At 39.5% G+C, this 227,757-nt stretch overlaps 5 protein-coding genes across 7 annotated transcripts; 2 read left to right on the top strand and 3 right to left on the bottom strand.

Annotated features, from left to right (window-relative positions):
- The first annotated feature begins 18,818 nt into the window (after positions 1–18,818).
- obsl1a (obscurin like cytoskeletal adaptor 1a) lies at positions 18,819–55,611 on the top strand. Its single transcript, XM_084426702.1, has 24 exons — positions 18,819–19,217; positions 22,232–23,416; positions 34,293–34,562; positions 34,871–35,131; positions 35,327–35,632; positions 38,254–38,520; positions 39,127–39,402; positions 40,590–40,865; positions 41,041–41,313; positions 41,655–41,930; positions 44,668–44,943; positions 45,052–45,327; positions 45,429–45,704; positions 46,236–46,505; positions 46,631–46,897; positions 46,979–47,248; positions 48,268–48,534; positions 49,127–49,393; positions 49,575–49,687; positions 49,776–49,929; positions 53,027–53,188; positions 53,332–53,436; positions 53,857–54,123; positions 54,897–55,611. Exons 2-24 carry the CDS (start codon positions 22,315–22,317, stop codon positions 55,169–55,171), a joined length of 6,552 nt encoding a protein of 2,183 aa, XP_084282828.1. The 5' UTR covers positions 18,819–19,217; positions 22,232–22,314; the 3' UTR covers positions 55,172–55,611.
- A 1,056-nt stretch (positions 55,612–56,667) lies between these two features.
- spega (striated muscle enriched protein kinase a) lies at positions 56,668–148,523 on the bottom strand. The gene is made up of 38 exons (XM_084426701.1): positions 148,183–148,523; positions 146,865–147,356; positions 130,572–130,676; positions 129,580–129,694; positions 127,744–128,954; positions 126,623–126,769; positions 102,872–103,129; positions 101,174–101,332; positions 100,871–101,060; positions 100,560–100,789; positions 100,276–100,395; positions 100,091–100,195; positions 92,759–92,965; positions 92,428–92,551; positions 92,180–92,352; positions 80,368–80,480; positions 80,114–80,282; positions 79,915–80,020; positions 78,697–78,894; positions 78,559–78,616; positions 78,358–78,435; positions 78,077–78,249; positions 77,963–77,989; positions 77,489–77,641; positions 77,341–77,383; positions 74,771–74,839; positions 72,365–74,669; positions 72,060–72,164; positions 71,836–71,952; positions 71,559–71,726; positions 60,475–60,597; positions 60,186–60,350; positions 59,452–59,998; positions 59,103–59,342; positions 58,777–59,000; positions 58,593–58,668; positions 58,313–58,462; positions 56,668–57,055 (listed from the first exon to the last, which is right to left on the bottom strand). The coding sequence occupies exons 2-38, from the start codon at positions 147,220–147,222 to the stop codon at positions 56,794–56,796; spliced, it is 9,171 nt and encodes a 3,056-aa protein (XP_084282827.1). The 5' UTR covers positions 147,223–147,356; positions 148,183–148,523; the 3' UTR covers positions 56,668–56,793.
- Positions 148,524–152,659: 4,136 nt separating this feature from the next.
- Positions 152,660–154,859, top strand: inha (inhibin subunit alpha). Its single transcript, XM_084426703.1, has 2 exons — positions 152,660–153,040; positions 153,529–154,859. Exons 1-2 carry the CDS (start codon positions 152,731–152,733, stop codon positions 154,260–154,262), a joined length of 1,044 nt encoding a protein of 347 aa, XP_084282829.1. The 5' UTR covers positions 152,660–152,730; the 3' UTR covers positions 154,263–154,859.
- A 673-nt stretch (positions 154,860–155,532) lies between these two features.
- On the bottom strand, positions 155,533–163,334 carry LOC311301002 (gap junction gamma-1 protein-like). Its single transcript, XM_084425799.1, has 3 exons — positions 163,129–163,334; positions 159,115–160,309; positions 155,533–156,869 (listed from the first exon to the last, which is right to left on the bottom strand). The coding sequence occupies exons 2-3, from the start codon at positions 160,277–160,279 to the stop codon at positions 156,856–156,858; spliced, it is 1,179 nt and encodes a 392-aa protein (XP_084281925.1). The 5' UTR covers positions 160,280–160,309; positions 163,129–163,334; the 3' UTR covers positions 155,533–156,855.
- A 1,089-nt stretch (positions 163,335–164,423) lies between these two features.
- stk11ip (serine/threonine kinase 11 interacting protein) lies at positions 164,424–226,664 on the bottom strand. Of its 3 annotated transcripts, none has more exons than XR_014629406.1 (26): positions 226,504–226,664; positions 225,909–225,976; positions 225,200–225,402; positions 224,315–224,389; positions 224,115–224,210; positions 223,919–224,026; positions 223,767–223,838; positions 223,235–223,364; positions 222,566–222,669; positions 222,172–222,255; positions 221,826–221,867; positions 219,466–219,636; positions 219,216–219,297; positions 217,438–217,878; positions 212,316–212,518; positions 212,110–212,220; positions 198,555–198,723; positions 197,400–197,554; positions 196,990–197,305; positions 194,234–194,334; positions 193,419–193,516; positions 190,420–190,598; positions 170,354–170,455; positions 170,018–170,103; positions 165,681–165,889; positions 164,424–165,545 (listed from the first exon to the last, which is right to left on the bottom strand). XR_014629406.1 is itself a non-coding variant. In XM_084426090.1 (26 exons), the coding sequence occupies exons 2-26, from the start codon at positions 225,973–225,975 to the stop codon at positions 165,417–165,419; spliced, it is 3,516 nt and encodes a 1,171-aa protein (XP_084282216.1). In that variant the 5' UTR covers position 225,976; positions 226,504–226,664; the 3' UTR covers positions 164,424–165,416. The 3 variants fall into 3 exon arrangements, 2 of the variants coding, with proteins under 2 accessions (XP_084282216.1, XP_084282217.1); XM_084426090.1 differs by having other exon boundaries at positions 170,371–170,455; XM_084426091.1 differs by lacking the exons at positions 164,424–165,545; positions 165,681–165,889; positions 170,018–170,103; positions 170,354–170,455 and adding an exon at positions 172,088–172,680.
- Between the last annotated feature and the right edge of the window lie 1,093 nt (positions 226,665–227,757).

Here is a 227,757-nt window from a genome sequence, read left to right as displayed (position 1 = left end):
CAGTGGGTCAGCCAGGGGGTACCCCGGAGGTCTCACAGATTAAGCATGTGATTTTGGGGGGGAAAAACCCTTCATGAAGCGCAGTGGAAAGCAGTGACCTGGCGTTTCCTGATGGATTGAGGTTGTTCCTGAACTCCTGAGCTCTAAGTGTGTGCAAGTATGTGCTTAGAACTATTAATGTCGCTGTCTCCACGAAGTGCTGAAATGTCAATCACAATTGGCAGTATCATCATGCCATGGCCTATAGTCATAAAAAGAAGAGCAAATCAAACTTTATTAATGAAACAGAAGATCAGAATTAATAATTTCTTTAATTTCTTTGTATTATTTTATTTTTCATTTTGTATTAATAATAATTATAATAATTCATTACATTTATATAACACTTTTCTCTGCACTAAAAATGCTTTACATGGAAGGGGGAATCTCCTCAACCACCACCAGTGTGCAGCATCCACCTGGATGATGCGACGGCAGCCATATTGAGCCAGAACGCTCACCACACACTAGCTTATTGGTGGAGAGAAGACAGAGTGATAAAGCCAATTAGTATATTGTAGCAGGGCTTGGGGAAAAAGGAGAGCAAACACTTAAGTTGTTAAACCCGGAGGGTGCGTTTATTTCTTGTGCAATAGTGACGATTGAAGGAGTGTTGGTGCTCTTGTGCTTCTGTTGTGAGAGTGCTGGAGAAAGTGGAGTGAAGACTGCAAACTTCAGCCAGACAGCAGAGAGTTCTATGAAGGCTTCCAGGTTCCTTCTCATTAATCACTCTCTGTAAGCGAAAAGGGTAAACAGAAGGCAAACAGAAGTTAGTGAATGTCTGGGAAATCAAAACTCAACTGGTCTTTCTTCACTGGTGGGTATATGGCCCCAGTGATGAGTTGGTCGATGGCCGTCAGGTGTGTGCGTTGATTGCTGGTCAGCTGCTCTGTGTGTGTTGCCAAGGGCGACTAATGTCGGGATGAAGGGAGATAGCTGTCAGGTGTGTGTGTTGATTGCTGGTCAGCTGCTCTGTGTGTGTTGCCAAGGGCAACTGATGTCGGAACGATGGTAGTCCGCCACAATATATATATGGGGATGATTAGGAGGCTATGATGGACAGAGGTCACTGGGCAAATTTGGCCAGGATGCCGGGGTTTCACCCCTACTCGTTTCGAAAGACATTAATTTTAAGCAATTTCGTTATGCGCTTTTTTTTTATTATATATTGCTATTTAGGTTTAATTTAGGCTATATTAAATTATATATATATAATTTATCTATATTTCAGTTTAAGTTTAGTTTAAGTTTATTTCTTTCCAGTTAATAATTTTAGAGCTTTCCAGTTTACTTATTTCAGTCTATTGCAAGGCAACATTTCTAATTTCCTTTAGTTTTTTTAAACTAATATTATTAGGCCCGATTCATTTAGCCTAATTTCAGCTTTATTTCAGTTAACTTAAATGCTTTTAATAGTTTTAGTTATGAATTATTTAGGCTAATACCGGTCCAGGACACCATTAGGCCGGGAGTCACAATTAGACAGGCCACCCCATAAAAAAATAGTTTGGTTTGCTACATATTCCCGCTTTTGGGTCTTCTTTCCTGACTACAGGCCATGTCATGATGATATTGGAGGGTGACAGAATTTGCATAAAAACGGTTTAATTAAATTATATTGTATTAACCCTCATGCTGCATTAGGACGTTTTTGGTCATTTTTAGTTCAATTTCTTTGACCATTTTGGCTGTTTTATTGCAAATGGTATGTAATTTGGCAAAATTGTGACTTTTTGGATAAATTGTAAAATTTTGATCCAATGTTGCATAATATGTATAACACACACTGTGTAGATCAAATAGGAACATATAGCACCATAATGACCAAAAATGGCCCATTGAAACCCATTAAAACGTTGTTTAAAGCCGGGGCCGTCATTAATACATGAATCATGACTTATGTTGAAACATCCTTTCATTTTGAAGCAAATGCATTATATTTGCATTATATAGTGTATTCCACCAGATGACGTCACTAGATAGGTATTCCCTATGTGGGGAAATGCACATTATTTTCCTGGTTTCCACTAGGGGCACTGTGAAGTTAAACACATTTATTTATATTAGTTCAAACATTATTGGGGACGATTGAAAAGAAAAAACTTGTATGCCGAACTGATTACTGATGTTACGGAAAGCCACGAAGAGCGTTGTCATCCAGATGACGTCATCCGTCATCCGTCATCCGTTGGAAAAAGCCGAACTCAACTCGTGATCTCAATCAGGTGCGCTTGTAATTAGAGCACATAAAACGCCAAACACGGGCAGAAACAATCGTAATCGTTTCTTCTTCTTCTTTAAAGGTTAATCAACCTAATTTGAGCTTGAGCTTTTCTACAAAAGGAATGACTGTTTCAAGACTAATCTAACTGCAAACAAAGTTCATCTGTTCCAATCTATTGTGATATGAATGAAATCAACAGACTGCAAATCAAGATTGTAACAACTTTATTGAAGAGAAAGTAAAAGCCATTTTTTTAGATGATTCCTGTGTCCGTGGTTGACTAAGTCCTTTTTCAAGTTAGAGGCAAAACTGATGTGTGAAATCCAAAGAGTAACTTGACAGTTGATAACCACAGCTGACAGCCACAGCTTGTAAACACAGTTTGACGATCAGCATAACAGCAGTGGACTTCACATTTGGGGCAGTGCAGAACGGCCAAGCTCAGACGGTGCGTCATTTGAGCAAGAAGGTGAAAGACAGGAAGGGTGTTGTTGCTGTTGGAGTGTTAAGTGAATAAGTTGAAAATGGCTGAAGAAGCAGTGGGGAAACCAATTGAGCAGCTTAAAAAAGAAAGGACTGCTGCAAAAATAAGTTTCACGAGACAAGTCAACTTCCTTAGCAGAGAAGCTCACAGGCTAATGGAAGAGGAGCTCAAGGAAGAGTTCAAGAAGCTCTCACTCGTCGCACGGAGGGTTTTCGAGACGAACGATGATTACAGATCTGGACTTCTCGCTGATATGGAGGCTGATGAGAGCAAAGATGAAGATCCAGTGCAGCAGGAAACTGACATTAACCCTCTGAGGTCGAAAAACGCGCCCCCGTGTTTTGCTGGACTTTTTTTACATTGTAGCACTTTAAACTTAAATTACTCCGTCATTTATGGTCATACAGAAAAAATAAATATAAAAAAATAATCTGTGATATTTCTACTTTTGTATGTGTCCACTTACAATCAAATCAAAACATTGTGCTTTTGAAAAATAAAGAAAATAAACAGGGTTTTATGCCTCTCCGTCGCGTGAACTTTTTTTTCTTGAGCACGTCTATAAACTGAAACAAAACTCAGCGAATACTTGTCACACATTTATGAGCCATATACCTTTATAAACATTTAAGTGTGTACTTTTAAATGATCGGATTCAAACTGAAAACAAATATTTTCTGTTTAAGTAATTTGTATAAAACCAACAAGATGTCCAGCTTCTCAAACGCTTGCTCATTACAGTTAATATGTAATAGCCTATACCTACAAGGCACAACAAACCTGGTGTTCATTATATAATATATTGTTGGAAACATTTGTGTGAGTGTGTGTGTGTATTCTGTGAATTTTAAAAAGCAATTTTAACCAGAAAAATCTAAAATGTATTCCCCAAATCGTGCAGGCCTTTCTCTTGATATCAGTATGTTCACTTTTTTTATTTTTTATTTTTTTCAGGGCCCAGATGCCACTGAGTCCTGCTGACTTCAACATTCACAGTACATGTCTCTGTACATGAACATGGTAAAGTGAAAATCAAACACCTTGGAAATGAAAGGTATGTACAATGTTTTTAGGAATGGCACAAAGGTCTCTTTCTTTGGATCATTGTTATCAATAAGTGTTTTTTTGTTGTGTATCTTTGGATTATGTTGTAAATAAATCCAAACAATTTTAAAAGCCATTCTTTTTTTAATCTCGTCATTCTTTGTGCAAGGTTGGTCAGAATGATGGGCCCTGATAAGCTCCTAATAGGGCCATTAGGGCGTGTCTTTGTCTTTCTCAGGTGTGGAAAGCTTGCATATTAATGAGATGATCCGCCCCTTCGCATATTGCTTTTTCACACAAAACACGTCGTAAAAATTTTAAATCAATATATTGTCTTCTCTGAATGAGCAGTCAAGGTGATTTCCACATAGTTTTAGAGCAAATATTCTAGGCTACGTCATACAATTTTCAAAAGTCTTGTGAAGAAATAATCAGTATGGGTTTCATGACCTTATTTCAGTGAGAATTTTTTTTTGTATTTTCACAAACCACGCATAAATGTCATTATCTCAAAACTACAAACTTTTACACACATGCTGTTGATATATTATTGTAGCAGAGTTTGTGCTGAATACAGTGTAATAAGACTTTAGCCATGAAAATGTCACAAGTAACAGAAATAAGCACAAATGTCAGAGCATGTCAGAACACCTCCAGGGCCCAGAAAACAGCTCAGACCCCAGAGGGTTAAGAAGACTGCAAGTGAGTGCGATTTGAAGTTTAATGAAGTTGAAAGAATTGTTCGAAATAATCTCTGGTCAAGATATGGACTGCAAGAAGTGACTGGTGCAATATCTGCAGCGGAGAAAACCTGTGATCGAGTAGCAAGCATGGCTATTGACAGCAGTGAGTATGAAAACTATGAAGTGCAACTTGACTTTCTTGCAAAACTTGTTAAAGAGGCTCTAGGAGCTTTGTCAAGCTGGGAGAAATGGATCCCTGATGATGAAAGGAAAGTCTTGGAGGGACGTGTGAGGAGGCTAAAGGAAGACAGCAGTGACCTCGAAGCAAGGAAGGGTGAGTTTGCCAGAGCGCGGAGGGTCGCTGAAGATGCATTAGTCACAAACCCCAGTATAATAACTATGCCAAACGCAACGCCATTTATAGCTCAAGCCACACCAATTGTGAGATTCAGACCAGCAAGTTTGCCTGTGTTCGATGGAAACAAGAGAAACTTCTATCGTTGGAGGAAGGACTGGGAAAAACTTCAACAACAGGGACAACCTTCTGGATCTGTGGAAGTCAAGAAAATTCAATTATTAGACAGCATAGATGTCAGGATTGTGAAAGATCTCCGCCTGTCCTCTTACAACACTGCTGTAGATATTTTCAGAGTGCTTCAAAATCGATATGGGAACAATTATGCGATTACAATGGAAATTGTGGAGGAATTAGAGATAATTCCTGTGATGAGAGGAAACCAGCCACGCAAAGTGATTGAGCTCGTCCAAACAGTGGAAAAGGCTTTAGTGGATCTTACTGACCTTGGAGACACAGGGGTCATAAAAAACCCTCTTGTAGTTAAATCCATAGAAAGTAAACTTCCTGAGTTCATGAAAAGTGACTGGCTTGCTTTGGTGACGGCTCCTGAAAGTGAGGTTACATCAGAAAACCTCTTTGACAAGCTTCTCGAGTTCTTGAAGGAGGAAGGAATCTTTGAGAGACTTGAGCAACTAAGAGTCACAGAAAAAGTGGAAAGGCAAGAAAGAAAGCCAGAAAGAAGTCATACATTCACTAAATCAATAAAGACAGCCCCGTCTGAAAGTGTGTGCATTGTGTGTGGATCTGAGAAGCACAACGGTAAAATCTTCTTTTGCAATAAGTTCAAGGAACTGCAGTTCGCAGAAAAGAAGGTAATCCTGAGAAAACTCGGATTGTGTAGGAGGTGCTTGGGGTATCATGAAGATGACAGCAAGTGGAGAGATGTATTTCTGTGCAGGAGAAAAGAATGTAAAGGAGGTGCCTTTGCAGATCATCATTATCTTTTCTGTCCCAAAGGGGAGACCAGATCTGAACATGAAGGCAGAGTCACCACCAGAGAAGAGAAAAAGGGAAGCAGATTAACTGTGGAACAAGAAAAATTCCTCTCTGAACTTTCTCCTGAAATGATGGAAAAGTGTATGAAAGCGTTTACCAACAGAGCAATGAGGGAAAGGTCGAAAGAAGGGAAACTAGGACTGTTGGAGGAAAATGGACTTCAGGAGCTTCCAGTCATTATGATGCTCAAAGAGGTGACGACCAATACAGGACAAACAATTGGAACTCTAATTGACCTGGCATCTGATACAAATGACATAACTCAAAGCTGCCGACAGGCTCGGATTGAGTGGAGAAGAAATCAACCTGGTTGTTCATGGAGTGGGTAAGATGGCTATCCGTGGTATCTCCTCAGAATTCGAGTAAGAACATCAGCAGGAACCGAGAAATCCCACCAGCTTGTCTGTTATGGTTTAGAAGAGATTGCAAGAATGCATAAGAGTGTGAGTCCACAGCAACTGAAAAAGTTCTTTCCAGATGTAGATTTGGCAGAGCTAAGGAGGCCTGAAGAGATCAAACTTCTTCTCAGTCATCGGGAAGGAAAGCTTGCACCACAAAGAGTAAAAATTGTAGGAGATCTTGTTCTTTGGGACAGCCCACTTGGGAAAATGGTGGGTGGAGCGCACCCAGACTTGTTTGAGGAAATAAGTGTGACAGCTTATGAGTCGAAGACACACTTTGCATGGTCAATGAGAACTGCTGTGGTCAAGTATAAATAAGTTCTTCGAGAAAGTGAACCACTGTTTACCTCCAAAACCTCAAAAGAAAACAAAATGCAAAAAGCACATTTGCAAGTGGCAAAGAATTTCTTCAATGGTGGAGCTGGGATAGCATCGGAGCTGCATGTGAGCCAAAGTGTGGAGGCTGCCACTGTGGGAACTGCCAGCCGGGAGGAAAAGAGATGACTTTGGCAGAGGAGAAAGAGCTAGAGATCATAAAAATTGGCCTTACTTATGTGCAAATGGATTCTCATAGTGATCGACCAAATTGGGACGCAAGGTACCCATGGATCCAAGACCCTGTTTCTCTTCCTTACAACCGAAACGGAGTGGAATCGACATTCCTGAGAACCGAGAAGCAGCTTGGGAAGGTGCCTGAGTGGAAAAAAGTTTACACTGCACAAGTTCATGAAATGGTTAAAAGAGATGCCGCAGTAAAGCTAACAAAAGAAGTACTTGACAAGTTGACAGGTCCAGTCTGGTACGCAAGTCATCTAGTTGCACCAAACCCACATTCAGTCACCACGCCTGTGCGTCTTGTGTGGAATAGCAGCCAGAAATTCAAGGGGCTGAGTATGAACGATCTCCTGCTGAAAGGACCTGATGTGTTGAATTCTATCAGAGCCGTCCTACTCAGGTTCAGGAAGGGAGTGTTCGGAGTGTTGGGAGACATCAGAAAGATGTATAATTCGGTATGGCTGGAAGAACGAGAAATGCATCTCCACAGATTTCTTTGGCGGGATACACCTGAGGAAGAAATAGAGGAGTACGCCATAACCAGAGTTAACATTGGAGATCGCCCGGCAGGTTGTATCGCACAGCTGGCAATGAGGGAGACCGCTGGTTTAGCAGCTTTCGCTCACTTGAAAGAGGAGCGGAGAGTTCTAGAAGAAGACAGTTACGTGGATGATATCCTCACATCTCAAAATGATCGGAAGAGGCTGGTCGAGATAGTGAAGGGCATTGAGGAAATCCTGAAAGCTGGTGGATTCTCATTGAAAGAATGGGTCTGGTCTGGTCAAAGTGGGAGGTCTGGATCTGGAAAAACAAACAAAGAGTTTTCAAGCCTGATTCCTGAGAAAACTGTAGTGCTTCCTAATCAGCTGAGGGAAGGGGATGATAAAGCTCTTGGAATTGGATACCTGGCAGAGGAGGATAGGATGTATATAATGACTTCAGTCAATTTTTCCAAAAGGAAAAAGAAGGTGAGGACTGAGCAGAATCTCCTTGAAGTGGAAGTTAGGTTGAAGACACCAAATCCATTGACGAGAAGACTTCAGAATGCCAAAAGTTTTCTGTGATTGGTAGGTTTAGGGGTAGGGTTAGTGTAGGGGGATAGATTATACAGTTTGTAACATTAGAAAAACCATTACGCCTATGGAGAGTGACCGTACACCACATATCCAAGTGTGTGTGTGTGTGTGTGCATGTGTGTGTGTGTGTGTGTGTGTGTGTGTGGGTGTGTGTTTTGTGTGTGTCTGTGTGTGTGTTGTGGGTGTGTGTATGTGTGTGCATGAGTGTGTGTGTGCGTGCATGTGAGAGATAGATTGTGTGTAAGTGTGAAAGAGTGCAAGAGTGAGTTTTGTTTCTACTCCTGCCATTCCCACACGAGGTTGCAATTCTTAAATGTGATCTAACAAAGGTAAAGAGAAAATATTAACCATGCTGTTTATATTGCTTGTAATTGGGATGAAGTAAACATCTGTTGAGTATTTTAACATAACATTTTTGATTGTGTTGAATTAAAAACCCACAAATGCAGCGGGTCCATCAGACCCACGAACACTGGCTGAGTAACAAAAATATGAACACCACACAAGGGTTATAGAAGAAAACACCGGACTTCTTGTGTGCAGAGGAAGATATGAAGCCTTTGGGAAAGATAGACTCACCATTCCATTATTACCCATGGAAGCACGAGTATCATTGCTACTGGCTCATGAAGCGCATAATGCAAACCGTGAGGAGATTGCTGGGACACTTCTTAGGATGAGAAAAGTAGCGTGGGTAGTAAAAGGTCGGAGATTAGCCAAAAGAGTGGTGGAAAGTTGTGTCATCTGCAGGAAAGCAAGAGCTAAGAAGTGCAAGCAGATTATGAGTGATCTCCCATCTGAAAGGATTGGACCAGCTGCACCCTTTGAATTCGTTACAGTAGATCTATTCGGTCCCTATGAAGTGAAAGATGAAGTGAGAAAAAGGGTGCGATTGAAGGTCTGGGGGATTGTGTATTGTTGCATGGCTTCAAGGGCTGTTCACATAGATGTTGTAAGCAACCAATCCACTGAAGGTTTCTTGTTGTCTTACAAGAGGTTCACTGCTTTGAGAGGACACCCCAAAAAAGTGTGGTCAGATCTAGGCTTAAACTTTGTGGGAGCACAGTCAGCTCTGAAAGATCTTTATGAATTTTTGGAGCGAGTAGAGAAACCAGAACTTGAAGAGGAAGCCAGGAAACATGGAACCGAGTGGTCTTGGAAGTTTCATCCAGCTAACTCACCCCATAGGAATGGAGCGGCTGAGGCTGCTGTTCGTGTGGTGAAGAGAGCTCTTCTTAATCTAGGAGGTGATGGTATCTTCACTTGGGGAGAATTCCAGACTTTTCTGTATATGGCAGCAAATCTGGCAAATGAAAGGCCCATAGACACACAAACTCAAAGTCTTGAGTATTGTTTGGAGTATGTCACCCCGAACTCCCTGTTGTTGGGAAGAGCAAATCCAAAAGGAGATCCAGGTGATTTCGATTTTGCAGGATACCCATACAAGAGATTAAAGGTTATCCAAGGAGAAATTAACAAGTTCTGGGAAAAGTGGAGCCAGCTAGCAGGACCAAACCTGTTCATAAGGAGTAAGTGGCACACAAGGGAAAGGAATGTTGCTGAGGGAGACATTGTCTGGGTTGCAGACCAGAATGCTCTGAGGAGTCAATACAAGTTAGGAAGAGTCATCAAGGCGAATGCTGATCCTAAAGGTATTGTGAGAGATGTTGACGTCAGAGTTTTCTCAAGTCACCCAGTCTTTTGTTCGGGTCTTGAGAAATCAGACACGAAAAAGGTCACCAAACGTGAAAGCACTAAAATTCCATCAACTGTTATTCATAGGGATGTTCGGCGGTTAGTTGTGTTGATCCCAGTGGAAGAGCAATCCAAGAATTTGGAAAAAAGGAGTTGATTGTGACCTCTTGGATTTAAGAATCAATAATGTCAGGTGGGAGGTGTGAAGTTAAACACATTTATTTATATTAGTTCAAACATTATTGGGGATGATTGAAAAGAAAAAACTTGTATGCCGAACTGATTACTGATGTTACGGAAAGCCACGAAGAGCGTTGTCATCCAGATGACGTCATCCGTCGGAAAAAGCCGAACTCAACTCGTGATCTCTATCAGGTGCGCTTGTAATTAGAGCACATAAAATGGCAAACACGGGCAGAAACAATCGTCAGTGAGAGCGCTTGTCCTGTGGTTTTATCCAGCTTATCTCATTTTGAGGAAAAACTTTGTGACTGAAAAAGTTATGAGGTATGAGTGAAAGAGTACAACAGAAATTGGATGCGCATCAGTGATTAATCAACCCGAGACGCTGCTGGTAGGATGACTGTTTGATGCTCAATTAATTTATATTCAGATAAATGCCATCTTGTGTGTTAATGCATAGATTGTCAAGTGTCTGATTGTAATTAGGAATTGTATTATTTTTTTCTTTCTTCTTCTTCTTTAAAGGTTGTTACGATCTTTTAAAGTCTAGGAGATGTTTCGCAACACTTATTTTATTATTACTGCTGATGGCTGAATAAAGTGGAAAAAACACATGACAGACTCAACTTAAAGAGACAAACTGGATTTTATTAACACAAAGCCGCTAGATCCAGTCTCAACCTAATTTGAGCTTGAGCTTTTCTACAAAAGGAATGCCTGTTTCAAGACTAATCTAACTGCAAACAAAGTTCATCTGTTCCAATCTATTGTGATATGAATGAAATCAACAGACTGCAAATCAAGATTGTAACAACTTTATTGAAGAGAAAGTAAAAGCCATTTTTTGAGATGATTCCTGTGTCCATGGTTGACTAAGTCCTTTTTCAAGTTAGAGGCAGAACTGATGTGTGAAATCCAAAGAGTAACTTGACAGGCACTATTGACTGTGTTATGAAGCATTTTAATGGCTCAATGATCTAAAATGATGTTTCTGAGTATGTGTGGATGTCTGAGAGCAATGTGTGTCTGCGTTGACAAAAGTGTGTGTGTGTAGGGCCTAAATATAATACATGGTGTTTAGGTGAGTGACAAAAATCATTACATACATACATACATACATACATACATACATACATACACATACACATACACATACACATACACACACACATACATACATACATCTATCTCTCTATTTCTCTTATCCAGGGCCGGGTCGCGGGGGCAGCAGTTTAAGCAGGGATGCCCAGACTTCCCTCTCCCTAGACACTTCCTCTAGCTCTTCCGGGGGGACACCGAGGCGTTCCCAGGCCAGCCGGGAGACATAGTCCCTCCAGCGTGTCCTAGGTCTTCCCCGGGGTCTCCTCCCTCTCGCGCCTCACCGTACTCCAACCAAGCCTGATGTTTTGCCTCCACAACCATCCGGGCTGCAGTCTGCTTGGCCTGTCGGTACCCGTCATCTACCTCAGGAGTCCCACAAGCCAGCCAGGCCCAATAGGACTCCTTCTTCAGCTTTACGGCATCCCTTACTTCCGGTGTCCACCACCGGGTTCGGGGATTGCCGCCTCGACAGGCACCGGAGACCTTACGGCCACAGCTCCGAGTGGCCGCGTTGACAATGAAGGTGGAGAACATGGTCTACTCAGACTCAATATCTCCAGACTCCCTCGGGATCCGGTCGAAGCTCTGCCGGAGGTGGAAGTTGAAGATCTCTCTGACAGGGGATTCGGCCAAACGTTCTCAACAGACCCTCACAGTACGTTTGGGTCTGCCGAGTCTGTCCAGCTTCCTCCCCCGCCATCGGATCCAACTCACCACCAGGTGGTGATCAGTTGACAGCTCCGCCCCTCTCTTCACTCGAGTGTCCAAGACATACGGCCGGAGGTCAGATGAAACGACCACAAAGTCGATCATCGACCTCCGGCCTAGGGTGTCCTGGTGCCATGTGCACTGATGGACACCCTTATGCTTGAACATGGTGTTCGTTATGGACAAGCTGTAACAAGCACAGAAGTCCAATAACAGAACCCCACTCGGGTTCAGATCAGGGGGGCCGTTCCTACCAATCACGCCCCTCCAGGTGTCGCTGTCGCTGCCCACGTGGTCGTTGAAGTCCCCCAGTAGAACGACGGAGTCCCCAGTCGGAGCACTTTCCAGCACCCCTCCCAGAGTCCCCAAGAAGGCCGGGTACTCTACACTGCCGTTTGGCCCGTAGGCGCACATGACAGTGAGAGACCTATCCCCGACCCGAAGGCGCAGGGAAGCGACCCTCTCGTTCACCGGGGTAAACTCCAACACATGGCGGCTGAGCTGGGGGGCTATAAGCAAACCCACACCAGCCCGCCACCTCTCACCATGGGAAACTCCAGAGTAGTGAAGAGTCCATCCTCTCTCAAGGAGTGTGGTTCCAGAGCCCAAGCCGTGCGTGGAGGTGATCCTGACTATCTCTAGTCGGAATCTCTGAACCTCACGCACAATCTCAAGCTCCTTCCCCGCCAGAGAGGTGACGTTCCATGTCCCTAGAGCTAGTTTCCACTAAGCACCGGCCCGTTACGGTCCCTCCTGCAGGTGGTGGGTCCACAGGAGGGCGGCCCCACGTCGCTCCTTCGGGCTGAGCCCGGCCGGACCCCATGGGGGGAGGCCCGACCACCAGGCGCTCGCATACAAGCCCCAACCCCGGGCCTGGCTCCAGGGTGGGGCCCCGGTTGCGCCATGCCGGGCGATGTCACGGTCCTCGAATTTATTGGCATCATAAAGGGTTTTTGAACAGCTCTTAGTCTGACCCATCACCTAGGACCTGTTTGCCTTGGGTGACCCTACCAGGGGCATATAGCCCCAGACAACATAGCTCCTAGGGTCATTCGGGTACTCAAACCCCTCCACCACGGTAAGGTGGCAGTACTATAATACTCATATTATATTATATAATAATCATAATATACTGAGGGCCCTATCTTGCACCCAGCACAATTGACTTTGTACACCGACGCATGTATCATTCCTATTTTGCACCTGTGCACAGCGGACTTTTCCCTCCACAGACGCACGTCGGTTAACTAAGAAATACACTTGCGCTCGCGGGGGCGGTTCAGCGCAAAGAGGAGGCGTGTTCCGGTGCAAACGTTCCCTCATGCTATTTTGCACGTTTAGAAAACAATTCCGCCACTGACCGAAAAAAACTAGTTTAAAGTCAGTGGCGCGTTGCGCATGTTATTCATATGCTATTTTAAGGGCGCATGCTTGGCCATAATCAATGTAGCGTGTGCACAACGCGCATACACTTTGATTCTCTCATCTACACAGAAGCAGCAGTTTTCATTTTTGCAAATCATACATTATTACGATAGATAGATAGATAGATAGATAGATAGACAGTTTATTATAAAAGCATACATCTAGCTTACACATTTACCCAAATTATCATACGCCTGTTTAAGCGAAGCTAATTTGGGTGTGTTTCTCCATCCCCAATGTCACTTCTCTGTGTTTTACGGCCCTGATGAGAACGTCGGTCTCCTCGGCTGTGAACCGCTCCTGGCGTGCGTCTGGCAAATCCGCCGTTATAATAGGAATCCGCTATAGAACAAGCGTGCCTGCTCTTAAAGGGAATGTGAGATGTCGCTCTGATTGGTTTATTTCACGTTACGCCCAAACCACACCTATGAATAATGAAGCTACTTCAGACCAACCCATTTTAGATTTGCGTCGGGCGCAAGAGTCATTTATCCCGCCGGTATAATAGCAACAGCGCCCAAGACCCGCCCACAAAGTTACTTGCGTTTTGCGCTTGATACTTGCGTTTCAGATCGTTAAAATAGGGCCCTGAAGATCATTGTAGCGTATGGATAACCTCACAGTGACTTGACATTTAAAATTTCAGGAAAGCTTTTAACCCTTAAACTCATAGATGTAAATTACAGCGTAGCGCCGATGAGTCTGGACTGAATTGATCTCTTTTGACACGTTGTTACCGAGTGATGCTTAACAGAAACATCTCAAACTCAAGGAGGTGGCTTCAAAGAGATTGTTATTGATCTTCCCCCTCTCTCTGCAAGCGAGAAACCCAGGTGGCCTCTCTGAGATGCCATTACTTACACACACACACACAAACTCCTTTGTATCTAACACAGAATATAAATAATTCTGAAATGTATATCCCTGTATGCATGAATGTTTTATTCCTTTATATTGATAGTTGTGATTTCCTAGTGTGTAGTTTGTGCCTCTTAAAGTGCCTATTTTAAAGAATGTATCCCTAACAGAACGCGGTTCTGTTACCGGCCCCCTTTTAGACTGATAAGAGTTTTACGACCCCAAAAGGAATCTGCAGAGAAGCTGCGACAGCTTACTCCATTTCTTTTTGAGGATTTTATATAAACCATGTTAATCCTATTATATATCCACTTGAGGAATATATCTAAACATGTATCTCATTTTCTCATCTAATGATTTTCCTTCTGTGTGGTGTGGTCTTTGTGTTCTTGTAAACTCTTGGATTAATGTTTTAGACCTGTTTATATATTATGGTTTATACAAATTATATGTGTGTGGCATGTTTGGTCTCTATAAACTCCAATTTTCATTCCCCATTTGTTAATTCACATCACATTTTGTTAACTTCATGACACATTAGGATTATAAGCATCGTCTCGCTTACGTATGTAACCCTCGTTCCCTGAAGGGAACGGAGACGTTACGTCGGATGACGACGAATGGGGTTTCGCTTAGAAAGCCTCTCACCTTCGAGTATACAAAACGAGCCAATGGCAATGAAATGCCATGGGTCTGCAGAATTTGCATAGCGTAAGTCCACCCCACGTCGTGGGTATATAAGGAAGTACGCTGGCAACATGCAGATATGTTTCTTCGCTGAGGAGCCGAGACTGAACTCCGGCGTTCCAGCGGTACAGCAGAAGTGGCAGGGAGACGTAACTACTCAGGGAACGAGGGTTACATCCGTAACCGAGACGTTCCCTTTTGTGGTCACTCCGAGTTACACATGATACACATATGACCCCGAGGGGCTGCATATGGAGTATCACTGGGGTGTCCAGCCGCAGGTGGAATGTTTCAACCCCAGGGGTGGCAAGGTGGCTTGCCGAGGGAAAGACACATGCTCAGAGAGGCTTACAGTGGAAATACACATGTAGGGGTCGCCCAGAGGGGGAACCATGCACATGGAGGCACCTAGCCAAGTGCAAAAGCTGCCGGTGGCATAACTCTGGCGTTGACGTCGACAGTGCTGGAGGAGACTCAGGGCTATTAGGCTCACCTGAGGAAAATATCGCACGTATCCCGTCCGTGGAGAGGAATGGCGAGCAAGCGAAGACACCTGAGCAGAATCTAGTACCGGCTAGTTGAAGCGAGTACATGAGAAGAAACTGGCTCCACTCTGAGATTATAGAATCTCGCGAATGTGTTAGGTGTCACCCAGCCTGCAGCTCTACAAATGTCTGTTAGCGAGGCGCCATGCGCTAGAGTCCAAGAGGATGCCACACTCCGAGTGGAGTGGGCCGTCACACCAAGGGGGCATGGTCGACCTTGCTGCTGGTATGCCAAAGCAATGGCGTCTACTATCCAGTAAGACAACCTTTGCTTGGAGAGAGCCTTTCCCTTCAGCTTCCCACCATAACAGACAAAGAGCTGGTCTGAGGTCCTGAAACACTGCGTTCTGTCTACGTAAGCACGGAGGGCGCGTACTGGACAGAACAGTGCCAAGGCTGGGTCTGCCTCCTCCAAGGGCAGCGCTTGCAGGTTCACCACCTGGTCTCGAAAGGGTGTGGTGGGAACCTTGGGCACATATCCAGGCCGGCAGGTCCCCTACCCTCTTGATGGAGGCCAATGCAACCAGAAGCGCTGTCTTCATTGACAGGAACTTAAGCTCCACTGATTGCAGAGGCTCAAAGGGAGCACTCTGCAGGGCAGTTAAAACCACTGAGAGGTCCCAAGAGGGTACGAGAGGAGGACGAGGAGGATTCAGTCTCCTCGCTCCTCTCAGGAACCTGATGATCAGGTCGTGCTTTCCAATGGTTCTTATTGGTTTGCATACGCCAAGAGGTGTGTTCGTTTCACACTTTAAATGTTACGGATCACAAGATCCAAATGCTTAGCCTTTTTGTCCTTGTATGAGTCTCGTCTCCTTTCCGTTTTGTTTTGTGTTTTACTTTACTTTTTGTATTAGTCGTATCTCCGACTTCTTGCCTTGTTTAGTCTCGTGTTCATTCATTTCTACCTACGAGTGAAACGAACTTTAAACTAAGTTTCTAGCAGCTCTTACAAGTAGACCGTTTGAACTTCCCGCGAACTGCACGAGCTCCGGAAGAACCGCAAGAACATTTCCAGCTAAACGGACACACAGAGAACGGACACGCACACGCGCACATTTCTGTTCAGCCACAACGACCAATGCAAGTATTATTTTACCAAGATTTAAATGCTTAAGATTATCTGCCCCTGCTTAAGGTGATTCTGTTTCTTTGCTGGTTCTCCAAAGTTCATTGTCTGTTATTTGTTTGCCACGCTGTAATCTGCTCTTTCTTCCTTTATTTACTTTCATTATACTTCATATATGTATTCTTTGTTAGATGTAGTTGTACATTTATAGTTTCATTTATTAAAACCCTATTATACACTTGATTGTTTCTGTTTGCTGCTCACAGAACAAAAGCCTCTTAAATGTGTACGATCTTAGCTACAAGCTGCATATGGGGCAGTCATATGGGGCAGTCATGGCCTAGTGGTTAGGGAGTTGCACTGGTAACCCAAAGGTTGCTGGTTCGATTCCAGAGCCGGTGGGAAATGACTGAGGTGCCCTTGAGCAAGGCACCTAACCCCTAATCGCTCCCCGGGCGCCACACAAAGGCTGCCCGCTGCTCTGGGTGTGTGTATCCACGTTTGCAGTGTGTGTGTTAACTACTCACTACTCTGCTCCTAATGTGTGTGCATTAACTTGGATGGGTTAAATGCAGAGGTCAAATTCCAAGTATGGGTTACCATACTTGGCCGTCACATGTCACTTTCACTTTTTTTCACTTTCACTTTCATTTGTGATCAGACTACAAGTTAATAATTTTGTAAAATAAGAAAGTTCTTCCTCATGGCCAGAGGAATAGCCTTTCTTGAAAGTTTATAAGAAGAATCCTCCTTGAGAGTCGATAAGAAATCGCATGATTCATTTGGCGGACAAACAAATTATTCGATGTAATATTAACTTTGTAGGAATTCACAAATTTGATATATAGCCCATCTGTATATTTATAATTAGTTGTAATTCATTGTGGTTAATTATTTATATATAGAGATACAAATATATGGGCTTTGTATTCCCTTTTTGGGCGATTTAAAGTGTGTAAGTGATAACCAGTATTATTAGTTATTGATTATTAATAATTAATAATTGATCATTAATAATCAATAATTGTACATTCCCCTCATTTGAGCTGGTGTCGCTACATCATATTTTACCCTTTTTGTCTATACTCTCTCTCTCTCCCTCCCTCTGTGTGTGTGTGTGTGTGTGTGTGTGTCAGTGGTGTAGGATGTGTGTGTAGGCGTGTATGTGTGTGTGTGCATTTAGCAAGAGAAAGCGCTTCTCACTGCATTGTTTTCTTTCGGTTTGATTTGGCTGAACAATGACCCCATTTTGTTTTGAAGTTTTTGATATGTTTGATATGTTTATAGAATTTTAAAAAAATATATCTAGAGCAAATTTTGATGTGTAGGGAGACAGGCACAGGTTATAGTCACCTAGTAGAAATCAGGAAAATGTTTGCAGTACTGCAGATGTTTGCAGTATGTCAATTATATGAAAAATGGTACCAAATGGTGGAAAACAGTAAAAAGTTTTTACTAATTTACCCAAGGTAATGACAGGGTATTTGAATAGAAATTATGATTTTATGATATTATGACTGTTTCAAAATTTTGCAATGTAATAACTTTGTTGAAATAAAAACCCATGTAACTATAGGACACTGACTTTTCCTAAATGTGTCTATATTTTATTCTATCATTGTTATTTTATTAAAATTACAAGACACAAAAGAGTTTTGAGTATTTCAACCTTGAATGGCCATAACAGTCATACTGACCGTATACATGCATACGACCGTATGACTGTATGCATACAATTTTCATTGTAATTTTACAGCATGATATTTTTACTCACGAAAACAAATATTGGTTACTAAATCAGTTCGTTTTCTCACAGTTTATTATATTTTCATATTCTTTTCCCGTGACGGTCAGAATGACTGTTTTGGCCAGTTTGGGGCATATGTGTTTCATATGTGCCCATAAATGTTTTACCTATGCATTGAAATGCATATTGGCGATGTTATTGTATTCAAAATATCCAAGGATGAATACATTTGTTTTCATTTTACAAAGAAAATATTAGAAAATGTATCTCTTTCGACTTTGTATCTGTAATTACAATAGCTGTTCTGTGGTTGTCAATTAACTAATACATTTTCACATAGGCCTACATTAGAATTAAAATGTAGTGTTCTGATGTTTATTACTACCTATCCTAACATTACAGATCCATTTATTCCTAGATTTGATATAGCTTATTGAAATTATATGCAAATAATGTATGAGCGGTCAGAATGACTGCTATGGCCATTATAGTAGTTATAGAATTCCGGTAGTTCTGAAGTTCTACTTCATTCCATTAAATTATCTGACTGAAACAGATACAGTGTTTTTGTGCTATATTTCTTTAAAACAAATGTCTTTTGTTTTGATATTCTGTTATATGATCAAAATATGTTTATACTTTTTAATTAAAGCTCAAATGTGAGGTTTGTCTTTTCCATCTGCAGCTTTGCAAAATGACTTCATTGAGTGACTTTGAATTTTGTGTATGTTAATATAGATAAGGAAGGGAGTTCATCTTTTCATGTTTTCAGATTTTCAAATAGAATCAGACCCTGCCAAAAGAGCCTTAGTGGAAGAGGTCAAGTGATTTTGTAGTCTAAATTTAACCTTTGCAGCCCACTGCTCCCCTAATGATGATAGCTGTGCTATTTTTAGTATGATGTGGCAGCTGTGAAAGCATTTATTGGCTCTGAGCTGCCAATGACACAGGCTCCAGTACTGTGTGACACATACATTGTTTGGTGGTAGTGAAAAAGAGATGAGCTTAGTCATACTGAAAGGCATATATGAGAAGTACACACAGACTGATCAGGCTCAAGCAACAAACCACGCCAGAAGAAAGAATTGGAGCTCAACCTGAGTGGATTAACATCAATATTAAGAAGCTCGAAGCTCCTGTCGTGTGGAATATTTTCCATGACCTCCTGCAACTGCTAATTAAATGATTTTTTACAAAATCATATAAAAAAAGAGGTCAAAGGTAATTTCTTAGAAGAAAAGCTGACATCAGGGTCAATATCCTCTTTGTCTGAAGAAGAGATCCCGAAGATTAGTGTTTTGGCTGGTCCTAAATGCTAATTTAATACTTCTGTTGACACGTAAGTTTACATTTGATGTTTCCTTTTTTTACAATGGTGTTTGTCTTCTTTTGCAATTAAAAGCAATGTCGTAAAAATAATGACTAAGTAAATTGAATCACATTTATGTTTTAAAAATGTATGTTACTAAAATATTTTAAGTATGGGACTGTTCATTTTTATCCTACATAAAATTACTGTTAAAACAAATTAATTTGTAACCTGTATCATCCTTTTAGTAATATCCTATATGACATACAGTAGATATGTATTACATCACTAAAATAATGCCGCTAATCCCTAAACTCAACAAAAATAGAGAGAAAAAAGAACAAGACAATTGAACATCACTCATGTATCCCAGGGCTCTACGCTAAAAAAATAATATAAAATAAAACTCGGGACACAGTCAAAATATTTTGCGTCCATTTTTTATTATTAAACTTATTTTTTTATAATTAACCGTCCTTTTAAGTTCTCTTGTAATATTCATGAATCAAAGTACAACATACATGTACACAAGCAGGCACTTGGAACTGAGAATTACTACAAACTACAAAGGAATTAGAGAATGCATAAACATCCGATATAGGCTATTTGATATATGAGACATATTCAGAGAAAATTCTAATCCAATATCTTTCAGATAACCTTGACAGGCAACACTAATTGACTGGGGCCCTGACTATGAACATATGATAAACAAAAGTATGTGGTAACATTTATAATAACTTTCATTAGTCATCCTGAAGAAACGTCATATAATGCTTAGCAGATTAATAGGTCCACATTTAAATATGAATATTTATCAAACTTTCATGGTCATGATAAAAATCTGAATGTATCTTAACTAATGATTAAATATTATATGGTATTTATTCATGTTTAATTAATTAACATTATTATAAGTTAATTTTCATGTATTATACACACAAGCTACCTCACATTTTTATTTACAGCCTGTTTGCTGTAATTTACAATCTACTGTGAGTGAAGTCTTTAGTCATGTATATTAATTACATTAACATTATTTTGGCACAAGTGTGTACTATTAATCTGACAAATAAAGAGCCATATTATTTGGACATGGTTCATATTACTTGACTGGATGCTCCTGGAAAACTGACCAAGCATGACCCTATTATTATTTGCATGACCCAATTAATACTTATCTTTAAGGTGCAAAACCAGTAATCTTCTATGCTGCTTTGACTGATATGGCAGTCATTATGGATTTAGACTGACAAATCATCGTGGCCCACTACCTGAATTGGTAATGAACTGAACACAGGTTACAAGATTTCTTCTAAATTGAACTACACTTTGCTTGGCACAGGATATTATGGTGCAAGACATTAAAAAGTATGAGGTGCAGAGGAACAAACAAAAACATCTATGCATATGTAAATTGACCAACGTGAAATGTAATTTGTATGTAATATTAGATGGATTTGGATGTTTGCTAACAGCAATGGTATTTTGATGTATAGTCCCTGATATAGAAAAGTGAGGAATTCTGATGCTATGAGTGTTTGTCAAAGTAATTAATCTGAACACGCTTTGTCTTATATTGCACATGGCCAACTCTCCTGCGTCTTTTTTTGGACAGACTATATTTAAAAGCTTCCTCTTGATATACAGCACCAGCTGTCTGGTCTTAAGCACGGAATGGACACTAGGGTTATCTTGACTGCTGTAAGAGGACTTCCTTTATGCAAGGAATGTTTCACTATCCCATATAAAGTTCACAACGAACATAGTATTGTACCCTTACAAAAAAAATAAAAATAACTGCAGTATTTCAACTGCAATAGAAGTGCGTTAATTTGGACGCAATATCAGCAGTACTGAAAACTGCACTTACACTGCATATAAATAATCACCATTGCACTGCAGCACAGAAAACATACCTAAATTGTACTACAGTTATAAAGGAAAGGGTAACACTTTAGAATAACGGTCCTTCATTAATGCAGGAAGTAATGCAGTCCAAATACGTAGTGCTACATTAACACTTCAGCTACTACTATTAACTAATATAGAAACAAGGTTAACTAATCCATAAGTAATAACAAATTTAGGACTGCGGTAGTTTGGTAATCAATAATTACTGAATGAAATCAACCGCATTAAGAACTATTAGCTAACTATGACAAATCATAAATAATTGCCAGTTGATTACTGAACAACATTCTCATGTGTCTGAGATATGAATAATTGTCTTTTTTACTCTGAACATGGTCATAAAATGCATCCCTTATTACTTACTCCCTACTTAGTTACCTAGTCACTCTGCAGGAACTACTAGTGATCTGGACCATTATTTAATTTAGTGTTTTGGGGGCCTAAAAATGCACATTTTTAGAAAACTATACTGTTATCATTGCAGTGTAAGTTACAAAAACAAGAATTTGTGAAAATGGTTATGCATGTGCATGCATATTACGTGTTCAGTCTATATGTGCATCCTGTTTCTTTACAAATTGGCATCACCAGCTACTGGCCTGGCATGCATAATATAGCGTTTTTAGTAGTTTTTGTGGATCCGCATGAACATGGATCGCTTTGACAATGTTGTCGGTTGTACACAAAAAAAAAAACGCAAATGAAGACCTTTTCAGCACATCGACATTATAAAAATCAGAAAATGCCTTTAGTGTGATTTACTGAGCCACAAGTTCCCAGATTAAACTCATAACTCATGACAATGACAATAATGTTACAAATGTCAGATTGAAAAATAAATGAAGTTTTATGTAACAAAGTTCGGGAGGGGCACGTTCAGGTAATCAACCAATCAACTCAAGAGGAAGTCAGTATAAATAAAGCTTTTCCTCACCTTCTGTCTCACAAGTTTCTATCACCTCACACTCGGCTGGGTCTACCCCAGTATAGGGGGAGTACTCTGGGTTCGGGCAAAATTCCGAGCTCGGAGCCCTCCCCTGGACAGCAAGCCAAATACGCATAATACTATTAGATTTCATGTACGTGTGAACTCGTGAATGATCAGTGTTGAACTTTGTTTTGTTTTTCAGAGCTGGGTATGTGCCACAGAAATTTGTGCCATTCTTAATTCCAATACTAACACAGAATAAGTGATTACCAAGAATTAAAAGATATGGATATTTCTGGAGGTGCTCCACGTGTTCTTGGTTACCCGCGCCCAGTTCTGGTGAAACGTGGAACAGATGCTGTGCTTAAATGTCAAATTGGTGGAGAACCCCAACCAGATGTGATCTGGGAGCGGAAAAATGAGCCTATTCTTCCTGAGGGTCGTTACCGTATTACCCAAGATGGCAAGGTGTACACCCTTTACATTTCTGGGGTGACAATGGAAGATTCTGGGCAGTATATTTGCCGAGCCACAAACAATATCGGGGAAACATATGCAGCTGCTACCCTTAAAGTGGAAGAAGAGCCTCAAGAGCTCCAGCAAACACAGCCACCTCCACCACCACAACAAAATGAAGTAAAAGTGATTCCACCAGAACAAGAAATCAAAATGATGATACAACAACAGGATGGGGTGGTACAGAAAGCAGACCCATTTCAAGACCACAAGCCTCGTTTTCTTATAAAACCTCTTTCTCTAAGAGTAGACCGAGGAGAAGATGCTGCCTTCTCCTGCAAGCTGACAGGTGAGCCTTTGCCTCAGGTGGTTTGGGAGAAAGATGGTAAACAGTTGAATGAGATCTATGAGAGTGCCCACTACCATGTGGGCCAGCAAGATGGTGGCTGGTTCCAACTGAAGATTTTCAGAACAAGAGCCCCAGATGGAGGTGTCTACATGTGCAAAGCAGTCAACAAGCATGGAGAAGCGATGACTGGGGCAGTGCTCTTGGTAGAGGCCATTCCAGAACAAAGAGAGGGAAGCATGACAAATGGCTACACCAATGGTCATTACTCACCGCAGCTTTCAAGGGCCAAACACTCAAAAGAGCCTCACCTGAATGTGTCGAAAGCTAAGAAGTTCACTGTCACAGAAGGCAAACATGCCAAATTCCGTTGCTATGTCACAGGAAAGCCTAAACCAGAGATTGTATGGAAGAAAAATGGAGAGAATATTGTGCCAAGTCGAAGACATCTCATTTTTGAGGATAGAGAGGGATATTACACCCTAAAAGTACTGTACTGTAAGCAGCAGGATACGGGACTCTACATATGTGCTGCTTCAAATGCACTGGGAAACACACTGAGTGCAGTGCAACTATCAGTTAAAGGTAACTCAAATTCCAATTATGCTAATTGTTTTATTAATTGTACTTAAAACTTAAAGATGTTTTAGCTTTGTTAGTTATGACCATTTGGCATTTTTTGTGAAACAAAGAAATGTAACAAAATACGCCATAATGAAAACTTCCTGCTTAAAGGATCTTACAACTAAAAATTTTTGGTAGCTACTGTCATATCACCATTAGCTCTCATTATGAGTTAAATATGTTGCTGTAGACTCCTGACCACCAAAATTACAAAATAAAAGTCTGATAACAGGAGCAGTGGTGTAGAGAGTAAGGCATGTGGCGTTAGCTTTTGATGCAACCGACCCAGTTCGAATCGGCCCCTTTCTGACCTCATTCTTCTCCCTTTTCTTATCACATATTAGCTGTGAAACATTAACAAGTGTTTGACGGGTATTTAATAGTGAGTATAAAGTATTAAACTGGTATTTAATTGGCAAGTAATTGAAATTGAATGTGGTGTCCTTACATTGATCGGACAGGCTGGCACATCGACCGCAACGTGCTGTCACATTCTCACACCCAACTAGTCACATATTGACGCTTAGACAGGAGCCCTCGAAGCGCAGGGTACTCCATTGCTTTCAACAGTTTTGTCTTGTCAATGTTTGCCTTATGTGTCAGATCAAGATGCATAATTCTTAGCATTTGTAAAAGTAGACATGATTTTGTAAATATGTATAGGCTACTTTTATATTTTGGAGCCACTAACCCCACTCCTACCCTAAACCTACACACCTCACAAGTATTTATTGCAAAAACTGACCAAAAACAGAATAAAAGTATTGACTCATGTTGCACTCCAAGTCTCAAACCATACAATATCTTTATGTAAAGAACAGAATGGATCTTAATATTTTAATCGCTGAAATGATCCCACCGCTCCAAATGCAGGCAGTCATGTTTCATTCAAAAGATACACCCTACTCTTTAGCATGACGCAATCGGTCACGAGACACATGAGAGCAAATGCCATTTTACACATAGGTATGTATACGTAGATCCCTCATTCAACCGCTCCAGACACGTAGGCGCGCCCACCCTCTTGCAACGGTCAGCATGTTGTCACTCACAGAGGAATCAATGATGCCACATCTTTATGCAGCTTCTGGTTATGAAACTGCCAAGATTTAAATTCCATCTCAGAAATGAGATAACCTTTTACAGGTGAGAATGTGTTGGTTTGTATTTTAAATATATTAACTCAATATTACATGTTTTTACTATAGTAACTTTGTAATGTCAGCTGACACCTTGTAACAATCGGCCTAATCGGTAGCGTTACAAGAATAAAATTGGGGTCAGATTAAACTGTGAGAGGTTTTGAAAGGTTTTAAAAGATGAGATGACAACAGAAATAAAGTGAATAAATGAAGTGTATTTACAATTTCTACCAGGAACTTAAAACAACACAATACAACAAAGAAGCCTTAGGCTGTTAAAAGCATAGTCCATTGGTTCCATACCATAAAACAGTCCTTAAGAGTCCTTGCGTGCTGTAAGTCCCAATGTGTAAGTGTCCACCGGTGTATATACAATCCAACTGTAGTGATAATCCAATGAAAGTGATGTGGTTTGCTGGAATGGTAAGTCCTTAAAAGCAACTCCTTGATCCAGCTTTGGTCCTCTTGACAGAGACCCCGTTTGTTTGCCATGCTGCTTCCTTTATGCTGGCAATTTCCTGTTTCCTGTCATGTGAGCAATCAGATCCATAATCATTTAAAGACATACACACATAAAACAGATAAGAGGAATAAAATGGACTAAAATGACTAAGACAACATGTAAACCTATTAAAACTCTAATATACATAAAATCATTATAATATACAGAGTAGTTAAAACATGTGTCATGTGTGACAGTGTCACAACCTTTGTCTTGATGTATTGTGTTAGTTTTGCAAAATCATCTTCTTAAGTCTGTTTCATATATAGATATTCTTTTCATACATGCGTCTATGGTTGCAGACTGCTCAGTCAACTCACTGTTGAATGTTCATGGACAGCTCCAATATGGCGGACGGCTTACGAATAGCGGCCCATTGAAACGGCTGCTAATGAGGCATCTATGTATGTTTACAATCAAAGAGAGCCAATGCAATTTAACTATCAAAGCTGACATAACGAGTGCGTGAGCTACGGCAGATGGAGACGGTGATCGCTTTTGGGTCTTTTCTTTACACAAATCAATCACTTGGCCTCGGAACACTTGTAATGTTTGTACTTTTCGAATAACTTCTACCTGCAGTCATATCTGCCTGTTATATCCTGTGTTTTATCATATAATTCACAAATGGGTAGGGGTGGGGTTGGGTTATGTGTTCAAACGTGTCTAAATAGCATAAATAAAAAATAAAATAAATGTAAATAAAATAATGCTGGCTGATTAAATTGAGAATCACACTCCAACATGTCATAATTATGGTGGCCCAGTAGTGCACAACACAACAAAATTTAAAAAGCAAACATAAGTACACAACACAACAAAATGAATCCACAACACAACGGAAATGAGCTACAACACAACGGAAAATGTACAACACAACGGAAATAAGCCACAACACAACGGAAAATGTACAACACAACGGAAATAAGCCACAACACAACAGAAAATGTACAACACAACGAAATAAAGCCGCAACACAATGGAAATGCTCCCGACCACTAGAGGGCTCTTGGAGCGCGGTAAAGTTAGTTTTCCTTGCTATTGTTCTATAAAGTCGGCAGTCTTAATATATCAATACCATGATTAGTTTTTACAGTATGTAACCATTGTATATCGACATAAAATATACTTCAAAATCACCTACATGAATTATAGCTGCGTATTTATACTGGAGAATGCTTTGACACTCTACCACAGCGCATCCCTAAGGGAATGTCTGGCAATTCCACCAAGTGGTTAAAACGTATAATTTATTATAATATAATTTGATAAATAAAAATAAAAACCATTTGGTGAATTGCAAAATTACAGGAAGGTATTGGCACAATTTCACCTGTAATAAGTCAGTCTGGTCACTAGGAACCTACCACAAGCTTTGGGACATAAAAAAAAAAATAAACCTTTAGGTGAATTACAGTTACAGTAGGCCTAATGTTTTTATAAAAAAACAATTTCTGTACTGTGCATATAGGGAGCTATTGGCACAATTTCACCTGTTATAAGTCAGTCTGGTTAATAGGAACAACAACCTTTGAAACATGATAAAAGAAAAAAAAACATTTATTATATTACAGAAATTTCCAAAAAAAATACAATTTGTTTACTGTAATGAAGGGAGGTATTGGAAAAAAAATCAGCTGTAGTAAGTCAGTCTACTACCAATACAATCAAGCTTTGGATTTGGAACATGTCTGTTTTTGAATGTTAAAAGTAATTTTAATTAATACAAATTATACGTTTTAACAACTTGAAAGAATTGGCGGACGTTCCCGTGTCATGACCTAACGTGTGACGGGATACACGGAAGCTACAAAGGGACGCCGGCACACAACAGAGTTAGCTTCTGCGATGAAGCAAGTCGCTCCCAGGCAGGGGAAGGCGTGGTGAAGGGACGCAGTTCTTGTTCCCTTTCTCAGGGAACAAGGGTTACGTAACTCGAACTGCGTCGAATGACACTTTGGGGGAACGAGTACCCACTATGCCACAACGAGCCCTGCCTGTCCTAGTGTGAAGCTGCGCACAGGCCCACTTAGGACGAGAGCACAAGGGTGCCAGGTGTCGATGGAATGTCCAGGCTGTAAAATATAATAAAAGTATGAGGGGTGGCCCATCCTGCTGCATCGCAGACTTCCTGGATCGGGGCCCCTGAGAGGAGGGCTCTAGAGGATGCCATGCCTCTGGTTGAGTGAGCCCTCACGGCCAAAGGTGAAGGCAAGCTGCACACCTGATAGCTCATAGAGATAGCCTGAACGACCCAGTTACTGATGGTCTGTTTGGATGCAGGAAGCCCCTTCTTGGGCAAACCGAAGCACACCAGCAACTGGTCTGACTTCCGGCATGAAGAAGACCTCAGGACATAAATCTTGAGCTCTGACAGGGCAGAGTAAATTAAGTCTTTCTTCATCCGCCATCACGTGAGGTGGAGGATGAAAAACCTGCAGAACCGCAAGCCGTGCCACATTAATTGGCACTTAGGCACATTGCCTGGCCTGGGATGCAAGATAGCCTTAATGTCGCCTGGAGAAAACTCCAGGCACTCATGAGAAATAGAGAGCACCTGAAGATCTCCTACTCTCCTCAGAGAAGTAAAGGCTAATAAAAAAGCTACCCTGAGGGAAGGTTCTTGGCCTCAGCCGACTCCAGAGGTTCGAAGGGGGCTTCGACCAGCCCTTCGAGAACCACTGCCAGGTCCCATGTGGGAACTCCGGTACGAGCCGCAGGTCTCATCCTCCGAGCCCCACGGAGGAAACGTACGACCAGCTGATGTCTCCCCAGAGGCCCATCACCCAGAGGAGTGTGGAAAGCTGCAATGGCAGCCACGTACACCTTGAGTGTGGGCGGGGTAAGACGAGCCGAGAGGCGATCTTGGAGGAGCTCCAGCACTGAATCCAACCGGGAAGTTAACTGGGTCCACCTCACGCTCTCTACACCAAGTGGAAACACATTCCACTTCAGGCCGTACAATCTCCTCATGGAAGGAGCTCTGGAACTGAGTATGGTCTCAATCACTCCAGCCAACAGGCCAACCTCTAGGTACTGAGCCCCCTCAGGGGCCAGGCCCAAAGTTTCCACAGGTCTGGTCGAGGGTGAATATTGAGCCCCCGGCCTGTGGAAGCAGGTCCCTCCTCGGAGGGATCTGCCAAGGCTGGCCTGCCAGGAGTGCTATGATGAAAACCATACCCGGGCCGGCCAGTACGGCGCAACTAGAAGTAGGCTGATCCCGTCTCGACAGACCCTCTCCAGAACTCCCGGGAGCAGAGCGATCGGGGGAAAAGCGTACAGGCGTAGCCTCGGCCACGTCTGTCCCATGGCATCCAAACCAAATGGGGCTGGATGGGTGAGAGAAAACCACAGTGGACAGTGGGACATCCCTCGAGACGCAAACAAATCCACTTCCACTGGGCTGAACCTCTCACATATCGATTTCACCACCTCAGTGTGAAGTCTCCATTCCCCGGGCCTCAGCCCCTGCCTCGACAAGATGTCTGCTCACTGATTCTGGTCCCCTGGGACATGCATTGCTCTGAGAGATAACAGTTTCCCAAGGGACCATAGGAGGATCTGATGCGCCAATCTGGATAGAGGGCGCAATCTCAGAACCCCCTGATGAATCAAGTAAGAGACTATCGACACATTGTCTGTGTGGTGACCCCTGAGGTCTGGGAGGAAGCTCCTCAGAGCCCTGCCATCCATGACCGCGTCCCAGCCCGTGAGGGAGGCATCTGTCGAAGCGGCTTTCCGGCAACATGACGCTCCCAGCACGGGGCCTTGGGACAGAAACCAAACTTTCTTCCACATAGATAGGGAATGAAGGCACCTGTGCGTAACCCTGATAATGCGGAATGGGTTCCCCCTCAGGGAGAACCCCTTGGTTTCCAACCACCACTGCAGGGCTCTCATGTGCAGCAGGCCGAAAGGAATGATGTTGGACGCTGCTGCCATGAGCCCTAACACTCTCTGAAAATGTTTTACAGTGATGGCTTGGCCTAGCTTTATCCTGGTCACCGTGGCCAGGATGGACTCGATCCGTGCAGGAGACAATTGTGCCCGCATCGTGACCGAGTCCCGCACCACTCCCAGAAATGTGGTTCTCTGGGCTAGTGCCAACACGCTCTTTTTCGTGTTGAGTCTCAACCCCCGGCTCTGGATGTGGGCAAGGACGACATCTCGATGCCGAACTGCCAGCTCTTGTGACTGGGCCAAAAACAGCCAGTCACCCAGAAGCCTCAGCAGTGCTAGAGCTGCATCCATGCATTTGTTAAATGTGTGAGGGGAGAGAGCTAGGCCGAACAGATGAACCCGATATTGGTACACTTCGCCCCCGAAAGCGAACCTTAGGAACTTCCTGTGAGATGGAAGGGTGGATATGTGGAAGTATGCGTCCTTGAGATCTATCATGACAAACCAATCCTCGGATTGAATTTGATTCACGATGGTGAGCATCTTGAACCTGAGCCTCCCCAGAGACCGATTCAAGTGCCTGAGATCTAATATACTCTCGAGGCTGGCTTCGGGTATCATTCGAGATTCGTTCTCGATCCCCTGAAGCGGCTCTCCGGCAGGGTTTGGTCGAAACGATTCTCGATGTGCGGACACGAGCGCTGCCTGGCCACAAGCCTGTGGGGCAGACAGAGCAGCGTGCATTTGCTGGAAACCGATGTGTCCTGAAGCGCACTTTACGGCGGGATACAAACATCGATTTCCTGAGGGCTCCCCAGAGGGGAGGCTCTTTCGGTTTCGTTCTCGACGCCCTGAAGCGGAGGGCCGGCAGGGAATAATCGAAAACAGTTTCCGATGTGCGGACGCGAGCGCTGCCTGGCCGCAAGCCTGTGGGGCAGACAGAGCAGCGTGCATTCGCTGGAAACCGATGTGTCCCCAAGCGCATTTTACGGCGGGAACCAGACATCGATTTCCTCATGGCTCTCCAGAGGGGAGGCTCTTTCGGTTTCGTTCTCGACACCCTGAAGCGGAGGACCGGCAGTGAATAATCGAAAACAGTTTCCGATGTGCGGATGCGAACACTGCCTGGCCGCAACCCTTTTGGGCGGGCACTACAGCGTGCATTCGCTGAAAACCGATGTGTCCCGAAGCGCACTTGACGCTGGATACAACATCGATTTCCTGAGGGCTCCGCGGAGGAGCGATTCTCGCTCGTCCCTCCACGGGGGGAACAGCCATTTTCGTCTCGTTTTCGATACCCTGAAGCGGAGGACCGGCAGGGGCGATTTTCGACGTTCATCATTCCTCAGAATTAATTAATTCCTCAGAATTAAATGCAGCCAAAAACACTGGATAAGTGAAACACGGTCTGGATGGTAGGCTGAATTAAAATATCTAACTTCTTAAAGTCAGATAATATTCCATCATTTTAATTCCATAGAATGAAATGCAGCCATAATCACCAGACAATACTGTTTTAATATTTATTTATACGGTCTCATAATCTACACGCTGCCTCGGCAAACGCGAGATTCGAGTCGTTCACAATATATTTGGCTTTCATCTCTCGAGAAGAAAGTCAACGGGCACGAGGCTGCAACACCCGAAAACGCACGGCTGTGTGCGTCGAGATATTTCTCAATGAACATAGCCAGCACCCTCAGGACCTGAATGTGCATGCCTCGCACCTACATAGAATCTTTATTGCAGAGTTGCCCCGTAATCTACGCGCTGCCTCGGCAAACGCGAGATCCGAGCCACTATAGATTCTGTATTGCAATGCAGACCTATAATCTACGCGCTGCCTCAGCAACGTGAGATCCCAGTCACAGAATCTTTATTGCAGAGTAGACCCGTAATCTACGCGCTGCCTCTGCAAACGCGAGATCCGAGCCATTATAGATTCTGTATTGCAATGCAGACCTTATTTGGGACAATTCTTATGGGACAAACAACAACAAATAGGACAGACAGTTTCACACAGAGCGCTTGCTGAAGAGCAAAAAGCTAACTCTGTTGTGTGCCGGCGTCCCTTTGTAGCTTCCGTGTATGCCGTCACACGTTACGTCATGACGCAACACCAATCAACATTGGCTTAGTTTCACTCATGCTTCAGAGCCGCTACGCTAAGGGCGTTTCCCCCAAAGTGTCATTTGTCGCAGTTCGAGTTCCCTCGAAAGGGAACTAACTTTATCGCGCTCCGAGAGCCCTCTAGTGGTCGGGAGCATTTCCGTTGTGTTGCGGCTTTATTTCGCTGTGTTGTACATTTTCCGTTGTGTTGTGGCTTATTTCCTTGTGTTGTACATTTTCCGTTGTATTGTGGCTCATTTCCGTTGTGTTGTGGATTAATTTTGTTGTGTTGTGAACTTATATTTGCTTTTTAAATTTTGTTGTGTTGTTCACTGCTGGGCCACCGTACATAATGGCAAAATTATAACCCAATATATAATTTCATCATGATGATAACATTTCCATGCCCAATGCGTCTGTGTATGACGCCAAAGGTTTCTCATTGAAAGTAATGGGGCACGCTGTGCATCAAAAAGTCACGCCAAAGGGTCCTAACCAAGCGTCAATATGTGATATTTAATAATATACTATACACTAAGGTGCAAATAGCATCTGCCACTATAACATCTAACAAATGTTTACTTAGCAAATAGCATCTAACTACTTAGCAGTGTTGGATGTAATTAATTACTAAGTAATCTAATTACTGTAATTTAATTACTTTTCCCTTGAAAAAGTAAAGTAATGGATTACTCTTAATTTTTCTGTAATTTAATTACAGTTACTTCTGATGTAATTGCAATAAATACTGTCTATCCTTTTATTGTTCAACTGGTCGAGGATGATATGGGATTTAGAAAGTAATTAGTAATAAGTAATCCAATATTTTTTAGAGAGTGTAATTAGTACAGCAATCTAATTATACTGTTGAAGATGTAATTAGTAGCTAATTACTTACCTTTTTAGAGTAACTTACCCAACACTGCTACTTAGTGCAAAAATGCTGTTTAAAAAGTGTACATAGCATTCTACAGTGCAAATAGCATCTGCCATAATCTGCCTATGGCATATTATTAAGGCAGATATACCCAGTTTTGACCATTTGTGTGTGTGTGTGTGTGTGTGTGTGTGTGTGTGTGTGTGTGTGTGTGTGTGTGTGTGTGTGTGTGTGTGTGTTTATATTCTTATTACCAGGGTTGGGGAGTAACGGAATACATGTAACGGCGTTATGTAATCAGGATACAAAAATCCAGTAACTGTAATCCGTTACAGTTACGTCAAAAAATGTAGTAATCAGATTATAGTTACATTTTGAAAAAAGGGGGAATACTTTCAGGATTACAATGGTTTCATTTAAAACTAAATAAATAAGTATTTTGGCATAATAACACTATATTAAGCGCTGCTTGAGATACAGTAGTTCCTGGTTCTGTTGACAGTAATGACTCACGCGCTGGTGCATGTGCAAATAACAGCTTTCTACAATCTCCTCAGACGCAGATTGAATCACTGCTGCTAGTACAAACGATGCTTGCGGTAAAATCGCTTTTCGTTCATGGAAATTCCGCTGCTATTTTGTAGAAATTAGGAGAGTAGCTTTTTTAGTACCCAAAATGTCCTTTCTTAATCTTTTCTCGCGTGACGGGATGTTCGCTGTCTAGGTAATGTAGGGGAACTCCCACTGCCAACGCCCCAAGTTCAGTCAGGCAAATTAAGAAAGATCACGGCTTTAGTCAACATGTAGGCCTATTTTAAAATAAACTAATATGTAGTTTGTGTAAAATTTTTAAATGTTGTGTTTTTATTTTTTAGTTAAAAATTTGTTAAAAATAAAACAAAATAATCTGTAATACCATACATTAGCCACTAGATGTCTGTATAGCCCTTTACATAAATATATATTCAGGCCTGTGTGTATATTTAGCAAATATTGTACACTGGACCAAATTCTTAATAAATATTTTTTTTATATATATATTTTTTATATATATTTCTTCTTGCTTGACTCTTTATTTAGGCCTATATACGTGACCTTGAAGTAATCCAAAAGTAATCAGTTACATTACTTTCATATTATAGTACTTGGATTACGTTACTGAATACTTTTTTTATCAAGTAATTTGTAACTGTAACGGAATACATTTTTAAAGTAACCCTCCCAAGCCTGCTTATTACTTAATAAAACTTTGGTTGTAATGTGAACAAATTTCTTTTTCACTATCAGCATGATATAACAGTGTCTGTCTGACTTTTGTGGGTAACCATATTTAGTAATAAAGTCAGTAATAAAGCACTGATTAATGTATTCGATAACATTGTCCAGTAGTCAATGCGTGATGAAAGGTGAGAAAAGCCGCAGGGCTCAGTGCATTCCTGAGTGACAGCATCACTACAATATTATTAACAATGCAATGGGGCATAGTTTACATTTTGTTTGGTGCAAGTAAGCCTGCAGGATTATGTTCTTTATTTGTGAGTGCATGACCACAACTTTGTTTTAACCACTGTTCTTGGCCTGCCACATCCCAACTGAGGTATTGTGAAATTTGAAAGTGTTTATTGTGTATAGATAAGTTATGTTGTGTTAGGAACAATGTATGTTGTTTCACAGTGCAATCTGAATGTCTGCAGTGTAGGAAACTTTTTCTTCGTCAAAGCAGAGACCAGGAGACGTTGGGATCGCGTTCAAACAGAAGTTATTCTTTTATTGAGAACTCTCTGTGCGTAGCTGCAGGTCGTCCAACAGTCTAACTAAGGAACGTTGCCTTGCAATTTATATACATTTAGGGGGAGGGATTTACATTGAGGTTGAACAAAGCATGTAAATGAAGTAGCCTACATGAGTCAGCTCGTTTACAGAAATTTCCTGATCTCATCAGCATAACAGTTTCATTCACATGCATAAATGCTAATCCAATCCGCCTGACAGTATCACCCATACCTTCACATTATCATAGCTTAACTTGGGACAATGACACTGTTCAGGAGATGCATAAAGACAAAAGACAAAAGGTTCATGTCAGACACCTGGATTGCTTGACTTAATCTTCTTTGAATATCATCATCTATGCCTCAAATGCTAAATTCAGTCTACTAAACTTTCTCAGTTTATATACTATTGTAGTGGAACCTAAATTAAACATTTAATACATTTGTAATACAACAGTAGCATCTGAAGTGTGTAGTCACTGGACAAATTAAAAAAATTAAAGCCTTTTTTATGGTATATCTCTCACATTAATAGGGCCTGCAGTTCGATTTAAGCGAGCTCTGCAAGATGCAGAGGTCAAGGAGAGGGATGTTGCTGTTCTGGAATGTGAGGTTCCAGAAGAGTCCATTTCCACTGCATGGTACCTGGAGGATCAGAGGCTGCAGCCAGGAAATAAGTATAACATGGAACAGAAGGGCACGCGGAGAAGACTAACCATACAAAATGTTGGGGCAGATGATGATGGAGTTTATCTGTGTGAGATGCCTGATGGTGGAAAGACTATTGCAGAATTGGCAGTTAAAGGTACAGTACATAAAGATAAAGCCTTATTAGGGCTTTCATATTGAAAACGTTAATGCATTCAGTTAATCAAGTTTAACACCAGCAATTTTCAAAATAAACTAAAGCAACAATAAAAGCCAATAACAATATTTAGTGTTGCATGTCCAGCAGCAATTCATTTCAATTTCTTTTAAAATAAAATGAAAAATTATCATTACAAATCATTTTACGTATGTCTCATGAACATGAGAGTTTGCATTGCAGTTTGATATGCAGTACATATGAGATAGAAAGATCTGGCTAATTGCATTTACTTATTTTTCTGGTAGGTACAATTGTAAAGAAACTTCCACGGAGATTAGAAGTGATGGAAGGAGAGAATGCAGTATTCTTTGTGGAGGTGGAACAAGATGAGATGGAGATCTGCTGGTTTAAAGACGGACTGCAGTTGCGAGAAACACATCAAACCATTATCAAGTCTTTTGGCAAAACCCACATCCTGGTCTTTGTCAATACGTCATATCAAGACTCTGGCACGGTCACCTTTATGGCAGGCAGATCAACAACAAGTTCCAAACTCAGGGTCAAAAGTGAGAAAACACACACATGGCTTTGTGATGCATATGAAGTTGCACAATTCAAAAACTTTATATTATTGCATAATAAAAATGTATCTATTTCTACTAGATCTTTTTGAATATATATATATATATTTTTTTTTTTTTTTTTTTTTTTTACAGTGTGGGCTTGATATTTAGAATGTGATATCTTTTTTTTTCATTCAGCTGCTCGACATTGCCCACCCATCTGCCCTGTGAGTGTCCAAATGAACACTGACAGTTTAAATGGTGCTGTCCTTTCCTGGTCACCATCACCCAACTTGCAAAACTCCACTAAGTCAGTGTATGTGCTAGAACGACAAGAAGTAGGCTCTCAGGAATGGCAGCGATGCCTGACAACAGAGACAGGCACATCTGCTGAAGTCCTGGGTGACAGTGTGCCATGTGAGGGTGATTACCGTTTCCGTATCTCCTGTGTAAATAAATATGGCAGAAGTGGACATGTGGAGTTCCCAAAAGTAGTACATCTGGGTAAGAATGAAAATTTCACAAACTTTCTGTAATACCAATCTGTCTCAAATTATTTGCATTACAAACTACTAAGAAACCTAAAAGAATAAGGTACTTATTGTAGTAAGGTAGAATAATACTACTTACCAAAAAGACCCTTATGGAAACACAAAACTGATGCAGGAATAAAACAAGAAATGCAGGAATAAAATTTGCTGTGAAAAAGAAAATGCAGATTATTCTATTCCCCTAAAACTTGCATACATAAATAATACAGCTTATTATTTTAATTAGCAATAAAAAGTAAATTACTACTAAATAATACTGCTTTTTTTTTTATAAAAAGTAAATTACTTCTCTATTTGGCACAGAATCAAAGTATCTGCTGTTAGTAAATGGAATTAGAATTAGGAATTAGAGTTAATCAATTAATTAGAGTTGATCAAATAACACTGGAGACTTCATTTAAAACCATAAAAGTAGTGATGCTACTCCTGACACATTAACTGTCAATGATGTAATTTTAAACATACTTAATTTACATGTATTTATTTAGCAGACACTTTTATCCAAAGTGACGTGCAAGTGAGGTCATAGTTGGCAACAATTGGTCATAAGAGCCCACAATATTCATAGTACAGAATGACAAAATATAGGGATGTCCCGATCCGATCACGTGATCGGAAATCGGGCCCGATCACGTGTTTTCAGACTCGATCGGAATCGGACGTTACCTCCCGATCAGGACTCGGATATATATGTATATATATTCTCATTATTTTTTAACACATATATAGTTATGCGGTGGCACAGAGTTACGCCGGTTTCACACTGCACGCGTTAGCAGAGCATAAGCAGCGCAGGAGCAGTGCGTATGGTGAGCAGGAGCAGGACGCGCGTTTTGCTTTCACACTGGCAGCGTTTGTCACGCGCGACTGAACCGCGGGTTGTGTAGGCTACAGACAGAGTACTCTATAATGGATAAGTTGGCATTGCTTTTTTTCGTTTTCAAATACATTTAAGAGAAAAGACTTGTCAAGAAGCTTATTTTATTAATAATTTCATATAACTTTTGGTTCATCTTTGTTTTTATTGTTATGGCAACAAGTTTGTTTTTGGACATTTGTTTTCTTTTTAAATTGCTGTTGGTCATTTGATTGACTGTTTAAAACACAATAGATGTCATCAATGCACTTTTTGGATAAAACTGCGGTGTATTTCGGCCATGATCAATGTATTGTCACTTTAATTCAGCAAAAGCGGCGCAGCAAAATTAGACTCGGCGCCGAAACGATCGTGGCACTTCTCCTCTGCGCGCGGTGTGAATGCTCTAAACGCCTGGTTTAATCTGTTAACATGGGCGGCGAAAAAAATACGCACTGCACGCTCTGCTAACAGTGCAGTGTGAAACCGGCGTGATGGGCCTTTCACACAGGACGCAGTATGCGCGGCGCTTGCCGCTGTGTTCAGCGTTTCCCTTCAGATACAACGCGATTTGCGCTTAGCTATGACGTAGGCGGAGATTTAAAAACTTTTAGCGGGAGCTCTATTACGTCTGTTTTTGTTTCTTAGTTTCAGGTTTAATGTTTGAATAAATGTTTTATTCTAAAAAAAGAGCTGACTTCGTGATTCTTGTTTTAATTCAGATATAAAATTTTGCCGTTCATCCATTTTGATTTCCGTCCTTGTTTGGATCCCCCGATTCTATTGGCCGCGCTGGTAATCGTCACAGAGCGCAGCGGCAAAAGTTGAACTATTTTGAACTTTGACCGCGGCGTGCGCGTGAGCACGCCAATGATGCGCACCGCTGCGCTTGCGCTTTGGTCGACGCAGCAACAAAACGTCCTTGCGCGGTGCAAGCCATTGGGATGAATGGGTTTTATAGCACAGCGCTGCGCATACCGCGTCCTGTGTGAAAGGCCCATAAGAGTTAGGAGTGCAGTTCCTAAAAGCACATTACTGGCTTTGCAAACACTGTAGCACTTTTATTTTTTATTTGTTTACATACCTGCCGGGTATTTTAAGTTGAGGTGCTATTTGTTTATATATTAGACTTTTTTTATATTTGCTGTTGCACTAAAGTCCAAAAGTGAAGAATTTATTTATTACTTGATTGTTCAAGCTACCTCACAGAAGTGCTCTGTTTGTTAACAGAGTTGTTGAATGTTAAAATAAGGTGAATTAAATAAAAAATAAGGAACATCCTGGATCTGTTTTTTCGCTCTTCTTTATTCTTTTTTTTATGTATTAAGTATCGGATCGGGACTCGGTATCGGCAGATACTCAAAATCAAATGACTCGGACTCGGACTCGAGGGCAAAAAAACCTGATCGGGACATCCCTAACAAAATAATAATATATTTCTTTAAATAAATAGGAGTCATAATAAATCGTCTTTGCTTATGGTTTTGGAGTTGTTTAGCGCTAGCAGAAGATATGTCTTCTGCTGTTTCTTGAAAGCTGTGATGTCTCAGAAGGGCAGCAGTGTCTTAATAAAAACATAATAACATTTCAGAAATTATTATTATTATTATTAGTAGTAGTAGTAGTAGTATATTGTTTTTATGTTATAATAGATATGATAATGTGGATTAAAGTGTTAAGATAACATGAAATAACTTTTTATATTTTATTGTCTGCAGTCCCAGGTCCAAAGATCAAAACCCCCATGAAGAATGCTGTGGTGACTGAGGGGGAGGATGCTGTGTTCTCCATTGAGCTCTCTGCTAACTTGATTGGCACATGGTTCCTGAATAGCCAGCAGCTGCAGGATAGTGAACGGTTCTCCATGACTCAGTCAAAGAACCAACACATCCTACGAATCCACCATGTGCCAAATGTGTATGATGGAGCTGAAATCACCTTTATTGCAACTGGTGTACGAGATTCAGCTGCCCTACAAATTAAAGGTCAGGTCTTACATGGGGATTGTGAATTTTTTTTTTTTTTTTTTTTAGGTTTCAGCCACCATAAATTACTTAATATGAGTATTCAAATGTTAACAGACATCATACCCATCATGAAGTTCTTCCAGTTTGTTACAATTAAAGTTATAATGAAACAGAAATAGTGACAGATCTTTTCTTCATATTGTGATGTACAGTATGAAACGGTTTATCAAAAAGACTTGGTTCTGTCCAAGGAGATTGGATAGAGGCAGATGTGAATGCAAGGTTGCAGTCGATTATAATAAAGGGGCGGGAATCACAGAGACAAAATGATTGGAGAAGTCTGGCATACATCTACAGAAGGAAATCTGATATTTCACAGGAAAATCAATTTATCAAATTTAGATCAATCAGTCAATCAAGGAATCCTTCCCAATAAGAGCAATATTAATTTAGAAAAAAAACTCTAAACTCTCATTTTCATTTCAAGCCAATTTTAAGTTTGTAAATTGCTCAGATAGAGGCACTCATCTTTCTAGCCAATATACTTAATTGCATTCTTTTTAAGATTTATGACATTGACAGACTCACTTTCTCACAGAAAATACTTAATGTTGTATTTTGCAGTACCTGAGGTGAAATTCTTACCATTGTCAGAGATGGACACCAAGAAGAGCACTGAGGTGGGAAATCCCATTGTTCTGTACTGCGAGGTGTCCCACCCCACAGCCACTGTTCAATGGTTCAAAGACGGACAGGCTCTACATGTAGAGGAGGGTCTGAATATCCAATCAGATGGCAACATGAGGAGGATCGTCATTCAATCAGCAGAGTACTCTCATTCTGGAGTGTACACTTGCCAATCAAACAATGACATGCTCACATTTAATGTGAATGTTGAAGGTGAAAACATTACTATACTCAAGCACACAATATTTGGTTTCTTTTTTGACAGTGGCAGTGGTCACATTCCTGGAACAACAGTAATTTAGGACATTTGAATTGTCTGCTGGACTATTGTAACATTAAACATAACAAGAAGGAATTCACCTAGACAGCATTGTTCACACTTTATTATAATTTTTGTTGTTTATTACACATGCTATCTAAATTGTTTAGTGCTAGATTCACTGATGGAAATATGCAAATCAGACAATGGTATAAACTCTTAAAATTAGTGCTAAATGCAATCTGGGTTAGGGCACTTGATTATACTGTGCATCTAGATATATGTCTGGTTATATAGTGCTCTTCCACATAATTTGATCATCATTTGAATTATTGAATATATACACAAACATCCCTTTTAAATTTTCTGTGTGTGACTTTCTGCAAAATTAACAGCAGTTGTTACTAAAAACCCTTCCTGATTATTCATTATTCAATGTTTGTCTTTTCTCCTTCCAATATATCAATAGATCTCAATCTCAATACAATAGATCTCATGTATGACTCTCTGTGGTCATTAAAAATCCCAGGATGTCCTTCGAAAAAAAAAGGTAGGGGTTTAACCCCGGGATCCTGGCCGAATTTGCCCATTAGCCCCTGTCCTCCTGATCATCCCCATACATACTGATTTGCTTCATCACCCTGTCTCCTCTCCACCAATAAGCTGGTGTGTGGTGAGCGTTCTGGCGCAATATGGCTACCGTCGCATCATCCAGGTGGATGCTGCACATTGGTGGTGGTTGAGGAGATTCCCCCCCTTCTATGTAAAGCGCTTTGAGTATATAAGTAATGAGTAAAATAATAATAAGTAAGAGAGATCAGATGTTTAAATGTATGTGCGTGTCTTGAGTTCCCGTTTGCATGCGATTGCCTTCAGTGTGTCCATGATGTGCACAAAACATAATGGAAAGAAGTTACACACGGGCAGTCTTACACAAGGATAGTCAAAAGTGGAGCCTACGAAATAAGAAAATATGAACAAACTTGTAAACTGGGAATTTTCAGAGAGCTCTGACCACATGACCGCTGTACCACCTGACCACTGCAGATTCATTAAGTCATTGATAGTGTTGCTATAGAAACAATGTGTATTGTATTGTATTGTTAATTTAAATAATTAAAATGCTCTTTTTTTCCATCAGCCCCCCCTGTGTCATTTAAAGAAATTACGCAGGATGAGAGGCAGAAAAGCGCTATGGAACTGGACCCTGTGGTCCTGACATGTGAACTTTCCCGACCAGATGCACCTGCTTCCTGGTTTAAAGATGGAGTGGTAATTATTCAGTCAGAAAACATCACCATCCAGTCTGAAGGCACCATGGAAAGACTTATAATCCGTTCAGCAGAGCTGGTAGACGCTGGGATGTATACTTGCCAAGCAGGCGAACAATCCATGTCGTTTTCTGTCAACATTAAAGGTAAAGTTGACAGAGTGGTGCTCTTTAACTATTAGTTTTGCATTAAAATCATATTGCATTTAAGGTATGTTATTAGTATGTTAATATATCATTATCTTACAATCTAAGGTGAAGCATAGTACTCTAAATGGCAAAAAATAAACTAATCTAATGATGATGACTGACTTACATCTAGAACCTCCGGTTACAATTGTGGACCCAAAAGATGACATCCATTTGGAGCGTTATGTCTCTGAGGAGATAGTCCTGAACTGTGAGCTCTCTCGATCTAATGGAGAAGCTCACTGGTTTAAAGATGGCCTAAAACTCCAGGAATGTGAGAATATCCAAATCAGTGCTGAAGGCCCGTACAGGAGGGTAACCATTCTCTGTGCTTCCAAACGGGATTCAGGAGAGTATGTATGTGACACAGGAGGTGACTCGATTTTCTTTCAGCTCATTCTTACGGGTAAGTATCAAAACATAGGTTTCAAAAGATTTTCTTCCTCTTCTTTTTCTCTGTGTTATGCCTCATTTCTAGATTTTTTAATTAAATTATGAATTTAATTATGAATAATTATTTAACAATTATCAAGAAAGTCATAATAATGGCTGTTTATTAAATAGTAACCAATATAGTAATTAATTCCGTTATTATCCAAAACAAATATGAGTTATATTCATTTATATAGGGCTGTAATTACCTATTTCTCATTGTAGTGTAAAAAAAAAAAAAAAAAAAACTTTCAGCAGCATGTATGTATTCATGTTTTGTCACCTATTACAAACTGTTACCTTTCTTAAACCCAGAGGCTCCAGTCCGCATTGTGTCTCCTAGTGAGTCAGAGGTAGAGGTGTGTATACTGAGCTCTGAGAGGCTGGTCCTGAGCTGTGAGATATCAAATGCAAACGCAAAAGTCTGCTGGTTCTGTGATGGCATGGAGGTGGATGAGAATGACAACTTGAAACTGGAGGATGAAGGAATTTACCACAGGCTGGTAATTCCCTGTGCCACAATAGATGATTCTGCAGAATACGTGTGCGAGACTGCAGATGACTCTGTCACATTTTGGGTGAAAATAGAAGGTAATTTTGTCTCTTACCTAACTTTTGAAATTGTTCATAATATTCTATTCTAGGCTTTATGTGTATATATATATATATATATATATATATATATATATACACACAGTACTATATATAGAGGTTTGATATGAATTAAAAACAAAAAAAAACTAAAATCAGTTCTGAAAATGTCTCGGGTTACAACTGTAACCCTTGTTCCCTGAGAAAGGGAACGAGAACTGCGTCGATATGACACCGCCCCTTAGCGTAATGCGTCTGAAGTATGAATGAAACTAGTCCAATCTTATTGGTGTTGCGTAATGACGTAGAGTGTGACGGCACACCTGGAAGCTACAAAGGGACGCCGTCACACAACAGTGTTAGCTTCACAATGAAGCAAGTAGGTCCCAGGCAGGAGGAGGCGTGGCAGAGGGACGCAGTTCTCGTTCCCTTTCTCAGGGAACAAGGGTTACAGTCATAACGTGAGACGTTCCCTTTCGAGGGAACTTAAACTGAGTCGATACGACACTTTGGGGAACGAGTACCCACTATGCCAGTGTATACCAATGTGAAGCTGTCTCAGGCACAACTAGGAAAAGAGCACTCGTGCACCAGGTGTCGATGGGAGGTCCAGACTATAAAATCTTGTGAATGTATGCGGAGTGGCCCAGCCAGCCGCATCACATATCTCATGAATTGGTACCCCTGAAAGGAGGGCTCTAGAGGACGCCATGCCTCTGGTAGAGTGAGCCCTCACAGCCAAAGGTGAAGGCAAACTGCGCACCTGATAGGCCATGGAAATAGCCTGAACAATCCAGTTACTGATGGTCTGCTTGGATGCGGGAAGCCTCTTCCTGGCGACCCGAAACACACCAGCAACTGGTCCGCCTTTCTCCACTGAGAAGATCTCTTAACATATATGTCGAGTGCTCTAACAGGGCAGAGCAGATGAAGTCTACCCTCCTCCACCGTCACATGAGGTGGGGGATGAAATGCCTGTAGAACCGTCGACCTTGCCAAATTAGACGGCACCTTCGGAACGTAGCCTGGTCTAGGGTGCATGATGGCCTTAACCCTCCCAGGAGCAAACTCCAGGCACTGAGGAGATATGGATAGCGCCTGGAGATCTCCTACTCTCTTAAGTGAAGTAATGGCAAGGAGAAAGACCACCTTAAGCGACAGGTTCTTAGCCTCAGCCAACTCCAGTGGTTCGAAGGGGGCCTCAACCAACCCGTCGAGAACCACTGCCAGGTCCCATGTGGAAACTCTGGTCTGAGTTGGAACTATGAAGTAACGGCTGTAGAACGCGGACTCCCTGTCTGGTGGAGGAACATACTCTATGGCCTCCTTTGCCAGCAGTGAGTGAACTTCCTGTTATAATACTCGACCCTGCTCTGGATCCACTGCAGTCCAAACCACCCTGTTGAACTTCGGTGGGCGAACATGGAACTGCAGTCTGTACCCCTTTTCTACAGTGTGCAGGACCCATAGCAATATATTGGAGAGGCTTTGCCATGCCTTGGCAAAATTCACCCTCGGGGCTGGTGTCGAGTGTTTTGTGAGAGCTCTTGACGATACCCTGAAGCGGAGGACCGGAAGGGAATAATTGAAAACGACTCTCGTTTTGCGGACGCGTACGCTGCCTGACCACAAGCCTGTGGGGTGGACAGAGCAGCGAGCATTCGCTGGAAACTGATGTGTCCCGAAGTTCATTAAAATTCCCTTCGCACAACGCTGAGCACGTCTAATTCCTCAGAATCAGAGAGCTGCAGTACGGGATCCTCGACCCGAGCGGAAGAAGTCGTGGTGCAGGCTTCCGCACGGGGAAGGAAGGGATCCGAGCTATCAGACGAGGATCGAGAAATTGCCGAAGCAGTCATGATCACGTCTGCTAGCTCTCTCTGCGAGCCCCACGATCGGGGAGCACGAGCCTGGCCAGCTTCATCAAATATAGCCAGGCGGGAGCGCAGCACCTTGATGGGTAGTGCTTCACAGTGGCCGCAAGCAGCCTCGAGGGCTGCCCGGGCGTACTGCGCTCCCAAACAGTAAACACACATATCGTGTGTGTCCCCACCCATAATATATCGAGGGCAGGGGTGCACACACTGATGAAACTGCTTGCTTGCCATCTCTTTTCTTTTGATATATATATAGGACAAACAACAACAAACAGATGTTTCACACAACAGAGAGCGCTTGCTGAAGAGCGAAAGCTAACACTGTTGTGTGACGGTGTCCCTTTGTAGCTTCCGGGTGTGCCGTCACACTCTACGTCATCACGCAACACCAAAAGGATTGGACTAGTTTTATTCATACTTCAGACGCGTTACGCTAAGGGGCGGTTCCCCAAAGTGTCAAATCGACACAGTTCGAGTTCCCTCAAAAGGGAACACTGAAAATGAAGAAAATACAATTCAGTTACATCTACTGTAGTACTGAAATAGACAGTAAAATATATTCAGAGTGATTATTGTGTTATGATATCCAGACACATATTATTTAGTTCATTTTGGTTTTATAGCTAACCGCCTTAATAGTTCAGATTGAGAGTTTTTTTCAGTTAATTGATTTGTTATATTTTTATAATTTTGTATATATTTAAAAAATATATATATATCAGTAACATTGGTAGGATCTTTTAAACCAATTGGTCTGACACATAAAAGGACTTTGAGACTTGTATTATAAAGATATTGAAATCCCAAACAAAAATGATTGCTTTTTGTAAAGTGTTGTTGATGAGACTTTTTTTCCACAGAGCCCCCTGTTAAACTTTCTTGCTCCAAGGACACAGGCAGCATTACAGAGAGTATTGCTGGTGATCCTGTAGTCCTAGAGCTTGAGGTTTCTCATGATAATGCAAAGGTGTTCTGGATGAAAGATGGAGTAAAGGTGGAAGAGAGCAGCAACATCACAATTACTGAGAATGGCCTCATACGCAAGCTAACTATCCATTTTCCAGCTCTGAAGGATTCTGGGATATACACCTGCAATGCCATTGATGACACAATAGATTTTAAAGTCAAAATTACTGGTATGATGTTAAACCACTACCTGGTTACCTTAGTTACATGGCTTTAAAAAAAAAGAAAAGTATTACTGTTTTTTTCACTAAAAGTTTTTTAATCTTTCTATCTTCCAGAGGCACCAGTAAAAATCTTGAATAAAGATCAGATCAAGAATGAGCACAAGGTTGTGTTATATGATGACGCTGTATTGGAGTGTGAGCTGTCTGCGGCCAATGGTGTAGTCAACTGGTATAAAAATGGCAGCCCTATTGAGGAGAATGAGCGCTTCTGTTTTGAGGAGGAAGGGACATTCAGATCCCTGGTCATTCTCTGTGCAGAGTTGCAGGACTCTGGAGAATATATCCTTGATGCTAAAGATGATACAATTTCATTTCATGTCACAGTACAAGGTAAAAAGTGTCTTTCAGTTGTATTGATTTGAACCTGTGCATGAGCCCTAAAGCAGACAAAAGGTATGATGACACAGACTTTTGAACTCTCTCTCCTCCAGAGCCATTAGTGAAGATCATTGGCAATTCTGGTGATCCTGATTATCAGGAGATGGTGACAGGAGATGACCTCATCTTAGCTTGTGAAGTTTCTCGAGCCAACGCACCAGTAAAGTGGCTATTCAATGATAAACCACTGGTCCCTGATGAGCGCACAGATATTGAAAGCCACGGAACACTCCGGAAACTGACCTTAACCAACATCCTCCTTTCTGACTCTGGGAAATACATGTGTGATGCTGTTGATGACAAAATGATAACTGTTGTTAAAGTTCAAGGTACTGTATTTATTTTCCTTTTTTATACAATAATTGTGTTTAAGTACAGGGAGCTAATGACATATATTTCATCTGATTTATGAATACATTGCTTTAACGCTCATCTATTAATTTATTCAAATACATTTGTTACATACAATGATTCTTACACATTATGTGTTTTACATTAATTACATAATATTACAATTACATTAAGCATTACATGAATTTTTGGAAAATATGGTCATAAAAATATCATGTGGTCTGACTCACTAAAAGCCTAATGATATTTATGAATGAATAATGCATGATATTTATAAAAATACATTCTATCTTGAAAAGTAAATGATAAAGACCACATTAAAACAGCATTAATTGAAATTTTTTTTGAACATGGTATTGAAGTATTTCAAAACCATATAAAACCAACATGAATAAATCTAGTTTTAAACTATATTTTTCTTTATCTTGGACACTCTTTGTGTCATTGCCCCACTTACATGCAAAATGCAATAAGACCTCATGTGCCTTATGTGTTGTATTTTTCTCCAGAGCCTCCCGTTGAGTTCCTCAACAAAGAAGAGGTGAACTTGGTCACTGGTTATGAAGCAGAGGCTGTCACTCTTACTGCCATGGTTTCCAGACCTAATGCTCAAGTGCGGTGGCTTAAAGACTGGACTCCATTCAGTGGAGAACGTTTCCACATAGCCAGCCTGGGCCTGACCCGCACTTTCACCATTGACCCATTAAAGAAGCTCGACAGTGGAGAGTACACATGTGATGCAAACACGGATGAGATGCACTTCAGTCTCCTGGTCAGAGGTTGGTAGCTGCAATCATGCTTTTACTTGTGACATGAACAGATATTCAGCTTTTAAAGGAAAGTCATAGTAGCATTGCAACTCATACAATGTATAATAATAACCAGTAACCTTTATGCATTACAGATATGCGTATTAAATTTGTGAAGCCGCTGGTTGACACAGTGGCCCATAAAGATGGTATGATCACACTATGCTGTGAGATATGCAAAGCTAAAGCTGATGTCCAGTGGAAAAAGGATGGAGTGGAGATCATACCCAGCCGTCGCTTCTCTATCCGTGCCAACGAGACGGAGAGGAGTCTCACAATCCATCGTGTCACCAAAGAAGATGCCGGAGAGTATGCTTGTGAGTCCAAAGATGACTGCACCAGTGCCAGAGTAAGGGTGGAATGTAAGTGTGAAACAAGTTACTTGTTGGAAGATACTAAACAACACACTTAGTCAATAACCTCCATCTGCTTTCCCTCTGCAGTGCCTCGTGTGGTGGAATTCCTCACAGAGCTTCACAATACCACAGTCATGGAGGGTGAGGATGCTACCTTTAAGTGTGTGGTCTCCCCTGATGATGTTCAGTTGGTCTGGCTCATGGATGGACAGCTCATCAAAACCAGTGATCGCTTCCATATTGAACAAAACAGCCTCTGCCATACTCTGATTATCCGGAAGGTCCAGCTACTTGATTCATCCCGGATCACTGCAGAGGCTGAGGGTATCATTTCTAAAGCCAGTCTCAAGGTCCAGGGTATGTAAATGGTCATTATACTAAAAAAACAACAAACACATACACACACGCACACACGCACACACACACAACAGGCATTAAAATACAGAAAACAGAAAAAAAAAAAAACAGCCATTTAAAGGGCATTATTTCTAACATAAATATGTGTACTGTATTCCAAGTCTTCTAAAGCCATGTAATAGTTTCTTGATGAGCAGACTGAAGCCATGATTGAGATTTGACAGCAACAGTGGAAGGGACTTTTTCAGCAAATAGTGACATCAGTTTTGGTCTGTTCAATTGTAAGTTATAAAGTCAGAATTGCCAGATATAAACTCTATATTTCTATATATTAGTATATATCTATATATAGTATACATATACTATATATAAATCTATATTTCTCGTAATTGCAAGTTTATATCCCGCAATTCTGACTTTACAACTCACAATTGCGAGTTTATCATTGTGAGTTTTTATCTCTTAATTCTGACATTTTAACTCGCAATTGCAACTTTATATCACGCAATTCTGAGGAAAAAAGTCAGATTTGCGAGATATAAACTTTGTAAGATAAAAAAGTGCAATTATCTTTTAATTTTATTTATTCCGTGGCGGAAACAAGCTTCCATATAAATCAGCTCTTAAAATATAGTATTATTATTTAGCATTTATTTAATAGTGTCTAGGGTTCTACATTTTATCATTGATTGATGTTTTGTGAATTTGTTGTTTTATTTGATGGTTTACTGAGCGTGTACAGCATTTTGAAACAATATGCGTTGTATTTAAATGTGCTTTAAAAATAAATGTAATCTAATTGAAGATACATTCTTTTATGATAACAAAATGATAGATTTTTCATTTTTGGATGAAGTTTAATATAATTATTAGGAAATTATCAGTGTTTGTGATTATTTCTCAAGGTTGGTTGAAAGTTTCATTTCAATGGCAATTTTGTTTTTTCCACTAATATTCAGGGGGCAAAAATTGTAAATGTTTGACTTTGTAACTTAGTAACCTTTTACATTTACATGCAGAGGCACAGGTATTGTTTACAAGGAGAATGGAGGCGGTGATGGCTGAGGAGTTTGGAGAGGCTACATTAGAGACAGAAGTGAGTCTGGAGTCTGGAGAGGTGCAGTGGATGAGGCAGGGGGTGGTGATCCAGCCAGGACCCAGACATAAACTCACCCAGAATGGCTGTAAACGTATCTTGACCATCAGTAACCTCAATCTGTCTGATCGAGGGACATACCGCTGTGAGACCCTCCATGACCGTGCGCAGGTCAAGCTCAATGTGGAGCGTAAGTGGCCTTGAGCATGTCTAACTCTGAGCATGTCTCTTGATTGTTTAGAGAAATTATCAAAGCCACATGAATTACTTAAAGGGACATTTGGAGTTTTAGCTTAACTAAATTTAACTCTGCTGAAATAAGTCAAGTCAAGTCAAGCATATTTGTATAGCGCTTTTCACAATACAGATTGTATCAAAGCAGCTTCACAGTATTAAATTAAAATAATACAACAAGGTTTGTTTCTAGTGGAATATATTGATTGATAAAATCAAATTAAATATCCCCAAAATAGTATACAATCAATAGTATACAATAGTAATACTATTGTATAAGAGTATACAAAATAGTTTACAATATAGTATACAATCCAATGATAATATTGATATGATATGATATGATATGATATGATATTACTCAATATGATAATATTGAGTAAAATAATGCATGTAAAAGCTTGGCAGGCATTTCAATTTAAGCATCAGCTATAGTTCTGGTCCCTGGCCTAACAGTTCTGAACTTGTCTGTACATTATGTAAAATTTGTATTCAGTTTTTATTAGAAGCATTATTGCATTCTAAATAAGCTATGCTACTATTTAAAGCGAGGAAGATTGTCATATGCAAGGGGCTGATGGACACTGAGACATTTGAGAGAGAGACAGCGTCCTTCGAGGTGGAACTTTCTCATGCTGATGTGGAGGGTGTGTGGCAAAAAGATGGTCTGCGTGTCAAACCCAATAACAACTGGCGTGTTAGTTCCAATGGACTAGTACATGGCCTCACTCTTTCCAACCTCACATTAGAGGACACGGGTAGCATTGTCTTCTCTGCAGAAGGTCTGAGAACTACTGCCAGACTGGTAGTCAAAGGTGGGTATATAGAGGAGAAATTTATTTTATTTTTAATTAATTAATTAATTTATGCTTGGGATTCAACAAAAACTAATAGTATATATATATATATATATATATAAACATCAATATATAACTTTTTGTTTATATTTGTCACATAATTGCCAAAAATAACAAGCTTTGTGCATCAAAATCTTAGAAACACCAGTAATGATCATTAAGAAGCTGTCTGATGTCAGACTTGAGGAGGAATCTTCAGTCATTTTGGAGTGTGAGCTGTCTAGACCAAATGTGGATGTCAAATGGCAGAAGGTACTGCTAAATAAATAAATAATGCACTGTATCTTCCTAAATATGTTTTCACTTTTTCTCACTGAACTCTCTATGGATTGATTGGCAGAATGGGTTGGAGCTGAAATCCAGTAAGACTTTAAGGATTTATTCCATGGGGCGTAAGCGCTGTTTACAGATCTTGGAATCCAGCATCAGTGACTCGGGCCTTTATACTTGTGAAATAGGTGATCTCAGCACTTCCTGTAAACTTGAGGTCTATGGTAAGCCTATATATCACTTCAGTTTTCATCACATTTTCCAGCTTGTTGCTTTTTGGAAACTTTGAGAGAATGCACATTAGCAGTGAAATTGTCCTGTTGTTTTGGGAAGGATTTTAGTTGAGACTAGACATTTTTCTGGTTGCTTCAGCTTCTACTCAAAATTCAAGATGGATAATAAAGAAGAGGCTCACTACTTTTGCTAATGCTTTATTATCATGAATGGTTAGCTGGCGTTAAACTTGGCATGGAATTAAAACATATTATTACTGGTCTCTGTGAATCATTCATCCGTCTATACATTTTCTTTATAAAATATTTTTGGCCTTGTAAAAAGTCATAACTTGCTATTCCTGTGATATGGCTCCCTTGATATTTATGACTAGGCTATATACTGCAGTTAAGCCAATCGCATTCAGATCTGCTTCCATTCCATTATGCAATGCTCATTTTTCACAATCCAATCCACAACAGATGGATCAAATAGGCTGTCCTTGTTTCTTTTTTTCATGTTCAATTAGCCATTAGAAATCATAATATAATAATAACATTGGTCACAATTTCTGTATCATGCCAAATTTAATAAGATCATGTTCTATGTAAGGGCCCACAGTTGTACTAATACTGGTAACTCTTGAATATTTAAAAATCTGTTGTTCCATGGTAGAAGTATGTTTTGTGCTGGCATAAATTTTGTTGTCCTTTATCATTGCCACTTCTATGTCAGTGATTTGTGACAGTGATTTGTCAGATAATCTGTGCCTTAAAGGAACACGCCGACTTTTTGGGACTTTAGCCTATTCACCGTATCCCCCAGAGTTAGATAAGTCCATACATACGATTTTCATCTCCGTGCGTGCCGTAACTCCGTCTGATTTAGGGCTGGTCGATATATCGCATGACATTGTTATGCGCATCTCGTCAGTAAAGCCGGTTCCTTGATTAGAAGTAAATCGCCATCACCTGCTTTCAGATGGAGCGGCATTTACAACACAGAGCCGTAGTTAACTGACAAGCTGAGCCATATCGCATTAATTATCGCGGCCGTATCGCCTGTCAGGAACCGGCTTTACTGACGAGATGCACCTAACAATGTCATGCGATTTATCGCCCAGCCCTAGTCTGACGCACCCACCGCTAGCCTAGCTTAGCACAAAGACTGGATGTAAACGGCTCCAGCTAGCATACTGCCAAGAGCCCTGCGCGGGGCAAAACATCCAGCCCTAACCGAGACCTGGCCCGTGGTGTTCAAGCCCTAATCCGGCCCAAGCCCGAAATCGTCTGCAATTTTTCAGCCCAAACCTTACCCGAGACCAACATCAATATCATTTTGAGCTCTCTCTGACGCGCGTGATGCACACACATACACACTCTATGATGCACATACAAAACTCTGCTAGATGCACACACATACACACACGCTACTAGGTAAAATTTTATTATAGGCCTCAAACATAACTACCACCACCGACAATTATGCCCACAAATATTAATACAGACTGTCCATTACAGAGAAGCATAAGCATGCAGTAGAGAATATTATATAGCCAAATGTGATCCAGCAGTAAATAAAGATTGACCTTTTTTGATGTCAAGTAACTTTACTGAAGAACAACGTTTCAAAGAACTCTTCGCCAACTGGCTAACGTTAAATAATAATAAAAATATAATAAAGAAAAAAAAATCCGTTGAACTGAGTAGGCTCATTCACTGTTTATTCGCGATCGTTGTGAAGAAAAAGAATAGCATCCACTGTTGAAGGCTTCAGGCTCGGTAATCAAATCAAAACTCTTTCAAAATGCAGCTTTTCCTGAAGTATTGGGAACTTTTAGTAACTCCTTATGCTCCAACTTCTCCCTGATGCTCTGCATGGTCAACTATCACCTAATGCATTGCACGTGCGTCGCGTTACTCGCGTGATCGCATATTGCGTTGCATATTTATAATATGATCAATATAGCAATATTTCATACAGTAGCCTGCGCTCTGCATGTAGCCTATATTATGGCCACAATGAAAGGAGAAAAGCTAAATGAGCCCTAGTCCGACCAAAGACCAATCTGTAAAAAAAAAAAAATATATATATATATATATATATATATATATATATTGACCCTCCCAATAAGTGAAAAAATAACGCCAACATTTTTCTATTTACATGTTGTGATTTGTATAGTCACAGTGTGTACAAATAACATGGTCACATATTCTCAGAAGGTGAAGCACTGCTACTTGGGCGAAGTGATTTGCTCGCAGCACTTGAGAAGCCCCATGGTGAGGACAAGCAGAGTTCGTTTACTGTACGTTCACACCGCCGCCAGCGAAAGCGGCAAAATTCGCTCTTGCCGCCCTGCCAATGACGCTGGAGAAAGATTCGGGGACGCTCTGAAGCTCTGACGTAGATCGAAGTAGACCAATGTTTACAGGATTGCGTTCTCTGGAATCCTCTCAGGCGGAGGACTTAAACATTCTGATTGGTTGCCGCCGAACCGCATCATAGCTTATTACCATAAAGTTGACCTGACTTCAACTCTTCGCCACTCTCACTGTCCAAGACGCGCCGCGCCGCCCTCGCCGGAGCTCACCGCCGGCTCTCATTGAAAATGAATGACTTCCGGCCACTTTGCCCCTCTCGCCGGCGGTGGTGTGAACGCACAGTTAGAATTGGAGTAAATCACTCCGCAGAAGTAGCAGTGCTTCGTCTTCTGAGAATATAGTTCCCAGTATGTATACGGTTAGAAGATGGCTGTGTCTCATGTGACCTTGCTATTCGTACACGCTGTGACTATACAAATCATAACACGTAAATAGGAAAATGTTGCCGTTATTTTGTCACTTATTGGGAGCAGTTTGCTAGCTGGAGCCGTTTACCTCCAGTCTTTGTGTTAAGCTAGGCTAGCGGTGGGTGCGTCAGACAGAGTTATAGCACGCACGGAGATGAAAAAGGTATGGACTTGTCTAACTCTGAGGGATAAGGTGAATAAGCTAAAGTCCCAAAAAGTCGGCGTGTTCCTTTAAATATGACCACTTATATTCTTCCAAGCTTGTAATAACCTAAATATTATGAAATACACAATAATTTTCTCCACATTGTTTTCAGAACATGAATTAGAGATCATAACTGGCTTGGAGGATCTTTGGATTAAGGAGGACCAGAATGCTGTCTTTATGTGTGAGCTGTCTATGGAAGATATGCCTGGGGAATGGTACAAAAATGGCAGCAGGATACGTCCCACTACCACCATCAAGACTCGTACAGAGGGTGAGGATAAACTGAACTAATGTTGTAAATATACATAAAACTGATCCTTTATTATTTTTCTGTAGGAATTATGTACAATATCAGACTTTAAATTAAACTTGAAAAAGGAAAGAGTTATTTTTTTTCTTTTACCATTTAAATAGGCACAAAGCACTTCCTGCTTATATGCAACGTCAAGGCTGAAGATTCTGGAGAAGTCAAGTTTGTTTCCAAACAAGTGGAGTCAGTTGCTTATCTTGATGTTGAAGGTAATGTATAAAATATGTACTTTACTTGAATATAATTCTGCATTCATAGTGATTCAAAAGATTATTTGGTAAAGCTTTACAAATAAGGTTTCATGTGTTAACATTAGTTACTGGATAAGATGAACAATGAACAATACTTCTGCAGCATTTGTTAATCTTAATGTTAGTTTCTACATTTACTAATACATTTTTAAGTTGTATCTGAAAACATTCTTTAAAGCACTGTGAACTAAGATGAACAATCATTGAACAATTTTTTTTTATTAACAAACATTAACAATGTAAATGCTGTACAATTGTATTGCTCATAGTTAATGTTAACTAATGCATTAACTAATGTTAACAAATGATACCATATAGTAAAGTTTTACCAATTATCTGATCCCACCAAAAATCCTTTGTCAATATCTGTTTTCACAGAGCTTCCTGTTAGCATTGTCCGTCCCCTCAGGGATCGAACAGCACTGGAAAAGCATCGAGTCATTCTAGAATGCACTGTATCATCACCAAATTGTGACGTCACCTGGTACAAAGGGGATGAAGAGTTGGAATCCACAGAACACATGGAGATGATACAAGAAGGCTGTTACCATAAACTTGTCATCCACCAGGTGGCATTGGAGGATGAAGGAACCTACAGTATTGAGGTTGGGGAGCACACATGCACAGCCAAGCTGATGGTTGAAGGTGAGAATTGTTTGGATCGAAAATGATTTTTTTTTTAAATTATGTATCAATGATTTTAGTATGCTAAATAGATAGGACAAATTATTAAGACATTATTTAAATTCATTTGATTTGAGAAATTAAAAGAGATATGCATGGCATTAAAGGGTTAGTTCACCCAAAAATGAAAATTAGCCCATGATTTACTCACCCTCAAGCCATCCTAGGTATTTATGACATTCTTCTTTCAGACAAATACATAGTTATATATATATATATATATAAAAAATGTCCTGGCTCTTCTAAGCTTTATAATGGCAGTGAATGGCCATTTCTGTTTTGAAGTCCATCACAGAGCATCCATCCATGATTAAAGTGCTCCACAAGGCTCTGGTGGGTTAATAAAGGCCTTCTGAAGCGAAGCAATGCACTTGTGTAAGAAAAATATCCATACTTAAAACTTTATCGACTAAAATAACTAGCTTCTTTCTTACACAAACACATCGCTTCACTTCAGAAGGCCTTTATTAACCCCCAGAGCCATGTGGATTACTTTTATCATGGATGGATGCACTTTGATCGACTTCAAAACAGAAATGGCTATTCACTGCCATTATAAAGCTTGGAAGAGTCAGATCATTTTTTTATATAATTCCGATTGTATTCGTCTGAAAGAAGAATGTCATACACCTAGGATGACTTGAGGGTGAGTAAATCATGGGGTAAATTTCATTTTTGGGTGAACTATCCCTTTTAAGGTCATAGTTTAAACGTTCTGCTTTTTGATTTCATAGCCCAGTCTATCCTAGTGGTGAAGGATATAGAGGATGTGGAAGTGAGAGCTCCTGAAACAGCTTGCTTCCAGTGTGAAGTGTCCGTGACCCTCATCAAGCCTCCTATCTGGACATTAAATGGGGAGATCCTGCAGTCTGGGCCCAATATTCGAATAGAGAACCAAGGGACAGTCCACAAACTGACATTCAAAAACACCAGCTCTGACATGAGTGGGACAGTCAAGTTTACCACAGGGAAAGCCAAGACTAGTGCCAAACTGACAGTGCTTCAGTGAATTATCAAAGGTCACACACATGACAGTATAAAAGAGAGAGAAGTAGTATATATAAATGGATGTGTGATCATATCAAGCAAATTAAAGTAATGCTCTTAGATCTTTTAACCTGTTTACCTCAAAGTTAAAAAGTGAGACGGTGATATCGAAAGAGAAATAGACTAGCCACTGCACACATTTACTCCTGAAAGGGATTGATATTTGAGAGAGAAAAGTCATAATTTAAACCTGATGGTTGTCTGTATGGAGTCAGAACAGAATGTGATAGGAAGCAAGTGTGATTGTAAACTCAATGTGGACATGAAAGTATATGAAGATGCACAGGGATTAAAACCTGAGGATTTCCCCTTTATGCCATTTTGTGTAGTAGAACCACACAATAATTTAATGTAACAACTCTCTCAAAAATGCTGATAAAGAGGAGAACGTATGTAATGTCTAATATGGATGGAAAACTTTTTATAGTATTTATAATTTTTAATATTTTACAGAATAGAATGACAGAAATGACAGAAGGTTCTATTTTATAGACGCAAAAAAAGGTAATGTTTGTTTAAAATGTAACCTTTTCTGGATTTAGTTAAATGAAAACAGCACTGATATCAAAGCTTATATCATATGCAACTATACCAACGTACTAACGATGCTGCTGTAAAAGTGATATCCCATAAAAATAATAATACCCATCTGTTATGAAATGAAGATTTAATGTCTTCAATTAACCTGTTTTATTTTTAATTCTGTTGAAAGAATACTTCCATAGAAAGTGGACAAAAAATATGTAAATACTATATACTTATACCTGTTATCATAGTACCCATACTATTCTTTTTTTTTTTTTTTTCAAAAACAGCAAAAGCAAAACAGCAAAAATTCTATACTGAAATTGAATGTATCGAAATAAATGCCAAACACAGTGTGATATACAAAGTTTGAAATATAAAATCAAATGTAAACATACATCTAAGATATACACAGACATAGTGACATAATGAGCAAGAAGAACATTTTCATTCTTGGTTTTACAGTAACGGCTTTCATAAATAAACTTTGAAACATCTTGGAACACCAGAGCATAATTTATTTCTAAACTTAAAAGTATATTATGTTGCTGACACTCTATATATTTAAAACATTGACAAATCAGCATTTTACACTGCAGACAACTGCATTAAAATAATTCTCAAAAGAAAATCTCTTCTCAGTAAATGTAGAAAACAGTATTACTGTATTCTTCTTCATGGACAGCTCTTATTACTTGCTTCTGCAATTCTTAAAATGATACTCAATTCAAGGTCAAATGGATGCATCACCAATTGCAACCTACATAAATACTAAATGATAATGATATTATATATATATATAAAAAAATCATTCTGGTACAATCACTGATCCAAAGTTAATTAATCCAGTATTGCTCTTTATGTAATGTCCGTCACCTTGATACAACTGTTACTTGTCGATCAGCTATCAACCAACTTTCCTATTATCACCCTTAACATGTAGTCTGTTTTTTTTTTTTTTGTTTGTTCTTCAACTCATATTATTTGTCATTGAGAAAGCTCCTGGGTAGAATTTCCAGACATTTACCAGCGCTGAAAGACTTAATTTCCTTATACTGTTCAAAGTCCTTGTTTTTCTTCACTGATAGGTGTGCTTGGTGAGCTAGGATTGGTAGATGAGGCTGGGGATGAAGGCCCACTCTGGTAGACTCTGAGAAGGACCTCGTGTTTAGTAGCTGACTCAGCACATCTGCGCTGGTGCTCCCCCAGGAATTCTTTGAGCCGTGTGGTAGTGAAAGTCAAGGTCTGTCGACGCAGTTTCTTTAAATACGAGTCATGAAGCCATGAATGTTTGAGGCAGTCCTTAATGGTGGGTCGGCACCTGGGGAAAGAGTCCATTAAATCAGTAAAAATTATTGGGATATTTCATGGTTACCCTCATTACTCTTCATATCTATGGATATATCCAGTATAAAACAAAATTCTGTGTCTTTCACATATCTACTATATAATTGTTCAATAATAATAAAAAAGACTTCAGTATGCTGAATAAACTGTTTTCGTGAGAAAACGGCCTATAATGAACTGACAGGCTTTCCGCTAATCTTCAACATGTTTGCCATTAATAAAAACATTTTTTGGACTGGGCTATATTTGGAGTTTACAACTAAAAAGTTTTGTAACAGATGTCATGGACAATTTTGCAACCAATCCTGTCATGGATGGTTGAAGATAATGATGAAGGGAGACGGTGAGATGTAGCGGATCTAAAATGCAGCATGATATTTATTAAACAAAAATAAGTAATCCAAACAAGTGAAGGAAAGAAGAAACATTTCTGAGAGCTACGTCTTTTACCACATGGCCACTATACCACCTGACCACTGCAGATTTAAAATGTGTTCAACTTGAAGCGGCGCTGTTAAGACCGATCGGTGTATGACACCAAAATACAGTGTAAATAAACCAATGAAACCAATGAAAACCTACTTAGAAACCAGAAACTGAATTCTGAAGCTTTCGGTATCAAATGAAAGGAAACACAGTAAATAACAAATACAAACTAAAACTCCATGAAAATGAAAACGAAACTATAACAGAACGTTACAATTCTGTTTATGGAATTAGTCATTCATGTCTATGGTATACTGTACATAAACAGTGATTGAAAAAAAGGGGGATTCAATGTCATCAAGGCTATAATGTGATTGTTTTTTGAGGTACACGTGAACCAAGTTGTGCTTTCTCCAATGGTAGAGCCATGGAGATTGGTATTTCCTTAAATAACAGGGGTGTCCAATCCTGCTCCTGGAGGGCCAACGTCCTACTAAGTTTAGCACGATCCGGCCCCAACACACCTGCCTGGAAGATTCCAGTCATCCTGAAAACCTTGACTACTGGTTAAGGTGAATCTGAATAGGGCTGGAGCTAAATTCTGGAGGAAGGCAACCCTCCAAGAGCCAACTTTTCATATTATATTCAGCATTTTGGTATAAAAAACAATGGTGGGCGGTTCTTATCTTTATGTTTAATAAACACATTGCATTATCTTCGTGAAAAATTTAACCTGCAATTTACACTTTAAGGGTGGTTTTAACTTAAGTTGCAACTGGCTCCCGGCTGTGTAATTGATACTCACCATTGATAGCCATTTATTATCTTCTTTAAAAATGTGGAGGCACTTTGGGACACCTTTGGGTAGAGCTTAGATGAGTCAAACTTTGCTGCATGGATTTTGATCTCTGTCACTTTTGGGTCTTTGTCTTGGAAAGGATGTCTACCGCTGAGCCTATAGTAAACAAAGTGACTTAAAATAAACACTTATTTTTTTCTTATTTGATAAGCTGTTTATCTCAGAAATACACCATAATACAATAGTAAAGTTGGCTGATTGGTTAATTCCTTTATAGATGACTTACATAATATAGGAAAGAACTCCCAAGCTCCAAATGTCTGCTGGGGGTCCTACTAGATCTCCTTTTAGCATTTCTGGAGCTTGAAAAAGGCAGAAAACATCTCATTAATATCAATAAGACATGGATATGTATTTTAAATCCTTATGTAGAGAAACATCACATGATAATAATTGCACAATGTGCATACCCATGTACTCCAGAGTGCCAATATCTCTGCTGTATTGCTGAAGTGAGAGAGGGTTAAACCTTTGAGCACTGCCAAAATCTATGATTTTAATCACATTGAGGTTGGTGACCATGATATTGTCTGGCTTAATGTCCAGATGAAGAATCTGGCAGTTGTGGAGATATTCTAAACCCTGAAGAATCTGGACAATGAAACCCACTACATCATCTTCAGTGTAACAGAATCTGGAAGAGAAACCAAGACCCATCTGAAGACACTGAACTTCATTTTCACATCCTATTTAAAATAAAAATAAATAAAAAATTACCCGAAAGGCTCATACACACCTGTCAATGAGACTGTACAGGATCTCTTTGCCTGGGCAGTACTCTGTTATGAGTACAAGGTAGCGAGGTGTGATATAGGCTTCATGTAGGGCCATGATTCTTTCACAATGAAGGGACTTCAGAGTCTCATACTCCTTTATGACAGTTTGCTTAGTCTGATGATCATAGGGAATTATCTTGGCCATGAACATCTTCCCTGTTGCATTTTCTCTGCAATCTCTTATCACTCCAAAACGACCCCTATCAAAAATAAATGTGTTTCATGAAAGTGCTTGCAGATTTGTAAACTGTATAAATAGATGGATAATTATTTGTATAAATAAAGGGACAAGTAATTGTATTTTCTCACCTGGCTTTCTCTTCCAAAAAGCTGTACGGCTTCTGAGGAACTCCTTGCCTCAAAGTGGTCTCAGTTTTTTTGCAGGATACCACTCGTCCTGTAGGTGTCTCTGATGTGGGTGAGCTTGCTCCTTCTCCTATTGGACTGATACTGCTGACCAGAATTACATGGGGAGAGACAGGGGTGGGAGCAACTGAGCAAGTGGTTGGAACATATGTAGGGACAGGGGAAATTGATCTGCCTATTGAGGGTGGAGCTGTGCATGACCTTGGAGATACAGTCTGGGCTTGCGTAACACAGGGAATCATATTGATAGTGCTCGTTGGCTTGGGGAGAACAAGAGGAGGCATTGACGTCTTTGGGCAAGAGTGAGAAACAAGGACTTCTGAGGAAGTATTTGTAACTTCACTAGACTGTGCAATAATAGGACTAATAGACTGACTAAACACACTTGGTTGTGCTAATGTAAAAGCAGATGTTGTCACAGCAGTGGTCACAACAGGGTAAGAGGCCGAGGGGTGTGTCTTCATTTCAGCAGGCTTATGGAGTGGTGCCACTGCAAAACAGGTAGGATTGATATACACATACATTTATTTTCCTAATCCAGAAGATAAAAATGAAATGACATTAACCAGTTAATTAAAATAGTAAAATGTCTTATAATAAAAGCTTATTTTACCAACAGAACAATAATCAGTTTTAAGGCTAAGTAATTAAGTACAACTGAACTGTATGCCCAGTACCTTCAACGTTAATGCTTACTCCCTCTGATACATTGCTGTATGGACCTTGGCCAGCTTTATTTACACATGCCACACGGAATCGGATGGTAGATCCAGATGGAAGTTTAGAGCAATTGTAGAAACAATCAGTCACTCCTGTGGCTTCAGTCCACCACTTATCATATCCTACAGATAAAACGTGAAAATTTAAATCACTTTGCACACAATAAATGACAAAGATATAATAATATCCATACTATTATGAAACATAATAAATCAGTATATGCAAGATTTATTAGACATTCCCTACCATCAGATCTTCTCTCAAGTATGTATGAGCAAGGAACTTTGGTGTCTGATGGTTTCCATTGCACCAGAGCAGTGTTATTGTAGATCTGTGGAATCTCTGGGGTTCCTGGCGGTTTTGGAACACCTTAAAATGTGATATAAACAATATATGAGAAAAGAAAATAACTTGTGCAAGCATATAATGAACAAAATGTGAAAACACCTAAACATCTGTTTGGCATTAATGCTACACCTTATTCCTGACATTTTTAATTATGAAAAAATTATTTTTTGATTATTATGACTTCCGGTTTGGGAAACTTCCACTAAAAAAATGCAAAGAATAATTTCAAATTATAAGGTTGTGCTATAAATAATCCTTATCTGTCAATTTGATCGAATAATCTGTTTTCCTTTGTTTTATTTTTAGACATCAGAAGAATAATGTAACTCTTGGTATTTTAATGTGACATGATATCACAAGAATATCCGTGGCAAGAGCTCTTTTCATTCGCTGCATTGTTTTCCTCCTGATTATTATTATTTATTTTTTTTCTGTAACAATGTGAACAACATACTGCACACTTATTTAATTTACAATATATATCCCAAGAATAATTCCCTAGAATGCTGTGAATCTCTATTTTTTCTCCCCAAATCCTCACATCTCTTTCCAGGTTTGTTTTCACACGGATGCTTTAAAATGTAATTGTCTCCTCTTTTCACTTCTAATCCCTATTAACAGTGTTCACTGGAATGTTTCTAAAGCAGGTACATTCAATATTTGTGGCCTGTCAAAATGATGGAAAGCATTTTGAAATATTATCACTCATTGTTAAAGCTAATTAACTTTTTTTTACTAAGGCAACATATGTTACATAATACAGACATATTACTACAGTGATATTTAACATGTCTGGTAATAACGGTAATATTGCTGCTGAAAGAATCAAGCTTTTAGGGTTATTCATCGTCTGTTGAAGTAATTTGTTAATGCTTTTAAGTTCCCTTTCAAGGAAACTCGAGCTGCGTTGAAACGCTGCGGGAACGCCCCTGCATGAGTGCGTCATGAAGCACGTATGGAATCAGATCAATGGCGAGACGGAACGTCATAGGCGGGTGACGTCATCAACCAGGAAACGTACTTGGTTACTTACATTACCTCGGTTCCCTTAGAGATAAGGGAACGAGTACTGCGTTGCAAACACTGTGGGAAAACTCCTTTTCTCGAGAATATTGAAGCCTTCATTTTAAAACGTATTGCAGCTGCACAGCGAGAGCATCATAGCTCGTCTGAGCGAGGCTGATTGGCTGTGCTACGGCAACTGCACGAACCTATGGCGAGTTAGCAGAGGCGTGCGGTCCAATGGGAGCGCTTGGTGCCCTGTCAACCTCGAGTGCGCCAATTTGGATGCGGCTGGAGAGTATAAATTCAGAGAAAACTCGCCATAAGACAGGTTTAAATCGACTGAAGCGAAGTACCTGATATGAGCGAAATAGCACAGCAAGGCAACGCAGTACTCGTTCCCTTATCTTTAAGGGAACCGAGGTTATGCAAGAAACCAAGTACGTTCCCTTACGAGAACGTTCTCTCGTACTGTGTTGCAAACGCTGTGGGAACCCAATTTAAAACGCTGTGCTATTCGCCTGTGACTGCTCTGAGGAATCCGGGGAGCCCCGGGACTATAACAGAATAGTCTGAATATCACAGACCAGAGCGTCGGGTCTAAAATGATATGTAAAGTATATAGTGAAGCACAAGGGCCACTAAGTTATATATATAGGGCTGGGTCGACAGAGCCAGGGACCTAGAATATTATTCCCACATAGAAAATGTGAAGTCACAACAGAGTGTGTCTGAGTCATACACTGTCCATAGAGCCAGGGCCTAGATAGAGAGAACTCGTGCCTGCAGAGCAGGGACCTCCAGGTTATAAAATCTTGCAAATGTGGACGGAGCAGACCAGCCGGCCGCCGCACAAATGTCTTTGATAGGGACTCCACTGGACCATGCCCAAGAGGAAGCCATGCCTCTTGTAGAGTGAGCTCTTACACCTATGGGGCACGGGAGGCCCAGTGAGGTGTAGGCCAGAGAGATAGCATCTACTATCCATCTAGATAATGTGAGTTTCATGACTGGCAGCCCCTTGGTGTGGCCAAAGAGCTGTTCAGACTGTCTGAAAGAGGCCGAACGCTCCAAATATATTCTCAGAGCTCTGACGGGGCAGAGCATGAGAGCATCACTATCTTCTCCCGAAACTGGGAGAGCTGATAGAGAGATAACCTGGGCTCTGAACGGCGTTGAGAGCACCTTCGGTACATATCCGTGTCTTGGTTTAACCCTCTGAGGTCGGCAAACGCGCCAACGCATTTTGCTGGATTTTCTTCACATAGTAGCACAATAAACTTAAATTACTCCGTCATTTATGGTCATACAGAAAAAAAGAAATATGAAAAAAGAATCTGTGATATGTCTACTTTTGTATGTGTCCACTTACAATCAAATCAAAACATTGTGCTTTTGTAAAATAAAGAAAATAAACAGGGTGTGCTTTCTGCCTCTCCGTCTCGTGAACTTTTTTTTCTTGAGCACGTCTATAAACTGAAACAAAACTCAGCGAATACTTGTCACACATTTATGAGCCATATATCTTTATAAACATTTAAGTGTGTACTTTAAAAAAACTGAAAACAAATATTCTCTGTTTAAGTAATTTGTATAAAACCAACAAGAAACCTTGCTCATTATTTTTAATTTGACCACGCCCACGCACGCAAAAGAGATTGACATGCAAATCGTCCACGCGTCACACGAATACGCTCGTTACCTCAAAAACAAAGCACCAAACTTCAGCAGTTCTATGCTTTTCGTCGAGTTTGGAAGACACGCCGTGAGCTTACATTGGATTTACCTCAGAAGAAGAAGAACACGATTTGAAGACAAGAAAGATGTCAGGTAAGAAATTCTTAATTACATTAGTTAATGTTATTGTTGCATAAACTTCACATTGCAGTTGAACTGTTGCTAGATATATGGTGAATATTATAATATTTAGACCCGTGTTTACTGTTAAATACTGTGTTTGTGGATATCTGCTCAAACGTAGATATGTATAATATGGTAACCATAATGTTTCATATTTTGGAGCGCGCTGTGCGTTTGAATGTTTCATATTTTGGAGCGCGCTGTGTGTATGAATGTGTCATATTTGAATGTGTTTGAAAAGCAAAACGCACCAAACATTAGGCTTCATGTTTTTACTCCAATCTCATTTCATATCATCATAACGAATGGAAACATTTGAAGTAACATATGATAATCAATATTTTTCTCTAGTGTAGTTGTTACTGAAGTGTTCCTTTTGAAAGATTTATAGGCTGCTATAGGTTATTGTTATTATTATTTTATGCAGCACTGCATGTAGCCTATGCCTACAAGGCACAACAAACCTGGTGTTCATTATATATTGTTGGAAACATTTGTGTGTGTGTGTGTATTCTGTGAATTTTAAAAAGCAATTTTAACCAGAAAAATCTCAAATCTATTCCCAAAATCGTGCAGCCCTATAGTTTCTCTTGATATCAGCATGTGCACAGGTTTTTTTTTTTTTTTTTTTTTTTTACAGGGACCAGATGCCCCACTGATGTGGAAATGAAAGGTATGTACAATGTTTTTAGGAATGGCAAAAAGGTCTCTGTCTTTGGATTATTGTTTTCAGTAATGTGCTTTTTTGTCATTTGTTGTGTATCTTTGGATTATGTTGGATTATGTTATCTTTGTCTTTCTCAGGTGTGAAAAGCCATACATATTCAGGATGTGTTTACACCTACTCGCATAAAGCTTTCTTACACAAAACACGTCTTACAAATTTTAAATCAGTATATTGTCTTATCTGAATGAGTTGTCAGGATGATTTTCACATAGTTTTGGAGCAAATATTCTAGGCAGATGATACAATTTTCAAAAGTCTTGTGAAGAAATAATCAGTATGGGTTTCATGGCCTTATTTCAGTGAAATTTTTATTTTTTTGTATTTTCACAAACCACACATAAATGTCATTATCTCAAAACTACAAACTTTTACATACATGCTGCTGATATATTATTGTAGCAGAGTTTGTGCTAAATACAGTGTAATCAGACTTTAGCCATGAAAATGTCACAAGTAACAGAAATAAGCACAAATGTCAGAGCATGTCAGAACACCTCCAGGGCCCAGAAAACACCTCAGACCCCAGAGGGTTAAGGAAGACTTTGGAGTCATTAGGCCCGAACTCAAGACAGGAAGCGCTCGTGGAGAGCGCTTGTAAGTCCCCAACTCTTTTTACTGACTCCAGTGCTAACAACAGAGCAGTTTTAAGAGAGAGAGGTCTTAGATCAGCTGACTGAAGTGGCTCGAAGGGAGGTCTCTTAAGAGCTCGTAGAACCAGAGAAAGGTCCCAGGCCAGCACTGAAGGTGGCCGAGGCGGGTTGAGCCTTCTGGCTCCTTTAAGGAAGCAAACGATGAGGTCGTTTTTACCTAAAGAAGAGCCGGACACTTGCACATGAAAGGCTGCGATAGCTGCCACATACACTTTGAGCGTGGAGGGGGAGCGTCCTGCATCCAGCAGCTCTTGGAGAAAAGAGAGTACCGTTGGTACTTCGCAAATATGTGGGTCGAGGTTCCGAGCTAAACACCAGCTGGAGAACACTGACCATTTAAGGTGGTAGAGGCGCCTAGTAGACGGAGCTCTAGCCTCCATAATGGTATTCAGGACACCTTCTGGGAGGTCCTGGGGTACCCGTTGAGGGGCCATGCATGGAGGGCCCACAAGTCGGGACGGGGGTACCAGATAGTCCTGTTTGCCTGCGTGAGGAGGTCGATCCTCAGCGGAATTGGCCACGGAGCTATCGCAGACAGCTGCATCAGCTCTGGGAACCAAATCTGGGTTCGCCAGAGGGGGGCTACAAGGAGGACTGCGCAATTGGTGTTCCTGATCCGTTCGATGGCCTGGGTGGGCATCAAGACCGGAGGAAACGCATAAAGGGGGAGGCTGGGCCACACGTGGGCCAGCGCATCCCTGCTCTTTGAAAAGAAGACTGGGCAGTGACAGTTGTCTTCTGAGGCGAAGAGGTCTACTTCTGCCTTCCTGAAGACCTCCCATAACAGGAACCTCCAAGAACATTGCCCCGAGAAAGCATGTCTGCTCCTATGTTCATCGTGCCCGGCACGTGAGCTGCCCTGAGTGAGCGCAGGTTGGCTTGAGCCCATAGCAGTAGCTGTGTGGCTATGGCGAACAGGTTGCAAGACCTGAGGCCGCCCTGGCGATTTATGTAGGAGACCACTGACATGTTGTCCGTGCGGATCAAGACGTGGTGTCCCGCCAGATATGGGAGGAAGGTTTTTAGGGCTAGAAAAACCGCTCTCATCTCGAGGCAGTTGATGTGTAGGCGTTTCTCCGAGCTCGACCAGAGGCCGGAGGCAGGCCTGCCCTCGTACAGAGCTTCCCAACCGGAGTTGGAAGCGTCTGTTGAAATGACCCTCCTCTCTGAAACCAGACCCATGCTCACACCCTGCTGGTACCGGCTGGTGTTTTTCCAGGGGTCCAGGGCTTTGATACAGCGCTGGTCCACCCTGATGTTCACGAGGCCCTAGCGCCATGCATGGGCTGGTACTTGAGGTGTTAGCCACAACTGAAGAGGTCGCATACGCAGTAGGCCTAGTTGGAGTACTGATGATGCCGAAGCCATAAGGCCCAAGATCCTCTGAAACGTTTGGAGGGGTACACTGGAGCTCTCTTTGAACGACGCGGCGAGCCGCTGAATTGATAGAGCTCGGTCCGGTGTGGGGCATGCTCTCAAATGTACGGAGTCGAGAACTGTTCCCAGGAACGTGATCCGTTGGCTAGGGGACAGCATACTCTTGGCAAGGTTCACTCTGAGCCCAAGACGTTCTAGATGGTCGAGGAGCCAGTCTTTGTGAGTAAGAGACTCCGCCTCTGACTGAGTCAGTATGAGCCAGTCGTCGAGGTAGTTCAGAATGCGCATTCCCCGCTGTCTCAGGGGGAAGAGAGCCACATCCATGTTTTAGGGACCCAGCCGTCCGGCCGGCATTTTGAGGCTGTTGAAACAGTGTTTGAGTGTAGGGGTGCATACATCACAGTAGGCACACGCGCTATGTTTATTAGACTTCCAGCGTGAGCTAGGGAAAAGTTTAAGACTGTGGAAACAGTGGTTGTGTGTATGGGTGCATACATCACAGTAGGCACACGCGCTACATTTATTAAACTTCCAGCCTGAGTCAGGGGAAGATTGAAACTGTGGGAACAGTGCCTGTGTGTAGGGGTGCGCACTTTTTAGTGGGCATGTAACCTACAGAATAGAGCTCCCTTTTGTGCTCTATTTGCATCACCGTAAAAACAGCGTCTGCTTGCAGGCGTGCGTGTTATGAATAACAGGCCCATTGACTGCAACATCAACATTTCCAGCCACCTGAGAAGAGGGGACTGGGGAATGTAGCATATATTGCTGGGATTACATGGGGGGGTGGGGTCAATTTGAGCCCGACCAACCCCGTTTTCGGACGTTGCCAAAGAGAGTGAGTCACGCCGGGCCGGGCCGGCGCAAGGTCGTTCGATTCAGCGCAGCCGAGATTTTAACTCGGGTCTCCAGCGCGAGAATCTCAAATTCCACCACTGAGCCAAAAAAAGGGGTGTAAATGAGTTTGTTTCTGTAAAATGTGAGTCACGCAGGGCGGGGCCGGCTGTAGATGCAGAGGACCCCTCTGAATCCACCTCGATTCAGAGGGGTCCTACCCACAGTGGTGGGCCCTGAGCAAGCTCTGGTAATGGAACAGGAGGTAAAGGCTCTTTTGCAAAAGGAGGCTATAGAACGGGTTCCTCCTCCCAGCAGGGAGTCAGGTTATTACAGCCGGTACTTCATTGTCCCAAAGAAGGATGGGGGTTACGTCCAATTTTAGATCTGAGCCTGTTAAATCGCACAATAGGGAAGCTCAAATTCAAGATGCTCGCTCTCAAACAGATTGTGTCAAAAATCATATCCGAGGACTGGTTTGTCACAATAGACCTAAAGGACGCTTACTTCCATGTTTCCATCCTTCCACAACACAGGAAGTTCCTGAGGTTTGCTTTCGGGGGCAAAGCATACCAATATCGTGTTCTTCTTTTCGGCCTAGCTCTGTCTCCCCGCCCATTCACGAAATGCATGGATGCAGCTCTGGCTCCACTGCGACTCCAGGGCATCCACATTTTAAATGATATCGACGATTGGTTGATCCTAGCTCCATCGGAGCATCAGGTGGTTCGGCATCGAGATGTCGTTCTCACTCACTTTAAGAAATTGGGTTCGAGGCTGAATGCCAAGAAAAGTGTGCTATCTCTATTACAGAGGACCACCTTGCTGGGCATGGTTTGAGATTCGACGACGATGCAGGCACGTCTGTCTCCTGCTCATATCGCTTCGATTCTCTCAGCTTTGAAACAAGCAAAGTTAGGCCAGTCGCTCACTGTAAAGCAGTCTCAGAGATTGTTAGGTCTGATGGCGGTAACGTCCAATGTTACACCTTGCGGCCTGTTGTACATGAGACTGTTGCAGTGGTGGCTCAGGAACAAGGAATCTCCCCGAGGGGAAACCCAGTCTGCATGATCAGGGTCCTTGTCGTCACGTCACGTTAACGACGTGTAGCGACTGAGACAAATCAGACACATTTATTTACCATATGCACAAACAAATCTTTAAAAACTTTCATCCGAGAGCTGTGGTCCCAACCCCCCAGGCGGGGCAAAAGGGGCCTGGTTGCCATGGCCACGATCAGATAGGATGTTTTTATGACTCTCAGGAATGCTAACAAGTAACTAACTCTGACACAGATATCAGAACCAACTCTCCTGCATTCATTTATTGATGAACTGACTAACATGAAATGAACATGCATTCCAGAACATTTTGAGAATGATTTACTGTTGTGTGTTTTGTCTTTTAATAATTCTGTTGATACTATGATCTCTTTGATACTATGTAGTTATTACAGGACCAACTGTCAATGTAACCCCACTTATACCATGTTTGGACTCGATAAATTGGTACTTTGAAGATCGAAATGATTGTGTACATGATATGCCAATAGCTGTGCAACACATTAGTATTACTAAGAATCTTCCTTAGTAGTGTCATTAAACACCAATCCAGCATGCCAGTCCGAAAGAGCACGTAAATCCTGGTGACAGAGGAAACTCCCGCCAGAAATTCTACCCTTCTCATTGGGTAAACTAGCCTGCATAGGGCTGTCCTTTGTCAAGCTTTAAAAGTCACTGACCACAAGATCCGGCCCTTTTTAGCTCTTGTCCTCGGACCTAAACTGCAGCTTCAAGTGAATCCCATGGGGGGGCCCTTCCCCCCACTGGGCCCTGCAGGCCTCTGCAGGCCGAGTCAGCCTGCCTTCCTAAAATACAACCAAGAAGAAAACGGACAACTCTTGCCTTAAGGATGCCGTGTGTTCCAGCATGGCCTCAACAGGCCCAGGGCATGAGGCTTCGAAGCTTCCAGGACATGTGCTCACTCCAGCATCAAGGACAACTTCAGGAGTTCAGAGATGTCATTCAACACGGACGAAGTCCCTCGCAACTTTCACCATGTGCTCTTTGTGTCCTGCCGGCAGAGCGTGGAGGCCACAATCTGCACTCCAGCCATGAGAACAGTGACAATACAAGTTCATCCTATCTTCTTCATCCAACGGAGAAGAAACGATTGCAACTCGCACCATGACTTTTGACACTCAAGGACCCAGCAACGAATTCAATCTTCAACCACTTCAAGAATTGATCATGCAAGTATCTATTTTTATGAGGTGCGCTGAAAATGATAAACTTATGGTTCTTTTCATACAAAAATAGATCTTGCTCCATAGTTCTATTTCCTGTTTCCGGTTCCACATCACTCACCCCTTTACCTATGCATGTATGTATGGATGGATGAATGTATTTATGTTTGTTTAGTGTTAATTATGTTTGTGATTTAGTTAATAAAACTTGTGCACAATTATGAATTTGATTTCTGATCCTCTGTTTGCATACAAAGTCCCTTTTACGATTTTGATTTCGTTACAGTATGCTCTAATTTCTGTACATGCTAAGGAATAATTATTTTTCAGTGACGATGAAAGATACACTTTTCTTAGAATAAATGAATAATCAAAGAGTTCATTGGAACTGATTAATTGATTGTAATATTAATTAGCTTACCTAAAAGTTAATCTAATTAACTGACCCAAATATTAATAATTAATCATAATTGGTAATTATGGATTATTATTAATATTTCCCCTTTGAGTTAATGTCCTTACAGACGGATGCTTCCCTCACAGGTTGGGGTCTGTGGCAGGACCATCATCTCTCAGTGCACATAAATTGTCTAGAATTCTGTCATCGACATCCTGTCGAGGCAGGGGCCGAGGCCCGGGGAATGGAGACTCCACCCCGAGGTGGTGGAGCTCCTGCGGAAGAATTTCGGTCATGCCAAGGTAGACCTGTTTGCTTCCAGGGAGACATCACATTGTCCACTGTGGTTCTCTCCAAGCCATCCAGCCCCTCTGGGGTTGGACGCTATGGTGCAGGCATGGCCGAGGTCACGTCTGTACGCATTTCCCCCGATTGCTCTGCTCCCAGGAGTTCTGGAAAGGGTTCGCCGGGACGGGGTCAGTCTATTGTTGGTAGCCCTGTTCTGGCCGGCCTGAGTATGGTTTGCGGACCTAGTGTCTCTTCTCTACTCTCTCAGGCGAGTGGGTCGATTCTTCACCCCCGCCCAGAACTGTGGAAACATGTGGGCTTGGCCTCTGAGGGGGCCCAGCTCATGAGTTCTGGTCTCTTAACTGAGGTTGTTGAGACCATCCTCCACCCTAGACCTCCGTCCATGAGGATGTTATATGCCTTGAAGTGGAGACTTTTCACTTCTTGGTGTGGAGAACACCAGTTGGACCCGGTTAACTGCCCGGTGGGTGCAGTGCTGGCCCTTCTCCGCAGGGCTATCCCCCTCCACACTTAAGGTGTACGTGGCGGCACTAGCTGCTTACCACCCCCCTTTGAGTGGAGTTTCTCTGGGGAGACATCCACTTATAACACGTTTCCTTCGTGGCACTTTGAGACTGAGGCCAGCAGTACGCACGAGGGTGCCGACCTGGGATTTGGCCATTGTATTAGAAGGCCTCTCCCTAGCTCCGTTAGAGCCTATTGAAGAAGTTTCTGAGAAATTCATTACTCTCAATCTTTCTGCTTGCTATCTCGTCTCTCAAAAGAATTGGAGACATTCAAGCTCTCTCGGTTTCTCCCTCATGCCTGGAATTCTCGCCTGGCATGGTAAAGGCTTTTCTCCATCCTAGGCCAGGCTATGTTCCTAAGGTCCCTACTAACACTGTTAGGCCTATAGTACTGCAGGCATTTTGTCCTCCTCCTTTTCTGATGTCAGACCAAGAGAAACTAAATCTGCTCTGCCCGGTTAGGGTTTAAGATGCTTGCGTCCACAGAGCTACCCTGTGGAGGAAATCTGAACAGTGCTTTGTTTGTTTTGGGTCACCCAGGAAGGGGTGTCCTGCATCTAAGCAGAAAATGAGCAAGTGGGTGGTTGAGGCTATCTCACTTGCTTATGAGTCGGCTGGTCAGCCTTCACCTTTGGCAGTACGAGCTCACTCGACTAGGAGTATGGCTGCTTCTAAAGCTTTATTGTCAGGAGCTTCACTACATGATGTTTGTGATGCGGCAGGCTGGTCATCACCGCATACGTTCATTAGATTCTACAATCTTGACTTCAGCTCCACTCCAGGGGCGCAGGTGCTTTCGACACAGCATCTCGTTCCCTCTTCAGGGAACAAGGGTTACATACGTAACCGAGACGTTTCCCTTTAATGTTCGATGGGTGAGTAGAACAAGGTAATTTCATTGAACCCATTTTTTTTTTTTTTTTTTTTTTTTTTTTGCGTATTATTGCATTGATAGAGCAAACCTTTTACTGATTGTTTACAGTTTAACGGAAGTTACTCTCATAATTTGCGCAAAGCATCATAGGGCGTAGGAAAAAGGTGGATACTAAATAGTAAGCAATCTTCCATAGCTTACAGGCTAAGGACAGAATACAGGAACTAGTTGCAGAAGCCAGGTTATTAGTGGCTACACATTCATAGATTCCAGCATCCTTCTTAGAGGTCTTCATGATCATCAAAAGTTGCCTTCCATCTGGGCAGGCCACTAAGCTCATTCTGTCATGAATCTCCAAAGGTTTCTTATCTACGAATAGAAACGGAGAAAAGTAAAAAAAAAACTTTTTTTGAAAACTCTCTTTTTTTGGAGAACTACCTTTTTCATAATTAAAAGTAAACCAATGAATGAAAAATACCTTTCATCCATACTATTATAGGCTCAGGACTACCAGCTGGAAGACAACTAAGGGTGACTGGACTTCCTTCAAGAAGAACATGGTCCTTTAGTGTAATATGGAAAACTGGAGGAAAATCTAAAAAAAAAAAAAAATGGATGAATTATTAATTGGAATTGCTGATCAAAACTGTAGCACTTGGCATACCAGGAGCAGAAGGAATGGAATTACATGTTTTGTTTCACCTTCTTTTGGAGTTGCAGGTGTACTTGATTTAGATGGTGTCCTATCTCTCTTAATTCTGGACAAACCCCATCTGTCCCACCTAGACCTTATGTCAGTTTCAGGAGCTGTCAACAAAGAAATGCTTTTAATGCAATTTTGCAGTTAATGTCTCTTCATAATTTGCATAAATTAGTTTCCAAAGCTTAACTCATAAAGTTACACTATCTAACTAGCATACTTAGCAACAACTTACATACTTGGAATAGTGTGGGAATAGTTTTGGATAACTGAAAATTTCTTTTTGCATAAACTGAATAATACATACTCTGAAAGGACTCTACAGAAGTACTACTAGAAGTGTAGTTCAGTGTTTCTTTGGATGATGTAGTAGCAGTATGCGAGGAAAGCTGGTTCTCTGGAATGTCCACATTCTTGTGAATGAGTCCATCAGACTGAGAGCGGCGATGACATGAGAGCAAAGGTGTTATCTGTCCTTCATTTCTAGTTTCTTCTTCTCCCCCCGTCTTGTCAGGCTGACTTTGTTTTCTTAATGAAAATCCAGATACCTTTGACTCAAACTTTTTTCGCAATGCCAGAACTGGGGAATCATTTATTTTCTTGATGTATTGCTTCTCTTCTTTTAGAGTTTCTGCATCAACGTGGGGTCTAGTTTCCTTGTCCTTTCTGTCTTTTGACTTACTATGCACTCTATCAAATATTTCTGAAACATTAGATTCGAATTTATGTTGCACAGCAAGGACAGGCAATTCAGCAACTTTCTTATCTTTCACAAGATTTGCTTTGTTTGTATCTATAGTGTTATCAAACCTTCCTATCTCAACTTCTTTTTTGTCTAGGGACTTGCTACGTCCCATAGCCCAGGTAACTCGTCGTTTGTTAGTGACAGAATCTGAGGTCTCGTCTTTCCCTTTTTTATGAATGGGTTGCAATCTCCTTGCACGCATAGAGAATCTTCCAAAAAGTCCAAGCCCAGATTCTTTCTCCACCTCCCTGAGGTCTTGGACAGACTTGGATTTTTCCTGTAATCCTCTATGTCCAAGCTCCAATGGGGCTCCTACAGGGCCAGGTCGATAAACCTCTTCATTTGATCTCCGTGGAAGAACTGGTGAATTTTCTTCAGACTTTGCCCTTGTTAATCGTTTCAGGCCATGTGTCAAAGATGATTCCCTCTTCTTAAATCTTGCCTCAAAAAGTTCCTCTGAATCAATATCTTTGATATCCATTCTAAGAGTCGGCTGGTATGCAGACGAAGCAGCAGCAAAAACAACTGGATGTCCAGTGGTAGGTTGAGTATCTGGCTGTGAGATTTTCAAGATAGGGGTGGGTAGCACTGAGAGAGAGGATGCCTGTTTGCCATTTACCTGCACTTTACTTGAATAATTTGAGGATATGTCATGTGGAAGTATATCAAGACAAAATTTAGTACTTTTATTAATCTTTCCTTTCACACTGTCTTGAGAGAATGTGTGTTCTTCCATCTTCTCTAACTCCTTCTCGGTGTCATCTAATATAGATTCAGGCTGGGAGGTATTTATTATATGGACATTACCAATAGCCTCTTCTTCCTTAGATACCTGTTTATTTTCCAAGTCTGGAGTTGGTGGCTTGGAAGAAATTTCTCTTGGAAACACAGGCGTCGGACCAGCCTTGGTTTGATCTGTGATATTAGATTTGGCTTCCAGAAAAAGGGAGGGAATCTCTAGTGGGGCTCCAGATCTCCTATGTAGTGAAACTGACTCTGAGTTTCCCTCCCTTAAAGAAGACCTCTTCCTGGATACAGTTTTTGTTTCCCTAGGACTGTCAGTGGTGAATGCCTGAGAAACTCCTGAAGCACTCAACCTGGCATGTCTGAAGTTACGATCCAAAGAGGCAGTCCGCCTGTCATCATCAACACCCAGTGTCTCAAGTAGGGGGCCACGAAGACCACTCATATTCTTGTCAACAGTGCCCCATCTTAGCAACCTCTGCCTCATAAGATCAAGTTTTAGAGCATAGTCTTCCTTGCTCAGCTTGCCCGTCTTTGGACTACTGCTCCTGTGTGGAAGCTCCATGGAAACTGCCTTTTTCATGTGCTTTTGACTTTCATTTGTATTATCATTCACATTACCATCTTCAGGTGTGATCTGCAGTAGAAGTGCACTGTCAGCAGAACTCCCTCTTCGCATCAGCTCTCTTCTGGACTTGGCTGCTACCTGTTCAGCTTCTACACTGTCACCCCTTTGCAAGGATTCTTTCAAGTGTTCAGTCCTTTCTGCAATCTCCAGGTGGTCTACATTCTCCTGTCGATCAGTTGCCTGACATTCTGTGATGTCTTCGAGCCAATGACTGTTTTTTTGGTAGGTATCATTGGATCCTCTGATGACATTATCATCATCCTCATGAATCTCAGTAAGAGACATCCAGGAACCAGAGAACAACATCATTGTGTGGGGCATAGGGATGAAAGGAAGTTCATCAGTGTCCTCATCTGAGTCGGAGGACGACAATGGAGGTGGTGAGCAGTCTTTAAGGTTTCTAGGCACAGCAAGGGACACATGGCTTGAAGAGTCATCCAGCAATTCTGATATGGATCTCATCACCATTTTAGACTTGTATCTAATAAGTGAACACTAAAAAAAAAAAAAAAAAACTGAGTAAGGTAATCAACTTTTTTTTTTAAATGTTACGTTTTTTTTAATGTTTTTATTTATTTATTAATATTATTGTTTACCTGCCATTTCCGTCGGGCTAGTACTTGCTTATGTGATGTTGTGATGATGCTTTTTCCCTTTGTCAGTGACTAAGGAAAATATGACAATAAGATTAATGTGTAAACATTTCAAGCATAACGACTCTTGGAATACTTTACCATGGTAATGGATATGACAATGTTAATGTATTTGGTCTTTTCAATATAGATCTGCTACGCTGTTGCTGCAGAGCAATTACAGAGACTTGCTACTAACAGTACATGCACAGGCAAGCTGCTGTAAGCATGTGACATACTTCTGACATACAAATAGCATACATGACATTACCAATAGCAGACCTATAGAGCTGGAGCTGCTGGAGCTTGCATGCTGCAAGACTTGTTTACAGCAAAGACAGAACCAAATTATTTACAACCCCATTTCCAGAATAGTTGGGACATTTTGTAAAATGCTATAAAATCAAGAATCTGTGATTTGATCATTCTCTTGAACCTTTATTTAACTGACAAATGTACAAAGAAAATATTTCCAATGTTTTCACTGACCAACTTAATTTTATTTTGAAAATATAAACAAGTTTTGATTTTAATGGCTGCTACACACTCCAAAAAAAGATAGGACAGAGGCATTTTTACCACTGTGTCACTTGACCTACACTTGATTAGTATCCTTAATTCCCAAATGATTAAACAGTGTAATAATTACACTGTTTAATCATTTGGGAATTAAGGATACTAATTGTTGAAGTGTTGCAAGTGGAATATTTGCCCAATCTTGTCTGATATAAGACCACTGCTCAACAGTCTGTGGTCGTCACTGTCCTATTCTCCCTTTCATGATGGGTCATACATTTTCAATAAGGACAGATCTGGACTGCAGGCAGACAGTCAGGCACATCCCTTCTATGGTGCAGAGTGTCTAGAACTCAGTTTTAGCATGTGCAGAATGAGGCCTGGCATTGTCTTGCTTCCCTGGAAAGATGTCATGTTGATGGCAGTTTATGTCTCTGTATAATCCAAATATATGCCTTCATGTCAGTGGTACCTTCACACAAATGAAAGGCATTGTTTTTCCCAAAAACAAGCTGAAACATGGACTCTTCTGACCACAGCACACATTTCCACTGTCTTTTAGACCATCTGAGATGAGCTTGGGCCCAGAGAACTCGCCGGCATCTCTGCTTAGAACTGTTGTATAGCTCTCTCCTTGCGTAGCAGAGATTCAAGTGGCATTTCTTGATGCAGTGTCATACTGTGTTAAGTAAAAATTGGTTTCTAAAGTACTCCTGAGCACACATGGCTGTATTTAACAGAGTAGCATTATGGTTTCTCATGCAATGCTGTCTGAGGGCTCAAAGGTCACGCACATTAAACAGAGGTCTCCTGCCTTGCCCTACACAGACTGAGATTTCTCTGGTGTCACGGTTCACGGGTTCACTGATTTGCCCTCGCTATGTTGTGTGTATGTTTGTGTGTGGTGGGTGTGGCTCATTATCGTTACTGATGAGCGGATCAGTGGCAGCTGAGTTTCATGATTGGCGTCCTATTTATTGTCTGTGATTTCCTGTCTTTGTCAGATCGTTTTGTGATTCTCCTGGATTATTCTCCGTGCTTGCAGTTCCTGAGACTTTGTTCCTGGTTCTTGCCTTTTCGTGTTCCTGAGGATCATCTGTGTCGCCTGGATTATCTGCCCATTGTGTCCCTGCATTACTGAGCTCAACATCTTCTCTGCCCATGACGACTGACCAGCATCTCTATCTATTTCCTGCATTGTTCAATAAACATTTCTGTTTCACTCGCAAGTGGATCTTTTGCCTTCATTTACAGAGTCTGACATCTGGATTCCCTGAATCTTTTCTATGTATGGAAGATGGTGAAAGACATCAATTCTTTACAATCTTGCATTGAGAAATTAGATTTTTGAATTGTTTGACAAATCTCAAAGTGATGAGCCATGACCCATCTTTGCTTACAAAGACTGAGAAGCTCTTTTACACCCAAAACATGATTCCCTCACCTATTGCCAATTCACCTGCTCATTGTGGACTGTTTCAAAAGAGTTGGATAATCTAACTTGAGCTACGTTTCCACCGCATGAACTTTCCCCAGGAACGAGGAACTTTGGGGTGGTACTCTGTGTTTCCACCGCAAGCAGCCATAAATATCACAATGTGTTTATATTTACAAAATACTATTATGTTGTTCAGTGAAAACATTGGAAAACTTTTCTTTGTACTTTTGTCAGTAAACAAAAAAGGATCAAGAGAATTAACAAATCCCAGATTGCGAATGTTATTGCATTTGGAAATGGGATTGTAAATGTTAAGCAAGCAAGCCCATTGGCTGCAGATGCAATTGGCGTGTGCCATGTAGTGATGTGATTGCTAGCAGATTGCATTAAGGTATTAGATATTTCAAGGCACCGTATCTCTGTTTTGTTATGTTGAATGGCAGCTATGTATTTTGTACACAGCTTCTGTTGGTAGGAGTCGGGTCAAAGTTACCAAAAGTGATGAACTGAAGTGTGTATGAATAATTTGTTTTACTGCATTAATCGGTACTGCAGCCTGTTTGTTAATATTCTATCATACCTTGAACCAAGGATGAAAAAGACATTCTGTGGCATCAGGTCTCCTAAAATACAAATGGTTGAACATTACATTAAAGAGAGCATAACTTCATGACAATTACAACCGTCAGACATATTTTATCAACAATTGTGGTGCAATAAACACTTACAGTTTGTTTGGTACAAGGAGCTTTATGATGAACCCTTTTGCTTCTCTGTAAAGGTCTTTGAACATGCTTTCCTCAAATGCAACATTATAATTCCTGATGTTCAGCAGAGTGTCACGGTCATTTTCCCCAGCAAATGGGGAAACTCCTGTTAGGCTGTGAATTATGTGAAAGATAAAGACATGTTACACATGTTGAATGCAAAATTATGTCAGTGGAGAGTTCAAAGTCAAGTCAAGTAACATTTATTTAAACAGCGCTTATTACAATACAGATTGTTTCAAAGCAGCTTTACAGAGATAAAAGGAAAATAAGGCAACAAAGTTTGTTTCCAGAAGAAAATAGCATCACAGTCCAGCTTAAGTTAGTTCTGTGATGTTTCATTTTTGTTGTAAAAAAGTTATTAATTTAGTTCATTTATATATATAGCCGATCTGGAGAAAACCGTGATGTCATCGTCAAATAGGCTATACATACCATAAGTAAGTTATGACACCCACTGGCCTATGGAGAGAAAGGTTGTTTTAGAAAATATAGAGAATGAAAGTTTAACCAACTGTCAAAGAGTTAGGTGATGTGATGGTCTTTTACCAAATGTCTGTAGATTTAGAGATGGGTGACTGGTTTACAATCTCAGGAGCAATAAATTCTGGTGTGCCATATTTGCAGTACATTTCTTCATTTGGTTTGACTTTTAGAGCATTGCCAAAATCACAAATACGAATGTGATCACTTTTCTGGTCTGCCATGAGAATGTTTTCAGGCTGAAATACACACACATACTGTATAATTACTGTTCTCTGAAAAGTCAAAACAGTCATTTAAAATTATTAGTAAAGCGTTAAGTAAATTATACAGTTTTATCTGATGACCTTTATATCAAGATGAATTATGTCATTATGGTGAAGATAGGCGATACCCTCAAGTAGCTGTCGTATAATAGACTGAACCTGCACATAGAACACAAACATTAATTCTATGGAATATATTAATCTGTAAGTAATTTACTTACATTGTTTTAGCATCAATCAGCAGCAACTCATTTTAACTGAATACACACTTCAAACACCAACCTCAGATTCTAAGATGGTAGTTCTTTTTGTTATTCTTTCCAGAAGCTCTTCGTGGCACCTTTGTAATCATTTAAGGATAATGATGCAAGCAAACAGCTTCTTTTTAAAAAAGGATATTTAATCAGAGGGAAAGGATACAGTTCAGTAATAATGACCACTACACGCCTCTTTTCAAAAGCATCGTGGAAGTGGATGATCTTCTCATGGTCTAACTCTGACAGGAGGGTCATCTCTCTCAGGGAAGAAGTCTTTCTCTTTGCCCGCACTGAGATGAATTTTGCTGCAAATGATTGACCCTTTTTTTGTGTCACTCGCTTGACATATGAAAAAGCCCCTCTGTGAACACATGAAGACATTACAGACCTGTCAGATCCAAATATACACAGTGTTCGGTTTATAGACATTTTAGAGTGGCCTTTTATTGTGGCCAGCCTAAGGCACACCTGTACAATAATCATGCTGTCTTATCAGCATCTTGATATGCCACACCTGTGAGGTGGATGAATTATCTCAGCAAAGGAGAAGTGCTCACTTACACAGATTTAGACAGATTTGTGAACAATATTTGAGAGAAATAGGCCTTTTGTGTACATAGAAAAAGTCTTAGATCTTTGAGTTCAACTCATGAAAAATGGGGGCAAAAACAAAAGTGTAGCGTTTATAATTTTGTTCAGTATAGTTTTGCCGACTGTATAAGGTTTCCGCAGTTCTAAGCTCAGCACATACAGGCCTATTGCAACAGAGTTTCTTGAGTCAAGACAAGAACTGGTTGCTGCAGCGGTTCTCGAATCACTGAGAACTGTTTTTTTTTCAGACACGTTCAATATGGAGAACCGATGAGCTGGAGATACTGAGCATGCGTGATAGCACCGTCTCTGAACCGAACTTTCGGCCAACTGCATGCTGTGCTGATACATGAGCACAGGTGAACCGAGGACTTAAATGAGGGGCCGAATTTGGCGAAATGAAAGTTTATTTAATAACAAATAAAATACAATTGATGAAGACCAGTTTATTCACTTTATATCTTTAAGACATGTGAAACATCCGCGTTTGCTCATCGCCTGTAGGGTTCATTTGGAAAACGTAAATGTAAGAAACTTATCCAAGATGATTATGACGATGATTACTATTATTTAACTGAAGTTATGATTACAAATGCCTTTATTTGAATGTATTTTTATCCGCCGGGATGATAGAATTGACGTCATTACGTGAGGACGTAAAAGAACTGGTGAACCGGTTTTTATAACCGGTTCATTGAAACGAACTGTCCGAAAGAACCGGTTCGTGGAAAAGAACCGGACTTCCCATCACTACTGATAATAGCAGTGTCCTTCTAGTATGGTATCTGACCTGCCAATCTCTTTGTGTATGTCATAGTAATCAGTCAGCCTACGCATCCTCCGAAGAATTGTGCCTTCATCTTCCATTTGCTCTTCTTCTTCCTCCACATTTTTGGCTGTGAATAAATAAAAATATATAAACCTTGAGTTATTCACTAGAACTGCTTTTGGCCAGGCTAGCCATATTCAAACTAATTTGCATAACTTACCAGAATGGACTGTAAGCTCGGCCTTACAGGACACTGACCCAGCCATGTTCTTAGCAGTGCAAGTGTAGACCCCCACATCCTCAGGCTGAGCATTGAGAACAACAAGCGAGCACTCTCTGTCATCATACACACATGTAAAACGACTGCTTTCTACAAGAAGAATACTATCCTGAAAGTCAAACAGAACAAATCATCAAGGACAGCAAAAAAAATATATAGAATAGAAATTAACATGTTCAAGAGTGTAAACGTACCTTGAACCAGAGGATTTCAGGGTCAGGTTTTCCATCTACAACAACAGCTAAACGAGATGTTTCCCCCACACAGACATCCAAGTCCTCCATGATGATCTCAAATGTAGGGGGCACTGGACACCAAAAAACAATTTAAAAACTCAATACCTGAAGCAGGATCAATGCAGACGATCAATACTCAAGTACGAAGAAATTAAAGGAATAATTCGCCCCCCAAAAATAATGTGTGATGCTTGTATGATGATGTCATGAGAGTTTTGATGTTATTGACATGTTGTCATATTGGATTATACATATAGTTTATTATATTACTTTTACCCTTTATGTCCCATGACTTGAGGTTTTATTTTATTGGATCATACACAAGTTAATCAATGTTTTGATTATTTCTAATCATGAAAAGTGATTCTCCCTGCGGAAAAATCCAGCATTGCCGGTCGCCATCATAAGGTATGAGATGCAATAGTCCCCAGCAAGGGAATTGGGAGTGTTGGTGGACAGTTTTGCTTGAGAACAGCATGACTATTCTGGTTCACCAAATAGACCAGCACTATACCAGCCTGGACCATCATGAAATGCATGCTCTTTTCAGAAGAATTATTACTTACACACAAGAGATTGTATGCTACCTTGTACAACAACAAAAAAAAAAAAAAAAAAAAAAAAAAATTTATTTAAAGATTCTTTAAATATCTTATTTTGAAGAAAAGAAAAGCATACAAGACAGTTGCATAAACATAGGCACTATGTTAAGACTGTGTCTTAAGAACTAGTCTGACTAACTTGCAGTTTTAACCAAGTGGCAATCACCCTTTTTCAATTCAAATTAGACCAATCTACCTTTTTATTTAACTTGCTTTAAATTTTGGATTGAACGCGATGGAACATTTTTACAACGAATGCTCAATAATCACACATCATACAAAGATGTCTGTTAGAGTGCATCATCTGAAAAGCATTGCATTCTAATGATTGTATACAAGAATGTCCGACTGCATCCTGCAGTACTACAAACCACCCCTACTACAGGTTACGTCTCTACAATGAAACAACCAATTAGGCGATGTAATCAGAGCCCCTTCCTCTGGAACCATTGGGTGCTTCTCAATTCTTATTTGAAGCTTCTCAGCTCCACCCTCTGTAGGATGCGAGGGAAGGCTGCAAGAAAAGAAAAGCAGGACGGAGGAATTGAAGGAAAGCTTATTTATACAATGGAATACTTGATTACTCACGCGTACACTTCACAGCATCATCAGCAGCGCTCAAATGATCTGCCCTTATGTTGTTGAAGTTTGGTTATTTAAGAAATTCATAATAAATAATAATAAAGCAAGACAACCTGTTGAAATAGGCTATGTGAGATGTGTGGTTTATATAAACTGCAAAGGTAAAGTATAAATTAAATTATTGTGACCGATGTGAAGTGGGAGGAGAATGTATTTGTGCGTCACTTTTAGTCGATACAACTCTTCCGCAAAATACACCTGTGCATCCTCGCTCATAGCTCCTCTGGAAGCCTCCTCACTCCTCATTCCTCGCCTCCTCGTGGAGAAATTAGAGAATTGAGATGTCGTTCAAGATGGCTGAGCTCGATCGGTTTCCGGGTCATAGGATGGAGGACGGAGGAGTGAGGAAACGAGGAGGGATATTGAGAAGCACCCATTGATGTCATCTGTAGTACTGCTGCTCTTCTTCTACTTCACTCTCCTTGTTTTTTAAGTTTCACTATTACCACCTTGTGATAAGTGTTGTTTGTTCAATAAATACCAGAATGAGAGTTTGATTCTTCTTTATTGACTTCGACTATCACGAGTCATTCAGTTCCTTCAACATCTACATTCACGTTATTATCTCGTTCCCCCACCCGCAACTCTCGCGAGTCTTTTCCTAATACGGCAACACACTAGGATCAAAACAGTACAACAGTACCCCTATCTACATCCCCCTTCTTTAGCAGTAGCTCCTGAACATAAACAACTTAGAATCAAAATCCTCTGCAGTAACAACAGATAAAGGATAACTTTGCATATGTATATATATATATATATATATATATATATATAACCTGGTTCAACTGAACTCTGTGGATGTCCCACAACTAAATTAATCTTCAAAAAAAAAAAACATTATGCAAATCCTAAAGGACACTGTCTTATTTTTTAATCTTATTTCTGAGATGTTGGATTAATTATACTTGAGCAGAAAGTTCAGTTCATCTATTTTGTATTTGGCCTAGAAACTCTGCCGGACCTAGTGACATACATGGAAGTGGTGGCTTGAACTGATTTCTTTGCCTGTGGTTCCATGTTTTGCTGGTATACGCTGGTGTGAGATTTTTCTGGGCTCGGTTGTCTGTGACACTGTTCTGAGGGCGTTTGTTCAGTACTTTCAACCCCTTGCATTTTGTCCATGTCAGCATCAACTGTGTTTCCTGTTGTGTTCAATTCGTCAGTGTAAGTGGTGCTCTTTGGAGGCTGTGGCTCCATTAGTGGCAGGATGTGGCGTCGGTTACGCCTGTATTCCTTCCCTTCGGACTCCACCACATATGAGCGTGGTTCCTCACACTTTTTCTTCACAATTCCCACTTTATCATGTCCCTTTTTTGTTTGGAGTCTTACCACCTGGTTTGGTGCCAGAGGGCGTAGTGGTTTGCTAGTCTTGTCATAGTAGTGTTTTTGTGCCCACCACTTCTTTGTTAATTGCGCTTTGATGCAGGACGGGGTTCTTGCAGCTGGTTTCAGCAATTGCTTGCAGATGGGCAAAATAGTTCGAGTGTGACGGGATAACAGCCTTTGTGCAGGTGAGCCCAGAGTGCTGTCTCGGGGTGTGTTTCGTAGGCCAAGCAGATTCAGGTAAAAATCTGTCCCGTCTCTCTCTGTGGTCTCTAACAGTCTCTTTGCACTCCTTACAGCCCTCTCACTGAGGCCATTGGACTGTGGATACTCAGGACTGCTCGTCACATGCTGGAAATCCCAAGTTCGGGCAAAGTCATGGAAGGCCTGGCTAGTATACTGGGTACCATTGTCAGAGAACAACTTCTGTGGTATGCCGTGGACTGAGAAATGACGCATTAGCTTGTTGATGACTGTCAGTGAAGACAAGTTGCTGAGTCGGTCAATTTCAAAGCACCCAGAGTATGAATCAACAACCACCAGGTAGTGGTGATTCTTCCATTCAAATATGTCTGTGGCGACAAGCGACCAGGGCAGGTCCGGGACTGTGTGCAGTTTTAGCGGTTCTTTTTGCTGGTGGGGCCTCAGGCTGTTACAGACGCTGCATGCCATTATAGCAGCCTGGATGTCCTCATTTATTGATGGCCAGAAAACACTTTCCCTCGCTCTACTCTTGGTGGATTCGACTCCTGTATGTCCCAGATGTAGCGCCTTAAGATATTCAGAGTGCAAGGCAGTGGGCACGACTGCCCTGTTTCCTTTCACAATGACCCTGTCTTCGACGGTGAGTTCATCACGGAAACTAAAAAAAGGTCTCACCTCTATGGGTACGCTGCACGGACGTCTTGGCCAGCCCCGTTGAATGAAATGGCTGAGTTTCTGCAATACTGTGTCTGCGGCAGTATGTTGGCGGAGCTCTTCAAGGCACCGTGGAGATATTAGTTGAACTGTCATCACCTCGAACTCTGGCCGTTCTGACATCTGGGGGCTGACGTTGTGTCTCGGTGCACGGGAGAGGGTGTCGGCTAAGTAGAGGTGCTTTCCTTTTTTATAGGTGAGAGTCAGGTCGAATTTTTGCAACTGTAGCATCATGCGTTGTAGGCGCGCTGGGATGGTATGAAATGGTTTGTTGTGAATGGTGACCAAGGGTTGGTGGTCTGTCTCGACCGTGACCGGCTTGCCGTAGATGTAGTCGTAGAACTTGTAGCAGGTGAAGACCACTGCCAGGAGTTCTTTTTCTATCTGCGCGTATCTCATCTTCGTTTGGGTCAGTGTGCGAGACGCGTATGCCACCGGATTTCCCTCTTGAAGGCAAGCAGCCCCTAAACCATATTGTGAAGCATCGCAGGTGAGCGTCACTGGTTGTCTTACGTCATAGTAATGGAGTACAGGTGGGCTGCTGATGCAGGTTTTGAGCATGTCAAAAGCATCCTGTTGGTGCTCCGTCCAATTCCACACCACTCCGTTGTGAAGCAGCTGACGTAGTGGTGTGGTTAGTTCACTTAAGTTAGGAATGAATTTGCCCAGGTAGTTTATCATCCCTAAAAAGCGCTGAAGAGCTGCCTTGTCTTCTGGAGGTGGTATTTCACTGATTGCTTTAATTTTTCTGGGGTCTGCTTTTAGTCCTTTATCTGTGAATGTGTGCCCAACATAGCTCACCTCGTTGAGTCCGAACTTGCATTTGCTTGGAATCAGTCTCAGTTTTACCTGTCTGGCACGATCCAGTACCATTTTCAGGTTTCTTTCATGCTCATCAGGATCTTTGCCACCGATTATAATGTCGTCCACGATTATAGCGCATGGATATCCTGTGAAGATTTGTTCCATGGCTCTTTGGAACACTTCTGAAGCTGTACTAATTCCGAACGGCATCTTTAGGAATTTAAATCGGCCATATGGAGTTGTAAATGTTGTACGGAGAGATGAGGCGTCATCCAGTCTGATTTGCCAGAAGGAGCTCTTGGCGTCAAGGACGGAAAAGATAGTGGCACCTGACATTTGAGCGGCAACTTCCTCCACCGTGCGCATGGGATGGTGGGGGCGCATGAGGGCCTTGTTTAGGTTTCTGGGGTCTATGCAGATGCGCACATCACCCGTCTCTTTCTTATGGGTGGCCACCAGATTTTAAACCCATTCTGTGGGCTCATTCACGGGTTCAATTACTCCCAGAGTTTGCATTCTTTGGAGCTCTTGTTCCACTTTTTTTTGCATGGCAGCTGGGATACGACGTGGAGGGCTGACGACAGGTGTTATTTCTGGATCTAGTTTCATTGAGTATGTTACCGGTAAGTTACCGACTTCATCTTTAAACAGGTCAGCATATTCCTGAAACATTTTCTGTGACAGGGTGTGATCTTTTACACAGTCCAAATGGAACACTTCACTGCTGAAGGTGACCAGTTTCATATCTAGGCTGTCCTGCAGGCCAAGAATGGAGTGAACATTTTCTTTCACAACCTGAAACTGCAGGTTATACTGTTGTTCATTCAGCCTGCATAATAGTGTCACTGTGCCAATTGGTCTGATCATAGATCCGCCAAACGCTACAAGATTGACTTTTTTAGTTGGCATGTGCAATTCTTCAGCGTGCCGGAAAAGTTTGTATGTGTGTACAGACATAACATTACACTTCGCGCCTGTGTCCACTTTCAGATTTATTTGTTTGTCATTGACAATCACAAAACAATGTCCTTCCTTGTCAGTTTCCTTTACATCGTCATGCAAAGACACGCCTTCAATGGTGAATGTGTCTTGACTGTCACTGTCAGAGTCTGTTTCGGCATATAGCTGGTTTACCTGTCTATTCGGTCTAGTTGACTTGGCGGACCTGCACTGGCCTTTGAAGTGGTTCTGCTTTCTGCAGTTATGGCACTGTTGGCCAAAGGCTGGACACTGGTCACGTTTTGCTGGATGAGTACCCCCACAATTCCGGCAGCTGGAAATTGATGGTGAATTTTATTTCATAGTGCGCTTCATTTTGCTGTAGACTTTTTTATGTTTTATTTGTACAGCATCTACACTGGTGGTTAATGCAGTTTTGGGTGTGGAGAGTGTTTTGCTATGTTTTTCTGTAAGTTCGCTGATTTGGCAAATGCGTACTGCTTTAGACAGTGTTAGGTCAGTCTCTTTTAACAGTGTGCGTCTGACACTGTCACTACTTATTCCACAGACCAGTCTGTCTCTTATCAGTTCGTTTTCCAATGCACCAAAATTGCAGTTTTTAGCCTGATTTCTTAATGTACTCACATATGCCTCGATCGTTTCGCCAGGTTTTTGATATCTGGTGTTAAAGTTGTGCCTCTCCATTATCACGTTTGTTTCAGGGTTGCATATTTCTTTAAACTTCCTTTTAAGACACTCGGGGTCCTCTCTAGATTCAGCTGGAGTAACGATGTTATCATCTGCCCCTAGTACCGCGGTCGCATAAGTGAATGATCGCTCCCTCTCTATAGCCTCGGGTCCGGCGAGGTTGAGGAGTATATAAGCTCTGGTTCGGGCAGGTTTGTCACTGTGTGCGGCGGCAATGAAAATATCGTATTCTCGTTCAAACTTGCGCCAGTGTTCTGCCACATTCTCGTCAAAGACGAGAGGATCCGGACGTCTGAATCCATCTGCCATTATAGTGTTGTTGCTTACCACGAACGAGACTTCAAAGCTTAGCGTAGGTTATTTCCTAGAGACGGAAGTTGTCCGATGAATGTTTCCAGGAACGGAATCCCACTTCTGACACCATGTTGTTTGTTCAATAAATACCAGAATGAGAGTTTGATTCTTCTTTATTGACTTCGACTATCACGAGTCATTCAGTTCCTTCAACATCTACATTCACGTTATTATCTCGTTCCCCCACCCGCAACTCTCGCAAGTCTTTTCCTAATACGGCAACACACTAGGATCAAAACAGTCCAACAGTACCCCTATCTACAATAAGGCATACAGATCATATTACATAGATCACCAGATAAGTCCTCCTGTTTGCTTTTTCTCAGTACTTAAAGTATATTAATTATGAAACTCTACAGTAGATTTGAATTTTATTAGAGTAAAATTTGGGGATGGGGGTAGGTTTTAGCTAAAATTACCATAGGTCTATTTGATTGTACAATTTATTTGATATTTTACTTATAGCTGTTATTTCATACTTCATAAGATTCGAAAGCACTATAAGTTAGCCTTACAAACATTTCAACATAGGATAAATGTACTTGAAAAGATTGTTTCAGTATATACATTTTTTCAGTATACTTTATGTAGTAAGTATACTAATATCAATTAAATAACGTTTTTCGTTATTAAGTGAATTTATAGGGGTAGTGCTGGGTAGTAACTGATTACATCTGGATTACATAATCAGATTCCAAAAAATAAGTAATTAGATTATATTACATTTTAAAATACTTGTAATCAAACAACAGTTACTTTTCTATTGATTACATTATCACGTTATTCTCACAATAGCCGTAAATTATTCATTAATTATTCATGGTACAAGATTATCCTATTCAAATCAATGTGATAAATGAGATATGTTAGCCTGGAAATCCAGACCTAAATCTAAAAGATTAATGGTCTGGCGTCGACTAATGAAAATCGGCAAGCTCGAAGGGCGGCACCAGGCATGCATTTGAAAATCTCACTGCACGCAATTGGATAACACTATGACCAATCACAACAAGTTATCGCTTAGCTACCAGCGGAGCTAACTGGTAGATTAGACTCTTACCGTATCCGGTCGGTAAAACACCAAAAACGCCCTTCTTGCAAAGGAACGATTCGAGCGCCGTCTTCTGTTCCTCTTTTAGAGAAAAAGTCTAAATCTTTCATTGTAGCGGCCAAAGCCGTTTCAGACAAATGGTGTTCATCCATAGCCATCTTGCAATGTTTACTAATGACTTCGACGTCGCAACGCTGTCGTTATCTTGCCTCTGGCCCGCCTATATCAGATAAGCCGATGTGATTGGTGCAGCTCAGATAGAGGGGCATATTCAATGAGCATCATTCCTCGACACCAGAGTAACTCGCTGAGCAAATTCAACTTGTGCTCTCGCGAGAACTCTGGATTACCAGGGTAGAGATATGTCAAAAATGATCTAAAAAGTTATTAAAAAGTATTTCAAAATACATTACCTAAAATGAGTAATCTAGATTACATTACTAACTACAATCATTGTCATGTAATTTGGAATCAGTAACTGTTTACAATTTGTAAGTAATCTACCCAGAACTGGTTGCTATATACTGTGTAAATGACTGCCTACATATATGTAGGTCACTTTTACAAATTTTCACGCAACACAGCGTTGCAGCAGAGGGAAGAGCAACTTCTCCTCATGGCGTGGAGATTTTAATTTTGCTTAGTACCCCCTTGACAGGCTGTTTTGTGTGTTTATTTCTGAGCGAGATGCCTTTGTTTGTTGTATGGTGTTGTTTAGTCGTTTAGCTCTGTTTGTTGATTGATTCAGGTTTTCTTATTTATTTCATGTCCTTTTTTGTGTATATGTATATTCATAAGTATGTATTTATTTCATCATGTCTTTTATTGTGTATATTCATTGTATTAATTACTTTAGTTATTTAGTTGTGTAGTTTCACGGTGCTTCAACGAGTTAAAGTAAATGCATGCTTAATGGCGCTCATGATGAGCTAATAAAAGAGAATGCACCCGTCTGAAACTCTCTGTCATGTTTTTTGGAAACCAAGGGGCAGCTACATACTGCAAGTATACTTGTAAGTTTTTTCAAGTGATATACATACTTAACAATTTATATTGGCCCATTATTTTCACACTTACTACTATGTTCCTATTTAGGTGTTATTTTTTATCCTTGAAATATAATTTCAACTGTACATTAACTCTTTCCCCGTCAGCATTTTTTAAAAGCCATTTTTGATAATTCTCACAATTTTCATGGCTCCCAGAATATTTTGTTGTAGGGTTCCCTTTCGAGAACGGTCATTTCGTATTGCGTAGCTAATTAGCAGTGGGGAAACTCCTTTCCTTGAGATATATTGAAGCATATATTTAAAACGCAGTGCAGCTGCACAGCGAGCACAGCAGAGCGTCTAGCTCGCCCATTGGCTGTGCTGCAACAACTGCACACCCCATGGTGAAGTGCCTCACCAATCAGGTGACTGCGCGCCAGAGAATGCCAAAATGGGCGGGGCTTATGGCTATAAAAAGCCCATATTTCGCAATAATATCAGATTTTATCTCCTTCAGCGACAGTTCACGTCTCTGTCTCCTCTGAAGCCTTCGCCGTGGAAACAAGCCTTTTACAGCAAGAACGAGCCTTGTACACACATAGAAGCCGCTTCTCTTCTGTTGCCGTTCTCCTGTGGCCATCCGGCGAACTATGCATATCTTTTTTGCTACTGTGTGCTTGCGGCTGCGACGCAAGGGCCAAGGCCTGGCAAGCCATCCCCGATGTGTTGAGTTGGGTTATGAACACTATAAAGCGAGGTTATTCGCTCCAATTCGCTCGCAGATCCCTGCGGTTTCAGGCGGTCATCGAGACTTCGGTGAGAAGCAGCATGGCTCACGTGCTTCGCACCGAAATACAAAATCTACTAGCAAAAGGGCCGATAGAGTTTGTCCCCCCCGCGCTCAATCAGGGTTTTACAGTCGCTACTTCCTCGTGCCAAAAAAGGACGGCGGTACCAGACCCATTTTAGACTTGAGACATCTGAACAAAGCCCTCATGAGACGGCCATTCAGAATGCTAACTACCAAACAAATCCTCGCGCAGGTTCGCCCAGGGGATTGTTTTTTTTATGGTGGCTCTGAAAGACGCTTGCTTTCATATTCAGATAACGCCCCATCATAGGCCATTCTTGAGATTCACCTTCGAGGGGCAGCGCTTTCTCCCCTAAGGCAACAGGGAGTGCACGTGCTGAATTATCTCGACGACTGGCTCATTTTGGCTCAGTTGAAGACCGAATTATTGGCACACAGATCTTTGCTCCTCAGCCATTTGGAATGCCTGGGGCTCATGATCAGTTTTCCCAAGAGCAAACTGTTACCCAGCCAGAATGTAACCTTTCTGGGCACAGTTATCGACTCAAAACAGATGAGAGCTCGGCTCACACCAGAGCGCGTTCTCCCTATTCAAGAGTCAGCTGACTAAGTTTTCTCAGTATGTTACGCACGATTCTAGCCTGATGTCGTCATACTCAGATTCTAGTCAGAATATGAGTCTGATACTGCTCCATTGGGCTGTGATTATGGAGTGTGTTTCAACCGAACCAGGAAAGAAAATTCCTCTGCACTCAATTGAATAGACCTACAACCAATCAGAGCAACAGAGTAAGTGACGTTGTTCTTCATTCATATTTCCGATTGACAAATGCCTTGATCACGGTTCTCTGTTCCTCTTTTAAAATTAATGCGCTGTCGATATCTTCTATAACAGGCGCGATGGCGGAATCTACACATCTCAATTCTCCAGCGGCAGCCTTCTTTGTTGTAAACAAATTCAACCTTAGCGCTCTTTGGTGACGTGGATGATTATGTTACTGTTACCGTTACTGTTACGCCCTGACAATTTGATTAGTCCGAACAGCTCTGGTTCAAGCATAGTTGCTCCACAACGGATCAAGTACAGACCGAACTTCCCGACCTCAAATGTTGTGGGCGGGGCTAAGTTCGGCTGGCATCCAGGCTAGCACGGTTCCGCACCGTTGGCTGAAATTGGTCCTCGTCGGCTTTTATTCGGCCGATTCAACATGTTGAATTGGCGTCAGGCCGTCGGTGAGAGAAATAACTCTGATTGGCTGTTCAGCTTAGTGAACTTGGCGAATATTTCAATATTAACATGAGCAGAGTGGAATAAAGAAAGTGTTTAGCAGGATTGAAATTCAAAGAGAGAGATCGACTGAGTGCGTGCAATTACCTGCATCTGTATTTGAGGTCAAGTCATATACAGTATATTCGTGAAAAGGTTGCCGTGTCCAAGGAAAGCGAAATATTTGTCGTATCATCCTTTTAACGTTTAAGGGTATTTTCCATGAATGGCATCTGAGCCTTGAAAAGTGGAGCTCAAAGTTAAAAATAATTAGCACCTAGTTTCATTACATTTATCTTTTAATGAATCAGCGTTTTTGAACGTGTTCGTTGAATGAACTGTTTAATGACTCACTCAAAGACAGTCCGTTGCCGTAACAATGTGCGCTGAGTGACAGCCTTTCAATGCACAGAGATGCAGTTTAGTTTCAGTTACATTGGTTACTGAAAATGTCTTTGTTTTTGTGCGTGCTGACCACATCGTAACACTTATTTATATAGCAACAAATAAATATAAATAAATAAATAAATGGCGATAATACCGCATATCACCCTGAGCCATTCAAAATTACCGCAAGGGAAATTCCTTCACCGTGACAGCCCTAGTACTTATGTCTATTAGTTACATCTGTGTACTTTAGCAATCTTTGTTGCATTATATGCCAAAGGTGACAGTTCAAAAATGGGGAAAAGCACTTCTTGTGTTTTGTTTTTTGTTTTTTTGCTCCAAGTTTACATGCCTGTAACTCAAGAAGTATATCTTAAAATCCTTTTTTTAGATTTTGGTTTTTAACAAACATTTATTTTGGTATCTTCATTTCATTTCTGTGCATGCGCTTTGAATGTGTGTGCAGCACACATGTGAAAAAAGTATTTAATAGGCTACTCAAAAGTGTAAACGCAGTGTAATTTTAAGTATATTTCTGAGAAGTACATAAAAACTAGACTGATAGTATGCATTCTTAATTTTTATTGAAAAAAATATATACTAATAGCGCACTTGAATAAACTTTTTTTTGGAAGGGTTGTTTATTTGAGGCATAACTTGAAGGGGAATGGCTTGTAGTAATGCGAGATGCCGAGACCCTTCTCAAATAACAACTCAGAAAAAAAGGATTTACATAATATTACATAAACATGACAATATCTGCTTAATGCCATTATGATATCTGACAGGAAACATTTTAGTTTGAGGCATATTATAGATTAGCAAAACACTTAAAATGTTACAAATCCTTCAAATTGCACATTGAATAGTTGCCTGCGTGATGTACATGTGCTATAAGTGTAACATTTATTTTACTGCTCTGCCATGCATTTCTGCTGATTTGGAGCTAAAAAAAAATGAGTGAGACTTCACCTGCCATGACCAGCTGCAGAGTGCAGAGGTCACTGCCATACTGGTTGTTTGCCATGAAGATAAGCTGCCCTACATCTGTGCTTTTCACTTTGGCAATGTGGAGGGCATGCTGGTCATCATCAGGCATGGTCATCTCTAATGCACCAGGTTTGTTGACAAGCACCACTCCCCTTCTGGTAAACAATGTCATTCTTAATATTCACAATTTATATTGTAGTTTGAATGTTTGGTTTGCATTTGTCACTAACCTTTTCCACATGCATGTTGCTTGGACATGATTAAGGGTTATTGTGATGGTGACAGGCTGGTTCTCAACTACATACACAATATCAGGTTTGTCCAGGAAGACTGGAGCTTTGTGTAAATATTGTCCTAAGATATGGAAAAATAATGAAAACATGATTTCAACAAGTCTACACACATTCATGATTTCCCAGGCAAAAAAGTCTATGACAATTGCATTAATTTACAGTGCAGCATACCAGAGGGTGCTGTATGAATCATCAGGAACAGCCTGAAAATATGTCATCAAAAAGTAAAGGATATATACAAATGTATCTACTGTGAGTAGAGGTATACCTCTGTCAATGAGCTGGACCAGGTCAGTGGGTTGTGAGGGTTTGCTGAATGCTTTTCCGATGGCACTAAGGACTCTGAAGGAATAACACACTCCCTTAGAAAGTGAGGGAACTGTATAAGAGGTGTCTCTAAGGCTGGAGGCAATGGTTGTCCATTGGGTGGAGCCCAGAGCTTGTTGTTGAACAACGTACATGAGTGAAGCAGGATCTGAAATGAATGAAGGACAAGGAAAATGCTATAAGGGAGGCTAGGATTAACAGGTATACTTTGACTGAGATGACTGAGAAGTCATTGGATTTTTTGAATGGATCTTTGTTTAAATGACTGAAATGACATCTGTGATTAAGTTCAAGATATTATCATGTTTTATTCTATGACATAACATACATCAGTAATGCCCCCTTGTGATTTTGTAAAGCTTTTACTTGAAAAAGGTGTCTCCTCACTAATCCTGCATTAACCCTCTGGGGTCTAAGGTGTTTTTGGGGTCCTTGAGATGTTCTGACATGCTCTTACATTTGTGCTTTTTTCAGTTGCTTATAAACATATTAACCCTCTGGGGACTAAGCCCTTTTTGGTCCGTTTTCTCTATTTTTACATTTGGGCTTATAAACCATGTAGCCTAATGGAGATGGAACACCATGTGTTTGGTATCTATGGATTCAGAAGACCCTAAGCTAACATAAGAATGCATGTAATGTGTTTATAAAGGAAGTATGAGTAAAAAAATGTAAAATAAACTAGATAATTTCAAAAACGAAAAATTTATTTTAGTCATTTATTGCTGAAAATCACACCTCACACAACAATAGTGAACAGTTTTTGAACAAAAAATATATTTTTCAAACCCTTTGCTTGACAGACATTTGTAATTGTTCAATCAAAAGTGTAAAGAACAATGAAATAATGAACTTTATATACAAACAGTCCCAGGCGTTTTTTCTCAGGCATGCCAGTGATTCGAATTTCTCCTCGTCACTTTCCAGTAGCTGTTAATTGTTCCAGAGCTTGTTCTGAGGTAAATCCAGGGTTCGAAATGACTTAGGACTCTTGGGGGGTCCCCTAAAATTGAATTATTAAATTATTACAAATTCTGAAGACTACCTTGCTCGGAAGACTAAATAAAATTATATGGAGCAATGTTGAAGTGTTGAAGGTGGGATAATGGTCTTGGGATGTTTTTCATGGTTTGGGCTAGGCCCAGTATTGTAGTGGTGTCTGGAGAAGTGGCTATAATCTAACAGGTAACCCTCTAACTCTGAATAAAACATTTTAAAAGATAACTGCGACAATTAAGACAATTGCGAGTTTACATCTCGCAATTCTGACTTTATAACATGCAATTGCGACTTTATTTTATGCAAATCTGTCAAAAAATTGAGAGATATAAAGTCAGAGTTGCGTGAAATAAAGTCGCTATTGCGTCATATAAAGTCTGAATTCTGACTTTTTTTTTCGCAATTGCGACTTTATATCACGCAATTCTGACTTTATATCTCCCAATTGCGTATTATAAAGTCAGAATTGCGAGATATAAACATGCAATTCTGAGAAAAAAAGTCAGAATTTCAAGTATATTTCTCACAATTGCGAGTTTATATCTCATAATTCTGACTTTATAACACGTGATTGCGACTTTATATCACGCAATTTTGACTTAATAACACACAATTGCGACTTTATATCACGCAATTCTGACTTTATAACCTGCAATTGCGACTTTATATCACGTAATTCTGAGATAAAAAGTCAGAATTACCTTTTTTATTTTTCACTCTGTGGCGGAAACAAGCTTCCATAGTCTGCTGTTAGCTGGCAGATCACTTGGCTTCATACACATACTTAGCTAACAAGAAACGTTGACAAACGTACTCTTCTAATCATTACACGTATCTAGTTAATGCAACTTTTGATATAGGAACTCAAACTCCTAATATTTTACTATAAGCAATTATAGAGATATAAATATAATCGAAGCACTTACAGGATTTCACTCTTTGTGAGGTTTCGTTTTGCCCCGTTCAGCTACAGTACGTGTCTGCGGGAGCACCACAACAACAATCTGTGATGCTGTATAGGAACTCACTCGGCTAATGGCTGCCTTGATTGCTGCCTCGCACTAGGAAATAAATGAATTACTGTTATAAATATAAAACGTCACTAAAGACCTATAATTTTCACCATTATTTTTAACGTTAAAATATATTTGTCGGGGACCCCCCAAAATCCCAAAAAATTCTTATGGGGGGTCCCTAATGACTTATGGAGTGTCCGGGACCCCCCCAATCCCCCCTCATTTCGAACCCTAGGGAAAATCTTTTACTGCTTGCCATCATAAAAGTGCTAAAACAATAAACTAATAATGCTATAATTGCTAATATGAAATATATATATATATATATATATATATATATATATATACAGTATATATATATATTTATATATATATATATAAATATTATAATCGTTCTGTCTCTCTCATATAAATCTATGTGTGTAGATCTCCGCTCCGTTCGCTCTCTGTCTCTGTCGGTACACGATCCGTTCCACCTGCATGATCCGTTTCACGCATGCGCGTAGCGGTACCACGCATGCGATGAAACACTTGACGGCCAGGCGGCACAACTTGCGGCATATTTGTGTAACGTTAGTTGTATTTTGTTTAACATTTCACAGCGGGTCTATTTTGATGCTTTTAAATGTAGCTTCATTACGATGTGTTTACGTGGTTGCCAATCCAAAATAATAAAAGAGTTGTGAGTTGTTACATGAACATACATGATCAGTTTCCTCCATAGGCTACTCTCCTTTGCGATTCATTGCTGTATGGTATTAGGCTTAACTTACTTAACTTGCCGTGTTTTGGTCTGAGGTCAGTAGTATTGTCAAAGACGGTTTGTGTCGTTTTTTTGTTTTTAAAAGCTGCTAATATTTGTTAACTTTTAAGTTGAGTCATTTTGTATTAGTAGGCCCTATGGGTCTATATAGGCTAATATATATCTATATAATCTAAATGAGGAAAATAATCCCTTCAATGTTGTTTACAGAAGATAATAAGGAACATAATATGCATTTCTGCCTAGACGATCTGCATGCGTGAAACGGATCGTGCAGGTGGAACGGATCGTGTACCGACAGTCTCCTTCTCCACTCGACGCTGTTTGCGTCATATCACTTACTATAGTACCACCCCTTGCAAGGCTACAGAGTCCTCTGATTAGCTAGAATACGTCATGGTAACCTTCCTCTGATTGGGTAAGAAAAATATTCCTCCCAGCGGCAATTTTTCCATTGGTCTTTGCGTGTGGAATATTCCTAACAACATCGATTTCATTTGCCTTATACGCAGTGGTATTGCGCAACAAGGAAGTGTGTATACCTTTTTTTTTTTCTTTTTTTTTTTGGAAGTGTGTATACCATATACCACTGTTTTAAGCGGAGTCTGAGGAATACCGCAAAAAAGACCGCATCTCTCTAGCATTAATAGTTTTTAAGATAATTACACATTTGTAAAAGTACGCCATTTTGGGCGGTGCCGCCCAATCCGTCCCCAGAGGGTTAATGGCAAAGGTATAATTACACTCTATTTAGCACAAACAGGGCTACCATAATATGTGAGCAGCATGTATGTACATGTTTGTATTTTTGAGAAAATAATGTTTATGCATGGTTATTGAAAAAACTAAAAATGAAAATGTCTGAAATAAGGCCACAAAACACATATTATGTGTCCACAAGACTTCTGAATAATGCATTTTGTCGCCTAGAGATTTTTCTTCAAAATGATGTGAAAATCATCCTGCCTAACCATTCACATAAAACAATACATTGACTTAAATTTTGTAAGACACTTTTAGTTTGGAAAGGCAATATGCGGGTGGGCGTGATTCACACCTTAGGAGACAATGGGCCCCCGCATAATGAGGCTGCATACTTAATGAGCCTTTCATTCAGGTGTGTGACTGAGCTACAAGAAAGAATGCAAGGACAATATATATATATATATATATATATATATATATATATATATATAATTGGTTCACAGTTGTTGTTGTTTTTTCCACAAATTGTGCTTGCAAATTGTATAATATCCAAGGTAAACATTTCTAGAAATTGTGCAGTTAATTGTTCTCATACTGTATTTTCAGATTTGGAATATATTCTCTACCCAAATGTGTCACTAATAAAGCATAATAAAATTATTTAAAGAGAAGGCTTATATTGACCTTTTAAGATTTTGTTTACATCTATCCTTGTATTTGTATATATATATATATATATATATATATATATATATATATTTGCTATTTTATTAAAAAGGTTATAAACAACAATTAAATTGTTACAACAACAATTAAAATTGTAACCATATTTCCAGTGTAATCTTTCTTTGTAAAAACTAAAGTATACATTTTATCATGCGTAATTCAATTCATATGAGCAGAAATTGGCAACATTATAAGCTTATTTGATGTGGCAGTATTTTACAGTAAAAACTTTATAATCTATCCGATTTTACTCATCTCAGTATAGCAATCGAGTTTGGTAAAAGCTGTTCATTCATTCACACACAGAAACGCGATTCATTTTGAAATAGTATTTTTCTAGCTGTAGTAGCTCCACAACAGCGCGCATCTGTGCGTTCATTCATTCACACTCAGAAACGCAATTCATAAAACAGTATTTTGCGTGTAAAGACACTTGCGATTAGAACAAAGCAGATATAGAACTGACCTATTCCTCAGCCGGATCCCTTTGCTCCTTGAAATGAAACTTCCAGCACTTCTGAGGTAAATTTTCCAGGATTATCAAGATAGTATTATTCCTCACAGCGTTGTAAAGTACAGTCTGAAAGTGAACTCGCGGTGTGTGTTATCCAGCTGATGTGGGTGTTTCACAGGTTTGCGTGGATCGCCTCACATTTGCGTTTGAATAGCGCGCGCTCTCCGTGGGCGGGGTCACATTAAAATGAGCTGAGCTGAGAAGGACTGACATCTCTCTCTTTTCATACATATTACATAAACTGTGAATATTTTTTTTTTTAATAAAAATTACTTCATTTAAAAGAAGAGAATTCAAGCTTCATGCCTGTGTGTCTGTATGCCTGTTTGACTGAGAATTCGCTGAGTTACAGTTCATTTTCGGACGCGTTTCAGAATGGACTACACTGACAGAGAGAAAGCAGAACTCGCATCATGTTTATTTTTCTTTATTTGGCAAAAAGCACAACACTTTGTTTTTATTGTGAGTATACACAAAAATAATACACACTTAACAGGATCGATTGATGTATGAAACGTGTATGGAAGATCAATCAAGATGATCAAGTCAACAGAGTTTTTAGAGTCTCTATTGCACTGATAAGGAAAAACGCGAGCTGGTATCGCCGGCGATACCGCCGACCCCAGGGGGTTAAAAGCAGAGGCTTTCCATTACACGAGAGTAGATGTTAAAACTTCATGCTGATTTGCACTCTGCTCTCACCAAGATAAGCACCAACTAAAACGTAGCTTTACAGTAAACTAATGTGATCCATGTGTCTCCATCCATTTACGTTTACTTCCATATGATGATGTAAATATCCTTCTTTCTGGTGTCAATGGCTGAAGTTTACTGCTGGCTCCAGGGATCACCTTATTTTCTCCCTGGCGCATCAGCACACACAACAGCTGCGATGCTGGCTCCGGGGATCAACCACAGTGCGGCCTCCCCAGTGCATCAGCATGACAACCGTCTGGATTGAGCAGGTAGGGTACATCTCTGGGGTCTTCAAGTGGGCACCTTCTGTCCTCAGTGTTTCGTCGACTAGCCCATGACACCTCAAGAAGGCTCGACGGTGATTCTAGCGTCCCAGCATCACCCCCCTCCATCCCCCACTTAACTCAGCCCAGCTTACTTATCTGTACATCAGCGTTTCTTTCTTTCTATTGTGCTTGAGATCCCCAGCCAGAATCTTTCCGTCTCAATCACAGCCAGTTGCTGCTCCTCTCTGCTGCTTCAAATAAGTTCTTCACTGTGCGACGCAACTCTTGGCCACTTAATCCGACGTCTCTGAGAAACCGGGTTGTAGAGTGTGCCACAAATCCTCGACAACCCACTTCCACTGGGTAAACCCGGTCTCTCCATCCTCACTGTTCCGCTTCAGTGGCTAGCTGAGCATACCGCAGTTTCTTCCTCTCATACGCCTCATCTACAGCATCCTTCCATGGCACTGTTAACTCTATTAGGTGAACAAGGCATGCTGATCCAGACCACAAAACAATATCTGGTCGAAGGTTAGTGGTGGCAATCTCAGGTGGAAAAATAAGCTGTTGATCAACATCTGCCAGCATTTTCCAGTCTCTGGCAGCTTCCAGTTGTCCTGGGCGAGGATTGGTTTTAACACCTTTTCTTGGTGGTTGCTCTCCTGGGCGGAGGAATGTTGTCTTTTGTGTGTAATGTTTTGATAGAACAGGTGGCAACTTATTGGTCATGTTATGCTTGTCTTCCAATGCTAAGGCCAAACATCGCAGCACCTGGTCATGGCGCCAAGTAAACCGTCCTTGGCTAAGAGCCACCTTACACCCTGTCAAAATGTGCCTTAATGTTGCAGGTGATGAACACAAAGGACATGAGGGATCCTCTCATCCATTCTCCCTGCTTGGCCTGGGAAATGGCCTTTATACACCTCATCCTCTCCTCCTGCTTTTGCACCTCGTTGATTACCAGCTTCCTCCTTTGAGCTGGGGCTGCCTTGTGCCATGTAGGTGGAGCTAAACTGAGACCAAGACCCCCTTTTCCATGCTGAACTTGCTCCATGATATCACCAATTCGAAGGGCAGCCTTTACAGTATATTGCATGTTCAGATATTCATACAACAAAATATTCTGGGGGCCCATGAAAGTTTTGTGGAAATAATCAAAAATGCTGGCGGTGGCTGGCAACTTAAAGGGGTCATCGGATGCAAAATTCCTTTTTACATGGTGTTTGCATATAAATGTGTCTTTGCAGTGTGTGGACAAGCACCCTACAATGAAAAAAATCCATTCACTCCTTTTTTTTTTTATCCTCAAAAAGCCTAAACACACTAAACACAAACTTTACATGAAGACCCTAAAGAATCATACCAACTTGTGGAAAATGGGCATCCGATAGCCCCTTAAAAAAACAAAAAACAAAAAAAACACACACACACTGAAAGATTTAGGTGGTTGCAGAATTTACCCACTGTCACATCTTATCACACTCTCCCCTGGTTGTCAATTAATTATCACAGAACATGATAAACTACCTTTAAACAAAAAATATCAGGAACTATCATGCCAGGATAGTTTAAGAAAAGAAAAATTTACCGATGGATGGGTCCAGGTTTTTTTGTCCTTTCCAGCTTAATGAGACCGTTCTCCCAGTTACAGATCCAATTACTGGAGGACCATCAGGTGGCTCAGGAAGTCTAACTGTCAAGAAGCTACAATGTTAGTGAGGCAGACACATAATGTTACAATACTACTATATATGAGAGGAAGTTCCATCTTACCTACAACGTATAGATGAGCATAGCAGGCAGCCTTCCCCACTTTATTGGAGATGACACATTTATATACACCACTGTGGCCATGACACACAGAATTAATGACCAGACTGTGAACATCCCTGTCTAGAAGAGGTACATGATAGGATATGATTAAAGACGACATGTATTCGGGAGACAATAAATGTAGTAAGCGTATAAGAACCTCCCAGTTAGAATTCAAGGCAGTGTTAGACTATAGATGGCCACTAATATCCTTTAAAATGCTGACAATATTTTTGTGGACTTACACTGTATCATCTTTCCGTCATCAGTGCTCTCTATCACCTTGCCATTGTGGAACCAAATGATTTTGGGGTATGGCAGGCCTGTTACCCTGCACTTCAATACTGCTTCTTTCCCTTCTACTACTTCCAGGTCACTGAGAGGTTTTATGAAGTCTGGCATTGTCTTATGTTCCACCTCTCCCTCAGACACCTCAGGCTCCTCAGGGATTGATGGCATCTTTTCTAACCTGGACCTGAGTGCAAAATGAACAGACAAATGAGACAGAAAATAAGAATGTTAATTATACATTGATAAGAAAAGTTGGTCTTCTTACATGTGAGTAGATATGGCCGGTCGAGGTTCCTGTACATAGAGTTCAGCTGAGCTCTCTGCTTCTCCATGAACATTTCGAGCAATTACTGTGTAAAATCCCTCACTCTCCTTGTTAACATGAGTGATGAGCAAAGAGTGATGCCCATTTACTTGGAGAATGTGAATATTATCAGTCTCCACCACGGGTTGTTCTAGGACACAAAATAGGTATTTTTAATCAGTGTTGACAAATGTCTTTGTTGCTTTTGTTCCAAGCAGAGTTATTTCAGAAAAAAATCTTCTGCAGCTGACTCTTTTATTTTACCACGATGAGTCCAGGTGACTTCAGGAGGGGGAAATCCACTGACTTTGCAATCAAATTGTGCAGACCAGCCCTCAGTAGCCTCCAGTACCTCCAGTTTCCGTGTAAAGAGTGGCTCCTTAGATGGAATCACCAGAAGATTAGCTGTACAAGTGAGTTTTTCTGTACCATACAAGTAGGAAAAATAATCACAGTTAATATTCAGAAGATATACAGGCAAATAAGCATTACTGCAAAACAATTTTAATTATATTAAATTATAGATGGCCTATTACTGATGCATATATGATGTAACACAGCCAGGGCTTGACATTAACACCCGCCAACCCGCCAAATGCGGGTGGATTTTGCTCGTGGCGGGTAACATAGTCACTCCAACTAGCCACTTTGGCGGGTTGAATAATTGTAGTCTTTTCAAAAGGCATCTGAAATAAGTGTGACACTACAACTCCCATGAGTATTAGGGCTGTCAACGAATATTCTAAATTCGAATATATATTCGAATAGTTTTAAAAAAACAGAATTTCGAAGGTGAAAATGAATATTCGAATGTGGAAAAACACCCGCGGTAGCAGAGGCGCGGCTGTCTGCTTTGCGAGTGGGCGCGCTGCCTGAAGGGTCAGGGACAGGTAACAGGAAGAAGCGTTAACGTTAAACAGAAACATTACTAAAGTGTAGGCTACTGTACTGACTGAATATATATTGCATGAATAAGGTAGGTTAGATACAGCAGTTTCATGCACTGCAGGCTTCCACTGGTTTGATTATTTACCATTTCATGTCAAGGAAAAGTTCCATGTTTACCACAGCACAGCTCGCTCGGAGAGTTCAATGTCGGTTCTATATACTGTAAAACTTCAATTAATGTTAATAATATTTGTTTCAATCACTGAATGAAGCCTGCTATATAAGAGTCGCGACCTTAAATTGCTTGCACAAAACTCTTGATCAGCACTCAACATTTGCTTATTGTTGTTGTTCATTTAAACCGTTATGCGCAGAGAGCGTGCCGCCTCATTCGCGCCGCAAGACCTCCAGACGCACGTAAACGCGTCTTTACATTGACTTAACATTGAAATCACTCGCGTCAGACGCTCTATTCGCGTTTGGTGTGAACGCAGCATGAGGGTGAGGGCGAGAGAGAGAAAGAGTGCCTGCGAGTGAGCGAGCGAGCGAGACTTGGCCATTAGTTGATTTACTTGTTTTTGTGTAGGTAATACGTTGTCAGATATGTTTAAACTTAAATAAACTACCTATACAAGTAGTTATGTCTGAATTTGTCCTGTTATTGACGTAATGCGCAACCAGATGTTCGAATAGTTTGAATATAGGCTATGTGGTTTTTTTTTTAGGGAATATTCGAACGTCATTTTTGAGCAATTTTGACAGCCCTAATGAGTATTACATGCACATAGGGTTGCAAAGTTTCCAGAATTATTTGGAAACTTTTGGAAACTTTTCAGGATTATTTGGAAATTTTCTGGAACTTTTAGAAAGTTTCTGGAAATTTACCAGAAATATTCAGCCCCTTTGCAACCCTACATGCACACAGTGTTGCCTTGCGCTTGCGCGCTAGTGACTGACAACACAGAAACGAAGAGACAGCTAGCTGCCCTGCTGGAGTTGGCTAGTGAGCAAAAAAGTTAATGTCAAGCCCTGAACACAGCTATGCTCACTTTTCACAGTTGGTATGACTCCTACCTTTTGCTGAACTGACTTTGCAAGTATAGCTTCCACTGTAGTCTTCATGTGCAGATTTAAACAGAAGATGGCATCGATGTCCATCAAACTGCATCTTACAATCAAATAGTGCTGGCTGTATCAACTTCCCATTGACTAGCCAATCAACATCCAAAGGCTGTGGCCCAGTTATGAAACATTCAAACAAGGCTATATCTCCTGCCTTGACTTTCACATCCTGCATTGGTCTGGCAATGGTCAGAGATGACTCAGCAGTAGCTGCTTGGCAGAAAAGAACAGTTACAAGTCATGTACAATCCGAAGTTCAAGCCTTAGCTTGAAATAGAATTACTTGCAGAAACATCAGCATTTATTGACAAGATTAAAGGCAAGTGACTTGTTCCAGATTTTTTTGTTTTTTTTTGTTATGCTGGTTGAAAGTCTCTTCTCATCCTGATAGAAATCACTAAGTTAGGTAGTCTAAATGTAATGTATATATGGTCTGTGGAAGGTGTAGGACCATAAAATGTTCATCTAATCATTGCTCTCATTCCAAAAGGGCAACGATGTCCTAACTGTATGTCAACGTATGTATTTCACACCTCCGCGAACCCTGCTTGCATAGACATCACAAGTCAACAGCGTGTTTTATGCTATGCATGGTTGGAAGATGCGTGGTTTTGGAGACGCTATGAAGGGATCTTATGCTTTCAAAGCTAGCTCGCTATTGCTAGCCTCTCCGAAAACTGCCTACCCTACCTTTAAGATGCAGTGGGGTTAAAAAGTCTTAAGACATTGAAAATCATGGATTGTTTTCATTTAAATCTGTAATAAATAAAAAAAGTGGGTAACACTTTATTTTACAGTGTCCTTGTTGCATATGTTACATGTATTTACCATAGTAAAAACAGTAAATTATGCATAATTACATGCAATTAATCCTCAACTAAATCCCAATCCTACCCTAACCTTATAGTAAATACATGTAGTTACTCAGTATTTAAATATATAATTACACTGTAATATGTCACCTTAAAATAAAATTTAACTAAAAAGTGTGACGTAAATTGAGCAGATTCTCAAAGTCTCTAAAACGCGGACCATGTTAGCTTCTGTATATTGTGAATACCGTAAATAATGAAATGGGAGATGTATGTAATTTTATCTGATTTACATTCTAGAACTTTCAACAACAGGAGCAAAATATGATCATGTACAACAGTATGTTGTGTGGTTCTGTCTCCATGCATGTCTGTTGTTCTAAATAGAACATAGGACTGTCCTTGCAGCATTCAAAATAAAAGCCTCTAAAATGCTAATTAATTGCAATAATGTATTTCTAGAAATGTTTTTAAATTGCAAAACTTTATATTAAAGGCATAACTACGGAGCCCCTAAAGGAACGTGGTGGAGGAAAAACATTTTAGGATGGGAGAATTATTATTATTTTTAAATCTTTTGCGTTCCCTCGCAAAAACTTTTGCGTTCCCACGCAAAACTACGGAGCCCCTAAAGGGACGTGGTGGAACATTTTTTAGGATGGGAGAATTATTATTATTATTATTTTATTTTTTTGCGTTCCCTCGCAAAACTTTTGCGTTCCACCGAGAAACTTTGCGTTCCCTCTCAAAGTTATTTGCGTTCCCACGCAAAACCTGTTGTGAGCTCGGACAGACGCTTCCTGTTTAATGTCCTGCTGGCAGTGTTTCAGAGCTCCGTACGTTAATGGAGCGTTTCATAGTGTTTGAACTTGGACTCAAATATAAAGAAATGCGTAACTCGTGGCCTCAAGATAGTATCTCGTAACCACAAGTTACTATCTTGAGGCCACGAGATACTATCTTGAGGCCACGAGTTACTATCTTGAGGCCACGAGATACTATCTTGAGGCCACGAGATACTATCTTGAGGCCACGAATTACTATCTTGAGGCCACGAGATACTATCTTGAGGCCACGAATTACTATCTTGAGGCCACGAGATACTATCTTGAGGCCACAAATTACTATCTTGAGGCCACGAGATAGTATCTTGAGGCCACCAGTTACTATCTTGAGGCCACGAGATAGTTATAATTAATATTTTTGACACAGTGGGACTAGGGGGGCTCCGTAGTGAACAGTTAGTTCTGGTCCTTGAATCAAATGCAAAAAAATTAAATAAATAAAATAAAAGCCATTAAGTATTTTGATTATGGCTTGAAAATGGCTTTTCTTATGATTGTAGTCTATACAACTACAAATCAACAGATACAGTAACAGACATTCTGTCACCTTGTGAGTATTAGCTATTAGTTATTATGCATATTGATAGTGACACCTTGTGCTTGGTGTTGGTATGACATGCTTATTGTTAGGCTAGCAAACATTTGTTGACTTGAGAATTATTATTTTTTTAAATGATGGAGAAAACCGTTTTTTTTACAGAAGGAAAATTTAGCGAAAAAAAAAACTGAAAAAAGTAAAAATATTTATCAAATAGTAGTTTTTATCAAATAAAAATACAAAAAAAATTTTTTTTTTTTTTTTTTTACTTTATGATTAAGGGCTTCTAAATACAATGAGATGTATAGTTTCATGTATACCATAGTTGTAGGTGTATAGTGTGATTAAACGTTTTACTCTACTTATTATCCAGATAATATTAAAAATAATTCATTATTTTTAATCCTATTATTGAAAAAAAATTATATTGAAAACCTTGATGCTGACATTATTACTATTATTAATTTGCTATCAACATCATCACAATAACATGCATTGTTGTACTTAATGTTAGTAATTTAATTCCACCCACTCTTACTTTCACAGTTCATTACTGCACTTGGGTTTTTATTTCCTACCATTAATGTTGTAATGACAGTGTAATGGTTGGCAACAGAAGAGAAAAACTGCAGAGGATCTTGGCCAGTGAACAAAAGCAGATGGCTCAGAGTGAGATAACTGACCACAGCTGGGGAGATAATAGATTTACCACGTGGTCCCTGATCCAATAAATTTGTTTCCACTGATGAAAAGGCAGTGGCCTCAGCACGGAACAGACACTGCGGCTTCATGGAAAATTCCAGGAACATTGCTTTGTTGAAAGGTGTCACAGCATTTAAGCAGTAGTAAACTTGTCCTGACAGTTCTCTAAACAGTTCTCTCTCTTTCACTGTAGTTTGTATGGTTTGACATAATAATTTTACGTGCTTGTTGTTGTTCCGCACTTTCTACAGTTAAAATGCCCACATGAAATGCATTTTCAATAACAAACTGAAAGACGCTGATTAATTTCTTTGTGGAACACGAGAAATGAAAGTGAGGTGTTTTTCTGTCACTCTAAGCTTGAAACATACTCTGTGCAAAATGAGGACAAACACTTATAGCTATACCCTTAAAAAAGAAGTATACTTCAAGTTCATTTTAAGTATACTGAATTAATGTTTCAGTATATTTTTTAGTATACTTTATTTAGTAAGTATACTAATATCAATGTACTAGAAGCATACTTTTAAGTAGGGCTGTAGTACTCGAGTCCGGTCTTGGACTCGAGTCCAGACTCAAGACCGTTTTTCTGTGGTCTCGGACTTGTCTCGGACTCGCTGTTATTCGGACTCTGACTTGTCTCGGTCTCGGCCACTGGTCTTGCCAAATATGGCTTTTGGTCTCGACCGAGTCCAGGTTTTTTTATTATGTTCCCAGTAATAACGTATTATTGTAGTATGCTTCCCGCAGACTTCCGCAGAAACCTCCTTAAATGATGACCTGCGCGTGTTATTTATTTTCTACTATTTACTGCAATACCGGCGCATAGCTGAAATAACAGATCCGTCTATTCAGTGCCGATTAAAATATCAAATTGCTATATGGAATAGTGACTTTGAATATTAAAGACTGCTATCAAAGTCTGATTGTTTAGCGAGTCTCTGCAAATGAGTGCAGGTTCATGTACGGTACTACACATACTCAAGTAGGCTACACGTTCATCTTCAGCCTTTCATCGTCAGATACGCTCAGAAACCCGTCAAAATAAAAGTTCGGTTTAACGTGAAGAAATTATCACAGATATATTTTACTGAAGTGAAGCTATTGTCATTTAGTTGCTCAAATGCTCAGTACTAGTACCTAGCAGTGGTAATAGTAGTAGGTTGGTGGTGTTTGTATATCAGTTCTAACACTGCTATTATGAGGTATCACCATATGTCATCATTCTGTTTTCTTTAGATTAGAAGATTATATGATATCAAGGGGAATATCTATACTTAAAAATCCTGGGTGTTGTGACACTAGTTTTGCTTTTAGATCAACAAATAATAACCCAAAATGATTGTCTTGATAATGTCATGCATAAGCAGGGGCGCCGCCAGGAATTTTGGGCCCCATGACAAAAAAAAATCTAATTGGGCCCCCTCTGCGCAGCTGTTGTCATCACATCTCTAGGACCTAACTGTCCCATTAAAAGCTTTACATAACTCTAATCAAAGGCTTGCAACTGTCTTGCTTCTTGTAGTTCAATACTAGTACTAGCACAATATTTACTGCTGGTGATTTGTAAATGCAAGTCTGCATACAGTATGCAGTTCACTATTTGATGCAAGATTAAAAGCTACCATAAAAATGTCCTTAAAGCAACAGTATGTAAAAAAATTTACCTTAAAAAATGTTTCCAAAATCGTTTCAGTGGTTCATCAAGTTGTAAAAGGGTGAAAGGCACTTATGCCTCCGCTTTGCGTCCCTATATTTGCTATTACCACACTATGTAAGATTGCCAGATCGGGTCGCGTTTCTGTAGTTCGAATGAGACATAAGAAAACTACAAATTTGACTTGCTTTACAGCAAGCGTTACAATAGTCATTATTTAGTTTTTCTTCGTTTCTGATGTCGCAATACATCGTACTTTAAAATCATGCAACATACTCTACCTCGTCTGTGGACATCGTTCATTCCAAAGCCGGTGCTGGATAAACAGCGAGCGTGCGTGCGACGGTAGGCGAAATTATTTACGACAGCGGTAATGGACAATTCCACTTCCAATCTGTAGGGCGACCGAAGAGGAAAAGTTTCATAGTATTGCTTTAAGGCAATCCTTTACAGTCTCAATGTATTTTTATTGTAAAATTAATGACAGATAAAAAAGAAAAAGAAAAACGAAAAAAACCTAAATATATATTAACTTTTTAATAATAAAAAAAAATGAACCTCATCATATCAAAACAATGAAAACAGCAGATTTTTTAACATAACTGCACAACTAACAGTACCAGTGACATCAAATTAAAAGGTAAGTTAACATGGTACAAATAAGAAAAATGGACTCCTGGACCCCAAGACTTTTCTCTCAGCTAACATAACAGCTCAACACGTTTTTGGCAGTTCAGCCATACATCTTGCATCTATCAGTAGACCTTGCTCAGGCTGACTCACCAAGAGCCCAGCGCTGAGCCTTCTTGCAAGCAAAGTCATTGATCAAGTCTTTGAAGTCTAGCTTTCTAGCCAACTGACTTTCAATGGACAACATGGCAAGACTGCAAAGCCTGTCCTGAGACATAGTGGACCTCAAATAGTTTTTTATCAGTTTTAGCTTACTGAAAGCTCTCTCCCCACCAGCAACAGTCACAGGCAATGTACAAAATATACGTAAAACAATGCAGACTTCTCCAAAAATGCTATGTAGCTGCATCTTGTTAATTGCATTCAGGAGACCAAGAGGGGACAAGTTAGGAGGGAAAGTGGCAGCATATACTGTGTTCAGGTGTCTTATTTCGTTTTCAAACTCAGACGTGAGATCTCTGGAATATTTCTTGATAAGTGGTTGGCACACTGAAGGGACTTTATCCTCACTAATCTGCCCAACTTTTAAAACAGCAGAGAATTCCTCAACTATTTCTGCAGTGGTGCGGAACCTGGTGTCCAGATCACTTATGATGCTGTCCATAGCAGTAAAAAACACTGTGTTCCGAAACACTGTTGCTGCACTGTCATGAGCTGTCTCCTCTTGAGAGGTCTCATCATGGAATCTCTTCCTTTTCTTTTGCCGACTGTGTTCCTTGCTAAACTGAGGTTCAACATCTATTTGTGTTGCAATCAGTGTTGCCTCAGACAGGAGTGACTCCCATCCATCTCTAAGAGCCAGCATCTCTTTTGTTAAGGCATTGATATTGGATGCCTCTGTGTCAAGAGAGATTTTTCCAGACTGGATAACCACATTCCTGTCATCAATACACTGCAGTACTTTGAGCCAGACAGTGAGTAGGACAATAGCATTGAATGACATGAAGTAGTTCTTCAGACCACTAGCCTCTGATCTGGCCTCGCTGGTGAGACTACATGTCATGAGTATACTGTCAAGGGCCTCAATGACAGAAGGAAGGTGTTGTGCTACAGGTTTAACAGCCATGATTCTTGAACTCCAGCGGGTATCTGAGAGGCGATGCAAAGAGCAACCTGTTTTCTCTTTGTAGATGGCCCAGCGTTCTGGGCTGGCACTAAAAAGTGAATAAAGGCGATTGATGCAGCCAAAAAATGTTGCTACTTCTGGGCTTGTCTGTGCAGCATGCACACCTACAAGATTTAAGGTGTGGGAGGCACAGGGTGAAAATGTAGCTAGATGATTTTCTTTAATATCTGGGCTTGGACTCCCTTGACCCTTCCTGACATGTTTGCCCCATTGTCATATCCTTGCCCTCTGCAGTCCCCAATGTCTATCCCTTTGTCATCAAGCACATTTTCAATCATTTCTGCTATCTCACTTCCTGTTTTTCTGTGAAAGTCCTTAAATTCTAAGAACCTTTCCGTGATCTCCCAGTTGTCTGTTTCTTTGCTATACCTCACATATCTGATGAGCACCACATTCTGCTCAGTGTGGGAAATGTCTGGTGTAGCATCACAGATGACTGAAAAATAAATAGCATCTTCCCTTTCCTTTAAAATTGTTCTCAAAATTCTTCTGCCACATAAATCAATAAATTCATTCTGAATGTCAGAGCTCAGATAATGTGTCAGCCTGGTTCCTTTTTTTTTGTCCCTGACTTTTTGCAAGTGCTCATTAAGTAGTGGATCGTAACGAGACAAAAGCTCTAGTGTGCCTAAGAAATTTCCATTATGGGTATCATCTAGGTCTTTGGTTTTACCCCTGAAAGGTAAATTCCTTGATGCCAAGTGCAGTGTTACATCCAGGATTCTCTGCAAGAGAGCTCTGTTTTTCTCAGATTCTGTTTGGATCTGCTTTTGCAACTGAGAGTCAATGCCACTAACAGCCATTACTGACTGTTGCAAGTTCTTCCATTTCAAATAGCAGTCTCTATGTGCCGTATTCTTCTCATGGACAGGGAATTTATCATACATCCTACGCCACTTTACATTAGTCATGTTATATCCCTTTTGGCTGTTCAGTGCACTAAGAGAAGGTCTTTTTTGTAAATGAGAGAAAAGCACACATGGGATGCAATACAGCGCATTAGAAGATTTGCTGTAAGTTACCCAGTCTCTCTTCACCTTTTCCCTCCCATTGGCTGCCTTGCTGTACAATAAGTATTCTGGGAATGGTTTTCCCTCAGAATCATGTGGCAGTAGTACATCATCAGCATCTCTGGTAGACAGTGCCCTCACAAAAGCCTCCCTGTCCCTGTCAGTCAAATCCGCTGGCCACAAACCTGGGTCAATATCCTGCCTATGACTTCTGCTTTCTTCCACCATGCATCTCTCATCCTCATCATCACTGTAACTTTCTTTCCCTTCTACCTTTCCTTCCACACTTCTTCCTCCTTCTACATGAGAGGGCCCTGGCTCTGTAGGATGCACACAATGCATGTGGATATACATATATATTGTGATATATACAGGATATTAAAATATGCCTTATACCAATAAATGACACTTACACTACAGAACATTGACACAAATGACCTATAGTTCTGTATCACCACCACTTGATTACATAAATTAGATACAATAGATTTGTGTATGTGTGTGTGTGTATGTAAGCTTCTCAAATAAATTGCCCTTCATGATGGGAATAATAAAGTCTGTATCTATAGATGTCATTTAACGGCCAAAATTCAGTCTAAATGAACACATCAAACTGGATTATTTTAATATTGTCTGTAACTTACATGCAGGTTGAGGTAAGCTACCCATTCTAACTGCATCCAGTACAGACAGGAGTTTTGTTTTTTGTTTTTATGTCATAATGGTCATTATGTGAGAAAATAATTAGTGTTTGATTTCTGTCATTAATAAATATTTCATTTTCTTTTTTGTTATGGTAAAAAAGAGCAATAGAGACAGAGAACCCCACACAGACTCCCTGTAATGATGCTAAGTCATTAACACAATGTTGCTCACCTTCTTCACTGGGACAGGGGGGGGTGTAGTTATGGGGAGACTGGGGTGTTGGTGGTGACTCCTCTGTTGTTAAGTCTGCTAAAAGGGGCATGCATGGACAATGATTTAATATGAATCTTGCTAAACGTTCCCCTGCACTGATTAAATGTTGATGAAATGTAGGCTAACACTAGCCTGCAGCTAGTTAACGTTAGCTTATTTCACTATGGACAACAGGTGAATACCACTAACAGACTAAATGCTACCCACCTTTCTTGGTGAAAAACTGGGATACAGAACGACACCCTTTCTTTCGTCTTTCCTCTCTCTCCTTTCTCTCTTTCCTTTTCTGAAAACCAGATTTTATTTTACTTCTCAACATTATGGTCTCTCTTTATTTCTAGCGCGCCGTGCATTGATTGACTGTCTGCAACTAACTAAACACCGTCACTCATCATGAGCGCGCTAAGGCAGGACCAAACCATTTCATGCAGATACATGGGGGTGGTCGGTCAATATTGATGTTTTATTTTTTGGTCAGTGGGGATATATAAAATCAAAGACATAATTCATTATATTATTATTTGAAATATACTCAATGATGATAGTTTATACAGTGTATAATACAATAAAAATTTTAAATGAGTTTTTACCTATTTGTTGGGCCCCCTGTCATTCAGGGGCCCTTGGAATTGTCCTAACTTTTCCCCCCTATACGGCGCCCGTGTGCATAAGACTTTTTTTTCCTGTCCTGTCCTGGACTCGGTCTTGACTCGGACTCGAACCTTTTTGGACTCGGTCTTGTCTTGGACTCGAACCTCTTTGGACTTGGTCTTAACTTGGACTCGACTAGTCCTGGTCTTGGACTTGTCTTGGACTCGACAAAGGTGGTCTTGACTACAGCCCTACTTGTAAGTGTAATGTTTCAATATACCTGGGACTAAATGGGCCCCATTGTTTAGTTTATGAAAGTACACTTTGAAGTATACTCTCAGTAAATTACCTAGTTCTGGCATAAAACTCTAGATGGCACAGGCTGATAAGTCTTTGAGTCATTTGGTAGCGATCACATTATCTACATGGCACAGCTGATTGGTTGCTGTTGCATCAGCGTCCAATGAGCTGCGACTCAACTATCAAACAAATACCGGGGTGTTGCTGGTAGCAGTATGCAGTGAGCTTTCAGAAACGCTTTCAGACCTCACCTGGAATCAACATCTAAGATAAGTGATTGATGTTTTATTCCACATCTCTGCGCATATTGTGTGGTCTGGTTATTAATTCCTAAACGGAGCAATCTTTGTAGTAGCCAAATCACCCTGTAGCCCAAGACTGGTTGCCCACTGAAGCTAAGCAGGATTGAGCCTGGTCAGGACCTGGATTGTGTGGTCCGGTTATTAATTCCTAAACGGAGCAATCTTTGAAGTAGCCAAATCACCCTGTAGCCCAAGACTGGTTGCCCACTGAAGCTAAGCAGGGTTGAGCCTGGTCAGGACCTGGATGGGAGACCTCCTGGGAAAACTAGGTTGCTGCTGGAAGAGGTGTTAGTGAGGCCAGCAGGGGGCGCTCAACCTGTGGTCTGTGTGGGTGCTAACGCCCCAGTATAGTGATGGGGACACTATACTGTCAAAAAGCACCGTCTTTGGTTTAAGACGTTAAACCGAGGTCCTGACTCTCTGTGGTCACAAAAAATTCCAGTGGCCTCTGTCCATCATGGCCTCCTAATCATCCATATATACTCATTGTATCAGGGACCAATCAGACTCCTATCCACCACACAACGATCACTCTCTCCGGAATACTAATCACCCGCACCTGTTCACCATCAGCAGTCTCATCAACCAGCACTTTAAAACACTCACCATAACCTCAGTTCATTGTCAAGCCTCCAACAGGAACAGACCATTACCCGTTGTCTCTTGAGTTTCTGCTGCGTCCAAGATTCCAAGGCGTAACGTATACTCACCTGTGAAACACTAACCTCTGTGTCAATGTTCTGCTGTCTCCAGGACTCCTGTTCGATTTCCTATGGCCTGCAATCCTGTGTTCTCCCGGGCTTCCAATGTGTCCTCTGAGCTTGCTTGCTATCGACCGCATCTGTAAGAGAAAAGACAAGTATTAATGAACTGTGACAGTTTGGTATCAACATACCTGAAGTGAACGTGCTTACCTGCTGTCAGCCCCGCACCGAGTGATCTTCACAGAATCTGCACTTGAACTCAATGAATACTCACCTTGCACTCTTGTAATTTTGAATAAAGCTGTGTTTGGATTCACTTACCTCTGTCTCCTTGCCTATATCCTGACAGAAGGCTTGACCGTACACCACTATGGATCCTACACAGCCCGAAGACAGCGCTTCCGCAAACCCCGCTTCCACCATGGTTTACATCGCAAACTCCGCCTCCCGACCAGCGCCCTTCTCAGGCCGGGCGGAAGATTGCAATGGGTTTTTGCTGCAATGCTCGCTCGCCCTTGAACAACAGCCTAAATTATATCCAACAGAAAGATCAAAAATATCTCCTTCATCATCCAGCAGTTATCTGGGTCAGCGCTAAGGTGGGCTGAAACACTGTGGCTTCAAGAGACTGCGGTCACATCATCATTGCAGAACTTCATAAATCATTTCAAAGAAGTGTTTGGGCATCCGGTAGAAGATTCATCTGTCAGTGATCAGCTGTTACGGTTGCGTCAAGGTAAAAGATCCGTTTCTGATTATTCCTTGGAATTTCGAACTCTAGCATCAGCAAGCGGGTGGAACGAAAAGGCTCTCCTTTCAGTTTTCCGAAGAGGATTAAATCCCACGCTTCGTCTCCAGGTCGCCATTTACGATGATACTCTACGACTAGAAAAACTTATGCAGCAGGCTCTTCGAGTGCATCAAAGATCCCAGAACTGTTACCTAGACGTTCAACAACCAGCCCCCGTACCTCATCAGAGTCCACCTGAGTTCTCCTCAGAACCGAAGTCAGAGAAAATGCAAGTAGAAACCCATCGATTGTCTGAAGCTGAACGCAACCGCCGCCGAGAATTAAGATTATGCCTATATTGTGGAACTGAGGGCCATTTTCTACGATCATGCCCATCACGTCCTACTCGACTGCTGGTTAGTTCAGTTCTTAGTCATCCCTCAGTATCAACCCCGTTAACGATATCAGTAATTCTGAAATCTCCAAATTTCCGAGTTTCAGTCGCAGCCATCGTGGATTTTATGCGAAAAACTCAAGCTCCAGAGATCCAACACATCCAAACCATACTCCATCCATGCCGTAACTGGCAAAGTTATCAACAAGGGGTATGTAACATCTCAGATAACACCCACCAAGAATCGTTTGACCCGTTCATTCTCGAGAATAGTCAAGCTGACATAATCCTCGGTCGTCCATGGCTCATCCGCCATCAACCTACCATTAATTGGAAATCCGGCAAGATTCTGAACTGGGGTTGCAACTGCCTTTCGACCAACGTCATACATCCGGTCTCGTCAACCGCCGTGCCACAAGAACCGGTTTCAGTGAGTTCCACTTCCATTGAAAGTCCCACAGAAAGTCTATCAGTGACTATTCCTCCATGTTACTCTTCATTTGCAGATGTATTCAATCCTGTTACTGCTTCCAAGTTACCACCACACCGACCTTGGGACTGTGCTATTGACTTGGTTCCAGGGGAAACCATTCCCAAGGGTCGGATTTACTCCTTGTCTATTCCTGAGCAAACAGCTATGCAAAAATATGTCGAGGAAGCTCTACAACAAGGTTATATCAGACCATCCACCTCACCTGCTGCCGCCAGTTTTTTCTTCGTCCCCAAGAAAGATGGAGGATTACGGCCATGTATTGATTATAGAGCGCTCAATAAGATCACAGTAAAATTCAGCTACCCACTTCCTCTTGTCCCATCCGCCCTCGAACAACTCAGAGAAGCCAGAATGTTCACCAAGCTTGACCTGAGGAGTGCATATAATTTAATCAGAATACGAGAAGGGGATGAGTGGAAGACAGCGTTCATCACCTCCGCAGGGCACTACGAATACCTCATGATGCCATATGGTCTGGTAAACGCCCCTTCCGTCTTCCAGAGTTTCATGGACGAGGTGCTCCGAGACTTCCTGAATCGCTTTGTGCTAGTCTACATTGACGACATTCTAATCTTCTCGAAAGACCCAGTAGAACATCGACGTCACGTCTCTCTCGTACTCCAATGGCTCAGAGAGTTATCTCTGTTCTTGAAAGCAGAAAAATGCATGTTCCATCAGACCACCGTTGAGTTCCTTGGTTACCACCTCAGTGAACGAGGAGTTGAGATGGATGACCATAAGACCAAAGCCATCACCTCCTGGCCCACACCTCAGTCGATAAAGGAGCTACAAAGATTCCTGGGCTTCGCAAATCTTTACCGAAGATTCATAAACAAGTACAGCATGTTGACAGCCCCTCTAACTTCACTCCTGAAAGGAAAACCAAAGACCCTTCTCTGGAATTCTGACGCCGAACACGCCTTTCAGTCTCTCAAGACCGCATTCACCACTGCGCCCTTGCTTTGTCACCCAGATCCTGAAAAAATATTCTTCGTCGAGGTCGATGCTTCTACTATTTGGGTAGGAGCAATCCTGTCACAATGCTCGGAGCATTCCTCCAAACCCATGCCCTGTGCTTTCTTTTCACGCAAGTTATCCACCGCTGAGAGTAACTACGACATCAGCAATCGAGAATTCCTGGCCGTTAAACTTGCCCTGGAAGAATGGAGGCACTGGCTGGAGGGGGCCAAGCACCCGTTCATCGTCTTCACGGACCACAAAAAACTCCAATATTTGAAGGAAGCCAAAAGACTCAACCCACGTCAAGCTAGATGGGCCCTAGCTTGTTTTCACTTCCAGATATCCTATCGTCCGGGCTCGAAGAACATCAGAGCAGATGCCCTGTCACGTCTCCATGCCCCCGAAAAATCCCTGGAAGAACCCAAAACCATCCTGCCAGCGAAATTATTTGTCAACCCCATCCAGTGGGACATCGACGAGCAACTCCTCGAAATATCACAACACTTACCTTGTCCTCCAGAGTGTCCGGCTGGAAAAGTCTACGTACCTGAAGATTTCCGCACTTCTCTGATCTCCTCCGCCCATTCATCTGTTGGGACAGGTCATCCAGGTATCAGTAAGACTTGCTTGACTCTTCAACACAAATACTGGTGGCCAAACATGCAACACGACATTAAGACATCCATCCAAGGATGCACTCTCTGTGCCATAACTAAGGTCCCACGTCATCTGCCTACTGGGAAACTACTGCCACTACCCGTTCCACATCGGCCCTGGTCCCATATTGGGGTTGATTACGTTACAGACCTTCCAGCCTCTGACGGCTATACCTGCATCCTTGTGGCCATTGATCGATTCTCTAAAGCTTGCAAGTTAATCCCCTTAAAGAAACTGCCTACAGCCTTTGACACTGCAGAATTATTGATGGAACATGTCTTCCGTAATTTTGGTATTCCAGAGGATATCGTGTCTGACAGAGGGCCCCAGTTAATCTCCAGAGTGTGGCGAGCGTTCTTCGCCTTAATGAACGTAACAGTGAGCTTAACTTCAGGTTATCACCCGCAGTCAAATGGCCAAACCGAACGGAAGATCCAGGATGTCAGCCGTTTTCTTCGTACATTCTGCCACTCCAACCAGAACATCTGGAGACGATACTTGATTTGGGCAGAGTATGCCCAAAGATCCCTCCGACAGGCATCCACAGGCCTAACGCCCTTCCAATGTGTTTTGGGTTACCAGCCTCCACTATTCCCCTGGTCAGGTGAGCCCTCAGAGGTACCCGCGGTCAACACATGGTTCCAAGACAGCGAGAGAGTATGGAACCAGGCACACCATCACCTTCAGCAAGCTGTAAATCGCCAGCAGAACTTTGCAGATACTCGTCGCCGCCAGGCTCCCAATTACCAACCTGGGCAACTGGTATGGCTTTCCACTCGAGACATCCGCCTACGGCAACCCTGTCGCAAATTGAGCCCAAAATACATCGGTCCATTCCCCATCGAAAATCAAGTCAACCCAGTCACCTACCAACTTCGTCTTCCTATTCAGTCCCGCATCCACCCCACATTTCATGTCTCCCTCCTAAAACCCCATCACTTACCTGTATCCGTTCCCTCTGCAGATCCGGTCCCTGACGATAACCCCCCGATACCGCCCATTGAAGCCGAGCCCATCTACACGGTAAAGGAGATATTGGACTCCCGACGTCAGGGTGGTCGACTCGAGTACCTGGTGGATTGGGAGGATTACGGACCGGAAGAAAGATGTTGGGTACCTCGTAATGATATCCTCGATCCCAACCTACTCTCTGAGTTTCATGATCAGCATCCTGGAAAACCTGCACCACGACCTCGAGGCAGACCACCACGACGTCGGGGTCCAAGGTCCGCTGGCGCGGACTCTGGAGGGGGGGGTAATATCAGGGACCAATCAGACTCTGCCCTATCCACCACACAACGATCACTCTCTCCGGAATACTAATCACCCGCACCTGTTCACCATCAGCAGTCTCATCAACCAGCACTATAAAACACTCACCATAACCTCAGTTCATTGTCAAGCCTCCAACAGGAACAGACCATTACCCGTTGTAACTTGAGTTTCTGCTGCGTCCAAGATTCCAAGGCGTAACGTATACTCACCTGTGAAACACTAACCTCTGTGTCAATGTTCTGCTGTCTCCAGGACTCCTGTTCGATTTCCTATGGCCTGCAATCCTGTGTTCTCCTGGGCTTCCAATGTGTCCTCCGAGCTTGCTTGCTATCGACCGCATCTGTAAGAGAAAAGACAAGTATTAATGAACTGTGACAGTTTGGTATCAACATACCTGAAGTGAACGTGCTTACCTGCTGTCAGCCCCGCACCGAGTGATCTTCACAGAATCTGCACTTGAACTCAATGAATACTCACCTTGCACTCTTGTCATTTTGAATAAAGCTGTGTTTGGATTCACTTACCTCTGTCTCCTTGCCTATATCCTGACACATTGGCTTCATAATTGTCTCCTCTCCACCAATAAGCTGGTGAGTGGTGGGCGTTCTGGCGCAATATGGCTGCCATCGCATCATCCAGGTAGATCCCCTCCCCCCTCCCCCCTTCTATGTAAAGCGCTTAGAGTGCTGAGGAAAGCGTTATATAAATGAATGAATTATTAGGGGTTCAAGCATGAAATGCTGAAACCCTATTGTAATTGTAAGGATTTGTAAAACGCATCGTGCAGGCCAAACCGTAAGGCCTAGAGACTTGAAACCTGGCCAGATGGTAGGCCTCAATTTGGGGACAACCTATCAGAGTATGACCCCGAATGGCCCATAGGTGGCGCTACAGCAACCAAAAGTTCAAAATCACTCATAACTCTTAGACCGTTTGTCCCAGGATCAAGTGTCTTATATCGTTGGAATCCTTGGCTCAAGGCGGACAAAATGGCTATCTCCGATTTTGATTTAGGCAGGGAAAATTTTCTGCTATGTCGAATTTTGTCCAAAACCTACTTTTGCAAACTAGTCCCTGGTTTTTCGCCCGATCGGAACCAAACCAGTCTAGGACAATTCTCTGGACTCTCTAGATCAGTGGTTCTCAACCTCTCCTGCAGGGACCCCCTGACAGGCCATGTTTCTGTTTTAACCCTGAAATGGCACACCTGATTCAATTAATGAGTAGTTATTAGAGTAGGAAGAGTAGGACTTAGTCAATTAATCAATTAGTCAACTACTCATTAAGCCTTTAATTATTTGAATCAGGTGTGCCATTTCAGGGTTAAAACAGAAACATGGCCTGTCAGGGGGTCCCTGCAGGAGAGGTTGAGAACCACTGCTCTAGATCAATAATTATCAAAAAAAAGTTGAACTTTGGCATTTGGGTGGCTGTAACAGGGTCATTTAGAAAAGGGGCGTGGCAAAATACACTCAAAAGCCTATAAATCCCAAAGGAAAACTCAGAACTTCACAAAAATTGATGAGCATATGTGTCAGACCATGGTGAGGAAGCATGCAGAGTTTCATGGAGATCGGACCATAGGTGGCGCTATAACTGGCAAAAAGCCTTCATTCTTATTAGGGGTTCAAGCATGAAATGCTGAAACCCTATTGTAATTGTAAGGATTCGTAAAACGCATTGTGCAGGCCAAACCGTAAGGCCTAGAGATGTGAAACCTGGCCAGATGGTAGGCCTCAATTTGGGGACAACCTATCAGAGTATGACCCCGAATGGCCCATAGGTGGCGCTACAGCAACCAAAAGTTCAAAATCGCTCATAACTCTTAGACCGTTTGTCCCAGGATCAAGTGTCTTATATCGTTGGAATCCGTGGCTCAAGGCGGATAAAATGGCTATCCCCGATTTGCTCAATTTTGAGTAAATTGCATTTTTTTGAAAAACCTATTTTTGCAAACTTCTCCTAGGTTTTTGGCCCGATCGGAACCAAACCACTGCAAGAATATTCTCTGGAGTCTGACAATCAATAATCATCCAAAAAATTCAAAATTTCAATTAACGGTCGATAAGGGGAACCAAAATATTTTATGGCACCAAGGCCACTTTTACTAAAACGGTTATAAATTGTGAACGGAAAGAGATTTTGTTTGCTAAACTTGGGATACATCTTCCTGAGCTCAATCTGAGATCACTTGAAAAAAATCGCAACAATTGGCCACTTGGTGGCACTATAGAATGGTTATAACTTGTGAATGGAAAGAGATATTTTCGCAAAACTTGGGACACATGTTCATGAGCTCATTCTGAGGTCACGTGAAAAAGAATCATGACAATTGGCCACTTGGTGGCACTATAAAATGGTTATAACTTGTGAGCGGAAAGAAATATTTTCGCTAAACTTGGGACACATGTTCATAAACGCAATCTGAGTTGACATGAAAAAAATCGTGACAATTGGCCACTTGGTGGCACTATAACAGTGAAAAAAATCATGAAAATAGCTATAAGCGCACCCAACTGTTAGTCTACTGAAAATTGGCACGCAGTGTCTTTGTCCAAGGTGCCATGATAGTCTATGAGAACATTGGTGTATCTCAAAAAACTCAGTATACGTCATTGGCACAATGCTTTGAAGGAGCCTTAGAAGTTTCAAGCCAGTGTTTTTTCACAGGAGTGACCTCCTAAGACTCCTGAATCCTTGCCGAGTCCAACAATACCAAACATGCCAGGTTTCACCTTATGGTTTTTGTAAGTGTCATTTAGAGCTTTAAAAAATTGTGTTTATCTTCAAAGCCGTTAGTCCGATCGAGACAACAACAAAAAAATAAAGGAAATTTGAAAGAATAGGTAAATAGCTAAACAATAACGCCAATTTTTTTAAATTATGATAGGAACTGACAAAAAAATTAATTAAATCCAATCAATTTCACCCATGGATCATTTTGATGCTCTCACATGTTTGAAACGAACAATGATGGATTGTGATGAAATTTGTTTTGAATTGGGACTGGCGAATCCCCGTCCATACTGTCAATGACCATTCGCAAAGACCCGCCCACTTTAGTTACTGTTGCTATGTCTGACAAGCGACGCCACTCTCACACCACACCAAGTTCTCACGCAGTGAAAAATACATTGCGGATCAGAGAGGAGACTGCGCGCTGACAGACAAGTACTTTTGATATGAAACAAATGCCGCTTTTCCACTACACTACCAGCTCGCCTCGGCTCGACTCGACTCGGCTTTGTTTGGTTTTCCACTGTGTAAAAGTTGTACCTGTACCTGCTTCCAGGTACTTTTTTTCATACCACCTCCGGCGAGGTTCTAAGCGAGCTGAGGCGATACTAAAATGTGACGTGAAAACACGGCAGACTGCTGATTGGTCAGAGAGAATCGTCACTATTCACTGCATCATCATTGCACGCGCCAGACGGAGTATCCTGAATAAAAAACAGCAAAAACAAAAACATCCAAAAACAGCATACACTCGATTTCCTCCATTGTCCTGTGTGTGTGGCAGCGGATGTATCTCGCGTAGAAGATTAAGTCATGGCAGTTTCCTGCGGCGTCGCTATGACGACCAGGTACTATTGTGGAGGTACTATCTGCAATGGAAAACAGAGCGAAAAGCGAGCCGAGCCGAGTCGAGTCGAGTTGAGTTGAGCTGGTATTGGTAATGGAAAAGCGCCAAAAGTCTCACCTTTCAAATGTAGTCATTTTTTAGAGACATTTAAACAATAATTACCATTTTGTGACTCTTTAATGTGTCTGACAGATCGCTGTAGACTCGAGGCTCAGTTAAAGCTGCTCGTGAACCGATCATCTCTTCCTTCTAGTTAATTTATAGCATTAAAATAAACATGCATGAACATAAAAAGAATGTTGTTTTAAAGTGCTAAGACGTCAGTACACTTTATTTTTCAAATTTAAATCCTCCAATGTTAATCTACTAACTCTCCTGACTGCTTTGTGGGACAAAATGGCGGATTATGATTAGTCAGATCGCCTGTCAATCAAACTCCCTGCAAAGGGTAAATTGAGAATGCCCGTGCGCAAAATCCTGATCTAATCGACAACTTTGCAGTTGCACATAGGAATGGCCGGAAAATCCCGCTATAATGTAAGAGAGCATCTTTTTTATGTATTTGGACCTAGGCCTAACAATGTGTTATGGTGCACTGTCACCAGTGTTTTTTTTTTTTTGGTGAGTGTAGGCTACTCCTGATTTTATTAGTCATCTTATCTCTTATATGCTGTGTATGATCATATCCTGCCCTATTCATGGTAGCCTACTCGCGGACATTGCGTCATCAATGTCATCAATTGCATCATCAAAGGGCCCGCCTTGATAATCCTACTTAAGGGCCCGGTGTTGGCTCGTTACGCCACTGAATATAATTGTCTAAACTCCTTATCAAAATTACATATTTACAACAAATTTGACACACATATATGGGCACAGTTTGAGTACTACTAATAAAAGTGGTGGAGATCAGGCAAGACTGTAAGAAGACTCAGGCAAAAAGGTGCTATAACTGTAAAACCGCTTTAAAACCATATATTTCCTATGGTAAACTGCCTGTATTGGCTGTAAATTGACTTTTTCATCTATGATGGCAGTTGTTAAATGCTTGCTAAATAAAACTTAATGTCTTTTGATGCTGTTGTGCTTAAAGGCCTTAAAGGCCTTAACTGCTTGAACCCCGATAAATGCTGCTTGCAGCTTTAATTATTATTATTATTATTATTATCTTTACAAGTTTAAACTGGTTTCATGTTAGAAATGTTTTTAAATAGTGTCATGTCAACAGTGCACAAGTGAATCACTGAAGCATATAGCAGCAGTGTTTAATGCATGCAGCAGCAGTGGTCTACTGTATGTCTTTGCTGTTTTATACACTGTTAGCATTGATATGAAATCAGTTAAAGTGATATAAGCATTTGCGATTTAAACGGCATTTACCATATTAGTGGTATAACTTAATGACGCATCATTTTATTCCAAGAGCAATGTTTCCATTAGCTATGCTAAATGTGTTTGGTTGATTCAGATGCTAAAAGAACAATCAATACAGTTAAACTAAGCATCATGTGTATAGTCTTGTGGAGTGATGTACAAGTGATGTAGCACTATGCAGTTGTGTCTATGCAGCAGACAATGGTGTATTGTTTGTATCTCTGTGAGAATACGCTAAGATAAGGATGTGAAGGTTAAAGTAAAACAAGCATTCACATTCAATGGGATTACATGTTAGCTGAAAAAAGATAGATAGATAGATAGATAGATAGATAGATAGATAGATAGATAGATAGATAGATAGATAGATAGATAGATAGATAGATAGATAGATAGATAGATAGATATGTGACAATGTGATAGATAGATAGATAGATAGATAGATAGATAGATAGATAGATAGATAGATAGATAGATAGATATTCTTAATAGCTGCATTTATATTATACATTTCATACAAATATAATAAATTAATCTATTTTCATTTATATATTAACATTTTATAACATGACATGACCATTTTTGTCTTATTTTCACATTAAGTATAATGCTAACATTTTCACTTTTCTACTGTCCAGTGATCATTTGGAAAGAAAACGCGATGGAAGCCTACTTTAATTGTGTGGAAAGGGGCAACTAAATGCCACACAGAATGTGTTTTTTACATTCCATTGTGCTACTTTTCTATCGTTTTTAATGTAAACATCACCCTAGACGTAATTGACTGTTGCGCTCTCATCTCGCATCCATAATTTTGCAGAATATCGTGCATGATGCGGCTTTATAAAACGCGGCACTCAAGTTAAAATACCTTCTTTTTTTTTCTTACACTGAACTGCGTCTCGCAAAAACGCGTCCTATGTAAATGGCTCCTAACTGATTAAAAGGTAAACCGCACATACTTAGCCTATTTCAGTGCTTTTATTTAAGCAGACAGTCTGCCTCGTACATTCAGTTTAACAGGATTAACAGCAAGCTAAAGAGGGCAAGGTTTCAACTGAACTAGGTTATACATATGCATTTTCACTTACATTATTTTCTTGCTCCGTCTATGCAATAAATGCACGTTCTTAAATGAGCGAGGTTTTCTAACTAATTTTATCTTTGGTATGAATCAAAAATCAATCAGGTATATTTAGGCTACAAGTAAATATGACTATAGCCTACATATTCACGAAGGTACAACTCCTTGTAATTCACACCTTGATAGCACACAAACATTTCTGCCCGACTTCACGTGATTGTCAATGCACAAATTGTAAAAACAGATTAATAATATCTGTTCCTAAATTATGATTGGGTGGGCTCAGCCCCGCACAGCATGTATTTCTAGTGTTAAGCTGGTCAGTAAGGTAGCCAAGGCGCACACAGCCTTAGGTCACTAGTGTCTTTTCTCTTGTCTTCTGCTTTGTTGGGGGGTTAAATCATGTATGTTGAAGGTTGTATCAGCGATTGTGGGTGACGTCACTTCTGTTTGTGTTTGAAGCGAGATCCCAAACAAACCAAGTTGGCTCGCCCCTCCCTCCCATTTCGTGCATCATGAAAAAAACGATCATGCACACGCATTTCTTAAAGCGACAGACACACGATATTAAGATCAGCTAACAAACGCAACTCACACACTAAATCCCTACAATCTGATGTTCAGCATAATGTTGCCTACATTAGCTAGAGCTACGCTCATATTTTTTCAAGAAGTCCAAACAAGTCAGCACTAGCAGCTACTCACCTGTCCAGAATAAACAGTGCAACCTCGGCGTCCGATTTAAAAAATGTCAGTTCTTTAAGTTCTCTCCACCTTTCAAAAGCCTTCCCGATAACTATTTGTGTCTTGGAATAAACATGATGGTATTCCCTCACCCTAATCCTCCTCCTCCTCTTGGGGATTGACTCAGCCATGTTCAATTTCTCTTGTTCGTTGATAGACGCTGGCTTCTTCTTCAGCTCCGACTTCGCGTGCAGCGGTGCACGAGCGCAAAACCTCACAACACATCTGTGTGCAGATCTCAGAGCCTAGGCTGCCTACAGAGACGCGGTTTTTTTTGACGGCTTGCTTATGGGGCGGGCAGCTAGTGGATCGATAGGAAAGATTAGGTGAATGTGATAATTTAGGTTTGGGCCTTTTTTGGGCCTGAAATCGCTGATACAACCTTTAAATGTGCAGCAGCAGCAGCATGTATTGCATGCTCACAGCAATGTCTGTGAATGTATTGGCAGTAGCAAGTCTCGGTACTTGCTCTGCAGCAGCGTAGCAGATCTATTCCGCCAAGACCAAATACAATAACATTGTCATATGCATTATCATTACCATGCCAATCTCTATTACCATACCAGTCTCCCGAGAGTTGTCATGACAGAACTACTAGTTTAGTAGTTTTATACTGCAAGTATACTTGTAAGTTTTGGTGAACAACAAGTGAACATACCATCATACTTAAAGTTTACTATTTATATTTTATTTTTGCACTTTTAGTATACTACTATGTTCCTATTTAGTTTTTTTTTTTTTTTTTATAGGCTAGTTGAAATAACTTAAACTGTACTTTAACTCTTTCCATTTATTTTATTTTTTTATTTCATCCTACATTCATCCTTTGTTTATCAACACTTGAATGTGGGTAATTTTAACTAAAAAAGCCACAATCGAAAAAAGTATTTTCAAACAATATAAGTTTATCAGTATGTATGTATTAAGAAAGTATGTAAAACTATGTGAAAAAAGTAGGGGTGAGCGGGGCACAAGACATCAGATAACATTTTAAGCTGTCAAATGGCCATGTTACAATATGCCCCTCAAATGTTACAAATGTACCCCACAAATGGGGCATGTTGTCACATTCCACTTCCATTCTTTCGGGGTAAATAAAGAAAAAAGTATACACTGTCTTAATGAAACAAAACCACATAATTGTACTAGACATGTGTGAAATTAATATGGGGAAAAATAAATACTCTGAACCCTAAGTGGATATACACAAACTGAGAAAGTCAAAAAGTGTTAGGTTGTGCCCCGCTCTCCCCTATTTAATAGGCTACTCAAACAAAAGAGTAAGCACAACTACAAGCCAAGTAGACCTATACTTAGAATACTTAATACTCGATCAAAAGATTGCGTACAATTATAGGCCAAACATATCTCTGTCAGTATGAGTCAAGTATACTTAATTGCAGTTTTAAGTATATTTCTGAGAAGTACATAAAGTATATTTCGGAGAAGAACATTAAAAAGTGGACTGAAGGTATAGCACACTTGAATAAGCTTCTTTTTATTTTGTTTATTTGTTTTATTTATTTATTGCATAAGGGTGTTCAAGATTGTTTTTTATGAATTGTTTTGATAAAGATAAAGATAAGAATTTATGCTGATATTGTCCAAAACCCTTTTTTACCTTGGGTGTTTTTAAATCTTTGAATGGCACTGCCTATATTGTATATAGGCCTGTATATTTTTACTTATAATGAAACTCTTCTCATATGACACAAATCAAACAGCATGTGAGTCATTTGTTGCTTAGTGATGATCATGCTAATGTTAGACAGATCTGTGCAGATGCTGCACAAAATAGTATTTACATCATGGCTTATAAATTGAAGAATTGCTGAATATGCAGAGCTTTTAAATTAACTTTCCTCTAGGGGTTTTACAAGCCACTGATGTTGTCTATTTCGTAGAGATGGTTTGTCTAATTATAGATTCATATTTAATCTATGAATCATAACTCAACAAATTGGCTAGTAAGTTGACAGCATTACCCGAAATGGGTGATTATCATTTGGTGGGTGCTCATTTAAATGATTATTTATGTTATTAGTCATAGTTATATGATTTAATTACTGAGTGTCTCCACTGTAACTTGTTATGGTATTAGTCCTAAATGAGAAGATCACGAAGATGTTGATGCAAAGAGATCATAAGATAATTTTAAAGACCCAGATGATTAGCATTTAAATAATACTGTAGCTTAGGTCTGAGATATCTTACCTCTGGGGCCAGGGTTTCCCTTGATGATGCTCTGAAGCATCACCTCTGATCCAGGAGCTCCCATAACATCCTTACAATTAAGTTCCGATATGGGGGCCTCTGCGGGGTTCTCCTCCACAGACATACAGAAGTCATCTGGTGGGTCTTCTGGGAGGATCGGGCAACAGTTATTACTCAAAGATCTAGTGATGATAAGGTAACCTATCATGAAGTCATTACAACCTCACAATGTCTAGTCATCTGTCTCTGGTTACAAATTACTGTAGTGATCTAAATTTAAACATTATGCTCAAAACACAATTTTATTCTGTTCCTGCAATGCAGTAAAATAGGATGTGTCTGATCTTTGAGCTTTATAGGAATATTCCGCATTCAGTTCAAGTTAAGATCATTACCCAGCATTTGGCGGCATGTTTATTACCACAAAAAATAATTTCCATCAGTCCCTCCTTTTCTTAAAAAAACAACAAAAAAAAAAAAACTAAATTAAAGCCATTTACAATGGAAATAAATGGTACCAATTAATAATCATTAAAATACTCAATGTTTCAACAATATAGCCACAATACATAAATAATATGTTAACATGATTTTATTGTGGAAAATTTGCTCACTTACCTTTTCTGTGGAAAACTATATCGAATTTTACAACTAGCCTTGACAACATATAGTTAAAACCTTAAACCGGCTCTAACAGTGATTTATACAGATTAACAGCACAAATCACAAACAACTTTTAACAAGAAGTAATCTGAATGCCTTTATAAAATTACAAGTTGCACACGTCTGCAGTTAAATCCTCTAAAAATGGTCCCCATTCGGTTTACATTGTAAGCACTTCAGCATAACCTAAATGTTTACTTTTCTTTAACTTTTTTTTTAAAGAAAATAAGGGACAAGCCAAAGTTATTTTTTGTGGTAAACAACATTATGCCACAAATTATGTTGATTGAGCTAAACCTATATTGAACCCAGAATATTCCTTTAAACATTTCCTTTAATCAGATTTATTTATGAACGTTCATCCAGTTAACTGCAATGCTTGACATTTAACAGCATTTACACGCTATATTTTAACCAACTGCACCTGGTTAACTTAATGTTTCTGGAAGAAGTTTTACCTTTGTTTTTTCTGGCTGTTTTTCTTTCATTTTTGTTAGCTTCCTTTTGACCAAACTCTGCTTTATCTGCCTCTTCATCCACAGGCTTATTTTCAACCACAATAGTAGGTATGGTTACTTTAGGTGCAAGTGATGGGTCTTTTTTCTCCTCTCTCTCCTTAAATGATTTTGGGAGCGTGGAAACTGAACCAAACAACCTTGGAGGTTTTAGGGGTGCTTGCAACAAACCCACTTGCATTATGGGTTGGGAAGGTGGTTTTTCTACAGGTGACTTTGGCAATTTGCAGGATACATTTATCCTTGGTACCCTTGGTGAACACTGTCCTGGTATTTTACTGAAAGCAACCTTTTCATTGATGGCTTTTCTGTCTAACAATCGCCTGGGGTTAGAATTAATCCTGCACTGGTTTTCTGTAATATCCGGGGGTGCTTTCCATTCATGTTGTGTTGAGTCCTCTGGCACTTTCTTTTTCGGTAGTTCTGATGATGCTTCATTTGGCAAGGCTGAGCATTGTTTTTTTGCCTCTGGTAAATGATTTGAATTAGTATATTTTTTCTCTCTTGTATCTTCCACCTTCTGAATTATCTGGGCTTGAACTGGCTCGATGTTTCCAGTAGACTGTTTGTCAATCTGGGTGAGCTGATCCATTGAAAAGGCTTTCTTGATGTTGGACTTTCTGACAAGTTTCTTTATTCGGTGAAGCTCTTCTGAGAGTTTACTCTGAAAACCTTTCTCTACATAGGTTGACTGTTCCTCCAGAGAGGATGCTTTCTGCTTGAAGAAAGACCTCTTAAGTGCTACATCACTCTTGATGTTGTCTTGGGGCTTCCCTGCTTTACTCCTTCCATCCTCAGAACTGCAGAATGATGTTTGATTGAAACCCCGTGAAAGTCTTGATGAAGACACCATTGGAATGTTACTGCTGTGTCTTTGTTCTTCAAAAGCTCTCACTTTGTCTAATATTTTGGAACTTGGCTGTGTCACTTTGGGAGTTTGGATAGAGGATGCTTCTTGGGAACCACTGCTTTGAGATGAAGCGGAGATTTTCGATATCTTAACAGGGAGTTCAGATCCATTCATGGCTGTTTTGGTGCCATTGTGGGCAGTTGTTCGATCTACACCACATAAGGTAATGGGGCTTTGAGCTTTTTGGAATGGCTGGGTTTGGACAAATAAAGAAGCTTCCCTTGTTTTAAAGTCCAATTGGCCCCTGAAATGAGGGTAATTGTGGAAAATGTTGTGTTATGACGGAAAGTAAAAATAATAAAATGGCAAAGTGAAAAAAATCTAAATGGTCAAACACAGCATGCACACAGAAAAACATGTTGAAACATGTAAAACATTGTGGAAGATGAATAAATCCAAAATAAAACAAAGGCATGCAAAAAGGTTTGTACAAAAAAGCCATGGCAAACATTTTCACAGCATATCAAAACATGATGCAAGTGGAGTCTGAGGAAAGTGGAAATCATGAAAACATAAATAAATGGCTGCAATAAATGAAAAATAATGTAATGGAAATTATTTTGAAAATGTTCCTTTAGACTCGTTGTAACCTAAATAAAAAAAAATTATAATAATTGTAACCCCCTAATTTAAGTTATTTTGTGCCTTTTCATATCCAGCATGCCAGCACTCATTCTTGAACACTGTAAATGGAAAAGGTCCTTCTTCGATAGAGGCTCAAAACACTGCCAAAGTAGTCACTGGCTAAAGACATACTCTCCTCTGACCCCACTGCAATGTAGTACACACTGATTTGTGAGGCCCGCACAAGAGCTTCAATCCCCAGGTGTCTGACCGGAGGGCTCTCAACACACCCAGCATTTGCTTGCCTTCCAGGTGACAAGGGATCCTCAAGACCAGGAGCTCTAGAGCCCAAGGTTCGCATTTCCCTCTCCACTACTAGACCATCACTTGGGATTTGGGAAAGCATTGCTCTCCCCCTGCCTGAAAATACATAATTACATGTTATATTATAATAATATTATTATTTATTTTTTTATCAATAGGTTAAATAGATGAATTGATTAATTCAAAAACATTTATGAATTCTAAGCTTTACTTTGGAAGCTTGTTTCTACCATGGAATACAAATTAAAAAAGGAAATTGCGAATATTTATTCACAATTATGTCTGTTTTCTCACAATTGCAAGTTTGTTGCAAGCTTTACTTTGGAAGCTTGTTTCTGCCATGGAATAAAAATTAAAAAATTAATTCTTACTTTTTTTCCCCCAGAATCGCATGAAATAAAGTCGCAATTGCTTTATCTCTCGCAATTCTGACTTTACATCTCGCAGTTCTGATTTTATAAAACACAATTGCGTGTTATAAAATCAGAATTGTGAGATATAAACAGTATTTTTTTCCTCAGAACTGGACTTTATAACTCACAATTGCGAGTTTATATCTCATAATTCTGAGAAAATAAGTCTGAATGGCGAGATATAGCTAAACTAGCAATTGTGAGAAAAAAAGTCAGAATTGCGAATTTACATCATGCAATTCTGACATAATTCACAAATGAGAAAAAGTCAGATAATATTCATATAAGTTCATATAAATTTTGAAATAAAAGGTCACAATTATATATATATATATATATATATATATATATTTTTTTTTATTCCGTGACGGAAACAAGCTTCCATGGTTTACCCATCACAATTTTAGTTGTTCATGTAGTAAATGAATCTGAAACGGCATCCCTATTGTTAGAATATAGTAATTGTTAAAACACCTTGTTATGATTGTGGCCAAATGTGGAAATTGATGCTACAAACTGAATATTGCTGAAGAGAAAAAAATCACTCAGTATGTTCTTACCAGTCGGTTGACTGTTGATTGCTTCCCTCTGAGGAGGCATGAACTGTTCCTTTATCTCCATGGAGACCTGAGGCTCTGCACTTTCATCTTCTGTACTGTTTGAGTCTACAGGAATGGGTGAGGCATGTTGAAATGGGAATTTTTACAAACAAAACATACATACAGTAGCACAGATGCTTTCATAATGGACTACACTCTCAGAAAAAAAGGTACAAAAGCTGTCACTGGGACAGTACCCTTCAAAGGGGTTCTAATATGTACCATTTAGGTACTAATATGTACACTTTCGGTACCAATATGTACCTTTGAGGGACTAATATGCACTCTTTAGGTACAAAGGTGTGCCTTTTGAAAATACACCACCTCAGTGACAAAAGGTACCACCACAGTGACAGGTTTTGCACCTTTTTTTCTGAGAGTGTAGCTGCAAGAAATCTTTGAAATGTATTTGAAAGTTTGTGGTATTGAAGTTGTGCTGTGACTCGAATGTATAATGTGGAAGTCTTATACAATATCTAGGTTGAAATTCTAGGAATTCTAGGAAAGAAAGAAAGAAAGAAAGAAAGAAAGAAAGAAAGAAAGAAAGAAAGAAAGAAAGAAAGAAAGAAAGAAAGAAAGAAAGAAAGAAAGAAAGAAAGAAAGAAAGAAAGAGATCATTCTGCAGAGCAAGCTTTACTTTTTGCAAAATAAATAATGTAGAATTTCAGTTTAATGATATAAATCAAACTGAAATTAGAGCTCCAAATGAAAACCTACAGTATATTTTACAGTTCTGTGTATAATATTGCATAGCTGCAATCCCAAACCAATCCAAGAGCCCAGTAATGAAAGATGAGGATTTTAGAAATGTATAACAACAATTACCATTGCTTTGCTTCCTACACAAGCGAAAAACTTCACTTCCATAACGGCAGCAAGCAGAGGTGGACAAGAGAAGACTGTTACTATAGAAACCAATGTCTGCAGACATGTACTTGTGTGGGAGCATAAACATAACACACATGCGCTCACACACACACACACACACACACACACACACACACACACACACACACACACACACACACACACACACACACACACACACACACACACACAGGGTAAATTTCTAAATTGTATAATCGTTCAGCCTTACTCTGTGTTGCAGTCAATTACTTATAGGGACACGCAACAATTTGTGATATAAAAATTTACCTACAGAAATATTGTCTTGGCAGCTATTTTAAAGCCTGTTAAACCATCTACGGCAAGATTGTGCGCACCCTTTAATTGTTACATTTGTTACAAAAAAGCTTGTGATTTTGGACTTTCTACAGTTTTCTCGTAAGCAAAACACACCATGAGTGAATCTCCCAAACGTCCAGCTAGAATGCCCAGCTCTCTGGAAAGACAAAAAATAAAATAAACAAAAGGCTGTCTGTTAATTTTGAGAAGTGCTAATTAGTAAAGATTTTTTTCTTAGCCTGCTTGTTGCATCTAGAGGGTTATGCCAGTGGTGTAATTAATTTGGCTTTCATTCAACAGTACATAGCCTACATAAATATGTGATGATGACACAGGGCTGATAACTATAGTATATTAAACAGAATTCCTATATGCTTTTTTCCTCCTTTGTCAATTCTCATGCTGGCTTGCAGCTTTTCAAATGCACTCCTACGTTGCTACCAAGGCAACTAGGATGTTCCTATGGGCATAGTCTTTTCAGTGCCTAAGACATTGTTTATTATTCATAATAAAGGCAAATAACTAAAAAAAAGGTCTGACATGAAAAAACAACAACAACAATGTTCTCTGTGCCATCAGTTCTGTTGTTTTAAAGTCATTGTACTGGCTGTACATAAAAAAGGAACTATAACAGACCTATACAACTTATTTTACATTGCTACATTATGAGTTTGATTTGCCAAATGTAAGAAAAATCTCAAAAAGTCAATTTGTATAGTTTCTGAAGTGTATTACTCTGGATAGAATGCTTCGACTCACCTGGAATCTTTTCTTTGACCAGATTTTCTTCATGGCCTCAGATGAACTTAATCTCCCTTTCAGACTAAACAACAGAATCACCTGTCAGTGTTTCTGCAGAGAATATCACTGTCTATTTCTAATCTGACTCTTGGTTATTTCTGACTCCTGTGTACACTCCTAATAGTCTCAATTACTGTATGTCCTTCCCAGAGCTTTTACCTCAGGAAGAATGTACCAGAATCCACAATTATGCAAAAAGCACTAAAAATAGTACAAACATCCAATCATGATCCTCATGTGACAAATGAAGATAAACAAATTCCTCAAGTAAACAACAACATCCAAGCTCTATTGGATCCCCCAGAAGCTCTTGAATGACAAACAGAAATCCAAGTGACAGGATATTCCAAGGCACAGCAGGAGGTGGAGGTCAGATCGGTCCTAGTCACAACAGAAGGGATGAGAAAACTGTCTTTAACAGATACCCACTTGCATTCTCCCAGTCCCCTTTGGAGATAAAGATATAAATAGGGGAGTGGTAGAGGAGAGAGACTGAAGGGAGAAACAAAGAACAAGCAGCAGCCAATAACACAGGCAGATCTCAGTGCAATCAAAGCAAAACATTTTCAGCAGCCTTAGCGTGCACTCTCTCTTTCTCTCTCATCTCTTCCTTTGTCTCTGGTGCTGGTGTGAAGAGAGAGACTATTGGTCTCAGCACAAAGCATCAATTATATATTCTGTCTGGCAGTGATTACGTCACACTACTCCCATGTCGATGATGCTGCTGCTGGAATGAGAAAGGAGGAAAGCTGACACAGAGAATTAGCTTTCACTTCTCTTGCTACAATGACCTCTTTGCTATATTTATTTAGCAGACTTTTTTTTTTTTTCTATACATAAAAAAAATTTAGTGTTAAGCATGGAGAATGATATTCAATCTTCAACTGGCACACATGAATCAGTAAAACCAGATATACAAGAATAATGTTGTTGATCAATTATTTTCTCACCTAAGTATACCTCAAGACAGAACAATTCATACATTGAAGCAATGGCCTTATTATTTCCTATTTAGTTTGCAACTGCAGTTAATTCATATTTGTAGTTTATATTGCAAATTAATTCTGTAGCTTTAAATTTAAATTATTTTGCTATATGTTATTATTTTTTCAGTGAAGTTGTAACAAGCAGACTGAGCCAGACGGCTGTGTGAACCCAGGTGCCGGGAGATTTACTGAACACATGAGTAAGCAGAACATATAGAGCAAACTGACATACAGTAGACATGTAGAAAATGGTACAATGGTAATGCAGGTAAATCAATGATAAGGATATGTCTCACAATTAAGATGAAGAGGATCAACAATGGAGTCATAAGGAGAACACTGCGGAAGGGTAGTGCAGCTGGAGAGTCCTGTTTGCAAGACTAGAAAACAGAGGCAAGAATGGGGTGGGTATTTGAAGTGTTCTTAATGAGCAAGTTAAAAATGAACAGCCGTTTGTGGTATATAGGCCGGGAAAAGAGAGCAGAAAGTGAAAGGAGGCTGACAGTTTGGGCGGAGGCGTGACATGGTTGTTAGAGAGAGTTTTGGCCATATTCAGCCCAGTGCAGGAAGCGGCTCCAATTTTGCGTGTTAATGACAGTAAGTTAATTAGGAGAAATCAATGTCCACTATCCAGTGAGACAGCCTCTTCTTGGAGAGAGCTTTTCCCTTCAGCTTCCCACCAAAACAGACAAAGAGCTGGTCTAAGGTCCTGAAACACTGCATTCTGTCTACGTAAGCACGAAGGGCGCGTACTGAACAGAGCAGTGCCAAGGCTGGGTCTGCCTCCTCCGAGGGCAGTGCTTGCAGGTTCACCACCTGATCCCCGAAAGGAGTGGTGGGAACCTTGGGCACATATCCAGGCCGGGTCTCAAGATGACGTGAGAGTTAGCCGCCCCGAATTCCAGGCACGCTTCGTCGACCGAAAATGCCTGCAGGTCCCGTACCTTCTTGATGGAGGCCAAAGCAACCAGGAGCGCCATCTTCATAGAGTGGTACTTAAGCTCAACTGATAGAACCACTGTGAGGTCCCAAGAGGGCATATGAGGGGGGCAGGGAGGATTTAACCTCCTGGCCCACCTAAGGAACCTGATGACCAGGTCATGCTGTCCTACCGTCTTAGACTCCACAAGGTTGTGGTCCGCAGAGATCACAGCCACATAAACCTTCAGGATGGAAGGAGACAGCCTTCATTCCAATCCTTCTTGGAGGAAGGAGAGCACAGACCTGATCGAGCATTTTCTGGGATCTTCTTGGCGAGAAGAACACCAGGTGACTAAGAGGTTCCACTTCAGTGCATAGACGTGTCTCGTGGACAAGGCTCTAGCTTAAGTGATGGTAGCCACCACCTGAGGTGGTAGAGTACTCAAACCTTTCGCATCCCGTCCAGGACCCACACGTGCAGGTTCCAGAGATCGGGACGCGGGTGCCAGAGGGTGCCCCGTCTCTGAGAAAGGAGGTCCTTCTTCAGAGGAATTGGCCAGGGAGGGGGCTAACAGACAGGGCTAACACGAATGGGAGTACCGTATACTGATCTGCCTGCCCCTTGAAAACAAACCATAGAAACAGTCTGTGTCGAGGAAGAATGGAGACATGAAAGTACGCGTCCTTCAGGTCGATCGCTGCAAACCAATGCAATGGACGAACGCATTCGAACATGCATTTGGCTGTCAACATCTTGAATGGAAGCCTGTGAAGGGTTCGGTTCAAGACGTGCAGGTCCAGGATTGGTCGTAACCCACCACTCTTCTTGGGTACAATGAAGTAGGGGCTGTAGAAGCCAGACTTCATCTCAGCTGGAGGGATGGTCTCGATCGCACCCTTTGCACGCATGACAGGGGCATTGCCACCCACTATGGTATAGCGGACTCCCCAGAAGCCGGGAGGAGACCGTAAGAACTGAATCGCATAGCCGAGCCTGATTGTTCACGCAAGCCAGCGGGACAGATTGGGAAGCTCTAGCCAGGCTCCCAAAAACTGAACCAGTGGGGTCATTGGAACCACAGGCGTACCCACGATGGGGCAGCGACCGGCCCAGAAATGGGAGGTGTAGTGTCCTGGTGTGGGGGTGTGGTCAAGTTCCGCATCCTTGCAGAGGAGACTAGGGAAGGATGAGCGTTCCGCTGTGGCCTGCTCTGACAGGGGTCTGGCGACAGAGGGGGACTAGAGTGGTAAGGCATACCATCGCACACTGCCATCCGCGGCCTCTTGGGGTTCGGAGGAAGGGGAGCCAGTTCTTTCTTTAACAATTTTAGGGTGCCGCCGACTGTGAGGCCAGCAGCGGGGGAAGGAGAACAAAATATTATTTCCCAGTCCTCCACCGGGGGAAGGAGTGATCCTGCTACCAGCTCCTGGGAAGAACTGTGCGCTTGCTCCGAGCTGCCCATCTCAGGAGCACCGCTTAGCCTGGTGTTTGGCAGGCTTATTGGCAGGGGGGGGGGGGGTCATCCCCCGGTGCCCCGAATTAAACACTGGGTGCCCGAAAGGAACCAGGCTCATCCGGAAGCTCCACAGCTTGCTCCTCGAGGAGGAGATAAATTGGAGTGTGGCAGAGGGGACTCTACGTCCACGGAGGTCATTGAGTCTTGATCTTAACACCGCGATGGGCATGTTTCCGCAATGAGAACATGACTCATCCACGCACGCTGCCTGAGTGTGATTAAAGCCCATATACGCTAGGCAGCGCTTGTGACCGTCAGGCGGATGGACCAAGCGCCCCCCATCCAGAAACACATGGGCGAGACATCTTTAAAAAGACGTACCCGTGCAGCTCTTTTAGAAAAAAAAAAAAAAAACTCTTTCAGCAGTGCTGAAGCGCCCAGGGGAGAAACTCGAGCCGAGTGCAAGCCACTGCACAGACCAGCAGCAGGATCGTGAATCCGCTGAAATGCGCCGTCACACCAACACCGACTGAAGAGTGCTCGTCTGTCTTTTTTGCTAGAAGAAGGCGAAAGAGAACCACATACACACTTCGGCCCCCGAAGCAGAAACATAATGCGAGATTGCACTCGCAGCTCCTTTTATAGCCACACGGTGGGGCAGAGTTTGCGATGCAAATTTCACAGACCCATGGTATTTTCATACCATTGGCTCGTTTTCTAATAACTCGAAGGTGATAGGGCTCTTTAGCGAAAACCCCATTCATCAGTCTCTGACATAACTCGTAGTGACTGACTGAAAGGGAACCTGCTAACTCCTGGCTCAGCCGGGACTCGAAAAACAAAAAAAAACATATATAAAAAAAAAAAAATTCTCTCAACATTATGAGAACATCAGTCAATAAGAACGTTTTCACTCAACATTATGAGAACATCAGTCAAGAACAAATAAGTCAAGTCAAGTCAAGTCATTTTCATTTATATAGCGCTTTTAACAATGTAGATTGTCTCAAAGCAGCTTTACAGAGATAAATGTATAATTTAACGTAAGATTGTTTTGGCTTTATAGCGGTTCTTTAATAAAGTTATTTTCCAGCTAAAGTTAGTTTTGATTGATTCGCTTCCGTCGCAACGATCATTTGTTTTTAAATTAGGGCCGCCAAGACGACACCATTCTCTCTACACAGACTTTAAACGCGAACCTGTGAGAAACGCTGATGGCGTTCAGATGCGCATTAAGAACGGGTTCTATAGTTATGTGCGTTTGAAGGTCGAAGGCAAAGGTCCTTCATCAGGCGAAGGTCCTTCATCAGATCTGGAAACGGCCTGGATCCGGCAGGCTGCGGGAAAACCTTGGGATAAACAAAGACACTAAAATTAACGTAGATGCCATTCTTCTCATGATGTAACAAGTACATCAGGATTTATGGGAAGTGTTCCCGGTTCCAGCTGACCTAATCTATGCAGCCTAATATTGAATTGTAGAAGTCTATAATGTATTATGTGAACGCTATGTCAAAGAGATGTGTCTTTAATCTAGATTTGAACTGACAGAGTGTGTCTGCTTCCTGGACAATGGTAGGAAGGCTGTTCCAAAGTTTTGGTGCTAAATAGGAAAAGGATCTACCGCCAGCAGTCGATTTAGATATTCTAGGTATTATCAACTGGCCGGAATTTTGAGATCGCAATAGACGTGAAGGAGTATAATGCGTTAAGAGCTCGCTCAAGTACTGCGGAGCTAAACCATTTAGTGCTTTGTAAGTAATCAGCAATATTTTAAAATTGATGCGATGTTTAATAGGGAGCCAGTGCAGTTTTGACAGAACCGGGCTAATATGGTCATACTTCCTGGTTCTGGTAAGAACTCGAGCTGCTGCATTTTGAACTAGCTGTAGTTTGTTTATTAAGCGTGCAGGGCAACCACCCAGTAGAGCATTACAATAATCTAGCCTTGAGGTCATGAACGCATGGACTAATTGTTCCGCATTTGTCAATGAGAGCATATGACGTAATTTAGATATATTTTTAAGATGGAAAAATGCGGTTTTACAGATACTAGACACGTGACTTTCAAATGAAAGATTAGTATCAAAGAGCACACCCAGGTTCCTAACCGACGACGAAGACTTAACAGAGCAGCCATCAAGTGTTAGACAGTATTCTAGGTTATTACGTGAGGAAGTTTTTTGTCCAATAATTAGAATCTCTGTTTTTTCAGAATTTAGAAGTAGGAAATTACGAGTCATCCAATTTTTTATATCAGCTATGCATTCTGTTAATTTAGTGAATTGGTAAGTTTCGTTAGGTTTTGAAGAAATATAGAGCTGAGTATCGTCGGCATAACAGTGGAAGCTAATTCCATGTTTCCTAATGATATCTCCTAATGGTAGCATGTACAGAGTGAACAGCAGCGGTCCTAGTACTGAGCCCTGTGGTACGCCATACTGAACTTGTGATCGATAAGACATCTCTTCATTTACTGCTACAAACTGATAACGGTCAGATAAGTATGATTTAAACCATGCTAGTGCAATTCCACTAATGCCAACATAGTTTTCTAGTCTATTTAAAAGAATGTTGTGGTCAATGGTGTCAAACGCAGCACTAAGATCGAGTAACACTAATAGAGAGACACAACCACGATCGGATGATAAGAGCAAATCATTTGTTACTCTAACGAGAGCAGTCTCAGTACTATGGTATGGTCTAAATCCGGACTGAAAATCCTCGCAGATATAATTTCTTTCTAGAAAGGAACATAGCTGTGAAGATACTGCCTTTTCTAGTATCTTTGACAGAAAAGGTAGATTCGAGATCGGCCTGTAATTGACTAATTCTGAAGGATCAAGTTGCATTTTTTTAACAAGCGGTTTAATCATAGCCAGCTTAAAGTTTTTTGGTACGTATCCTAGAGACAAAGATGAATTAATGATATTAAGAAGAGGATCTATGACCTCTGGAAGCATCTCTTTCATTAGCTTAGTCGGTATAGGGTCTAACATACATGTTGTAGATTTAGATGATTTAACGAGTTTAGTAAATTCTTCCTCTCCTATAGCAATGAATGAATCAAATTTTTCCTCAGGGAGACTACAATGCACTGCCTGATGCGATAATGTAGTAGACGGTTGCATAGTTATAATTTTATCCCTGATATTATCAATCTTATAAGTGAAGAAGTTCATAAAGTCATTACTGCTGTGCTGCTTGGAACCTTCTGTGTTTGAAGCTTTCTTTTTCGTTAGTTTAGCCACTGTTTCAAATAAATACCTAGGATTATGTTTATTTTCTTCTAATAGGTTTGAAAAATAAGCAGATCTAGCAGCTTTTAAAGCCTCTCTGTAAGCAATCGAGCTCTCTTTCCATGAAATGCGAAATACCTCTAATTTTGTTTTCTTCCAGTTGCGCTCCATTTTTCTGGCTGCTCTCTTAAGGGCCCGAGTGTGCTCGTTGTACCACGGCGTTGGATTATTTTCTTTAATCTTCTTTAAGCGCAAAGGAGCAACAGTGTCTAAAGTGCTGGAAAAGAGAGAGTTAAAAGTTTCTGTTGCAATATCAAGTTTTTCTAAGCTATCCGGGATGCTAAAATGATGAAACTGATCAGGAAGATTATTAATAAAGCAATCTTTAGTAGCAGAAGTGATAGGTCTAACATATTTGTAACACGGAGTCGGCTTTGCATCCTTGGCTAAACGTAATTTACACGAGACTAGATAATGATCTGAGATGTCATCGCTCTGCTGCAGAATTTCAACGGCATCAACATCTATTCCATGTGATAATATTAGATCTAGGGTATGATTACGACGATGAGTAGGTCCTGACACGTGTTGTCTAACTCCAATTGAGTTTACAATGTCTTTAAATGCCAAACCCAATGCATCTTTTTCATTATCGATGTGTATATTAAAATCACCAACAATTAGTACTTTATCTGCAGCCAATACTAACTCTGATAGAAAGTCCGCAAATTCTTTGATAAAGTCTGTATGGTGCCCTGGTGGCCTGTATACAGTAGCCAGCACAAATCTCAAACGTGATTTATCATTTATACTATATATTTTTACATTAAGCACTAACACTTCAAAAGAATTATATTCGAAACTTGATTTCTTAGTGGTTTTGAAAATATTACTATAAATTACAGCAACACCACCCCCTTTGCGTTTAAGACGAGGTTCATGTTTATAACAGTAGTCTTGCGGGGTGGACTCATTTAAAGTAATGTAATCGCTTGGTTTTAGCCAGGTTTCTGTCAAACACAGCACATCTAGGTTATTATCTGAAATCATATCATTAACAATGAGTGCTTTTGAAGTAAGCGATCGAATATTCAGCAACCCAAGCTTTAGCATTTGCTCATCTGTATTATAGCTGTTTTTTATTTGTTGAACATCAATTAAATTTTTAACCTTAGATAGGTTTAAACATTTTTTGGATTTCCAAAATCGGGGAACAGACACAGTCTCTATATGATGATAGCTAGGTGAAAGAGGCTCTATGTGATGGGATTTATCTGACCTGGGTGACGCGAGGCCGCTAGCAGACGGTTGGTTTAAAATAACATCACAAGGACTTTCTAAAACCGTTTTCTCTCAACGTTACGAGAATGTATTTTAATTAGCCTATATAAACATTATAAGACTGTTCCAGAAACATTATTTCAGGAACGTTTTTTACTAACATTTACATAACTTTTACATAGCGTTAGTGAAAGTTATGGGAATGTTCCCTGTTAGCTGGGACCACAGTCTGAACTTTAAACAAGGCACACAAACAAGAGAGCGCACGGCTCGAGCACAATCGAGACTGCACGCTCACACAAAGGGGTGGCAATAATTCTGACCACAACATATGGATTGTACAGAGACATAAACTGCCATCAAGATGCTACAACAGAGTAATTTCGTAGACACTCTACACCATAGAGTGGATGTGCCTGACTGCCTGCCTGCAGACTAGATCTGTCTCTTATTGAAAATGTTTGGCCCACCATGAATCAGACGACGGCGACCACGGACTGTTGACCAGATGTCTTATAACAGGCGAGATTGGGTAAAAATTCCACTTGCAAAACTACAATTAGTATCAATTCCCAAATGATTTAAAAGTGTACTTAAAAGAAAAGGTGATTTGACAAAGTGGTGTCTCCGTCCCAACTTTTTTGGAGTGTGTTGTAGACATCAAAATCAAATGTATTGTACAATAAAGTACAAGTAAAGTAAAGGGGCCAAGCTGGGGCCAGTTTTACTGTTAGAGGGGCCAGTTACATTTAGACCTTATTGTTGTCATATCATTTTCTGCACTGCACTGCAGGCATTAACAGGCAAAATACCATGTTTACAATCATTCAACAATGTATTTGCATTTCCATTATATTTTTTCATTTGCATTACATAATCAGTATTAGTCACAGTAACTGTAATTACATTTCCATTATATTTTTACATTTGCATTACATATTCAGTATCGGTCACATTAACTGTATTCTACGATTTTTGTGGGGGGGGTTTGCAAAAAGATCAGCGAATTCATCTAGATTTAAGGCCTTTGCCCTCCTTGACTCAATACTTAGGACACCTAAATTTCTTAATCTGTCATCTGACATTGTGGACCTGAGATAGGCTTTCACCAGCTTTAGTGCATATACAAAATAATATACAATTAAATTATGCTTATTTTAAATGTATTGTGCAGGCTAGGTATAAAAAATATAGGCTTTTAATAATCTTTCAGTGCACAAAACCATGATAACGCACAAAGCGTTAAATTCCAGTTATTGTGTGTTTGATGCCTATTCATAGTCCTTGTGATGTGTGTGATCTAACAGGCACACGGTAGCGAGTCGTTTAAAACAGCAACAAACATAAAATACAAATACACAAAATAAAGTCATTTTTATGCAAATCCACAGCCTTTTATCTACAGATCAAGCATTATAATGTGAATATATCATATTGGAGAGAGTTTTACCGTGCATCCTGCTGTAACCGGACGAGGCGCGCGCACTGTTTGAATTCTGAATGGAGAATGATTGACAGCCGCAGAGGAGGGAAAACGAGTTTCCGTAAACTTTAATTTAATGATGTAAATAGACTTCTGTCCCTCACATTAAGCTATGGAATGGCTTCAGATGACTTTGTGAAATTATAATCAGACCCTCTCAGACCCAAGTCACCCAAACTGACGTGAAAAAAGCGGGAGGCGCCGAAAGGCGCGCTGTTTGCATCCCTGTATTAAGTAAAAATACTCAGCACCATGAGTTTGTTGATCATATATTTGATCCTTTTTCAAACTGCCACAAACTAACAAACGGCCAGGTTAAGATTAGCTTATCTAACGTTACACTTCTGTAATGCATTTAATACAAATACAACATATTAACAACTTTACTCACCTATTTCCTTCTTTGCTTGAACTATAATATTCGCGCAAAACGTCCACCAACTTCTGAATAGAAAAAAACCTGCAGATCCGCTTTAAGCAGTCCCTCTATAAAATGTGTGGGTTATTTGTGTTCTGCGTTGCCACTGTCTAATAACAGATGTGAAAAACAACGATAGCAAAAAACAGTTTTGTAAAAATGATTTCACACTCCACATTTAGGGGGGGCACAAGGGGGTCCAAGCTTGTTGTCACAGGGGCACTGGCCCCAGTAGTTCGAACTACTCAAGCAACAGTTCATCTCAACACCAACATCATTAAAATAGTCCATGTGACTACAGTGGTTCAATCTTAATGTTATGAAGCAATGAGAATACATTTGTGCCCAAAAAAACCAACAACAAAAAAACGTTTTATTCAATCATTTCTTCTCGTCCGTGTCAGTCTCTGTTCACGTGAGCACCACAACGCATGTCAATACTGAGCTGGCGTTCTGAGGTAGAACCCGGAAACGTGAACAGCGTTGTTATTTTTATCATAACATTAAGGTTGAACCACTGTAGTCACATGGACTATTTTAACGATGTCTTTACTACCTATCTGGGCCTTGAAAAGGGTGATAATGTTGTAGTCTATGGGGAGGGTCAGAAAGCTCTCGGATTTCATCAAAAATATCTTCATTTGTGTTCTGAAGATGAACGAAGGTCTTACGGGTTTGGAACGACAAAAATGACAATTCCATTTTTGGATGAACTAACCTTTAATATGTCTGACCCAAACTTCCTGTTTAAATCGAAATATGTCTGCACAATGAAGAAAACTGGACTTTAATAATTCGTTTTTGATTCTTGGATTTATCCACTGACCTACACAATTTTGGGACTGACAGTGACAGATGCAAGGATGAAGTTACCAAATTAAATGTCACAAGTTCACTCGGTTATTGAATGGACCAAAAAAGAAAGTATTGCTCCTTCAAATCACTGTCAAATAATGTATTGCTAATGTAAAAAAAATAAGCTCTGTGATCATTAGACATAATGATATTGTTTACATTTCTGTCTTGACATGGAAATTCAGTAAATGGAATTACCGCAGTTATCCATGCACAGGGTGGAATATTATTACTGGCAGGATCAAATAGGGAGGCAGACAAAGACTCTGTGTAGGCTTTGTGTGCTCCCTGAACCCCAACCCACACCACCAAATACATAAATAAATACATTGCATAACTGAATTTATATTCATAAGCCTTCACCATCATCAGACAAAAAAATAAAATAATAATAATAATAAAAAAAAGATTGTAATTATGTTGAATATGCCAAAACCATTTTATGTAGTGTGGTCAAGTCAGTTTGATCAACATATTTTGATTTTACAAACCTAATCATAGCAAACTGTATACTTATAGCACTCACCTGTTGGCTCTGCCACACAAAGATATAGGTCTGAATTCAGAATTTAAATTGCACAAACCAAACTCACCTTGTTCTTTCTCCTTCCTAGAACAAACAGTTCCCCTCCTCACACTACTCGAAGCATCCCTCTGATCAAACAGCTTTTGCCTTATCATGTCCTCCAGTCTAATGATGTCATTCCTGACTTATCCCTAGACCACAAAAGTAAAGCTTATGTTTTCCTCCCTAAAAGTGTGGAAAGGTCACCCTTTCGTCCATGTATGTTTCTCTTACTGGATTATAAGTCAGAATGCACTGATGTTGTTGGGAGAGTCCAGTGGTCTATTTTGAGTGGTATAATGAACCCTTAGTGGACCCCTCTCACACTCTGCCTTTCACTAATACCACCAGATTATCATGAAGGCATATTCAGTTTTTGGCACAGCTCTTCATCATAGCTAATCTTTCTATATGTGAATTTCACAACTAAATCACAACAAAAAAGCTCCATATTCATATTTTTTTTTTCAATTCCATTGCTTGTGCTTCAGGTGTGCTTCCCCAGCCATTAAGACATTCTGTGCTCCCCTTTATTAGTTTTCATACAAAGTCAAAATGTATTTTATTAGTCAATAATTATCCCACTGTGTTTTTCACTAAGCAACCTTTCATTCACTTAATGGGAAATAAATGTATCACTGGATAAATGATGCTAAGTAATTCCTAAACTCTTTGTTATCATTGTGGGTCTAAATAAAAACACAGGCAGCAGTCCAACATAGCCACATCTATAATTGAGGATGATGTGTAGCAGAGTAACAGTAAATCTGTAACTGGATCTCTGGCACATTCCAGGCTGTAAATACCCTGAGATAGACCGAGAGAGAGACTGTGGAGAAAAGAGAACAGGACGAGATACACACAGTCCCTAAAAGAGAATGAGTAAGAGACGCTGAGTGTTTTGACAGCTGATGACCCTGCAGTCATATTGTGTTGTAGTTGGTGTGGCTCTTGTGTATTTTAGATAGAGAACAGCAATAACTCACAGAACTGGGACTTGAATTGGTTTGGAAGCATTGAAGTTTACACAGTGTACCTCTATAATTCAAAAAAATGATCTACTTTAAGGTCTATGGATAATCATATTTACACTCTTAGAAAAAAATGTGCAAAATAATAATTACTATTACACGGGAGTGTGTTCACAACCACCCTATAATGGTAAAAATCCACCCACTCCTCTTTTTTTAATCCCGATTTATAATAAGCAGTCTCTCAGTACAAGCCTTCACAACTTCACAAATGCTTAAGCGACTTCACAAATGCTTAGACACCACCCACAACTGCTGATGGACTCTGCCCAATTAGCATAACTATTAACAGTAAATGAAGCAGTAGGTTCTGTATATTTCACATATTATACTTTCACTTTTTCACATTTTACTGTATATTACGCTGCTGCCACACAGATCTAACATACACATTCGATTTCTTTCCCTGCTGTTTATGTTCACAGACATAACCGACTGTGTTTATGTGAACTTTGTGTGTTTTTGACATAACATTGCGTGTATTTGACAGTTTTGTGCATTAACGTGAAAGAGAAATTAGTTTAATCACAGGACGCACTATCTGACATCCAGCTTTCTGTGCACGTGCTTCGGGTGTGTGCACTCAGAAAACCATATATAAGAAGTTTAGACTGATATGGCTTTAAAATGTATGCAGATAATACACTTTTATAATGATGAAGAACTACAATGTCACCTGTGATGGATTTTTTTATTAATCATAACTAACATTTGTTTTTCTTGCAGTTTCTTTGTTTTTGAATGATGTATGTTTCCCATTTCAAAGAATTTGTGACTTTGAGGTTGTGTGTGTATAAATAACAAATAGGGGAAATGAAACTAGACAGAGGACTAGGTTTGAAACCTTGTGATATGGAACAATAGAATTTGCTCCTACCTAGTAACAGAATGGTTTGTCTATGAAGGACCAATCAAATTATGTAATGTTTCTTGTCATTTTCGCCCAAACCCCTTATTCTATAAAAACTGTTGTATCTGGGTTTACTGGTGGGATTCTCAATGGAATTTGTCTGAGATCCTCCGGCCTTGCTTGTTCTTGGGAGAGATTCCCTGAGAACTGCTTGGGAACTCTAGACACAGATAGACTAAACGTCGACTGTAGACGTTCGGGGACGTCGATTGTAGACGAGACCCAGGTATGTAGTTTAGGGTTTAGGGAAATATCTACCACACACGTGAGTATTCTGAGGCAAGAGCTGTAAAGGCTCCACACTCTTCTAGAAAGCGGGGTGGGGAGCAACAGCTCATTTGCAATTAAAGATACATGCACGAAAAGAGCGTGTTTTTCCTTCCACTCAAAAATAGGCATTTACAACATGGTATAATAAATTATCTATGGGGTATTTTGAGCCGAAATTCACAGACACATTCTAAAGGACACCTGAGAGTTTGGTCTGTTGCATCTTATAAAAAGGTGCATAACAGGTCCCCTATAAGGGTACTGTCCCAGTGGGTCACCGTGATTTTTCCAAGTAAGACCAGGATCAATGTTCCAGGATGTTCCAGGATCAATGTGTTTTGTTGATCCTGGAACAACATTCCTGTCTGAAAATTTTGTCCTAACGCTATCCCTACTCCTAACCCTACCCATAACTTATCCCTAAAATCAGAGGGAAATGATGAATAACACTTATGTAGAAGCACCAAACCCTGGTTGTAAGCCCAAACTTGACATAAACTGTACTTGGTGGAATCACATTCACCGCCCCAGTGACTGTTGTACAATGTTTGCACATTTTCTTTCTTTCTGGTAGAGTAGGTCTAAGGGCTTTATTACCACTGAAGGAAATAAAGTCAGTCTATGCAATGCATCATACCAAGAGAGTCAGGACAAAACAACTCTCTCCCAGATCATATAGCCAATCAGTCAAGCTGGCTTCAAACAAACTTTATGCATTGGGAAAGCTTACATTGTTCCACTATAGTTCCCCTAATTCAGGACTCTTCAATCCGAAACTCAATTATCAGTCTTTGTTGTTTCTGGGAGGTGCTGCTTTTACTCTCAGGGACATACTTGCAGCAAACATCTTACCTTCTCCAAGGTCCAGCACAGCAAGAACAGCGCTGGTTCTAGCTTCACCCAGGTGATTAACAGCCACACAGGTGTAGAGGCCTCCATCAGCTTGTTTACAATCTCGTATCCACAAGCCATCATAATCCTCATGATCATTTATCAGAGGGTCATCATTATGGTACCAATGCAGTGACGGTCTCGGGTTGCCTCCCACAGACACCCTCAGGCGGACATCACAACCTCCCGCAACAGCAGCCCACTTCAGCTTTCGGAGGAATACAGGTGGAGCTTCGACGGGGTACTGATCCGGGAGTGTTTCATGGTTCGAGGAAATCATGGAGCTAGAGTTTGTCTTCAGCAATTCAGCTTTTCTCATTGTGATTATTATCTTGAGCAATACTGTTAATACGTTTTTAACCCTGTTATAGTGAGATAACTCCTTTTTTGGCCATTGAATTTAGATATTATATTCTCCAATTTTTCAGAGGCTGTCATGATGAAATCTGTAATCTGCAAAAATAATTCAAAATTTAGCAATTAAAAAAAGAAAGAAAAAATATTTCTCTTTTGCATTATATCTAAAGCTATGAAAGCTTGTTTCCACCACACCATAAAACAATTTAAAAGATAATTGTGACTTTTTATCTCAGAATTGCGAGATATGACCTCACAATTGCGAGTTATAAAGTCCAGTTCTGGGGGGGGGGAAAGATACTTTCTCAGAATTGCAAGTTTATTTCTCACAAATCTGATTTCATAACTCACAATTGCGAAATATTATAAATTATGCAATTCTGAGAAAAAAAAGTCATAAGTGCGAGACGTAAACTCACAAAAAAGTCCGATTTGTGAGATAAAAAAATTGCAATTACCTTTTTTATATTTTTATTCTGTGGCGGAAACAAGCTTACATAATAAACAGAACCTTGTATAAATAAACACAAAATGAATATGTGTACATAACATCAAAATATGTCTAGAATTTATTACTATTTATTTAGTAATAATTAGCAATAGGATTTTTTTTTCAAAATTAAATAAAATAGATTTCATGTACACAATGTGCACCGAATTTTTTTTTGTAAAAATATTCACTCAGAAATTGCTAGTAAATGTCACAATCAATTACAAAGAAACAACAAGTAACATTGAATTTAACATGCAATTTTAAAGTAGAAAGACTGAAATAGTATTTTCTTGTAAAACATACTCAAAATTAAAAAATATATATATATATATATTAATTACAATGTGGAACAGTAAATCACAAGGAAAATTTTGCCTTACCTCATACATCTTTATACAAATTATTATTAATTTTTTTCCAACATTTTACCTCAACACATTGCCTCTGAATATCTCCATTAACTGCAGCTTAATCTTTAAGCCTTCTCAGGATCATGTCGTATTAGTCCAGTGCCAGTGTCTGTTTACACAAGAGAGGGTAATTGAGTGTTCCTTCCCTCTTTTGGATTGTGACCCTCTCTCCCAGCAATCTACCAGCACGTCACATGGCCCCTTGCTGACTAGATGGCGGGGTAGCGCATGTTAGAGCTCAAGTCATTTAAAGATCTAACACGTTCCATTCTCTCTTCTCCCCCTATCTTTTCTTCCATGCCCTTTATACTTCACTGACTCCCTGTAGAGGTGACAGGCGAGTATGACCAGCTTTCAAGTGACAGCTGGAGCAAGGGTAGGCAGAACTTTTTAGTTCATCCCAAAGACTCTTGTAATGCTTTTACTATGAAAATTGAGCATTCAGTACTGGTATGAGCTTTGTAACATTACATAAATGTTATTTATGGCAGAATTATGATTAGTTTTCAGTGGTAATCAACTGAGAAAGATGACTTTGCACACATAATGATGTAGTTATGGCATCTCCCAGCAGGGACTAACTGTCTAAGCTAACTAGACAAAACCTGACCCCTTGCTCTTAAAGGCATAGTACAGACAAGTAAATGTGACCACACTCTGTGACACTGACACACATGTGACATTCCTCCTCCACTCCCCTGAAACTTACCAGACACTTTGTTACCATCCACCACCATTGTTTTGTGTGTGTGAAGACAAGACATTGAATGAATGTTGACTAATTCATTTGCTAAAGACAGCATGAGCCACATTATATGATTACCGGAGAGTTTGGAATAATATAATGGAACATGGGCCTTTTATTGTGTTGAAACAGAGAAAAGTATGCAGATGTGCTTATACTGAAGAAAATGACCAGTTTTCTATTGAATTAATAATACTACTACTAATATCTATACAATTATAGGCTACTATATGATATTTCCTACATTTTACAGACAGCAAATCTGGAAAAGCAAACTGTATTAATTAGCAAACTGCAATCTTAGTAGGTTTTCCCCACCTGCTGGCACAGTGCAGAAAGCTTAGACATATTTCCATGGTCATGCATATTCCATTATGTTGACTATAAGAAGCAAAAGCAATCCATGCATAAGCCACACCACCCTTTAGGTACACTGGTCTAAACCTAAATGACATGTGACTAACAAAACTAAGGAGTCAAAGTGTTTGCCATGAAAAATACTCAGCTGGGGGCTCAGCTAATTTTAGCTCAAAAACAGCATGGTAACACTTTATATATAATGAGATAAAACAAGGTTTCATTTGTTAACATTAGTTAATATTTAAGCAGTGTATAGTTGTAATTTTCCTTTTGTAAGTATCTTTCTAGATGTTATCAATGTTTTATGTCTAAATGACATGCAAGCAAACAACCAAATAATACATTTAAAAAAAGGTATTCACTTCCTTCCTGTCACATGAGGCTGTCAACTTCCTACCCCTACTTCCAGGAAGCATGGCGAAGAAAAAATCCTCCCAAAGAAAGGTCATTTTCATGTTACTAATAAGTATTTTTTGTTGACATATATATATATATATATTATATATATATATATATATATATATATATATATATATATATATATATATATATATATATTTATATATATATATATATATATATATATATATATATATATATATATATATACACATAATCATGAAGGTCTCTAGAATCATCCAAACAAAACAAATCTTACAAGAAATCTATAGTTTTTTGTATACTTAGTCAAAAGTCGAAATGGCAACTATAGTTGCATAAGTACATATCTCAGAGACCCCAGGCAACAAAATGTAATCTTGTAACAAAATTAAAAAAAAATTTTAAACAAATGTAATTTTACTCAGTTTATTAATGTTTTTACTCCACATTTGGACATTTTTACTCCACAAAATGTATATAAATAATAAAAAATAAAAAAATGAAATAGGTTTTTATAAAACACCTATTCGTTTTTCAGTACAAAAACTGCCTAAACTTTGACAAAAAGTTATATTTATTGTTATAATTGTGATTTCATAATATGTAGATATGAATACAACTGGAAAAAAACTTGTGAAAAGATGTCTTTCAGTTAGTCAAATAGCAAATAGTAAATAGTGGAGCTCTGCAGCCATCTACTGGTTAAAGTGATAATTTGTAACTTTTAAAACTGCATTTTCCAAAAGATGGGCATAAAACGTACACTAAACCATGTCAAATTATCCATGTTATCCCCATGAATGAAAGTTAGAAATGTGGGTCAAAAAGACCCCGAACAGCGCACAAGGGTTAAGACAAATGGATTTGTTGTTTGTTATGTTTTCATATTCAAGAGATTATTAGCTAGATGCAGCTTTTTTGGGTTCGCATCAAATGTTCTTCGACTTTTATACATAATAAATGTGTTTATGAATAAAGATTGATCTGTTGAAAGCAGTTATTTTGAGATAGATGCCAAATGTTCTCCTAATATTCATATTTGACATTGAGGGGGTGCATACAACATATTTGCCCACCGGCAACTATAGTTGCCGCACATTCAAATACGATTTTCAAGAAAAATAGAAAAAAAAAACCTGGGGAAAATAAATGCAGAACATATTTACATAGGACACTATTAACACGACTATATGCATGAAACCATTCAGCAAATTTGGGCACAGATGGGTTAACTAACATGAACTAACCATGAACAATACATTTGTTACTGTATTTGTTAATCTTTGTTAACTTTATACAACTGTTCGTTGTCTGTTCATGTAACTTTTGATTTTAATAATGTATTAGTAAATGTTGAAATTAACATAACAAAGATTAATAAATGCTGTTGAAGTGCAGTTCATTATTAGTTCATGCTAAATAACGTAGTTAACTAATGTTAACAAATGAAACCTTATTGTATACAATTATATATTTGCTTCTGTTAACATAACTTACAAAAGTTCAAACATAAGAATTTCCAAGATCTTTTTTATTTTTTTATTTTTTTATACATTTTGGTGATGTATGTGAAGTGGCTGAACTGATCTTCTCTATTGCAAAACAGTTCTGCCAAAAACTGGCAAACACCAGACAGAGATATTTGCACAGCAAGGTCAAGCCACAAGCGTTTGATAATGTAATATCTTGTTTGTACTTTTCAAGCTCACATGGGAAAGCAGGTGTCATAGTATCCAAACTCTCAGAGAAAATCTTACAAAGAACATAGAGTAATACGATTTTGCCAATAATGAGTTTTGATGACAGGCAACAATAGAATTAAAAATATATATATAACATAATTTGAGCTAATATAGAGCCACTATACAGCCACAAAATAATATATAGTTCAAATCTAAAACCCTTGTGAGCACTGATGAGTTCCTTAAAGGGATAGTTCACCCAAAAATGAAAATTCTGTCATCATTTACTCACCCTCAAGTTGTTCCAAACCTGTATGAGTTTCTTTGTTCTGCTGAACACAAAGGAAGATATTTGGAAGAATGTTTGTAATCAACAGATCTCGGTCCCCATTGACTTCCATAGTAGGAAAAAAATATACTATGGTAGTCAATGGGGACCGAGATCTGTTTGGTTACAAACGTTCTTCCAAATATCTTTCTTTGTGTTCAGCAGAACAAAGAAACTCATACAGGTTTGGAACAACTTGAGGGTGAGTAAACAATGATAGAATTTTCATTTTTGGGTGAACTATCCCTTTAAATACATAATTCACCCAAAAAATTCTGAAATTATTTACTCACCCTCATGTTCTCAAGTCAAGTCACCTTAATTTATATAGCACTTTTTACAATGTTGTAAACTTGCTTCTGTGAAACATAAAATGTTTTTTTTTTTTTTTTTTGGTCACCAAAATGGTTTGGTTACCAACATTCTTCAGATATATTATTTTTTCCACAAGTCCACAAAATAAATGAAGACATAAAGGTTTAGAATAGCATGACATTGACTAAACAATGACACTTTCCTTCCATCCAATCAAGTCTGTTGGGGCTAAACTCTACATTAAGGTGTCCCTCCAAGAGCAGGATTGGACACTTCTGACTTATAAGGCACAATTCAATAACATCTCATTCCCATACTAAAGATTGTAGGCTTCTGTATTTAAGATCAGAAACATGGGTTAAACATTTTAAGCAGGAAGAATAAAAGCATGATCCACTTTTGTGAAAAAAAATTAAAATTATGTTATACTGTGTCATTTTCCTCCAAGGACAAGGGAACAGGGAAATAGACCGTATCCAAGAATTGTAATCTCAAAAGCTGTTTTATCCTGTCCAGACAGTGATAGCATGAACCCAAACAAATAGTTGCCATTTGCTAAAGTGTAAAAAAAAAAGAAAAAAAAAAGAAGATATTACAGACTTCTTCTACAACATAGATCTGTAAGAGAGAAGACACTAAACCTAGCTGAACTTGATTCCAGCTCTCTCTCTCTTTTACCTGAAATAGTTTTTTATTTTATTTTTATTTTTTAAATTGTCATATTTAGTCTGCTTTATCCTCTGTTGAGTTTTGAGGATGTTGACCTGGACCAGCTGTTTGTCTTCATTTGCTTGTGCCCTGATGCTGTGGGCTTTGTTTTCACCTCCATTGGTCCAGGCCTGTCAAGGAGATGAATTGCCGCGTGACATGGTACTTGGCTGGCTGAAAAGACGGATCCTAGAAGGTTTGGAGATGGATGAGCCTCCTCTGCCAGTGCTGCAGCTACCAACAAGGCAAGCGGTGAACAGAGTTGCTCAGCATGTAGCTTCACGAATGACTAGGGAGACAAGAGTAGGAAGAAGACACCATCAGGAGTCTTCACAGGTTATTCTGTTCCCAAGCTCAGGTAAGCTCCAATAGCTTTCTTAGAGAAATATTGCAGCTTCAACATGAATAACATAACTACATATTATAAATATTATTATAATCATATCATACATATTTAAAATAAAGATTTTAAATACTCTGTCAGTCAAATCATCTTGTGGTGTGAAGCAACACAGAAATGTGTACTCTTTTAAAGACAATGCAAGGTTAATACAAGTGCGAAACCTAATGAAATATAGGACTTTTTTTTTTTTTATGGTTAAGAGGTGCTCACTATGTGGAAGAAAACTTTTTACTTGATAGTTAGCCTACACCACATGACATTTTTAGAGTCATACAATCTAAATGATTTTTTTTTAAAACAACAACATATGAAACCATTTTCTTTATCGTGGACACATTGATCCGCCTTAATTATTAAATCACATTTTAAAGCAACAGGGTTATCTTGCCATGTTGACATTGTTTCATTTGATACACATTCTGACCTTTTTTATTAACTTTCAGAGTCTACATGCAAGGATATGCCTGATCACTCCTCAGACGCTGCATCCCGTCACTTTACTTATTACTTTCAGCCCTCTATGGACAGCCAGGACTCCGTCATCACCTCTGCCCACTTCTGGTTCTATGCTGGAGAGACCATCGCTTCTAGTAACATCTCAGCACCCCTTTTCATTCTCACTCATTACCAGGAGCTGCTCCAAGCATCTGACAGTCCAATCAAACGCTGCCCTGATGGCTGGACCACCTATAAGTTAGCTCCCCATCTCCACATTGCCATGGCTGATGGCCCTTTCATGCTGCAGGTCCGTTGCCCATCCTGCAATTGCTATGATTCAGAAGATAAAACACCCTTTCTGCACCTCCACACACGCTCAAGCGGCCCTGACCGCTCCCGCAGGGCGCCCAAAATCCCTTGGTCACCGGCTGCTATCGAAAATCTCAGGAGACCTGCTTCTGAGGACGCAGATTGCAGAAAAAAACAGATCGAAATCTCCTTCGAGGACCTTGGCTGGAACAACTGGATTGTTCATCCTAAAGCTTTCACATTTTACTACTGCCATGGCAACTGTTCCAGCACTGAGCGCACTACCACCCTACTCGGGATCAACCAGTGCTGCGCCCCTGTTCCAGAGAGCATGAAGTCTCTCCGTTTCACCACCACCTCAGACGGGGGATACTCATTCAAGTACGAAACCCTACCTAACATCATACCAGAAGAGTGCAACTGCATCTAACACTCTAGAGTTGTTTAGCTTTAAGATTATCTGTAAGGGGTGAGAATGTTGTTGTTTTTTCAAACACAAGTCAGCTATTTTAAATGCTGTGTTGATTAAGAAGATACTGTAGATAGATAACCTCTTTGTAACTTTAACTTTATCAAACTTTAACCTTCATTAACATGACAACTGTTGATACAAAAATTAGTAAAAATATTGCTCTATAACTTTTTTAAATTTCTTTATGCAAATAAGACAGCTTGTACTAAATTAAACGAGTATGGGGTCTCTGCGGAACAAAAGTGGGCGTTTCTAAATTTCTAAATTTGTCAATGTTTTCAAACTGGTGGGTGTTTATAAATCATTCAATGAAAATTATGCCCTTCACCCAACCCCACCCCTAAACCCTACCCTCACTGTGACGTGGGCAAATCAGGTAACGTGGTGAAAACGCCCCTATGTTTATGGCCTCGCCCCCTGATCTGGTAACTCCTATTACTGTCCTGCAGAAACCTATACTTGAATTAAACCGCCATTTGCAGAGTAAAGAATCTTAACCTTGTACACTAATTAAAAAAATGCACATTACATATGTCAATAAAGAATAAATGTTTGAAAAAGAGACGTGTCATTATTATGTAGTTCTTTTTATTAATTTTTACCCAAAAAACAAAATAGAAAATAGAGTTCTCCTCTGGCCAATGAATGAACAGTGTATGATTATGATTCAGGCAGCATTACACGTCAGAAGTCAGATTGGATCGGAACATTCAGAATATTTATCCAGTTCGAAATCATACAGAGCCGTCTGCTCTCCAATCGTTCTCGCGGTGCTTTGATGTCATACACCGATGGGTCTGCGCAGCACTGCTTCAAGTCAAATGTGCAACTAAAACGTGGTGTGTTGGGGGTTCTCCAGGACCAGGGTGAGAAACGCTGCATTAAAGCACAATGGGTTATATAGCAGATGCTTTAAAACAAGCTACAAACTACTTGGATAGTCCCATAAAGCATTTTAGGATTGCTCAAGGGCACAGTGAAAAAGAATGGCTCTACAATAATTCAATAGAGTAAGACCTTTGACCTACCAGGCCAGATTTTTTGCATACAATTGTAACATTTTGATTATAATAAAACTGATAACTGGTGAAGTTAAGAAACTAAGGACACATTCATTTTATAGAAGCATTAAACAGTGTCATGCATCACTGATTTGGATTTTATGGCTATAATCTCAACCTGGCAGCCAAAATGCAAAATGCAGATCAATTAATACAGAATAACGGGTATTTCTAAGCCTCTGATATTTATTAATTTAGCAGAAGTGCAAAGTGACTTACAAATTAAGGAAAACAGAATTGATCAAAACAGTAAAAAAGAGCCTTCATCTAATTTGTGCACATGATTTCAAACATTTTGTCAAAATACTATTCATTTAGTATTGTAAAACTAAATAAAAGGTCTAAAACTTTCAGTTAAAGGGAGTTACCCAAAAATGAAAATCCTGTTATCATTTGCTCATGTTGTCCCAAACATTAAACAAATGTATTTCTTCTGCTGAACACAAAATATATTTAGAAGAATATGGCTAACCAAACACTTGATGGGCCCCATTTAAGTCAATGGGGTTTTCCATAGGCTAGTATAAAAAAAAATAAAAAAAAATTCATTTAGGGTTAAACTATCCCTTTAAATATTACTTGGATCACCAACAAATCCACAAATAGTGTGCATCTATATCATGTCATTGCAAAATCTGAAGTCCAGTTTAAAAAATAAAATCCAATGTAAAACACAGACACTGTACCAAAAGTAAAGTAACACCATGTTGCATACTTGCACCACAAATTTTAATTTCTATAATAATACAGAGAATGAAATCTTTTAATAAACAATTCAAGCATTTTCCAGGGTCTTTGTAGTTTTGAAATCTGGTCAAATGCACATGTATTGCAATCATGTGTTCTAAATACAATGTCAGTGCTGTTTGAAAAGCACCCTCCCATAACTTAAGACATTTACATACTGGACAATGTTACAAAAATATCAGAACACACAGGCAGACTTTAACCAAAAGCAACAACCAAACACAAACGCTTTTTTTAGACAAGGATATATCTTTCTTTCATTGTAATGATCTGAACAGGAAGACTTTTGTTCAAAACAGGAAGTTTTTGGCTTCAATTTATACCAATTTGCTAAAATGGACAATAATTAACAATCATGAAATTATTTTCAACATTACAGTCAGGGAATGTTTCTTTTTCTCGTGTTGTTGTTATAAAACCATGGGAGCAAGTAATGCTTGGAAGATAATGGTACAGTAGTGTGCATTTTATGAACTGGTGTTTTTCTTGTCATTACATATGGCAGCTATGTTTTAATACTGTAAATAACACTTTTCCTAATATGCAATTAGAGGAGAACACACAAAATGTTGTCAATAACTGCTCTCCATTATTTGCATCTCATTCTTGAGTTAGTCCATGCGATGGAGTCAGAAGAACAGGAAAAACACTAAATCTGGTCAACGACTGCCCTCCAAAATGTGCATCTCAGCATGGAGTTGGTTTGTTTTTGATGGAGAGCCAGCTGAATAGGAAAACATGCTTCAAGCACGAGCCTCTTTAAAACAGAAAACAATAAAAATATACATTTTATTAAATATCCACCAATTATCAAAAAAATCACATTAGAACATTTTCTGAAGCAATTTCTTATGACATGCACTCCATATTTGACTAGAAATAATTATCCATGTCTTATGCACAGGGTTTGAAATTACCTTTTTGGCTAATAAATTGAGTTATTGCACATTCAGAACTTCTATCCAAAACAAAAATATCAGAAATCACAGATTTAAATATGTTTATTATAAAATATGATAATGAATTACTGAATCACATTCAGTTTTATGACAGTCAATCACTGTTTGTGAAAACCATACAAATGAAAGAGTGAATTCAACCTGTTGAATAATTCTGCAACTTCTATTATAAAACATTTATTTAGTTTTAAACTACAAATATAGCAAATTTCAAAGTGAATATTTAAATGGAAAACATGTTAAAAATTAGCCACAGTGTGCAAATTCATAAAGTGATCAACCGTTTCCTCACAAAAGTAAGCTTACTGAATTCAGTGTATTGAAGCCTCTCCACTATTGACATCCATTTAAAGAAACACCTCACTCCCAAGGTGTCTGATAATGAGTGAAATTCATACCCCAAAATATCATGTCATAATGACAAAATTATACCCCAGCATATAATTTCATGATGATAAAATTCCCATGAACATACACGTCTACAAATGTTTCTCATGTAAAGCTTTGGGTTTACTGGGAACGTTGCAATGACATCTGTATAGTGATGCGTAAAAGTCTTGGATATGTGGCATTTAATCAGACATTACACTAACCTCAGTGCGAAAGCATATGTAACTTTTGCCTGTCATGGTAACATTCACTGTCGTGTGCTGCCACCTACTGGATGTACCAGGTCATAAGACACTTCAGTTGACCTCAATAGCATGGAGGGATGGGCAAAGTCGGTCCTGGAGTGCTGCTGTCCTGCAGAGTTTAGCTCCAACCCTGATATAAAATAAATAAAAAACCTCACCTGCCTTAGTAATCCTAAAGACACTGATTAGCTTGTTCAGGCGTGTTTGATTAGGGTTGGAGCTGAACTCTGCAGGACAGAGGTACTCCAGGACTGACATTGCCCATCCCTAGAGTAGTATAACGATAACATAAAGGACAATGAAAACTCAAAGAAGTTAGGAAATACCCTGAATTATATGCCACGAACCACAGATTTTTTAAAGACAAAAAAAGGGGAAATCAGCTGCGTGGAGGAAGATTGCTGTTGTTACTGGATTTTTAATTGAGATTCCCAATTAATTCAGTAATTCAGTATAATGTTCAGTGACTGAGGTTAGCAACGATTGTATTTAATTGCAACTAGCCTACAATCATAACATAACATAACATACAGTACAGACATTACCTGTCAATGGATATGACAATGTTAATGTATTTGGTCTTGGCAAAATAGATCTGCTACGCCAAGACGTATTCATTTTTTTATTTCTTTTAAGAGCCATGAGACCGCATGTTTTTAATATCCATGTGTGCCTGGGCTACCTTGCCGAATGTCTTCACAGTAGTGGTCTATGACTATGTGTGCTTGGGCTACCATGCCGAATGGCTTAACTCTAGAAACACGCCCTGTATGTTCTCATTAACAATAGATATACATTGCAAGCTGATAGAGATAAAAACCCAACAACCACCTGAGCAAGTATCATAATTAAATCATTTGATGTATCATTGACATAACCTAATTGATAAATGAAAAGCTGTTGAGATGATATAGAAAGACAGCGTGCTCTGATGCTGCATTGTTGACCACAAACGGACAATAGAATGTGCACGTCCACTTTGCGATACCTCGTCCTACATGCAACGCTACGCTGTGCTTCTCCTCCGGTGAGCGACCGCCTTAATGGTGTAGATACATTAGCGATATTTCAGCATATATTTGTGGGCAAGAAAAGGTCCACTGTCAATAGTGTCATGAACTTGCACAGAAAATAAAATAGGCAAAGCAAATTTGCAGCATGATTCTAAATTGAAAATAAGCTAAATCTATGTGGGAAACCTTTTTACCCTCACGAAAAAAATAAAATAAATAAAATAATGGATTTTGCTCGCAAGATTTCACAGAGCAACGGTAAATGTGACCCCACCGTAATGAGTTCAAAGCATTGCACACCATGGTTGATTTTTACCCACATTTGGCGAGTTAGTTGGAGTTCATTTAAAAAAAAAAAATGTATGTGGAAGAATGAAGTGTAGCCCAAAACAAACCTTTCTCCTCAGCGCTGACATAGCCCTCCTGTGCTTGGTTAAGTCGGTTTTGCTCAACTGCAATGCTGTTAGAGTCTGGACCGCTGCTATGTGAAGGCCCTACTTCCTCAGAGTGGTATGCCTTGTCCAGATGTTGCTGTGCCATTTTCAGGTGTCTCCGTAGACGGTCTAGATCACGACTAGTGTTGTCATCACCCAGTGACTCCCGTCCTGAGTCTCCCAGGAACTCAGCCTTAAGCTTGCCAGAAGAATCCTTTTTCAGGACAGCCTGATATCCCGGTGGGGCATTGGTAAGGCGATGACAGATGGTGGATGTTGATGGCCTATGTACGGGGAACCTCCGAGTCGATCGATTGTGGAGACCATCCCTTATGCCACCAATTCCCAGATGAAGGATTTCCAGCATAGTCAGCACAAGGCAGAGTATACTGACAACATACATGATGATCAGGAAGATTGTCTTTTCAGTGGGACGTGAGATAAAGCAGTCCACCGTGTGTGGGCAAGGGCTCCGAGTGCAAATGTATGATGGTGCCACTTCAAAACCATACAGAACATACTGGCCAAAAAGGAAGGCGATCTCAAAGGCAACACGAGAGACTAATTGTAACACATATACTTTCATAAGACCGTCTCTCTTGATGCGACGACGACCATCATGCTTCGTAGCTGGAATGTCGGATTCAGCAGCAGACTTGGCTGTAGATACCGCTTTACTATCCTTCTCAGATGGCTCAATCTCCTCCAAGATCATGGGAACTTCCTCACCCATCTGGTCAGCCTCATCATAGTCATGGCTCACTCCACGATGAACCATAGGCAGCAGTTTGCGTTTATGTGGTCGGTATTCGTCATCAGCCATTCGAGCAATTTTGTGCATGGCAAAGCCGAGGTACATAATGGATGGTGTGGTGATCATAATAATTTGAAAAACCCAGAATCGAACGTGTGATAGAGGGGCAAAAGCATCATAGCATACATTATCACAACCGGGCTGTAAAGTGTTGCACACAAACTTGCTCTGTTCATCATGATAGATGGTCTCACCGCCGACCACTGTCAGGACAATTCGGAAGATGATGAGGAGAGTGAGCCAGATCTTTCCCACAAAAGTGGAATGGTTGGAGATCTCATCAAGCAAGCGCGTCAAGAAGCTCCAACTCATGTTGCCACCAACACAGGAGACCTGTCAGATCTGCAGAAGATAGGAGGAGGTAGTAGGATCATAGAGGCATTTACATTGGGACAACCATTAAAGTAAATGGCCTCAGTTGTGACTAACAGAAGTATCAGAAACAATGTTTTGCAGATGGCATGAAATAAAAGTCCAGCAAAATATGGTGAACATGTTTGAGTAAAAAAAAACCTTTGAGATTTAATGCAATAACCAATGCATGTTATTAATTGCATTTGTTTAACACTGTAACACATTACATTATTGGACATAATGAAGTGCTTCATTATGTTATACTTGTTGATGAAATACACGTCACAGCACCAGCAGGTGTCAGTGTTCAATACATATGCATGCACACACACGTTTGTATGACTATAGAGAGGACATTCATTGAAATAATGCAATCCCTAGCCCCTAACCCTAACCTTAACTTATTCTTAATCAAATTAAAGGCCAAAAGGTCATCACTTTACTCTGTCCTCACTAGGATGGTCTAAAAGACAAACTGATCCTCACAAAGAAAACTATACAAGTTCACACACACACACACACACACACACACTCTCTTAATGGTTTCATGTTCAGCCTAAGGGAAATACAGCAGTCATCATTTGAAGTGGATCAAAACCTTTCATCCAAGTTATACCTGAATTTTGAACAAAACCCGTTCTTGCCTTATAGGACAACTTTGATTAACTTTTTTGATCCACTTTAAATGTTGACTACTGTATAAGTGCCCAATACGGAAAAAAACAACAACAACAAAAACAAAAAAACAAACATTTGTTTAAAACACATCAAGTTCTTATAAAAGCACTATTTGTATTCAGAAAAGTTTTGAAAATGTAATGACACTAAAAATATCAGGTGGTGTAACCACATAAAATGTTTGCATTTCCCAAGCATTTTGAAGTTATAGATAAAGATAGATTATTATGATTATAGAACTTTGCCTGAGTGAAACAAGAGCACGGTTGCAAAAAAATCTACCTCTGTCCGGTGTCAAGTTTATACATATTCAGTGCACATATATTAATATGAACGCCATTTCTAAAAAAAACTAATTTGTGCATATTTTTTTTCTTTCCATAAAAAGGATTAAAAATACACTAGCCAGAAAATTTTATTGTGAATAAATATTTTAATGACAAAAATATTATAAATCAAGGCTAACTCATACAAAGCTATTAATGGCTAAAAGTGTTTTTGATCCATGTCACATACAGTACAAACAGGAGAAGATAAGTTGTCATAATAAAATACCTTTCCTTAAAAAAATATATACAGGTAAAAATATTAGATTCTATTTAACTAAATTTAACTGCCAACAGACGGCATAATAGGAATAGACTGAATAACTTGTTGTGAACCTAAGGTTTCTCACCAGATTTTAATAACACGCAGCTTGATGTACATAAACATTACATGCGTTTCACTGCATTACAAGTGAGCCACAGGTTAAGATTTTACATATGATATTAACTGAATATGAAATATTGCCAAAGAAATGAAATGAAAATGACATATAGCATAATAATAATAATAATAATAATATGACAGTATTTCAAACATGGGAAAACCATTCAATTCATGTTTGTCATGTCCTGTCATGTAAATGTAAATGGCCTGAATAGCTTCTCTTGCCTGCCAACATCAGCGACCTCACCCTATTGGAGCTTCAAAGCAAAGGACAAGTCATGGCAGGTCACTATCTGACATAAAGAACCAAGACTGAGGTTCTGTGGTCAAGAGATAACTAGAATAATGTGTTGTGAAAGTTATGTACTCAGACAATTCCAATTTTAAATCCACTATTTAACCAGTGAAGTCACTGAGTGTCGCTGATATAGAGGTGTGTTAGCATAATACAATGATTATTAAGTTTTTCTGTAGACTTGTGGCACAGGTAGGCCATTAAAAAAACAGCAGCTACATTGCTGCAGACTTTTCAGAAAAGACTATCATAACACCCCCAAAAATATAAAAGACTTTAATCTCAGCTGAGGTATGATCATTGATAGATGTCTGACTATTCTAACTTTAAGTAAAATGTGTGAATTAATAAAACCTTTAGAGTACTGACACTCTAACACATGTGAAAGGGTATTGGAAAACACTTCCAAAATGTATTAAAAAGTGACAAGTAATAGCCTATTGGCCACGGTGACTTAATTTCCAAAGGAGGCTAAAATTATAACATTACGTATAAGCAATATTCAGATATACAGACCAGATGTTTAAAAAACACACACAAAAAAAAAAAACACAAAAAAAACCCCACAAAAAAAAATTATAGCTAATTGATAAAAACAATGAAAAACTAAGTTACTAGTAAATACTGTAACTACAAATTATTGTATAATAATAATAATAATAATAATAATAATGCATATTTTATCGTTTGTTGGAGTTTACCTAGCCATGCATTCAGAACATTGTTCATGTCTAAACGACAAGAATGTTATAATTAATATAATAAAGACCTAATCAATAAATTCGCTGTTTCATGTGCCAATGGTTATAATAATAATAAATTATATTATATTATATTATATTATATATATATATATATATATATATATATATATATATATATATATATATATATATATATATATATATATATATATATATATATATATATATATATATCCACAATCGGAATTTACCGCGTATAATCAACCTGAGATGGTCAAACTTTCTTTTAAGTTTTAAACGCGGCAACTTTGTATCAATGAAATGAATTCTAAACGCTCAAAAGTCACATGCTGCCCCCGTAAATGCGCAGCTCCATTAAACTTTAAACAAGGTAAGAAACAACAAAAACATTCACATACCTTCGTCTATCAAGTGATTAGTAGGCTATCCTGTCCTCAGCTGTAGGACAATGCTTGTGCATTTGACCAAAACCCGACACAGCGTGTCACTCACTTGTCTCTCAATTAACTTCCACCCACTTTTTTTTCCACGTTAACCCAAACACACTGTTTGGAACCCACATCACGTGAACATCCATCCAAAGCAGTTGTCACCTCCTCTGACTACACCCACACTTAATTAGGCCTTTAAATCTGAAACCTGAGCTCATTTGTTTCCCGACAAAATCCCCTCCAGTCTCCACTGTAAAATAATAATTATAATAAACAAGCAATACGTAAGGATTTGGTCAAAATGTAGTATTTAAAAAAAAAAAAAAAAATCACTTTTTGAGGAAAATGAACTGAATTGGCCACATGGAAGTTGAATTGAAATGAGAGGAAGGGGAATTTATTAACTTGCAATATCCTATACAATTTCAACAAAGGTAATAAGTGTTGTCACTATAAGATAAAGTTATTAAAAATAACTAAATGGATGAAATACATAATAAATTATGTTGCATCATTTCTGTCTGATGTAACTATTTGCCTTTGTCTCTCTTTGTTTCTCTGACTATAACCTGAACAGTTTGTCTTGATGAACATTCTTTTTCTAGTTAAAATCATAAGTTTAATTTTACTTCCTTTAATTCAAATTCACAATGCAATTCTGTATCTTGTTTGCTACCTCAATTCAAATTTCAGAATTTCACTGGAATTTAAAAGGCTTTCTCATTTAGGGCACACAACCTTGTCATATATCAGCATCCAATAAAAGCAATAGCAAAATATAGATGTAACTAACATAGGCTATAATGTTCACGATTTTTGTCCCTTTCATTTCACCTAAATACATTATTTCAAAAGACGCAGGTAGACGCATTCCTTTTCCTGCAAATGTAGTACATCACAATTGCTTAACATTAAGCACATGGGCTTGACATGTATATGCAAGACTTATACTAAATGTTTGCATGTTCTTGTATGAACCAGAGACCAAACTCAATTATTTCTGTGCAGCCGTTTCTACATAAAATGTGTCTGCTGAATGAAAAAAATGCAACTTTGTCATAAAGGACTGAAAAGAGGTGTGTAAGGGAGTGCAATAATTACTGTAAGTGTCATAACATAAAATACTTACCTATATTATAAAATTTGTACAATACTTAACCTAGGAACGTTAAGTTGGCAAACAAATTTTTACCAACTTATGTGCAACAATCAATTTTCATTTCCTTATTTCTCTGCCATTGATAGGACATAAAGAAAAGATGTATAAGATTTGAATACTTTATTATGTTTACAAAAATAAAAGTTATCATATTTCCTTATTGGAGACCAGTACAAAGATAAATAAATACACATTAAATACATTTTAAATTGACTGACAGTATGCTTTCAACTTTGTTAACAACAATGTACCGTTTCACTATTATTTTAGACCAATTATAAAGAAATAAGAACATCTGAATGACACAAATGACTTGGTACAAAACTGCATGTGGTTATATTAAATATTCTCTTCAGGCTCTTCACAGCCATTTGAGGTTTCCTTTCCTGTGACCATTACGTTTTAAAGTGTAGTCACTAGCTCTCTTTTTACATGCTCTATAGAAGTGCTGGAATAGAATATTTTGTAACTTGGCGAACAATTGTTAAACTTTACATTTATGAGATACATGTATGCCGGTTTCCTTATAAAACAAATCAACACAAAACATACTGCAAGTGCTAGTTCACAGAAAATTAATGTGTACACATTTACAGTTGAGAAACTTCTTCAACAGAAAGTTTCAAAGAGTAAGATGGTATTTAGTTCAGCAACATGTCTTAACAACTACCATTGAATTAACACCACGAACACTCAAGTAAAGCTGTTATTATCCTGTGACCTGCATAACCCAATTATGAACCTTTCTGAGAGCACAATGAAAGGCTTTTCACCCTGAGAAACAAACACCCCTTCAATTCCATATTCAAACATCTACAAAATTCTAAATAAATCAACTTAATGCATGCATAGTTATGTATTATAAGGTATGTTGGTGTTTTGTTGTACAAAGTCAAAAAGACACTCCGAATTTGCATAAAGACATTAGCACAACCAAGGGAAGTTAAAAAGGGAATTTGTGAGGGTAATTTGGAGACAAAAAGACAAATAGTCAACATTTACACAAAGACAGTAATACAGATTAAAAGCAGGTAGATTGAGGCAGGAATCTTCATTTTGTAAGGTATGTGCTTTTCTTTAACACTGTGGCTAGAGGTTACTGCTTGATAGTAGCCAGTTTGACGCCAAACATTTTTTCCCACTGCTTTGTGATCCAGTCCACCAGGTCTTGTACCAGCTCTTCATCTTCAGCATGTAAAGACCATGTCTTTTCTTTCTTGTCCATCTGTGAAAAAAATTAAACAAGCAACAAAAACCTTCATTTATTCTATAGTAGCCATATTGTTTAATGGTTTCATAGAGAATTGCTCTTAAGTTCTCTATAGTTTAAGTGAGAACATGTAAAGATGCACACACACACCTCATCATAAAGTTTTAGGTCCACCTGGCATGGATTGGATGAGAACAGATGAACGGAACTGAGGCAACTGATTGGCTGAGTTTCCTGAACAGTCACCTTCCCACTGCTCATTTGGCCCTCAGGTTGACTCTTGCTCCATTGGTGGTCTTCATCAAGGAGAAAAAGCATTTCTTTGGTGGCAAGTACACTCACAGAGTCCAAAGAGCCATCTAAGAAAACAGAAAGACCAACCTTGTAAAATACTTTTGTCCCAATAAGAAACCCTTTCCCCCCCTTTTTGAGACACCAACAGTTATTTAAAGCTGGAGTATGGAAGATTTGGCCCACTAGTGGTTGAGGCATAAAACTGTAGTGTTATCTTAAAAATGTATTCATGGAAGAACACTGTTTTGGTTATTATGTGAGCTGGGCTTCGGCTTAGCTTTTCAGCGTGGATGAATATAATGATTTGAGGTGTACTGGTGTATCTTGGTTACAGGCGATGATTTTATCAGAGCGAATGTCATTAATGATGCAAAAATTCATGGCCTCCAAAGAGAAAAGACAACTTAAAATGAGTAGGTACCTGCCTTTGTTGTTTTAAATCACTGAAAATAACTGATTTAAAACGAATAACATTACAAAAGTTAGGCAACAATGAATGAATGAATGAATGAATGAGTGAATGAGGCATGTATATAGCGCTTTTCATATGTACTACTGTACACCCAAAGCACTTTACAATCATGTCGGGGTCTCTCCTCAACCACCACCAGTGGACAATGACATTCAGCAAAAAGACTGTTGGATATCTTACCTTTCGAGCCAGAAAAAAAAAAAAAAAGCAAACTCTGGATCGCTTTTAAATCTTGTATAGTCTCTTAGTTGTTGCTAGGGATGAAACGATTAGTTGATATTATCGTCAATGTCCAAAAAAAAAATAAATAAATAAATAAATAAATTGTCGAATCTCTTAGACTTATTGTAAAGGCCTGCAATAACGCATTTTGACCAGTGTGGCAGCGCAATACTGTAATGCAGTTAACAGCTTAAAAATGCTGACTTCAGAGGATGCATTCCAAGGTAGGAAGGCAAGGCATATCTGAATCCAATGTTAGCTTCACTTCTTGTCTCCTGAGATACCTTCATCTGATTTTTTGAAAGTAGCGTTGCTGCCTTTGATATCAGACAATCCTGCGCATTCCATTCTGTGTCAGTTAAACAAAAAAAATAGAGATGGCGTCAGAGTTGGTTTTAGTTGTCAGTTTCTGTGTAAATCTGAATTATTTTTCCAATTGTTTTCAATTGCGTATTTTTCCAATTGTTTTCAATGGGAGCGCCGCATTTTTTAAACGAGGCGCTGAGCGTTTTTTTTCACGCTGAAGCGCTGAACGCTCGGCGTTTTTTACTGGTCGCCGAGAGTTGAAGAATGTTCAACTTTGGGTAAAACCAAGCGGCAACCTCCCTGTCTCTCTCTTGAAACCAACACGGAAGTGTATTAAACGGCAATTCATCTACTGGCCGCTTGAGGCTGGCTGCAAAAGTGAGTCAAATCTGTATCTCCCCCATGTTTAAATGCCCAACTTTACAGCAGGAAAAAAAAACATGTTTACAGCATGGAGCAAAAAGTGGCTTTGGTCTATACAGCTAATTTTGCCCTTCATGACAACTGTGAGGGGGGTGATTTTTTTTTATAACTCATCTGTTTAAATTATATTAAGCCTTACATTTCTGTATAATTAAGGGTGTCCACTTTTGAGTGACAGGTGGATTCCCGCTGCTGTGGTCATTAGTCATCATTAGCCGTTTGTCTGTTGTCTGTTAGCCGTCAGGTTACCGCAGCTAATTGTCTGACTGTAAAAATAAATAAATTCGGGAGTGAGCTACCAAGATGGCGACGGTCGGCCACGCCCACTTTAGGCTTCAAAAACGGTCTTCAGAAACCTACGGGTGACGTCACGGACACTACGTCCATATTTTTTTACAGTCTATGGGTAAAACCTCATCACTGTCACTTTTCACCCAACCGTCCAATCACAGTGGAGGAGGGGCGGGCCTAATACCACACCGACCAACCGCCACATTCTGCTTGTACAACGTTAACAGATGACAACAAGAAGCATAATAACAGAACAAAATAATTTAAAACAAGAGCCAGAGAAAATACGTTACATTTTTAATATAGAATCAACACAGAAACAAAATATGTGTGAAATGAGATACCAGTAACACTTTCGCGTATCATAACAAGAAAAGTGTCTCAACTGAAAAAAAACGCAACGCTGCCAAAATGCTCTCAAGCGCCCAAAGCAATGCGTTTTCAGCAGAGCACCTAGCGTTTTCAGCTGGCTTCAGTTTCTACTATAAAGCAGGTCTCAGGTGTTTTCAGGTTTTTAGGTGCGTATGTCTGACCTCGACTGACCTGAACTCCAAACAGACTTTGTTTTGGCCTAATTTTGTTTGAAATTATGTTCGAGATTTCGTTTGTATAGTATATAATCAGGGCCTTAACACGTGGCACTGTAATAGCTGGACCTTCTTCTCTTTTTTCACGGATATAACGTAACCAAGCAATGACGAATGACGTGAAACTGACATTTCCTGAGAGCTCAAATAATAAATCATTATTATAACAAAGCTCACCATTGTGAATCAGGGTAATGCAAGAGTTGTGTCCCAAATGACGCACTATACACTAGACTATGCACTACACTTTTCCTTTGCACCATGTACTCAACCATATAGTGTATGAATTTTATAAGGTTATTTTGTCATTCAACATTGGATTCTAATAGCCCCTGCCCATCCGCTATGTAATTAAAGCTGTAACATTTGAGTGGTCCAATATGACATTTTTAGTGTGAACACACTACTCACATCATGTCATGTAAGTGGCCCCTAAGTTAATAAATAATGATCTTTGCAACGGAAATGAATCAATCTTAAAAAAAATAAATCCATATTGAAACTTTAAATATAGATATACTGTAATGGCAATCTTCAAGAAACAGTGAGAAATATTTTTTAAGATAAATACATGCACATCAGATGCATTTCACAAACAACAGTACAGGCACAAAAGACTCTGACTCTGAAAAGTTCACTGACCACCTACAGAGATAAAATAAGAATATGGAAACAAAAAGTCTGTTTATGATATCAGCTGTACTTTGTTTATTCATTAAAATGTTCTGTGTATGTTAGTGTTAATGAGCATTTTGGCATGTGCACACAACTTAAATCACAAATGACTATGTGAAACAATTTGTGCGTTGGAGAAAAAGAGGGCATGAGTGATGTTACTTTATGTTCCTGTCTTTTTAAAATCACTGTCAGATTGTTGGGTGGGTTTGGTCACAACAGCTGAATGCTTATCACACCACAAGTCAAGCCTGCTGCGAGCCCTTCCGATAGGGGGGTTCTGGAGGAGAGTCAGGCTGCCAGCAGGGGGCTGGGGCTCTTGAAAGCTGAACCAGCCGCTCACAGTTGGATCACTCTCTCAAGAAGAATGAGATAAATCTGTTTTCTGTGACTCTCCCTTTTTCCATCAAGACCTCAGAGTTTAGTTCCAAGGATAACAGCAGGACCCTAACAAAAGCAAGTGCTGATACAAATACCTTTGTGTCCTAGTGTTAACCTGGGAAGCACTATTTCCCACAGTGATCTGATGAAAATGTGTACTATGAATCATTAAAGAACTGTAACTGTCATGTGTGAATCACATTTTAAATGGAGCTGAAGGGGCATGTGCAACAAACAGACTATAAATTCCCTGAAGGTGAACATCACACCCATCTCAAGCTTTATTTAGTCTAATAATCTCTAATTCTGTATTAATGTATTAGATATAAATCATTCTTTGAGTCTACAACTCAAACAACGTTGTCATGCAAATAAACGGCCAGAACGCATTAAAAGTTTTCTGTTTTCATTTAAAATGGTGTCGAGTAAGCGGCTCCTAAGTTAATAAATAATGATCTTTGCAACTGAAGTGAATCAATCAAAAACTAACTTTAGCTGGACAATAACTTTATTCTAGAGCTGCTGTAAAGCCAAAACAATCTCTGTTACTTTAATTTCCTATTATCACTGTAAAGCTGCTTTGAAACAATCTTTATTGTTAAAAGCGCTAAATAAATGAAGGTGACTTGACTTGACTTGACAACAACATGTTCAGCTACCCTGACCATTTGTAGCTCTTTCCTGTTACGGGCAAGTCATCACATGCCGTAGTCACCATATAATTCCTTATCTCATTCGTCATACCTTTCTTGTTGCTGGCTCTAGCAACACAAACATTTTTGAGTGAAGCAGGTAAAAGCTTGCATTTCTCCATCTTGGAGAACAGAAACACTCACCTTGCTGAAGAAATGCCAAGAGGTACCGGAAAGGAGGATGGCTGTCTTCTTTATCACATGGCAGGGTGTCCTCACAGACTAGATGCCTAAAGGACAGACAGATCAGGATTTAAAATCTGTTAACAAATGATTAATGGGACAATATGCATTATCTTGTGCCAATTAACAATACAAATAAAATAAAATAAAAAAATTCAACCGTGTGCAATTGAGAGGTTCTTCTTGATTGCTATTGTGCATAAATGCTGGGCTTTGGGTAGGATAGGCAGACAAAAAAAATGTAACGCCTGAGGCAGAGATAAAAAGAGAAGGAGTTGGAGAGCAAAAAATGCCTGCCTGTTTGCACTGCATACCAGAGGTGGTGCTGTGGGTTGAGCCGGGTGGTAGAGATTCCCTTCAGCTTGCTGTCGGACTTTGGGGCCAATTCCCTTGCAATTTCTGCATGAAAAAAAGTGCTGTAGTTAGGAAGAATATCTGCAAAATTTCTTCACATACTCTAAACTCAAAATGAAAGAGTCAGTGTTTAAAATAGCTTTTATCACATTATGCTCACATAATTGCTTAATTAAATTTAATTAAATAATTTTGTATAATTAAATACTTAAAAATCTTATAATAGGTTGAACGCACTTTGAAATCAAAGTGAGGCACATGTAAAAAAAAAAAAAAAAAAAAAAAAATTAGTGTCAGTAAACCAACTTCATGGTAAAATAAAGCTGCAAGCAGAAATTATAGGAGCACCAACATTTTGATAAAAAAAAAAAAAACTGAACCTATAATTTGATGATTTGTTTGATGATTTCAGTGAAAGTTGTTTAAAGGCCTTAAAAAGAATGAATTACTTACTTACCAACTGCTTATGCTGTAACTTTTGACCAACAATACAAAAAGTGCTGATACAAAATTGATATTGTAAGGACATGTATATATATATATATATATATATATATATATATATATATATATATTTCAACTTTTTCAACAATATTTCAACTTTTATTTCAGTCCAGACTCCAGAGTTGTAATAATTTTTCACAAGATCTTGTGTTAAGGATGGGAGAGGCGAACGGCAGTATAAAGTCTTCTCCAGCACATCCCAAAGATTCTCAATGGTGTAAAGATCGGGACTCTGTGGTGGTCATTGATGGGAAAGCCTAGTTATTCAGTATATTCAGGTAGTCAGCTGACCTACACAACTCATTTTGTTGCTGAACCTAGGACTGACCAAGTGAAGCAACCCCAGATCATAACACTGCCTCCACAAGCTTGTACAGTAGGGATTATGCATCGCTTTATGTGCTTCCTTCTTACCCTGATGTGCCCATCACTCTGGAACAGAGTAAATCTGCACTCATCAGACCATATGACCTTTTTGCATTGCTCCAGAGTCTTGGCTTGGCTTTCTTAAGGCCACACAGGTGTTCATTCCCAATCTCTTGAGCTCTCGTTTCATAGTGCGTGTGGAAATGCTCTTACTTTCACTATTACATTGCTGTGAGTTCTACTGTCGATTTTCTACGATTCGACTCAACAAAACGTTTAAGTGATCTCTGATCATGGTCATTCAAGATTGTTTTCAGACCACATTTTTCTTCGCTCTGATGATGGTTCATCCCTATCCTTCCAGGTTTTAATAATGCGCTTGACAGCTCTTAGTCCAATTTGAGTAATTTCAGCAATATATCAATTATGTGATTAATGTTTGCTGTTTAACACATTAAAATTAATTAATGCATCTCCTGAAGTAACTATGTGAATATACTGTAATACTGTAATGTAATACTGTAATGTTCAATAGCTATAATAACTCATTTTATTGCTATTAATTTAATAGAGGCATCAATATCGGTATGGATGATACTGACCTTCATACCTATAGTACTTAGTCAAAAGACGCCATTAAACAAATGTTTAAAATGTCAAATAATTAAAATGTTAAGCTTCAACTGAAAATATATTTGATTACAAATTTTAATTAAAGGTGTGATTAAATTGTGATTATGTTCTTATGACGTCTTATGTAGTTCTTACAGTATGTATGGTCCTACCACCCCCCTTTTCTGTTTTCTTACAACTTTTATTTCTGAATAGTTATGGAGTTAATAAACAGTGGGTTTTACAAGGTAATGGTGTGTTCTTCTTCTTCTTCTGGGTAGTCCATCATCGTCCGATGATGACTTCTCCTATAATTTGTGGGTTCTTTGATGACTGTATAGTCCGATGCGGGATGCACACTGTCTTTTACAGACGGGGCATGCAAAAGTTTCTCCTGATGGCCTTAAGGGGGCAGGAACAAGCATGGCCTGCTTTCTCTGATGTCTTTTAGTCAGGCGATGTTCAGTTCTCCTGTCTTCGTAGCTTTGTACTCCATTCTGACAGAGTTGCTGCCAGAGCGTGCGATTCGCTGCACTAGTTTCCAGGGATGTGGGCTTTATCACACACTTCTTAAGAAAGCCTTTTAGTTGGTCTTTCAGCCTCTTTTTTTGACCGCCTGCAAATCGGGAGCCAAGATGTAACTGACCGTAGAGTATCTTACGTGGAAGGCGACTTGGCGGCATTCTCACAACATGACCAAGCCATCTGAGTTGGTAGAGCATTAGGGTTGCTTCTATACTCCAACCACAGACGATCTTGAAGACACACCACAAGATAATAGATGATACCTGCGCACAGAAGTGATTTAAGTGATGAGAGAGATGCGCCTGCTCCAGCACCACTACTTTGCTGTAGGGGGATATAATCCGATGGCAAGGACAGAATCCAAGACGACCGGGCTTTCTACTTTCCTCTCTTTCTACACCACTGCACTAGACGCATCACAACAAATGGTGTGTTACATGAGTGGAGGCAAACATGGAAACATGTTGTTGGAAAGGTTGACTGCCTGATAACTGCTGGATGCCTCAGGAACTGTAAAGAGGGCAGGGATATCAGCTTATTCTCAGCTTAAACCTCAAGTCCTCCTTCGGATAACACTTATTTCATTTGGATAGCTTTAGACAAAAGAAACCAGTTACAGGCCACAACAGATATTCTAAGGGGCTGCATATGAAGAGAAAAAGTTGTTCAACTTTTAAAAACCACGTCTTTAGACCTTACATTTATTCTTCTTTATTCCACTGTCCTGTGTCTCATGTTTTTAACCACAAAACACATTCTGTGTGAATATTATGTATTGTTCTGTACTGTGAGTCTATACTGTACATAAAATAAACTGATTTCCCCAAAGGTTGTCTTTGGACTTTTTTTTCACATGCCTGTCTTTCTGATGAATCTAATAGGGGCAATTAGCAATTCGCCTAAAAGCTTGTCTCAGCACAGTCCAACTTGAATCACATTATTTGATTTGATGGGCGGGGATCTGTGTAATGGACCCAATCTTAGAGCCAAACTGCATGCTTTTAAAGACTAAGCAGACCAAACTGTCAGTGTTTCTGAGTCAGAATGGGTGTGTAGATCCCCGTTTATTAACCAGTAATGATATTGAAACATTTCAAAATGCCCATCACTGAAAGTCCTCGCAGTTCACTAAGTGAATCACATGTTGATTGATTAGCTGCTCTGATGGATTCATTTCAGCGAAGCATTCGTCAGATAGATTAAAACTAGTGATTAAAGAACTGGTTCATAGTCATTTTTCCTAAACACGTAACTGGTTGCATTGTATGCTGATTTGCAATTATTTTGTTTGTATTGCATCACATTCAATACAGACTGCAAATTCATATTCACAACTCAACAAAGTAAAATATAATTTATTTAGCTGTATCGCTGATTCCATTTTGGAATACACGTAGATCAGGGAAACTAATCCAGTTTTTTTTACTGAAAAGATGAGGAAATGTCATGTTGGGCTAAGAGAAACTTGTAACCATGAAGACCAAAAATCTGGATAAAATGGTACTGGGCTTCAGTTATATTGGTCGGGATGTACAACTGAGAAAAAGAGCTACGGTAGAGCTCCATTTGTCTATGAATTGGTGTGAATACTGTCCGTGCTTTAGAGATAATCACTTCTGGGTGGGGTTCCCATAGCATCAGCAAATGATGCAGCGCCAAAGTGACCTAATAAAAGGACACGTTGTGATATTGGACTGTGTACCATTGTAACATCTGACATATTCATGTGTGAGCACTGAGCATTCACGTTATTTGATGGCACGTTGTCAAAAAAACTTTCCAACTGCCACATACAGTACATGAGTTTGTGAGAGAATATATTCCGGGATCATAGCTAGATTCAGATTTAAATTCAAATTCAGCAATTGACGCAACTAAGAAACCTGAGCATACACAGGACAGAGATCTTCAGTCTTGTAGCGCATTTGGCTTTAGATTGTAAACGAAAGTCAACAGTAAATGAGTCATGAATCAAAGACAATGCAGCCTCTGTTACTCTACTTTCTCAAGAAACAAGTTCACAAAGACACAGAGAACAGCATACTAATACATTTTTTTTACTGTTATCATTCTGGAGATTTTCATCCAGACCTCAGAACACTCAGTGTCCCCACTAAATAAATATGTGGGCCAGAGCATCAATAAGTCATATAAAAAAGAATAAAGGCCCTGATACACTTCAAGCTAAACTTAAGAACAAAGTGGTGTGACGTCATTTCAACAAAATTAAGGCAAAAGAAAGTTTGTTCGGTGTTCGTTTCGGGAGTTCGAAACAGCTTGCCGTGGCGATTACATAAAATAGGTATGTATGCTCTGAGGCCCCGCCTTCTTTGATGTGGAAATCTTCTCTAGTTAATTTCTTCTGTTCAGTCCGTCAAGGTCAGACATCCACGAGTCAAAACATGAACACACTACAGAGGCGCTTTATAGTAAAAACTGTTTAGTTGTAACTGTAACTGAGACTATAACACTGTTTTTATGTTTTATACTATAAAGTAATTTAAACAATTTTAACAATTTTTATAAAGTAGCCATATTTCAAACATGCAGTCAAACGTGACACTCAACAAACCTAGCCAGTTCAGATATTTCATGTGTTCTAGCTCAAACACACCTGATGCAACTGATGAAGCCCTTGATTAGTTGCATGAGGTGTGCTTGAGACAACACCTGTTTTGCAGATTTGTGCTGTAGTGAGGGATTCTATTCAGGGGTTGAACAATTTTGAGAGGAGTCATTAAAGTCATTAAAAGTTGCATTTTCAGTTGAATTTGCGAAATCCACTTGAAACATTTCAGTTACAATAACTTGAGCTTTTTCAATTACTTTTGTTTGATTTGTTCATTGTAAACAGCTGAAAGTCTGTACATTTTGCAAATAAACCAGATTTGCAATAGGGGTTGAATAATTTTGATTACAACAGTACATATTCATCTAAAGTGTGGGCAGACCCGGAATGTTCGCTAACAGTAGCCTATATCGCTGATCAAGTATTTTGAACTTCTTTTTACCCCTAAGCGAAGAACTAAAAATAACTTCACTGTGAGTATATCAGGGCCTTAATCCCGGAGTACAGTCTCAGTGCACTGTGCCCCCTTAAAAAGAAAGTCTACTTAGTTCTTTTGTGGCAAGTGTGGCGTCAAGCTATGCAGACATTGTCAAAATGTCATTCGAAGAGCATTGACGGACAACAACAAAAATATAACTTACATTAAACATCCTCCTTCAACTTTTAAAGATATCACCCGTCAACCAACAAGTTACTTTTGATGCTTTTAAAGAACAACCACAAAACAATGGCATTGCTTGACCAAAGAAACTGAAATTCCTGAGTGAAATTTCAGACATTAAGTTTCAAAATAACCTGGGAGGACAATGTATTAACAGAGAACATAGATCCTTTCTAGCACAGCCATTAACAGTTTACGCTTTCTGGTGTGATCATGCAGGTTTGCACTGTACAACATCAGGAAGATCAGGCCCCTCCTAACTGAGCATTCAATACAACTTCTCATCCAGGCCTAGTGGTGTGCAATATGACCAATTTTATTTCACGTTAACGATATCACAATATTGTTATTTTAGCTTTAAATAAGGTTATGATTGAAATTTCATAATTCCTGTCACCATTTTCAATATCACAAAAAAAAAAAAAAAAAAACTCTCAAGCTTACTGAAACTGATAAAAGAACAAAGAAACTAATTACAAGCACATGGGAAAATAAACTAAAATAGAACAAAGACACAAATGAAATAGCCTACCTGAAAAACTTCAAGCACTAGAAATAAGAAATAGCTACTACATAAATTGTATAAAGTAATCAAATGTATAAAGTATAAATGTATAAAAAATGTAAAAAGACACTGCATAGTCTTCACTGTATACATTAAATATATATTTATTCTTATCAAAGTGACAAAAGTGATTCAGTCAAGAGCAGTGAGAGATATTCTCTTTTTTTATTTGATTAACATTAATAACGACAGCAGGTAATTTGGATGCTGTCACTATTGTCACAATTTGGACCGACTGCACAGATCCAATATACTGCATTGTGTAATATTTTGGAGGATCTGTTGACAGAAATGCAATATCATATACATAACTATGTTATCAGTGGTGTATAAAGATGTTACTTAATGAACCGTTATGTTTTTATTACCTTAGAATGAGCCATTTCTATCAAGATACACCGTAGGTCCAATTACATTGAAATGCGCCGACATGTTTCCACAGTAGCCCTAAACGGACAAACGCGTTTTGTCACTATGTATGTTGTTCTTCGTGCAAGACTCAGAAGCTAGCTCAATTCACAACCTCACTACTAGATGCCGCTAAAATTTACACAGTGCACCTTTAATACATAAATGACAAATACATGGTCACTTTGACATTTTTTAACCATTTAAGACCAATTAGTCAGCAAAAAGCACTCAGTTCAGTTCTCATGCGCTTTATGAGCAACGGCTTTATGAGCAAAGGCTTCATGTGCACGCGTCTCTCTGACAGCATGAGCATATAGCGAAATGAGTTGTCTTTCACTGATTATTGCACTTCAATGGTTTAAAATCACTTGTTTTTAAACCGCATTACTTAAAAATGCATGCAAACTTTCGTGATTGCGTAGCACAGCAATTTCACGTGAGCATAACCACGATAGAGACAATAGTCCAAAATCTCTACCGGTTGACTAATTTCTACCGGTAAATCGTGTCTACCAGTATATCAACCACCCCTATCCAGGCCCTTGTCATTTCTAGGCTGGACTACTGCAATTCTCTTCTGGCTGGACTTCCAACATGTGCAATAAAACCCTAGCAAATGATCCAGGGGCCTGTTTCAATAAGGAGGTTCAACCAACTCTGAGTTAAAACTTGAACTCTGAGTTGATTTACCCTGAGATGGGAAACTCTGAGTTTTCGGTTTCAGAACATCTGAATTGAGGTAATTTAATCTACTCTGAGTAGGTTGACTCTGAGTTAAGCGCGTGCACCATGACTATGAAGCCATGATCAATGGAGCTCAGAAATTACGATTCACCATGGCAACAGCACCCGACAAAAAGACGTCCGCATACTTCTGAGTCAATACACAAGTATTCTCAATCACGGTTATATTATCAGGTGAAAACTGACAGGAAGGTAAGTTCAGATTCATTTTATTTAAACAGGGACAATGCACAAGTTAACATTAACCTTGTATCAAAACAAGGAGAGATGCATTGTGACAGGTTGTAGCACAAGTGCTATTTTTCACCTGTAGCCCCTTATTAGTAAGTTATTGAACTAATTCTCATTTTCATGGTATCCCACAGACAAAAAAAACACACAAAAAAAAAAACACGTGACAACAACTAAAAACATTAAAACTAATTCAATCAGTTAAATCTTTAAGCATAAAATGTTCATGGCTGTAGGCTACATGACTTTACAAACATTTGAAATATTAAATAAATATAATTTAGTGTCTATTTCAATGTGCCGCACGTTTCCATGTTGTATAATGCTCTTTTCAGATAATTAAATGTTCTCTAATCCAACCTGTTACATTTTAATGTTAATTTTTACATAATTAGGTTCATGAAATTAACATTTGACTACTCCACCAACAGAGACTGGACCTGCACCACCACTGATAGATTAAAAGGAGATACACAATACTGGAAGAATATTAAAATCCAACAGGAAAATAATTACTGTTGCTTTTGTATTTGTAGTAAATAAAAATGACCAAATAAATTGTGAATAATTTGTGTTAATTTAACAGCTGTGGTGGTTACGACATACACTATATCTCTACCCTTCCATCTGGCAACCTCCCATTCCATACAGTAATCTGGTTCATTTTCGGAAAGTGCGATGATGGGATTATGTGTCATCAATACATTCAACCACACTTGAAATCATAAAGGAAATTCTAATTATTAGGTTACTTCCAGAGGTCACAGCAATATGTTATCAAGTGAACATCATTTATCAGATTAGCCTCATTTAAACTGATTTCTCCACCATTGACCTGCAATCCTGTGAATCTCCTCTTTGATGGATATCACAGGTTTGTGTCCAGGACAACACAAAAACTCTCAGAAAGAGTGTGAGAACGAGGCACACTTTCCTTCCTGCTCTGATACAGTGGCCTTACTAATGTGCTCTGCATCTCCGATGTTATATAGAAAAATGCGCAATAAATTAATGTACTGCACTGCAAAAAATGCTTTTCTTACTTAACCTTTTTGTCTTGTTGTTTCCAGTCAAAATATCTAAACATTCTTAAATCAAAATACATTTACAACACAAGAAAAACTCTGGGTTTATCTAAGAAAACCTGCTCCTGACCAGGTTAGGTTCACAGAGGTAACTGACTATGAGTATATATTACCTCTCTTTCAGAAACGGCCTTGACTTACTCTGCTTTCTCGGGTTTGACATACCCCCCATTCTGAAACGGAAAACCCAGTTTCCTTCATTTCAAGGTTAACATACTCAGTTTTCACTTAACCTCCTTTCTGAAACAGGTCCCAGGGCACAGCGGCTTGACTGGTCTTTAACGAAACCTAGAAAGCCCTCAAGGAGCCTCCGGTGTGTAAGTGAATGGGCACCTTGTGGTAACATCACAGAGAGGCACAAAATCACTCTCAAGAACGTTTTCATTCACTGTTCCTTGCTGGTGGGAATGATCTTCCCAACCTTATCCGGACAGCCGAATCACTCACAATTTTCAAGAAAAAGCTGTAAGAAATTGTAGTCTGCCTCGACCCAGATTCCACTCCAAAATATATTTTAGAATAAGCTCATGCCCAAAATGGCTTAATTATCATAGAGATGAAGGAAGTGAAGTTATATTGTTTCTTCACCATTTGGGTTGATCACATCCTGAGCAAATGGTCATCATCAATTGTAGAATGGGAATGGGTGTGGGACACCGAGAACCTTCTCAGACAATGGGGTTTCTCAACTTCATTAACATACAGACCACAGCTGTTACAACAGGAGCAACTTCATTTTCATTAAGAGTGGTAAACTGTAACAGGATAAAAGGTTTGAGATTTGGATGTTCTAGGTTCTGACGCCGGTGAACCCAAGGTGCTTCATGTACCTTGCCCCTGCTATACTGTAATAAACTTTATTTTTGAGATCTTCAACGTCCACATAATTTTTTCTTACATTGGTGAGCCACCCAGCAAGGGATTTCCAACAAAAAGTGGGGAAAGGTAAGAAAAAGCTGTTTTCTTTATTTTATGCTGTTTTTTGTCAGGGAACCAGAATTATTCTGTTAATATTCTAAAGTAATTGAATCAACCCAAAGTAGTGTGGTGGCAGAGTTATATTAGATTGGTTGTTTCTAAAGTAACTGAAACAAATGTGTATGTTTCTAACGTACCTGAAACTGATTGTGAAGTTGTTATAATTCTGAGGAAATACTAAAGAAATTGAATAGACCCGACGCAATGAGGTCACAGAATTATTTCACAACTATTGTGTGTTATAGTGTAGACTAGTGAGTCTGACGCGCTGTGACTCTGTGAAGTTTAAAACAAGAACCCGAAGCAGTGTGGTTTTGCCCGACATACTGTGGCAGTGTTTTAAATTTGATAAATATTGTTTAAGCCCAAAGTACGGTGGCTAAGTAGGTTGTTTTAAGAATATAACATAAAACCAGACATAGTGTGGTTTTGTCCGACTTACTGTGACAGAGTTACATTTCTTAATTGTTTTGCGTAGTGAAATTTAAGGCCCAATGGATTGTGGCCGTGGTTTAGTTTAGAAGCCTCAGGTAGTGTGGCTATTTTGTTCATTTGCATCTGAAGTACTGGAGCTGTGAATAATTAGACTAACGGATATCTTAAAGGAACTAGATAACGTGTAGTCTTTTAAATCAGACTTTGTGAATAACAATTAGATCACGAGATACTCTAAAGCCTGATAAGAATTTTTGAAAATGGAAGAAATTATTGTTAAATACGTTGCTAAACACGGTTCTCAGGGAATGTTTGACGGAATAGGGAATATTGTTGATAAACCGTACAAGTGGGCTATCTCTAAGTTTGAAAATGATCCCAAAATGCCTAAGAACAACAATGTGAAAATTGCTAATGCGCTTCAAGCTCTTTTTGCTTCATACAAAGTAGCTAGGAGGAGAGTAGATGAGTTATAGGATGAAAATGAGCGAAATTACTGGGGTAATTTCTACAAAAAATTACCTGGCTAGTGAAATGATCTGGAAAGAAGAAAAGGTCAAGATGCAGAATGAGATCACACTTCTTAGAACAATAGTATGCTTAAATCATCTGTGGAAACATTGTCCGACAATTTAGAGGAAGCAAAGGTGGCTTGTCAGTTTATGATAAAGAATGGCACAACTGACAAAAACCACAGTAAGACATTGTTAGGTGTCACATTGTGTTACCCAGTTCCAGAAATGCCAGATTTGCAGGAAGACAGTGCTGAGGGTTGGGAAAAAGATTCACAGTCATTCAGTAAACAATACTCTGACTGTAGAGTCAGATTTACCATGGCACCAGTCCATACTACTACAACTATGCATGCTAGTGAAGGAAGGGAACCAATGACCTCTACCATAGTCCGAGGATTTAATCCAACTGAACTTGAAGAATATTGGTAAATTTGATCCTACCAAACAAGATTCATTAGATTTTCTGAAAACCTTGGAGGAATATGCTGAAGTTTACAATTTAACAGATGGTGATGCAAGCGTTTTGCTTGCCTGACACTTTGTCTCGAGCCTTAACTAAGAAAGTAAAGGACAGAAATGCTAATAAGTCAGAGAGGAAAAAGGCACTGCTTGAAGTCTTAGGTGTGATGTCAGTTAATTGGGATAAAATATCTGAGATGCACATGAGGAAAAGGGAGCATCCAGCAGCATTTTCAGAACGATTATTGGCGATGTTTAAAACTTTCAGTGGCAATCCTGATATTACTAAGAATGATGTCACTTTCAAGTCTGCCTTGATTAACAAATGTGACCCACTCACCCGGTCTGCTGTGACAATGCTTGTGACACCTCTCTCTGAATATTTATCATTATTGCTAAAATGACACAGTTTTACGACAATAATGCTAATGCAAATAGTCAAATGAAAGCTGCCAAATCTAGACATCCAGGTGCTGCCTTTGGAGAGAGAGAATGTTCTACATTATCTAATGGTTTCCATCATAGACCAAGGAGATTTGCAAGAATAAATTCAGAAGGTGCTATTTTTTGCTATGCATGTGGGAAAGCTGGTCACATTGCTAGACATTGTCAAGACAATGAAAGACCTCTTCAAAGCTTTGTCTGTCATGCATGAGGAAAGGATGTTTGAATGTGAAAATATGTTTGTGGGGGGAAGGGAGACAACCTCTTCTTTTGATTATTGTTTCAGTATAAGCATTGAGATGTTGGTCTGAAATGTGTAACCTCCTGGAGAAAGATGATATGGTGGTTTGAATGACGAGATGGTCAGTAGAACCAATGGAGCCAGGTGATTTTCTCAAGAAAAATAACAGAATACAGAGATTTCCAGACCAGCAAGATCCAGAACTCCAGGCCTAAATGATCTTAAAACCCTGAGACCCACCATGGGATGGATGTTACTGATGGACAACACAGACACGGACAACACCAGTCATTGCTATTCCAAAAGGACTTACGGTCCAAGTGGAAAAGAATGGAGAAGAGAAACAAGAAGAGATCAAACCATTTCAGAGACTACGGACTACAAATGGTCATCAGACTTTGCACATAGATGGAAAACAAGTGGGCAGAGGACATACCCACACTAAGAAATGCACAAAGACACAGACTTACTGCACATGAAGAGACAAATATATGCATACTCATTTGCATTAGATAGCCTATATTATTGTCTCTTGGATGCACGAGTGGACATAGGATGTCCACAATAAGAAAATGGACACAATACACATGACAAAATGAAAAAGTACGTACACACAGACAGACACACACACATACATTATATTGTCTATTGATTGTTGATTTTTTTTGAGTTATCAAAACTAAACAATATGCTAACATCACTGATACACATTGTGAGAGCCCAACAAGGCCTTGAAGAAAAGACAAGATTTTGGCAAAACAAATGCATTATGGAGACTTATGGCGCTTTTCCATTACCAGTACCAGCTCGACTCGACTCGACTCGACTCGACTCGACTCGACTCGACTCGACTCAGCTCGGCTCGCTTTTCGCTCCGTTTTCCATTGCAGATAGTACCTCCACAATAGTACCTGGACGTCATAGCGACGCCGCAGGAAACTGCCGTGACTTAATCTTTTACGCGAGACGCGCGAGACACACCCGCTACCCACACACACACAGGGCAAAGGAGGAAATCGAGTGTATGCTGTTTTTGGATGTTTTTGTTTTTGCTGTTTTTTATTCAGGATACTCCGTCTGGCGCGTGCAATGATGACGCAGTGAATAGTGACGATTCTCTCTGACCAATCAGCAGTCTGCCGTGTTTTCACGTCACATTTTAGTATCGCCTCAGCTCGCCTCAGCCCGCTTAGAACCTCGCCGGAGGTGGTACGAAAAAAAGTACCTGGAAGCAGGTACAGGTACAAATTTTACACAGTGGAAAACCAAACAGAGCCGAGTCGAGTCGAGCCGAGCCGAGGCGAGCTGGTACTGTGTAGTGGAAAAGCGCCATTAGATATTGCCTTTTCTGGTTTAATTTGGAATGTAACCTTTAAAACGGCTGTATGTGTATGGATCTTTCTTATTATTTGCCAATGCATTAGGCTATGTTATGTGTTCTATGTTTAAAGTGTAAGTTGCAGGTTAACCACCACAGCCAATTAATGTGTAAATTAAAGTGCTCTCTATATATATATATATATATATGTAATTATTTCTGTCTTAAAATGCGTTAAAATAACATTTAATGGGGTTTCTCCAAAGGTAGCGTGTTTTTTCAGTTACTGGGTGATGACGTCATAAGAGGAACTCGCAACCCATACTCTGCTAGACTCTTACAGTATTATGGCTATTTGGAGAACGACTGAGGATGTGGGAAACCATCAAATTCTTTATGGACCACAGCCCTACAATTTTTAACCGGTCAGGCGTGAGAGAGGGGAGGAAATCGCCAGGACCCATGGCACTCAAAGAGTTATTAATGCTTGGTGTGAGGAGAATTAGTGGAGGGCTGGCCAGGTGTCCTGGTGAGTAACGTTAATAATATAACGGAACAAGCAAGTCTTTTCAAAATATTGCCGTCATGTAGAATAGCAAGGAGGGACAACGACTGAAGACATTATTTACTTACAGTAAGTCAGTCCAAATCAGAGCTGTAGAGATGCACACACTGCACAGGCACCAATCGCTAGTCTCATCGGCGCCTCAAACGTCATGTAATACCCTTCCTCAATCCACGCGTTATCAATTTCTCACGATTTAATTAGCGATGTTTATTGTCAGAAAAGAAAAAGAGAGATCGATGTCCCCATCGCTGTGTTTGTGTGGGCTATGCCACCCAATTGAATCAGCAGTGGAGAGTACGTGCTGCCGTGAGGTGAACGCGTTTTGGAGTTAAGTGGAACAGCTCGATCTGCGACCGGCTGATCTGACGTGCCTGAACCCGTTTGTTTTGCGAATAGCTTATTCTCATTTCAGGCAGGATCAAGGTCCCCTTGAAGTCAGCACACACGAGTATGTTTACAATGGAGTTATTTTATCCATAATTTTTTTTATCAAATAAAACATACAACCAACTTTTCTGAAGTTATGTAAGGCGAATATAGCTGCTAGCGTACGGTAACTCTACAGTGAGTTCCTCTTATGACGTCACGCCCCATCTAGTGGAAGGGAGCGGGAGCGGGAGCAGTTAAAACCACTGTTAAAAGTGCCAACTTTTCATATTATATCTAGCCTGACGTCGTCATACTCAGATTCTAGTCAGAATGCGAGTCTGATACTGCTCCATTGAGCTTTGATTATGGGGCGTGTTTCAACCGAATCAGGAAGGAAAATGCCTCTGCACTCAATTGGATAGACCTACAACCAATCAGAGCAACGGAGTAAGTTTCCATTCATGTTTCCGATCGACAAATGCCTTGATCGCGGTTCTCTGTTCCTCTTTTAAAATGAATGCGCTGTCGATATCTTCTATAACAGACGCGATGGCGGAATCTACACATGATGTTTCATAAACAAAGTTCGGCAGGAGCACGTTCACATAATCAATCCAATCAACTTGTCATCAAACACCATGTCTCCTTGGACAGCACGTCAAATATGCATTTATTCTATCTGACTTATTTGTAAGTGTGAACTTGTGAAATCTCAATTCTCAAGCGGCTGTCGTCTTTGTTGTTAACGAATTCAACCCAAGCGCTCGTTGGTGACGTAGATGATTACGTTGCTCATCTGTCCATCATCGTATAAAGCCCGCCCTGACAATTTGATTGGTCCAAACAATTTTTGTTCGGGCATAATAGCTCCTCAACGGAGCGAGTCCAGACCGAACTTCCCGAACAAAAAATGTTGCGGGCGGGGCTAAGTTCGGCTGGCATCCAGGCTATATTATATCAGCATTTTGGTATAAAAAACAATGGTGGGCGGTTCTTATCTTTATGTTTAATAAACACATTGCATTACTTCGTGAAAAATTTAACCTGCAACTTACACTTTAAACGTCAAATTGCAGATAACTTAATGATCGCTTTAGGACACTCCTACTGGCTGTGATGGTCCTTGAATGTCTTCTCACCCAAACCCAAGAAAATGTTTGTATATCATATTGCCAAATTTTAGAAGAGTCTCTTTGATAATTCTGCCCAATCGGATGGAGCTGTAACCAGTGTGCATGAGGTGTCTCCGATGGTGATTCTCCGGTGGCCTGAGGGGGACAACCTAAGGCAGGGCTTCACCGCCACTGGGCACCTGCCCAATAGAAAAGGGAGGTGTAATCTGTGAGAAGGGAGTGGATGTGATGCTTCTTTTGGGCCAAGAGCATCAGAGAGGGGACTGTAAGAAATTGTAGTCTGCCTCGACCCAGATTCCACCACAGCTGTCACAACAGGAGCAACTTCATTTACATTAAGATTGGTAAACTGTAACAGGATAAAAGGTTTGAGATTTGGATGTTCTGGGTTCATTCTGACGCCGGTGAACCCAAGGTGCTTTGTGTACCTTGCCCCTGCTATGCTGTAATAAACTTTAATTTTGAGATCTTCGACATCCACATAATTTTTTCTTACAAAGCTAAAAACTCATCTCTTCCATGAGCACTTAACTGCAGCCTGCTGAATAATAATAATAAAATCTATTTCACTATGCCTTCACCTATGCACTCACTATTCCTTAATCTTTCCCTATTCTAGCTTGTAATATCCTGAACGATGGGTGAAATTTATATTAATTGCACTTTTTGTGTTTATTGCCTCTTTAGATGAATCACTTGTTGTATTCCTCAATTGTAAGCTGCTTTGGATAAAAGTGTCTTCTAAATGAATAAATGTAAATGGTGCAGGTGCTCTGATAAATTACAAATGAAATGGTCCAAATGAGTTGCTGTGAGAAAATGGTCCAAATGGATTGTTGTGAAAAAACAAACAAAAAAAACAAACAAACAAAGGTCAGGTCGAACAATGTGCCATTTTTTGTAATCAGGTCAATGTTATGTTTTGCCTCCGCTGTATTGTGATATTTGTAACACCCTTTTGTTCCTCTGTTTTCCAACAGTATGTGATGAAAATGAATACCATATAAAAGAACACTGGGATGGACAGATAAATACTCCTGGTCTTTTGTCTGGTTGCAACTAGTTCCTGTAATGTGTAAGAGTGTCAGATATATGTCAGCTTCTAAGATCACAGTGGCTGTGCGAGAAGGTTACTGTTTCCACAAGTATCCTTTCTGAGCTTGGCGTACTGGTGGAGTGTGGTTGAAAGTTCATACCCTGTCAGCTGCTCCATGAAGAGTGACAATGGCAATAATCATAAATTCAAGTTATCTTAAAGTATTATGCTATTTTAAAGGTAGCTCATTTTGTTTTGCAGATCTCCTACAATAGGTCTACATGGGTCTACATCCAAGGTAAAAAAAATACTGTAATTTTTTCATAATATACATTGCAGCATCACCTCTTTTCTCATTGTCTGAAACGGTTTGATTAAGGATTCATTCTCTCTAAACCCCTCCTTTCCAAGAGCCTACTCTGCTCTGGGCTGTGTTTCCCAAAAGCATCGTAAGCCTAAGTAGATCGTAAAACCATTGCCATCAATGGTCTCTACAATCAACTTTGCTTACGATGCTTTTGAGAAACGCAACCCTGATTGGTCTGTTGTGATTGGTCTACTGCTTTCAGCGCATGTTGGAAACGAAACGGCCATTGCCATATCTGATTTTCAGCTCCGGAGGCTTCCTAGCACTTATACACTCACCGAAAGGATTATTAGGAACACCTGTTCAATTTCTCATTAATGCAATTATCTAATCAACCAATCACATGGCAGTTGCTTCAATGCATTTAGGGGTGTGGTCCTGGTCAAGACAATCTCCTGAACTCCAAACTGAATGTCAGAATGGGAAAGAAAGGTGATTTAAGCAATTTTGAATGTGGCATGGTTGTTGGTGCCAGACGGGCCGGTCTGAGTATTTCACAATCTGCTCAGTTACTGGGATTTTCACGCACAACCATTTCTAGGGTTTAAAAAGAATGGTGTGAAAAGGGAAAAAAAATCCAGTATGCAGCAGTCCTGTGGGCGAAAATGCCTTGTTGATGCTAGAGGTCAGAGGAGAATGGGCCGACTGATTCAAGCTGATAGAAGAGCAACTTTGACTGAAATAACCACTCGTTACAACCGAGATATGCAGCAAAGCATTTGTGAAGCCACAACACGCACAATCTTGAGGCGGATGGGCTACAACAGCAGAAGACCCCACCGGGTACCACTCATCTCCTCTACAAATAGGAAAAAGAGGCTACAATTTGCACGAGCTCACCAAAATTGGACAGTTGAAGACTGGAAAAATGTTGCCTGGTCTGATGAGTCTCGATTTCTGTTGAGACATTCAGATGGTAGAGTCAGAATTTGGCGTAAACAGAATGAGAACATGGATCCATCATGCCTTGTTACCACTGTGCAGGCTGGTGGTGGTGGTGTAATGGTGTGGGGGATGTTTTCTTGGCACACTTTAGGCCCCTTAGTGCCAATTGGGCATCGTTTAAATGCCACGGCCTACCTGAGCATTGTTTCTGACCATGTCCATCCCTTTATGACCACCATGTACCCATCCTCTGATGGCTACTTCCAGCAGGATAATGCACCATGTCACAAAGCTCGAATCATTTCAAATTGGTTTCTTGAACATGACAATGAGTTCACTGTACTAAAATGGCCTCCACAGTCACCAGATCTCAACCCAATAGAGCATCTTTGGGATGTGGTGGAACGGGAGCTTCGTGCCCTGGATGTGCATCCCACAAATCTCCATCAACTGCAAGATGCTATCTTATCAATATGGGCCAACATTTCTAAAGAATGCTTTCAGCACCTTGTTGAATCAATGCCACGTAGAATTAAGGCAGTTCTGAAGGCGAAAGGGGGTCAAACACAGTATTAGTATGGTGTTCCTAATAATCCTTTAGGTGAGTGTATACAAAGTGACATAAACATTAAAGATGAAGTGCATGCAAAGTAGATCTGCTTTCACAGCGCAAAAAAAAAAAAAAAAAGTCTTCTCTACATGCCGACAACACAAACCAAACTCTTCCAGGTCTAAGGTACAACTTCACTGTTTGAGGGAGGGTCAAAGTAGACAAGGAAGCCTATAAAGACTATAGGCTGGCATTATGCAAATTTTTTACAAACCTACTTAGGTTTGTGCAGGAAGTAAGACTGAAATTACTGTTGACTCTCTTAAGTTCTCTAGTTCAGATTTGGTTCTTTATTTTGGCAGACAATAATTCGGTATGGTAATGGTAATCAAACAACAAAAGAGAAAAATCACTCAGTGCACTCGGAGACTGAATAACTTTTGTATCTTTTTTTGTAACTGTGATTGTAAGGATTAATCTGTATTTAATTTTTTACAATGAAAACTAAGGGCCCTATCTTGCACCCAGCACAATTGACTTTGTAAACCGACGCATGTATCATTCCTATTTTGCACCCGACGCACAGCTGACTTTTCCTTCCACAGACGCACGTCGGTAAATTAGGGAATGAATTTGCGCTCCCAAATTTGGGCGGTTCAGCGAAAAGAGGCGTGTTCTGGTGCAAACGTTCCCTGGTGCTATTTTGCAGTTCCAGAAAACAATTCCGCCACAGACCAGGAAAAACCTAGACTCAAGTCTGTGGCGCGTTATTGAGATGCTATTTTAAGGGCGCATGCTTGGCCATAATGTAGTGTGTGCACAATGCGCATACACTTTGCTTCTCTCATCTACACAGACGCAGCAGTTGCCATTTTTGCAAACCATACATAATTAGTATTACTAGGAAAAATATTCCACACGAGGGAAATCACTGTGGTGTTTATGAAGATATGAAAAAATAGGCATAAATCTAGCTTACACATTTACCCAAATTATTATATGCCTGTTTAACCGATGCTAATTTGGGTGGGTTTCTCCCATCCCCATACATTGCCACTTCTCTGTCTTTAACGGCCCTGACTAGAACGTTTGTCTCCTTGGCTGTGAACCGCTCCTGGCATGCACCTGGCAAATCCGAAGTTATAATAGCAATCCGCCATGGAACAAGCACGCTTGCTTGAATGTGAGATGACGCTCTGATTGGTTTATTTCACGTTACGCCCAAACCACACCTATGAGTAATGTAACTAAGTCAGACCAACCCATTTTAGATTTGCATCAGGCGCAAGAGTAATTTACCCCCCTGATCAAAGGCTCCAAATCCGATTATTTGTGTATCCGATTGGATTCTGATCTAAAATTATTGAAGTGTGTATCGCAACTGTTCAGATCCGATTTGTGTGTCCATGCAGCTCTTTCGGTTTCTGGAATATCTGCATTGGTTTCTATGGCAATGACGTTGTGTTGGTAGGTAAACACCAAATACAACAACCGCAACATGGAGGGGTTTGCAATAGAGATGTTGTCTTATTTAAAGGGGATTTATCATGAAAATCAGACTTTTTCCATTGTTAAGTGCTATAACCGGGTCCCCGGTGCATCTACCAACCCAGAAAACGTGAAAAGTGACAAACCAGTAACTTTGTTTTGGAGAGCCTTTCTCTTCAAGCATGTCAAAAAATAAGCAGATCAGACTTCGCACCCCTTCTGACGTAGGAAGGGGATCTTATTATAATATTACCACCCCTTAATCTGCACGTTTCCACCCACGGTGCCACCATTTGGTTTTCACAAGCGACAACAGTGTAACCAGTTCAAACGCAATGGCAAAAGTTCAAGCAAAGCATGCAAACTGTTCTGTCGTTCTGATGGAGGCGGGGAGCTGCAGCTCATTTGCATTTAAAGGGACACACCCAAAAACATGTTTACAAACATGTCTCTGTTATATTGTCATTTTTTACTCGTCCGGTACTTTGGAACAACACAGCCTTGTTTTGGCAGCGACTTTCAGCACGTTTCCTATAATAACGTCTGACATTTAAGTTTTACATGGCATGCAGAACCGTCAGACTGAAACGGATTTCCAATTCATGTGTTTTTTTGCCATTCACTAAATCTGAATCGGATATGCACAAAAATCGGATTTGGACTGACAGTCTGAACGTAGCCTTAAACACTACGTTAAAATAACTTCCCATTTTTTTGGAAACCACCTTCATTCATTCAGTACTTCCTTCTAAATCTTGTGTAAACTATTCTTTTGCTTTTATCCAGTTTTATTAAACAATAATTTGTCATGTTGAACTGCTAACCAATCAGTCAAACAGCAAACCTGCTAATTCATTCCTCACCCAACATTGTTTTTAATAAATTTTCTTAGCCAAGTCTTTGCCATTTGTCATTTCCACAGAGCAAGAGCATGCAAAAGGAAGCCTTGCCTGTAAGCTTGCTGAAGAACAATTTGCAGCGGGCACTGTTTCGCACTAGTAGTGTGTACGCTGCTGCCCCCTCATCAAACTCCAGATGGATGCTCTGAGAGCCCAGACCCACCTCCAGATAGCTGAGTTCACACAACCGATGGCTTTCTCTTTTCCGCAGCCAGTCTGAGGGTTGCCCACTGCATCAGGAGTGAGAGACAGTTAAAGAAAGGGATAGGGAAAATGGAAAGAAAAGAGATTATATATTTAAATCAGATGAATTCCCTTTGTCCGTGAATTTACAGATAAAATAAGTTAGTGGAGATTTAAAGCAACACTAAAGAACTTTTCCTCTTCGGTCCCCCTAGCGGTTGGAAGCAGAATTGTCCATTACCGCTGTTGTAAATAATTTAGCCTACCGCAGCCTACTGTCGCACGCACGCTCGCTGTTTATCCAGCACTGGCTTTGGAATTAACGATGTCCACAGACAAGGTAGAGTATGTTGCATGATTTTATGAAAGTATGATGTATTGCAAAATAATAATGTATTGTAAAACCAAAATAGTGACTATTGTAACGCTTGCCGTAAAGCAAGTCAAATTTGTAGTTTCTTATGTCTCATTCGAACTACAGAAACGCTACTCATCTGACAAACTTGTAGAGTGCGGTTATAGCAGACATAGGGCCGCAAAGCTAATGCAGAAGTGCCTTTCACCCTGTTACGACTTGATGAACCACTGAAACGATTTTGGAAACATTATTTTAAGGTAAAAAAAGTTATTTAGTGTTGCTTTAAACCTTAAAGGGTTAGTTCTCCCAAAAATGAAAATGATACCATGATTTACTCACCCTCAAGCCTTCCTAGGTGTATATGACTTTATTTTTCAGCCAAACACAATCAGAGGCTCAAATATCCTGGCTCTTACAAGCTTTATAATGGGAGTGAATGGTACCATTTTTTTGGAAGCCCGAACAAGTGCATCCATCCATCATAAAAGTAATCCATACGACTCCAGGGGGTTAATAAAGGCCTTATAAACTGTAATCACTAGCTTCTGGATAACGGCCATCCGCACGCTCACAAGAGAGTCGAGTTCTGGCGAATGACGTAGGCATAGCGTAAGCTTAGGTGAGAGTAGACGCCTCTCGCAGTTCAAACAAATAGGGCTGGGCAACAAACTCAAGGCCCTCCGACATTTCTCTTAAATTCTAATTTTAGACTTTTGATTCATGACCGGTGTTTTGTTTATTTCTATCCTCTGAACTTCCTCAATACGTCATGCGTTGGGTCAAGAGTTCACTCTTCCGCCGGAACTCGACTCTTTTGTGAACGCGTGGACGGCCGTTATCCAGAAGCTAGTGATTACAGTTTATAAAGTTATAATTCTGGATATTTTTCTTACAAAAACGCATTGCTTTGCTTCAGAAGGCCTTTATTAACACCTTGGAGCCATATGGATTACTTTTGGTATTGGTACTTTTGGTAGTGATGGATGGATGCACTTTTTTGGGCTTAAAAAAAAGGTGTCATTCACTCCCATTATAAAGCTTAGAAGAGCCAGAATATTATTTTTTTTATATAAATCCTATTGTGTTTGGCTGAAAGAAGAAAGGTGTCATATACACCAAGAATGGCTTGAAGGTAAATTATGGGATAATTTTCATTTTTTGGTGAAACCCTTAACAAACCCTTTAACTAGATTTGCATTTCCTGAACATGCAGCAAACATATAGTGTTAAGCCGGTCACACACTTGACAAGAAGCCCCTCGCAGCATTGTGTAGAGGGTGTGACGACGCACAGGTATCCAATGCCATCATTGTGTACTTGCATTCAAAACTGAATTTATCGCTTTGAAGGTAAAAGTTAATTTGATGAGTTTGAAGTTTGGTGTATGAAAAACAGCGCAGCAGTACAAACTGAACTTGTTCAAGCTTCAAACTTGTTCAAGCTGACATGTCAAAAAACTCTGTGTTCAACTTTTAGGACAATCTGTGTCACCCACCAGACATTTACAATCTCGAGTGTTAGGTACATTAAGGTTTTTTGCTTCTTCTAAAATGCTGCGTCAGTGCTGCTTTTTCATTGTCATGACCAAGTGTGCACGTCCTGAAAAGTGAATCCAAAGCATTTTGATCGCCCTCTGGTGGCTGGCTGCAGTATAAGTCATAAACCCCACCCTCTCCATGTAATCGAAAATGAGTCAAATAAAAAAAATTCCACTTATCACACATATGTATGTTCAAGTAAGTTTAGTTTTAGTTTGTTATTTGATGCTATAAAAATGTGGTGTAACGTCATGATAGACTGCTGTTCTTGCGATTGAGTCTGCGGGAGCAGGAGCGAGTGGGCGGGATCTTGATAATGCGGATATTTTGGCTTCATTTTTCTACAGTGGAAGAAAGCCGAGATGTGTTGTTCATCTTTCTTTACAGTCTATGGTCATGACACTCAGCACAAATCTTTTTTCCATCTTATTTTCTATGTAAGCTGAGAGTGCTGATATAACAATCCAACAACACTGAAAAATCCACACCACCTATACACAGACTGACAGCCTGTCAGAAAAAGTCCCAGTGATTCTCTCCAGATTACTCTTCTAGTTGCTGTCATACAACAATTCATTATACATTTGCAATCATGCTGTTTTCCCCCCCAAATATCAGCATGGCTGTGGTTACCTGTGCAACAAGGCGATGGTGACATACAGAAATACAGCCTTCTTATGTCAACTTGCTTCAATGTATATAAATTAAAGCCAATTTGGCACTAATATATGCTGAGGATACTGATTAGGTGGAGTGGATTGGATATTGCACCAATTACATTTACCCCGCTTACACATAAAACTCACTAAAACATAATAAGGAAAGCATTAGTGTGTTTTTTTCTAGACTTCATAATACACCTAAAACACATACATACATAATACACATAAAACACCTACTTAAAAGTTGATTTTAGTGAACAATAGTTAGTTGCACTTTCAAAACTGAATAAGTTAACAGAAGTTGCTTACTCAGATTGTGAGGTGATTTCTAAGATGTAGATGTACTGGTCTGACACAACCATGAGGGAATGGAACTCCACTGCATCTCCAAACTTCACAATGGACATCTGAAATCAAGTGAAACCACAAAAAAGGTTAATACAAATAATTACAGCTTCTAAAAAATGCTGAATGAAGCACTTAGAAATGCAGAATTTATTTCAAACACTTGTAATCACGACTAAAAACTTTTCAAGCCAGTTTGGTATAAATACAAAAGAATGCAATTAAGTAGTTTGCTGGAGTGCATTAGAGGTGGAATGATCGTATTTTAAGCGTTACCAGTACTTTGGAATTTGAAATGAACAAAGGGAAAGACAATGTCTCTAAACTGTGAGAGAGCAAAAGGCTGGTGTGGAGAGAGTGTATTAAATCAATTTAATCTCATGATCCTGCTGTGGACTTCCTTATGAGATTGTTTCTTTGGAGAAAACCAGGTGGCTAAGGCAGAGGGCACCCAGAAGGGGCCAAAGGGGCAAGTTTGAATATATTTAGAGTGCAGGATACCAGTAAAATAATGAAACTACACTGAGAAATTCATAGTTCACAATAAAGAAATGCACCCATTTCATCATCCATACAGATGACGACTTTAGCCAGCATGTGAACATGTGGTTCAGCATGTGATATGGTGGAATGTGGACTGTAATAAAGTAGCATAAATTTACCTTCATGAATAAAGGATCTAACATGGCTACTTGGTTGCATTTATTTGTCTTGCGCTATTCCCAAGACTATTTTTTTCGGTTCATGTTCATGAGGGCAAAGTAAACAGGTTATCTTGCCTTTAAAAAGCAGCGAAGCTCCTCCTCTCCCCCAAACACTTCCACATCCAGGAAAAGCTGGAGCCGATGGTCTACTGTCTCTGACAGCAGGTCAAATTGACCTACAATGAAAAGAATTATGATTAAATCCCTCAATGGGATAAAAAGGTAAAGGCTATTGTGCCAGAAAACATCAAACTATGACAGCATACCTGTAATATCAATATAATATCTGTAATTCTAGCTATATCTATACACTTGGTTAACATGGTTTATGGCCAGGAAGGTCTGCCATATTGGGTATTCACTTGGCTTTATTGTCTGGTACTAATTTAGTGTGTCACATCTACAAACACAAGAGGAAAATTAACTTCTTCTCTCTATAGTTTAAGTCATCTTTACAAACAGTTTAAATCAGGGTATATGCAGAGTTTTTAAAATCACATGTAAGAGTTTAAGAAATTTTTAAGACCTACATAAATAAAATTAATTCTGTACATCCATGCGGAACAAACCCATGCAATCACAAAATAGCATGTTTTTACTTAACTAAATAAGCTGCAGCACACATTCAAATGCAAAACAAGGTAACTGCAAATTTAAAATACTTAAGACATGATTTATTCAATACGTACTGAAGATGGTGGCACTACAATACATTTGAATCAGAGGTCAATCGATATAGGTTTTTGCTGATTCGATAACAGGGTTCCTGCAGGTTTCAGTTAGTCTAATTTAAGACCTTTTTTAAGACATTTTAAGACCATAAAGATTGAAATTTAAGACCTACACGACGCATTGCCAAAAAAATATTCAAATCAAAGAATTCATTTTATTTCAATGAATTCAGTAATTGAAAAAGCATTAACTTAATTTACAGATAAAGCAATCACATTAGTAACCTTCCAGACCCAACAACGTGTGTCAGAGAAAAGAACAGAATCAGATATAATTTTTTTTATAGAAAATTGTACTTTGCATATTATAGGCCTACTGTAAAAAACACATAATTAGTTGATCATAGTTGATCATAACTAGAGATGAAATGGCATGAACATTTAATTTAATTATTATAGTGCCAAAAATTACCAGTTATCACAGAATCCTGTTCAAAAAGTACTAATAGTCAAGTCAAGTCAAGTATATTTGTATAGCGCTTTTCACAATACAGATTGTATCAAAGCAGCTTCACAGTATTAAATTAAAATAATACAACAAGGTTTGTTTCTAGTGGAATTTATTGATTGATAAAATTAAATTAAATATCCCCAAAATATCCCCAACTGAGCAAGCCAAAGGCAACAGTGGCAAGGAACCCGAAAAACTCCATCAAGTGACCTAATGGTGTCCTAAAACTCCATCAGGTGACCTAATGGAGAAAAAAAAAAACCTTGGGAGAACCCAGACTCAGTCGGGGGCCAGTTCTCCTCTGACATTTATGGACTAGAGGCCGGATTGTAGTAATACTACACAATGAAATCAATTCACCAAGTTTTATGTCGAAAAACACCAAATAACAAATAAAATTAGCATCAATACACACTAACATAAACATTAAAATAATACGATTAAAAATGATAGCCAGATTTTAAAAGTGTCTTGCAACATGTTATATACTAACATGTACAAGTTCAAATAAAGTTGACAAAAAAGGTTTTTATAAAAAGATAAACCTCACATATTTCAGACTTTAATTTATCTTTTTTGACTCAATCTTTTTATAAAAAATGATTTACTGACATTTACAATACAGTTTAGCTTATCTTTTATTATTAATAGTAAAATTCGGTCCGATTTTCCCGTGGCGTCTGTCGTTGCTATGCAACCATGCACTGCTCTCTCCACAATGACTAAAAAGTTTTAGTGGCTAATGGATTTCCACCGCCGAAAAACACTTGCTGTAGCTCTGTTACAAGATTTATTTACGGAGAAGAGAAAAACACCCGTAGTGTTTGGGTGCACCCGCATCCTTCATGTCTTTTTTCATGTCGCTGCGCCTGGAAAAAAACGAGCGCTTACCGCGCGCCTACATTTGAACGAACTTGAGCGCGAAAAAGACGCGATATGTGAACTGGCTCTTGGCGAGCGACTTCGATACTTTTTTGCTACTTTGTAATAACTTTCTGCGGCCAGCGTTTCTGGAAATGAACGAGGGTAAAATCTTTTTTAAGACCTGACTAAATGAAATTTAAGACCGCGGATGAAAATCTGGCTGTTTTTAAGACGTTTTAAGGCCTTAAATTTAAAGTTCAGAATTTAAGACTTTTTAAGACCCCGCGGGAATGTGTTTAAAGAGAGTCAATAACCAGATTTTTTAAACGTTCTAGTAAAATACACTACTTTTAATTAACGTGTTAAATAACATTTTAGTTTTCCTTCCTGTGATAGAACAGCACATCATTGCCTTCAGTTTAATTGTGGAGTTTAATAATCACATTAGGACGTATCACGATTCCTGTTTTTCCACCCACAATTTTAAGATGATAATTATCTAATTAAAAAAATGTTAATTAAGATTATTGTTATACCTTTTAAGACTTTCTATGGCCTTAAATTTGATCAAACTGAATTTAAGACATTAAGACTTGTTCGTTTTTTCAGTTCTATGCAATTCAAATGCCATTCCTAAAACAGGCCTAGGCCCAATAATTACAATGTTTTGTGTTATTTCAAATAAAAATGTGAATCTGTCTTTTTCCAGGGTAGTTTCATCTTCTTTAGTTTCTTTATTTTTCTAACCACCCTACTGATCTTCATCCCCAGAGTGGACCACCTACCATTGCTGGATCCTTCTGTGTGCTTAGGTGACTGTTGGTCCTGATGTTTTTGATAGCCGTTGTAGCAGGAGTTGTCAGCGACCTTCTCTTTAAACCCCTCTGAGCTACCCTGCATCTGTTCATCCGTAGTGCTGAAGTTGATTAGTTGAGAGGTTCTCTGGTCATCCAATGCCTCATTTTGACTGGTCAAACAATTGGACAGGAAGCTATGGGCTGTATGAAAGTAAGCTGTGGCTCCCTCTGTGGAGGCCTCTGAATGCTGAGTCAAATGGAGGGGGCTGCCACGGGATAGCAAAGACTGTCCTGGGACCAATGCCTAGAGGAATGAAGCAAGTCAAGTAAGTGGAAAGAGAATAGTCATGGAGAACTGTCATGAATAGATCAAGCCAAAAGACCATACAAACCCAGACCTTGTTGCGAAGGGGAACGACAGGGTTGTCCCTGTCATCAAATGTAAAGTATCTGGCATCATTCTGTTCCAATGGTGTACTGGTGGAAGGAGCTGATTGGACAACCAACTGAACCACATGATCGCTATTGCACTCTGAGCAGATGACAGTACAACCTGTTGAAAATAATAAAAATCACATTAAAAAAATAATAAGGTAAACAAATAAGGTATACAAAGATAAATGCTCATGAGATATCCAGTCCATATAATATAGTTTAGGCATTCAAATATGGCAGATAAAAAGAAAATCAAAGAGATGTACACAGAGTGTTTAACATGCTCTTTCCTTCAGATTTATTTTAAGAATGTTAATGCTTTTAAAATAAACACCTTCACTGATCTCTGCCCCCATGCAGAATCAACTATGTGTTTGGCCCAGATGATCTGCAGGACGCCAAGCAAACAGACTGAAAGCAGCTGAACAAATGTCCTAGAACCTCTGGTTTGCATGTTTTAAAACTATGCAGTGCTACAGAGGAGGATAAACTGTGTTTCAAACCAGTCATTAAAAGAAAAATGGCCTGCAAGATGTAACAGTGGAAAAAAGTAAAACTCTATTAAGTGGGTTATGCTGAAAATGGGTCATATGATAAAATTATTGGCTCAAGTCTCAAGATAAAGCGATCACACCCAGTGCTTGGCTACCATTCTGTATTCATGAAATTCTTTAGTGAGACATTTTAGCCAGGTTCAGTCATGCTCCAACAAGATGATCACCCACTTACGGTAAGTCAAATTCATGTTTTTTTTTATTAGCTTTATCTTGTACTGAAAGCTGAGATAAAAAAAAAAAAAAAGAACATGACCTAAAAACATTCTGCCATGCTAATAACCAACATAAGTCAAATGGTTTAGCCTCAACCACCATGGCACATTAGAATAAGGTGTTTAATTGCAATGAGGTGGAAGTAACCAATGTCATACTAGAGATAATAATTGTAATTGTTTTAATACAGTACTAGTAAGAAGTTTGTTAAAAGGTTTGTTAAAAGGTACATGTGTTTGAGCCGCTCCCTGGAATGTTCTGGCAGGAGTATAGGTCCGCCTATCCATCAAAGGCCTTGCTCATGAAAAGGAAAAATTAGGATTAGGATTTTTAGGGCCATATCCTTACTGTCATTCCTTAGCTCATCCAGGTGGCTCAGGCTGTTGTCTGACTCAGTGGCTGGCTGGCAGAACTCAGCTTGACACTTCAGGCACTGTAGCCAAACTATCTCTGGTCTCTCCTCATCCACTTGCTGCTTGTTTTCCTCCACAACTCTTGAGAGAACCACTGCTAATACCTGAGGAGACAAAATTCTCATCAACTCATCAAAACCAGTCAAAAAACAGGATAATATAAAGTTAATTAGGTAACATCACATTGCTGTAAATTCCACGCATGCTATTTTGTGGGAATGTGTACTTAAAAAGAACACGTTGTTGTCAGATGTAGATTTGGTATAAATCAACCATTTCAAATATTGCAAAGGCTCAGGTTGCACAGGTTGTGAAATAGTCAATCACACAGCTTATGGTGGACCAATCTGCAAATTTGAGGCCAATACCGATCACTGATATTTTAACACCAAGGTCGACAGATACCAATAACCAGCATTTATCCTTAAAGGGGAACTTTTATGCAAAATTCACTTTTAAAAGGTGTCCACAATTAAAATTAACATTAAAGAGGTGTGTGAACTCGCAAGTACAATGTCAGGCAATGTAATTTGCTCTGGTCCCCTTCCTGTTCTCCGGAGTGATGAGATAGTTAGTAGATAGTCCTCACTCAATGGCTGGCTGTCTAAGTGGTGTCCGCAAAATAATACAGAATTCATAGACAATTGGAAAGGTTTTTGGGGCAGACCTGACCTGTTGAAAAGATGGTATTCATCCCTCCTGGGATGGTGCTGCTCTTCTCTCTAGTAATATGGCACATAGTCTTAAAGCTCAAACATCAGGGCTCCAGACTGCGACCATTTTTACTGCCGGTGCGACCAAATATTTATTTAGGTCTAACTGGTGCGACCACAACGTTGCTGAGCAGTGAATGCAAACAAAATGAAAGCGTAACGAAAACGCGCTCCTCATTTATGCTTCACGGACCGTTTATTAGTTCGGACCAATAATAGACAGCGCAGCGCCCCGAAGTTGCCAGTCGCGGGCTGATCTCGATCACGTGATACTGTTACTAGGAGATCCAGACTCTGGAGATCCAGTGAAGAAATCCATTGAATTCGCCTCAGAATTAATAACATCATCACTGCGAGATCCAGTGAGAAACATTCCGATTCGACGCAGAGTTCTCTGTTATAAACCATATCAGATCAAACAGTGCTGACGGCTTTAGTCCACAAATCAGCAACATTCACCATGGATTTAGGCTAATGTAGTAACTCTAACAATAACTATGGTATTGTGACAGAAATAGTCAAACGCTTACAAGTACTACACATCTTTTTGCAGCACTTCAAAACTATAACATCATATATAAATGTTATTTTTAATGTGATGACCAACACATTTTTTGTTCATACTTCAAAGATTGTCCTAAAACTAAAAAAATTAAGATGTAGGGAAAACTCTTATTTAAACACTTATTTAAAAATAAAAATAAACTCAGAGAAACTTTTGATCGTACAAACTACAGATCAGCCACTGAGCAGAAAAAAAGTGTACAGCAATGAAGGGGTGACACTCTAAATAAAAAAAATAAATAAAAGGTGGAGAAATCATATCTATAAGCCTCTCTATGTATTTCTATAGGGAGCTATTGACAGCCTACTGGCGTTACATGGCATTGCACTGCCCTTCTCGTTTAGCGCCACTAAATGGCGCTCTTCTCATGTCAATTTTTTTTTTTTCTCTAGATCTACACTCCATTCTAATGGAAAATGTTGTATTTATTGAAAACAAATTAATAAAATTATATAAAAAAAAAATGAATTATATATTAATTCTAATGGAAAAATTGCTCAAAAAATTATATAATTAATGCAAAGTATCATAAAAATCTTTACAAATTCTAAATAAAGATCAAAAAATATTATTGAACAAAAATACATTTCATTGGTTTTCATGGGAAAAACAAAAATTAAACTATAAGGCTTCGTCCCTTTTTGCCCGAAAGGAAGCCGAGAGTGTAGTATTAAAGGAGAACTCCGGGCAATTTTTAAGTTAATCTTGATCGTTAGACCTTTGTGAGTACTGTCTATAGAAAAAAAAAAAAAAACGAACCGGATCGGAGCTTGCAACACGGAGCTGTTACAGCTAATGCCCCGAGCTCCCACTCAGCTAAAACGGCAGTTATGGGGGCATATACATAAAGAGTGTCTTTGTGCCTCTTAACAGACACATAATGCAAATAAAATGTATGTCCAACATGAACAGGGCCCTTACATGACAACAAGATGCGTTTAGCAACTTAGCCATTGTTTAAATTCACCTAAATAGTGTTTTAGACAGCTAGCTGTAGTCTCGCGCTGAAGTCCCGTGGGAACTCAGTTGTAGCCGGAAAAAGGTAAATAGCACACAGTGGGGAGGAGCGTAGTGTGTGACGAGTGATGATCTGAGTTTTTTTTCTATAGACAGTACTCACAAAGGTCTAACGATCAAGATTAACTTAAAAATTGCCCGAAGTTCTCCTTTAATGAGGAAGCCCAGAGGGTTAAATGAGTCCACCACACAAGATTACGGTTATAACCATGAACCTCGTCTGAAAGGCAAAGAGGGAGGTGTTGCTGTATTTTATAGTAATATTTTCAGAATTACTAAGAAGTCTAGTTTCAAATATAATTATTTTGAAGTGTTGGTTCTTAATGTAACAATATATAGAGTAAATGATAAATCACGTTTGAGATTTGTGCTGGCTACTGTATACAGGCCACCAGGGCACCATACAGACTTTATCAAATAATTTGCTGACTTTCTATCTATTAGTTAGTACTGGCTGCAGTTAAAGTCCTAATTGATGGTGATTTTAACATACATGTAGATAACGAAAAAGATGCATTGGGATTGGCATTTAAAGGCATTCTTAACTCTATTGGAGTTAGACAACACGTGTCAGGACCTACTCATTGTCGTAATCATACTCTAGATCTAATATTATCACATGGAATCAATGTTGATGCCGTTGAAATTCTGCAGCAGAGCGATGACATCTCAAATCATTATCTAGTCTCGTGTATATTTCATTTAGCCAAAGCTGCAAAGCCGACTCTGTTACAAATATTTTAGACCTATCACTTCTGCCACTAAGTATTGCTTTATTAATAATCTTCCTGATCAGTTTCATCATCTCAGCATCCCAGATAGCTTAGAATAACTCAATATTGCGACAGAAACTTTTAACTCTCTCTTTTCCAGCACTATAGACACAGTTGCTCCTTTGCGCTTACAACGAGCACACTTAAAGGAACACTTCGACTTTTTGGGACTTTAGCTTATTAACCGTATCCCCCAGAGTTAGATAAGTCCATACATACCCTTCTCATCTCCGTGCGTGCCGTAACTCTGTCTGACGCACCCACCGCTAGCCTAGCTTAGCACAAAGACTGGATGTAAATGGCTACAGCTAGCATACTAATCCCAATAAGTGACAAAATAACGCCAACATTTTCCTATTTACATGTTGTGATTTGTATAGTCACAGTGTGTACAAATAACAAGGTCATATGAGACATAGCCATTTTTTAAACGTTTAAATAATGGGAACTATTTTCTCAGAAGGCGAAGCACTGCTACTTGGGCGGAGTGATTAGCGCAGCACCCGAGAAGCGCCGTTCCGTCAACAAAACCAACGTGACTAACTAGCTAGTAGCGAACGTGATCCGTGATCATGGCTGACTTTGAGGAATTGTCAGAGGATTTTTATTTGGTATCAAACCAAGATCCAGAACTATATCGTTTTGAGCCAGAATACACAGACGAGGAGTTACAAACTTTAGAAGCTGATAGACAAGATGCCGAACAGACTGAGGTCGAGGGGAGAATCAGAACGGGAGTAGCCTACTATTTCACAAACAAGGTCACTGTTTCTCAAAAAAACTACAGTCTACAGTAGTAGTTAGCCTACAGTCCTGAAAGTTACCTTTAGCGCCGCTTATTTGTTACTGGGGCGACAGAGCGCGTTTGTGACAACACAATACTAACATTACAGGGGATACATGGAGCCCGAGAACAACTGTAATAGTAGTGAGCACCCTATTCATGTAATAGTGTCACTAAGGTTACATTACATCTAGCTAATGACACTGTAACAGTAGGCTAGTCATCTAAAAACATAACGGAACACTTACCGCAGCCGCAGGTGATCCACTTTGTCCTGTCTTTACTATCGATAGGATGGCCGTATCCTTCAGCACACGTTTCATGGTCCATGTGGCAAATTCCATTTTTTTCAAAATAGTCGTCCTCAGTGAAATGTTCTGAGCAAACGCGATAGTCCTTGATGATGTCTACAGGTGTGTTTGGATCTATATCCAGAGCAAGTAGCCATTGATTCATCAGGTCAGCGTTTTTTGTTGGAATTCTATGAAACATGGTATTACCTGGTCTCCCCTGTTTATTGTTGCAGCTCTTTACAATACAGCGAACACCCATGATTGTAAACTTTGCATTTACTATCTAGTAATTGCTGACTCTATTACTCCAACTCTGAGCACACTCTCTGCTCCTCACCACGGCGCTTCTCGGGTGCTGCGCTAATCACTCCGCCCAAGTAGCAGTGCTTCGCCGTTTAAACTTTTAAAAAATGTCTCTCATATGACCTTGTTATTTGTACACACTGTGACTATACAAATCACAACATGTAAATAGGAAAATGTTGGCGTTATTTTGTCACTTATTGGGATTAGTATGCTAGCTGCAGCCATTTACATCCAGTCTTTGTGCTAAGCTAGGCTAGCGGTGGGTGCGTCAAACAGACTTACAGAGATGAAAAAGGTATGGACTTATCTAACTCTGGGGGATACGGTGAATAAGCTAAAGTCCCAAAAAGTCGAAGTGTTCCTTTAAGCCCTTAAGAGAGCAGCCAGAAAAATGGAGCGCAACTGGAAGAAAACAAAACTAGAGATATTTCGCATTTCATGGAAAGAGAGCATGGTTGCATAAAGAGAGGCCTTAAAAGCTGCTAGATCTGCTTATTTTCCATAGCCTGACTACGTCAGACTTCTTACTTCCGCTCAATTTCATTTCGCTTCTGTACTCAGTCTGAGACAGCGTAATAGCTTTCCGTTTTCCTCCGGCCTGAAAACAGCCGGCCAATCAACGAACAGAGAGCGGGCTGAGAGCCGTGACGTAGACACTGATTGTACCGTGGATGCGTAGATTTACTTCACATAATCTGCAAAAGTCGTTCACAGCCATGTTCACTCCGGTATTTCGCTCGATGGTTTTGTTTTCGCATCATACTACATGTGTTTACAGTGGAAGTTAGATGCGGCTGAGCATGCGCATAACACACGCCATAACCAAACGTTATGTGATTGGCTTACGGGAACCAATGATTTTAAACTTCAGACAAGCGCCTCCCTGCGAGAAAGAAAACACTTTTCAATTATGCCATGCCAGACTCTGTCTACGAAGCAAAGCGAAGTAGCATAGTTTGGTATTACCAGGCTATATTTTTCAACCCTATTAGAAGAAAATAAACAAAACCCTAGGTATTTATTTGAAACAGTGGCTACGAAAAATAAAGCTTCTAGCCCAGACGTTTCCAAGCAGCACAGCAGTAATGACTTTATGAACTTCTTCACTTAAAAGATTGATAATATCAGGGAGAAAATTATAACTATGCAACCGTCTACTACAGTATCGCATCAGGCAGTGCATTGTAGTCTCCCTAAGGAAAAAATGTATTCATTCATTGCTATAGGAGAGGAATAATTTTCTAAACTCGTTAAATCATCTAAATTGACAACATGTATGTTAGACCCTATACCGACTAAGCTACTGAAAGAGATGCTTCCAGAGGTCATAGATCCTCTTCTTAATATCATTAATTCATCTTTGTCATTAGGATACATACCAACAACTATTAAGCTGGCTATGATTAAACCACTTGTTAAAAAAACCCCGCAACTTCATCCTACAGAACTAGTCAATTACAGGCCGATCCCCAATCTACCTTTTCTGTCAAAGATACTAGAAAAGGCAGTATCTTCTCAACTATGTTCCTTTTTAGAAAGAAATGATATCTGCGAGGATTTTCAATCAGGATTTAGACCGTACCATAGTACTGAGACAGCTGTCATTTGAGTCGCAAATGCTCCTATCATCTGATCGTGATTGTATCTCTGTATTAGTGTTACTCGATCTTACTGCTGCATTTGACACCATTCACCACAACATTCTTTTAAATAGACTCGGAAATTATGTTGGCATTAGTAGAATTGCATTAGCATGGTTTAAATCATACTTATCTGACCGTTATCAGTTTGTAGCAGTAAATGAAGAGATGTCTTATCGATCAAAAGTTCAGTATTGTGTACCACAAGGCTCAGTACTAGGACCTTTGCTGTTCACTCTGTACATGCTACCCTAGGAGATATCATTAGGAAGCATGGCATTCGTTTTCACTGTTATGCTGATAATACGCAGCTCTATATTTCTTCACACCCTGACGAAACTTACTAATTCACAAAATTAACGGAATGCATGGCTGATATAAAACAATTGGATGACTAGCAATTTCCTACAACTTAATTCTGAAAAAAACGGAGATTCTAATTATTGGACAAAAAACGTCCTCACGTAATAACCTAGAATACGGTCTAACACTTTATGTCTGGTCTGTCAAGTCCTCGTCGTCGGTTAGGAACCTGGGTGTGCTATTTGATACCAATCTTTCATTTGAAAGTCACGTGTCTAGTTTCTGTAAAACTGCATTTTTTCATCTTAAAAATATATCTAAATTAAGTCATATGCTCTCAATGAAAAATACAGAAAAATTATTTAATGAACAATTAGTTAATGCGTTCATGACATCAAGGCTAGATTATTGTAATGCTATTATGGGTGGTTGCCCTGCACACTTAATAAACAAACTACAGCTGGTCCAAAATGCCCATATGACCATAAGTATGACCATATTAGCCCGGTTCTGGCAACACTGCATTGGCTCCCTATTAAACGTATTAATCGATACACGATTAAAACGTACAATTAATCGTATAACTTTTAAAATATTGCTGATTACTTACAAAGCACTAAATGGTTTAGCTCCCCATTACTTGAGCGAGCTCTTAACGCATTATAGTCCTTCGCGTCTGTTGCGATCTCAAAATTCCTGCCAGTTGATAATACATAGAATATCAAAATCGACTGCTGGCGGTAGATCCTTTTCCTATTTAGCACCAAAACTTTGGAACAATCTTCCTAACATTGTCTGGGAAGCAGACACACTCTATCAGTTCAAATCTAGAATAAAAACATCTCTTTGGCCCAGCATACACATAACACATTATAGACTTCTATAATTCAATGTTAGGCTGCATAGATTAGATCAGCTGGAACCGGGAACACTCCCCATAAATCCTGATGTACTTGTTACATCATAGGAAGGATGGCGTCTACGCTAATATTAGTCTCTCTGTTTATCCGAGGTTTACCGCAGTCCGCCGGATCCAGGCTGTATCCAGATCTGATGAAGGACCTGCGCCTGGACACGATGACAACGCAGTCTTGAAGTGTCAACCAGTCCCTCCCCTGTTTACTGAAGTCAGCCGGATCCCGGCCGGATCCAGATCAGATGGTGGACCTGCACCTGGACCCATCCATGACGCATCCCTGAGGAGCCAGCCTCATCAGCCCTGTGAAGGCCTCATCGACACGACAGCCATCGGCACTGATCCTCAACAGACTCATCTCCATACCGGCGTGATAACTCCGACTTCCAACCATATGGAACTGGATAATATTCTGAATGTTCTGATCCAATCTGACCTCTAATCTGTAATGCTGCCTGGATCATAATCATACACTGTTCACTCGTTGGCCAGAGGAGAACTGGCCCCCGACTGAGCCAGGGTTCTCCCAAGGTTTTTTTCTCCATTCTGTCACCTTGATGGAGTTTTGGTTCCTTGCCACTGTTGCCTTGGCTTTTGGCTTGATTAGTTGGGGACATTTAATATTCAACAATATTATTGATCTGCCTTACTTAAGGTGGACGATGACGCAATTTTCTTCTAGAAACAAACTTTGTTGTATTATTTTCATGTTATCACTGTGAAGCTGCTTTGATACAATCTGTATTGTAAAAAGCGCTATATGAATAAAGGTGACTTGACTTGACAACCAGCCTATAATAGTAAAAATCCATCAACTCCTTCTTTTTCTAATAATCCCCATAAATCATAAACAGTCTCTCCAAACGAGCGGTTCCAGAAGCCCCGCCTATGACTAGTGATGATCTGCCCTATTAGCATAGATACCACCCTGAGCAGCCTGCCATTACTGTTTCCTCGCTGTCGCAGCTGGAGATATACAATGTCTGCGCCAAATAAAAAAAACATTACAATTGTTGTTATTGGATATATCAATGAACATAAAAGTCTTCATAGACTCCCAGCATCTGAGCCACTGAGGACACAGTGGTTGAATTTCATTTATGAAGGAAATGTGCCGAAGAAAGTCGTTAAAGTGTTATATATTTGCACAAATCATTTCAATCACGATGGACTGCTTCAAAAACGAGGGTCAGTTCAACGCTGGATTTGCACAAAAGTTGTTTCTGAAAGATTTAGATAAACATGACAGTACATGCCAGTCGATGAGTGAACTCCACAACAGCAATATAAATTTAGCATGTGAGCGGAGCGGAGTGGGGAGTGGAGCGGTTATATTTCCTCCAGAGCGGAGAGCGCCTTTCTGAAGAATCCGCTCAGCGCCGCTCGCTCAACCCAGAATGCACTTTGGTGATTTGCTAGTTCAAGACAGTCTATAAAATAGCTAAGCACGAGTGTAGCAATAGGTCATGGAGTTCAAATATTGTTTTTAGTGAAGTTGCAAGCCTTACACATAAATGCACAGTAAAAATCAAAGTTAAGGACGAGCAGGGAGAAGAAATTGAAAGGGAGTGTGGAGAGACAGTGCGAGTTAGCAAAGATTTATATTGGAATCTAAAGTGGCACATTGGCAGAAAGCACAAGGATGTGCTACGCAAACATAGTGCAGCAAAAGATGAGCTATAGGCCTACGATAATAAATTAGATAAATAGGTAAGGTAGCTATTGTGTTGTACCCCACTCTTTATACGGGAAAATGAGTTTTCGCGTGCATATGATATACGCAGTTTTCGTGTGCATATGATACGCACTTTATTGCATGTAATACACACGCATCCCAAAACACTAATCCTACCCAAACGTATAATACATACGTACCCCACACCACTACTAAACCTACCCATGCATATAATATGCACGTAAAAACAAATTTTCGCGTATAAATTGCACGATAAACACAATGCGTGCTATAGAGACGCATTTAGTGTGACCGGGTTGCACCAAGAATTAAGATTTGCTTCCCATGAATTTAAGAATTCGTTCTCTCATTTAGCCTAAATCATGGCCACAAATTAAATTTGTTCTTTGGTTTTAGTAGATTATGGCCACGTTGTTGAAGTAATTAATTATCTCGTTTTATTAAAACAAAGAAACGAATTATTACATCATGGCCATGAACGATTTACTAAACCAGGTAGGCTAACAAATTATTATATAGTTAATTGTGTGTTCGCTTTAATTAAAATGAGGAAACAAATTATTAAAACATGGGTTGGGTGGGAAAATGAATTATGAATTATGGTAATGAATTGTTAATTCGTTATGCAATCATCATATCAGTGCAACTAAAAATAACCTATATAGCCATAGCCAACACACAAATATTCTTTATGGGCATGATAATCCAGATGTGTTTTGTGGAGTTCTTTATGCATTTCATCTTGTTTTTATAGATTTTTTATGTGCCTGTTTTGCAACGGCAGTTATGTTCACGGAAATAAAATAACGAAAATTGTATATACTTTTTCAGTTATTGCATTTTAAAGGCAAGTTTGCTAAAGGGCATTTTAAAAGTTATAACTTCTTCCTGAGTCTCTCCATCAGTGTCTGACTCCAGTTCGAACATGTAAGGCTAAACACCGCTACTGACAATTTCGGACATTTTAGCTGCGTGAAATTCTCCAGTTTTTTTGTTGCCTGAGTATCTTTATCCTCTTCTGGAAAGGGGGTCAGGAGCAGCAGCTCATTTGCATTTAAAAAGACACACACAAAACGTGTTTTTGTTCACACCCAAATAGGGGCAAATTTTAAAAGCTAAAATAAATAATATATGTGGGGCTGAATTTTGAGCTGAAACTTCACAGACACATTCTGGGGACTCCAGAGACTTATATTACATCTTGTGGAAAGAGGCATAATAGGTCCCATTTAAAGCTACACTAAAAAATATTATAAATGCATTAAAATTTACTATAAATTTGAGACAATTCCATTACCATATCAATGTTTTGTTTACCATATTAACATTTTGTTGTAATGCAACCCACTAATTACTAAGCAGCAGACGCAGTGCATTTATTGAAGGTCAATCTGTTATTGCTGTATAACACATATCTCTGTATACTAGGGCTGCACGATATTGGAAAAAAAATTACATTGCGATATTTTTCCCCCAACGATATATATCGCGATATTGCGAGCCATCAATCCAGGCTAAAGTCAATAATTACCATTCCATGTTATTAATAATTTCACTAATAAGCAAGCTTCATTACAAGTAACAAAAAGGCCACTTAATATTTTATTCCAGAAACATATTTCTCTCAGAATTCGGTGAACGTTCTACACAGGACCTAACGTCCTTCGGGTTCTAGGACCTGAAAAATTATGTTTTCTGTGCTGATTCAGTGACGCGTTCATGTAAACGCCACCTAGACCCAGCAAAAGTAATGATTCATAATATGTAAAATATTACAATGAGACATTTTTATTGTTTATTAATAAACAAGTGTTTTCTGTAAAGCTGAAGTTGACAATATACTGACTCGCGATCTTCGCAGCAGTGATCGGGAGAAATGCACTTTTCATACAGATTAAATATAGCTATATATTTTTTTTAATGGTTCTGTTTAAAAGTAGAGATTTCTGTAGATAATAGATATATTTCTTTTTTTTTTTTTTTTTTTTTTAGGTGTGTGAGGCGAGTAGGCTACCTTTTACGCTGAGTTTCGGTTCATGGATGATAGCTTAATCTCCGGTTAAGGCGCTGGCTGCTATTTTTAATTATTATTAATCATTATTAAATCCAGGAAATTGGATAATGAAATACTGATTAAAATTAAGATACAATTAATACAAAACGAAATTCGTTTTAAAGAAAGGCTTTGTGCTTTCTGTTTGAGGTTTCTGTGAAAGTTTTAAAGCAGTCTTTTAGTGCCGCTTTCATAACGGTCGCGTCTGTAATGTCACGTAACATTGTTTTTTCCTCATAAATGCGAACACGAAAAATAAACGAATGTTTAAAAAAGACAACCATCCACAACTTTATAACACTCCAGCAAAGTAGCCTACCTCTTTTTGGTCAACATCCTCCTTTTTGTAGACGAAATAGGCTAGTCCCAAATAGCTGATTTTGACTTTTTTTGCGGCAGATCCTCTTCGTCGCGCATTTTTGAATGTTGGCTGTGAGCGCGGTGAGCTGCGGCACAGCGAACCAATCACTGTGCAGGCACGCAGAACGCGTATGTCACCCCAGCAAAAAGCCATACAACAAACTCGTGTTTACTGTGTGCTACCGTTCTCTTATGGGTACTACTAACGTTACCCTTCACATCGCATGTTCCGGCGATGTGACTATCGCTCATTCGCACATCGCGATGTCGATGTTAAAACAGAATATCGTTCAGCCCTACTGTATACAAACATACATCTCCATTAACATTTATCAGAGCATTGCTGGGCTGAGGTAGTGCATGTTTGAGTGAGATCGAGGGAGATTGTGCATAAGCACGCAAACTGTCTCTATTGGTCCACGTTGCACACTTGATGTCATTAGCTATTGGTCTGTCTGAAACAATGCAAAAGAGAATCATTCTCTGCCATCTACAGCATGCAGTTTTAAAGGATTAGTTCACTTTAAAAAAAAAACGTTGCTGATCATTTACTCACCCCGATGTCATCCAAGATATCCATGTATTTTTTTCTTCAGTCGAAAAGAAATTAAGGTTTTTGAGGAAAACATTCCAGGATTTTTCTACACAGAATGGACTTCAATTGCAACCAACTATACCAATGTTCAAAGAAGGTTCAAATGTCCGTCTCATTGCAGCTTCATAGTCTCTACACGATCCCAGTCGAGAAATAAGGGTCTTATCTAGCAAAATGATCGGTCATAAAAAAATAAAAAATATTTATATATAGGCCTATATATACGTATATATATACTTTTTAACCACAAATGCCCGTCGTGTACAATCTCTGAGATGTGCCACGCATTGCGTCATCACGTTGGAATGGTCTTCATCTATCTAAGTTATTTGTCTGTGTACTCCGGTTCAAAAAGGTAAGGAAGGGTGAAAAATGTCATCTCATTTTCTCCTCCAACTTCAAAATCGTCCGACATCTTTGTTTTAATTTATTATTATTTTTATTTTTTTCGTGACCTTTCCAACGTGATGACGTAATACTCAGAGATGGTACATTTCTTTTAGAAAATGACAGATCGTTTCGCTAGATAAGACCCTTATTTCTCGACTGGGATCGTGTAGAGACCTAAAGCTGCAATAAGACGGACATTTGAACCTTCTTTGAACATTGGAATAGTTGGTTGCCATTGAAGTCCATTCCGTGTAGAAAAATCCTGGAATGTTTTCCTCAAAAACTTTAATTTATTTTCAACTGAAGAAAGAAAGACATGGACAACTTGGATGACAACGGGGTGAGTAAATTATCAGCAAAATCTTTTTTGAAAGTGAACATCCTTTAACATTTATTCATTTGCAGGATTTGAATTATAGATATCTACAATTAAATTTTCACTAGTTAAAATGATCATTCTTTATAAAAAAAAGTTTCCACTAGTAACACCACAAATTCTGTATATTGAAAATCACATCATCAATAACAAAAATCATCTTTTTTTTATTTATTTTTTTATAGTAAAAACATCTTTAAAAAAAATCTTGATATCTGTAATTGAATTTTCACTTGTAGAATTCTTAAATTATTATGCCGTTCATTTGCAAGCTGATTTGACTAATACGTTGCAGGATATACATTTTCGATATCAACAGTTCAAAATTCAAAAGTTCAGATCCTGTTTCTTGATATTAGTAATGGAATTTCTACTAAGAATAGGGCAAAGCAATATCCCAATGTATTATACAATTATTTACCAGTTCTTGTAATACTGTTTCTACTAAAGTAAATCTCAGTGGGAGCAAAAATTTTGCGACAACAGGACCAGTGCAATGAAAAGAAATTACGTCTGAGCTATAGCTGCTAAGATGACAGCCGCAGGACACTAATTAAAGTAAGCAAAGGTGATCATAGTTTTAAAGTTATTGTTAAATATGATGATCGATCAGTGCACCCCTACTTGTAATATCTGTCGTCAATTTAGGATTAAATCACAAGCACTGGTTGATTATGTCTGATTGTCTAATAATGAATGTACCTCCTTACCTGTAATGCTTCCTGTGGCTTGTCATCCAACATTATATAACAACGTTTACGTCTCTCACGACTAATGTACTGGAAGTGCAGCTCTAGGGCTGGGTGAGTCCTCTCAACCTTCTGTAAGATTTAAAAAGAGAGTGTAAAACAGAAAAAAAACTGCAGAATTATAAACATCTTATAGAGCTTCATGAACAGAAAATATGTCATCTTACCTCTACTGTGCACGTGGCTTCAGTGGTCACAACATCTCGCAAACTGTCTAGCTCCACTCGTGTTTTAACACACCCCTGGTGCATGTCTACCTCCAGCAGGTGACCCTGCCACACTCGTAGGAAGAGTGGTTCAGAGGTGCTTTTCCGATTTGTCTCCACATCCTCTGACAGCAGCCCCACCAGCATTGGCCTGCATAGGTCCACTGTATAACAAAGTGCAAGAGTGAAAAAGAGCTCTGGACATAAACTAGACAGGTCCTTCAATGGTTGTTCTTTTATTCTACCAGGACCATGAAATAAAAAAATTAAAAAAGTGTATCATGACAAGATTTTTTTAGGTGAGTACAAGAACCGACAGTTTACATCAAATCAATATTTACAGTAATAAAGTAGCTCCAAACTTTTGTTCCATCAAATTATGTGTTTTGTAAATAAAGTAAAGCTTTTGATCAGCAAGGATGCATTTAACATGTTATAAAAGATTTCTGATTCAAATGAATGCTGTTCTTTTTAACTTCAAAGAATCCTAATTGACTACAGTTTCCACAAATCATTATATTTCATTATTGATATTAATAGGCAATGTAACTTTAGCACCAAATCAGTATGCTTGAATTAATTGTAAAGGATCACACTGAAGAATGGAGTAATGGCTGCTGAAAATTCAGCTTTATCACCGGATAAATAATACTATAAAATTTATTTTAATAAAAAACAGTTGAATCTGCAGTCCGTAGTTTTTCCTCTTTGTCACCATCTCTCTTCGAAATCTACAATTGCAGTTATTTGCGGAATTATCAACTTTACGTGGGTTGTGCCTCGGCATGGCACAGCGCGGATGAATCCAATGTTTTGAGGAGAATGTGCGGTGATTAAATCTAACGATCGCTTATATCACGTCAAACCGTGCAAATTATACTTTGTTCTCAAATTGTTAATGTTTAACAACATCAGCATTGCGTGACCACATTTAATGCCCTTATTATATTTATCCTTGGTTTCACATGAGCCCGGTTGCAGTCTCTTTTTTTCTGTAGCCACTCCGAAGTCTTTTGCATTTTACAACGGGTGAATCTCCAGTTGTCACTGGTGATTGTCGTTTGAACCTTTCTGGATCCGCCATCAAATTGATAAGTTTTCAATCAATTTGCCGTGGAAATCCACCAGTACCACTGGAATTAAAAACATGATTACAAGCTTACCGTTTAGAATCGAGCTAAAGCAAGCAGATAGTTTTGAACACTGGCTGGTTATGTACTTGCTCAAAAATGTATTTTGGATTATTTTTAACCGAAAAAAGTTACGGACTGCAGCTTTAATTAAGTGTGCTTGCTGAAAGCAGCACACTTATTGTTCTTCTTAAGTTTTCTTCTTCTTCTTCTTCTTCTTCTTCTTCTTCTTCTTCTTCTTCTTCTTCTTCTTCTTCTTCTTCTTCTTCTTCTTCTTCTTCTTCTTCTTCTTCTTCTTCTTCTTCTTCTTCTTCTTCTTCTTCTTCTTCTTATTATTATTCCCGGGAGATATATTTTGGCCAGCTCCTGCGCCTAGGCCCTTTGAGACAGAGACACCGTTCCAACTTTAAAACGTCCGGTCAGTACCGGTGTAAGTTGCTCGCGAAAATGATATCACGAGTCCATGTCGTTTGTCCGCCATATTGGATTGAACAGAAAGCGAAACAAAATTTTCACAGGTCACAAATTTGGTCCGAACTTCACGAAACTGGACGTACATGATCCTTGTTGTATTACATTTCACAGAGCTGCCAAGTCAGTGTACAGACTGCATTCGTTTTTACTAGGTTTGTCTTAATAAATGCAGGGCCTGAATTTCTTTTTTAAACTGGGAGGGAATTCCCCGCTTACATGGGTCACGGGGGGATCTAAAGATTATTGGGGGGGGGGGGATAACTTTTGATGCATCGGTCTAATTTAATCATCTTCATTATTTATATCTACAGATTTGTATGCATGAATTGTGCATTTCCAGTTCTCAAAACAGTTAATAACAAAAAAAAAAAAAACTTTATACAAAATACATCATCATGATCATGCTCTTCTTCGCTAACCGAACAATTCATTGTCTGTGGCTGTGTTTGTGCGCGCGGGAAATATGCTGCGCATAACAATAGAAAACAAGGAGAAACGCGCAGTCACATGCTCAAACAATCAACAACGTCGCTCTAGATGTGGAAAGTGGAAAGTGCGCCGCTGTCTCCTTACCACAAGCGCTTGCTCTCCCGTGACGTCTGTCGTTGCTATGCAACCATGAACTGCGCTCTCCATGATGACAAGGAAGTATCAGCAAAAGATTAATAGATTTCTAGTCCTTGCATTAGCTTTACTACTAGATATATTTATGGAGATGAAAAATAATAAGGCGCCCTGTACAGCTTTGATCAGCTGTTCGGCCGAACATTCAATGTTGTTACGCTGCAAGCTGATCAGTTGGTTCGTTGCTGCCGCGCTCTATCACTCGCACAGCATATTTTTTTAATGGTTCAATTTCGTGATTAAAATAACAATTTAGAAGCGGATAATTTCTTCACAAACAGCTCATTATGACTCAATGTTAGAATGCTGCACCTACACTCGATAGTGTGAATAAGATCAGCGCGACGCAGACCACTGCATTGACAGCATGAAACATATGATCTGTCTACGGCCAGGGCTCAGCGGAAGACAGAAAATGCCAGTCCAGCGCTGATTGAGGAATTAAATTCGAAAATAAAAGACAGTTTGACATCTTTTTTCTCGCATCTGTGAATTTATTTTTTAATCATTTGCTCTGAGATGAAGCGAATATATTTGTGCGGGAATTTATCGCACTATAAAAGCTAACCTTGCGGGAATGGTTTAAATTATGCGCAATCCCCAGATTCAGACCATAACATCCTTCTCCACCGGCTGCACTACACCACTGGACTCTCAGAAAATGCTCTCAACTGGTTTATTTCATACTTGACTGGCAGAACGGAGCACGTCGCCTTGGGCAAAGCAAAATCACACACTCACAACGTCACCTGTGGTGTCCCTCAGGGCTCTGTGCTGGGCCCTATACTCTTCTCCATCTATATGCTCCCGCTTGGAAAAGTCATTAGCAGACATGGTATATCTTTCCATTGTTATGCTGATGACACACAGCTGTATCTCAGGACAACCCACACTTCCTCTGCTCCCTTGCCAGCATCCACATTGACCACATGCCTGGAGGAGATAGAGGCGTGGATGAAGTTCAATTTCCTTCAGCTAAACAGTTCCAAAATGGAAGCCATCTTAATTGGCACACCACATCAACTCTGCTTGTCCACCATCAACAGTATTACTTTCTCTGGCCAAAACATCGCCCTTTCTTCATCTGTCACCAATTTGGATGTTAAAATGGACTCTCAACTCACTTTTGACACCCACATCAAACACCTCTGTAAGACATCATTCTACCACCTAAAGAACATAGCCAAGCTCCGTCCAATACTTAACCTGACAGATGCAGAGAAGCTCGTCCACGCCTTTGTCTCCTCCAGGCTGGACTACTGTAATGCGCTCCTTATTGGGATCTCTAGTAAAAGCATTCAGCGACTTCAATATATCCAGAATAGCGCTGCCAGGATCCTGATGAGGGTGCGCAAGCATGATCACATCACCCCCATCCTGAAATCTCTTCACTGGCTCCCTGTCCCATTCAGAATTGAATATAAGGTTTCCCTCCTCACCTATCAGTGCATTCACGGACATGCCCCCCTTTACCTACAGGAACTCCTCACTCACCAGACCTCCTCACGCATTCTCCGCTCTGCAAACACAAACACCCTCTATACCCCCAGAACCAAGCTCTGCAGCATGGGTGACAGGGCCTTCTCATCGGCTGCCCCGAGGTTGTGGAATGCCCTCCCTGATCAGCTGAGGGCCCCACAGACTACAGATGTTTTAAAACGAAACCTAAAAACGCATCTTTTAAAAAAAGCTTTTCACTAAATGAATTTCTTTAGGTTTAACTATTTTTATATCTTGATTTTTTATTAGATTATTATATGCTCTGTAGCACTTTGAGATTGCCTTAATGTAAAGTGCATTACAAATAAAATGTATTATTATTATTATTATTATTATTCCCGCACCGAAATTCAAGCCCTGAAATGGCAGCGGGAGCAGGATGTGTAACTCTAGCATTTGGCGCATATGTCATATAAAGTTAGGCAAGGCCAAACAGCGTTATCCATGTTGTTGCGATTGCATCGCTAGAGTAAGCTAATAGTGAAACTGATAGCGTTTTTCATTTAATTACAATATGAGGACTGACGGTAGGCTATAAAAATCAGCGTTTCTGTGTAGGTGATGACAACCATCTTGACAGCAGCAATCAAAGCATCGCGCTAATTACGGTAGACCTTAATTTGAGATAGTAAATTTGTTCCTAATCAAAGGGAACACTCAACCACAGAACAGCTGGGTGAGTTTTGTATTGGCTTATTGGATACAGTAAATGAAGACTGTCAACTTCTTTTCAATACTATTTCATCACCCAAAACACTCCCACTCTCTGCCGTCTAACCAAATATTTCAAAACCAACAACCAAGCCACATAAACAATGCCATTGGCACTAGTCTTACATTGCAGACATGTCTCTTAATGCACATAACTTTTCACCTTTTTGCATCTTGAAAAAAGTACTATTGTTGAAATTCTCAGATCAAGCAAACTTCAACGCACCCTTAATCCACTACCTGCTCACGTTAGTGAACCGCACCCGAGCAAGCACACTTCGTGTTCCTCCGGAAATGCATTCTAGTTTAAATTGTAATAGTATTTCACAATTTTACTGTTTTTACTGTATTTTTTATCAAATAAATGCAGCCTTGGTGAGAATTTTGTTCAAAAACATTAAATATCTTACGGACTCCAAAATGTCGAACAGAAGCGAGAATGAATGAATGAATGAATGAATGAATGAATGAATGAAACTATCCAATGACGTACTATACATAGAAATTAAGCTAGACTACTGCTGAACTATTGTTACGCTAGTGAAAATTTATATTGGATCGTACAATCACAGTATAAATATAAGTACGTATCTGGCCAGTATAGTTATCACTATCAATGCATCCATAGAAAATAATAGACAGACCTCCCCTATCATCGTCCTCTTCCTCTGGTGGTGGTTGTGGGTCAGAGTAGGCCTCAGTTGGAGCCTGGGTGTTTCCTAGACTTGTCTCAAGAGTAGATTCAGTGTTCGGGAGGCTTTGCCCTGTCCACTGCAGGGTGGACTCGGTCTCAGGCTGCAAGTCTGTGCTCTCCATCTCTTCTTTGTCCTCTTCCTCTTTCAGTTCAGAGGACAGCAGCGGAGGGGGGAGCAACTCCAGACTGGTTGAAGGTGTGTTAAGCAGGGGAGATGGAGGTGTACTGCAACCATTGGTGTTGACTTTAATGGTTATACTTTCTACTCCTGGGAAAGCTGGGTTGACTGGAGTATCATCAAGATGATGCTGATAGCGTAGCCAGTCCTCTCCTAACTGCTCTCGAAAACTGTCCATTCTCTCAATGTCCTTCTTATGGGGGAGGACAATATCTGAAGAGAACCAAACATTTCACATGAGAAAGACAATCATATAACATATGCTTAATAAAAGCAAAAACTCATCAATTCATTTTTAAATGTTAACATGATCAGTGAAAAGACAGTTAATTTTAAAGGGGTCATATAATGCCATTTTTGTACAAGTTAATATGATTCTTTAGGGTCTAAATGAAAAGTTTGTAATATACTTTAATTAAAAAATTATCATTAGTATTGTAAGAAAACACTCATTTTACCTGGTCAAAAACAGCTCTGTTTTCAGCACGCCATTTAAGTGCATGCGCCTTTAAATGATAATGAGCTTTGCTCACCCTGCCCCTCTGTTTCTGTGGGGCGTTTTGACACAACACACATGGAGTGTTGCCTTGACAACAGTTGAGGGTATATTTTGGAGAAAGAATGGCAGCGGGAGTCTCTGAGGACACATTTGTGCAACCGTATCAATTCGAGTCGGACCCGGAACAAGATGACGGCCCCGAAGAAGTTCGACAATTAAGGCTCAAACAGGACGTTTACTGGCAGGGTAGAGTAGTGAGATATGAACGCTTTGTGTTTACTGATGTATACGTTAGTATTGACAGATTGATGTTACAGCTAATGGCAATGAAAAACTTTTTTTCGGTAAATGTAGGCTTGTCAGTGATGCGTAACGTTATCTATGCAGTGTTAGGTACAACTGTCAGGGCTGAAGCACTAAAATTTCACTGATCTGTTTAAAAAATAACCAGTCTGTGAGACTATGACAGTCATTAGGCACATAAACGACACATACTTAAAAAGGAGCTAATACCTTTTTCAATGTTCTCGTTTATAAAGCAGTCTGGTGAGAAATGATTTGCACAAACATGAAAGCATTGACGTTGATCGTGGGTAATATTCCCTTCAAAAACAAAACTCAACCACTGCTTCTTCAGAGGTTCGGATTTAGGAACATCAAAATGACTGCTGTGTTATTACACCCAAGAACAGAACACCACAATCGCTTAGACACCATTCTGCTCCAGCGTATCAACAATGGCGGACTATGATGACAGCTCACTCAGGGCGGGTCTGTGTTGAAACGCTGCTGTCAATTAACAATCGTGGGAGGGGCGTACAACCGTGTCACGTCACACGGTCAGACGGCTCAATATAAGTATCAATATTAATAAGGAGATAATAAATAAATAAAACACTGGATGGATTTTTATCATTATATGATGGTTGTGTACAGGCACTGCCAACACACATTTCAGTACAATCAACTTGTAAAAGTGCATGTACCATTATATGACCCCTTTAAAATGCCCTGTGAAGAGTTAACGTTTGTCAAGTCATTTGTTCATCACCTTGTAAAGCAGACTGCACTCTGATCTCATGGTCTGTGTCACTGGGCTCTGAGATACTGGCTCTCCTCACCTTCACCTTACTCTGCAAATGGCAAAAAGTTGTGCTTTGCATCATACATCAGAACTTATCTTACTAAAATTGTAATGGCAGCTTTCATGTTCTCCATGAGAAATCATGTTCATTGTGCCTGCTCATTTTTAAAAATAGTTTACTACAAAAACATTGGGGAGATTTTAGACATGGACTTACTTTGTGTTTCCTCCTTCGAACTCGGGTCACTCCTGATATGCTTACAGTCACACTGTCAGTAATGTCCCCACCTCCACTGGACACTTCCTGCCCTCTTTGGTCAGGTGTCACAAATACATGTTGAGAAGTGTGGGACATCTGACCAGCCAGTTGTCCGGATTTAGGTAAGTTCTGTAAAAATAAAATAAAAATCATGTCACAAAAGCCACGGAATAAAAACAAGAGATTGTTGGTCAATAAGACAATATTTCACAATATTTCAGAATACGCTTCTGTGTTGCACGTCACCACGTAGGCTCACTATTGGCCGACGCTGGTCATGTGTGTGATGCGTGTGACGTACAACACAGAAGCGCTGCGCTAAAACACTACTTGAACTAACCCGAGGCCCAGAGAGAAGGAAATGAATAGTGGAATAAAGTCGTTATTTTGGGGGTTTTTTGCGCACAAAAAGTATTCTCGTCGCTTGATAAACTTAAGATTGAGCCACTGTAGTCACTTGGACTATATTAACGATCTCTTTAATAACTTTTCTGGGCCAGCAAGTTTCAATCCCTTAGAAGCCTATGGAGGAGTGATCCAGCTCTCAGATTTAATCAAAAATATCTTAATTTGTGTTCCGAAGATGAACGAAGGTCTTACGGAGTTGGAACAACATGAGGGTGAGTAACTACTGACAGAATTTTCATTTTTGGGTGAACTAACCCTTTAAAATAGCATTATATTAAGTTACCAAAAGAAGTTACTTGTAGGCTAATCAAAATTGCTTGTAATCAAGTGCTAACAGAGATGTGTCCAGCACAGCTATATATTATATTTTTGGTAATTAAATTCAGTTTACTACTTTTTATGTATTACAATTAATTACAATAAATTTGATATCAAATTATGATATAAATATGTTGAGAAAATTATGAGTCAGCAGTATGAAAACATTCACTTTAAAGGGGGTCACATTTTTCATGCTAGATTTGTTTTTTTCAATGTATTTCTTTATTTTTGATGGATAACACTTATTATTTAGTTCCTAGAAAAAGTAGAAATCATAGGATCGGTGCATCTAATACATGGGTGTTCCAAACCATGGTCTGTGCTGGCCTGCAAGACATTTTAAAAGTAAAAAATGATGTTGCCTGTTATTGTGAAAAAAAAAGAAAAGAAATTCATTATACTACATAGGCACTGGGTGTCGCTATCACATCTTTGGCCTGCATCATTGTCAAGAAGGTGTTGGGGGTTGTTTTTAAAAAAAAAGTTAATTTAACAGAAATTATCTAGAATTTTAAAAATGTCAACATTCCTAAAAGAATAAGCAATACAATAAACATCATTGACTGCAGAATTTTACCAATGTTTTCAAGACGTTGGTGCCATTGAAAAGGACATCATGCTGCTGTAAATCCCTTTCTATGTTGACGTGGAAGAAGTAAATAAAATGTGCAATTGAATGCAATGTTAAAAGGGTCCTATTATACTTTATTACATTTGTAATGTTCTTTAGCGTGTAATGCTGCTTTTTCATCATAAAAAAATTTAACGCCTGGTTGAGTTCCGTTAGTAGCATGTTAAAAGTTGCGTTTATGGCAAAGGCGTGACATTTCCGAAACAAGTAGACCAATCGAAGCGGTTGAACAATCACAACACATTGGTCCAGATAAGGAAGGAGGAGCTTCATAGAGACCGGAACTAAACAGTGTTGCAAACAGACTAGGAAGAGAGATGCAGCAACAATATAAAATATGTGGAAAATAATGTGTTTTTTGAACATTCAAACATGAAAACCTATTCTATTAGATCAAAATCAAGACTTTAAAAAAGGGCATAATAGGTCCCATTTTAAATATTATAAAGCAAATTTAATCAACAGCTATAAATGCGATTTGTTCCTCCACAATAAAAATTATTCCTGACTTGAGAGCAATTCTGTGTGCCTACTTCTTTCATGCCTGTATGCATTCCTTGGCTTTTGAATGGGTTGTTTGAGTGTTAATATTTATAAAATACACACTCCCTGAAAAATATAGTGGATGTCATATATAGTGCATACCAGTATAGTGGAAAATAAAACAGTGCATATCAGTGGATGATTTAAAAATAAATAAATAAAAATACCACGGTAGTATTTTACATTTGAATTTTTTTTTTTTCTCATCACATGTAATTCATTTAACATCAAATGTCATTGTGATTGCTGGGCCATGCCTGCAGCCATTTAAAGTTCACAAACTCCAATTGATCAGAGAAAGTAAACTCACTATTTTTGTGGGAGATTTGCCTCCCACATTTCAGCATGAATCACATGAGAAACAAAGAGGGTGGAATGACCTGACATGGCACATTAAGTGACATTTGATACCCACCAGCAGATCAGACTGGGACAGAGGGGTGCCATCCAGCTGGAGCTGAAACACAAGTAGACATTAAAATGTCAGCTTACAACTCTGAAACATCTGCAGAACAGCAAGAAAGAACTTCAAGAAAACATCTTACTGATAAATTACATCAGAAATAAAGGGGAAACTGGCACCTCCGTGTGGTTGCTATGGTAAACATGAATACAATCAACGCTGTATATCTAATTCACAAAAAATTCTTTGGAGGAATTCTGCTCTTTTGATGCCACAACATATGAACTCCTACTGTATATACAGTTTTGAGAAAAGGAGCAATTAAAACAATGACTTTGAAGATCAGGGAAAGACTCACTTTGAAAGAAGCTTGTGAGAGGTGGCAGACAGTTGATGCCCTGTGTGTCTTCTGAAAATACAAAGGGTTTCCTTCCAAAGTCAACTGAAAAGATATCAGAAAACTGTCAAGGTGCTATAAGGGGAAGACAAAATAATCAGAGATACATCACATGCAGCCGAGGGAAATATTCATATTGAGACTATAATATCCAGTTGGCTGAACTGGAAACTGGTATTCAAATGCGTCTTTTCTAGACTGTTAGAACCTGTTAAAATCATAAAGATCCACAACATATCCAAATTTGTAAGTCTTTTTGAGACTCAAATTTGAGATTGAGGTAAAACACTTAAGGAAAAATGAAAAAAAGGGAGTTTAAGATAAGAATTAGCTAGGCAAGGTGGGTCTAACTTACTGTATTGAGATTATGAAGGAGGGACAGAGGTGCCAGCTGAGAATGCTCCATAAGAAGGTTATAAGCCAGGTCAAGACACTGAAGTGAAGACAACTGCTCCACCCCTGCAGTTAGGACAATACTTTTTACATTAAATTAGATTAACCTTTATTTTAGTAAACTAAATTTTTATTCAAAATAATCACTTTTTGTTAAACTATTCTAAACACAGATGATTGCATTACATATACAGAATCTTTTGCAATCAGGAGCTCTGGCAAATTGTAGGTGTTTAAAAACAAATATCTGTAAAAACAAATATGCATTGAACAGAATGTTAACTACAATTTTTAAAAAGTATTCAATAAAGATGAAGTTGTTAAATACAATGCTGACACTCAGATACAATTTTCAGAGTTTTGTTTCAGGTCATTTCTTTATAAATTCTTTTCAACAATTTCAAAAAGCCAATATGTGTCAACTGCAAACTCAAAATAATTTCAACAGGTAGAAATTGCATCCAGTACAATCAATAAAAGAAAAAAACAAACAACAAGAATGGCAAAGAAAGGTTCTGTAAAAGAACCAACTAACTTTCTAATGAAAGGATAGAAAGATGCATTTTTCTATTTACTTTCCATTGATGGCAAAGTCAAAGTAATTCATCATGGAAATGAGCAGAAAACTCACCATTGATAGTTTCCAGTTCATTGTTTCTAAGGATCAAGGTGGAGAGTTTGGCTTGGGCACTCAGGCCCAGTGCTGGTGCTCTCTGGAGGTTATTATAAGCTAAATTCAGATGCTCCAGTTCAGTAAGAGGCTTGATTGAGACAGAAAAGGTATGAATAAATTCACTCTATCCTAACATTTAACATACCTGAAATCTAGGGGGCCCCCCTTGAACCATGTAATGGGGCCTTGTCAGTTAATTTGTATTGGGTGTGAACTAGTAGCCCATCACTGATGTAGACAGAAAAAGTATGAATAAATGCACACTATTGTTATTTTGGGCAGTTTAGCTCTTTCAAAAAGTCTACCCATCTGTTTATATTTTGGCTGATTTGATTTTGCTTTCAGCACCAATAAACGTTTAGTATTACATTTCATATATTTTCCCCCCATGCATCCACAGATTTTCAATCAAAATCTGAGCAACAAATGTGAAAAAGTTTTGTCCAGTACAGTACAGTACAAAAAATAAAAGTAAATAAGAGCTATTTACCTTTAAATATTCAGCACAATCTTGGAGCTTGTTGTGGCTCAAGTCAAGCCACTTCAGGACGTTTAGCAGACTCTAAACAATTAAAAAAAATTGTTACATACAGATTCCAAAATCAGTAACTCTATACTCTACAGAAAACAGGAGATTCTTACTAGTGACTCGTCGAGACAGGAAATGGAATTGTAACTGAAATTAAGGGTATGAAGTTCTAACCAAGGTAAAGCTGAGCTGAGATCTCCTCCACATAGAGAGAGAAGCTCCTGTTAAACATACACACAATTACTTTCTGTATATGAACATGGTTAAACTTATAGTCACTGTGCCAATGCCCGTTGGTGAAAACATTACCTCTAGAGAACTGACTCCTTTTGAGCAAGTGAAGACTTCCAGCTGAGAATACACTCCTCTGAGACCCTCAAGACAATGAGGAGGAATACGCTTGAGCTGAACAGAAAAACAATCAAACAAAAAAGCAATATTTAGAACAATAATGCAGAATAATGCAACAAATGTAACTGAATTAATTTGGTTATTTTGTTTTGAAATACCTCTAAATATTTGAGGGATTTGAAAGGGAAGATTTTCACAGCATACTGTAGTTTCACACCAGGTGGATTAACAAGCTGTTTTAAAGACGCACATAATCAGATCATTGCAACGACAACTCATTATATCGAATTGGAGAATTATGATGCATTTCAATAGCCTAGAAATCTAGACCCACCCTAGTGGCAGCAAAATTATTTTGCAGCCAGGGTGGGTCTAGCAACTCTCAATAGACCTTTTTGCTGCAAAAACCTAAATTGGGTCAGGCCAATCGCGTCGTGTATAGAGTAGGCGGGGGCGGGCTTAACATATGACGACAGAGTTGCGACGGCTCCCTGCCACTTGAAAACAAAGAATGGCTGCTGCGGATGGAGAACAACGGTCTTTCGAATCGGCTTTGGCCGCAACTCTGGAGGAGTTGGAGTTAAGTTTTTCTTTGAGAAAAGAACAAAGAACGGCACTTAAGTCATTCTTAAAAAAAGGAAGATGTGTTCGTAGTTTTGTCGGCCAGATTTAAAAGTTGAATCTATCAACTAAGCTCCGCTGTTGGGAAAACGCTCTGGTTGGTTGAAGCGCTGTCCTATTGCGTGCAGAGGGAATTTGAAAGACAGCCGTTTATCCCGCCCATCAGATTGACCGTGTCTATGGTGAGTTGCCAGACTAAACATCTTGATGTACGTCTGGCTTGCCAGGCTAGCATTTCAATGCAAATGCAAAAAAACTAAAAACAAATAAGGAGTAGTCAAGACACTTAAGACATCTTAATAGAAAAGATTTACTACTACTAATACTAATCTGGAGTAAAATTTCCTCAGAATATCAGCATCAAACTGTACACTTAACAAGTTTGTAATTCCATATACTGTCCATTTAAAAGCATCAAGTACCTTGAGTGATACTGTCTTTTGCAGCATGTCAAAGAGGAACTGGACTTCCAGCAAAGAGGCAGTGTCTGCTGGGTGGGACGCCAGGGCCAGAAAACCATGCTGATGTGTGCGTGCGAGAAGGTGCCGCTCAAAGAGTTGTGTCAGGTGTTGTAAACATCCCACTTGCAGAGTGAGAGTACTGGAACCATCCAGTACGGAGTCACCTATACAGAAAGCAACAAGAACTTTATTGTTATGACCGCCTTATTGAAACTAAATGGCAGCTTTAAAGGAAAAGCCTGAGCATACCAGGCACCCTCAAACTACTGCAAAAGCGTCATCAGATTTTACTGATTATATCTCAGTCAGTCCGCGTCTTCAACATAAAGAGAATAGCATTTAATTCTTAACTTACCAACAATCCAAATCTAAACCTTGCAAAAATCTTAAAAATATAGATCAGTGGATGGACAACTTCTTTGTTACATTTCTTGCAGCGTGCATGCAGAGACAAATCTTGTTTGTATGATTTTTAAAAATACTTAATAAAAGACCAATAATGAGTTTATACATCTGAATGCATCTTACTTGTCACACTGGTACTATTTTTCATATATTACACCAATTTATTAACTGCACCCTCATCAATTTTTCTTTTTTTCTGTCTGGAACTAGGCCTGGTGAAACTGCAAAAATAAACAATAATAAAATTGAAATACTGATTCTATACCATTATTTCGCAGCAATGTGGCAAGTCTGTGAACAACCGTTGACTGACCGGCCTGAGTGGATGTCATCCTAAAAAGAGTGAAACATATTAACAGATTAACCCAAATCATTACAAGCAAAATGGGAATGATTCTAATCTGAATATTAGTTGCTACAAAGACAGGATATTAATTTGGGTAATACACACTGATCTATATAATGACATTCTATATAAATCAGTGGTAATACAACAAGAAATTGACCCTTGTGAAATCATATGTAGCTGAAAAGAGGGTGAGATTCCACAACCAAAAATTCCTCACACCAGTGAACTGCTAACACATGCAGCAAGTGTCATATCTAATAGCTGAACTGTCAGAAAGCTATTCAAAATATTATTAATATTATAAAAAAAGGTATTAAAAAAATCAGGTGTCTAGACATTCTCTATATATTTTAAGATGTATAGCAAATTTTCAATCACAATATAGCTACTAAACTTCAACACTGTTACGTTATAACCTTGTAAACCGGAAAACAAAACTGGTCTCTCTTCCTGATGCCCCAACGATAATGATAAGGTAATATCTGTTCTCATAAAATGCGCTAAAACATACCTTATATTTCAACAAATACGTGGGCCGTAGCCACGAAAATAACGTTATATCCGTTTTTGATGCGTCATTATATTCAGTTCAGTTTAATTCCCTTTCACGTTTGTTGACATCCTGATGGTAGCAGTCATATGATCTTCTTTTTTCTTAAAGGTACGGCGGCCCGAAGTAACCAAACAAGTGGATATTTAACTAAGCGCGCCCTCCTGCGTTTATTTTCACATGCATTATTTTACAAACAGCTAGAACTTGTATTTTGAAGGTAAGATTTTTGATTTGCTTGGAAATCTTAAAACAATTGTGCCTTAAGACTAAACATGTGAAAAAAAAAAGGAAAAAAAAAAGTGTTATCCTGTTTCTGAACACAGTAATCATTAGAATATCTCCCGTCTCTAAAAATGTCCATATTTTTTAAATCTTCTTGCCGACACTCATTTTAAATGGTGTTTAGTCAACTAGAAGACTAAAACACTTTGAAAATATACATAACCAGAAATAAATTAGTTGTACTATTTCAAAACGGAAGTGTGTCACAAAGCTCAGTTGTTCACCCTCACTGCTGGATGTCACAGTCTAAACTCTTATCTCATTGACAGCACTATCTTTACATGTCTATCTTTACAATGGCTTAAAGTGCAAAAGCAGCTACCAACCTGATTGTGTAACTGTTGTTTTTATGGTAGACATGTAGCTAATGTGCAAATATGTGTCCACATTGACTAAACAACCATTCTGTTTTTCTCGGAAATCAAACACTAACAATATTCCAAAGTATGCATTTAGTGTTACAGAATCCAATATGCAATTTAACATACATTTTAACAGTCTCAAAATGCAGTCATTTATCATATACTTTTGTCAGTCCCAGAGTCTGCAAAAAAAAAAAGTGTTTCAGATCCACTTGTTTCCAATACACAATATTTAAATTTAAAACAGATTAAAATAATATAGATGTTTCTGTAATGAACCTGATTAAATATACTGAATCTATTTGCATGTATTTTAGTTAAGTATAAAGGTTCTCATTTGCTGCAGTGGAGTATGCAGTATAGAGGTTCCTCAGGGCATTAGTGTAATTATCTCTCTTGTTTACTCAGAAATGTCCTTGATGGAGAACTGCACTTAACCAACTAGAGATATGCTACTGTGGCTTATAGCCCTCAAAATCCTACAGAAACCCAGACGCTGCACAAATTCTTAGTAGGCTACACAGACACTGGTTATAAGCCTGAGGGCAGTCTCCAGCTAGTTCCTTTT

This window comes from Rutilus rutilus (assembly GCF_951802725.1).
Source record: "Rutilus rutilus genome assembly, chromosome: 12".
Taxonomy (NCBI): Eukaryota; Metazoa; Chordata; class Actinopteri; order Cypriniformes; family Leuciscidae; genus Rutilus; species Rutilus rutilus.
Note: the sequence above shows the minus strand (reverse complement) of the source record. Positions and strands in the feature narration are given on the sequence as shown.

Excerpts from the sequence above, each read along its gene's own strand:
- obsl1a (XM_084426702.1), top strand. The coding sequence starts at position 22,315 with ATGGATATTTCTGGAGGTGCTCCACGTGTTCTTGGTTACCCGCGCCCA. Across the intron at positions 41,931-44,667 it reads ATTTTGGGTGAAAATAGAAG|AGCCCCCTGTTAAACTTTCT; the intron begins GTAATTTTGTCT and ends TTTTTTCCACAG. Across the intron at positions 45,328-45,428 it reads ATTTCATGTCACAGTACAAG|AGCCATTAGTGAAGATCATT; the intron begins GTAAAAAGTGTC and ends TCTCTCCTCCAG.
- spega (XM_084426701.1), bottom strand. The coding sequence starts at position 147,222 with ATGAGAAAAGCTGAATTGCTGAAGACAAACTCTAGCTCCATGATTTCC. Across the intron at positions 100,196-100,275 it reads TGCTCATCTATACGTTGTAG|TTAGACTTCCTGAGCCACCT; the intron begins GTAAGATGGAAC and ends GCTTCTTGACAG. Across the intron at positions 58,669-58,776 it reads TGGCACTCTGGAGTACATGG|CTCCAGAAATGCTAAAAGGA; the intron begins GTATGCACATTG and ends GCCTTTTTCAAG.
- inha (XM_084426703.1), top strand. The coding sequence starts at position 152,731 with ATGTTGACCTGGACCAGCTGTTTGTCTTCATTTGCTTGTGCCCTGATG. Across the intron at positions 153,041-153,528 it reads TATTCTGTTCCCAAGCTCAG|AGTCTACATGCAAGGATATG; the intron begins GTAAGCTCCAAT and ends ATTAACTTTCAG.
- LOC311301002 (XM_084425799.1), bottom strand. The coding sequence starts at position 160,279 with ATGAGTTGGAGCTTCTTGACGCGCTTGCTTGATGAGATCTCCAACCAT.
- stk11ip (XM_084426090.1), bottom strand. The coding sequence starts at position 225,975 with ATGACATCCACTCAGGCCGGTCAGTCAACGGTTGTTCACAGACTTGCC. Across the intron at positions 221,868-222,171 it reads TCTCACAAGCTTCTTTCAAA|CTCCAGCTGGATGGCACCCC; the intron begins GTGAGTCTTTCC and ends CTTGTGTTTCAG. Across the intron at positions 194,335-196,989 it reads CACAGAAGGATCCAGCAATG|GTCAATTTGACCTGCTGTCA; the intron begins GTAGGTGGTCCA and ends TTTTCATTGTAG.